General features: G+C 41.2%; 2 protein-coding genes and 1 long non-coding RNA gene across 10 annotated transcripts; 2 read left to right on the forward strand and 1 right to left on the reverse strand.

The window, feature by feature from the left end:
- The first annotated feature begins 62412 nt into the window (after positions 1-62412).
- Positions 62413-93917, forward strand: NEMP2 (nuclear envelope integral membrane protein 2). Of its 2 annotated transcripts, XM_081581214.1 has the most exons (10): positions 62413-62643; positions 76814-76929; positions 82548-82779; positions 82916-82988; positions 84332-84425; positions 85246-85360; positions 86938-87166; positions 90912-91088; positions 91796-91983; positions 93876-93917. In XM_081581214.1, the coding sequence occupies exons 1-9, from the start codon at positions 62541-62543 to the stop codon at positions 91935-91937; spliced, it is 1281 nt and encodes a 426-aa protein (XP_081437340.1). In that variant the 5' UTR covers positions 62413-62540; the 3' UTR covers positions 91938-91983; positions 93876-93917. The 2 variants fall into 2 exon arrangements, with proteins under 2 accessions (XP_081437340.1, XP_081437339.1); XM_081581213.1 differs by lacking the exon at positions 93876-93917 and having other exon boundaries at positions 91796-93049.
- Positions 93918-100567: 6650 nt separating this feature from the next.
- Positions 100568-105598, forward strand: LOC145542418 (uncharacterized). The gene is made up of 4 exons (XR_014079849.1): positions 100568-100978; positions 101249-101372; positions 102738-102871; positions 103938-105598. It is a non-coding gene; the product is annotated as an uncharacterized LOC145542418 (long non-coding RNA).
- On the reverse strand, positions 102341-195367 carry MFSD6 (major facilitator superfamily domain containing 6). Of its 7 annotated transcripts, none has more exons than XR_014079847.1 (7): positions 135767-136089; positions 133174-133271; positions 108949-109110; positions 108007-108105; positions 106344-106624; positions 104034-104441; positions 102341-102845 (listed from the first exon to the last, which is right to left on the reverse strand). XR_014079847.1 is itself a non-coding variant. In XM_081581210.1 (7 exons), exons 2-7 carry the CDS (start codon positions 163347-163349, stop codon positions 104253-104255), a joined length of 2400 nt encoding a protein of 799 aa, XP_081437336.1. In that variant the 5' UTR covers positions 163350-163386; positions 195033-195367; the 3' UTR covers positions 102341-104252. The 7 variants fall into 7 exon arrangements, 3 of the variants coding, with proteins under 3 accessions (XP_081437336.1, XP_081437338.1, XP_081437337.1); XR_014079848.1 differs by having other exon boundaries at positions 102341-102849; positions 103893-104441; XR_014079846.1 differs by having other exon boundaries at positions 135607-136089.
- Between the last annotated feature and the right edge of the window lie 9596 nt (positions 195368-204963).

The raw sequence follows: 204963 nt of genomic DNA on the forward strand, positions 1-204963 counted from the left end.
TTTCAGAGTGTAACGCATTCTTCCGTTTTACAATAGAGAAAGAAATTCAAATGAGATTCATTAATTCCAAATTCTAATCAGTCCACTAATTTACAAATAAAAAGGATAAAAGTGAGGATCTTTCCTGTTTCAATAAGAGGAAGGAACAAAGAGGATAGGGGAGAATTGAACATGGAAAGGGGAAGGATAGCTGGGAGAGTTGCTTATGGAGTGAATCTTTTTTTAATGTGAAGAAGGAGTATGTAGGAAACATACTTCAGATTTCGCCTGCAGTTGGTTTCCAACATTTGACAGACGTTAGCTGCATGTAAGACTTGTCCATGGCTGCTAACAGTGGCGGCTGTACATCTAGAAATTTGTAAAGCTGTTGTTACAGTGTTGTTGACTTGTGTTCTTAAAAAAAACAGGAGCTTTGGCGCCTGAGGATCCACAGAACTCTCTGCCTTCCTAAGAGCCCAGGTTCCCCAGATATCAGTGTTGAGTGAAGCTCAACATGCACCTAGGCAGTAAACTCTTCAGAGACCACCCTGGGAGTGAGAGAAATAAAAAGGAGTTTTTGTCCTCAGGGAGCTTCCAGTGTGGAGAGGAGTTGGGGTAGCACCATGATGGTGAACGCAGATGAGGGTGAGGGGAGGCAGATGAATAATGACCACATAAACAGATAACATTTATTAATTCCCCAATGTAACTGGGACCTTGACCCATTTGCAACCATTATGTAATCACTGAAACAAGTCCAGCTAAATTATTCAAAGAATCTCTAAATGCCAATTCCATTTAATTTTAAATAACAAGCATCCCTGAGAGGAATGATTTTTCAGAACGATGACTAAGGGAAAATATTTTTCCAGCAGAGTTTCTGCACAGGAAAAAATTCATTGCTTCCATCCCCACATCCCACACCCTGCATTCCACACCCCTTGGTGTAAAAATATTTGTATTTAAATAATTTTAAATGTCATGCATTTATAATTAAAAGCAATTCTGTGCTCAGAGGAACAGAAATTACTGACTTCAAATCAATGAGAAAAACTAAATTTTCCTCAAAGGAAAATTTCATGAGATTCAAAGGTTGTGTAGATCTAGCTAAATGTAATATAAGTCTGTTAATTGCATATGGTCTCTGGTGTGACCACTGATGTAACTACCCACCTCCAGTGGCAGGAGCATATAGGACAATCCTGCAAGAACCCTTCATTTTTCCCAAAGGGTCTCTTCTTTCTCCCTTCTCTTTCATACCTTTAAGTACCCAAGGACTGGATTTGCACAAAATGTTTTCTTTTGCTTCAAAACCACACTCCCCATGCCCTTGGTGGGTGAGATACTTCTAGTTGAACAGCTCCTGATGCCTGCTCAACATCCCTTCTTAAACACAGCAGCCTGTCTCCCCCTTCCCTTAGCCACAGTGATTGGTTCCCCAGGGCATGAACTGGAAGGTAAGCCAGCCAAAGTCTTCACCAAGGAAGATGCTGCTAAGTTGCTGCTAAGTCGCTTCAGTCGTGTCCGACTCTGTGCGACCCCATAGACGGCAGCCCACCAGGCTCCGCCGTCCCTAGGATTCTCCAGGCAAGAATACTGGAGTGGGTTGCCATTTCCTTCTCCAGTGCATGAAAGGGAAAAGTGAAAGTGAAGTCGCTCAGTCATGTCCGACTCTTAGCGACCCATGGACTGTAGCCTACCAGGCTCCTCTGTCCATGGGATTTTCCAGGCAAGAGTACTGGAGTGGGGTGCCATTGCCGTCTCTGCAAGGAAGATGGGAGGGGTAGATTTTCCTGATAACCTTGGGACACTCCCTGGATTCCACTTGTTAAGCTTGTGGTGCTTAAATTTCTGTCAACTTCTCTAGGCTTTGCCTGGTTGTTTAGTCAAACACCAGTCTAGATATCTATATGAAGGTATTTTTAAAATGTAATCAATGCAGTCAATCCTAAAGGAAATCAACCCTGAATATTCATTGGAAGGATTGATGCAGAAGCTGAAACTCTAGCACTTTGGCCACCTGATGCAAAGAGCCAACTCACTGGCTAAGACCCTGATGCTGGGAAAGGTTGACAGCAAAAGGAGAAGAGGCAGCAGAGGATGAAATGGTTAGATAGCATCACTGACTCAATAGACATGAATTTGAGCAAACTCCAGGAGATAGTGAAGGACAGAGGAGCCTGGTGTGCTACAGTCCATGGGGCCTCAAAGAGTTGCACAAGACTTAGCAACTGAAATATTTGCAACTGAAATATTTGACTGAAGTCATATTTTCACCCTCCAAATATTTCAGTTGCTAATATTTCAGTTGCACACAAAATATTTAAATCAACAGACTTTGGTTAAATCAGATTACCTTCCATAATATGAGTGGGCCTCATCCAATCAGTCGAAAGTCTTAAGAACAAAGATAGATTTCCCAAGAAGGAATTCTTCTCAAGACTCCAACACAGAGACACTGCTTGAGTTTCCAGACTACTGCCCTGCAGAATTTGGATTCAAGACTCTTACCTCATTTTCCAGCCTGCCAGCCTGCCCTACAAATTACCCCACAATCACATGAGCAGAATCCTTAAGGAAATCTCTTCTGTCTGTCTTTCTGCTTCCTTTCCCCCACCCTCCCCTGCCTCTTCTCTTTCTGTTACCCTCTCTCCTATTGATTCTGTTCCTCTGGAGAACCCTGACTATTACACTAAGTCATATTTTCACCCTCCAAAAGCACAGGGTTTTGTTTTTTTAAGCCAGCTTGAGTTGTGTTTCCATCACCTATAAGTAAGAATCTTGAACATTCTTGGGTATAATTGGACAGAGTGTCTTATAGGTTGATAGATGAAAGATTCTTCTAGAATTCTGCCTTATTAGTTACTATACAATAAGCTACTTAAGGACAGAGATTGTGTCTGATGCTTTATTCAACTGTCCTTGCTAAGAATTCTTGATACACTATCATGTTAATAAACGTTGGTTGAGCTGACTTATGGGCTTTCCTGGTAGTTCAGACTGTAAAGAACCTGCCTACAGTGCTTAGTTATAGAAGGAGGTGACCTGGAGTGCTCAGCTCATGAAATTGTCCAGGTACGTGGAAATACAGCTCCTCTGACATTTAAAAAGACCAAGAATACCACAGATTTTTATCATTTGGTTATGATAGCCATAGAGGCTTCCTTGGTGGCTCAACAGTAAAGAATCCACCTGCAATGCAGGAGACGTAGAAGATGCGGGTTTGATCCCTGGGTGGGGAAGATCCCCTGCAGAAGGGAATGGCAACCCTCTCCAGTACTGTTGCCTGGAGAATCCTATGGATAGAGGAACCTGGTTGGCTACAGTCCATGGGGTCGCAAAGAGTCAGATATGACTGAGCACACAGGCATATGATAACCGGAACAGGTAGCTTCAGCAATTATTATTTTTATGGAGTTTCCTAGAAATTGTTGCAGTGTGTTTTTATTTATGTCCCAACATGTGTATGTCTATTATCAATACACATGGGTTTCATTCTAGGTGTTTGGATTGGATGGTGCACATTTCTTGGCCGCATCAAAGCAGTACCCATGCAGGGAGATCCCTAGTCAAGAGCAGGACAGCTCCATCATTGCTACATTGTAGTGTTAGTTGGCTTGGCCTGTCTTTTAACCAATTACCACAGACTAGGTGGTTTAAACAAATATGTACTCTCTCATGGTTCTGAAAACTGAAATCACGGTGTCAGCAGGCCCTTAATTCCTCTGAAGGCAATGGGAAGGATTGTTCCAACCCTCTCTTCTAGTTTCTGATAGTTCCTTGACTTATGAAAGCATGACTCCAACCTTCAAGTGGTATTCTTCTTGTCTGTGAATGTTCATATCTAAATTTCCCCTTTTGGGGTGAGCTCATCTTAACTAATTACATCTGCACTTATTAATAGAAAAATAAGGTCATATTCTGAGATATTAAGGGTTAGGAGTTCAGCATGTTTCAACCCATAACAACTGTCTGTACTTCCTCAACTAATTTCTTAGCAGCCTTTGTATGAAAGCACCAGAGCCATGAGTGACAGGAGAATGGGAATGCTGGCACCAGTGCTAGGAACACATTGCTGAGACTGGCCACTCAGTGGCTCTGTGATTGCAGCCACGCATTCCCACCCCAAACAATAATTTCTATCTGGCGGCAGCAGCTTTGTTCCAGGACCAATACTGATCATCCTCTCCTTGTACTCTCCTCTAATGGATCTTCTTTCCTTCTGTAATATCCTCTAATTGGTTTTCAGTCTGTTTCTTCTCCCTCCTTAGAAAACAATAACCAAGAAACAAGAATTAGAAACCACATGAAAAGAAAGAGAGGAAGAGCAAGAGAGGTTTTAAAAAGAACACTGTTAAAGGTGGCAAAGGTACTATTTTCTGTGACATATAGAGCAGAGGTTGGGAAGCTTCAAAAAGTCACGTTCTGAGCTTCCAGGGGCTTCGTACCACTCAGACCAGCTAGAGACGGAGGAGGTGGCACCCGGAGCAGCACTAGGATGGCGCTCGGCAGTGGAGGAGCGTGAAGGCCACTGTGCTGCTGCAAGCTCTCCATTTCAGTGCAGGTGGGGCCAGAGACAGTTCTTCCAGATGACTGGGGAGAGGGGACATGACGAGGGTGGGGGCCAGGGAGCTTCGAGGAAGCTGATGAGTTTGTGGAGGAAACTTGCCTAAGGGACACTGAAAACAGGCCTACGTGCTGTCTTTGTCATGCTTGCTATAGGTCAGAGTCACCTCCTCTTGGAAAGCTTTCAGTGTAGTCCCTGATGCATAAAGAGTTGTGAACACCTGGCCTATATCAGTTGGATAATTTTACATAACTCCTATGCAGCCAAGTAAATTGACACCAGATTAGAGGCCCAGCACCTAACACAGAAGATAGAATCTAAAAGCAAGTAAGAATTAAAGACTCTTAAATGCATTAGCAGCAGCAGCAGCAGCAAATGCATTAGCAATATTCATGTTATCTCTATTTATATTTAACATAGTTCTTGTAAATCAGTAGCAAATTCAGAAAACTATGATGACTCACTTATAGGCCAGAAAGTATATATTTTTTTCCAGAAACTCTCTGAAATTACACGTTTCAAGAATTTTACCTGCGAAGTTCTTGGGCCCGCCATCCGTCCAGCTGAAAATAAAAATTTAGCCCAAGAGCATTTTTTTTTTTTTTTTTGCCTACTTATCTACAAACAGTAAAACAATAGGGAACAGGATTCTCCCCACATATTGTAATCTGATAAAGCTGGATGTTTGGCTTTATAAAAACCCAGCCTACCTTTTGTAGAGTCCCTCTCCTATTTCTTGATTTCTGTCCTACATTTATAGCTGGAAAAAAACAGTAATTTTGTGGTAATCTTCACTAATATCAAAATAATGGAGAAAGTATTCATTACAACACAATTTAAAAAGATATACAGCCAATTTTTTTTTTCGAAATACAAATCTGCTTAAAATTGGCACAAATCCTGGTCCATAATCAGTGTTCAGTAAATGATGGTTTAAATAAATTGTAGAAAGAGGGGGCTTGGAGTGCTGCTACCAACACACACACACATACAACCTCACCATTTATGGTGGTTTTCTATTCTTTAGGAGCAAAATACAAGTCAAGATAAGATGTAAACACTAAGTAAGGGTGTATCCTTAAGCTTCAGGTTAAGATATATTACTTCTTAGTCACTCTGAAGTTATGAGGTTTGGTCATAAGGTTATTCAGTAAGGTCATTGTTGCCTGCAAGTTACAGTTGTGCTGGTGGCAAAATAGTTTACGTCTCCATAGCCACATAGTAAAATGAATCTAGATAACTCTATCTCAGTTACATTCAGAATGAAGAGAATTGCTCTCCTAGCTAGTAGACAAAATGAATTCTTTGAGGATCACAGTTAAAAAAAAGTCATTCTGCTAAAATGTGTTTTCAACTGTTTCAGAGTAGTTTGCAAAGTTTCGGGGACAAAAGCAAAACATCACTTGATGCTCTCCACGGGGAAGGCTACAGTACCACAAGTGATAAAAATGATGACTGAATCCATAGCATTCTTCAAGACAGATATTTGAATCCAATAAGACATTTTCTGGAAAAGCAGTTCTAAGTTACAGTGGTATTTGTAATACTGGCTTGCTTAGAATAAGACCAGTTTCCTAAAAACACTTGTAGGCATCTGTGAATAACATCCATAAACAGAATGGCTTAAAGAGTAAATATCTGCATTTTTCCTCACTCTCTCTTCCATGGGAAAGGTCGCAGTCTTCTCTTCCCCTTCGCTAAATGTCCTCATTTCAGCCTCAAGCAATGATTTTCACCAAAGGAGATTTTGTTCCCCAGGAGATTCTTGGCACTGTTTGGAGACATTGTTGGTTCTTATTAATATATCTGGTGGGGGAAGGGAGGAGGCAAGGAGGGGAGGAAAGGGTACAGGGCTGCTGCCAACCATCCTAAAATGCACAGGACAGGCCTACAGCAAAGAATTATCTAGACCAAAATATCGATAGTTCTGAGACTGAGAAACACTAACCTGAGAGGGATAAATGAGGCAGGTGTGTATGTGTTCACGTGTATGTGTGTATATATGTGCAGCATTGTCACACAAACAAGTAGACTATACCCATGCTTGGACTCTGAAAGCTGGCTGAAAACCATGTAAACTGGTAGCCTTACCAGTCAGCAGTTCCAATAAATAAATTCTACTTTCGAGCGAGATGTGAGGCAAGCTCAGAAAGGATATTTTTTATTCTTTGCTCCACCCCAGTTCCTCAAGTAGGAGCTCTAAAGGAAGTGTTGTGGTAAACAAGCCCAGGAACTGCTTTATTCTAAGGTTCAACCCATGGTAAACCTGTTGACTCTGTTCTAAGGTTTTAGAATTGTGGCTGGACCTTTTAGGCTGGGCTTTTCTACTTCTGTACGGGGCACCTTCATGAGTTTGTTCCTTCTCTCCTAGAAATATTAACTGAGTGTTTTAACAGTGACTGCCATGGGGGCATTCCTTCTGTCATCCCTTTTACTCAGTTGTTGGTTTTTTCTTCTCACCCTCTGGGCCCGTATCCAAGACAGCAGAAGAGTTCAGGTCACGTTTCCTTTCCAGCGAGTTGTTTTGGATAGCAATGGAGTCTTTAGCATTCACAGGATTTGGAGGGCTTCAGCATAATTTTATCTTCACATACCAACAATCCCTTATGGCAAGTTCCTTTTCTCTCTTGAAAACCATATAGCACACTTCTGTTTCCCCATCCAGTCCCCCGTCTCACCGGCCACAGCTCTGAAATGACTGTGTTCTCTACCATGGTCTTCCTGAGCCAAGTCACAGCCTCCTTTTAGGAACAACAGCCACCCATGGTAAACCCACCTGAGGAGGGTTTTGACTCGACTAAAATGTCAACCAGCATCAGAGGCTTTCGAAATTTAACTGATAGATACTAGAAATGTCAGTCATTTCACACCAGAAATTTTAACCAGATAAAGCACCATGTAGCAAAACTACCTACCAACATCCTTTTAACAAACCAAAAGGCAAGAGGGAAAAAAAGCCGCACCCCGTATAATTAATCTGTACAAAATAACACAGTCAATGTATTTTTAACAGTAATAATCAGAGGATGCTAGAGCTGGATGGGACATTCTCTGCTGCTTAGGTGGGCTCCCTGTAACAAGTGCTGGGATTTTTTTACTCTCTTGGTTTATTTTGATGATGATGACACGAATACCCAGGGAGGGAAACTGACTTGGCAAAGTCACATAGGCATCTGGGCAAAGTCAGAACTGGAAACACAATGTGCGTGTTCTTCCGCATATTTAAAAGGCTGAAAACAAAAAAGACTGTGGTATTTATATGCATACGTTTCCAGTTGCTTCCACTGCTGTCCTTTTTCCCCCATTATCTTTTAACCCAAATTTCCCACCTAATTACACAGGCTATTTTGGAAATAAGAACACATATTTTTAATGCAAATAATGCCCTTTTAAAAGAAGTTGTAAACACCCACAACATTTTTATGTTTTGGGACTTGATTGTTATTGTTCAGTTGCCAAGTTGTGTCCGACTCTTAGGACCCCATGAATTGCAACATGCCAGGCTTCCCTGTCCTTCATTATCTCCCTTAGTTTGTTCAAACTCATGTCCATTGAGTTAATGATGCCATCCAACCATCTCATCCTCTGTTGGCCCTTTCTCCTCCTGCTTTCAATGTTTCCTAGCATCAGGGTCTTTTCCGGTGAGTCGGCTCTTTGCATCAGGTGACCAAAGTATTGGAGCTTCACTTTCAGCATGAGATCTTCCAATGAATATTCAGGGTTGATTTCCTTTAGGATTGACTGGTTTGATCTTCTTGCTGTCCAAGGGACTCTCAAGAGTCTTCTCCGACACCACAGTTAAAAAGCATCAATTCTTCAGCACTCAGCCTTCTTTATGGTCCAACTCACACATCCGTACATGACTACTGGAAAAACCATAGCTTTGACTAGACAGACCTTTGTCAGCCTACTGATATCTTTGCTTTTGAATATGCTGTCTAGGTTTGTCATAGCTTTTCTTCCAAGGAGTAAGCATCTTTTACTTTCATAGCTGCAGTCACTGTCCACAGTGATTTTGAAGCCTAAGAAAATGAAATCTGACACCGTTTCCACTTTTTCCCCATCTATTTGCTGTGAAGTGAGAAAACTAAGATCATGGCATCTGGTCCCATCACTTCATGGGAAATAGATGGGGAAACAGTGGAAACAGTGTCAGACTTTATTTTTTTGGGCTCCAAAATCACTGCTGATGGTGATTGCAGCCATGAAATTAAAAGACGCTTACCCCTTGAAAGGAAGGTTATGACCAACCTAGATAGCATATTTAAAAGCAGAGACATTACTTTGCCAACAAAGGTCTGTCTAGTCAAGGCTATGTTTTTTCCAGTGGTCATATATGGATGTGAGAGTTGGACGGTGAAGAAAGCTGAGTGCTGAAGAATTGATGCTTTTGAACTGTGGTGTTGAGAAGACTCTTGAGAGTCCCTTGGACTGCAAGGAGATCCAGTCAATCCATCCTAAAGGAGATCAGTCCTGGATGTTCCTTGGAAGGACTGATGTTGAAGCTGAAACTCCAATACTTTGGCCACCTCATGCAAAGAGTTGACTCATTGGAAAAGACCCTGATGCTGGGAAGGATTGGGGGCAGGAGGAGAAGGGGACGACAGAGGATGAGATGGTTGGATGGCATCACCAACTCGATGGACATGGGTTTGGGTAGACTCCGGGAGTTGGTGATGGACAGGAAGGCCTGGCGTGCTGCGATTCATGGGGTCGCAAAGAATCGGACATGACTGAGCGACTGAACTGAACTGAACTGAACTGATGGGACCAGATGCCATGATCTTCATTTTTAAATGCTGAGTTTTAAACCAGATTTTTCACTCTACTCATTCACCTTCATCAAGGAGCTCTTTAGTTCCTCTTCACTTTCTGCTATTAGCGGGTATCATCTGCATAACTGAGGTTGTTGATATTTCTTCTGGCAATCTTGATTCCAGCTTGTGAGTCATCCAGCCAAACATTTTGTATGATGTACTCAGCATATAAGTCAAATTAAGCAGGGTGACAGTATACAGCCTTGACATAATCCTTTCCCAATTTTGAACCAGTCTGTTGTCTCATGTCCAGTTCTAACTGTTGCTTTTTGTCCTACATACAGGTTTCTCAGGAGGCAGGTAAGGTGGCCTGGTATTACCATCTCTTCAAGAACATTCTACAGTTTGTTGTGATCCACACAGTCTAAGACTTTAGTGTAGTCAGTGAAACAGAAGTAGTTTTTTTTTTTGGAATTTCCTTTCTTTTTCTGTGATCCACTGTATGTTATGGTGGCAATTTGATCTCTGGTTTGTCTGCCTTAAATCCAGCTAGTACATCTGGAAGTTCTCCATTTACGTACTCCTGAAGCCTGGCTTGAAGGATTTTGAGCATAATCTTGAGCTAGCATGTGAAATGAGCAATTGACAGTAATTTTACCATTCTTTGGCATTGCCTTTCTTTGGGATTGGAATGAAAACTGACCCTTTCCAGTCCTGTGGCCACTGCTGAGTATTCCATATTTGCAGCACTTTCACAGCGTCATCTTTTAGGATTTGAAATAGCTCAGCTGGAATTCCATCACCTCTGCTATCTTTGTTTGTAGCAATGCTTTCTAAGGCCCACTTGACTTCACACTTCAGGATGTCTTGCTCTTGGTGAGTGACCACACCATCATGGTTATCTGGGTCATTAAGAGCTTTTTTGTACATTTCTTCTGTATATTCTTGCCACCTCTTCTTAATCTCTTCTGCTTCTTTTAGGTCCTTGCCATTTTTGTCCTTTATTGTGCCCATCTTTGCATGAAATGTTCTTTGGTATCTCCAGTTTTCTTAAAGAGATCTCTAGTCTTTCCCATTCTATTATTTTCTTTCATTTCTTTGCACTGTTCACTTAAGGGGGCTTTCTTATGTGTCCTTGCTATTCTCTGGAACTCTCCATTCAGCTGGGTATATCTTTCCCTTTCTCCTTTGCCTTTCACTTCTCTTCTTTTCTCAGCTATTTGTAAGGCCTCCTCAGACAACCACTTTGCCTTCTTGCATTTCTTTTTCTTGGGGATGGTTTTAGTCACCACCTCCTGTACAATGTTGCAAACCTCTGTCCATAGTTCTTCAGTCACTCTGTCTACCAGATCTAGTCTCTTGAATCTATTTGTCATCTCTACTATATAATCATAAGGGATTTGATTTAGGTCATTAGTCTAGTGGTTTTCCCCACTTTCTTCATTTTGAGCCTGAATTTTGTAATAAGGAGCTAATGATCTGAGCCACAGTCAGCTCCCGGTCTTGTTTTTGCTGACTGTATAGAGCTTCTTCATCTTCAGCTGCAAAGAATATAATCAATCTGGTTTCAGTGTTGACCGTCTGGTGATGTCCCTGTGTAAAGTCGTCTTTTGTGTTGCTGGAAGAGGGTGTTTGCTATGACCAGTGCATTCTCTTGGCAGAACTCTATTAGCCTTTGCCCTGCTTCATTCTGTACGCCAAGGCCCAACTTGCCTGTTACTCCAGGTATCTCTTGACTTCCTGCTTTTGCATTCCAGTTCTCTATGATGAATAGGACATCTTTTTTTTGGTGTTAGTTCTAGAAGGTCTTGTAGGTCTTCATAGAACCATTTAACTTCAGCTTCTTTGGCATGAGTGGTTGGGGCATAGACCTGGAATACTGTGATGTTGAATGGTTTGCTTTGGAAATGAACAGAGGTTATTCTGTCATTTTTTAGACTGCACCCAAATACTTCATTTTGGATTCTTTTGTTGAAAATGAGGCCTGCTCCAATCTATGCCAACTACATATGTTCATGGGAGGATGGGTGGATATGGATTATAAATGTCATTTGTATATTCATATACATTTGTACACCAGATTTCCAAATCTAGTTGCTTCCCCTCACCTCCAGGGAAGACACCACTCCTGACATTTTGATAGCAGTTCCACCATGGGAGTTTGTATTATATATAAGTTGATGATAAAGATAAAAACATTAGGTCTTGATAGTTTTCTTCCAGTGATACAAATCATCTTTAAAAAAAAACAAAAAACTTACTGTTTTGTTTTTGGCTGTGCCAAGGCTTGCCAGATCTCAGATCCCCAACCAGGTATTGAACCTGGGCTCTTGGCAGTGGAAGCGCTGAGTTCTCACTGCCAGGAATTCCCACTGTTATCATCGTTTGCTAGGCAGGGCTTCCCTGGTGACTCAGACAGTAAAGAATCTGCCTGCAATGTGGGAGATCCAGATTCGATCCCTGTGTTGGGAAGATCCCCTGGAGAAAGAACTGGCAACCCACTCCATTATTCTTGCCTGGAGAATCCCATGGACAGAGGAACCTTCAAAGATAAGCAGTCAATGCTTCTATAGAAATGAAGGAAAGTTAGACCTTCATAAGAATAAGCAGCATCTCAGGCTTGACAAGCTTTTCTAAGAATTCTTTTTCCCTTCTCTGTAGAGAACCCCTAACATGGGACATGAGTTTGACTGGTAAAAAATGTGCCCATGCAAATCTTATTCTCTATTTTATATAATCACCATCTGAAATCAGTAAGTAAAGTACACCACAGAGTTGGACCATAAAGAAGGCTGAGCACCAAAGAATTGATGCTTTCAAACTGTGGTGCTGGAGAAGACTCTTGAGAGTCCCTTGGACAGCAAGAAGATCAAACCAGTCAATCCTAAAGGAAATCATCTCTGAATATTCATTGGAAGGTCTCATGCTGAAAGTGAAGCTCCAATAATTTGGTCACCTGATGCAAAGAGCTGACTCATTGGAAAAGACCCTGATGCTAGGAAAGATTGAAAGCAGGAGGAGAAGGGGATGACAGAGGATGAGATGGTTGGATGGCATCACGGCTCAATGGACATGAGTTTAAGCAAACTCTGAGAGATGGTGAAGGACAAGGAATCCTAGTGTGCTGCAGTCCATGGGGTCACAAAGAGTCAGACGTGATTTAACAACTGAACAACATCCTGGTTGGAACAACAACAAAAGTGCTCTACCATTGTATAGCTGCTCTTCTGTTTGAACTGTTGTGAGAGTGTGGCTGAGATTGCTGTCATCTCATGGTATCCTTTCTCCTCTACTTTTGTTAGGAACTCCCTGAGTTCTAGATAGACACATGTCTATTGGGTTGTCAACTACATATCCCAGTTTTCCTTGTTACTGGGAGGGACCTTGACCATTGGGAAATGAAGTAATGTATGCTCAGCCTAGATTATCTCAAGGACACAGCCCTTGGTAAACTCTTCACTCTTCCTTTGGGCTGAAAGTCAGACGTGGCTCAGCAGGGGTGTGCCCCCAGGGCGTGAGAACATCACCCTGGTGCATGGTATAGCACCAGCTGCAAGGACAGACTTCCCTGAATGACCTCATGGGACAGCCTTCTGTCTGGCCTCAATGCTCGCCTTCAGTCTGTATCACATGAGCAAAAGAAACTTTTTTCTTCCTAGAGCTCTTCTGTATTCTAGGGCATTTTGGTTAGAACTGTTTATATCTCATACCTTCAGTAAATGGGGAGCTTTGGGGAAGCCAAAAGAAGTATTTACAGCAGAGAAATCAGGGAATGGCATATGTCTTTGGTCTGATCAGTGCCCTCTTGTTTGAAATAGGAAGAAAGGATAACCAAATGAGAAAAACTATATATAGATACTAATCTACTCCATCTACTCCAAAGCCCTAGGGCTATACCCAAGCCTTGGGAGAGTTCTGACCCCCAGCTAAGATTTAGGGTGAGTAATAAAGGAACATTCCAGTCATGAACTCTGTATAAAATTGTTTGTGATAAACTGATAAAAAAAAAAAAAGAAACTGAAAAAATAAAATAGGCTTGTTTTCTTTATCAGTTATTTTAAAGAAACTTTACATTTTGAATTAATTATTCCAAGTGAAGAAGGATATATATATGATGCATAAATGGAAAATACACCAAGTTCTCTATCAATGGAGCACGTTTCCACACAAGCCCTTATTCCTCTGTTTGTACTGGGTGGCTGCAGCCAACTGTTGTCGTCTGGCTGCAGGGTACCTTAATTTGGAAACTTACTAGCTTTTTTAAAAGCCTATATCAAGATTATGAAGCTTTACATGCACACAAAGTGAATTAAGTAATACTGATATTACATTAGGTAAGAAAATACTCTGCAACATGGAAGAAACACAAGCTCCCTTAGAGGGTTTTTTTGAGAATTAAAAAAGAGAATATATGTTAAGCAATCAGCAAAAAATGTTGTTGTTAGTTTCTCCCTTTCCTATACATACTAAATTATTTGGCTTTCAAATTCCAACATACTCTGAAATCTGCCATGAATCCCTGAAAAAATGATCATTCCCAGTAAGCTGGTAATTTGGCTTTTCTACATTTCTCAGTATAGGATTGGAGTGAAAGGTGGGAGGGAAGGGACACTAACATTTATAGAGCATCTACCATGTGGACACTTTAGGTTGGTTATTTCCTCTGATTCTCATAATTCAATGTGGTGATACCATCATTCTTTTTTTGTAAATTATTGAAGTGTAGTTAATTTACAATACTGTGTAGTTTCAGGTGTACAGCAAAGTGATTCAGTTATATTTTTCACATTATATTCCATTAAAAGTTATTACAAGATAATGATTATAGTTTCCTGTGCTCTTCAGTAAATCTTTGTTGCTTATTTATTTTATTTTATGTATAGTAGTTTGTATCTGTTAATCTCATACTTAAAAAAGTGTTTTTTAATTTTCATTGGCATATAGTTGATTTACAATACTGTATTAGTTTCAGGTGTACAGCAAAGTGAATCAGTTACATATATATATATGTAATATATATGTGTAATTTATGTATACACACACGTACACACACACATATATATCCGCTCTTTTTCAGATTCTTTTCCATATAGATCATTACAGAGTATTGAGTAGAGTTTCCTATGCTATACAATAAGTCCTTATTGGTTATCTATCTTATATATAGTAGTGTGTATATGGCAAGGAGGGCATGGCGACCCACTCCAGTACTCTTGCCTAGAGAATCCCCATGGACAGAGAAGCCTGCCAGGCTACAGTCCAGGGGGTCACAAAGAGTCGGGCACAACTGAGCAACTAAGCACAGCACACACAGTACGTATATGGCAGTTTCACTCTCCTAGTCTACCCCCTGCTTACCTGCTGATGACCGTAAGTTTGTTGTCCATGTATGTAACTGTTTCTATTTTGTAAATAAGTTCATTTGTACTTTTTTTTAGATTCCACATATAAGCAATATCATATCCCATACTCTTTAATTTGTCCCTTTTTTCCTCCTCCCTCCCTCTCTTTTCCTTTGGATAATCCTAAGTTTGTTTTCTATGTTTCTGTTTTGTATATACATTTATTTGTATTATTTTTTAGGTTCAAAATATAAATGATATTTATCTTTCTCTGAGTTGCTTCACTAAGTATAATATTCTCTGTGTTCATCCATGTTGCTGCAAATGACAATATTTCATTCTTTTTATGGGTGAATAATATTCCATTGTGTATGTATATATTTTATATATATATTAATATATATATATGCTACATCTTCTTAATCCAATGATCTGTTGATGGGCACTTGGATTGTTTCTGTGTCTTGGCTATTGTCAGTGGTGCCACTATAAAAACTGGTGTGCATTTATCTTTTTTAATTAGAGTTTTTGTTTTTTCCAGGTATATACCCAGGACTAGGACTGCTGGATCACATTATAGCTCTGTTTTTAGTATTTTAAGGAATTCTATACTGGTCTCCATAGTGGCTGCACCAATTTACATTCCCTCCAACAGTGTAGGAGGACTTCCTTTTCTTCACACCCTCTCCAGCAGTTATTAGTGGTAGGCTCTTCAATGATGGCCATTCTGACCAGTGTGAGGAGCTATCTCAATGTAGCTTTGATTTGCATTTCTGTAATAATTTGTGATGTCAAGCATCTCTTCATGTGTGTGTTGGGCATCTGTATGTCTTCTTTGGAAAAATGTCGGTTTAGGTCTTCTGCCCATTTTTTAATTGGGTTGTTTGTATTTTCAATATTGTACTGTATGCACTGTCTGTATATTTGGAATATTAAGTTCTTGTTGGTAGCATCATTTGCAAATGTTTTTCTCCCACCCTCAAGTTTTTTCATTTTTTTTGATGAATTTCCTTTGTTGTGCAAAAGCTTTTAAATTTGACTAGGTCCCACTTGCTTATTTTTGCTTTTATTTGTTTTGCCTTGGGAGATTGGTCAAAGAAAATATTGCTGCAATTTATGTCAAAGTGTTAAATGCCATTCCTATTTTAACGATAAAGAAACCTGGTTTGACAGAGGTTAATAAATTCCTTACTCAATCATAACTGGTAACTGGTTGTTAATCATTGAGCTAAAATTCAAACCCAGAGCTATGTGGCTCCAAAGCTTACCTTTCTGGCTGCACCTCTGGAGTGTCTGAGCCTCACAGTGCACAGAATGCAGGGTTGTATGCACCAGTCCCAAACGTAGTAGGAGACCCCAAAACCACTTTCTACTCTCAATTTTCTTTTATAATCCCAGGCACAATTAATCATTTTCTCCTCTGTATTCCCATGTAACATCTTAAAAAAATTTTTTTTAATTTTATTTATATTTATTTATTTTTGGTTGTGCTGGGTCTTTGTTGCTGCGCAGACTTTTCTCTGGTTGTGGCAAGTAGGAGCTACTGTATAGTTGCAGTGCATGGGCTTCTTATTGCAGTGGCTTCTCTTGCTGTGGAGCATGGGCTCTAGGGCATGGGGCTTCAGTAGTTCCAGCTCCCAGGTTCTAGAGCACAGTCTCAATGCAGTGGCGAAGGGGCTTAGTTGCTCCTTGGCATGTGAGATTTTCCCGGATCAGGGACTGAACCTTTATCTCCTGCATTGGCAGGTGGATTCTTTACCACTGAGCCACCAGGGAAGCCCCCATTTAACATCTTTATATATCTTATATGTAGAGTAATTATTGGTTTACAGACCTATTCATGGTTGCCTCCCATGGACTGACAGCTTTACATCAAACATTTAGGCAAACATTTTGACATCTGTGTATTCTCCGTGTCTCATTCAATACCTGCAGATAGCAGGTACCTAATGAATGTTTACTGAAGCATCAATAGATTCCCTAACAGCAATAATGTATTATCATCCATTGTCCATGACCATTCTCAGATCTGTCTTTGAGTTATCTTCAACCCAGGCCCCTAAGCCTCATGAGGTTTCCATGAGTTAGCAGCTGTCACACGTGTGTGAAAACACGCAAAGCACTGCGTGTCAGAATTGTTACACATCAAGTAATATTTTTGAAGTTGTGCTTTATGCTAACTGCAGAAACCTTTCTCAGTAAATGAGAAAACAGCTTTCTCCCTCTGCCTTGATTTGATGTGTTAAAAGGTTCTGAAGGGCAGTCCATGTGCACACACAGTGAGAGCTAGTGTTAACCCTCCAGTATCGGGGACCTCCTGAACTACAATCTCACTGCATGAAGTCTGAGTAACAGTAAGAAACATCAGAGGAGCTTTCACAACAAATTCTTTAAACAAATTCACAGCTGTCAGCAATGATACGAGATTTAATTAGGCCACCCTGAGTTGTGCTGCATACAATCTTTACTGTAATTAGGTTCTTTGTTGTATGCATTGTGTGGCCACTGAGGAAAGGTCCTTAAGAGGCACACTCTCCCATGGGTAATCACACCCTGGGCCCAATAAACCTGACGGCAACTGGCAAAGAAAATACACGATTTCTTCCCCTGCATGGTAATACGAAAGGAACAAGTACTGCCTGGATCTTACTCATTTTCATTTTTTGTCAAAATGTCCTTTGTACAATCTTGCTGAGTCCACAAGAGCATGTAACAGAGTTATCACTCTTGGTGTGACAACACAAGGAAGAAAGTTAGAAAGTAGGCCTCATTTCTCTAGAGGTCTGTGCCGTGATTGTTGTTCAGTGCTGGCATAGTGTCAAGAACTCTGAAGAGTCTGATACTGTGCTCTGCGAGCTGACAAGTTAGCCTGCCATGGTGTCAGGTGTTCTGGTAGAAGAAATAAGAAAATAAGAAGAAATCAGAGACAAAGGACAGTTTATTATTCATAGCAATAGTGGGCGAACCAACTGTTTTGGCCTGGGGTTGCCACTAGGAGAAAAGTAAAAGCATCTTACCTGGGAATGGTCAGGGAAGAGTCCTAAAATGTTTAATTAGGACTCTGTGTGTGTGTGCGCACGCTCAGTTGTATCCACCTCTTTGTGATCCCATGGACTGTAGCCCTCCAGGCTGCGCTGTCTGTGCTTTTCCAGGCAGGAATACTGGAGTGGGTTGCCATGCCAGACTCCAAGGGATCTTCCTGACCCAGGGATCAAACCATTCTCTTGCATTTCCTGCACTGGCAGGTGAATTCTGTACCACTGCCCCACATGGGAAGCCCAGATAGGACTATATATTGTCCTAATAACTTCTTACCCCTTTCATCCTAATCATTACCCTAGAAGCAACTGAGAGAAAGTGATCCCCTTCTGGGGAGAGTTGCATTTAGTGATCTAATTACCTTCCTAAGGTGTGTGGACCAGGAGGAGGTGAGGGAGGTAGAGTTGGAAATATTGTTGAGTCGATTATCTAGGAGCCCATTTCAGAGTTCAACAATACCAGATGCCTGTGGATGGCAGGGAGCATGGAAGGTCCATCAGGTACCTTGACTGTTGGCCCATTGTTGAGAGGCTTGTGATAAAAAGCACAGCATTGTCAGGCTGTAGATGGTCCAGAGAGCCAAAAACTTCATCTGGATTAGTTTCAAGGGCCACAGTAGCTCAAACACATCTTTATTAATCAAAATTGGAACCATTACAATCAAAACATTTTTGCCACCGAGAAATAAGTTTGCTTATTCCTGTAACATAAATATCTGTGCTTCAAGATTCATTGAACTCTTGGAAAGCATTTTCTGTATTCTGCTGGTTATGGAAGCCTTTTCCCTGCAAAAAAGTTGTCAAGATACTTGAAGAAGTGGTAGTCGGTTGGCATCAGGAAAATATGGTGGATGAAGCAAAACTTCATAGCCCAATTTACTCAACCTTTGATGTGTTGGTTGTGCAATATGCAATTGGCACTGTCATGGAGAAGAACTGGGCCCTTTCTGTTGACCAACGCTGGCTATAGGCATTGCAGTTAGCAGTTTGCTGAGCATACTTCTCAGATGTAATGGTTTCCTCAGGATTCAGAAAGCTGTAGTGGATCAGACCAGCAGCAGACCACTCAACGGTGACCATGACCTTTTCTTGGTGCAAGTTTGGCTTTGGGAAGTGCTTTGGAGCTTCTTCGTGGTCCAACCACTGAGCTGGTCATTGCCGGTTGTCATATAAAATCCACTTTTTGTCACATGTCACAATCCAATGGAGAACTGTTTCGTTGTTGTTGCATAGAATAAGAGAAGACAACACTTCAAAACGACATTTTTAAAAATTTTCTATCAGCTCATGAGGCACCCACATATCATCGAGCTTTTTCACCTTTCCAATTTGCTTCAAATGCCTGGTGACCATAGAATGGTCGACATTGAGTTCTTGGGCAGTTTCTTGTGTAGTTTCAAGAGGATCAGTTTCGATGATGCTCTCGGTTTTGTCAACTTTCGATGGCCAGCCACTGCCCTCATCATCTGCAAGGCTCTCATCTCCTTGGCAAAAGTTCTTGAACCACCACTGCACTGTACATTTGTTAGCAGTTTCTGGGCCAAATGTGTTGCTGATGTTGAAAGTTGTCTCCACTGCTTTACAACCCATTTTGAACTCAAATAAGAAAATCACTTGAATTTGCTTTTTGTCTAACATCATTTCCATAGTCTAAAATAAACATAAAATAAGCAGCAAGTAAAACGGTGAAGAATCTACCTGCAGTGGGGGACACTTGGGTTCGATCCCTTGATTGGAAAGATCCTCTGGAGGAGGGCATGGCAACTCACTCCAGTATTCTTGCCTGGAGAATCCCCATGGACAGAGAAGCCTGGAGGGCTGCAGTCCATGGGGTTGTAAAGAGTTGGACATGACTGAGCAACTAAGCACAGCCCAATGTCATTAGCAAAAAAATAAAAAGGAGAAATGTGCATTAAAATGATATGTAACATAACCACATTTATTTAAGAATGTATTCCATATCAAATGGCAAAGTTTAACAGTGCAAAACTGTAGTTACTTTAGCACCAAGCTAGTAATAGGGCATAAAGTTTCCCCCAAAGGAACAGGTATCACTTCTTTGTGTAAAATCTAGGTGCTGTGGAGGCCAAGCTGGTTGTGTTCTTGAAGGTGCTGTTTTGATTTGACAAGTGAAACTTATTGGGACTGTCCCCCTCTGTTAGTCATTGAATCTGAGCTGACTCACCCAAAATAGGAATATCACATCAGAGAGTCACAAGGTTTCCATGGGTCAGGCATTCAGTTTTGATAAGAGCACAGTAGAAAGCTAATAGCTACTTTTTAAAAAGAAGATCTTTGGTAGTTGCATCAGGGACCTAATGAATCTAAAACCCCACTGGAGCATCCCTGGGTGGAGACAGCCTCCTTTTGCTAGAGCCTGCAGTCAACAAAACCATTAGTCACAGAATTTTGTAACTCAGAGGGATCATTAGAGATTTGGGCCCCCAGATTAGAGAATGTATCTCAATAACTTTCCATACAGCTTCCAAAGCAGTCTCTTGGTTTGGGCCTCATCCAAAGGATGCTAATTTGCAAGTTAGCCCATGTAAAGAAGCAGATAGAATCCCCAGGTGAGGCAGATACTGTCTCCAATACTCAAACTGTCCCATATGGGCCTCCATTTTGGTGATAGAAGGGCAAAGAGACAGGTTCTGCTGCTGCTGCTGCTAAGTCACTTCAGTCGTGTCCGACTCTGTGCGACCCCATAGACGGCAGCTCACCAGGCTCTGCCGTCCCTAGGATTCTCCAGGCAAGAATACTGGAGTGGGTTGCTATTTCCTTCTCTAGCACATGGAAGGGAAAAGTGAAAGTGAAGTCGCTCTGTCGTGTCCGACTCTTAGCGACCCCATGGACTGTAGCCTACCAGGCTCCTCTGTCCATGGGATTTTCCAGGCAAGAGTACTGGAGTGGGGTGCCATTGCCTTCTCTGGAAGAGAGAGCAAATTTTTTCTTTTCTTTTGTGTTTTTCTGCCAGAGATACTGAGTATTGTGAATCTACCCTCATTGTTTCAAGAAACTTTAATTGGTTATCAGACTCCTGAATTTTTGTCTGAATTTATCAATAAATTGCCACTTTATCAATAAAATTGACATTTTTTTCAATAGGTATATGATATACTGCAGTAAGAATAGTTGAACTGAGGCTTCTGACTTGTCCATTGACAAGGCATCATGTATAACAGGGGTCTCCACTCTCCAAGATCTAATAATGCCTGATGATCTGAGGTGGAGCTGATGTGATAAGAATAGAAATAAATTGCACAATAAGTGTGATGCACTTGAATCATCCTGAAACCATACACCTGGCCTGCCTCCCCCCACCAACTCTCCCCCCGGCCATGCCCCGGTCCGTGGAAAAATTGTCTTCAGTGAAACTTATACCTGGTGTCAAAAAGGTTGGGGACTACTGATTTATCTATTGAAAACTTTGGATGTCAGAGGGTAGAGGCACTCACTAAATGCTGGAAAATGTCCTGACAACCGAAATCAGCTGTTGCCCCACAGCATCAACTCTGCTAGACGCTGTGACTGCACCCGAATCCATTTTACAGATTAATGGCATGTTACAGACTAATGACACCACACCACTGGTACGTGAAGATCAAGATCAGTCTCATTTGCATGGCAAGGCCTTCATGTGTGTTTAGTGCTTCTCCAGGGATACCAGAATCCCCTCAGCATCATTAAAAATGTTTGTGTCCTATTACCATTCTCTACATGCAGCTCTTCTCAATTGTGGAGACTCTTCTCTGGCACTTATGAGAGAGGGAAGTAAAAGCATCAATTCTTATTGTCATAAAGATGTAAAAGCAGCAACATCTGTACATTGAACTGACTCAAAGTGCCCCACCCACAAAGTCAGACTAGCTTCTCCTTCCCCTCTGTGAATGCTGCCCAAACCCCATTAGCTGAATCTGCGTGCATTTTCCTCCCACATGTCCGGGTAGAACAGTGTCTTGTACTCCTGTGTTTAACAGAGACGTAAAAGTTTGATTGACTCTGAGATGCCCAGCTTACTGAGATAGTTGTGTATGGCCTTCGGCCCTCTTTAGGGATGGAGAAATATTGACCCCCTTCTCTAACTGTTTCTCCCCAATGTGGCTGAGGTCTGAAGAGGTAGGATGACATCATTTCCTCATTCATCAACATTAGATACCCACTCCAGAGTACTGGTTCATTGTCAATGCCACATCTACGGTTTCCCATGGAGTTTTTCAGAAAAAAATCTCCCCATGAAGGCCAGTGCTCCCTTATAGAAGCCAGAATCCACTGCAGAAAAAGTCTGAGAACTTTTACTGTCATCTCCAAATGGATCAAAAGTTAGCATTAGAGGTTGCAGGAGGATTTGAATTGTGAGAAAGCCTAGTTGTTGTCATTCTTCCTTAATAAGCATTACACATTCCATGTCCTCAACTCCTAAGCAAATCAGCCAAAGCTCTATATTTGTCTGGTTTTTGCCCATAATGATAGCACTTTTTCTTCCTTTCATGCTCAGTGTGGATGTGGGTCCCTGTAACTTGTTTGAATGCAAGTGGAACCTTCTGCCAACTGAGATGAATTTTAGTCTTGTTGTTATTCAATTCACTAAGTCATGTCCGACTGTGTGACCCCATGAATTGCAGCACTCCAGGCTTCCCTGTCCTTAACTGTCTCCCAGTTTGCTCAAACTCATATCCATTGAGTCGGTGATGCTATCTAAACATCTCAACCTCTTCTGTCCCCTTCTCCTCTTGTCCTCAATCTTTCCCAGCATCAGAGTCTTTTCCATTGAGTTGGCTCTTCACATCAGGTGGCCAAAGTATTGGAGCTTCAGCATCAGCATCAGTCCTTCCAATGAATATTCAGGGTTGATTTCCTTTAGGATTGACTTGTTTGATCTCCTTGCTGAGGAAGGAACTCTAAAGAGTCTTCTCCAGCACCAAAATCCAAAAGCAGCAATTCTTTGGTGCTCAACCTTCTTTATGGTCCAACTCTCACATCTTTACATTTTTACTACTGGAAAAACCATAGCTTTGACTATTCATACCTTTGTCGGCAAAGTAATATCTCTGCTTTTGAATCTGTTGTCTAGGTTTGTCTTAGCTTTTCTTCCAAGGAGCAAGCATATTTTAATTGCATAGCTACAGTCACCATCCGCAGTGATTTTGGAGCCCAAGAAAATAAAATCTGCCACTGTTTCTACTTTTTCCCCATCTCTTTGTCATGAAGTGATGGGACCAGATGCCATGATCTTAGTGTTTTGAATACTGAGTTTTAAGTCAGCTTTTTCACTCTCCTTTTTCACCCTCATCAAGAGGCTCTTTAGTTCCTCTTCTCTTTCTGCCCTTAGAGTGGTATCGTCTGCATATCTGAGGTTGTTGATATTTCTCCCAGCAATCTTGATTCCTGTTTCATCCAGCCCGGCATTTCTCATGATGTACTCTGCATATAAGTTAAATAAGTAGGGTGATAATATACAGCCTTGAATACTCTTTTTCCCAATTTTGAACCAGTCCATTGTTCCATGTCCAGTTCTAACTGTTGCTTCTTGTCCTGCATACAGATTTCTCAGGAGGCAGATAGGTGGTCTTGTATTCCCATCTAATGGCTATTACAGTGGGGTAGGTTAGAGTTTGACCCCTGGGTTGGTGAGGAAGTTCCTTCACCCAGAAAAGAGTTAGCAACAAGCAGGGCACTCGCTGGTCAGGCAACTGTCTCTGAAAGTCCTTCCTGATAATTCAGCCTGCAAGTACCTACCAAATTCCTTCAATTTAGCAGGCAATAAAGTAAAAACAACAACAACAACAACAACCAGACAAGCGAAAAAACATTTATTTCCCAGTTGGCCATACCATTTGCAGTTCAATACTCATTCCCTTGGACTTTCCTCACATCCCGTTAATTGGCCTGGAGGCCCTCATGCTTTGTTTCAGAAAGCCACGTCTTTGTCATCATCCCACCATCATTGCCCAAACTGTCAAGAACCCTAAAGGGTCTGACATTTGCCCTCCTTGTAAACCAAGAAGTTAGCCTGCCATAGTGTCATGATGAAAGCCTGAGATTCCTAGGTCAAAGATGAGGTTTATTACAGCACTAGCAACAACCTGAGCATCAGCATTTTTATATCAGTTCCCAATTCCCATGGGGGGATGAGAGTAGGGTCAGGTGACATCTGCCCATGCAGTAGGTCATGTTACAGAAGGACCCCAAGCTCAGGGAGCCAGGATCTTTTTATAATGCCAAGAAGTATCCCTGCCCTTTGTTCCAGAGAGAGAAACTACCTTCACTTCCAAGGCTGCTTGCTATACAAAATCCTTCTAAAGGAACAAAGGGTAACTCAATGCTTTGCTCACAGGTGTGCAGAAATATGAGAAACTCTTAGAGAACTGTCTCCATTGGCAAAAAGAAATAGGGGGGTGGCATTCAAACACCTGGTGACTAGGAATTACGTCCACAGCTCATGTCATTCTGTGGATTATATACCTGGAGCTATTGGGAGCTTATGATCACACAAATAAATTTTCAACCTTCCACAAGAGGTTGTGGAATAAAATAAAAATACAAGAAGAGGAAGAATCTGAGAGCTTCAGACATCGCAGTGACATCAGACGTCAAGGTGGTTTTTTTATACTAGATTAAACTCAAGAGCTATTGAAAATTGTTGAAGCAGTATGATAGGTATCTGGGGATGCTTTTTACTGATCACTCTATAACTATGTGTTTTAAAGTTTTTTGTAATAATTAAAAATTTCTTTAAACAATGTGAAAATAACAGAATTCTCTATTGAAGAGAAAAATGCTCAAGATAAAAACCTCTAATAGTTGAAGTTGGTATAGAATATTTCTCCACCAGAAAATATCTACTGTGGTAGGAAGAAGAAAAATATGTATTTTATCTATAGATATTATTGAAATTTTAGTTTTAGAAATGCTTGAACTATTTTAAATATGGGGACAAAGACTTGGGATGAAAGAAAATTGAAGAATTGAATTTTATTGAATAGACTTAACTGCTGACGAGATCTGGCATCTAAACCAAACATCACTAAGATTCCAGTGTTCACTGAGCAGAACAAGGAGAAGAAGGAACTTGCAAATGTTTACAGCAGAGGTTGCTTCCATATAACAAATGGAGCAAAAACAAACTGACTGTAAGAGGACTCTAGTCATTCGTTCTTTCACTGAGTATCAACCGAGTATCACCACTGGGCTAGGTGAGTTTATCTAAAAAAAGAGAACAAGTTTAAAGATTATTTTTTAAGAGAAGGGGAATGAACTCGTCATCTTCAGTATTTTTCTTAAAATTATATTATCCTTATATTGTGATAGTTCTTGATTAGGATTTAAACATATTTACAGAAAGGAAGTAGAGAATGAAATCTGAAAGGGGACATGTACAGGTGATACAGGTCTGAAGTGATACAGATAAAATGACACCTCATCAGGCTTGGGAAATGGTTAGAAAAGTAGCTAGTAACTCTCTGCATGGGCCATCAGCAGACAGTAAGTGAGTCTTGAGAAAATTAACCTAACCTATGATTATAAAATGGTCCTCTCTGAATTATTGAAATCATTAGAAATCCTGGAAATAGAATTGTTACTGCCCTGTTCCTCTGACCCCTGTTTTATAGCTGCCACAACCCCATATCCCAGGAAAGACAGAGAAGGGTCAATAGGCTCTAAATTAAGAATGAATGGAAAGACTAAGATCCCTTAGAAAGATGATCACCGAGAAAGGATATTATCAAAATATGTTCAATCTTGACGAAGCCCAGGAGCGCTGTATAGCTCTGTACCATTTGCACCCAGCAGGGCACCAGCTAAGGGCATAGTGAGGGGGAGGGAGCCGGGAGGAGACCCAGCTGGGCCTGAAACCGTGCTCTCTTCACTGAGCTGTGCACCTGCTCCAGAAAGGGAGTGCCCATTCCTCCACCTGAGTGCCCAGAGGGCATGGTTTTTCTTACCTGCTTAAAGCCCTGTCTGTGCTAGCTGTGGCTCTAGAGTGAGAGCATCTCAAATCCTGGAATGTTTCAGGGCATCCATTGAAATTCTATGAAAGTAGTTTAAAGACAAATAAAAGATGGCATTACTTTATACAGTGGGTAGTAAACATATGGAACTCATTATCCTCAAGATGTTGTGTAGTCCACAAATATAAATAGGATAAAGAAAGATTTGGATAAATTCATGCTTGGTAGATTCATATGAGCTGCTAGAGCATTGTTAGAAACACACAGGGAATGTCTCCAAATGCTTTCAGGGAAAACAACGTGTTTGTCTTTGAAATGTCCTGGAGTACCAGTGCCATGAATTGAACAGGCAGCTCTGACTCTGACTCTGACTCTGACTCTGACTCTCCAAGTTCCTCAGCACCCACAGTACTCAGGTTAGATTTTTAAGTAACTGAGGGCTGAGATTCTGTATCATAAGGATTGTCTTTACATTAACAAATTACATAACAATTTTTCTCAGTGGTTGGTATGAAGTTTCACGTGACCTTAAACCTTTCCTTGAGAACTTGGAATTGTCGTGACAAATGTGCATTTTGTACGGGCTGTAAGAGAGTGCTATGTTAGGACCCAACTCAGATGTGTGGCACTATTTGACTCTCACCTAGACCCACAGACTTATTGTGGTTGTTTTTTTCATTTCTTTCAGTATTTGTGCTTACTTTACATAAGATTTTTTAAATCTTCTCTCCTGTTCTTCAGGCTTCTCTTTTCAGCCTTGTGCGTGGGTTTGCAGGGAAAACCCTTTCACTCCTAATATGCAGCTCCCACCTTTTTGACTTCAAGCAAAGCGCCCTACTCCTTTCTGTATCATGTCATCTCAACTGTGCAACAGACCTCCCCTTAACTCACTGCAGCCCTCAGAGACCAGGGTGCACCTTTAACAAGCTTAACTGAAGCGTGGGGAGTAACAAAAGAGAAGGACATCGTAACACTGCTGCTGGATTTGGCTCCGCAGTCCTCAGCCTCTGGGATCTAATGCCTGATGATCTGAGGTGAAAGCTGATATAATTATAATAGAAATAAAGTGCGCAATAAATGTAATGCACTTGAGTCGCCCTGAAACCTTCCCCTCTGGCTCCTGGTCCGTGGCAAAATGGCCCTCCATGAAACCAATCCCTGGTGCCAAAAAGGTTGGGGACCCCTGAGCTACCAGATGAGCTTACCCCAAACCCAGCAAGGCTCAGACCCATTCTGAGTCCTCCACAAAGATATGCCTGTGTGGTTCCCATCCCTGTCCTGCTCAGGCCCAGGCCAACCCCAGAAGCAGGTCAAATGTATCCACAACTCCAAGCACAAGCCCATTGCCGAGCTCCAGACGCGGGAAGGAGGTGTTTCCTTCCCCCGGTTTGGAGCCCACTTCTTCAGTTATCATTGGTCCAGCGACTGATTACTTTTCCTAAGATGACAGACCAACAGAATCATGAACTTGTCTCATATTTCCCTGTAGGATAATGTATCAAAACACACTAGTACAATATAAATACAGTGTAGATTATTTGACCTTATGTAGCCCACAGACAGCGCTTCCCAGGTGGTGCTAGTGGTAAAGAACCTGCCTGCCAATGCAGGGTATAAGAGACTCTGGTTCGATCCCTGGGTAGGGAAGATCCCCTGCAGCAGGGCATGGCAACCCACTGCAGTATTCTTGCCTGGAGAATCCCATGGACCCTGGGGAGCTGGTGGGCTACAGTCCATGGAGTCGCAAAGAGTGAAGCATGACTGAAGCAACTTAGCACACACAGCCCACAGACATGAACAGTCTAGGCTGGGTTGAGTCCTACCAAGGGCATTTCTGTCCTTTGCATGGCTGTCCACCAGTGACATGCAAACTTGCCTACTCCTCCTCCATACAATCTCCAGATTTTGCTTCTGAACAAGGGTGTACACAGATCTCCAAATGAATTAGTGATATTTTATAGGCACAATAAAGCCTAAATTCACTCTTTGACGATAATAAACATTTATCAAGGGAAATACAATGTGCAGAGATGTAATTCTTCAGATTACAAAACAGACATTTGTTGTTGAGTTATAAAACAAAGATGTTTAGCAACTCAGAGTCACCCTGATTGAAAATCACCAGCTCAGAACAAGGCCTTTGCTTAGATTTCACACCTATATGACTCATTCTGTTGATTTTCCCAAAATAAGAGAACAGTCTACCCTGAAGGTGAATTCTAGCTATCATCTCTAGGGAGGAAAAAACTAACTATAGCTTTTAAATCCCTTTTCTCCATCCTCTGTCCATCAAGTTTTCAAAGATCTTTAAGGCTAAGTTTTAGCACAATCTCCCCCTTAGGAAAGTGTCTTTTAATAGATTCTAAAACACACTTATTTTCTCTTATTCATTTTAATTTTTACATATCAACATCTCTGAAATCAGGATGCAATCTATGACAGTCACACTTTAACAATCACACTTTGCCAATCAGTGTTCATGACACAGTTGCCTACATACATGAGAAATTAGTTCATTAAGAAATGAGCCTCCTGAAAATATCGTGACTTGGCTGTTCCCATCAGGGCCTGATTGGACAACTGCAGAGCTTCAGACAGCAAATCGTTTGAGGCTATCTGAGACAGTATAAACCTGTTGTCTGAAAACCTTCCAGCAGCTCCCAGGAGGATTCATAAAGCTCCACATTTAAAACATGCATAATGGGTGTTACTGGTTTGGGAAAAGTTGTTGAGTTAAAAATGGAACACTTTTAAGAAATGCTGCCTCACCCATGCTCTTGGTGGCACGGTGTCTGTAGAAAATCACAGATACCAGTTACTGATTCAAAAGTGATTCAGAACAATAAGCCTCTACATGTGAAGAAGTTTCAGAGAATACTTTTTTACTGAAATATAGTTTATTTGCAATGTTGTTTTAATTTCTGCTGAATAGCAAAGTGATTCATTTATGCATATATATAAATTCTTTTTCATATTCATTTCCATTATGGCTTATCATAGGATATTGAATATAGTTCCTTGTTCTATATGATAGGACCTTCTTGTTTATCCATTTTGTATGTAACAGTTTGCATTTGCTAATCTCAACCTCCCACTCCATCCCCCGCCTCCTTTTTTTTTTTTTTTTAATAAATTTATTTATTTTAGTTGGGGGCTAATTACTTTACAATATTGTAATAGTTTTTGCCATACATTGACATGAATCAGCCATGGGTTTACATGTGTTCCCCTTCCTGGACCCCCCACCCACCTCCCTCCCCATCCCATCCCTCTGGGTCATCCCATTGCCCCGGCCCTGAGCCCTTGTCTCATGCATCGAACATGGAATGGTGTTCTGTTTCACATATGATAATATACATGTTTCAATGCTATTCTCCCAGAACGTCCCACCCTCACCTTCTCCCTCAGAGTCCATAAAATTGTTCTTTGCACCTGTGTCTCTTATTCTGTCTCGCATATAGGGTTATCGTTACCATCTTTCAAATTCCATATATATGCATTAGTATACTGTATTGTAGTTTTTCTTTCTGGCTTACTTCACTCTGTATAATGGGCTCCAGTTTCATCCATCTCAGTAGAACCGATTCAAATGTATTTTTTTAATGGCTGAGTAATAATCCATTGTGTATATGTACCACAGCTTCCTTATCCATTCGTCTGCTGATGGACATCTAGGTTGCTTCCATGTCCTGGCTATTGTAAACAGTGCTGCGATGAACATTGGCATCCCCCGCCTCCTTGACAACCACAAGTCTGTTGTCTATGTCTGTGAGTCTGTTTCTGTATCATAGATATATTCATTTGTGTCATATTTTAGATTTCACATATAAGTGATATCAGATGATATTTGTCTTTCTCTTTCTGACTTACTTCATTTAGCATAATAATCTTTAGGTCCATTCATGTTACTGCAAATGGCACTATTTCATTTCTTATGGCTGAGGAGTATTCCATTGTGTGTAGGATCTCATCATCTTTATTCATTCACCTGTTGATGGACATTAGGTTGTTTCCAAGTCTTGGCTGTTGTGAACAGTGTGGCCATGAACACAGGAGTGCAGGAATCTTTCCGAATTAGAGTTTTGTCCACATACATGCCCAGAACGGGATTGCTGGATCATATGGCAACTCTATTTTTAGTTTTTTGAGGAACCTCCATACCGTTTTCCATAGTGGCTGTACGAACTTACATTCCCACCAACATTGTAGAAGGGTTCCCTTTTCTCCATGCCCTCTCTAGCATTTGTTATTTGTAGACCTTTTAATAAGGACCATTCCGACTGGTGAGAGGTGGTACCTCACTGTAGTTTTGATTTGCCTTTTTTTTAATAGAATACTTTGTGTGCATGCTGAGTTGCTTAGTTGTGTCTGACTCTTTGAGATCCCATGGATTGTAGTCTTCCAGGCTCCTCTGTCCATGGAATTTTCCAGGCAAGAATACTGGAGTGCTATTTCCTACTCCAAGGAATCTTCCTAACCCAGGGATCAGACCTGCATCTTCTCCATTGGCAGGCAGATTCTTACCTCTGAGCCAGCAGGGAAGCCCTATGAAATACTTTAACTGATTTACTTTGATTAATTTACCCTCTTCAGCATGCAAAAGAGTGACAAAAGATTGTTTAAAATCTATGGTCTCAAATAACTCATTCTGTGTTATAAGAAAGCCTAAACTCATAGTTTGACAGTGTCCCCCACCCCGACCCCCTCTTAGAGACATGTGAACGAATGGTTTATGTGACTGATGAGTGTTCTCACCTGTCTGTTCCCCAGTCTTAGTGCTCTTGTTAAGTAGACTGTGCATGTTACTAGTTCTGGCCAGAGGATATGGGTGGAAAGTGGCTTGTGTTACTTTGCAATCCAGGCATAGAAAAACTAGGTCTTGATTTCTGGTCACTTTTCTCTCACCTGGTAAACCCTGAACCTCTTATAGAGATGATGGCGCCATTATCAGCACATGGTTCCTGAGTGACCAAGTCTAACAGAAGCCTCAAGGGACCCATCTTGTAGCATGAAACAAACTTTTGTTGCATAAGCCCCTGATGTGTGGGGTTTGCTTTCACTACACCCTGAGTCTAGCATATCCTTACTGAAATGTAACCTATAATAACCAACGATAGCTTACACTTGGTGAAATACAGTTCAGGCATACTCAGTGGTGTCCAAGTAATCAACCACCAGCACTCATGGGGGTGAAAGGAGTATTTGTCTGTTTTTGTGGTGTGTGTAAATGCCCCATCATGTCCAATTTTGAGTTATCAATGTGACATCAACCAGCTTTCTAAATTCCAGCAAATTTAATAATTGACTCCCATGAACCAGTATAAGTGGACTCCAGCATGCCACTAGACATATGCTACAAACCTCCCCAGTTTACATCTTCTCATAGAATATCTCTTGGTTTCTAACACCCAACTTCACAGAACATATATCACTTTCAGCATATCACTTTGGGGCTGATGTTTTTATGGGGAAAATATATGTTTACATACTCAAACCTCAGTAGAACATTTTTAAAAAGCAAATATTCAGGGAAAACAACTGATAGAATCATGTGCACAGACTTTTAAAAGTGCACATCATCAATAAAGATGAGTTTCTGTGTCACTGGTACTAAGACTGATACTAAGAGCAGCTGGTAACTTCTGTGTCCATTCTTTTATAATCAATAAGCTTGCTTAGTCATTTTACATCATAATATGTCATTTGTTACTTACATGTACACATCTTACTATGGTTTCATTACCTTTTTAGAAATTTGTTGGTGGTTTAGGGCTGATAGGTGACACATTATAATTTTTCTCCTTTGAAATAATGGGAAACAGGAGTCCAGTCAGTTTGTTTCATGTACAACAGCTGATGGTCAGTAATGAATTACTGCCGTGAGGTGGGAGATGTCAATTATGTAAATTCTAAGATCTTTAGGTCTTATGAGCTTCTGTATGAATTTGATGACATCTATTTGCCTACTCGGGGAATTTTTTGCATAACTCTTGGTTTATAGTTGTGTTCCAGATGGACAGTACTGCTGGGGAGCTAAGTTGTGGATGGCTGAAGCAAAGAATTCCTACATTTATAATAGAGTTAAAAATATATGGTACAACATTAGTTACTATCTATTCTGAGGTGAGAAACAGGGTGGAATCTAATTAGTTCTGATTCATTGATGCAAAATAAATCAGCCACCATTCAGAAGATGGTTAACAACCTTTGCTAGTTCATGTGCTCAAATGTCTTTCCTTTGGACTGAAGCTTCCGTCTTTTGACCTTCTCAGTCCTGAGGAGTCAGAAAGAGACTGAGACCCTTCTCAAGACTTTTCCCAGCACTGTCATTTCCCCCACTCTTTCATCCTGGGTAATGTCAATCTGCAGAGATATGAAAAGGCCATTTAAAGCAAGTCCACCTGTTAAAATATACTTTTCTACCTGTAACCGGGTCTGACATTTTCCTGATAGCACCTTATCCTTTTGTGTCCTGCAAATGTGGAGTCTTACAGATTCCCCGGGGAAAGGCTGCACCTTAAATTTTTTTACTGTCTATTTCAATGGAGGAGAGGAAGACAATTAGTTGAGGTCAAAGCCCTGAGAGAAAAGATCAAAGTAGCCTCTTAGGGAAAAGCATGTTCTAAGAAGGGGAAAGACAGGTAAGAAGGGACTAAAACATACTTCATTTCCTTGTCAGTGCAGTTTGGCATTCTCAAGACTTTGCTGACATTTACCCTAAGAGACCATGTTATCACTGCTCTAGCTGAAAAATTTGAAAATGTGTCAGACTCTTTGTGACCCCGGACGGTAGCCCACTAGGCTCCCCTGTCCATGGAATTCTCCAGGCAGGTATACTGGAGTAGGTTGACATCCTTCTCCAGAGGATCTTCCTGTCCCAGGGATGGAACCTGAGTCTCCGGCATTGCAGGTGGATTCTTTACCATCTGACCCGCCAGGGAAGGAGATGCCAGTCCAGCTCCACACAGATTTCATACTCCCTCACATAATAAATTTTGGCCAGTGAACAGAGCCAAGTTATGGTTTTCAAATGGCATCACAAGGCTCCTTTCCTTGTATGCTATGAATTCTGTGATTCCATGCCTGGGGTAGTATTGAATCTTCCTCTCCTAGTGCAGTGTGTGCCCTTGCCTAGGCAAATAGGCGGATCCCTGCAGTACCCGCAGTGCTCTCATCTACACTGTAGATTCTACAGCCTTGCTTCTCTGAGTGACCTGTGCACAAGTATCATCGGTATCTCTTTGCAATATATTGAGGGGCTTCCCTGGTGGCTCAGTGGTTAAGAATCTGCCTGACAATGCAGGCGACACGAATTTGATCCCTGATCCAGAAACAAAGATCCCACAAGCCGCAGGGCAACTAAGCCCATGCACCACAACTACTAAGCCCGAGCCCTAGAACCCAGGTGCCCAACTATTGAAGCCCATGTGCCCTAGAGTCCATGCTGCTCAGCACGAGGAGCCACCGAAATGAGAAGCCTGTGCACAGCAACTAGAGAGTAAACTTGCTTGCTGCAGCTGGAGAAAGCCTGGGTGCAGCAACAAAAAGACCCTGCACAGCCAAAAATACAATGAATTAATTAATAGCTTTTGAAACGCATCATTTCATGCATACTTTAAAAAAAAAAGGAAATATTTTGTATATTGAATAGAATCTCAGGCCCACCCCATACCTACTAAATCAGAATCTGCATTTTGATCCATCCCCAGGTAATTAAAAGGCACACTGACATTTGAGAAGACTTGTCAGCAGTACTCGGAAAGCTAAGGAATCTCTAAGGACTTCTTGACTATCTCTCAAATGAGCACTTCGTAGGTATCTGTACTTGGTGCTTTGCAGACATCTGAAAGTTTTTTCTATCACTGAAGAGAACACCTATGGTCTTCTTTCTTGCTAAGTCGCTTCAGTTGTGTCTGACTCTGCAGGCCTGTGGACCACAGCCCGCGAGGCTCCTCTGTCCATGGGATTCTCCAGGCAGGAATACTGGAGTGGGTTGCCATGCCCTCCTCCAGGGGATCTTCCCCACCCAGAGATCAAATCCTTGTCTCCAGCACCTCCTGCATTGGCAGGAGGATTCTTTACCAGGAGGATTCTTTACCACCTGGTCTTCTCTCAGTGCTACACAAAGTTGGACTGCATGGCTCATAAGAATCGAGGCTATTCACGAATGACTGATAAGAGTTCCAGCCTGTTTGCATTGAATACTTCTCCCTGGTTTATCACAGGGCCTTCTTCTCTATATTCAGTTTGCTTCGGGGTTACTGTGGAGTACTTGGGCCTCAAGTTCTCTCTGCATTTCTATGCTGTACATACAGCCTGGCCAATAATAGTGCTAATCACACAGAGACATTCTTTGTTAGTTGACCATTAATACCATGACCATTGCATATCTAAGGCACTTTAATGTTTGAAATAATTCTGTATTGCTTAAAGCACTGTGTAGTCCTAGAACCATAACATCTCAGGGTTTTTACATAAGTCTTCAGGATATCTTAAATATGCATCTCATTTGCTGCTAGACACCCAACAACTGGTCCTCTTCCCTCTATTTGAACATTTCTAATGACATGACAGACAAATACCACTGAAATTGCACAGTTCAGATTGAGCCTTGAACCCACTGTCCTTTGGTTGAAATCATACACCTGGTCTCAGGACTTAACGAAGCCCAGGTTCTTTATGTCTCATTGAAGAAAGAATTCAGTGAGAGATGAAGTGATAGGTTAAGAAGTGGGTTTATCTACAGAGATAAACATCCCTTAGAGAGAATGCAGTCTGTCTCAAAAGGGAAGAGTAGTGTTGAAATATGGAGTGGTTAGTTTTTGTGAGCTGGGTAATTTCATAGGCTAATGAATGGGAGGATTATTCCAACTATTTTGGAGAAGGGGCAGGGACTTCCAGGAATTGGTCCACTGCCCACTTTTTGGTATTTTATGGTCAGAACTGTCATGGCCCTGATGCGTGTGTCATTTAGCATGCTAGTGTATTACATACAATGATGGTATAATGAGGTGCAAGGTCCACTGGGAAGTCACATCTTCCACCATCTTGGACTTAGTTGGTTCTAACCAATTTATATCATATAATCTTTGACTATGTCATTCTTGTAAAGGTTATGCCCTGTCCTCTTCCCTCCTGTTTCACCTCCTCCTAGTTTTGAATAGTTGTAATTCATAAAAGTTCTTTCTCATACTGGATTAAAATTTATTATCTAGTTGTCTTTATAATTATTTATTCATTGCAGTTGTTAATTCTACATTATATTTCCCTTAGCTGGTTGATGTATTCTTTCTTGTTACTAAGAGAATTGGGAACCAAGACACAGAAATATTACAGCACGGTTCCAAAGGCCATCAAAAAGCACATGAAAGAAACCAAGACAAGAAACTCTCCTTTCTTTCCAATTTATAGTTCTATTCACCAGACTGTCTGCCAAGAAATACTGCTTTGTGACCAACACTATGATAATAACGCAAGCGAAAACATCAGTCCCTGGGAAAGATCATGGATCAGGGTGTGGTAAAAATCCAGAAACTGTGTCCCTCCCTTTTGGGGTCAGAACTCTGGCAGCCACCCTGGGGTAGGATCTGTGGCCAGAATCCAGCGTGGGGAGCTGATTCGTTCCCACAGGGAGATCTGACTCTCCAGCAGCTGGCGGTTTTCCTTTGTGAAATGGGTGTTCCTGGCACTCCATGAAAGTCCTCCCGCCCTCCACACTCTTTCTTCTCTCCACCCCCGCATTCCACACCCTGCAGCACACACCCTCCCACTCCTACATCAGTAAAACCCCTCCCTAACATACCTTCTGCACACACACATGCCCCCACAGCTTCCTCTGCAAACATGCCCACACCCCTGGAGGGTGCACACCGGGCAGCACGAGGTTTTCGGTCTCCTGCCCTCATCCTTGCTTCCACTCAGCCTCCTCACTTCCAGTTCTCACATCATCTCTGTTTTACTCCAGGATTCTCCTTCACCTCATCCCAGCTCACCCCATGTGGCTCCCAGGGCCTAGGGAGGCTGGCACTGTGCTCTTATTCCACATGTGTCAGCTGAAGCTGTCACAGGCAAGAGAGTAGTCAGCCTGCGTGCGCCTGCCTGTTCTTCTTCCATAGCCAGTCTAAGACGGAGGATGGAAAGGAGCTGGCAGTCAGTCCTGTTTCTGGAAACCACAAGACCTCTTGTTTTCCCTCTTGAAATTACTGGAGGGACCAGTGCTGGCTCTACTGTAGTCACCGTCATCCGTCCTTCCCTCTGACTCTGTCACAGGCTTTCCCAACCCTCCTTCAGATGCCCTTACCTTATGGGGCCCGGGTGTGGCATCTGTCACATCCTGTCCATGATGACTAATCACTCAGGGTAGGAGACCCTACAGAGGTTATAAAGGGCAATGAAAGAGGGGAATTAGTTTGATCATGTTTAACCAGATCTTTAGATAATTTAAATATATGCTAGTCTTCTGGAATCTACCTACAGTTATAATACTGAAAAAAATGCTAAATCAATGAAATACAGAATGTGTCAGTTTACAGAACTTCTATGCTTATAGTACCTGATATCTTCACTAGGATTTTAAAGTGGCATTCTTGGGCAAATGATTTTTCACAGTTGCTTAGGTTTCTTATTTTTCCTGGTGAGGCAGATAGTAGTTTAGCTAAATAAATGTTAAGAACAATGGGCATCCTTTATTCTTTCTATACTAAGAACTCTTGAATTTTTAATAACATCCGGTGTTTACATCAACTAAATATTAAGCAATAGCCTACCACATTGCTTTGGACATTAAACTAGCAAGTAAAATAGATATTGTTTTTGTTCACTGAAAACTTACTGTCTAAAAAAAGATATCAATAGGACAAAAAAAAATGTGAATAAATAGCCAGAAACAGCTTTGATCACTTTCTTTTCACATTAAAAGGAAAAAAATTATGAGTCTATGTTTTCCAAAGAATAAAGTCCTAACATAAATTTGGTATTCAAGAACCTACTGATTTGAGTCCCATGCTCTTCAATTCTGTCTTTCTTCCTTTTTCACACCAATATAGTAGTTTACACACTGGACTCATGCTTCCTAAACATCATATGTGCTTTCCCACATACTCCTGGGGTCCTGTCATTTCTACATCCCTCACAGTTCCCAGCCACTGAGTTACATGTCATTTTATAGATGTTGAATAAATATTTGCTGAAGGTAAGCTTCATGAGAAGAGTGCAGTTGTATATGGGGGTGGAGGGGGCAGAAGTAGAACTTGCAGGTCCTTGAATCAAAGAAAGGTACGTCATGTCCTCTGAACTTTCATAGTGCCTGCTGTTTCCTTACATTAAGGCATCGCCCTTTAAGCATTCTTATTCACCAACACTTTTTTCCATTGCCGTAACTGCCCAATAATATTAATACATTTCATGGCTTTAATATGTGCTTATTCAGCTCCACATGTCCAGGCTTCACATATCTTTGGACTGGGTTTTACCAGAGACTTAACAGGTTGCTATCGCCACATGTATCCAAAACACACAGAAAACAACTAAGCACAGTACAAGTAGAGACTAGAACCAGACCGCCACAAACTAGTTAATTCATCCTCAATTCAGTACATCGTACAAACACTGTTTTCAGGGGTATATAAGCATTCACTTTTCCTTAATTTCTTCCCTCCAAGGGAACAGTTCATCTCTCCCATCCTCTTAATGCTTTGGTGCATTTTGTTGCTTCCTGTTTTATTTAGTATCTATGAATTTAATACCGATAATAGAGTTAAATTTATAAACTGGGCACAGTAAGAAATTAAAGATTATTTAATAATAGAACAGTTACAATAGTATATTTTAGTAAAAGTTGTGTGAATGTGGTCTCCCTCTCAAAATAGCCAAGGTTTTTCAGTCTTAACTGAGTACTTATCATGTACTATGGCTATAACTTTTGCAGTTTGAGGTGCTGCCACAAAACTAGCATGAATTTCTTTTTCCTGCTTCACAGTCTCACAGGTAGAAGGTTCATTCCTACCGTAGGTGTTAGGACCCTATGCATATGATTGTTTTCTTTCCTTATTAAGTAAAGAACTCTCACTTTTTCACTTAAAAGAAGTACTCTGGCTTCGGTATACTTGAATTACGGGCATCACTACTTTTGCGCCTTGGGGCCATCAAGTAAACTAAAGGGTTACTCGCACAGGAGCACAGCCGCAACAACAGCCACAGCTGTTGATCTGATAACGCAGATGGCTACTCCGTGACAAACAGGAGGGATGTGCTGAACAAAGGGATGATTCACGTCCCAGGCAGGATGGAGCTGGATGACGAGAGATTGTCACTCTACTCAGAATGGCACACAATTTAAAACATATGAGTTATTTATTTCTGGAGTTTGCCATTTAATATTTTTGTACCTTGGTTGACCATGGGTAACACAAGCATGGGTCATGGGAGACTACTGTACTCTTTTTAACCATTAATGTCAGTGTCTGCCTTTTCCTAACCAACATTTTAAAAAATAAGAATCATAAGAGAGCAATTTTAATTTCATCTCACCTACTTGACCACCTTATATCACGAGTTAGAGGTATTTACAAACTGTGAAATGGCTCATAAAAGAATAATGAAAGAAGAAAAAGTTTTGAAAGTTCTACGAACTAGATAATCAGGTCATGAACAGATGAGAGCTTCTTAAAAAATTGTATATTTTGTGAATCTTTAGGAATATATCACAAGGAAATTCTGAGTTTTTAGTAGAGTAAGTAAAAAGTCCCTTGGACTGCAAGGAGACCAAACCAGTTACTCCTAAAGGAAATCACTCTGAATATTTTCTGGAAGGACTGATGCTAAAGCTAAAGCTCCAATTCTTTGGCCACCTGATGCAAAGAGCCAACTCATTAGAAAAGACCCTGATGCTGGGAAAGATTGAGGGCGGGAAAAGAAGGGGATGACAAAGGATGAGATGCTTGAATGGCATCACCGACTCAATGGACATGAGTTTGAGCAAGCTCCAGCAGATGGTGAAGGACAGGGAAGTCTGGTGTGTTGCAGTCCATGAGGTCTCAAAGAGTCTGACACAACTGAGCAACTGATCAACAACAACAAAGTAAAGAGAATTTTAGTTTCTTACACCAGATACTTTAGAATTTAAGCTTTGGTGTTTTGGGGTTTTTTTTTTTTTCTGTCTTCAGCAATATTTATTAGAGATAGCAGTGCTTCCTATTGGAAAAGTTTCTACATTAAGCAGAAGGATTTGCCTTTCACTCCATGTGATCCACTGTCGACCACAGGAGGTATATCTGAAGCAGCACATCAAACCTCTGAAAGAGTCTGTACAGCTAAGATAAATAGAACTCTGGATACCTCAGTTCAGTTCAGTTCAGTCACTCAGTCATGTCCGACTCTTTGCAACCCCATGAACCGCAGCACGCCAGGCCTACCTGTCCGTCACCAACTCCCTGAGTCCACCCAAACCCATGTCCATCGAGTCGATGATGCCATCCAGCCATCTCATCCTCTGTCATCCCCTTCTCCTCCTGCCCTCAATCTTTCCCAGCATCAGGGTCTTTTCCAATGAGTCAGCTCTTCACATCAGGTGGCCAAAGTATTGGAGTTTCAGCTTCAACATCAGTCCTTCCAATGAACACCCAGGACTGATCTCCTTTAGGATGGACTGGTTGGATCTCCTTGCAGTCCAAGGGACTCTCAACAGCCTTCTCCAACACCACAGTTCAAAAGCATCGATTCTTTGGCACTCAGCTTTCTTTATAGTCCAACTCTCACATCTATACATGACCACTGGAAAAACCATAGCCTTGACTAGATGGACCTTTGTTGGCAAAGTAATGTCTCTGCTTTTTAATATGCTGTCTAGGTTGGTCATAACTTTCCTTCCAAGGAGTAAGCGTCTTTTAATTTCATGGCTGCAGTCACCATCCTCAATGATTTTGGAGCCCAGAAAAATAAAGTCAGCCACTGTTTCCACTGTTTCCCCATCTATCTGCCATGAAGTGATGGGACTGGATGCCATGATCTTAGTTTTCTGAATGTTGAGCTTTAAGCCAACTTTTTCACTCTCTATATACCTAGCAGGACTTTAATGACCAATACAAACAAAAAATCTAAGAACTTAAGCTTCAATTTAAAAATAATTGAACAAAGCTTTGCAGAGTTAGGTGTGAGGCTAGAGTGGTGAGACGGTAGGGCGAACCATTTTTGGGGGATGGAGGGGAATTGAAATTCTGGGAAGCACTGTAAAAAGAGCCAGAGTCCTGAAAGTAAATTCATAATTGTCTGGGGCTGGAGGGTGAGGTAGGGTGGATGGAGAGATTCAAGTGATGGCTAAGAGGTGTGGGATTTCTCCTTGAGGTAATGAAAGTTGTCCAGAATTGATGGGGGTGATATATAACACAACTCTGCGACAATTCTAAAAGCCACTGAATTGTAACTTTAAATGGTTCAACTGAATGGTATGTAAATTGTATCTTAATTGTTAAAAGAGACAGACAGAGTCAGTAAGTGTTTGGTTTGAGAATTTAATCAAACTCATTCTAATATGACTCATTCCACTCCAATTTTGAAACCATTCTTTTCTTTCTTAATTTATTTTTAATTGGAGTATAATTGCTTTACAATGATGTGTTATTTTCTGCTGTACAACAAAGTGAATATACTATATGTATACATAAGCCTCCCTCCCACCCTCCCCCACCCCACCCCACCCCTCATAGTCATCCCAGAGCACCGAGCTGAGCCCCCTGTGCTGTGTGGCAGCTTCCCACCAGCATCTGTGTTACACGTGATAAGGTATCTATGTCAGTGCTACTCGGCTGGTTCGTCCCACCCTCCCCTTCCCTTCCTGTGTCCACATGTACACTCTCTATATCTGCATCTCCGTTCCTACCATGTAAATAGGATACTGGTGAAACCATTTTTTTCCTTTTATAAGTATATAAATCTTAACTTCTGTCAGGTATGGTCAAGCCAGGAAAAATGTAGAAGGTATCTGAGTTCGTTGTTTCTTCTGTGGAACAAACAGGGGCTTGAATAGCAAGCTGCTGTATCTTTGATTCAATTTCTGTGTATCTTTCAATAAGTTTAAGAAAATAGAGTTTTTGTTGCAGGGTTAAATATAAAATTTAGAAAACAAAATTAAAAAAAATTCACATAATGATGTAAGTAATTTAAAAATTGTGCTGCGTGTACCCCAATGTTCATCGCAGCACTGTTTACAATAGCCAGGACATGGAAGCAACCTAGATGTCCATCAGCAGACGAATGGATAAGGAAGCTGTGGTACATATACACAATGGAATATTACTCAGCCATTAAAAAAAATACATTTGAATCGGTTCTACTGAGATGGATGAAACTGGAGCCCATTATACAGAGTGAAGTAAGCCAGAAAGAAAAACAACAATACAGTATACTAATGCATATATATGGAATTTGAAAGATGGTAACGATAACCCTATATGCGAGACAGAATAAGAGACACAGATGCATAGAACAATTTTATGGACTCTGAGGGAGAAGGTGAGGGTGGGACGTTCTGGGAGAATAGCATTGAAACATGTATATTATCATATGTGAAACAGAACACCATTCCATGTTCGATGCATGAGACAAGGGCTCAGGGCCGGGGCAATGGGATGACCCAGAGGGATGGGATGGGGAGGGAGGTGGGTGGGGGGTCCAGGAAGGGGAACACATGTAAACCCATGGCTGATTCATGTCAATGTATGGCAAAAACTATTACAATATTGTAAAGTAATTAGCCCCCAACTAAAATAAATAAATTTATAAAAAAAAAAAAAAATTGTGCCATAGACTTCCAAAGGCAAGGAAAAAAAGATGGAAGGAAACACACCAGATTTGAATCCCAGCTCTGTAGCTTTCTAGCTGGATGATGTTAGGCAAAATACTAACCATTCCAAGCTTTGTTTTTCTCCTTTATAATGGAGGCTTTTATAATATGCAGGGTTATTCTGAAGATTAGAGATAATGTATAAAATTGCTTGGCAAATAGAGGGCATTGAATTATTGAATAGAGGGTAGTAATTATTATTATAAAGTACATATATTGAATCCCTATCATGGGCCCAACATCTCATTCATGTTATTTTATTAATCCTGAGAAAATGTGCAGCGGTCAGAATAGGCTTGGTTATACTGCAATAACAGACAATGTCAAAGTCTCAGTGGCTTAAAAAAAAACTCAAAGATTTATTTCTTACTAAATTCATGAATCCATCACAAGTTGGCTTAAGGCTTTGCTCTGTGCCATCCTTAGTCTAAGACTCACTTGAAAAGCTGGTATGATCTGAAAAAAATAATCCACCTGCAGTGCAGGAGATGTGGGTTTGATCCCTGGGTTAGGAAGATCCCCTGGAGAAGGAAATGACAACCCACTCCAGTATTCTTGCCTGGGAAATCCCATTATCAGAGGAGCTTGGCAGGCTACAGTCCCTGGGGTCGCAAAAGAGTCAGACATGGCTTAGCAACTGAACAACAACAAATGATCTGAAGTATTTCCAATAATATGGCAAAGGCAAATAAGAATGTGGCATATAACACACAGATCCTTGAAAAGTATGCCTGGAGATGACACTTGTTACTTTTGCTTCCATTTCACTGGATAAAGAAAGTCACATGGCTATATCTCTCTTCAATGGAGCAGGAAATTGCATTTTTACCCTGTGCATAGCAGATGATAAAACAATATTTGTCAACAACCTTAAAAAAACAATATTTGTCAAGAATCACAATCTTATGAGGAATTTTTTATCGTCAATTTTAAAATAAGGAATTGAGGCACAAGGAACTTGCCTACAGCTGTTTAACTAGGACGTGGCAGAATAAGAGATTCAAACCCAAGTCTTGTGTTTCCTGATCATTCCAGCGGACCCTGAAAACTGAAAATATTCTACCTACAAGGATATGTGAATATGCCTTCTTCCCCACATTCATAGAAAAATATGCACATTTCCTTTGGGAACAAATTGACACTGCCTTCTTAGAAACCAATTTGGAACAAAAACATTAAGAATCATACACTGTTCACATACCCTTTGACCTAGTATTCCCAGTTCTGGGAATTTTCCTAAGGGAATCATTCCAGGAAGATAAAAACAATATATACTTACGGAAAAATCTTTTGTGACATTGTAAAGAACTGGAAAGAATCTACATTCTCAATAACGAGAACAGTCAAAGCATTATTGATTATACACACATTAATTATGATAAAGCTGTTGCTTTATAACTTTGGAGACCATGTAATAACATGGGGAAAAAACTTTTGATTGATGTAATGTTAAGTAAAAAGCAAAGTAAAATTGCTTTTACTGTATCACAACTATGTGACACATTTTTGTGGCAAAGCTACACACTCTACATTTGTTCTCTCTTTTCTCCTTCTGGTAAAAGAAACTCCACCTCCAGTTTTAGCTGGTCCCAGCCGTGGAAGACATTTCCTAGCCTCCTTTGAATCTAGGTATTGCTCTGTGACTAGGTTCTTACCAATAGAACATAAGCCGAAGATATGTGTACACTCTCCAGTTTTGACCAGAAATGTTCTCCATCCCTTATTTACCCCCTCTCTAGGAAGGAAATGGTGACAACTGAAGCAGTTGCTTTAGGTTCAAAAATGAAAGTAACACATTAATGGAAATAGGAATTTTTTATTTTTTGTAAAACTTCTTTAATATAATTTACAGCATATTAAAAAGCAGAGACGGTAAAGCGTCTGCCTACAATGCAGGAGACCTGGGTTCAATCCCTGGGTCGGGAAGATCTCCTGGAGAAGGAAATGGCAACCTACTCCAGTATTCTTGCCTGAAAAATCCCATGGACAGAGGAGCCTGGTAGGCTACAGTCCATGGGCTTGCTAAGAGTTGGACATGACTGAGGGACTTCACTTTCCTCCTCAAAGAAGGAAGGAGTAGCTTGGCTTCTGATTTTCTGTGCCTGGGGTTGTAAGAGTAGGTGACTGACCCATATATAAGGTTTCAACTTTTGCTTTACATCCCACACCTTACCCTCACTTTCTGCCAAATGTGGTGACTCCAAGTTCTGAGCCTCTTTCAGGTTCTTCAAGGCGAAATGTCTTGCTTATCTTCAGCATCCCCAAGTACACATACTTTAGATTGTGACTTCCTTTCCCATTGGGCCAGTTAAATTTCCTCCATTCTCTTTCCACCAAATACTTATTGAAATCTTGCATCTATTTATAACCCCTCTTCTGATCTCTACTGAGAAGAGATAATATACCTGTGTTCATTTCACCATCTTTAGCTAGAAGTTCACAGCTGAAAGCAACTTGGTGGCAGTCAAATCTCCACTGTAGCTGTGGAATGGCCTAGGAGGTATTTATTTCTTGCTTTTCATACTTTGCTTGCATCTTTCCATGTGAGGAGTTTTTTTATGTAGGAATCTTTGCATAGAATGTATAAATCATATAGAGATTAACTTAAAAGTCCTTATGAGCCATGATGAGCTCTAAGATTAAATATGATACAAGAGAGAAAATGATTAAATATGTAAGACAGTAGACCCAACATTGTGGAAATTTAAAGGAAAAAAGTAGTTATATTCAACATAAAGGGTAAAATAATGGTGGATGAAAAGTAAAATAAAATTGGCCCTAAAGGTTTAGTATCGATAAGAGAAATTACCAGGGACAGGTAGCAATTTTTCAGCTTTATTAGGCACAGTACTTTGGCAACCCGATGCAAAAAACCAACTCATTGAAAAAGACTCTGATGCTGGGACAGACTGAGGGCAAGAAGAGAAGGAGGCAAAAGAGGTTGAGATGGTTGGATGGCATCACTGACTCAATGGACATGAGTTTGAGCAAACTCAGGGAGATAGTGAAGGACAGGGAAGCCGGCGTGCTGCAGTCCATGGGGTTGCAAAGAGTCAGACATGACTTAGCAACTGAACGACAGCTCAGAAACATAAATAAGAAAGAGAAATGGTCCTAGCCTTCCTTCAAGGAGTACACTTCAACTTAATATAGAGATAGCCAAACAACAAACCAAAACCAAAAAATATCAACACAAATTCAATTGTGTGCTTCTTAAAATCCACCCTAATGCTCATATTTCCTATTAAAGAGTGGATTTGTAATATTGCAGAATAGATTCTGTTCACACCATGTGGCATATAATCTGAGCTCCTTTAAATACTGAGAAGGTTCAGGAACGACTCTCTGATGCTGAAATTGTAGGCATGGCAACATCAGGTTGAGGGTGATTTGAGGAAGGCCTTTCTAGTAGCCTTATAAATACACACAGGGAGTACAAGCTGGCCTCCTTGCCTCCTCTGGGGCCTGCCTCCCGAAAAGTATGCCTTGGCAGGTTTTTAATGAGTGGGCTGACCCTTGTTTCTGGTGTTGGCGCTGGAGTTGCTCTGGCATGATCCATAGCCAATTAATCTTGTCAGGCAGCCTGTTGATTCCAGCTTTAGCTCAGGTACTGGCATTACAAACAACCATTCCAACGAGCCACTATCTCATTGGTATACCCATTCACTTCAAGATGTGAGTAAAATATTTCAGTGTGGACAAAAGATAAGGACAGCTATTGTCACTGAAAAAAATTGCAACATGAAAATACACATATATTTTGGTAGGGTTTTTTTTAAATAAAAAAATCCAATTATTGTGTATGAGGGAGTTTTGGAAGAGTAGTTTAAGAATCAAAGAACTGTTTGTCAACTATTTGTGTGTGGATAGAGCTTGCTAATTAAATAAAACATAATGATCATTGGAAAAATTATTCTTCCCCTCCCTTAAGCCATTATTGTGCTTTGGCTGCTGAGCAGTGGAAGCATGAACGTGTCTACCTGTGTAAAGGAGAGTAGATGTGTGGGTGGACTTGTAGGAGAACAAAGGGAAGGGTTGATAGTGGGTGCCAGGTCACTGAGTGTGTGTGTGTGGGCAGAGGTTGGGCCCATGAGTCAGCAAGGAGTAGGAGGCCAGGTATGTGTGGGCCATGAGTGGGCGCAAAGAGAAAACAGTACACAGCCATTTTGCGAATGTGAATATCTTAAGAAAATATCCATAGGATGGTACAAAAAAACATTAGAAAACAATTCATTAGCAATTCTAATTTTGAAAAACAAAGCATTGCTGATAATGCCACCTCACAGATAGTGATTTTGAATTTTTTAAATGATGTTTTTCAGAATTATATGCGTGTTAGCCTGACGACAAACCTAGACAGCATATTAAAAAGCAGAGACGTCACTTTGCCAACTAAGGTCCGTATAGTCAAAGCTATGGGTTTTCTCACATATGGATGTGAGAGTTGGACCAAAAGGCTGAGTGCCGAAGAATTGATGCTTTTGATCTGTGGTGCTGGAGAAGACTCTTGAGAGTCCCTTGGACTGCAAGGAGATCAAACCAGTCAATCCTAAAGGAGATCAAACCAGTCAATCAAAGGAAATATTCATTGGAGGAACTGATGATGAAGCTGAAGCTCTAATACTTTGGGCACCTGATGAGAAGAGCCGCCGACTCATTGGAAAAGACCCTGATGCTGGGAAAGATTGAAGACAGGAGGAGAAGGGGACAACAGAGGATGAGATGGTTGGATAGCATCACCAATTCAATGCACATGAGTTTGAGCAAGCTCCAGGAGATGGTGAAGGACAGGGAGGTCTGGCGTGCTGCTGTCCATGGGGTCGCAAAGAGTCTGACGTGACTGAGCAACTGAACTGAACTGAGTTAGCCTGATGATTAGTGGTGAACCTGCCAGTGTCATTGAAGGAGAATGTTTCAGCTTTCATGTAGTTCCAGCAGTGAACTCACTCAGAGTTGCCTCTATAAATGAGTGGCCCAAGGCAGAACAAAGGAGCAAGTTGAAGACCCATAGGTAATCGTGAGATATGCTTAAATTTTCTACCTAAAATAAGCTTAAAGAAGAAAGGGGGTACTTTTCTCCTCCTATCTGTTAGGCCACGGCATCTATATTGAGTTTCTTTTGTAATTGTACATGGGATTTTTTTTTTTTTAATCTGAATGAAAGTGTGAAACTGAAGAATAGACTCATATAACATTAGGGTGAAGAGGAATCATAGAGATCATCTTGATGAACAACCACATCTCTAGAATGAATTGCAGATTCAGAGAGCTGAAAAGGACTCGGCCAAGGAATAGAGTGGGGAGTCTACACAGTTTGATAAATCAATCAACCAATCGGAAACAAGGACACTGCCCCCCCTCCCACCCCCAGCAGCCTCCTGAAATAAATGTTAAATGGGAAGCTCAGGGGCAGAAGCTGGGGAGTGTTCACAACTCCATGGAGAGGCACGTGGACTGGCGCTGCAGGATGCAGACTAGGAAGAGCCCTGTCTGGTGCTACAGGGCATGTCTGTGGACCACAGAGCCAGGCAGGAGACACCCAGTCCATCTGTAATCACAGGAGCTTCCTGGCTGAGAAGTAGCCTTATCAGACCAGAGCTTAGCTAAAGAGTTCATGTCCCATTTCTACTGTTCTTAGCCTGTGTTTTTCCTTTGAGCTAATTCCGATCTGCTGGGCTTGCTTCTTGTTGAACTTCCCAAAGAGAGAAAGGGCTTGTCAGATTTGTTTCTTTTCAGTCAGCCCAGTGAATCCCAAATAAAAGATTTCTTGTCTTTCTCTTCTCTTTTACTGAAATCCTTTAGTTACCATTTACCAGCTTTTCATGCAATTTTTTTTTATGTGTTGAGGACACCCAGTCAAGGGTAAGATGAAACAGTTGGGCAGCAGTTAAGTATACAGTACTTTTTTATTTTAAGTAAAATAAAAAACTAAGACCTTAAAAAAGTTAAGTTGGTAGCCTCCAAGACTCTCCTGGGGTCGGGGCAGGCACTAAAATGGAAAATCTATCTATCCAAAATACAATTAAGTCACTGAACTCATTATATTATGAGAATAGCTGTGATGTTGTTTGTAATGCTGGTGTTTTGGCATTTATTTTGTAGAACATAAAAATGACTGTATTTGATTCCTTTATAAAAAATAAACATAAAAGGTGCTGTGGAAAAAAAAAGAAAAAAGAAAAAAAAAAAGGTGCTGTGGACTAACCTGAAAAAATAGACTGCTAGTTATTTCTCCAGCAAAAATGGGCTTATTTAGTATCAACAATGAGTTGCAGTTCACAATGTGCAACCATGGTGAGCCTCACACGCAAGTGCCCCACAAAAATGGAGAGGAGAACTCTTTTATACAGGGGAAAAGAAGTATGGGGGCAAGCAGGTATAGTAAACAAAGAGTCCATGGATTTTCACTGGGTGAGTTCTGACTGCCATAGACTGGGCTCTTACCAGGGAAGAAGTCTTTCTTCTTCCTATTGGGCTCATCCGAGGGCGTGAGAGCTCCCCCTTCTGGTCTCTCGACTCTACTTAACTGAGATTTCTGTTCATTCATTTTTTACAAGCTGAATTTTGTCTCCCCTTCTTTGTTGAAGTCCTAAACTCAAGTACCTCAAAATGTGACTGTATTTGGAGATCAGGCCTTTAAAGAGGTAATTAAGTGCATATGACATCTTATGAGTGGGCCCTAATTCAGTCCACGGAGAAGGCAATGGCACTCCAGTACTCTTGCCTGGAAAATCCCATGGATGGAGGAGCCTGGTAGGCTACAGTCCATGGGGTCGCTAAGAGTCGGACACGACTGAGCGATTTCACTTTCACTTTTCCCTTTCGTGCACTGGAGAAGGAAATGGCAACCCACTCCAGTATTCTTGCCTGGAGAACCCCGGGGACGGCGCAGCCTTGTGGGCTGCCGTCTATGGGGTCGCACAGAGTCGGACACGACTGAAGCGACTTAGCAGCAGCAATTCAGTCCAACTGGGTCTCCTTATAAGAGATTAGCAGAGACACGCACAGAAGGAAGATCACATGAAGACACAGGGAGAAGTTAGCCATCTACAAGCAAATGAGAGAGGCCTCAGAAGAAAGCAACCCTGCTGACATCTTAATCTTAAATTGTAGCCTCCAGAACTGCGAGAAAATCAGTTTCTTGTAAATCACCGGTCTCCAGTACTTTGTCCCAGCCTTAGCAAACTAATGCATGTGGTTTTCACGATGTGCTACATTTTGCCCTCAGGTGTTTGCTATGTGAGAGAGGGTTAAAGTTCCAGACAGAGATTACTGTCTCCCACTTACCGGCTCTTCTCAAGTGGGATGATTGGAGAAGGTTCTGTTTGAAATAAATTATCCTAGGAGAGAAGGGGGCAGGCTGCAAGAGAATGAATGGTCCTGAGGGGAGCAGAGAAAATCTGGCCCCAGGAAAAGGGCATGCAGGCTCCCAGGAAACAGTGGTAATGGGTTGATGGTTCCTGGGAACTTCATTGCCTCTTCCTTCCCAATAACCTCTCTAACCCTCCTGGAAGAAGCATTAAAGTGTTTCTTAATGAGTACAGTTCTGTTCCATTTGAAATATTAATGAAGTATATAAATTCTCTGGTTACCTGAAGTGCAGTGCAGTAGGGGTTGTGCAACCAGTTTAGTGGATTGCATTAACTTTTCCTAGATGAACGAGGTTAGGATGGACAATATAAAGGTCAGTAAAGTTTCATCAAATTTTTATTTATATATGTAGATATATAATCACATATATACACATGCATTATATTATGTATAATATATAATATGCATATGAATTGGCATGTAACATGTATTTCTTATTGTAGATGGTGATCAAGGAAATTCAGAAGTGAAGTCGCTCAGTCGTGTTCGACTCTTTGCGACCTCATGGACTGTAGCCTACCATGCTCCTCCGTCCATGGGATTTTCCAGGCAAGAGTACTGGAGTGGGTTGCCATTTCCTTCTCCAGAGGATCTTCCCAACCCAGGGATTAAACCTGGGTCTCCCCCATTGTAGTCAGACGCTTTACCATCTGAGCCACCAGGGAAGTCACACCATTCCTCTTAAGACAAAACTGATCCATTCCCTTTCTTTCTTGAAATGCTTTATTGGATCCTCAGTGTCTACAGAACAAAGTCCAGAGACAGCAAAACCTTCAAACTCCCAAGATGGAGCCCCAGTCTACATGTCTGTATTTCTTATGCTTTCAAACCAAGGAGCACTTTAGTGTATGTAATGTGCCAGGAGGTACTAAGAGCCATCCGAGAACAGTCTATGTCTCCTTATCATAAAAATTTTACTTGCTGATGTGTATGGAAAATATGCTTTTTGTATTCAATAGCACAGATATATTGTGAAGTAGAATTTAAAAGTTGCACAAGGGGACTTCCCTAGTGGTCCAGTGGTTAAGAATCTGCCTTCCAGTTGATGAGGCAATGAGGTTGCAAGGACCCATTACCACTGTTTTCCTGGGAGCCTGCACACCCTTTCCCTGGGGCAAGATTTTCTTTGCTCCCCTCAGGACCATTCATTCTCTTGCAGCCTACTGCCTTCTCTCCTAGGATAATTTATTAAAAGGGGACACAGGTTTGATCCCTGGTCAGAGAACTAAGATTCCCACAGGCCCCAAGGCAACTAAACCCCAGCACGCTGCAACTACTGAGCCCACACACTCTAGATCCTGCACTGGGCAGCAAGAGAAGACCAAGCACCACAGCTAGAGAAGCCTGTGCGCTGCAATGAAGACCCAGCACAAACAAAATTTTTAAAATAATAATAAAAAGTGCATGGATTTTATGGTAAGAGATTAGCATGCGATTAGAGGCTGCCTGGAGGTTGGGACAGGATTCTCCTCTCTGCCGTAGAGTATGCCAAGTAAACACTGGAAGAGCTGTGCTGCAAGCTCCAGAAATGTGGACCCTGTCCTTTCACATCTACCACGAAGTGAAGCAAATCATGTCCAGCAACATGCAGGTATTGTGATGCCGCATGGAGCCACTCCAAGCACTGTGGGTCACACAAAGCGCTCTGCTGGCACTCGCCTTAGCCAGCAGGCAAAAGCAAACCACAGGTGCTAGAGTTCAGAAACTCAGGTTCAAATGCCGCTCTGTCTCCTAAGGCTCTAAGGGGCTAGACAAAGCTCTTAACCAGCCTGTGAGGACCTGTCACCCTGTCGGTCTGCAAGAAGTATTTGACCACAGAGCTTGCCAGGCAGTTTCCACTTCCTCCCACCTGGCTGCACAGGATCTCTCCCAGACTGAGCCCTCAGCGGACGAGTAAACACATAGTCCCAAAGCCACTGTCTTGAAACAAGTCTTTTAAGTCCTCTAAGCTCAACTGCTTCTTCTGAAAGATGGGACTCATAACAGTACCTCCCTAAGAGAGTTATTTTGAGGATGAAATAAGATAACATATGTGAAAACACTGTGCAAACACACCTCCTCTTTTACTACAATGAAAATTATCATTTTTTTGATCATCAGCTTATACTTGCCTTATACCAAAGGTTTATATAAAGTTGGTTTCCATTAATACATGGAGCACCTAATTTTTTTAACCAGTTCAGGAACAAAGAAATGTTCTCTCTTTAATTGCACCAGAAGTAAAACAAAAATTACACTGCTCCAAAGTCCTTAGGATTTTATAACATGGAGAATACATTTTCTAAACCCTACTAAAGTTATAATTATCAAAGCTTAGGAAGTTATTAATAATTTTTGTTCCTAATTCTTGTGAAAATATGGGCTTTACTTAAAGAGAGTAGTTTAAATCTATTTGGTGGGCTCTGGGGAGATGACTGCAGCAGCAGTGTAATTTTTAATCTAAATCTTAACATAAAATCATAGAGAACAACAACTTAGCAAAAATTAAAATCCCATGGACAACATTTATACCGATTCTTGGCTACAAGGCATCCATACAAACTTCAAAATACATGTGAGTGAGGGCAGACCACCAACAGCTGCAAAACCTGAATCCTATCAACACGTGGGCAGGAAAAGCCGAAAGAAGCAGTGAAGTTTGATGGACTTTGGTGGAATTGAGAAGAGAATCCCTAGATAGCAAGGACTGTTTATTGGAAAGTAAGTGGGCAGGTTTTGCCCAATCTAGTAGGTGGTGAGTGCAGGGGGTCTGCTACAAAGACTGAAGGCGCTTAAGCTGCCCTAGAGACTGACCTGCCTTCCAGGATGGAGTGTCACACTGAAGGGAAATGCTGAGAGAGGAATCAGAACTGAGCTGGGCAGAGAACAATAGAGAGGAGGTCAGACAAAAGTGGTGGAAGGGAACAGAATCAGGAAATCTCATAAAGCAAGGTGACCCTTCTTAACACTTCTTGAAAACCACAGAAAAGAGAGTTTGTGAAGTTAGAAAAGTTACTCAAAGCCATGTCTCCTGCTAAAAGTTCTGGAAAGCCATTTTTACATAAAAATGAGGAACAGAAAAGTATGGAGGCCAAATGTCTTGCAAAGTTATGTCTAAGAGAAACAATGAGCAGGATAATATCCCTAATTTTTGAAGAAGAAATGCAAAATAAGGGGACAAAACAAATACTAAAAATTATAATTAAAGAGAAATTTTCTTTAATAAAAAACAATATGAAGCTACATATTTTTAAAAAAACCATACTATGTAGCTGAGAATGTTGACCCAGAATTATCAACACCAAGACATATTTCTAGCAAAATGAATGAACTTTAAAGAAAAACTTTCATTGAGTATCTAATCAAAACCTAAAGTGACTTAAAAGGTAAAAAAATGTAGATTATCATCAGGTTTTTTGATAGCTATACTTTATGCCAGGAAAAAATGGAATAACGTATTTAAGAGACACAAGGAATAAAATGTAGACCAAGGATCTTATATACTGCAAAACCGACTTTCAACTATAAAAGGCACAGAACAACAGTTATCAGTATGCAAGGATTCAGAGAATATTGTTCTCATTAGCCCTTCCTGAAAAATCTAGAGGAGGATGAGTTTTAAACAATCAAAATGATTAGATAGACATCAGTAGAAGAATTGGTGTGGACATTAAAACAGTTATCTGAAGAACTAATGCTAAATGAGAGTTAAAAGAGTATAATATGTAAACGCTTTATTTTCACATAATGTAGATATAGTATAACTATAAAAATAGGATGAGAGTGAGGAGAGCATATGAAAAAAAAATTTAAGCCATTGTTTTATTTAAAAGATTTTTTCTAATGTGGACCATTTTTAAAAGTCTTTATTGAACTTGTTACAATATTGCTTCTATTTTATGTTTTGGTGTTTTGGCTGCAAGGCATGTCAGATTTTAACTCCCCAACCAGGGACCAAACCAGTATCTCCCACATTAGAAGGTAAAGTCTTCACCACTGGGCCACCAGGGAAGTCCTGAGCTGCTCTTTGTAATTATGTTGGTAGTGATGATATGTGTATAGTTATCCTAAGCCTGTTCTAAATACAGTGTGAAATACTGTAAATGAGTATTATGGGATATTACAATTCCATCATCTACTCTACCCTTGGGAACTAGAAATCTTGTTATGGAGGAAGAGAGATATAGATGAAGTAAAAGTATAAAATTGGCTAGGTTAAAATCTCACAGTACTGACTTTTGGCTTCCCAGCTGGTGCTAGTGGTAAAGAACCCGCCTGCCAATGTAGGAGATGCAAGAGATGTAGGTTCGATACCTGGGTCACAAAGATCCACTGGAGTAGGAAAAGGCAACCCATTCCAGTACTCTTGCCTAGAAATTTCCATGGTCAGAGGAGCCTGGCGGGCTACAATCCATGGGACTGCGAAGAGTCAGACACGACTGAGCAACTAAACACAGCACTTTTAATTGGAAATATCAGTATTTTATTTGTAAAATTACACCTATATGTATACTCAACAATACATAGATTCCCTAACTCTGCCACTGAAAAGGCCAAATAGCAATAAGTAACCAACTCAGGAGCAATAAGCATTACCACCCAGATTGTGGTCTAGAAATCATAGAAGAAATCAAGACTTTTGGAAATAGGACTGAGTTCTTATTTGGCGCAGGATGCATATAAGATGAACATAGACATCTGTTATTAAAAATCAAGGAAGTTATCAAATCAAGTCATATGGAAAAGACTCAGAAGCCAACCTGACGAGAATCTTGCTGGCCAAAGATAGGACAATATGAGCAAAAAAAAAAAAAGTAATAATTGCTATTGATTGAAATTTTATCAAATATGTTGAAATCATGAGTTCATGACAATATTTTTAAAAACAAAAGAATTGATGACCTTCAGAGGAGGACAATAAACCGGTGGAGAAAAAAACTTGACACCTATCCTACATTTTCCACGTGAAAGGTATCACTGGGTAACCAAATAGTAGACGAGAGATAATGTCTCCTTATCAAAATATATCAGCTAAGAGTGAAAAAGAAATGATGGAATTTGAATGTTACCATTCTGTAACCCCCAATGGATCTAGATATCAATAGTTAAAAGTATCACAAAATAAGAATAAACCAGACATTGTATGATTCCTCATGAAAGAATACAACACATCTCTAGTCTTACCCAAAGGAATAAAAGCAAATCCAGTGAAGTCTCTGAATCTAGGTACCAGTTTGCAGGAAATACCAAGGATAGAAGAGTGAAACAGTACCACCAGAGAGACTTAAAAGACATATCCAAAAAAACTTTTTAATGGGTAAAAATGTCTATGAATGTGCATTTGGGTGTCATAAGCTATAAGGAAACAAAGGAAATGATTACTATGACTATCAGGATGGTGAATATTTTGAGGGGCAGGAGGTGATTTGAATTTGGAATGAGGCACATGGAGGACTTCTGCTACTGCTAAGTCACTTCAGTCGTGTCCGACTCTGTGCGACCCCATAGATGGCAGCCCACCAGGCTTCGCCATCCCTGGGATTCTCCAGGCAAGAATACTGGAGTGGGTTGCCACTTCCTTCTCCAGTGCATGAAAGGGAAAAGTGAAAGTGAAGTCGCTCAGTCGTGTCCGACTCTTAGCGACCCCATGGACTGTAGCCTACCAGGCTCCTCCATCCATGGGATTTTCCAGGCAAGAGTACTGGAGTGGGGTGCCATTGCCTTCTCCAAAACAGCTCACCTAAACCTACCAATATTGCTTGGGTTTGTTTTACGATTAAGAGGTTACTGTCCTGGTTCTTTATTGATTTTTCCTTGTTTTCCCTCTAACTTACTCGTTACCAGATATAATAATCACTGGATTATTTTTTGTGTAATAGGAGAATTTCAACAAGATCCTCTCACATATATTATTCAAGATTGATAAAGTATCAAAAAGAATCTATAATATTTCCAGTGATTATTCTATCTGGTAACAAGTAAGATAGAGGGAAAACAAGGAAAAGTCAATAAAGAACCAGGCAATATAGTGAAATGAAAGGCAAGGACAGTAACCTCTTAATCGTAAAACAAACCCAAGCAATATTGGTAGGTTTAGGTGAGCTGTTTTTTTCTAAAGTGGGTTTAGGTTTTACATAGAGAAATAAATCTTCACAAAGCCCAAATCATTTGGAAAGTCTGATCTTTTGAGACTCAGAGCCTAAATATTTCCTTCCTTTAACTATTGCTGAGACAAGTTAAGAGCCTTTAAACATTTAGGTGGATTATTTTACACATCATTGTTCGGCATCTATCTTTAAATGAAAAAATAAAGGAGTACCGTCAGAATACAACTGCCAAATCACACGAACGCGCATTTCTAGGGACACACCTGCAGTGTGGTCAGGAGAGGTAAATTCTAACTTGCAAAATGCACACCTGGAAAAAGAGTTAGATTCCTTCCACTTCCCTTCCATTTGTTCCAGCGTCTTAATGGCTTATCCTGCCCATCATTTCAAGTGGCCTAGTTAACTGAACTCTCACATTAGACCATCCAGATTAGTCATTGCTCTAACCCTCCTTTTTTCCCCTGCCTTCTTCATTTTCTACCATTCCTATTATCCTCTCCTCATTTTCCCCATTATAACCCACACTCCTTTGTCTAATTTTTCCTTTTTCATTATTCTAACAGAAAATATTTGTTATTTTGAAAACTGAATACTTTAGAATGAGGATGTTATGTAAGTCCACTAAACAAGACCAATAGAAAGAAAACCATGTGATTTGTATAGAATAGCAGTCCCCAAGCTTTTTGGCTCCAGGGACCAGTTTTGTGAAAGACAACATCTCCATGGATCAGGGAGGGGGATGGCTTGGGGATGATTCAAACACATTACATTTATTGTGCACTTTATTTCTATTATTATTATGTCAGCTTCACCTCATATCATCAGGCATTAGATCCCAGAGGCTGGGGGCCCCGGTATAGAAGCAACTCCCATTTTGAGTTACTGTGTAAATTTCATAGAGAAAACACATTTATTAAAGTTGAGGATAATGTGTAAAACTCACTTATTAAGTCAGCATAAAATTTCAGACTACCATTGTCAGACATTTATGAGGGCTTTTGGAAGCTATAGAAATATCACCGTAATAAATTTTCCCTATCTGTTGCTCTTCCAGTTTTTGTCTTCTATGAAAGTGCCTCCCACCATCAAGGCTGCAAATGTGGGATATTCACTCCACTCAAGGTTAACAAGGGCATCGGCCAGTCGCTTGCTGATGGGACCAGCGAGAGAGTCAGCTGAGAGGGTGAAGGTGAGAGTTTCTCATCAAGGCTTTGCTTCTTTCTTCAAGAGGTGGAAGGGGAAAAATGCTCCTGCTTTTGGTTACAGTTGTGTGAGGACCCAATGTCAGTGGCAGTGGCAGCTTTTTTTCAATTTTGAGGATTTGAAAACAAAGTCTAACAAGCTGAGAGTGGTAGAGAACTGAAAACCACCTGAGACCTTGATAGGATCCTTAAGCTGCTGAATCAACCTGTCATGGGACTTCCATATGACACAATAAATGTCTTCATTGTTTTAAGACACTGTTACTTGGAAATTGTGTTACTTGTAGTTGAAAACATCCCATCCTAACTAATAGATACTCTGATAATAATATAGACTTCTTGAACCAGTCTATAAGGACACAGTGTAAATCAAAGCAAACAAATGTAATTAACTTAGGGTAAAACTTGCTAAAATGTCCTGAATTGTTATTACTTTTTTCATCCAGCTTTACAGACTTTACTTAATTTCAGGCAGATAGACTCTTATCAGCAAAATATGATCAATAACATTAGCAAAGCTTAGAAGTACATTAGTTGAATTATTTATACTTTCCACAAACTCTATTGAAACGTGACCAATCTAGAAATATGGTTTTGTTATAGAAACTACTCATAACAGACAGACTTTCTTGTGTCAATTTTCTTCAAAAAATAAAGTATTATTTTATTATAAATTAAACATAAATTTCTTCCTAGCAGTAGCTTACACTCTCTTTCCACACCCATGGTCACTATAACATCCTGGGAAAATAAAGAAGTCAAAAATCTGTATAACAATTCCACAATACACTTGGGTCCAGCCAGATACAGAATACAAACAGACAATAATATTAGAAATAGACGCTATTGAGGTCTGATTTGGAGAGGGCAGAGAAACAGCAGAAGAACAAAATCTGAGACTATTTATCTCCATGTCCCAGCCCCACATACTCTTTTTACAAAAGATTTAAGTTCTTTCCAAAAATACATGAAATAATATTGATTGAAGAATTTTTCTGAGTAGCCTTTGACCACTGGGGATGTTCTGAAGTACCTAGTGGGAAACTGAAAACAAGAGAAAAATCTCTGTTTGAGTTGAAGTGAAGTCTCTCAGTCGTGTCCAACTCTTTGCGACCCCATGAACTGTAGCCTGTCAGGCTCCTCTATCCATGGGATTTTCCAGGCAAGAATACTGGAGTGGATTGCCATTTCCTTCTCCAGGGGATCTCCCCAGCCTAGGCATTGAACTTGGGTCTCTTGCACTGCAGGCGGACTCCTTACTGGCTGAGCCACGAGAGAAGTCACAAAGGTTGGCCCACTGTGTTGGCTGGGAATCGAACCCAGGTCAACTGTTTGGAAGGCGGCTATGCTCACCACTATACCATCAATGCTCCTTAAATTACACACAGATCTTCTACATTGTCAATAAATGACTAATAAAGGCAGTTAAAGAACTTAACTGAAAGGATGTGTGCATGTGTGTTAAGTCACTTCAGTCGTGTCCGACTCTTTTCAACCTTATGGACTGTAGCCTGCCAGGCTCCTCTGTCCATGGGGATTCTCCAGGCAAGAATACTGGAGTGGGTTGCCATGCTATCCCCCTCCAGGGGATCTTCCGGACCCAGAGAGCAAACCAGGGTCTCTCATGTCTCCTGCACTGACAGGTGGGTTCTTTACCACTAGTGCCACCCAAGGAAGCCCATCTAAAAGGATATCTGCAGTTTAAAGCTTTCCTTGAAAGAAGAAAAGCCTTTCACATTTAATTATCTCACTATAAATTGTTCTCATAGTGACTACTGCAGAGGGGTGGAGGGGGGCGGATCACCTAGATTGTAGAGAATAGCTGATTAAGGAAAAAAGTTTCCTAAGGATGAGTTGGCAGAAAAGTAAACTTTGGCAGAGATTCTTTAGGAACAAGTCAACTGGAGTGTGGGATTGGATGGTATCCACGTAAGAGATAAACTAGGATCCCAGTGCTGGGAAAATGTATCTGTTAACACGTACAATCTTAAGCTTACTCACTGCAATTTAAACCTATTTCTTTTATGCTAATTTCTTTGAAAACATAACAGATAACTGGTGACTATTTTTCTATATCCTAGTTCCTTCAGTTAACTGTTAGAAAACTGAAACTCTTCTACCTTCTTTTTCTCAGATTAACCAAGAACATCGTTTCCCATAGATAACTATTTTCCAGCCATCATCAATTAATCATCAATCACTTGTTCCCCACGACTTGTACAGTATAGTCAGAAGACTATTTGCCTCAGAATTGTAAACGTGGATTCCCACGTCATTGCATGGACCTAATAAATAAAGATCTTTGGAGATGAGACTCTTAGCCACACCAAAATCTGAGAAGCACTACTTCAAAGAATTCCACAGCTCTCAATTTGAACAGAAAGATTTGAATTTGACCAATTATCTTTTATCAAGGTCTTTAGCAATTTAGAGAACATGTGATGTATTTCTTAATAAATTATAGTTATTCTAATCCCTTCCAACATGATTTATTCATATGGAAAAGCTACCTATCTGATGTGAATTAAAGTTACTGAGCTAGGATATGGCAAGTCAATTTCAAAGTATTTTCTAGATGAAATATGCTACAAAAAACATGATCCAACAAGTCAATGTCTCTTTTTATTCTTTTATGAGAAGTCTTGAACAACCTGTTTTTTTTCTCTTGATGTATAAAATTCTAAAAATGGGAATTGTTAAAGAAATGATGACATACAGTCTGTAATCTTTGTGGCATTGCTGGGTATCATTACAGTCTTTCTAAATCTTCCTTTATGGAAGAATCCAAAGTAACAGAACTTTGCCTTTTTCTTCTAAATCATTTAATTAAAACTTCTACCAACCCAGAAACCAAGTGAAAGCTCCTAAATAATTTCTGACATGAACTAAATTTTACTTCTGATTCATAATGACTGATCATAACCCTGTGACAGTTACAGAAAATTAATTAGTTACAAAGAGCAAGAACTCCAGAAATAAAAACGCAGAGGCTGAAATTTGAATTGTAATCTTTATCACACCATGTGAAAATAGTCAAATGGAATTAAAGAACTTGGGTCACTAAGATAATATTAAGGAAGCTCTTTATTATGCATTGGTTTTTGAAAAAATAAGTAGATGTCATATTCTAGCAATATGAATTATACAATGCACACACAGTATTTTGGCTATGATTACAAACTTGCCCAAAATTCTACTTCCAGTCAAGCATGAAACTTGTAAAACTCATAGTCCTAATATTTTTTAATTACTTGGGGTAAATATTAAGAAGAGGCATTTGGGTCTCTATGCCAAATGGACTGACTCAGTCTCAGGAGGGTATGTCCTGGGAATCTGCCTTTACAGTGCTAAACATTTACATATTACCCACACCACTAGCAGTCTGCCAGGAGTTCCAACTTCTTCCTTGTCTATGAGATCCAGACAGGCAGTGCTTCATTTGTCTTAGAGTTTGCCATGGAGTGTTTACTGGAAATCCATAGCTGAAATCTGTAGGCAATACAATTGGGCAACTTCTTCAAATAGACAATGAATTTTGTCCTTTTTCAAGCATCTCTTTTGGGGTAGAAATGTATTGGCTGGTGTTAAAATACAGGTACAATTAATTGTCTTACATCACCTGGGCAAGTATAATGGCAACCCCCAACTACAACTTTCTTACCTCACTGATCCGCTGATAGGCAAACATATTCTTTGTTTTCTAACAGAAAGATAGAAAGCAAACCTGCATAATATCCCAGAAAGCTTTGAACAGAAGATTCTGCACGAGTCCTGTTTATATGGATTTGGTTTTGGTTTGGTTTGTTTAATCAGTATCGTTGTCTTCTAGAAAGAGGCACCACAAATGCTGATATAATTTAAGAACAATAGACTGCACTAATCACAGATTGTTAATCCCATCTGCTTCTCATGAAAAGGAAGCAGTATTCCATAATGATGTTAAAGAACCCATGAGTTTTCCTAAATCTGATCACTCTCCTTATTCTGTCTTCTTGTATTTCTTTCTCCACAGTTCTTTAGTTTCTTTTCGCCCCCTTCATTGCCACTGTCACCGCAAAGCTTATCTATTTTCATATGAGAGGTTTTCATAAGAGAGAAAGGTTTGGGGAGGTTTAGTTGAATTTCATCATAGTCCCCCAGTGATAAAATGGTCACCTTCTAAGATTCTGTTATCTCTAGGAAAATATTTATTGCTATCCTTTAAAGTGGAATGTGGTGTTTTGAGTTAGCTTCCTTAATAAGAAGCTAAAGATATTTATTAGGAATATTCTACACAAATAGCACTTAAAATATTAATTTAATACACACTTGTTTCCTGTTCTTTTATTCCTCTACTTGATACAGATGTAGGAAAACATTTCTGTCATTTGAGAATATACCTGTTTCTTTCAGCCACATTTCATAATGCCATTCAAAATTAGACTAAATCAAAATAAATATGGTTAGAAAAAAATGTTGTGCAAGGGGCAAGTGGGGTCAGGGTCTCTGCTGTTTCTCTGGAGGTAGTCTTCAGGGTCAGACAAGGTAGGAGTTCAAATAATAACAGTTTGTCTGTGAAAATCATCCTCCCCAAGAGCCCCTTACAAGGAGATTTCTGAACCCAAGAGTTCTTTATAAGATTTCTGAATTTGCAAAAAGCAATATTTGGGTGTACACATGGCACCAGGGGTTTGAAGGCAGTTGGTTTAACTTTACTTTGAAGCCAGGGAAAGTCTAGGGAGTTCTACTCAGACCTTTGGGGAAAATGAGGCTAAACTATTTTTAGAGGATGATTTCTGTCACAACTGGGTTCTCTGGAGTACCTTAGCAGAAGCCCAAAATTAGAAAAGACGAAATGAGCTCTTGTTCTACTGAACGTTTGGTGTGAAATACTGAATCACATTAACGGGTTTCCAAGGCCTGAAGAGGATCTGTGCCTTAAAAAAAAAGCACAACAAAACTACAGTTTAATGGTGTTTCAGACTAGGAGTTCTCTACTCATTATTGCTATTAAAACCAGTCGATATTTTTCCAGTTTTATTGAGATATGATTGGCATACATAACATTGTGCTTGTTTTAGGGGTACAACATAGGGATTTGATGTATGTATATATTGTAAATATAATCAATTTATTTAACATCGACTTCCTCCGAGTTGCACACTTTTGTTTAAATGATGAGAACTTCTAAGATCTGCTGTCAGAAGTTTTCAAATATAGGTTACAGTATTGTTAACTTAGTCACCATTACACCCTCAGAACTTATAACTAGAAGTTTGCACCTTTTGACCACCTTCACCCAGTTCCCTCATCTCCCCACCCCCTCCGCGGCAACCACCAATCTGTTCTCTGTATCTTTTAAAACACACACACACACACAAGCTAATTTCAAGGGGTATGTTATACTGGTGAGAGAATGTGTTCAGTTCAGTTCAGTCGCTCAGTCGTGTCCGACTCTTTGCGACCCCATGAATCGCAGCACGCCAGGCCTCCCTGTCCATCACCAACTCCCGGAGTCTACCCAAACCCATGTCCATTGAGTCGGTGATGCCATCCAGCCATCTCATCCTCTGTCGTCCCCTTCTCCTCCTGCCCCCAATCCTTCCCAGCATCAGGGTCTTTTCCAATGAGTTAACTCTTCGCATGAGGTAGCCAAAGTATTGGAGTTTCAGCTTCAACATCAGTCCTTCCAATGAACACCCAGGACTGATCTCCTTTAGGATGGACTGGTTGCATCTCCTTGCAGTCCATGGGACTCTCAAGAGTCTTCGAGAGACTGTTTTACATGCTCTTTATACTGAAATGTGAGCAGTCAGTGTGTTTAAGCAACCTAATTGCCAATTTGTTATTGTTATAAACAAAAAGGGAAATGAAAGATGAATTGATTTTTATTATTTTTTTTATAAGTAAGGGGGTTGCTGAAGATTGACGGCAGAAGGGGACGACAGAGGATGAGATGGTTGGATGGTATCACCAACTGGATGGACCGGAGTTTGAGCAAGCTCCAAGAGTTGGTGATGGACAGGGAAGCCTGACGTGCTGCAGCCCATGGGGTCACTAAGAGTCGGACACGACGGAGCGACTGAACTGAACTGAAAGGCCTCAGCCTTCCTGGGATGTCACGTAAGGGAACTCTGAAAACTGAGCCCTAAAGCTCCGCAGTCGGGGGTCAGGGCAGGTTTCAGCACAATTCAGACAGTCCCTTTGGGCCCCAGAGCCTCCAGGGTAGACGGGGCGGAGCCCGGCTGGGCGGAGGCTGGGCGGCGGCCGCACTCTTCCTCCGCCGTGGGGAGGCGGGACCTCCGCCCTTCCCGCGGGCAGGCCGCCCCGCCCCCCGCTCTCCTCCAGCGCCCCGCGCCATTTCCGCTGCTCTCGCCCAAGGAGCCCCGTCCCCCTCCCCCCAGGGCCGCGCGCAGCTGCCCCTCGAGCGGCATGAGGCTACCCGCCGAGACGTGCTGGCTGCTGCTCTGGCTGCCGCCTCTGGCCGCGCAGCCCGCGGGCGCCGAGCACGAGGAGGAGGCGGCGGCCTTGTCAGGTAAGCGCGGGCACGGGCCGCGGGCGCGCGCATGCTCCCTCGCTCTCCGGCCGCCTGTCGCCCTTCCCCCCGCTTCGTCCCCTCCCACCCCAACCTCCCGGCCCGGCTTCCGGCGGCGACCCCGGGTCTCCCCGCCCCGGCGGCGGCGTGTCCCTGCCTGGTTTAAGGCTCCCTCCGCTAGCGCGACCTCCCTGACCGCCTGCTTGGGCTCCGCTGGACCCTGCTGGGGACTGGATTTTAGGATTAGGAGCAGCTGCAAAGTTCATTCTGGCCCAGTTCCCACGTTGTACAGAAGCAGCCAAAGCCCAGAGAAGTTTTGATTTGTCCAGGGACATCAGGACAGTCTCTGTTACAGATGATCCGTGTCTCCAGACTTTCAACGCAGGACATTTGTATATATCAATTTAGGTCGAAAAATCTTTCTCTAACTGCAACTTTGGACTCAAGATGAGGGATGGTAAAAGCTTAGCTTTAGAATTACACTGAAATTCTGCTGCCCTGACTAGTTCTGTGACCTGGAGTCAGTCAAGCCACTACTGGTCACGTGTAAAACACGGATAATATTTCACAGGATTGTTGTGATGTGTAACGTGTGCACAATGCCTGGTACAGAGGAAACAGGGAATGGTAGCTGCTGCTGGTGGTGGAGTGCTGTCAAGATCCTGACTCTGGGCAGGGCAAGAGTTCTAACTTCAGTTCTGCTACAAATTTGCTATAAGCTTAACATTTCTATTTCATTAATTTTCCCCATTAAATCTTTTTGTCAGGCGAGTGTATGCTCCTCGGTTCTGTCTCGTCACAACAAAGATTTGGAGTGATGGACATTAAAGCCCTTGGCGGGTCACAGCTCTAGGGTCTTGGACAGACCATGTTATATAGCTCTTAGACAAATCAGTGTTACAGCTCTATTTTATTTAGAGGATAGCAGGATATTCCATCCTCGAAGCATAAGGGCATGCTGACCCAAAGACGCGAAGAGTGGGGGCGCGCGCATGTGAGAGAGACAGCAAGAGAGAGCAAGAGAGAACACGCTTTGGCTTGGCTCCTCTTTATGTTTTTTTCTTCCCTCTGAGTCTGCCCTATGCAAATTGGGTTTAGCCAGGAGTGCTGTTCTACCTGAAGTTCTCACTCAGGTCCTCGGACCTTCCTTTGTTCTATTTTCGCGGGCTTTTCCCTTCATTGCCTTTTAGCCACGGCCATTTTGGACTCCTGTTTCCTAACTACCTAACATTCCCCCCTCAAGAAATGGGAGGCCCAATTCTTTGGAAATAGGGGTGTCGAGGTCTTTCTGGCTACTTCCTGCTGAATTGGGATGGCAAGGGGTATTGGGCCTCCCCCTCTTGCTAGTCTCAGGCCTCAGATTCCTCATAGTGGTGTCCATCTAAGGGTGAGTGATATTTTCCACGGTTGGCTGTAGTTTTATATCTTAGTTGAACTGGCACTGCATGTTGTAGCTTGTTGACCTGAGCAGAGACAAAACAGGTTAGACAATTGATAATACATGGAACAATCATAAACAGCATCAATATGGCATAACAAAGACTAGTAGGGGCATTAGCCAATTCCAAATTCATCTCCAGGATGGCTCAAGTCCTTCCTTGCTCAGGGATCAGAAGATCTATCTCCTGTCTGTTTTGGAGTACAATCACTGTCAAGCTGTGTTGGCTCTTTAGAGCTATCCTCGGAAATTTTATCCCCAGAAATCAGATTTTGGGGGTGTTCATTAGAATGGCACTCATTTGTAGTTCTGAATAGGTATCTGAGATCTCCCAGGGGCTCACAGGTGTATTGAGTGTCCTCTTCTGTTTTCTTCCACGGCTTGACTCGTGAGTAGTGAATCCAGGAGTTGTGTCCTGGTACCTTGACTGCTGGTGGTAGAGGCTTAGCCTCTATGGTCTCAAAATTGGAGACTACTGCATATCTGGCTCTTCTTTTTCCGTCTAAGACAAAGCTGCTTCCATCAGTGTACCAGATTTCCTCAGGATTGGTCAGAGGATCTTCTGACAATCCCTCTCAGGGTTTTGTCCAGTGGTCCAAGGTTTCTAGACGAGAGTGAAAGGGGAGAGAGCCCTCAGGGGTAGGCAGGAGGGTGGCTGGGTTAAGAACCTCACAAGGGGACATAGTGAGGCCTGGATTTTCCATCAGCATTACTTGATATCTCAGGATTCTTTGATCAGACATCCATAAATGGCCTCTCCCATTTAGGAGTTGTTTTACTTGGTGGCTGGTAAAAATAGTTTGCCTCCAAAGGACAGTTTTAAAGCATCTTCTACCATGATTGCAATAGCTGCAAGATTTCAGAGGCAGGGGGGCCAGCCTTGGGCGGTTGGATCGAGTCTTTTGGATAAGTAAGCTGCAGGCTGGGGCTCAGACCCCAGCCTTTGGGTTAACACTCCCAAGGCTATTCCCTCTCTTTCATGGACATAAAGTTGGAATGCTTTTTCTGGGTCTGGCAACCTCAAGGCAGGTGCCTGAGTTAAGGCCTGTTTTAATGTAGCCTCTGCCTTCTTTTGAGGAGTTCCCCACATCAGTGGAGTTGAATCATCTCGTCCCTTTAAGCTTTCACATAAGGGCTAGGCAATTAGACCATAGTTGGGTTTCCAGATTCTACAATATCCAGTTAGCCCCAGGAAAGCTCACAAATGTTTTCGAGTTGTGGGGGAGGGCAACTGGAGGATTCCTTGTACCCGATCAGAGGAGTGCCTCCTAGACCCATGTGTAATCTGAACTCCCAGGTAAGTGACTTTTGTCTTGACCATTTGTGCCTTAGCATGCGAGACTTTATATCCCCTTTCTGCCAAAAAGTTTAGAACCTGAATTGCATGTTGTTGGGCATTTTTCTCATCTGGAGAGCAGATTAGTAGGTCATCTACGTATTGTAATATTTTCCCATTAGGTCCCAGGTCCAAATCTAGGAGATCCTGGCTAAGGGCCTGTCCAAACAGGTGGGGGCTATCTCTGAACCCGTGAAGTAAACTGTCCAAGTCATCTGTTGGTGTTTTTCTCCGGGGCTTCCCACTCAAAAGCAAAAAGATATTGGGATTCTTTAGCCAGTAGTATGCGAAAAAAAAAAATGCATCTTTGAGGTCCAAGACTGTAAACCACTTGGCACTGGGTGGGATTTCTCCCAGGATTACATCGGGATTGGGTACTGTGGGATGGAGGGGGGCTACAGCTTCATTTATGATCCGGAGATCTTGAACCATTCTCCAGGTTCCATCCTTTTTCTTTACTGAGAGGATTGGGGTGTTACATGGCGAACTGGTGGGGACCAATAGCCCGCAAGCAAGGAATTTATTTATTAAAGGCTGTAGTCCCTCCTGAGCCTCTGTTTTGAGGGGATATTGTTTTCGGTTAGGAAACTGAGTGGGACGTTGGAGGACAATGATGACCGGTTCAGCTTGGTGGGCTTGTCCAGGAATTCTCTGGTCCCACACGTGGGGATTAATTTTGTCCTCCCATAGTTTTTGGTCCCTCTCTATTGGAGAAGGTGTAATGGGTTCTTCAATAGTAATCAGAAGCTGTAGGGCCCTAGGGGCTGAAAAGCTTCCCATCACAATGGTGGTCCCCAGTTTAGTGAGTATATCTCTTCCCAATAACGGAGTAGGACACTCAGGGACCACCAGAAACTGGTGGGAAAATATTTGTCCATCCCAGCAACAAAGAAGTGCTTGGGTGAATCTTTTAGTAGTTGCTTTTCCTGTAGCACCTAAAATGGTACAGGTTTGGGAGGAGAAGGCTCTGGAGTAGGAGATCAAGACAGAGTAGGTAGCCCCTGTGTCAACCAAGAAATTCTCTGACCTACCTGCCACATCCAGTTTCACCCTTGGCTCCAGTCCCTGATGGTTATCTGTGACAGGCGGACTGGCTGGATCGGGCCACTTCAGTCCTGTTGAACCATCGTGAGGGAAGGCTTGGCGCTTGACCTTGAGGCTCTTGGGTCCCGAGGGCAGAGTGCCGCCCAGTGTCCCAGTTGATGGCATTTGTGGCAAGCCATTCTAGGAGACTTGTCACAATTTGGACACTCTTTGGCCCAATGACCCGCCTGTCTACAGATTAGGCATTTGCCTCGTGCCTTGTCCTTCAAGGACTCGGAGTTTGCTATAGGGCTTCCCTGGAGGGCGGCCAGCATCTGGGCATGCCTTGTCTCTTTCCTTCTCTCCCTCTCCTGGGCCTTGGCCTCCTTCTCCTGTTCTGTTATAAAAGGTATTGGTGGCTGTCTGGATCATCTCATCTAAAGAGGCAGCAGGGTCCTGCTGCTGTAGCTGTTGTAACTTAATTCTGATATCTGATGCACATTGGGACAGGAATTTGTCCTTTAAAATCACCTGTCCCTCATAAGAGTCTAAGTCCAGATTGGTAAACTTTTGGAGGGCCTCTTTTAGCCTTTCCAGAAAGGCAATGGCATTCTCATTGGGCTCCTGAGTTATTGCTGAGACCTGTGCACAGTCCCACAAGTAATAGGCTTCCTTCTGTTTCCATGGGTGGACTTTCTTAGCGGTGAGTCTTTCTGAAGCTTATCCTACCCAGTGCTGTTTCAACCTGAGAGCCAGGCGTTCCCTGGTCAGGGTGCAGATCCCCAGGCAGGCTGAGGCATGACAGCCTCCTAGGAGATCGAATCCCCAGGCAGGTCGAGGCGTGACGGCCTCCCGAGAATTGAGTCCCTGGGCAGGTCGAGGCATGACCACCTCGTAAAACCCCTGGGACTAGCGGATCCCCGAGCAGATTGAGGCGTGACAACCTTTCGAGAACCAGATCCCTAGGCAGGTCAAGGCATGATGACCTCCTGGGACCCCCAGACTGGAGTTGGGCGTCCCCAAGATCTCCAGCGTGACCAGTGCTCGGTAGGATTAAGGGGTTTGGGCCCAAACAGCCTGCAGGGCTATCTCCCAAAGTGGCAAACATTATCCCTGGAAGCCCAGTTGCCTTTAAAGGAATGCCAACTGATGGACTTCTAGCAGGCATTGTGTGCCTGTCGCCCGCCCTAGCAGGCTCACTAAGAGATGCTGGTGTTGCACATGTTGTAGGAAACATGGAAGATGAAGAGCTCAATATCTAGAGGGATTGGATATTGTACAGTATTTCCTTCCCAAGGGCCAGCTATTTTCTGGTTGTCTCTCCAGAAGATTGTAGAGGCAACATTGTGGGCCCCTGATGGGGCTGAGGAAAGGAGCATTAAACAGGAGGGAAGGAGGCAGAGCACAGTCTTTGGAAGAATGACATAGCATAAGGGCATATCATAAACTGATTAAAATCAATTGGGTCCAAGATGACAAGACAAATTCAAGTAAACCTTAATCCCCAATCTGTAAGCCAACCGACACACCCAGAGGTGGCAGTACAGCTCCAAGGCACTGTCAAAAGAGGAAGGAGTGGGTGGTTCCCCAATGGTTGGGATGATCCTCCCACTCATTAGCAAATGAATTCACCCCTCTCGAAAAACCTAACCAGACCACATTCCATGGCTCGAGCTCTTGCCCTGAGCAATGGCCCACACCCTCAAGAGTGGGCTTCTCTCTGAATCTTAACAAATCCTGCCTCTTACTTATCACTTTGTCTCTCACTGAATTTTTGCAATAAGACATCAGAGCCTGAGCTTCATGGGTTTTGGCTGGGCTTGAGTCCTGGGAGAGAGCTGAAGGACAGGAGGAAAAAGCAGCGGGAAAAACGTGCCAAGGGATCCCCTTCATAGCCTGCTGGAAAATCTGCTAAGTACCTGACCTGAGCTCAGTTTTCATTGGCCTGATCCTTGGCACAGAGAAGAGTAAGGGCAGAGGAACCCCCACCGTCTTGAGTAACAGCTACTGGGGCTCAGCAGATAGTGCCTTTGGGACATACTGAGGAGTAACCTCTCCAGAGTCCCTGAATTGCGCCCACTGCCGCCCGCCTGTTCACGGGGGATTCAAGAAAACAAGAAACGAGAGATTGTAAAGGACTTAAGATTTCGTTAGGCATGTCCCTCCAGCCATAGGAGCGAGGGCCTCCTACCTTAACTGGAGGTCTCCTGGAATCAGACTGAGTCGCGTGAGCTTTCTGCTGAGTTCGTCTTTTGGTGTCCCGGTTTCCAGCACGATGGACCTCGTGTCACTTCCCTTGCGCTGGGTTTTTTTCGTGTTCCACTTCAACCACGGAAGCTTTCAGAGCTTTCGCTGAGTTGAGCTCCTGCTGTGCTTGGCCTCCTCCTTGCGGGGGGCCGCGCCTAGGTTGCTTCAGTCAGGTTAAATCCGAGTCATGGCACCATAGATGTCAGGTGAGTGTATGCTCCTCGGCTGTCTCATCACAACAAAGATTTGGAGTGACGGACATTAAAGCCCTCAGCGGGTCACAGCTCTCGGGGCTTGGACAGACCATGTTATATAGCTCTTAGACAAATCAGTGTTACAGCTCTATTTTATTTAGAAGATAGCAGGAGATTCCATCTTCGAAGTGTGAGGGCATGCCAACCCAAAGTCGCTTAGAGAAGAGTGGGGGAGCACGCGAGCGCGCGCGGGGCCGGGGGGGGGGGTTAGGCGGAGGGGTGGTGGAGCACGCTAGAGAAAGAGCGCTTTGGCTCCTCTTTTTATATGTTTTTTTCTTCCCCTGGGCCTGCCCTATGCAAATTGGGCTTAGCCAGGAGTGCATTCTACCTGAGGTTCTCACTCAGGTCCTCGGACCTTCCTTGGACCTTCCTTTGTTCTATTTTCGCAGGCTTTTCCCTTCCTTGTCTTTTAGCCACCGCCATTTTGGACTCCTGTTTCCTGTTCTAACTACCTAACACTTTGACAGATTTCCTGGACTCACTGTCCACTAACTTCTCTTCATTTTTTTGCCCACCTTTGGTTGCAAGGGAGGCACCCAGGTGTGGGCTTATAGTGGTAAAGTAAAATCAGGATTTTCTGGTAAAATCAGAATTGTCTGTGAATGAAGGCAATTACCAGATTTTCAGCTGGAGCTGCCAACTCCTGGTAATCTCACAGTGAGGTACTTGGGGGGCTATTTTAGATCAGTTTTCATTGAATGGAAGTTTGTCAAGTGTTTACTTTGTACTAGGCAGTGTTAAAAGTGCTTTGATTGCGTTATCTTATGTAATACCCATAGTAGCCCTATAGGGTAGGAACTATTTATATACCCATTTTACAGAAGAGGGCTTGGTAGTAAGAGAGGTAACCAGTATATACTGATGAAAAAAATAAAGCATAGATCTGTCTAAGAAAGAGTTTCGGAGCATGGCAGCAGCCAGAACATTGTAAGTAGCCTGGACCAGCATCCAGAACTTTGATTTCTTCTTCGGTCATTACATTCAGCCGCTCACTTGTAGGATTACCTTGGTCCAGGCAGATAATCTTTAAGGGCCATAGTTTTCTCATCAGTAAAACAAAAATCTTCTGTTGCTGAATGTTCTCCAATATTTTCCTTACCTTTTTCTCTTTTTAAGGGAATCTTTTTTTTCATTAATTTTTTTTTTTTTTTTGGCTTTGCTGGATCTTTGTTACTGCTCATGCTCTTCTCTAGTTGTGATATGAGCGGATGCTTCTCTTCATTGGGGTGTGCAGGCTTCTCATTGTAAAGGCTTTTCTTGTTGTGGAGCACAGGCTCTAGGATGCGTAGGCTTTTTCAGTTGTGGCTGTGGACTCTATAGAGTGTAGGCTCAGTAGTGGCACACAGGCTTAGTTACTCCGAGGTATGTGGAATCTTCCTGGACCAGGGATTGAACCCACATCTCCTCATTGACAGGCACTCTCATACACTGTGTATGCTGCCTTTACTTTTATTTGCCTCAAAGAACCCATTGTTTTTCAGGTTTTTACTGTTACCACTTCTAGTGTTGACACTGTCAACTTTATTTTGCTTATCAGATCATCTATAAATGCTTTTGTTCTAAGATGTACAGGATGCCCATTGAGCTGATAAAATTCTAGCCCAGAGCTAAGAAAAATGGCAACTTCTGTATCCTTACCGTAACACTTGCTGTTTCAGATGGACTTTACAGCTCAAACTGAAGTGTCCTGGACACCGCTGATATTGGAACCTCTGAACTAGGCTGACTGGGTCTGAGAACCATTGCTGCTCAGTCAGTCAGTTTTATGAGAAACCTGAAATCAAACAGCTGGTACTTTGTTTTCAAAAACAGGGCCCAGCTATAATGTGAGATGCTTGGATTAGATGATACTTCCTGTTCTAGAAATCTGTCTTCATAACACACACACACACACACACACACACCCTTACACACTCTTCCATGGAATGGAGAACACCCAGACTGAGGCCAGAACAGCTTTCTGGCTCACCATTTGGAGGAAAGTCAGAGGCAGTTGATACAGGAGGGGTAGATGGTTGTCTGCCCGAGAGGAAGGAACCTTCAAACCAAAAGTCACCAGGAGTTTGGAACCAGTGGGCAAGGTCCTTAGATGAAGTTCAGGCCACTGCAATGAATTCCCAGGATTGAACCATAGTGATAGGCCATTTGAAACCACAGCTTCCAAATTCATCCATGGGGAAGAAAATCAATACTTGAAGTTAAAATCAGACTGGAATATGCACTCGCATATGATAGCTTCAGTTTCATTCTCTATGCACCTTCTTGGAGAAATGAAAATCAAGATTCATATTCAAGCCAGGTTAGAAAAACAGCAGGTACGGTTAATAGAGAAGTTCCTTTGTAACTTTGATACTACTTGCTAATTAGTTTGAATTTGAACTTACAAAATAATACCCCAAAAAATCCTCCTGCCCTGCGAACTCTCAGGAGTTCAAGTTTATTGCTTTTTAACTCTTCTCCCTCCCTTTCCTTATCCCAAAAGAAAAGCAGTCATATAGGCCAGATGGGAAAGTGGCAGCCTGATTTAATAAGTGATTTTATTATTCTATTATAATTTCATCTGAAGATATGTTTTCCCATAAGGGCATATGAGGTTAAATTTTCAGAAGGAACATTGCTGAAATATTTTTACATTGGAGATTGTTTAAAATCTGCAAAGACCTGAAGAGTGTTTGTGCTTTTTATTTTTAGCATATTCTGTAAGTAGGTTTAAGTACTACTTGCCCTTTTTTGAAGTTTTGACTGAATATTTTTACCTTAAAAGGTAAGTTTAGTTTATGACTAAACTCTTTAATTATATCCTTACACCTTTAGGAAAACTAATAAATGACAAAAGTAGTACGGAAGAGTAATTTTAAATTTATTGGTTGAAGCAAGTGATGTGAAGCAGTCTCTTTTATATATGATATGTAGTCCTAACATTAGATTAAATATTTTCAAATTGAGTGGTATAAAGGGATCTCAGTGGTAAAGGGAACCCTGACTCAAATCCTTTGGTAATGTAAAGAACTGAGCTTCATCATAGCAGTTTGGCCACTAATGGCCAGAAATACACTGTTCTCTGGAAGTCGGGGTTATTGAAAGGTTCAGGAGAGCCTGCTGAGGACTGCAGGTGGTTAAGGAGGGCTGTGCTTGGTGGTGGCCTTGCTGGGTCGTCATAGTAAGGATGGCACTCAGGGTCAAGTTCGCAGATGCTCCTAGGTGCTTGGGAATTGAGGCAGAGCTGGGCCCACACTTGCCCACCATTCTCCTGACCTGAATCAGGCTTGAAGAAGTGAGTGCCCAAGATTATGGGGGTGGAGGGAACCTGCTGGGAAGGATATGTGTTTCAGCTCCGGGGGAAGCAGCGGCTCTTTCTGGGCAGGTGTTACTGTTTTCTGACCGAGTGAATGATTGTTATGACGTTTGTATGAATCCTTAGAAGTTCCCTTTTGTTTTCTGGATTGCCTTGTAAGGGGATGTTGCTGTTATTGTGATATATTTCCATTTGCCCAATCAACCACCAGGAAGTTTCAGTGTTACCTGAATGAATGGGCAAAGACCGAGGCTACATGAATAAATGACCCCTGCAGACGCGCCCGCAGCCTCATAGCCTTCAGTGTCAGGGCTTGGACAGGTGACAAAGTTCAGCTAATCAGTCAAGCTGGCTACAGTTGTTGTTTCCCACCCTCAGGTGGAGGTAGAGGAAGTAGAAACTGCCTAATGAAATGTCTCTAGAAGAAGATAACTGAAAGGAGGCGAGGATTAGGAGAGACATGACCTTTATAAATGATCTAAAATGAAAGATCTGGTTCCCTCTAGGAAGGCAGTAGGCCAGCTGTGTTAAGAATCTTGGTTGTCAAAGTTACTGTCTTACGCTGGTCCAACTAGTCCATGACTGAAGACTCCTTTGGAGTGAATTCCCTTGGAGCTAGGGTTGTGGTTTCTCGTGGCTTGAGTTTCTAGTTCCTTAGGTAGTTAGGAATTCTTGTGTGGGTTGATTGAGATGCAGTCACCTCAGGAGACAGGTGGTAACAGTGAGAGCAGCCAGAGGACATCACGAAATGCCAGCGCCTTGTCTGTGATGTCTCTTGTTTGATGTGAATTCAACGTCAGTCTCACCTCCAAAGCCAGACGTTGCTCTGGAGAATTCCAGGGGAGACGCTGTTTGCAACATGCTCTTAGTAGTGGATCTGTAGGTGTCAAAAATCAGGACAGCCTGCCTCTATCTGTGCTTTCCTTAATCCGTTGAAGACCAGGTGACGTCAGAGCAAGTTCTCGTCCTCCAGCTGGGAGGTCCCTTACACAGAATTCACTGGCCTACCGTGTCGAGTACAACGAAAACAAGCAGATTCCCACCTCTTGTTTCCCGCTGCCCTCCTCTGCCTGGTGAGGAAAAATAAGATGGTTCCCAGCTCAAGGGATGTTAAGGGTTAGAGCTCTCACCCTTTAGTTCAGGGCATGTGGATGCTGGGTAGGGAAGAGGCGGTGGAGCCTGCAGGTTCTGTGGGTGGGATGGCCATGGTGCAGGCTGGACAGGTGTCCAGCATCAGGTTGCTTCAAGAGGAGCCTGGAGAGCACCCCCGCTTATGGTGCCAGCACTAGCCAGGCTCATAGTGAAGACTGGCCATTGTAGGGAAAGAGCAGATTAGCCGAGATGGCATAGTCAGGCTCTCTTGCCCCACATTTTGTAAATAATGATGATGTAATAGCTGAGATCACTTACAGCACTGCGCATGCACATTACAAGTTACCCAGCTGGCCACAGGTTACTTTTGTTCTATTAGCATATATAAGCTCCACCTGAAAAAGACCTTGTGGCTACGTTGTGGCTACGTTGTGACTGCGTTGTGGCTGCGTTATGGCTGCGTTATGGCTGTGTCCTCTGGGTCAACCACGAGAGAAGAGAATACAGCGTGTCTGCAATTCCTACGGCTCCTCGAGTTCTCTTCCAGCTTCCCTGCTCGTGCCTTGCCTACCATGGCTTCAGCAAACAGTGCACACAGTGAGATACAGCGAGACAGCCTTGCCTTCACTAGGTCAACTCTGCATGCCCAAGTAACCCACTAGTCCTCTGGAATTACAGCACACGTGGAAAAGACGAATGCTTAAATGTTGGGATACAGTAATGAACATGCCGTGTCCCGAACTTCGTGAAGGGAGAGTGTCAACTAAAAAATATGTATGTAATATGAAGAGAAGAAAGCAGAGTAAGAAGGGAGGGTTTGGAGTGTGCCGTTTTAGACAGCAGGGTCAGAGAAAGCCTTGCTGAGAAGGGGACGTTTGAGCACACAAATGTTATCTATTGGAAGGAGAAACTCGGCCAACATCTGGGGAAATCAGTTGCAAGCGGAGGAAACCGCATGCAGGAAAGCTTGAGGCAGGGACAGCTCAGCGTCCTGAGGACAGGAAGACCGATATGGCCAGAGGGAAGGTCAGAGGTACCTGGGTCCCAGGAAAGGAGAGCAGGTTTTGCTTTGTGAAGTCATTTGGGGAGGGGGTGGTTGAGCAGGTAAACGATATGCTCTGACTGATGTTCCTAAAAGGTCCATGTGCTGGTAAGAGGATAGGGGGGTGGGGGTGGGGGTGGATTGAGGCGGTTCTGGGAGCCGACCAGCTAGCAGTCCTTTACATTCATCCAAGTGCATGAAGCCACCGTCTGGACGACAGGAACATTTACTCCTAAAGTCAAGCTATTGCACTGTACCCAGATTGCATCATCTCGCTCTTAGCTGAAGAGTTACAGATATCAAATGATTGAGGAGACAGTCTTAGGACCAAAATGAAAAAAAGCTTCAGTGGAAGGTAACATTTGCTTGTGAAGCTCAGGCTCCACAGCACATTTCCTCTGCCCACTGACAAGCCCACTAGCAATCAGTTCCCATACTTGTGTGAACTGATTCAGCCTGTGAAGTAGTGGAACTCTCTGAGAGGAAGGACCCTGGAAGGACCACAAGAAAAGCCCCTACAGTGGGCACACGTGTGGTTTGAGGAGTAACCCTGAGGAAGGAACAGGCTGGGGTTCACGTTCTTATGATGGTCTGGGCTGCTGGGGTCTGCAGATCACACTCTTCACCTGCCTCTCCCCCGCCTCCAAGTGTGCTCCCTCTGTGGTGACAGGCAGGGATCTCCTCTTTCATTGGAGACTCCCAGCATAAAGATCTCCACTCTAGCTGACTGATTCCATGCTGTTACTCCCTAGTCATTACTGGTTACCCAGTCCTTCCCCAACTTTGGTGTAGCAGGCGGTTCTGGCTTCATTTCAGATTTTCCTGGAGAATCAGCTGATCACGCTCTCCTTAGAGGAGTCAGGGGTTGGCCTGTGGTTTCTCTATGCACCCTGTTGGTGTTCCATATTTGACAGATGTAGTGGTGGTACCCTGTCCTGGGTCCAGGCCTGGCTTTTGACTTTCATCTCCCTTTATTTAAATTCAGTAGCAGCCGCTGCAGAGTAAAATGAACCCCATCACTTTATAATTTGGTTGTGGCATTTACTACACTCATTTACCATCTGTAACACAGCACTTGTCTTCTCTCTGTTTTACTGTGTTACGCTGTATGATATATTACCTAGAACACACACATATGTATGTACTGTATCTGTTTTGAGCCAGACTTCTCCTGTGCTCCAGACCTGCCATCTTTACCTAGTCCCATCAACCAAGACTCAGTACATCTAGAACTGAACTCATGCCCTTTTCACTGGACAAACTTGCTTCTTCTCTGGTATTCCTTATGTGGATAAAGGACCTCACCGTCTCCCCACTCACCAGAACCATCCAGTTACCTCTGAATCTCTTAAGTCTGTTGATTCCAATTCCTAGGTGTTCTTTGATCTGCTCTTTCTCCCTCCTACTTAGTTCATTTCTTACTCAGGTTGCTTCGGGAGCCTCCACAGTTCTGCTTGCCGTGTTCTTCCCCTCTGACGTTTCACATGGCCTCCAGAATGCTCTTTCTGAGACACGACTGTGTTCTCTGTTCCCACAGATCCGTTCTCTGCCCTTCTCTCCTCTGCCCAGTGCCAGGAAGCTGGCTCTGGGGGCTTCTTTGCCCTCTGGCTTCCTACTGGCTTTGGCCGATGAGAGACTGATGGCGGGGGGCAGGAGAGAGCTCCACTGGAGTCCTGCAGTGTCTATGTTCCCTTGGATTGCTGTCCTGTCAGCTCTAGTACCTCCAGTAACAGCGGGTCCCCCTTTGCTATCTCAGGCCTAGGAATGTTGAAGGCTTTCTGCTGTTGGTGCCTGGGAGCTTCATGTTACCTTGTTGTTGATGCCTTAACCCTGTCCACATCTTCACTGAACTCTTCTCAGTTAAACCCTGTGGCATGTCAGCAGTTTCCTGCTGAAACTTTGTTTACCTAAAATCCCTCAGTGCTCTGCTTTCAGCCAGAAGTCCATGTTACTCACTGTAACGATAACTGCTGCTTAGCTCTCTAGCTGCTGGTGTTAAAATGTCCTCATGTATTCCCTACATTCCATCCTCGTGAATGGCTAGACCACTTCCATCATTTACCTCATTTCCGTGGATCTCTACACACTTGTCACCCCCACCCTCTGACTTCTAGGTCACTGCCTCCAATGTGATAAGTGGTCCACTCACATTTCCTCCTCTCTGGGAAGCCTCTCAATCCTTGCCCTCTCCTTCAAGACTGAAGACATGCCTGTTCTCTTTGCTCTTACGGTCCTTCCATCTGTCATATGACTATTGATATTGGACGGTAATATTTTTGTCTCCTGCTAGGCTGGAAAGACTGAAGGACTATAATTACTGCATAGAAGAATTTAATGCTCATAAACAATAAAAGCAGCCACCATTAACCCTGTGAATGAAAAAGAAGATTTTGGGCAATTATATATTTAGGGAATATATTCTCTTTTCCATTCCATTTCTCAGTTTCTAGGTGTAAAACTTTGAAGGAGATGGATTTAATTAAAACTTCTCTGTCAGACTGTTACTGCTACAATCAAAATTCCCAAGTGAAATGGAAGTATATATGGTCAACTGTGCAGGTAAGAGCCTACTTTCAAATTATGTCTTAGGAACAGAGAGTTTAAAGGTACTATTTCAGGAGTAGAAGTAGACATAGAGCTTTTGTATGACACAGAGCTATTACCAGTAGGAAAGCTGCCTGGGGAATCACACAGTAGTTCAAGCAGAGGGATGTGGTAGAAACATAAACACTCCATACTCTTCATCAGCCCTTCTCCATCCACTCCAAGTAAATATACTATATGAGTGCAGTGTGCTTGCTGTTTAGACATGGCTCAGGACAACATCCTCTCACAAAGTTTCCAAAATAATTGCTATCTCAAACCTTTCTGTATATATTGTAGAAGTTACCTGAAGTTACCTCTGATCTCATGTATGGTCAAGATAGTCATCATAGAATGTGAAGTCAAGTGGGCCTTAGGAAGCATCACTACGAACAAAGCTAGTGGATGTGATGGAATTCTGGTTGAGCTATTTCAAATCCTAAAAGGTGATGCTGTGAAAGTGCTGCACTCAATACATCAGCAAATTTGGAAAACTCAGCAGTGGTCACAGGACTGGAAAAGGTCAGTTTTCATTCTAATCCCAAAGAAAGACAATGCCAAAGAATGCTCAAACTACCACACAATTGCACTTATCTCACACGCTAGTAAAGTAATGCTCAAAGTTCTCCAAACCAGGCTTCAATAGTACATGAACCATGAACTTCCAGATGTTCAAGTTGGTTTTAGAAAAGACAGAGGAACCAGAGATCAAATAGCCAACATCCGTTGGATCATAAAAAAAGCAGTAGAGTTCCAGAAAAACATCTGCTTTATTGACTATGCCAAAGCCTTTGACTGTGTGGATCACAACAAAATGTGGAAAATTCAAGAGATGGGAATACCAGACCACCTAACCTGCCTCTTGAGAAATCTGTTTGCAGATCAGGAAGCAATAGTTAGAACTGGACATGGAACAACAGACTGGTTCCAAATAGGAAAAGGAATATGTCAAGGCTGTATATTGTCACCCTGGTTATTTAACTTCTATGCAGAGTACATCATGAGAAACGCTGGGCTGGAAGAAGCACAAGCTGGAATCAAGATTGCCGGGAGAAATATCAATAACCTTAGATATGCAGATGACACCACCCTTATGGCAGAAAGCAAAGAAGAACTAAAGAGCCTCTTGATGAAAGTGAAAGAGGAGAGTGAAAAAGTTGGCTTAAAACTCAACATTCAGAAAACTAAGATCATGGCATCTGATCCCATCACTTCATGGGAAATAGATGGGGAAACAGTGGCTGACTTTATTTTTGGGGGCTCCAGAATTGCTGCAGATCGTGACTGCAGCCATGAAATTAAAAGATGCTTTCTCCTTGGAAGAAAAGTTATGACCAATCTAGACAGCATATTAAAAAGCAGAGACATTACTTTGTCAACAAAGGTCTGTTTAATCAAAGCTATGGTTTTTCCAATAGTCATGTATGGATGTGCGAGTTGGACCATAAAGCTGAGCACCGAAGAATTGATGCTTTTGAACTGTGGTGTTGGAGAAGACTCTTGAGAGTCCCTTGGACTGCAAGGAGATCCAACCAGTCCATCCTAAAGGAAATCAGTCCTGGGTGTTCATTAGAAGGACTGATGCTGAAGCTGAAACTCCAATACCTTGGCCACCTGATGTGAAGAATTGACTCATTTGAAAAGACCCTGATGCTGGGAAAGATTGAAGGCGGGAGGAGAAGGGGACAACAGAGGATGAGATGGTTGGATGGCATCACCGACTCAATGGACATGAATTTGAGTAAACTCTAGGAGTTGGTGATGGTCAGGGAGGCCTGGTGTGCTGCAGTCCATGGGCCGCAAAGAGTCGGATGCAACTGAACTGAACTGAAGTGCCAGGAATTATTCTAAGCTCTCAGGATCCATAAGTGAACAAAATGGATCTCTGCTCCTGTGATGTTAACACTCTGAGGAATGAGGAGGTAGCTGGGGCGGTAGGGCAGGGTTAGCCATATGTGTAAGAGAGGAGAAATTATAAAACTGGTTAAGTGCTATGAAAAAAGAAAATGTAGATTAAGATAAGTAGAACGACAGAAGCAGGGGCAAGTTGCAGTATTGAAAAGAGCGGTTGGGGGAGCTCTCATCGGAAAGGTGAAATTGCAGTATGACTTCAGTGATATGAGTCACCCAGCAGGAAATCTGAGGAAAGAGTGTTCTCAGCTGGGGAAGAGCTGGGACAGCGTCTTCATCAGTGGGCACATGCTGCTGCTTTGTGCTGTTCTGATAATGTTCACCACTTTGGTCACTTACCTCAGGTGGTGTTTATCAATGTGCAGGTTTACTACCACAAAATGACTATTTTCACCTCTGTGAGGAATGAATATTTTGAGGGGTAATTTGAGAATAGGTATACTGTTGCTCATCAAACTTTTACCCTCTAGTTTTACTATCCATTGATGATGCTTGCCTAAATCAGTTATCATCACAGTGTTTATCAAATGGTGATTTTCTAATTCCATTATTCCTTCCACAGCCATTGGCATTTTTCTGTAAGGAAGAGTTTACCTCTCCAATTTATTTAGATCCATATAGTCTCGTGGATTGCCAGTTCACTCACTGGACTACAGTTCATTACTTCTGTTGTTTATTTTCATATTCATATTGGATTTGGCCAGTAAGAGCCCCTTCAAACTAGCGCCTATGACTTTTACCTTGTGTTTATCATTATTTGAGCACTTCTTTACCTTCTGGCAAATAAGGTGTTCCCAGGCTTACCCTGTGATTTCTTAGACCCAGCTCTGGAGTCATACATTTTCTGAGGAGCCTTAAGTGTTAGGTGTGTTCATTACTACTGGATATCATTATTACACATAACTGCTCCTTCCTTCCTTTCTATCTATCTATCTGTCAAAAACCATGCATTCTTATCTCTCCAATACCACTGGATTCATTGTAGTCTTTGTCCTTTCCATCTCTGTAACTCTCTTCTCTGATTGTGAGAAACCTGGTTCCTATTATCCTCAATATATTGATTTATTTTCCTATTCCTAGAGTAATTTCAGAGTTGCTAAGCCATACTGTTGTGAAAAGCAAACCTAGTAACAAGAACTCAGCATTTGTTTACAACGTTTTATCCTCATAGTTTGCACCATCTAAATACTAATGGGGTTACAAATCTAAATACTGTGCTCAAAAGTTACTTGGGTTCATGCATTCCCACTTATCTCCATTAGATCTGGTTATATTATTCATTTGGAACACAATTTGTTCTTATTTGCTACCATTTCAGAGTTTTCCTCATCCTAGTTGATTTTATTGTCATTATTTTTTTCAGTGTGTACAATATTAAAGTCAAAAAGGGTACAATATTAAAGGTCCAAAAGTCAAAACTACACAAAGATGTTCTCAGAGAAGTGTCCCTCCATCTCATCCCTCTAACCCTTTCCCACTCGATACATGTAGAGAATCAGTTTTGTTATCTTTCCTGTGTTTCTTTTTGCAAAAGAAGCAGTGAGGCATATTTATAGATCATGCTTAAGGCCATGAGGCTAAGCAGTGAGTTTAGATAGAGAAAAGGAAAGAACCAATGACTGAGACTGGGTCAGTTTGCTATTAAGGGATCAGGGTGGAGGGGGGTGGTGCAGCAGCGGAGAGAGAGAAGGAAGAGCAGGTTGAGGAGGTACCGTGGAAGCCCCAGGACAGGGAGGAGGGAGGAGAGAGGAGGACCCAGCCGTGCTGGACTTTGTTGATGGATCAGATAGGATGACAGAGAATGCATTGACCATTCTTTTTAGCAACATGGAGGTTGCTGGTGACCTTGTCACGGGCAGCCTGTTGGGAACGAAAGCCTGACTGAAGTGACTAAAGACAGAAAGAGAGGAGAGGAACTGGAGAATGCAGAAGAATTTTATTGCAGCGGGAAGCGAGGAAAAGCGGTGATGGCTGGAGTGTGAAAGGAAGTCAGTAGAAGGTTTTCATGTGTGTTTTTTTTTTTTAATGAGAAAAATACTGGCATGTCTGTAAGCTGATGGAAATGGTCTAGTAAAGTGGGAAGAAGTTCTGGTGGGATGTCCTCAAGCGGCCGAGTGGGTCGGATCGAGGGCACAGGTTGGGAGCTTATCTTTGGAACGGAGCATGTCAGTCTCCTTGTGGTGGGAATTTCCTCCAAAATCCACAAGCCGGAAGCAGAGCATGTGCCTGCAGGTGCTGACAGGTGGGTAGATATGGGGATAGGAGCCCGTCCGGGTTCTCTTCGATCTCTTCCATTCTCTGTGAAGTTGGAAGGATCATCAGCCAAGAGTGAGGAGGGGAGGAGTTGTTGGGGTATTGAGGATGGAGAAGCTGTGAGGTTGTGGTTGAAGAGAAGGGAAGAATGACTGGACAGGAAAGTGTGGTGTGATGGCAGCCCTCTGGTCCCACTTCAGGTTTCCAGACAGGTTCGAAGAGAGAGCACTGCTGGTTTTTCCAGCACAATGGTGCAAATGCAAAAGTGGGGAAAGTGGAGGGTTGAATTTTGCGAATGTGACAGAGCACGAGGGGTACAGACAAGGATGCACGTGAGGGAATGTTTCAGAATGATTGATCATGGAACTCAGCTGGAAAAGAAGGGACTGAGGCCATCCAGGGTGGGGAGGAGGGGAAAGATGCTTGATCAGTGCTCCATGCTTGCTGGCGTCTGGGAGTCAGCAGGGCACGCTGGAAAGATAAGAGGTGGTGGTTGTCTAGTGGGGGGCATTTCATGCAGCCTGTATTTGGGGCTGCAGTTTGAGACTGACAGGATCTAGCATGTGGCCACGAGAGTGATGACCTGAGCTGTGTGGAGAACAGGAGCTATAAGAGGGGAGAAGTTCGGGGAACCAAGAGGACAGGATATTGGAAGGACAGGATGTGTATATTGTGTATATTTAATCCCAGAGACATATAACAGGAAGTAGTATTTGGAGAGCAACGGTGAGCCAGGAGCTGAAGTCCCAAGAGGTTTGGGGTGTAGGTAGACAGATTATGGGTGATATCACCTGATGCCTGAGATTCAGGGCTGGTGCTCTCACTCCCCTTTTCAGGCTCGCCCTCTCCTTGGACAGAGAAGAAAGAGAGGGATAAAGGCAGCAGCAGAGTGTCGTTTAATGGTCCCTGGGCTGTTGGCCTCTGCTCAGCATTATAGATGGCGCTTTGCTGTGAGAGTTGAGTAGGACCTGGGGTAGGGTCCCTCTTCAAAGGACATGGTGACAGAAGCCTGAATCACATATGCTCAGCTGGTCCGGAAGATAGAAATGTTTTTCTCTCAATCACTGTGGAAACGGTGGAGAGATAAATCTTCTTCTCATGAGGTTTATAACCAAGTAGTTTGCTGCCCATTATTTTCTCTCATCTGTTTTCATGTGGCCTTTGGTCACAGTAAGCTGCTGGAAGAGGGCGTTAAATCAACCACAGCTCGGGAAGAAGCATCCACTGTCAGAAGTGTCTGTGCTCCCGTATGTGTTGACTAAACTCAGAAATCCAGGTCCATCCCTGGGATCAGAACGTGACCAAGTACATCTGAGTGTTCTTTACTCAGCCAGTTCTGGGCTCTCTTTATTCCTTTGCTCATGATTTTAAGAAGCTGATAAGAAGTTTTAACTTCTCTGTTTGTGAATTTGTTTATTCTCGTTTCATAGGTGAAAATTACCAGTTCAGGCCTGTTCAGTGTTGTATATATCACAGAAAGGTATAATTGCCAGTATCCAGAAACCATTCTATCCATCATCAAATGTATGATTCATAACTTTTGGACACCAGAGGAGTCTAATAATGTAACCATAATCATCCATCCATATGGAGAGACTGTCTGTTTCTCTGTGAAGCCAGCCAGGAAGATATTTATCTATACAATAAGTGTGAAACAAAACAGTAAGTCTGTTTTTATTATACTTGATTTTCTGGGTTCAGCTTTTCTGGAGTGACATTTCAGTAAGTTGACTTTCTTTCACTAACTGCATTGACACAAAATCTTTGTTGTGTGTCTGTGGTTTTTTTTTTGCTCCAGTTGTGGATTTCAAACTCTTCTTTGTGTTTGTGGTGGGCGTCTTCCTCTTCTTTTATGCAAAGACCTTGAGTCAGTAAGTATTCATTTTTACTTTCTTAATTTTGTGAGTCAAAAAGAGTATAACAGGAGGATTCCCTGGTGATCCAGTGGTTAGAACTCTGGGCTTTCACTGCCAAGGGCCTGGGTTTAATCCCTGGTCAAGGAACTGAGATGGCATAAGCCACGGGGCATAGCCGGGAAGGAAAAAAAAAAAAAGAGTAGGACACTTTTGACCTTGTGCTAAATATTTCCGTACTAGTTGTAGTTCTTGCTTTAGGTTTTGCCAACAACAGGTCTCAAGGTAGTTTTGAAAAGGTCTTTAAAACCAATGAGAGTTATTTGTATAACATGGTATGTTGTGGTTACATGGTGCTTTCACATGCATTATTTTGTATCATGTATCAGTATACATTATTTTAACTAATTTGTTTCTCTTATCAACTATGTGAGCTCTGGATTATTATTCTCATTTTATGGATGAGAAAACCAACATCCATCATCACAAGACTAGTCTTGACAGGGCTGAGATTCATACTCAGGTTTTCTGATGCCGTGCCTTTCTCTCTTATATTTATACCATCTCCTAGATTTGTGACTCTGATACAGAAGGTTGAATTTAACATATTATCCTGATGCTTTGTTTCTTATAACTTCTTTTTTGAAAAATTTCTTTTCAATAATATTTTACTTCTTGACTTGCTATTCTGAACATTGTTTATTTTTCAGCTTTTCGTTAGAGCTTAAGAGTGTGTATTTAATGTCCTCCATGGTCTTAATAAAGTATATTTTGCTTGCATAACCTGAAGAGTAAAGCTTGGACTCAGAGGAGCTGGGCTGCAAGCCTGAATCCTCCCAACTGGCAGATACTGACTTGAGGAAGGTCTTTAACTTCTTAGCGCCTGGGTTTCCTCACACGTAAAATTGAGACATGGATAGCTATTGCACATGGAGTAGGAAATGGCACCCCACTCCAGTATTCTTGCCTGGAAAATCCTGGCAGGCTACAGTCTATGGGATCACAAAAGATTTGGACATGACTGAGCAATTGAGCACACATGTGGCTCCTATACAGGGCTTTTGTGAATGCATGTAAAGCTCTCAGACAAATGCCTGCCACATGATCGGTGCTCCAGTCATTACTATCGGGCCAGATTCTGAACACAGAAGATAACTCAGACCTGTTCTGAGTCAGTGGCAAGCTATTTACCATAAATTTCAAGTCGAGATTTCACTTTTTTTAAGAGTATAGGATATAATTAAAGCTGCCGTCTTAGTTTTTCCTCCTAGTATTCTTTATGGCTTCTGTCAAATTCAACATTTCTAATACTGAAAGTGTGACTTGGCATTTAAATGGCTTTTTTCTGCTTGTCTTGACAGAAGCCCTGTTTTCTTTTACTCTTCGGGGACTGTGCTAGGTGTTCTAATGACATTAGTCTTTGTCCTGTTGCTGGTGAAGAAGTTCATTCCTAAGGTAGGTGTATCAGGTACAGATGAGTTAAAAAATGGAAATCATGATCTCATAAACATGAAAAATTGATTAAAATTAATTCATGTTTATTATGACAGTTCCTAATTTCTACATTGTATAAACTGGCTTAAATTGTGTCTTTTCATAGAGATTCTATTTTCATTTGTTGCGATGTGTAGGTTTCAGTATTACATTTTGGCCATACTTTTTTTGAGACCCTTTTATTTTCTAGATAGTGCATCTTTCTTATGAGTGATGGGGACTCATCCTGTGCTGAATGAAAATTTCTCTTGGCATAGTTGAGGAATGTCATGATGCTGAACCATCAGGGCCTTGAATAACAGCATTGCAACACCTGGGGATTTCTTCTTCATCATTAATTCCCCCAAAACACCTTCAATAAAAGAATGGCCTGCACTTAGTTGAGGATACATATGTATTAGTTCATGATGCTAATGTTGGGTTTACTCTGATGAAAGCTTACAACACCAGCATTATTTTGAGATAAATTTATTCTTTAGAACAATGTTTTCTCCAACTGTAATGTACATGCAAGTCACCTGGGCTCCTGTTGAAGTGCAGTCTCTGACTCAGGAGTCTGCTGTGGGCCTGAGAATCTTAGTTGCCACCAGATTCCTAGTGACATTGAAGCTGCTGGTACGTGGACCATACCTTTAATGAGACTTGAGAAGATGGTCTTGTCTTGACTTGAGTGTAGTTTGATATACAGATTTCAAATACAAAGGGTTTTATTTGTTTACTTCTACTTTTATGAGAGTGAATGAACCAAAAAACCATGTGATTTATTTTCTTCCACACACAGTATAGCACCTTTTGGGCTCTAATGCTTGGTTGTTGGTTTGCTTCAGTTTATGTTGTGGGGCAACTGATGGAAGAGCTGAAGAGACTGTGGTATGAAAGCAGAATATGTGTATTAGGTAGGTAAAGATTTAAAAAATACAGTCTGTTATTGGTAAAGCTGAAAAGTATAGCCAGGGGCCTTCTCTTGACATACTCTCCAGCATTCAGATTTTCATTTTGAACTAAGGAGAACTGTTAAAAATAATATTTTATTCCCATAGTTGGTGGTTTCAGTTCATTAGATATCATTGACATTCTTTGACATTAGATATCTTTGACATTCTTGCTAGTTTTCTACTCTGATGATCAAAAGAGCAAAACAGTATTTGCCCTTTTTGACTGCATTGCTTTTAAATTGCAGTTAAGCTCTAACCACCTCTAAATTGTACTGAAAAAATTACTCTAAAATGTGGCTCTTTATTTCTTTTTCTTAATCTATTTATTACAAAAGGTAAGAAATTGTAAATATAAATGACCAATGAAAACTTGACTTCTAGAAACAGAGAGACTTGTTCTTGTCATTTAAAAGAACAAAAATATCTCAACTTTTTAGAGTGTTTTAATTGGGAAATAACAGAGAATGGGAGAATCACTTTCTCCTAACCCCTTAGTGCCGAATTTCTCATATAAGTACACCCACCCAAAGCAAAAGCAATCAATTTTTGTTTCACTTGAAGCTTTTATGTTTTTAGTCCATTTTTATTCTTATACTAAAGTATTTTCAAATTAAATTATTGCTGTTATGGTGTGTTTCTTTAAATACTTGACCTAACATTTCTATAAGGCAAGAACATTTTTCTCTACAGTTCAATTTCTAAATCTTAAAAAATTAATAGTTACATAAGATTATCTGTTACCTAGGCCATGTTCAAATTTCCTGAACATCCTTGATGTTTGGTTTTATAAGGTAGGATATAGTCCAGAATCACATTTTGCATATATTGTGTCCCATAAGTCTCGTTTAATCCATAATAGGTTTCTGGTTTGGGGTTTTTTCCCCCCCATCTCAGTGATATGCTGAAGAGACCAAGTTAGTTGTCCTTCAGAATGTTCCACTTTCTGGATTTCTCTGATTATTCCTTTGTGGTATAATTTAACTTGTTTCTCTCCTATATCTTACATAAGCTGGAAATTAGGTCTTGAGACCTGCTTAGACACAAATGAAATGCTTGGTGAATACTAAGAGGTGATATGCACTTGACATTGGGTCAGCACTTGCCTCTCTGTTAGTAGCACAGAAACCGAGCACCAGATTGCAAGGGTGATGGCCCGATGCCGTCACTGCAAAAGCACACTTTGATTTCATGATTAGAAAAGTAAAAATAGACTTTGTGGCAGACTATGACATACACTAAGGCTTATTCCTGACCAAAGCAGCTGTGATAACATCTGTCCTCTACGACTCTGGGCCAGAAAACAGGTACACTTATATATTATAATAATGTATTATTATACATCCTTAAGTACTGCAGAGTCCACCTAGTATCTCACATGGGAGGAATAACTAGCCCTAAATGCATTTCTCAGCTTCATTGGGGAAAGAAAAATGCAGGTGTTCTGATATGTTCTTAGCTCTAAGTCGTGACCCTGCCAGGTTTTTCCCATAACTTTGCAATTTTGGCGTTACATATTTTACATCTTTCTGCTCTTGCAGGCTACGTCTTGACAGTGGGGGGTGTCAGCTTTGCTGTTTGCTACAAGCACGGGCCCCTGGTGGAGGAGAGGAGCGTGGCGCTCCTGGCGTGGCTGCTGCGGCTCCTGTCCCTGCTCCTGGTGTACATGGGGGTGTCCGCGCCCCAGTTCGCCTGCACAGCCGCACTGCTCCTCTTCCTGTCATCCGGGAGTCGGTGCTATCTGCTGAGCATGCTCGCCTATGTCAGGAGGTGTGTAGCTTCTTTTGTTTCCTCCATCATAAGTTTGATGTTTTGAGCTCTGGTTTTATTTATTCTTTGGGAGAATTTTTTGGACATGTCTTATTTGATATCACAATTCACTCCACTTCATCTGGAGATTTCAGATTTCCCTCTGAGAAGGGGGTGGTTAGAGAATGTAATGGCAGCCCACTCCAGGACTCTAGCCTGGAAAATCCCATGGACAGAGGAGCCTGGTAGGCTGCAGTCCATGGAGTCGCTAAGACTGAGTAACTTGACTTTCACTTTTACTTTCATGCACTGGAGAAGGAAATGGCAACCCACTCCAGTATTCTTGCCTGGAGAATCCCAGGGACCGCGGAGCCTGGTGGGCTGCCGTCTATGGGGTCGCACAGAGTCGGACACGACTGAAGCGACTTAGCAGCAGCAGCAGCAGGCCTGATCCAAACTCCATTGCTAGCCGTCGTTAATCTTCCAGAGCCACCAATTACCAGGTAATGACAGCTCACCCAGAATTCAGTAAAATCAGTGACAAAATTACTTGGGCATGGTGTCACCTAACATTTCTACTTTCATTCTGCATTTCCTTTCTTTTGGACCCAAGGACTGCTTTGGGGGTATTTGTTGTACTTACGAGATACGAGGGAACAGAATTGAATAACAAATTGTTGAAAGTTATAATTTATATAATCAGGACTTTCGTTTGTCTTGGGTTTTAACATAAGGCTTAAATGTCCTTAAGCCATGGAGTCTGAGCACCTGTTTCTGTGCCAGGTGCACAGGTGAAGGAGATGGCCCCTACCCTGGAGGTGTACTTGTTGAGACATAAGCATATTGTTGCTAGAGCAAGTGTTCAGATAGGCCTGCCCAGGAAGTATGCATGCTTAGTCAGTTGTGTCCAACTCTTTGCGATCCTATGGACTGTATCCTGCCAGGGTTCTCTGTCCATGGGGATTCTCCAGGCAAGAATACTGGAGTTGGTTGCCATTTCTTCCTCCAGGGGATCTTCCCGACCCAGGAATTGAACCCAGGTCTCCTGTGATACAGGCAGATTCTTTACCACTGAGCCATTGGGGAAACCCACTCAGAAAGTGTAGCATGTAGAAAAAGTTCAGGAAAGTTCCTGGAAAAGAGACTAATGGGCTGAATCCTAATGAATCAAAATAGCCAGATAAATAAATGTAGGAAAGGCCTTCCTGATAGGGAGAAAGCCCAGTTTGCTACCATCCCAGAGCAGGCGAGTGAGGTGGGTGTCCTCGAGGATGTGGAGGCCTCGCAGGCAGTGCTGGAGAATCTAATCTGATCCTGTACGTGGTGGAGGCACTGCTCTTTCTGCATTTCAGGCAATGCACTCTGACTGCTGCCCAGACAGGAGTTAGAAATCAAATGCTTGGGGCCCCATAAAGTGTACTGAGTGAAGGATTCTGAGCAGAGGGAAGGCAGTGGTGAGGACTGTGCAAAGTTCTGCAACATTGCCCCAGTGAAATAGGGTCAGTTACCACTCAGCTTGAGCTGATGATTGCCATGTGGGAATATAGGCCTTGCCAGATCACCTCGTTTTCTAGAAAAGCTGGGAATGTGGATAGAATGTCAAGTCCTACGATTTTTAAATGTTGGCAACTAACTAATATGAAAATAAAAACACAGTCAACAAGCCAGAATCCAAGCAGAAACCACAATCACTCACTGGGTGGTGGGATGGGGCCCGTCTCTTCGGGTGCAGAGGGTGGAGGTTAAGGGCAGGTTTGGGGGCAGGAGACCAGTTATCAGATGTCACAGTGGTCCAGGCAAGAGGTGAGGAGGGCCTAGAGCAGGGCAGTGAGATCAAGGCTAGAAGAGGGAGTTAGTGAATATTTACGAGGTAAACTCGTCTGTGAGGAGGGAAACTCTGTGACAACTGATAGTTCATGGATCTGCTGACTCCACGGGTGGTGACATCACAGGGTTAAAGAGGCACCAGCGACAGGGCAGGGCCTCTCTGCAGAGGATGTTGGCAAGGCTGATGCCAACTGCTTCTCTCTGCCCTGTCTCAGAAGCAGACAGTGACTGGGGCTCTCAGAGGTCCCTCTGCCAGGAGGGGACTGGCCACTGCACATCCTTCAGGCCGCTAGTCCCTTGTCTGGCTTGTGGCCTGAGGAACCCAAGAGAATTCCTTCCACTTTCCTTGTCAACATCCACTACCCTGCCAAGAGCCACGTGTGTTCTGTTACCTGCACAGTGATCCTTTTATGCATTTGCTGTGCATTCTCTTTAACTCAGACCTAATGATCAAAATGTACTGTAACTTCCTCAACTTTTCATATTGCTGGTGAGTAATTATGTGAAGGATTAGGAAATAAAATAGGAACTTACAGGTTAAATAATAAGCCAAAGAAATAATACTTTGATTGTATAGTACTTTCTAGTTTACAAAGAGCTGTTTGAATACATTTTGATAATATATGGTAGTTATTATTTTATCTTTGTCAAACACTTACTGTAGGCTGTTCACTGTGCTAAGCATTTGACACAATGTTTTTCATCTGTCCATTGACCTCGTGAGGTAGACGATGTTGCTTTCATTTTTCTTCCATGTGAGCAAAGTGAGGCTCAGAACTGTGAAGGAGTTGCCCCAGTTTGCACAGTGGGTAAACCTCACTGCTGAAACTGTGTCCCCATCTTCTGCTCAGAGCCCAGGCATTTTCCTCCATGGAGACCAGGCTAGGTGTTCAGAAAAGGAGGAGGAGATAATGTCAGTTGTTCCCTAATCCAGCCTATCAACCACCAGACGATCTGTAAAAGTTTAAAGATTTTCAGGCCCCAAACCTCAAGAAAATAAACATAGGTTAAAACACCTCCTGGTGATTTTGTTGCTCATTTGTATTTGGGAATCTCTGGTTAAATTTTAAACCACCTAAAACATTTTTTTAAAACTCACTGATAAATATACGTGTTAAAACCTCTTCATCATTACCGTTCTTTATGAGATTCTTCTCTTTAGGACTTTTTTGGTTGGAAAAAAGTTCCAATCATGAGCCCCTCCATATGTAGCAAAAGAATAATGATTTTGATATTATGAATTACTGTGTGTACACGACCCTTGTACAGTGTGTTTACTTCCTCTGAGATTGGTCAGCATCTCTACCACTAGATGGAGGCCATACCCTGCAGATCTTCCCAGCTTCTCTGTTTAGACTAAGTGGCAAGTGATTCTGCTGGGTCTCCATAAAAGGACATCTCAAAGGTTTGCTGCTGTTGGTGCCCAAGAAAATCAGCAGGGCAGGCAAAAAGAAGCCAGGTTTTTAATTGCCTGATTTGAAATCACCGAGAAAGAAAAATACAATTATGTCTCTATCAGAAATTGATCCTCAAGACTTCTTTGATCAGTTGGCTAAGGCTTTACACTTCCAATGCAGGAGGCCCAGGTTCAGTCCCTGGTTGGGGAACTAGATCCCATATGCCACAACTAAGTCTGCATGCCACAGCTAAAGATCCCATGGGCTGCAATGAAGCCACAGCCAAATAAATTAAAAAAAAGGATCCTCAGTGCCTTAGGACATTACTTCAGCTGGTCCAGGAAGAGGGGGAATGTACAGTTAGGCCCAAATTACACATTCTATAAACCTCAATTGGGATAACAATAGAAATAAGTGTAGTATGATATAGAGACAGTTAAGAATTATTACTTTCTAAGAAATGTATTTTTATAAATCTTAAGAGTTGAATTGAGCAACCAGATATGGCCAGGAATCTGGCAACCAAATGCTGCCTGTTTTAGGAAAATGAAGAAATGGTTTACATCAGAGAAGCTGGTGGTGAAGTTTCTTACTGAAGACGAATACAGGGAACAAGCTGATGCCGCCACAACCTGCGCCCTGGAGGAGCTCCGCCAGGGCTGCCGCAGCCCTGGCTTCCCATCCTGGCTGGCTGTCTCCAGGCTTCAGGAGCCAAAAAAGTAAGCCTTGCCCCACTGCCCACACCACAGCTGGGTTGGAGTTACTCTGGAAATAACATGACAGTTTGGATCAGGTCCTTAAGGCTAGAAACAGACAGCTTTCTGGGTAGCATGACATGGAAGCTATCAGAGCTGCTTCTGCTTCAGTGCTCTGTGTTGCAGCATAGAACTGCCAGGGTTGGAGTAAATGTTGATCTGATGTATTATATAGGGAAGGCCATGAAGACCACTCATAGGAGAAGGGAGAGAGAATGGGATGCGTCATCTGCTTCTCATGCTTCAGGGGTGGACACTCATTTATAAAGTTCACCAAGAAAGAAATCTCTGCCCCAGCCTCTTTTCTTTACTGTTTTTCCTTCTTCATTGCTTTATCCAAACAGCAGTGCCCTCAAATTAAAAAGCAAAGGGGAAAAGACACTAAAATAATGAATAAATAATACATTTAATAAGACAGAAAAGGAATTAGAAAACAGGAGTGGGTATATTTAGCAGCACCTGGTGCTTCCAAGTCTGCCTACTTCTTGATCCTTTCCTGAATGTCTGGAGGAGCACATAAGCCATTCCTGTTTTTACACCCACTGTGCAAATGCCATCCTCTACTGATGCAAAGACAAATTTAATTAAAGGGGATAAGTAGCCAGGGAGCATGTTATCTTCCAAATAAAGCTTTCTGTGATAACATTAACTTTATTTAAAACAAATACTAGGTTTGCAGACTTTGTTCTTGGAGGAAGCCACTTGTCGCCTGAAGAAGTTAGGCTCCATGAAGAACAATATGGCCTTGGGGGTGCCTTCTTGGAAGAGCAGCTCTTTAACCTGAGGACTCCTGACAGTCTACCTGCACAGTGACTTCATCTTGGACAAGGAAGTGGGATGGGCAGGGATCCTGTTAAAGGTGGGCAGAACTGTTCCAAGGAACAGTGGCCAAAGCATTTGCTACAGAGAAAAATCAAACCACACTGGAAAGGAAAGCTAAACTATATTGAAGATAACTGATCCTTCTTGGTCAGTTCTGTGTATTGTACTGTCGGTGGCTGCCAAGATTGTGTGACGGTCATTATCACTTTCCTTAAATGAAGACTCTCGTTAGGAACAGGGGAATCGTGTTGATCTTCAAAGGTCCAATTTATATGAATAAGTTCCTTGTCAACTCCAGGGCATTAAAGCTTCTCTTAAACCCCAGAACCTGCAACAAAATAGTGCATTGCTCTTCCTGCGTGTTATCAATGTAAGGGCTGGAAGAGACCTGGGATATGTTGGACCAGTGTTTTCCAAAGTGTAGTCCACAGGATGCTAAAGTGTTAGCAAGTAAGGGATCCTGAGGTCAACCAAGATGGATACACGATTAGACAAACATACTGCAGGACTTCTCAAAGCCTTTAGTAATGCTAATGCATGTTGTGTGAACCTCCTGAAGAGAAATGGTGTGTAGTGGTCTCTGACTTAATTTGAAAACAGAACCCTTCTTTATGAGATTAATATTCCTCAGACAGAATGTTTAGAAGATGCTGATGGTAGAGGAATGGAGACTTGGAAAAGTTAAATAACTTGTCCAAGACCACAGAGATTTTTAGAGGCAGCCGTGGGACTAAAACTCCTGCCCTACTGTTTCCTATGATTCAGGTAGAAGAAGAGACCTTTAGAAGCAAGTTGAGGGGCCAACTCTCCACAGCCTTGGGTCTTACAATATTGGTGACTTATTTTTTTACTTTTTAATAGTACCCAACTAACTGATAACTGCAATAAAGAGAAACATTTCCTAAGGTTATATTTTAAAGTTTTGACAAGACTTTTATAGACATATATAAAGATTAGAAGTTAGAATTACTTTCTAAATTTTTGTGTGTGTGCTGAAATTGTTAAACTACTTTTTGTATTTCTTTGTGTGTTGAAATTTAACCTCAAGTTTACTGGCCTATTTTTTAAAATTGTGTAATTATATATAACAATTTCTTACAAAACAGATTTGTGTTCTTCCTTACAGAGAACAAATCTTTCTTTTTCTTGATTCACGATGTTAATTCTAGAGTGAAGTGAGGGACTGATTGTGAGCTTTGACCCTGAGGAAAAGAGGCCAAAACATAGGTCTGAGGAAAGATCTGAACATGGCAGAACAACCCAAGGGTTAAGATGTTGTTGAATTGATTCTCTTTAAGAATCAAATATGGACTCTCTTGCTCTGGGGGGGCCATGAAGAGTAGCAGCATAAGGCATCTCCCATCTCTCATCTGCATTGAGTAAAGTGGTTCTTTCCTTCACAGGTGGTTGACATTGGTTCTGTGCCTCATAGGCGTGTAGTTGTGGAGCACAAGGGAACCTTTATTGTGTTCCTACTTCCACAAGCTACCTCATAAAAGCTCACTGTTGTTAGAAATTGGACAATTTGACACCAATATGTGGGTGAGATGTAGTGTAGGTGGCCATGTTTAAATAATCATATCATTCTATATTATTTTTTAAAGGTTTTAAAACATATATCACAAAAATTGCTTTGTGAACTAGTTGTTTAGTTTGCCAGTAATACTTAGGGCTGAATTGCAAGAGAGTGTCCATCTGACATTTAGGACAGTATTTGAATTTATGACTTTTTTTTTTTAATCTAGAAATTTTAGATTTTAAGAGGTTTGGAATAGTTGATATCTAAACATGTGAAAGAGTTAAGACCCCCCAGAGTGGCATCAAGAAAAGACAAAGGATCTTATATTTTTCTGTATGTAATTATTCTCCAGAGTTTAGAGAAGTACAGTGTTTAAATCATTTTTTTTTTTTTTTTGGTCCAACTGAAAGAAAGATCCTATGCAAAAATAACATAACGGATGTGGAATTTTGAAGACACTTGGAGTGAGACAGGTATTTTTAGCTGACCCTACGAGCCAGATGCTTTCTGTATTTTTGTTATTTCCTCTTTTACATAAATATTTTTAATAACTTTTATTGAGATATAATTTACATACCATATAGTTCATCTATTTAGAGTGTACAATTCCTGATTCTTAATATATTCAGAGTTGTACAACCATTGCCATAATCAATTTTAGAACATTTCCATCACTCTGAAAAAAACCACTGTGTCCGTTAGCAATCATTCACTGTTTTGCTCCAGTCTTCTTTCCTTTACCCATAACACCTAGTAGTCTACTTTCTGCCTCTCTATGTATGCATATTCTGAACATTTCATATCAGTGTATGCATGGATGCTCTGTAGCTTCAGCCAAGAGCTGCATACAATTTGTAGCCTTTGGTCTCTGGCATTTTTCATTTAGTATAGTATTTTTTTTTTAACTTATTTATTTTTAATTGAAAGATAATTGCTTTACAGAATTTTGTTGTTTTTTGTCAAACCTCAAGATAAATCAGCCATAGGTACACTTATATCCCCTCCCTTTTGAATCTCCCACCCTATCCCACCAATCTAGGTTGATATAGAGCCCCTGTTTGAGTTTCTTGAGCCATACAGCACATTCCTGTTGGCTATCTATTTTACATATGGTAATGTAAGTTTCCATGTTACTCTTTCCATACATCTCACCCTCTCGTCCCCTCTACCCATGTCCGTAAGTCTATTTTCTATGTCTGTTTCTCCATTGCTGCCCATTCTTCAGTACCATTTTTCTAGATTCCATATATATGCATCAGAATACAATATTTATCTTTCTCTTCCTGACTTACCTCACTCTGTATAATAGGTTCTAGGTTCACCCACCTCATTAGAACTGACTCAAATGCATTCCTTTTTATGGCTGAGTAATGTTCCATTGTATATATGTACCACAACTTCTTTATCCATTCATCTGTCGATGGACATCTAGGTTGCTTCTGTGTTCTAGCTATTGTAAATAGTGCTGCAGTAAACAATGGGATACATGTGTCTTTTTCAGTTTTTATTTCCTCAGGGTATATGCCTAGGATTGGGATTGCTAGGTCATATGGATGGTTTTATTCCTAGTTTTTTAAGGAATCTCCATACCATCTTCCTTAGTGGCTTTATCAATTTACATTCCCACCAACAGTGCAAGAGCGTTCCCTTTTCTCCACACCTTCTCCAGTATTTATTGTTTGTAGACTTTTTGATGATGGCCATTCTGACTGGTGTGAGGTGATATCATTGTAGTTTTGATTTGCATTTCTCTAATAAGGAGCGATGTTGAGCATCTTTTCATGTGTTTGCTAGCCATCTGTATGTCTTCTTTGAAGAAATGTCTGTTTAAGTCTTTTTCCCATGTTTTGATTGGGTTATTTTGTTCTTCTGGTATTCAGTTGTATGAGCTACTTGTATATTTTGGAAATTAATCCTTTGTCAGTTGTTTCATTTGCTATTATTTTCTCCCATTCTGAGGGTTGTCTTTTCACCTTGCTTATAGTTTCCTTTGCTGTACAAAAGCTTTTAAGCTTAATCAGGTCCCACTTGTTTACTTTTGTTTTTATTTCCATTCTTCTAGGAAGTGGGTCATAGAGGATCTTGCTTTTATTTATGACATCGAGCATTCTGCCTATGTTTTCCTCGAAGAGTTTTATAGTTTCTGGTCTTACATTTAGGTCTTTAATCCATTTTGAGTTTATCTTTGTGTATGTTCTTAGGAAGTGTTCTGATTTCATTCTTTTATATGTAGCTGTCCAGTTTTCCCAGCACCATTTATTGAAGAGGCTGTCTTTGTCTCATTGTATATTCTTGCCTCCTTTGTCAAAAAATAAGGTACCCATAGGTGCATGGGTTTATTTCAGGGCTTTCTATCTTGGTCATTGGACTGTATTTTTGTTTTTGTGCCAGTACCATACTGTCTTGATTACTGTAGCTTTGTAATATAATCTAAAGTCAGGAAGGTTGATTCCTCCAGCTCCATGCTTCTTTCTCAAGACTTCTTTGGCTAATCAGGGTCTTTTGTGTTTCCATATGAATTGTGAAATTTTTTGTTCTAGTTCTGTGAAAAATGTCATTGGTAATTTGATAGGGATCACATTGAATCTGTAGATTGCATTTGGTAGTATAGTCATTTTCGCAATATTGATTCTTCCTAGTCAGGAACATGGAATATCTTTCCATCTGTTTATGTCATCTATGATTTCTTTCATCAGTGCCTTATAATTTTCTGTGTACAGTTCTTTTGTCTCCTTAGGTAACTTTATTCCTAGATATTTAATTCTTTTTGTTGCAGTGGTAAATGGGATTGATTCCTTAATTTCTCTTTCTGATTTTTCATTGTTAGTATATAGAAATGCAAGTGATTTCTGTGTATTGATTTTGTATCCTGCAACTTTGCTAAATTCACTGATTAGCTCTAGTAATTTTCTGATACTATCTTTAGGGTTTTCTATGTACAGTAGCATGTCATCTGCAAACAGTGAGAGCTTTACTTCTTCTTTTCTGATCTGGATTCCTTTTATTTCTTTTTCTTCTCTGATTGCTGTAGCTAGGACTTCCAGAACTATGTTGAATAATAGTGGTGAAAGTGGACACCCTTATCTTGTTCCTGATCTTAGGGAGAATGCTTTCAGTTTTTCACCATTGAGAATAATGTTTTCTGTAGGCTTATCATATGTGGTCTTTACTGTGTTGAGGTAGGTCCCTTCTATGACCATTTTTTGAAGAGTTTTAATCATAAATGGGTGCTGAATTTTGTCCAATGCTTTTTCTGCATCAATTGAGATTATCATGGTTTTTATCTTTCAATTTGTTAATATGATGTATCACATTGATTGATTTGTGTATATTGAAGAACCCTTGCATCCCTGGAATAATCCCAACTTGATCATGGTGTATTAGCTTTTTGATGTGTTGCTGAATTCTGTTTGCTAAACTTTTGTTGAAGATTTTTGCATCTATGTTCATCAATGATATTGGCCTCAAGTTTTCTTTTTGTGTGTTGTCTTTGTCTGGTTTTGGTATCAAGCTGATGGTGGCCTCGTAGAATGAGTTTGGAAGTGTTCCTTCCTCTGAAATTTTTTGAAAGAGTTTTAGAAGGATATGCATTAGCTCTTCTCTAAATGTTTCATAGTATTCTCCTGTGAAGCCATCTGGTCCTGGGCTTTTGTTTTGGGGAGATTTTTGATCATAGCTTCGATTTCAGTGTTTGTAATTGGGTTGTTCGTAATTTCTATTTCTTCCTGGTTCAGTCTTGGAAGATCAAACTTTTCTAAGAATCTGTCCATTTCTTCCAGGTTATCCATTTTATTGCCGTATAGTTGTTCATAATAGACTCTTATGATCCTTTATATTTCTGCATTGTCTGTTGTAACCTCTCCTTTTTCATTTCTAATTTTGTTGATTTGATTATTTTTTTCTTGATGAGTCTGGCTAAAAGTTTGTCGATTTTGTTTATCTTCTCTAAGAACCAGCTTTTAGTTTTATTAATCTTTATTGTTGTTTCTTTCATTTCTTTTTCACTTATTTCTGCCCTGATCTTCATGATTTATTTCCTTTGCTAATTTTGGGGTTTTTTGTTCTTGTTTTTCCAGTTGATTTAGGTGTAAAGTTAGGTTGTCTATTCAATGTTTTTCTTAATTGTGCTTTCTATATATTTTGGATATTATTCCCTTGTTGCATCAATGGCAAATATTTTCTCCCATTTCAAGGTATGTTTTCATTTTGTTGATGGTTTCCAATGCTCTGCATTGCTTTCTTTTTGGGAGCATGATCCAAGAAAATATTACTGATTTATGACAGAGTATTCACCTGTGTTCTTGTCTAATTTTATGGTTTCATGTCTCACATTTAGGTGTTATAACTGTTTTGAGTTTATTTTTGTATATCATTTGAGAAAATGTTCTAATCTCATTGTTTTACGCGTTGATGTCCTGCTTTCCCAGCACTACTTGTTGAGAATACTGTCTTTTGTCCAGTGTGTATTCTTGGCTCCTTTCTCACAGATTGGTTGTAGGTGTGTGGGTTTATTTCTGGATTCTCTGTTCTGTTAATCTAAGTGTTTTTGTGCCAGTACCATGCTTTTTTGATTACTATAGCTTTATAGGATAGTCTGAAGTCTGGGAGGGTTACACCTCCAGTGTTGTTCTTTATTCTCAGGATTGTTTTGGCAATATGGGATCTTTTGTGGTTCCATATAAATTTTTGGACTATGTGTTGTGGTTCTGTGGAAAATGTCCCTGGGTGTTTTGTTAGGAATTGCATTAAATCTGTAGATTGCTTTGAGTAATATAGCCATTTAAATAATAATGAGTCTTCCAATCTAAAAGCATGGGATATCTTTCCATTTCTTCAGAATCATCTTCATTTTCCTTCCTCAATATTTTATAGTTTTCAGCTTATAGGCCTTTCACCTTCTTGATTAAGTTTATGCCTACATATTTTACTTCATGTGATTTTAAATGGGATTGTTTTTTTCACTTTCTGATATTTCATTATTAGTGTATAGAAACATTTTACATTTTATTATATTAATCTTGCATCCTGCAACCTTTCCAAGTTTGTTTATTAGTTCTAATGTTTTGGGGTGGACACTCTAGGGTTCTCTGTATACAGTATTGTGTTATCTGTGAATTGTGACAGTTTCATCTCTTCCCTTCTAATTGGATACCTTTTATTTTTCTTGTGTGATTACTGTCTCTGGGACTTCCAGTACTATCTTGGACATCCTTATCTTGTTCCTGGATTTAGCAGGAAGCTTTCAGCTTTTCACCACTGAGTATTATGCTGGCTGTAGGTTTTGGAGTAAATGGCCTTTATTGTGTTTAGATATATTCCCTCTCAAACGACTTTGATGAGAGTTTTATTGTTCCCTCAGCCAATAAAAGATCCTTTACTGAATCTCGAGTGTGAAAGTCCACTGCTTAGTGCATCCTCTCCCTTTGAGATTCAATTCTTAATAACACCTTGATTTGCATGAACATGGGTGTATCTGCTTATACTTGCTGTTGTATCTGTTCTGTTGTTCTGATGAGAGTTTTTATCATGAATGTTGAGTTTTGTTGAATGCTTTTTTCTGCATCTATTGAGGTGATCATGTGGTTTTTCTTTCCTTTTGTTAATGTGTCATATCACATTGATTTGTGTATGTTGAACCATCTTTCTGACACAGGAATAAATCCAATTTGATCATGGTATATGATCCTTTTTATGTATTATTGCATTCCGTTTGCTATTATAATATTGTGTTGAGGATTTTTGCATCTATATTCATCAAAGATTATCTTCTGGTTTTCTTTTTTTGGAATGTCTTTGTCTGGTTTTGGTATCAGGGTAATGGTGGCCTTACAGAATGAATTTGGGAGTGTTCCTTTGTCTTTGATTCTTTTGAATTCTTTTTTGAGAAGGATAGGTATGAATTCCTCTTTATATGTTTGGTAGAATTCCCCAATGAAGCCATCTGGTCCTGGACTTTTTCTGCAGGGAGTTTTTATTATTTCAGATTCTATCTTTTCTAGTGATCAATCTGTTCAGACTGCTTGTTTCTTCTTGACTCAGTTTTGGCAGGCTGTATGTTTCTAGAAATTTGTTTCTTCTAGGTTGTCCAGTTTGTTGGCATATAACATTACTTGTCTTTTATCCCCCCATCCTCTTCAACTTATGTTTTGATTAATTATATCCCTTAACTAATATCTAAGCACTTAATGCTTGCAGTGCATGTTGGAACTGATGCCTTATCAGACAGCTTACTGGGTATAGGTAAGCATGTAACGTAGTACTATAGTTTGGGAGCATACAATGGATTTAAATATTTAAATGTCACAAAATACTCAGAGAGCTAGGACTTGATTGGAGAAATGAGACAGCATTTGTGTCTATCTGCCACACAAAAATGATGGCAATATGTATGGAGTGTGTACTATGTGTAAGGTATGTCATTTAAACATCAAAAGTAAGGCAGATGCTGTGATCACCTTAATCTTACAGAGGAGGTCCCTGATGCCACAAGAGGTTACTGATAGGTGTACGTTCTCACTGGCAGCAGTGAGGTGCATATCCAGACAGTGCGGCTCCGTGGCTGGCACTCTAAGGCCCTTGGGTTGCCGTCAGAAGATGGGGTCCTCCCTGGAGCCACAGTAGGGTAAGTGGTCCTGCATTCACCACCTGAAGGAGATGGAGCTGAGTGCGAGTAAGTGACTCACCTGGACTGGCTCCTATCTCCCGCCTCTGGACATCACCAGGTTTCTGGCTACTGTCTTATTTTAAACCACAGTTTGTCCTTGCATAAGGTAAGTCACTTTGTGATTTGACAGCCCACTTCCCCATCCCCCTTTATTGTCTATCCAGACACCAGCCTCTCTCCCATCTGCCTGGTGATTTGGGATTCTTGAGCCAGGTGTTCACAGGAGTGCTCTGGGGCTTCAGAAGTAGCTTTCTCTGTTTCTTGCACCCAGGAACAGATGAATTTCTGAAAAGAAAATCATCTTTTGCTTCCCTACATTCAGCTCTGTCACAGCATGCGAGTCGATCTGGAGTTAGGCAGTGATTCTAGGTTAGTTACTAACAGGAAGCCACACCCATTGTTACGGGGTGCTTGTTGTGTGCTAATGACCTTGTTGTTCGGAGAAGGCAATGGCAACCCACTCCAGTACTCTTGCCTGGAAAATCCCATGGACAGAGGAGCCTAGTAGGCTGCAGTCCATGGGGTCGCAAAGAGTCGGACAGGACTGAGCAACTTCACTTTCACTTTTCACTTTCACGCATTGGAGAAGGAAATGGCAACCCACTCCAGTGTTCTTGCCTGGAGAATCCCAGGGACGGTGGAGCCTGGTGGGCTGCCGTCTATGGGGTTGCACAGAGTCGGACACGACTGAAGTGACTTAGCAGCAGCAGCAGCAGCAGACCTTGTCGTTTTGTCTTACAGCCACCCGACGTGGTGTAGCTTAATCCCTCTTCACAAAATAATGTTTATTTTAGGGTCCAGCCTTTCACAGTGAAGATGAGAAAACTAAGACCCAGAGATCTCCCAAAGGTGATTGCTTCCTGTTTCTGCATGTCCAGCATAATAGCCAGGAGCCACATGTGGCTGTTTAAATAGCAAGAGAAATTGAATTCCTCGGATGTACTAGCCAGATGGCAACCACTTAAGAACCACCTGTGGCTAATGGCTGCCACACTGGAGGGTGCTGTTCTCCAAGGCTGTTGCGTCAGGACATTGAGCAGTGGACGTGTCTGCTGGCCTTTCCCGACTCCATGGCATCGGTCTTAAGAATCCCTGCTGACCTCCAAGTTTTTTCTGCAGGTTGCCAAACCTTCCAAGTTACCTCCAGGGTGGCACTCACGACTAACAGCCGGAGTTTGAAGGTGCTGGACCTCCACATATCTGGAATATCTAGGGCTCCTAAATGGAGCTACAACCATGCCATGTGAGTACCCGGCACATGAAGGGGGTTCAGAATGACCAGGGCTTTTTTTCAGGCTCGTTTCACCACAACAGTAGCAGGGAAGGCCTCCCTGCCTCCTGGCATCAGGGAAAGTCCTGGGTGGACATTAGGCGGGTTTGTTTTGAATCCTGGCTTTGTGACCTGGGCCCCATGACATAAGCTGAGTTAGCTGCAGAATCCTCATACTTAAAGTGGGGACAGTGATACGTATCACATCGGGTGGTTGTAAGGACAAAACGACAAGGTCACCAGCACACAACAAGCACCCGGTAACGATGGGTGTGGCTTCCTCTTAGTAACTATCCTCCTAGAATCACTGTATAACTCCAGATCGACTACAAGGAATACTGCTTAAATAATGGTCCCAGCGCCATTGGCAGCCTCCACCCTGGCAGTTTTGGAGGAACTGCACATCAGAGGGAAGCACTTCGCCAGCATTCTGCTTCCTGTGGCCCATGACAAGATGAATAAGCCAGTAAGGCTGTGATGTTCTTCCTGTGAATTCCTTAGACTTTTCATGAGGTTTTTTTTGGTAGGTGGAGGTATGTGTGTTAGTGTCATCTGTTATTCTACTGAAGGCTTTGGGTAATAGTTCACTAATTCGTAACTAACCTCTTCAGATCCACATGAGCTCAGCACTTTGTGTAATTTACTTTTTCTACAATTACGGGAAAAATATGAAACAGGTCATTAAGGCAGTGATTGCCAGCCTGGGCTTTGTGACTTCCCTAGGTATTTCCAGGGGATCTCAAAAGGGATTATAAAATTCTCAAATCAAAATATAATTTGCACTCTAATATATTTTTTAATGTCACTTTAAGGACAGAAGTCACAAAGTCTACAAACCCATGAAGGTGTCTGTTCTGAAAGGATGGAAATTACTGCATTGTTGAATCAGCTCTTACAGTAAATGTCTCATAATAAAGGCCTGTAGAATTTGATCTCATTCATTACAGAGCGAGGGACTTTTTATTTGTTTAGTCACATCATTATCATTTAGGAAATATTTAAAAATGGTATTTATTTTTATTTGAACATGTCAACTGTGCATTTCCAAAACAGCAGGCTTTTCAGAGGAATAAATCAGAACTGTAAACACAAGATACAGTAGAAGTTTTTTGACTTCCTACAGTCAGTTTCACAAATCCACATACTGTATATTCATAGGTGAGGTTCAGCCTGTCACCCATCTCTCTATTTCTATAATTACATAAGCATAATAAATACATCTGATTTTTAAAGGTCACTTAAAATGAGTCATGATAATTTACAGTACAGTACCTTTCAGTCAAGTGCAAAAATAACTATTTGCTTAATTCTGTTCCTTCCCATTGTTTTATTTTTAAGCTGTGTTCTGTGGTGAAGCTAGATATCCAAGTGTAGAGTCTCTTCTCCCAGATGCAGTTGTGGGCAGAAGTATGGTGTCGTGGAGAAGCCCTTACTTTACTGTTGGTCCTGCCTAATCAGGGTCAGAGAGTAACGTGAGTTTTTCATTTTTAACTCTGTTCGTTTCTTTCCTCTGTGCTCATCCACAGTATCGTACACACTGTATAACTGACCTTCCTTCAGCTAAAGCAGTGTTCCCTTGTCCACAGCCCTCCCCCCAAGACTTCCTATCACCTCAGCTTTCATTTTTAGCAGCAAGCTTTATGCATGAGTCACCTGGCCACTGTCCTGACTGTAGTTGTAGTATTTACAGTAGTGTGCTCATACCTGAATTGTCCAGTGTCTGACTGTGTCTTTATGGGAAAGAATACACTGATATTTGTTTCTTAAGTCATTGGAAAGTGTACTTAACTTCTTATTTCTGTCTTCTCTGTTCCTTGCTTCCTGTTCACCCCCTTTTCCCCTCACCAAAAACAAAACAAAAACTGAGCCATTATGTAATTTTAAAAACTTGTATCCCGCCCCCAGGCACTTAAATCTTATACTGTTATTTGTAAGTAGTACTGCTTAATTAAAAGAAACCCTTAGGAATTCATTGATTTTGTGTTTGTTTTATTCCATCAGCTAATTAGAGCCCAAATCACTGGAAAGCTGTAAATAGTGATAGAGGCTATTTACAGTATCAATATATTTAGTAAACCTTTGTCTATCAAGCCACAGCATACTGAGTTGGTTGGTTTATTTCAAATATTCCTTCCTATGGTCTTAAAGCCCATTTAAAACAGAAGGCATTTTAAAGCTCAGCTTAGCTTGCAGTGGTCAGTAACAGCTTTTGCTGCTCCAAGAATTGACTATTTTCATTATATACCATACACATATAAAAATATATTTCCTAGAGATATCCCGAGTTTCTGATGAAACTTTTTCCTTTTTTTTTTCTTTCTTACTAAACAAAAGCATAGCTGCTACCAACTTTTATCTGGTTACTTTAAAAATGAGTCTTATAATTTTTAAATGGTTCTTTTTAAAAGAAACAAAATTATAGATGTATTGTTTCTTCCCAGTTTGCATTAAGAACCAAATAATTAGAATAAATAATCAGAAGAGGGAACTTACATCAGCATTCACCTTGAAACACTTTCTTTCCCTCCACCCATTTAGTGTAACTGCTGGTTTCAACTCTTACTGCCCTGGCAGAGAAGTCCTGTGGTCCTTAACCTACAGACCCAAGATCTGAAAGCCCTCTCGGAACTCCACTTTCCTCCTATGACTCCAGTGGGGCTGTGGGAGTTGACCTGTCTCTGCCGATATGTACTGTAGCTCCTACGTGTGTTTCCATGTTGATGAGTTCAGGTGTTAGAAGCGTATGTGGTGCTGTGCTCCTCAAGTGAGGCGTGTCCTAGGTTCGGGGCGCCTCTCCCTCTGTCCTGGCAGAGGAGCCCAGTTCCATGCAGGGTGTGAGGTGAGCGGGACCCCTCAGTGTCCCCCAGCAGCAGGCTGAGCCTGCCGGGCCTCACTGTTCTCTGGGCGTGGGTCCACACTGGGGTGAGCAGGGTTGCTCTGCGTCTGAGATGCGGCTGCTGGAGAGGATGGCTGGCTTCTAGGTGGGTCAGGGGGAGCCTCACATGGTCCAGCTGGAGAATTTTTCCAATTCTCACTGGTCCCCTGGAAGGTAAAGATAGGACGTGGCCCATGGTCAGTGCTAGCAAACTTTTTATATGCTTTCAAGTAAGATAGAGGAAACATGGGGAGATCATTCTGAAGCATCCACTTCAGGAAACAAGTAACAGGAATAAGGGTAGAATGGCTTACCTTTCATCTCCTTTCCTATGTGCAACTGCCAAAGCCGCATGAAAAACATAAACACTATAAGCAGATGTATCTTGTGGATAAAGGATACATTACTACCAAAATGCCTGTTACTGCTAGGAAAACAGTCTACATCAGCAAATGTTTACTGGGCTCCCACTGGCCATTGTGGCAAGTCGCTGGGTGAGCAGCATGGAATGGAAACTCTTGCCGTTTGCTGAGGCCAGAGCATTCAAGGCTGGAAGGCACCTTGTCTAACAGGGAGTGAGGAAGGCATTCTTGGCCTTGGAGATGGGATCAGGAAAAGAAGGTCCTGAAATGAAGAATCCTGATGTATATTTAACTAAACGAATAAGACAGAACATCCATGTAAAAAAAAGTAAAACAAGCACCTATGTAACCAACTGGTTTGAGGGAGTACCTATCACTCCAGAACATCACCTACACCATGTCTGTAAAATACCACATTCCTGATTTCTGAAAATCAGAAAATATGTTTTTGTTTTTCTTTAATGGATTGCCCTCTGAACTAATGCCCATCACTTCAAATAGGTGAGCACCAAAAAAAAAAGTTTTATTTCTGTAATTGATTCTAAAATGTGAAAGAAAAAATCGATGATGACTTCTTTATAAGAGTAAGTTATACCAGCTAGTTTTAATTAATCTTAACATACCAGAAAAAAATGTTTAATGATGCTTAAGCCTCATAGGCTTCTGTGAAAATGAGGATAAGTGTCCAAAGTATGAAAACACTGCCATTTGGGCAGAAGACCTCATCTTTCCTCCTGCTTCACCTCCTTCATACGCTCTTCCCACCCTCTTCTCCCTCTTGACCTGTGAGCAGAGGATTTGCATGAGTTTATTATCTTGATAGACCATACATGATCATACATAGATCATACATGGACTAGACGTTACCAGCAAAGAATCAGATTTGGTTTAAGCTATAGAAATATGTTAGTTTACAAAATTGTGATAAATTTAATGTATTTCAAATTAAAGAAATTATCAAATTACTCTTTAAGTCTTTCTCCTTTATTTTTTTTCCTCCTGTGTCCTCTGAAACTGCTCTAGATATAAAACTGACATGATTCATCCCGTGAAAGAGAATGATTTGCTTAAAAAAACACAGGGACGTTACTTGTTACTTTGGCTAAACTGTTCATAGAAGTCACAGTTAATCATTCTCCAAAAGTATTAATATAGCTTCAGTGACAGTTACCTACAGTGTTATCTGTGCGGTTCAACTCTGCTCAGAAGAGGCCACAGCTCTAAGGATAAGAAAAACCACACTTTTTATCTTTCAGGTGAGTCCACCAGCAAATCCACACTCCACTCAGCTGGGTATCCTATAAGACCCCTACAGTGGCTCAGAGTACCAACTAATTCATCAGATAGTTACTGAGCTACTACTATATAGAAAGTCCCCACTAGAATTTTTAAATTAGAGATTAATATATATAATCCACCAAGGCAAGAACCATATATCCACATAGTAGCTAGTGTCCATCAACACAGACATTTTAAAGAAATATAGAAAATTAGAATGAATTTCTTTCAAGAGGTACTGTCTTCTCTGTGAGGCCTTTCTGAACTGTGTAAGGCAGAATTTTCCCTCTCTGAGACCTTGTATACACCTCTATAACACACTTGTCACAAAAGTACTTATTTTCCCCATCAGACCTCCCAGAAGTTTCACTGAATGAATAACTGAAAAAACCAGGTCTGCTTAAGGTGGGGCAGCAAGAGGACCTTTACCTGTAGAGGCTGTATCTCAGAAGCACGGTTGTCTCTTGTGAGCTGCATCATCTCTTTAATTTGGTAGAGGGCGTAGACAAAGGTCACCCAGGGAGAGGAACTGACCCCCCAGGCTGGCTTGTTCACATCCTCCTGTTCTTCCTGGTGCTTGGTTTTCTTGGGTGGAAGTCTGGGCTCAACGCGTGGCATAACATCTTCTGTTTGTTGTTGGACCAAGTCGATGGTTGCTATGGGAACAGGGCTAGAGGGAACAGGAATCCTTTCTGCCAACATCGTCTTGTCTGGAGAGAAAATCACGTTTAAATCATTTGTCAGTGTTCTACATATTTAAACAGATGCATGTATGTATATATAAATAGTAAAAAATAAACAGACAACCTTGATAAGCCCATTCTAGTGTGCTTGGGAATGTCAGCAAGTTGCTGTGTAGGAAGGGTGGCTTCTCTACCTGGTAGAGATTACGGAGCAAATGAATGTGATGTCTGCCTTCCAGGTCTCCTTACAGAGCCTAATAGACATTAACCCTTATGAAATGTATTGTTAATGTATCAGTATATCATATTTGTGGGGCATAGGTTATAGCTTCAGTCCACTTACAGTACTGAAATTTTAAAGATAACCATCAAAACAGGAAAATCACATGACAGATGCTTTTATTAGACTTTTACTGAAGGCATGGACCAAGCTGTATAAGAGACATGATCTGGTTAGGATTATGGAAGAACAAGAGTGAGAAAAGTCAGTATTGGTCTTTCTTTCTGAGTAACTTGTTGGAATTAAAATCTGTCTCTGGGGTTTCTGTACAAGTTAGTTTTTCTCTTAATAGAAGCACTTTGAGTACTTGAGGCAAATGCTCCTCAAAGGACAAGACACCATAGAAGATGAGCCTGTTCCAGGACTCAAGAGCTGAGAAATATTTGTTTTAATGGTTAGCCTTCTTCATTCAAAAAAAAAATTAAAAATTTGATTGCCCAAATAAGTTGAAAACTTGTTTTCATCCACATATTATATTGGATATAACCTTCTTGCTGTATAATAATTTTAATGAAGTCCATACCTAATCTGCCTGCAATGCAGGAGACCTGGGTTCAATCCCTGGGTTGGGAAGATTCCCTGGAAAAGGGCATGGCAACCCACTCCAGTACTCTTGGCTGGAGAACCCCATGGACAGAGGAGCTTGGTCGGCTACAGTCCATGGGGTTGCAAAGAGCTGGACATGACTGAGCAGCTACTACTTTTCACTCTCATGCCTAATTAAGGGAAAACTTCAAATTAACATTTAGGCTTTTTTTTTTTTTCAGATGAAGGTAAGGCACAGAGATTAATACCACTTCCTATCCCTAATAGTAAAATTACAGTATAGTCCTTTATGCATTTAAAATTTAAATCTCTTTAGAATACCAGAAAAATTTAAAACCAATACTTTCCCCAGTACCTTGTACCGTAAGACAAAACAAAAGGAAGAAAACCCTAAGCTCTTTAAACAGCCAGTATTCTTTTCAACACAGCAAGTGGCATCTCTCCAGCCATGGTGCACACAAGCTCAGAGCCATGCAGGTCTGTGGTACACTGTTGTTACCACCTCTGGGTTCCTCAGGGGCATGTGCAGAACTCCCCTTGGCTTCAGCCTTTAGAACCATTAAGGATCAATGAACATGTCTACCTTCTTCCTCATCTGGTACTGCCAGCCACTGGATCAGGGCAAAGAGCAGGAGGATCACCAGGCAGGCCATGCCAATTCCTCGGAAGGTTGCAGCAGCCCCTGTGAAAGCAAACAACACTCTATAGACAGTAATTCCTGGAAAGGTGGGTAGCCCTTACCCAGACCTGTTGATGTTCTAAAGTTGACAAAGGCAGCAGAGCAGAGAATGGCAAGTGGCCATTAGCTTCATACCGAAGGAACAACACAGGTCTGGGTAGTTGTCAAGAGACCCAAGAGCTGGTATTGGATATCTGTCATTGATCAGATTTTCAAACTGCATTTATAAAATAAAGGACTGTCTCTGAAGGCCTTTTTAAAATGCAGTGGGCTGTCTTCATAAAGGCCATCTACCTATTAAACAGTCCTATTAATCTGTAGTTAAAACAGCCAAGCTCAATAGGTGCTATAAATTCAAACATCTCTGAGCCCACCTTCTACAGATGACTGAGTAGTCAAGATCCTGGAGCAGAATAATCCCACCTCCATCTCAGCCCCTGTATTTCCAGTAAGGGGAAACTGATGGAGCAAACAGACTGTTACCACAGATGCAGGGACATTACCAAAGCCAGATGGAAAAACAGTGATGAATTATCTTTTCTCCAGCATTATCATCAACAGGTTTAGGGCACTTCAAACCAAAAGCACGTGGGCTTATTCCTTTGTTTGGCTCCTCTGAGGTATCTGTGTAGCACTGCGGTTAACTGTTTGTCTGCTCTAATCATCTTAACTACTGAAGCACACTGCTTTGCAATTCTGACTACTGTGAAAGCTAGAAAAAAATATGAAAACGAGAGTCTAGCTTCTGGCAATCTTCAGTAATAATCTGAGTGTTTATGGAGGTGTTGCTGAAAAATTGTAAGGTTTCATCCAAGAAGAAAGGGAAAGAAAGCAAGCCATTCTTACCAAAAAAGTTGACTAACACGCCTCCGATCATGGCACCGCAGCCTCTCCCCAAACCCAGATGAAGTCCTTGCAGGATGCCCTGAGCAGACGTCCTCAGCTCAGGGGGAACCGCGGCACTGAGATAAGAAATGCAGGCCGCCCAGATGGCCGCGTGGGTCACTCCTGGGGAGAGAGGGGAGCAGGCGGGACGGCTGGTCAGCACTCCTCACGCTACTCTTTTTTGGAACGTGAGTTACTAACGAGGTACATATATATGTACACATACGTACATACACATCTAATAAAGATGTATACTTTTTTGTGGTAAAATACACGTAACAAAATTTGTCATTTAACCATTTTTAAGTGTATGGTTCGGTGGCTTTAAGTACAATTCCAGTTTTGTGCACCCATCACTACCATCCATCTCCAGGATTTATTTTCAGCCCGAACTGAAATTCTGCACCTGTTAAACAATACCATCTCCAGGCCTTGAGAACCACCATTTACTTTCTGTCTCTGTGAGTATGACTGCTAGGGTACCTCATACAAGTGGGCTCATACAGGGTTTGTTCTTTGGTGTCTAGCTTCTTTCACTTAGCATAAAGTCTTTAAAGTTCATCCATGTTACATATGCCAGAATTTCCTTCCTTTTTATGGCTCATGGATGTGTAGCCTTGTAACACTCTGTTTATCCATTCATCTCCTGATGGATATTTGGGTTGTTTCCACCTTTTGGCTGTTGTGAATGCTGCTGCTGTGAACACTGATGTGCAGGTGTCTGAGTGCCTGTGTCAGTTCTTTGGGGTATATACCTAAAAGTGGAATTACTAGGTTACATGGTAATAATATATTTAACACTTGGAGGGTCTGTTTTCCACAGTAGCTGCACCACTTTACATTCCCACTAGAAATGCTCAAGAATTCCAGTTTTTCCTTATCTTACCAGATGTTATTTTCTGTGTTTTTATAATAGCAATATTAATGAGTATTAGGGCTTCCCAGGTGGCACTAGTGGTAAAGAACCCGTCTACTAATGCAGGAGACATGAAGAGATGCAGGTTCGATCCCTGGGTTGGGAAGAACCCCTGGAGGAGGGCATGGCAACCCACTCCAGTATTCTTGCCTGGGGAATCCCAATGGACAGAGAAGCCTAGCAAGCTATAGTCCACATGGTTGCATACTGTCAGGCACAACTGAAGCGACTTAGCACAACGGGTATGAAGTGGTATCTCACTGTGGTTTTGATTTGCATTCCCTAATAGCTACTGATACTGAATGCTTTTCATTTATTAGCCATCTATAAATCTTTTTGGAGAAAATCTATGGAAGTCTTTGGTCATTTTCAAATTGGGTTGTTTGGGTTTCTTTGCTGTTGTAGTCATTTTTTAATATATTTTGGATATTAAAACCTTTTATTGGGTACCTATTTTGACTTTAAGAACAGATACATAGATCAATGGAACAGAATAGACCCCAGAAATAAACCCATGCACATTTAGTCAATTAGTCTACAACAAAGGAGGTAAGAATATACACTGGAGAAAAGGCAGTGTCTTTAACATGTGGTGTTGGGAAACATGGACAGCTACATGTAAATCAATGAAATTAGAGCACTCCCACATACCATATACAAAATAAACTCAAAATGGTTTGAAGACCTAAATGTAAGACATGGCACCATAAAATTCCTAGAGGAGAACACAGGCAAAACATTCTCTGGCATAAATTGTAGCAATATTTTCTTAGATCAGTCTCCCAAAGCAATAAAGAAATAAAAGCAATAATAAACAAATGGGATTTGATCAAACTTAAAAAGATTTTGCACAGAAATGAAACCATCAACAAAATAAAAAGACAACCTAAGGAATGGAAGAAAATACTTGCAAGTAATGCGGCCAACAAGGAGTTAATATCCAAAATTTCCAAACAGCTCATAAAACTCAATATTGTAAAAACAACACAATCAAAGAATGGGCAGAAGTCCTAAACAGACATTTTTCTAAAGAAGACATACAGATGGCCAACATGCACGTGAAAAGATGCTCATCGTTGCGCATTATTAGAGAAACGCAAGCCAAAACCACAGTAAGCTATCACCTCACACTATTCACAATGATCATCATTAAAAAAGTCTGAAAATGCTGGAGAGGGTGTGGAGAAAAGAGAACCCTCCTACTCTTTGGTGGGAATGTAAACTTGTGCAACCACTATGGTAAAAGAGGTTTGGAGGTTCCTTAAAATACTAAAAGAGGGCTAGCATATGATCCAGTAATCCAACTCCTGGATATTTATCTGGAAAAGACAAAAATTCTAATTTGAAAAGATATGTGTACCCTAATGTTCACAGCAGCACTATTTACAATATCAAGACACAGCAGCAACCAAAGTGCCTATCACTGCATGACTGGCTCAAAAGATGTGGCACACCTACACACAATAGAATATAACTCAGCCAAAAAAATGAAATAGTCCCATTTACAGCAAGAGGTATGGACCTAGAAATATAATGAAGTCAGATAAAGACAAATACTATATGATATCACTTATATGTGGGATGTAAAAAATAATACAAATGAATCTATATACAAACCAGAAACAGGCTCACAGACATAGAAAACAAATATATAGTTATCAAAGGGGAGAGGGAAGGAAGTGGGGGTACAAATTAGGAATATGGAATTAACAGATAAAACTATACAAAAAGCAACAAGGATTTACGGTATAACAGGAAATTCAGTATCTTGTAATCTAAAAAAAATCACTTTGCTATACATCTGAAAATAATGCAGTATTGTAGATCAAGTATTTTTTAAAAGATTATTTCCAATTTTTCCATTATATTAGCACTATGATTAACATTTTCAGACACGTAGCTTTTATGTATCTTATTTACATTGGCTGTAATTCTATAAGTGGGGTTAATGACTTGAAGGATATAATCATTTTTTCTTTTTTGCCTTTTAATATATGGTTCCAGTTTGCTTTCCAAAAGACTGCAGGGACTATTTACAATGCCTCATTACCAGCTTCATTATATCTTCATCATTGGCTGGCAGGGAGAGGAGGATAAAGATAACAGGTTGGAAGAAATTGATCATTAATGTACAGTAACTACACATTGTATGAATTTAAATCTTTATTAGAACACAGCTTTACATGTAACAGAAAGATATTGTCACAACAGGTTTTATAAATAGCTGCCAAGGATTAAGATCATCTGGTACTGCTTACATTAAGTTATGGACTTGCTTCCTGAAAAATAATCTCAGTTGGAGATAATATCATCAGAAAGTTTTAACCCATGTTTTGGAAAATTGAACTGAAAAATTAATATTCATTTAAGATTTAATCTGACAATCTGCTTCTGGCCAAACTGGAATAACAGGTACTGGATTTACTTCCTTCTTGAAACAACCAAAAACTGGACAAAATATATGAAACAATGGTTCCCAAGACACTGGACATTAGCAAAAAGGACAGTGATCTCTGAGAGACGGGAAACAATGAGGGGCCCCAGCTCACTGGGTCAGAGTCTGAAAGCTGCAAGGCGCAGAGGGGAACCAGCAAACTGAGGAGATGGAGCAGACAGTCTGGGAAGACTGGGGCAGCTGGAACTCCAGGTCAGAGAGCCAGAGAGGAGAGAGCTTCACAGAAACTCCAGAGATCTGGAGATGGTTTCCCTCAAGTATTCAGCAGAGTATTGATTAACAAGTGCATGTATTAGAAACTATCCAAAGCCAGGGAAAGAACTGCCCAAAAACAATACAAAAAACACTCCTCAGAACCCATCCAGGGCTGGGAATAGCACCTGTTTCTACCAGCCAAACTGGAAAAGCTCATGATTCCTGGGATTGCTAGAGTATTCAAAGGGGTCTTGTTTTAGGACAACCAACAAGGACCTACTGTATAGCACAGGGAACTCTGCTTACTGTTACATGGCAGCGTGGATGGGAGGGGAGTTTGGGGAGAATGGATACATGTATATATATGGCTGAGTACCTTTGCTCTCCACCTGAAACTATCACAACGCTGTCAATCAGCTACACTCTAATACAAAATAAGTTTTTAAAAAAACACTGAGTATAAAAACAAACAAACAAAGGGTCTTGTGTTAATATTATGAAAGAGTTAGCCCTAGTTTAAATAACATTCTGGTCCCATCTAAGTAATGTTTAAAAGCAAGACTCAAGAGGATCATATTATTTCTAAGTTTAATTTAGTTATGTTTCAGAACAAAGCTCAAGAATATTTGTAGGAAAGCAAAAATATCCAGCACCTAAGGTAAAATTCACAGTGTTGAGCATGTAATCAAATACATTGCTATTCAGTTGCTAAGTTGTGTAGGACTCTGTGATACCCCATGGACTGCAGCACACCAAGCTCCTCTGTCCTCCACTGTCTCCCAGAGTTTGCTCAAATTCATGTCCATTGAATCGATAATGCTGTCTAACCATTTCATCCTTTGCTGCCCCCATCTCCTTTTGCCTTCAATCCTTCACAGCATCAGAGTGTTTTTCAATGAGTCAGCTCTTCGCATCAAGTGGCCAAAGTATTGCAGATTCTGTTTCAGCATCAGTCCTTCCAATGAATATTCAGGGTTGATTTCCTTTAGGATTGACTGGTTTTATCTCCTTGCAGTCCAAGGGATTCTCAAGAGTCTTCTCCAGCACAATTTGAAAGGATCGATTCTTTGGTGCTTAGCCTTCTTTATGGTCCAACTCACATCTGTACATGACTACTGGAAAAATCAAAGCTGCAACTATATGGACCTTTGTCGGCAAAGTGATGTCTCTGCTTTTTAATACACTGTCTAGGTTTGTCATAGCTTTCCCTCCAAGGAGCAACGTCTTTTAATTTCATGGCTGCAGTCACCATCTGCAGTGATTTTGGAGCCCAAGAAAACAAAATCTGTTACTGCTTCCACTTTTTCCCCTTCTATTTGCCATGAAGTGATGGGACCAGATACCATGATCTTAGTTTTTTGAATGTTGAGTTTTAGGCCAACTTTTTCACTCTCCTCTTTCACCTTCATCAAGAAGCTCTTTAGTTCCTCTTTACTTTCTGCCATTATAGTGGTATCATCTGCATATCTGAGGCTTTTGATATTTCTCCCAGCAATTGATTCCAGCTTGTGATTCATCCAGCCCAGAATTTCACATGTTGTACAATTCATATAAGTTAAATAAGCAGGGTGACAATATATAGCCTTGTCATACTGCTTTCACAATTTTGAACCAGTGAGTTGTTCCATGTCTGATTCTATTAGGTTGGTGCAAAAGTAACTGCAGTTTTGCACTGTAGAACTTTACCGTTTGATATCAGAATACATTTTTAAATATACATGGTTATGTTATATATCATTTTAATGGGTGTTTCTCGCTTCATTTTTTTGCTAATGTTATTTGCTGTTTTATTTATCTTAGGGAAATGATGTTAGACAAAAAGCAAATTTGATCAGTTTTCTTATTCAAGTTCAAAATAAGTCATAAAACAGCAGAGACACTCACAACAGCAACACATTTGGCTCAGAAACTACTAACAAACATACAGTGCAGTGGTGGTTCAAGAAGTTTTACAAAGGAGACAAAAGCCTTGAAGATGAGGAGTGCAGTGGCCTGCCATCGGCAGCTGACAACAACCAAGAACCATCATTGAAGTTGTGAAAGAACTCAATGTTGACCATTCTATGGTCATTTAGTATTGAAGCAAATTGGAAAGGGGAAAAAGCTCCATAAGTGGTTGCCTCATGAGCTGACCAAAAATTTTTAAAAATCATTCTGAAGTGTCTTCTCATATTCTACAAAACAGCAAACCGTTTCTCGATCAGATTGTGACAAAAAGTGGATTTTCTATGACAGCTGCTGATGGCCATCCCAGTGGTTGACCGAGAAGCTCCAAAGCACTACCCAAAGCCCCAAACTTGCACCAAAAAGGTCATGGTCACTGTTTGGTGGTCTGCTGCCAGTCTGATCTACTACAGCTTTCTGAATCCCGGTGAAACCATTACATCTGAGAAGTATGCTCAGCAAACTGATGAGATGCACTGAAAACTGCTACACCTGCAGCCAGCATTGGTCAACAGAAGGGGCCCAGTTCTTCCCCATGACAACGCCTGACAGCATGTCGCATGCTGTCAATGTCATTGACAGCATGTCAGCGGCTCAAACGTTGAACAAATTGGGCTCTGAAATTTTGCCTCAGTAGCCATGTTCACCTGACCTCCTGTCAACCAATTACCATTTCTTCAAGCATCTGGACAACTTTTTGCAAGTAAAAGCCTTCCACAACCAGCAGGAGGCAGAAAATGCTTTCCAAGAGTTCATTGAATCCTGAAGCAAGGATTTTTATGCTACAGGAATAAACAAATTTATTTCTCATTGGCAAAAATGTGTTAACTGTAATCGTTATTATTTTGATTAATAAAGATGTTTTGAGCCTAGTTAAAATGATTTCAAGTTCACAGAAACTGCAATTACATCGCAGCAATCTAATAAATGTTACTTCTTGACCACCTACAAGTTTCTCAGGAGACATGTAAGGTGGTCTGGTATTCCCATCTCTTTAAGAATTTTCCACAGTTTGTTGTGATCCACACAGTCAAAGGCTTTAGTGTAGTCAATGAAGCAGATTTTTTCTGGAATTCACTTGCTTTTTTTATTATCCAACGGATGTTGGCAATTTGATCTCTGGTTCCTCTGCCTTTTCTAAACCCAGCTTGTACATCTGGAATTTCTTGGCTCACATACTGCTGAAGCCTAGCTTGAAAGATTTTAAGCCTAACCTTGCTAGCAGGTGAAATGAGAGCAACTGTATGGTAGTTGAAACATTCTTTGGCATTGTCCTTCTTTGGGATTGGAATGAAAACGGACCATTTCCAGTCCTATGGCCACTACTGAGTTTTTTCCACATTTGCTGGCATATTGAGTGCAGCACTTTAATGGCATCATCTTTTTAAGATTTTAAATAGCTCAGCTGGAATTCTGTCACCTCCACTAGCATTGTTCATAGTAATACTTCCTAAGGCCCACTTTACTTCACACTCCAGGATGTCTGGCTCTAGGTGAGTGACCACATCATCATGGTTATCTGGGACATTAAGACCTTTTTTATATAGTTCTGTGTATCTTGTCACCTCTTCTTTATCTCTTATGCTTCTATTAGGTCCTTACCATTTCTGTCCTTTATCATGCCCATTCTTGCATGAAATGTTCCCTTGATATCTCCTGAAGAGATCGCTAGTCTTTCCCATTCTACTGTTTTCTTCTATTTCTTTGCATTGTTTAGTTAAGAAGGCCTTCTTATCTCTCCTTGCTATTCTCTGGAACTCTGTATTCAGTTGGATATATTACTCTTTCTCCTTTGCCTTTGACTTCTCTTCTTTCCTCAGCTTTTCGTAAAGCCTCCTCAGACAACCACTTTGCTTTTTTGCATTTCTTTTTCTTTGGGATGGTTTTGGTCACTGCTTCCTGTACAATGTTATGAACCTCCAGCCATAGTTCTTCAGGCACTCTGTATATCAGATCTAATTCCTTGAATCTACTTGTCACTTCCACTGTATAATCATAAGGGATTTGATTTAGGTCATACCTGAATGGTCTAGTGGTTTTCCCTACTTTCCTCAATTTCAGTCTGAAGTTTGCAATAAGGTGGTCATGATCTGAGCCACAGTCAGGTTCAGGTTTTGTTTTTGCTGACTGTAGTACAGTTTCTCCATCTTCAGCTGCAGAGAATATAATCTATTTGATTTTGGTACTGACCATCTGGTGATGTCCATGTGTAGAGGCATCTCTTTGGTTGTTGGGAAATGGTGTTTTCTAAGACCACCATGTTCTTTGGACAAAACTCTGTTAGCCTTTGCCCTGATTCATTTTGTACTCCAAGACCAAACTTGCTTGTGATTCTGGGTAACTCTTGACTTTCTACTTTTGCATTCCAGTCCCCTATGATGAAAAGTACATCTTTTTTTGGGTGTCAGTTCGAGAAGTGTTGTAGGTCTTCATCAGTTCTGTAGCTCAGTCATGTCCAACTCTTTGAGACCCCATGGGCTACAGCACGCCAGGCTTCCCCGTCTATCACCAACTCCTGAAGCTTGCTCAAACTCACATCCATCGAGTCGGTGATGCAATCCAACCATCTCATCCTCTGTCGTCCCCTTCTCCTCCCACCTTCAACCTTTCCCACCACCAGGATCTTTTGGAATGAATCAGTTCTTCGCATCAGGTGGCCAAAGCACTGGAGTTTCAGCATCAGCATCAGTCCTTCCAATGAATATTCAGGAGTGATTTCCTTTAGGATGGACTGGTTGGATCTCCTTGCAGTCCAAGGGACTCTCAAGAGTCTTCTCCAACACCACAGTTCAAGTATCATTTCTTCAGTGCTCAGCTTTCTTTATAGTCCAACTCTCACATCCATACATGACTACTGGAAAAAACATAGATTTGACTATAAGGACCTTTGTTGGCAAAGTAATGTCTCTGCTTTTTAATTATGCTGTCTAGGTTGGTCATAGCTTTTCTTCCAAGTAGCAAGCATCTTTTAATTTCATGGCTGTAGTCACCTTCTGCAGTGATTTTGGAGCCCAAGAAAATAAAGTCTGTCACTATTTCCATCGTTTCCCATTTATTTGCCATGAAGTGATGGGACTGGATGCCATGATGTTAGTTTTTGTAGGTCTTCATCAGTTCAGTTGCTCAATCATGTCTGATTCATTGCGACCCCATGGACTGACTGCAGCACTCCAGGCTTCCCTGTTCTTCACCATTTCCCAGAGTTTGCTCAAACTCACGTCCATCAAGTCACTGATGCCATCCAACCATCTCATCCTCTGTCGTCCCCTTCTTTTTTGAGTGTTGAGTTTTAAGCCAACTTTTTCACTCTCCTCTTTCACTTTCATCAAGAGGCTCTTTAGCTCTTCTTCACTTTCTGCCATAAGGGTGGTGTCATCTGCGTATCTGAGGTTATTAATATTTCTCCCAACAATCTTGATTCCAGCTTGTGCTTCATCCAGCCTGGCATTTTGCATGATGTACTTTGCATATAAACTAAATAAACAGGGTAATAATATACAGCCTTGATGTACTCCTTTCCCAATTTGGAACCAGTTCCACATCCAGGTCTAATTATTGCTTCTTGACCTGCATACAAGTTTCTCAAGAGGCAGGTAAGGTAGTCTGGTATTCCCATCTCTGGAAGAATTTTCCACAGTTTGTTGTGATCCACACAGTCAAAGGCTTTGGCATAGTCAATAAAACAGAAATAGATGTTTTTATGGAACTCTCTTTTTTCGATGATCCAGTTTCAATGTTGGCAATTTGATCTCTGGTTCCTTTGCCTTTTCTAAATCCAGCTTGAACATCTGGAAGTTCATGGTTCATGTACTGTTGAAGCCTGGCTTGGAGAATTTTGAGCATTACTTTGCTAGCGTGTGAGATGAATACAGTTGTATGGTAGTTTGAATGTTCTTTGGCATTGCCTTTCTTTGGGATTGGAACGAAAACTGACCTTTTCCAGTCCTGTGGCCACTGCAGAGTTTTCCAAATTTGCTGGCACATTGAGTGCAGCACTTTCACAGCATCATCTTTTAGAATTTGAAATAGCTCAATTGGAATTCCATCACCTCCACTAGCTTTGTTCATAGTGATGCTTCCTAAGGCTCACTTGACTTCACATTCCAGGATGTCTAGCTCTAGGTGAATGATCACACCATCGTGATTATCTGGGTCACAAAGATCCTTTTTGTATAGTTCTTCTGTGTATTCTTGCCACCTTTTCTTAGTATCTTCTGCTTCTGTTAGGTCTCTACCATTTCTGTCCTTTACTGTGCCTATCTTTGCATGAAATGTTCCCTTGGTATCTCTAATTTTCTGGAAAAGATCTCTGGTCTTTCCCATTCTTTTGTTTTCCTCTATTTCTTTGCATTGATCACTGAGGAAGGCTTTCTTATCTCTCCTTGCTATTCTTTGGAACTCTGCATTCAAATGGGTATATCTTTCCTTTTTACTTCTCTTCACAGTTATTTGTAAGGCCTCCTCAGACAACCATTTTGCCTTTCTGCATTTCTTTTTCTTGGGGATGGTCTTGATCACTGCCTCCTGTACAATGTCATGAACCTCTATCCATAGTTCTTCAGGCACTCTATGAGATCTAATCCCTTGAGTCTATTTGTCACTTCTACTTCATAATTGTAAGCTCTAGACAGTCAGCAAAAACAAGACCTGGAGCTGACTGTGGCTCAGATCATGAACTCCTTATTGCAAAATTAAGAGTTCAATTGAAGAAAGTAGGGAAAACCTCTAGACCATTCAGGTATGACCTAAACGAAATCCCTTATGATTATACAGTAGGTCTCTATAGAACCGGTCAACTTTAGCTTCTTCAGCATCAGCGGTTGACCATAATAGAATAAACATTATTTTCACTGGGTACATTAGATTATATGCCTTGAGAAATACCACAATAATTTTTCTTATGTATGTTTCAGTAATCATTTAAAGTAGGTTGTTTTTTAACTAGAAAGATGAACTAGATGATTAGAAGCACTATGCATACTTAATTAATTTCCACAGAATTCAAATGAAATATTTGCTTTATCTGGCTTAACAACTACAGTACCTTAGATAATGCCAGCCTTCTCAGAATTGAACAATGCCTGGATAGAATCTTAATTGTAAATGTTGACAGTAGTATGTAATTTAAATATTATTATATATATCTATTTAAACAATAATTATTAAAGATGCTAACTCCATTTCTTTTCAGATATGACTATTTTTTCATTAGCACTAAGGGAAAAACCTCAAAAATATTCCAATAAATAAAATGAAATTTATTCAAAATCAAATCTAATTAATAACCAGCATAGGTTTTAGAAGTCATTTCTTAAAGATGAATCATCAAAGACCTGAAACCACATGAGATGGTTTTAAATTAATTTTAATGGTGATGCCAACTCTATTGTTATGTCTGTGTTTCAGCAATCAATTACAGGATTTACAAGGAGACATAGATGGGTCTATGTATTTATATGATGCTCAGTTGTGTCCAACTCTTTGCGACCCCATGGACTGTAGCCTGCCTAGCTCCTCTGTCCATGGGGATTCTCCTGGCAAAAATACTGGAGTGGGTTGCCATGCTCTCCTCCAGGAGATCTTCCCAACCCAGGGATCAAACCCAGGTCACCGGCATTGCAGGCGGATTCTTTACCAGCTGAGCCATCAGGGAAGCCCTTTATGTGACCAAGCGGTAACAAATGTATTTTTGCTATAATTCTATATCAAATGTAATTCTAGCAGTTATTCTCTTAAATGTGAAGGCTTGGACACACACAAAATCTTTCAATAATAAAGTTTCTTTTCTTTTCTTTTTTTTCCTAGTCCTAAGGGCTTTCTAAAACTTGGAGTCTTTTAAGATAATTAAAGCATTTTCCAGCAGGATGGATTAAAATTAGGATACTTTTAAACTAAATTTGTTGGCTGGTATTAAGTGGCAGTTATAAAAAATTCTCTATAGTTAGAATTCTAGAGTTTCCTTATTGCTTTTGGGGACTGATTAGATAATTGGAAACTACATTCTTTAAAGCAACTCAGGGCTTTAACTGAAGGAAAAAATAGTAAAGCATTTAGAGAAAAAATTTTCTCTGGTACTAAAAGCAGAGGAATGAAAGCAATTCTGTCTATATGGTCTCACATTTTCCAAGGTAGATGTAGAATTAAAATTGGTTTATCTGAAATACCTTATTTCAAAATATCATGTAAATGGAAGAATCCATATTACTTCCAAGAACTAGCAAATCTAAATCCACAAGAGAGCACTCGGTTAATAACAACACCTTGTATACAAAAGACTATTGTGGAGTTGTGGTTCTTGTTCTTAAACTAATGCAAACTTCTAGTAATTATATTAATAATCTGAAACACTTGCCAATATTTTTACTACACTTGTGTTCTAGTCCTCTAATTTTGAATCATAAAGCAATCCAGAAATCTAAAAAAAAATCCCACCATTTTCCATATTTGTAAAATTGTATTTTAGGTATAAAACAAACTTTCCTTTAAAATTTAAAGGGTAAGAGATATCATAAGCAGGCAAAATAAAATGTTTCTTATGTGCCTGCCTTTTTATTAGATAACTATGAAAAGGAATAGATGATTATTCTCTATATAATGAAATAAGCTAATGTATTCAGTGGCATGGGTAAATATGTTTATACTAGAGTTATCCATTTTTAAACCTTGTAGTATGAGATAACTAAGTTGGTGGATCAAACAGCACAAATAAAAAGATGTTACCTCTCTGATTGATAATGGTAACAAAGGCACATGAACTGATTCTCCTTGCAATATGTATTACTCTTCCTTGACTACTTGTCATCAAACCACTGGTAATATCGAGTGGCAATTCAACACCAACTCACATAACAGGTGCTTAATAAATGTGTTTGGCAATTCAACACCATAGGTTAACTGACAACTAGTGATTCTCCAAGATCACACAGGTCATGGAAACTTAGCTTCTTAGCCTTTTTTACCTTCACTGGGGTCCCTCAGGATCACCTTCAAGGCTAACAGAAACTTAGAGATACTTTGACACCACCTACTGCCAGGACCTTAGCTGTTTATGAATACACTACATTTCAATAACCTTGAACCACTAGAAAGAACTAATGTTTAGCTTTTCTCATTAATAATGATAATTTTTAAGTCTGTGGTGGCTTAGTGGCGAAGAACCTGCCTGCCAATGCAAGAGACGTGGGTTCTATCCCTGGGTCGGGAAGATCCCCTGGAGAAGGAAACGGCAACCCACTCCAGTATTCTTGCCTGGGAAATCCCATAGACAGAGGAGCCTGGAGGGCTACATCCATGGGATCACAAAAAGAGTCAGACATAATTTAGCAACTAAACAACAACAACAATAATTTCCATTAATGATGTTATCACAGCAGCTTACTCTACCAGGAACTGTGCTAAGCATTTTATATAGCATTATCTCATCTGTTGTTCTTAGTAATAGGTACCATTTTTTTCTTCATTTTCCAAAAGGGAAACCAAGGCACAGAGATTAAAGTGCCTTCTCCAAAGTGATACAGACATCAGGATAGTGGGACAGAATTTGAAGCACTTCAGTGCTTAAGAAATATACTGTACATTCTCATAACTATTAAAAGTATTCTATAATAGTGTGTGTTATTTGCTCAGTCGTGTCCGACTCTTCGTGACCCCTATGGACTGGAACCAGCCAGACTCCTCTGACCATGGGGTTTTCCAGGCAAGAATATTGGAGTGGGTTGCCATTTCCTTCTCTTTATTATTCTATAATAAAGGTAATCATCTAATTTGAGAGGTTTTATTGATAATATCCAGAGAAGGCAATGGCACCCCACTCCAGTACTCTTGCCTGGAAAAATCTCATGGACGGAGGAGCCTGGTAGGCTGCAGTCCATGGGGTCGCGAAGAGTCAGACACGACTGAGCGACTTCACTTTCACTTTTCACTTTCATGCATTGGAGAAGGAAATGGCAACCCACTCCAGTGTTCCTGCCTGGAGAATCCCAGGGACGGCGGAGCCTGGTGGGCTGCCGTCTATGGGGTCGCACAGAGTCGGACACGACTGACGCGACTTAGCAGCAGCAGCAGTATTGATAATATCAAACATGCCCAACAACCTATCAATTTTTTAAAATGTATATTCTTACTACCTTCTTCCCCTCCCTTCTAAAAGTGCTCACAGCACACATAATATCAAGTGTTTTATATGCCCCAAAGAGCTCTATACCTTATAATATTCAACATTCCCACCTGATTCTGCCACATGAAGTTCGAGATTGTTCAGTCTTGGCCCACAAACACGCTCTATTTACGTGGCAGGTATGAACAAGAAAAAAATCCTTTCTTCCCAAGCAGACAGCTGTTCTTTATACATTGCTGCTTGGCTTGGGGAAATCACATCATAATGGCAGGGAGGGGTGAGAACTGACAAAGTACTGAGGAACTAGGATTGCTTTGTTTTTCTTGCTCTGTCACTGACATGCACTTACTCAACAAAAGATACATATCCCTTTAGCACTGGCACACTAAATCAACCGTGACAAACCTTTTCTATGCATGGACCAAAGCATACATTTCAATTAGTTCACTGGACCATTCAAATGTTGAGATTAAATAAAGTTTCTGAGAGATCAACGTGGCAAAATCAGTAAGAGACTCTTCTTCAAAAAACAACACAAGAAGAAAAAAAAACCTCCATTGGGCAGGCAATAAAAAAAGGAGTCAGTACTGGCTAAGGTAAAGCTACTGTTGTAAGAGACAGGGAGTCTTAGTGGTTTCACCCATTCCACGTTTTCTTTCCTTGCTCATGTAAAGTCCAGGGGGCAAGGGACCGGAAGAGCAGCAGCCCTGCTTCCCCGTCCCTCCGGGACCCAGAGGCAGGCTCACTGCTGTCCTCCACACACGGCTACCTGGGCAGCGGCACCTAGTAGAGGAGGGAGGAGAGGATGACACAGGGACACCTTTACGGGCTGGGTTTAGAAGTGACACATCATTCCCGCTTACATTCCACCAGACGGAATCAGTCATCTGCTCACACCTAACTGCCAGGGAGACAGGCAAGTGGAGTCCGGCATGTGTCTATGAAGAAAAGGGTACACCAGGTAAACAGCAAGCCAGTCTCTCTGCCAAAGTCAGGGCCACCAACAGCAATGGACCTTCCAAAAAGAGTAGAGGACCCCACAGAGAACAATGGTCCTAGTAAAAGCTTCAAGAACCTTCTGCATCTCGCATGAAGGTGACTTTATGAATGACAGGTGATAGTCAATGCTCCCAAGCCCACCAACACACTTAAGAAATCACTGCAAGAATCTGCTTCATTTATTCCTGCACCAGCACTTACCAAGCACCCAGACTAGGTGCCAGAGCCTCTGCTCTGCACTGAGACTGTGACAATACACAGAACACGTCTTTAACCACTACAGAGCTTACAGTCTCGTGGGTGGAAGGCGGTAGGATATACCTGAAGGAGGAGCTGACTGAGCTCCCTGAGGAGAATGAACAGGCTAGGACCTGGCTCGGGGCTTGCCACATAATGGCAACTGAGCAAAAGAGAACTTAAATGAAACTCAGCAGGCAGTGGCCTGCAAGCTGGGATGTGAGGAAAAAGCATTTGTGGAAAAAAGGTACCCTGGGTAAGGATGGAGAAAACTAACTCCCATGTATGAGTGAAAGTGGAAAGAAATGAAGCTTCTATAAACTTCACTTTGCAAAAAAAAAAAGACTTATAAGTTGCTTTTTTAAAAAAAAAAAGGTCTATAGTTAATACACCAATGTTTTTGGGGTCTTTGTGAATTTTACATGCTGGCATAATACCCTTGAGTGCATGCTAAGTCGCTTCAGTCATGTCTGATTCTTTGCGACCCCATGGACTATAGCCCACCAGCTTTCTCTGTCCATGGAATTCTCCAGGCAAGAATACTGGAGTGGGATGGCATGCCCTTCTCCAGAGTATCTTCGTGACCCAGGGATCACACTCGAGTCTCTTACATTTCCTGCATTGGCAAGCGGGTTCTTTATCACTAGCACCACCTGAGAAGTTATTATACCCTCAGTTCAGATCAGTTCAGTCGCTCAGTTGTGTCTGACTCTTTGCGACCCCAGAACTGGCAGCATGCCAGGCCTCTCTGTCCATAACCAACCCCTGGAGTTTACCCAAACTCATGTCCATCGAGTCGGTGATGCCATCCAACCATCTCATCCTCTGTCGTCCCCTTCTCCTCCCACCTTCAATCTTTCCCAGCATCAGGGTCTTTTCAAATGAGTCAGCTCTTCGCATCAGGTGGCCAAAGTATTGGAGTTTCAGTTTCAACATCAGTCCTTCCAATGAACACCCAAGACTGATCTTCTTTAGGATGGACTGGTTGGATCTCCTTGCAGTCCAAGGGACTCTCAAGAGTCTTCTCCAACACCACAGTTCAAAAGCATCAATTCTTTGGCGCTCAGCTTTCTTCACAGTCCAACTCTCACATCCATACATGACTACTGGAAAAACCATAGCCTTGACTAGATGGAACTTTGTTGGCAAAGTAATGTCTCTGCTTTTTAATATGCTATCTAGGTTGGTCATAACTTTTCTTCCAAGGAGTAAGCATCTTTTAATTTCATGGCTGCAATCACCATCAGCAGTGATCTTGGAGCCGCCCAAAAATAAAGTCTGACACTGTTTCCACTGTTTCCCCATCTATTTCCCATGAAGTGATGGGACCAGATGCCATGATCTTAGTTTTTCGAACGTTGAGCTTTAAGCCAACTTTTTCACTCTCCTCTTTCACTTTCATCAAGAGGCTTTTTAGTTCCTCTTCACTTTCTGCCATAAGCGTGCTGTCATCTGCATATGTGAGGTTATTGATATTTCTCCCGGCAATCTTGATTCCAGCTTGTGTTTCTTCCAGCCCAGCGTTTCTCGTGATGTACTCTGCATAGAAGTTAAATAAGCAGGGTGACAATATACAGCCTTGACGTACTTCTTTCCCTATTTGGAACCAGTCTGTTGTTCCATGTCCACTTCTAATTATTGCTTCCTGACCTGCATACAGGTTTCTCAAGAGGCATGTCAGGTGGTTTGGTATTTCCATCTTTTGAAGAATTTTCCACAGTTTATTGTGATCCACACAGTCAAAGGCTATGGCATAGTCAAGAAAGCAGAAATAGATGTTTTTCTGGAACTCTCTTGCTTTTTCAATGATCCAGCAGATTTGGCAATTTGATCTCTGGTTCCTCTGCCTTTTCTAAAACAAGCTTGAACATCTGGAAGTTCATGGTTCACATATTGCTGAAGCCTGGCTTGGAGAATTTTGACCATTACTTTACTAGCGTGTGAGATGAGTGCAATTGTGCGGTAGCTTGAGCATTCTTTGGCATTGCCTTTCTTTGGGATTGGAATGAAAACTGACCTTTTCCAGTCCTGTGGCCACTGCTGAGTTTTCCAAATTTGCTGGCATATTGAATGCAGCACTTTCACAGCATCATCTTTTAGGATTTGAAATAGATCAACTGGAATTCCATCACCTCCACCAGCTTTGTTCCTAGTGATGCTTCCTAAGGCCCACTTGACTTCACATTCCACGATGTCTGGCTCTAGGTGAGTAATCACACCATCATGATTATTTGGGTTGTGAAGACCGTTTTTGTACAGTTCGTCTGTGTATTCTTGCCACCTCTTCTTAATATCGTCTGCTTCTGTTGTTAGGTCCATACCATTTCTGTCCTTTATTGAGCCCATCTTTGCATGAAATTTTCCCTTGGTATCTCTAATTTTCTTGAAGAGATCTCTAGTCTTTCCCATTCTATTGTTTTCCTCTATTTCTCTGCATTGATCGCTGAGGAAGGCTTTCTTATCTCTCCTTGCTATTCTTTCGAACTCTGCATTCAAATGGGTATATCTTTCCTTTTCTCCTTTGCTTTTCGCTTCTCGTCTTTTCACCCTTGGCATATCTTAAAACGAGTTTGAGAAGACTGCCACCAGAAACTGACTGTGTTTAAGGTCAAGACTGAACAACAGTGTGTACTATCTGCTCAGTGTCTCCTCACAGCAAGCCACACAGGAGAACTTCTTTTATAGCAGAGCTGGTAAAAATTTCACTTCCACAAAGATAACTTTAAAAAACTGTTCACTGACTAGTCACTTATGGCAAGGTTTTAATGCATAGTTGCAATTTAACTTTTTAGAGTCAGTTCAGTTCAGTTCAGTCGCTCAGTCGTGTCCGACTCTTTGCGACCCCATGAATTCCAGCACGCCAGGCCTCTCTGTCCATCACCAACTCCTGGAGTCTACCCAAACCCATGTCCATCGAGTCGGTGATGCCATCCAGCCATCTCATCCTCTGTCGTCCCCTTCTCCTCCCGCCCCCAATCCTACCCAGGATTAGGGTCTTTTCCAATGAGTCAACCCTTTGCATAAGGTGCCCAAAGTATTGGAGTTTCAGCTTCAACATCAGACCTTCCAATGAACACCCAGGATTGATCTCTTTTAGGATGGATTGATTGGATCTCCTTGCAGTCCAAGGGACTCTCAAGAGTCTTCTCCAACACCACACTTCAAAAGCATCAATTCTGCGGCACTCAGCTTTCTTCACCGTCCAACTCGCACATCCATACATGACCACTGGAAAAACCATAGCCTTGACTAGATGGACTTTTGTTGGCAAGGTAATGTCTCTGCTTTTATATATGCTATCTAGGTTGGCCATAACCTTCCTTCCAAGGAGTAAGTGTCTTTTAATTTCATGGCTGCAATCACCATCAGCAGTGATTTTGGAGCCCCAAAAAATAAAGTCTGACACTGTTTCCACTGTTTCCCCATCTATTTGCCATGAAGTGATGGGACCAGATGCCATGATCTTAGTTTTCTGAACATTGAGCTTTAAGCCAACTTTTTCACTCTCCTCTTTCACTTTCATCAAGAGGCTCTTCAGTTGTTCTTCACTTTCTGCCATAAGGGTGGTGTCATCTGCATATCTGAGGTTATTGATATTTCTCCCGGCAATCTTGATTCCAGCTTGTGTTTCTTCCAGCCCAGCGTTTCTCATGATGTACTCTGCATAGAAGTTAAATAAGCAGGGTGACAATATACAGCCTTGACGTACTCCTTTTCCTATTTGGAACCAGTCTGTTGTCCCATGTCCAGTTCTAACTGTTGCTTCCTGACCTGCATACAGGTTTCTCAAGAGACAGGTCAGATGGTCTGGTATTCCCATCTCTTTCAGGATTTTCTACAGTTTATTGTGATCCACACAGTCAAAGGCTTTGGCATAGTCAATAAAGCAGAAATAGATGTTTTTCTGGAACTCTCTTGCTTTTTCGATGATCCAGCGGATATTGGCAATTTGATCTCTAGTTCCTCTGCCTTTTCTAAAACCAGCTTGAACATCTGGTTTTTAGATGTTCGAGCTGGTTTTAGAGTAGGCTCTTCTAAATTATATTTCCCCTGGTCCTAATTTTTATGATAATTCTTTATTTTACTTTATTGCATATTATTTAACATTTATTGAAAGTTAACTATGTGCCAGGTAATATGCTAAATGCTTTGCATAAATTAATTTATTTAACACTCATTTCAGCCTAATCTGTAGCACAAAAGTCTAAGAGGCTTAGAGTGAGTGATTAAGCAGTTTGTGTAAAGGATATAGACCTACAGGTAGGGGAGCTGGCAAGAAGATCTAATTCAAGGCTAAGCACTGTATGGTTTCCAGATTATTGCATATTTTGGTTAGCTGTCTCAAATAATATACAGGATGATGTGGGAGCATAAATAAGTAAATAATTAAGATGCACTGATGTTTTTACAAATGTGCAATGGATGGCAGGATGGCATCCTAGGGGAATAGCTAGCATATTAAAAATTCAACTTTTAAATTTAGTTTTCAGCTTTTCTTCCCATATTTTTAAGTCTCTAAGATAGAACTTCATGTATTATTCAAAAGCTTTAATAATTAGAAAATATCAACTATAGTTCATTTCTCAGGGGACTGTGAAACCAGAAAAACGAGCATTTATAGTATGTCTTCCTACGATCATGTCTCTTTGGAGAATTCAAAAAGCATCCGATATGGTCTTTGCACTTAAGGTTAAAACCAAGTCAGGAAGTAATATTTGTTCAATAAAATAACTGGGTAACAAGTGAGTGCTAAACTGTAACATAGTCCGTAAGTTTGAGAACAATTCAGAAAAGGAAGAGCTAAATGTCAGATGCAATTTGCCAGCAAATTTTTGGGGCAGGAGATATTTAAAATAAATTCCAAAGGGACAAAATAATGTCTATTTTGAAGATGTTATATATTAATAAAAACTTTTAGTAACTGTAAAGCATGGGAGCGATAAAGAATAAAACTGCTCTGTTACAATTGATAAGATTCTTCTGATTAAAAATTCACAGTAACATCAATGACCTCCATATGTCAGTCTACCCACTGAAATACCAAGAGCATTCTGTATATATTATATATTCATGTGACAAGTTACTTGTGTTTCAAGGACAGAAAATTTCCAATATGGATGATAGCAGCCTAGAATCACAGCTAGAATTTCCACTGTCAGATAAGGACCACATAGCTAATGCTTTCATAATTCTTCTGCACTCTACCAGAACATGAGAGGAGAGGAAACGTGATTTTCACTTGGCTGAGCAGGCATACTAAACAAGAAAGTAAAGCTTCATAAATGTCAGTTCAAGCCTTCCTACGGATGACATTAAAGAAATATCTTGCATCAAAATCTTAACCCACATCTTACGATCAAGCGTCCTGCAGACGAGGAACTGACACAGACCTTATTTTCACCCTTCAGTGCTTGAGCCATTAATGTGAGTACCACAAAAGAACCTCTTTAGTTACAGCAGCCCTGGTCTGGCCTTACTCTCCTTAAATAGGTTTTAATAGCAAGAATAATTTGGATCACATTCATCTCTAAGTCTTGCAAGGGTGTATAACTAACACCCACATAAAAATGAGCATAACAAATCTGACCTAGATTTTTATCAAAAGTGTATACTCCTGCTCACAATCAAGAATATATTTAAATGCTTCTCATATAGAAGTAAAGGAGAAAAACCTATGGGTTTTGAAAATGAGATCTTATAAATAAGTATAAACTATCCCACCCCCTCCACTGCAACTAGCAATGCTTTGAGGCACTTAGACTCACCATCTCGTTTTAAAATAAATTACAGGCTCCTTACTACCGAATACTAGTCAGTAAAGAATTGGCCTGCAATGCAGGAGACCTGGGTTCCATCCCTGGGTCAGGAAGAGTCCCCTTGAGAAGGAAATGGCAACCCACTCCAGTATTATTGCCTGGAGAATCCCATGGACAGAGGAGCCTGGCAGGCTACAGTCCATGGGGTCAGAGAGTCTAATACGACTTAGCTCCTAAACCACCACAGGCTCCTTATGAGTAGGAAATGTACCTTCTGCTTCTTTACATGGTAGCACCAGTTGCCTACTGGACAACATGTTTGCTGCAAGAGACACTGGCTACTAAATGTAAGAAAGATCATGGAAAAGAAACGTGCTCATAATCCCCAACAGCGTCCAACAGTCTTACCTCGATCCCCAAATATTTACCCACATGGCCTCCTTCCTAGGGGCCTACAGGAGAAGAAATAGGCTTTATCCCCATCCCATCTGGCAATTATTACCAGCATGGCCTGAGGAGCCAAATGCTAAGATGATGATAAAGAGCTGCAAGGAATGCGGGATAACAAGGCATCCTCCTCCATCAGTTACAGGCAGCCCCAGAAAAGAGGAGAGGAGCAGCCAGAGATATGGGTTCAAGCACACCCCTTGTCTCTGCCCCTTGGGTTGCTCAGATGGTATTGGTTCTCACGGTGTTTGGAGAATGAGGCAAGGGGTGAGAGGGAGGGTGAGGAGCCAGACCTCACCTCTTCTTTTAAAGAAGACCCTCTCGTGTGGCGTGGGAGGGGAATGAAAGAGTGGAAGTGCTGTCGTGACCATTAGGGATGAAAGCCAACCTCCCACCCACACCACCTCCCCTCCTATGGCTGGGTCTTTGGAAATTGTCAGGTAGCAGTTCCTGTCATGGGGTTAGCGGGCATCTATCATGACAGCAGGCTTGGCCTGTAATTAAATCGTTCCCTGCTTTGTCATCATTTCTTGTCTGACTGCATCGCCAGTAGAGCTGCCTAAAGCAGCAGGACTTGACAGTCATTTGGACAAGCCTTGCAAATATGGAAGAATCCAGACTGGAAAACAACCCTGTTCAGTCAGAAGTGTGTTCCTAAAATGCAGGATTTATTCCACATAGATAATCCACTGTTTTCCATGGCAGGCACTGGTCAAACAAAGGCAAGGCTTCTTTGGTGTACAGCCAAAACACTCAGGCCTCACTTCTGCCAGGGGATGGACCCATCCCCTCCAAGCTTAGACACAGAGAGCCCTGTGGAGCCAGTCCCAGGGCCCTGTTAGACGAGGAGGCCCTTTGTATTTACAGATTCCCCCTTTTTACTTACTTCAGATCAGTAACTAGGTCTCTGCTGGCACAAGGTGAAATAAAATCAAACACAGAGGTATACATTGCAGCCTGCCACAGGAAGCAAGGGTAACTGCCCGGAGAGGCACATAAGTACACTTTATAAAACCATGTCCTGGGTCAGCAGCTGAGGACGACAAATCCACCGAGCCCTCGTCAGGGTCTCCCACTCGGGTTCCCGGGGATACTAGTCTGCTCTCCACAGGCTGCTTTGGCATGGGGCTCTGCTCTAAGCCAATATGTCCACTTCTCTTTAGGTCCCCAGCTGGAGTCCTAGTCCCCCTTCAACATCCTGCTCATCTATGGTCTCCTTGGGGAATCTTTTAATAATATCTCCATCCTCCCACTCTCTGCTTCACAAAGCCGATCATTCCCTCTCTGCAGCATCTTCTCTGGTACCTGGCACATTGCTCCTGATTCCATCTAACACACAGGGGAGCAGGTATGTGTTTACACATCTGCCTTCCAGAACAGTCAGAGAGACCTTGAGGGCTAAGTTAATATACTGTTTTTTAATTACATTCCCAGCACCCAGCATCCTGCTTGACTTGTGGTGGCTGTTAAACATTTCTTTGATAAATTAACAGGAAGAAAAGTGTCTCGATTCACAACAGCATTTGCTTTCTTCCCTCATAAAATTCTTCTGTTATAAATATCTTCTTTAATCTTTTTTTTTAAAAAAACTTCTCTCATTAGCCCTATTTTCTTATGTCACTAATGCAAACCATCTTTTTTCATCTAATTCATATTAAATTAAAAGGAGAGAAAAAAGTATATGCATGTATTATTATGACAGGTATACCATTTTTGTTTGTTTGTTTTGTTTCTTAGTTAAGGGTCTGCACCTGATATCGTACCAATAAATAAAGTAGTTAAATCAGGTGAGCATCCTCCTCTTAGGATAGAGTAGGAATTAGAGGTGGAATTCCTAAGAACTGTGTTGCATATATCTTGTTATCACTGAACATTTCTTTCCTGCATTTCATATTTTGTGCTTTTTCTTATATGACAGAACACTGAGATGTATGCTCCACCTTAAGACTCTTCAAGAGTTCTCATGATTACAAACAATTTCTTACCATAAGACCAAATTTCCATTTTCTATATATATTTATAAATAAAATCTGTTTTCATCATTTATACCACTGCATCAGGCCTGAGAAAAACATCTTTAAAGTGTGTACATACTTGAATTTTATAATTATCATATGACTATAAATTATGTCTCCTTTCAATTAGGATAATTTTTTTTCTTGAAATGATGGCATTTGATGAATGACCTTACATTTTGTACATTTCATTTAGATATATAATTGTGATTCTTTCATCTTCTATAGTATGATAGAGAATTATGTTGATGGTACTGTATTTGCATCTTCAGGGTTAGGGAAAATGATAACAGCAATCAATAAAGCTAATGAAATTGTATATAGTCACAGATTATTTGGTACAATTAATGATTTAGGAGCCTGGGTGGTCCCAGAAGACCTCAGTTTCAATGATGTTGTCCTGAACCTTTATTTTAATCATAATACCAATCACCAAATGGAACAGCCAAGCTGCTAACAGAGCTTCTCAGGATACAGTCTGGATTATATAGAGCTAATGAATAGAAATCTATGTTTTCACTGTTCTTAAACCACATGGCAAGAAATTTTTTTCAAAGTTACATGTTGCAGGGAAACAGTCCAGTGAAGCAAAGAGAAGAACTCAGGTCAGGATATTTGAGCAAAGATTTTAAAGGTTCACAGGAAAACAACAGTCTGACTGTAAAGCTTTAGTTACAAATCACTAGCTATGATCAAAGTAACTGAAGAAATAAAATAATTATGGCAAATATTTTTATCAACTAGTTGATCAACAAAAACACCAAAATCTTTCAAATATAAATCCTCTTATATTTAAAACCACCTTTGGATGTGCACACCTAACAATTGTATGTAAGAGTTTATTGCAGAGTTCCTCTTTCTTTGTTGAATCACAAGGGTGTGGGAAATAATCCAGCTTTGTTTGGCTTGACAAACACAGAACACTGGAGGAACTGAAGAGCCAAACCTGCTGATGTCACCTCTTCCTTCACAACCATTTCAAACTCATAGACAACAGTGTGTCTGTCCTTCCTCTGTAGAGTCAGATGCTAAAGGCCACTGAACTTTCATTGTACTCATAACTCAGTCAGGTAGAAAAATAATCCTAACTCCAACTATTAACTTACCTTGAAGAACTTCCATGGGCAGAACAGTCCAGGCGTTTTCCAGGTAGGAAATATAAATATAGCGAGCTGTATTGCAGGCCAGACCAATGTACAGAACCCTAAAAAAAAAAAAGAAAATGGAGGCACTAGCAGAAATACAAAACATGCAAACATCAACTCCTTTTCCCCCTGCCCAAAATATCCCTGATCCAGCAGATGGCTTTCCAAACTCAGGGGTGGAGAAACGAAAGGACAATTAAATGTAACCATGAACTCTTAGGAATAAGAAGATTGCTTCTAACATATCTGCTCTCAGCCTTTTCAAAATGCTTGTTAATATAAAAGCGAACATCGCCCTTCCTGAAACTTAATTAGTCACAGAGATGATGCTTTTTTAAGATAGTCTGGGCACAGTGCCATCTGTAATGACATTGCTGGCTTCCTTCCAGGTGGCTGTAGGGTAAATATGCCTAGGATTGTAGCTAACTCACTATGATGGGGAAGGACAGGATAAAAATGAGAACATATGAGTATGTAGCCTCACTTGCAGTACATAAGACACCAAGTAGTTTCACAAGGAGACTCTCAAGGTCATTGAAAACTATCCTCCAATGATGAGTAATAAACTATTTGGAAATCAAATACTTTTTTCCTATGAGTTCAATTGATACAAGTTCATTATTTTTAACAAATCCATGATATCACATGCATATGAAATTGATAAACGTATATCAGCCTCTAGCTTTCACCCTCACAATCACCACCACCAAAATTATGAGTGAAAACAAAATAAACAAAAGCCTCAAGTGGTAAATCCAAGCACAAGTTTACGATCTCTCTCTTCTGAGCCGGATGGGCTGGTTTAGAAGCAAATGGTGGCTTCTTCTCTCTACAAAACACAGCCTGGGGGGTTTCCTTTTCTTGGTTATTTTCCATTTCTTGGGTAATTTTCCCAAGCTTAATACTTTTCTTGTTTTCTAAACCCAAGTGAATGAAAACTGGAAGGTAAAAGAAAGAAACCAATCTGACAATCAGCAGTTATTTTCCTAATTTTGCTCAACTGTGTTTTTATACTAAAATCATTCCTATAAACAATGTTCTCTTTTTCCAACCCTGGATTAAGGAAAGGAAATGCTTGGGGCCATCCAGCTGGTATTAACTGCAAATATGTACAGAAGATGGGGAGACAACAAAACGGTTGAGGTGGTGGGGATGGGATAGGAAATGGATATCAGGCATGATTTAGTAGATCTTCTGGAGAAGGCAATGGCACCCCACTCCAGTACTCTTGCCTGGAAAATCCCGTGTATGGAGGAGCCTGGTAGGCTACAGTCCATGGGGTCACTAAGAGTCGGACACGACTGAGCGACTTCACTTCCGCTTTTCCCTTTCATGCACTGGAGAAGGAAATGGCAACCCACTCCAGTGTTCTTGCCTGGAGAATCCCGGGACGGCGGAGCCTGGTGGGCTGCCGTCTATGGGGTTGCACAGTCGGACATGACTGAAGCGACTTAGCAGCAGCAGCAGCAGCAGCAGGAGATCTTCAATAATGGTCTGGGTTATCATAATCTTTGGATTCTGTGTTCTTTTTATTTGTATGTTTTGAGGGAAAAAGTATGTCTCAAACTTGTTTAATAAAAGTCAGCTGAACAAACTTGCCATAAATCCATCAACCAGGGCCCTTCTGCTAGGAAACAACAAAAAATCCACAGGAGATTAAAATGTAAAATACACTATACAAACAAACAAGTTACACATATGTTTCCTTCCAGGTTCTAAGGCAGCCCTGATGATGACATCAGCTTCACCTCACTCACGCTCAGCAAACATGTTCTAAAAGGGCCATATAGTAAACATGCTTTCAGATCTTCTGCAACTACTCAACTCTGCCGTTGTGGCATGAAAGCAACCACAGACAAAACGTAAATGAATGAGCATGGATGGCTGTGTTCCAGTACAAATTGAATTAGGAACACTGAAATTTAAATTTCATGTCATTTTCATGTATTGCATAATAGAGATTTTTTTTTTTCAACCCTCTGAAAGGGTAGAAACAATTCTTAGTTCCTGGACCCTACAAAATAGTCAGCAGGCCAGATCTGGCCCCTGGGCCACAGCGTGCCAACCTCTGACCTAGCTCATTAGTTCTTATTAACTTTGTACATCAGAGCTACTTGGGCAGCTTTAACAACTACAGACGTCAAGGCCCACGCCACTCTCAATCAGGCTGAACCCAGGCTCCGTGCTTTTGAAAGCTCCCCAGGTTATTCAGATACTGAGCCAAAGATGAAGAACCACCGATCTAGCCCTTTCCAGGCAGCTCCCAGGAATTCTTGTCCACAATCCCATCATGAAATATTGGGCAATACATCTTCCTCGTGTTCTTATTGCCTGTGCGTGGTAAGTTGCTTCAGTCATGTCTGACTCTTTGTGACCCCATGGACTGTAACCCACCAGGCTCCTCTGTCCATGGAGTTCTCCAGGCAAGGATCCGGGAGTGGGTTGCCATTTCCTTTTCCAGGGGATCTTTCTGACGCAGGGATCGAACCCGTGTCTCTTATGTCATATTGTCTATCCTGAAGCTTTCTTTTGAGCCCACTTTTGAACCAGTTACCATGACAACCACTATTCGATGCAGGCCACGGTCCATAGGTCTTGGCTCCAAGTAACTCAGAATCGACTGGCCCAGTTTAAGAGGCGGGCTGTGCTATGCCTTCAAACCTCTGCCCATGTGGAATTCAGTCACTGGAGTTGGTAACCTTTGGGAGCCTTAGGTCTCAGATTGCCACCAGTAAGCCCAGTGGATACAAGTTGATACATCCTTCTTTTCCACAGTTCTAATCTCACAACTGATAGTCCTTCAGGACCAAACGTATGCCTTAAAGGAAAACCACAAAGTAAGTATCCAGGGCAAGTTGCTTCATGTCTCAGAGCCTCAGGTCCCTCACACATCAGGTAGATAGTGACATCAGTTCTGCAGGCCCATTGTGATCATCACAACACAGTGAGTTGCCCATAACAAGCACTCGGTAAAATGTATTATTATTGCTAGTCTTATTAAAGAAAAGTATCCAAGTATCTGTTTTTCTGATAAAATTTGATCCCAGAATTCTAAAAGAGAGTGTGGACACTAGCTTTCCTTCCTCACCAACCATTCTGGGGAAGCCAGTGGCTTAAAAAAATCATCAAAGGTAAAAGGATAAGCAAAAAGGAAGACAGCATTTTGGTCTATGAAAAGAGAAAGTAGAAGATACATGATTATTGAATAATCACTGAAAAGTACTGCAGCAAGCTAAGAATCTCTTTAATATCTGAATGGGATATTTAAACTGTGACATTATTCGCTGACTTGTGTGCTGATTGTGTCCCCTCTAAAATGCAAATGTTGAAATTCTAAGTCCTAAACCCTAGGATCTCGGAGTGTGGCTGGATATGGAGGAAGGACCTTTAAAGAGGTAATTAAGGTAAGATGATGTAACATCAGTTCAGTCGCTCAGTCATGTCTGACTCTTTCGACCCCATGGACTGCATCACGCCAGGCTTTCCTGTCCATCACCAACTCCCAGAGCTTGCTCAAACTCATGTCCATTGAGTCAGTGATGCCATCTAACCAGCTCATCCTCTGTCATCCCCATCTCCTCCTGCCCTCAATCTTTCCTACCATCAGAGTCTTTTCAAATGAGTCAGTTCTTCGCAGCAGGTGGCCAAAGTATTGGAGCTTCAGCTTCAGCATCAGGCCTTCCAATGAACACCCAGGACTGATCTCCTTTAGGATGGACTGGTTGGATCTCCTTGCAGTCCAAGGGACTCTCAAGAGTCTTCTCCAACACCACAGTTCAAATGCATCAATTCTGCGGCGCTCAGCTTTCTTTATAGTCCAACGTCACATCCATACATGACTACTGGAAAAACCATAGCCTTGACTAGATGGATCTTTGTTGACAAAGTAATGTCTCTGCTTTTTAATATGCTATCTAGGTCGGTCATAACTTTTCTTCCAAGTAGCAAGAGTCTTTTAATTTCTTGGCTGCAGTCACCATCTGCAGTGATTTTAGAGCCCAAAACATAAAGTCTCGCACTGTTTCCATTGTTTCCCCATCTATTTGCCATGAAGTGATATAACATGGGTGGGCCCTAATCCCACATGACTGGTGTCCTGATAAGATTAGGACATTGACAGACACAGAGGGAAGACCAGGTGAAGACAGTGGAAGACAACCCAAGAAAAGAAGTCCTCAGAAGACATACATCCTGCCAACACCTTGACCTTGGATAGCTTCCAGAACTGTGAGGAAATAAAATTTCTGTTTTGTGGGATGAAAGCTCTAGCAAATGAATACATGCACACTCATGGAATTAAGAACTTGCTAATAAAAAGGAATTTATAATATGTTTTACTAAATCATCTTCTGGACAATCAAATTCATTATACTGCATATAGAGCACACATTTGAGGTCCAAAAATTTTCCTGAGCATTAAGACATCTGGAAATACAGAAGAAGAGTCTGAAAAATGCCTCTCAGTGAGATATAGAGACCTACCAAACACCTATAGTGAAACAGCTCAGAAACAATACCACTGCTTTCCTGTTTCACAGCAGGAAGTCAGTAAGTATAAAAGTAGACAAGAAATAAAGACAATTTTAGAACTGGTGGCATAGATAATTTATCTATAAAGAACATAGTTGGTAAGGTGCAGATGATTCAGCAGAAAATACTACACCATGGAAAACTCAAATCACATGTCAAACTCCTTGATTTGATATTTGAGCAAAGTATAATGGTGGGAGAAAAGTACTCTTGAGATTCTAATTTCTTACAAAACCACAACCCACAGTATTAACAAGATAAGTTGATTGGTGATTATCTTATAATAAAACTGGTACTTTTTTACCCCCAGACAGTATTCAAGATACAGATATAATTAATTGTGTGTCATCCTGCAATTCCTAACACAGTTGTGAGTTAATTATGATGCCCTACTTTTGTAATTTAAACCATCTATAACATGGCTGAATGCCCCCTGAGAGCATTTCTAAACCCCAGAGAATGTGAACTTTGCTCAATAAACATTAACTGAGGTACCACTCTGTGCTATATACTATGCTAGACTAAGGGGGAATTTAGAAAAATGAAGTGAAAATGGGATTTCCCTAGTGGTCCATGACTAACACTCCACGCTCGCAACTCAGGGAGCCCAAGTTCAATCCCTGGTCAGGGAACTAGGTCCCCCGTTGCTGCAATGAAAAGATCCTACATGCTGCAACAAAGGTTGATGGTCCTTCATGCCATTGCTAAGTCCCAGCGTAGATGAATAAATGAATAAAAATAAACATTTAAAAATGTTTCTTAAAAAATGGAGAAATCCTCCATGCCTTCAAGTAACTTAGTCTAGTGGGGAGACAGACACAGAAGCAAGTTCAGTTAAATACAATACTCTGGGAGGTCTGCACAAAGTGCTAAGACTGTGACGAAGGAGAGGTTCCAAGACACCTGCTGCTGCTGCTGCTAAGTCGCTTCAGTCGTGTCCGACTCTCTCGACCCCATAGACGGCAGCCCACCAGGCTCCCTCGTCCCTGGGATTCTCCAGGCAAGAACACTGGAGTGGTTTGCCATTTCCTTCTCCAATGCATCAAAGTGAAAAGTGAAAGTGAAGTCGCTCAGTTGTGTCCCACTCTTAGCGACCCCGTGGATTGCAGCCCACCAGGCTCCTCCGTCCATGGAATTTTCCAGGCAAGAGTCCTGGAGTGGGGTGCCATTGCCTTCTCCACAAGACACCTGGGTTAGAAGCAAATGGACAAAGAGGGAGGAATAAGCATCACAGGTAGAGGGAATAGTGGAAGGTTAACCATGCAACCTCAAGCATGTGTAGGTAGAGAGGGTGTTTGAAAGATATAAGAAGGATCAAAGTCTCAGGATTTATGAAGAGATGAGTGAACCTCTCCAGTCCAGATCCACTCTGGAAATTATCCTCTGTTCCAGAGACAATACAGGTTACGAGCAGCAGAGGAAGACTGAAGCAGGATTATGCTACAATGCTCTCAAAAGAATGAGACAGAAGAGCAATACCACAGGGAGAGGACCCATTCTCAGCTGAATGAGTAACTGGCAGCAAGCATGTTGCCAAGCCTCTCATGGAGAAACACAAAAGTTTCTCAAAAAAGAAAAACCATGGGATGGGACTTCTCTGTTGGCCAGTGGTTGAGAGTCTACCTGCCGACGCAGAGGACACAGGTTCGATCCCTGGTCCAGGAAGATCCCACATGCCATGGAGCAACTAAGCCCATGTGCCACAGTTACTGAGCCTACACACTCTGGAGCCTGTGCTCTGCAACAAGAGAAGCTGCTACAATGAGAAGCCTGCGCACTGCAACTAGAGCGAGCCCAGGTGCAGCAATAAAGACCCAGCACAACCAAAAAAAAAAATTTTTTTTTTAATTTTAAAGAACACTGGATGAAAACAAAATACCCTGGATAAAGATGTTTTTTATCAACCAGACATGAAATATTTGCAGATGGAGACTGAACATGCACTCAGCCTGTGATTCAAGTCCTTGCACAAAGACACAGTGTTCCAAGGCACACAAGTGTCGCTCCAGGCCTGCGCGGAGACCAAGACAGACTAAGGACAAACTAAGATTCAGAAAGTAACATTCTGACAGGCTACAGACCACTGGGACAATGTCCTTAGCTACACCTGGCTGGAGTTTCATTAGAATACCAATTTCTAAAGGGGAAGAAGTGGTCTTAAGTACCAGACCCTTGGAGTACTGTCTGCGGTTTGCCTCACACATGAATCAGCCTAGGTTTTCTGAATGGTGAACTGTATATGGGCTCACTCTTAGGCTGGCTTCCATTATTCCCAGGCCGTTCTTTTATGGTCTATATAAACTTGTCAGAAAAACAAACAAATTCCTTCAGATACCATTACAGATGTCTTTGTAGAGCAGGCAGGCACCAGCTGCTAACTCAAGTCAGCATTCAGTATAAACAGTGACTGAAGAAGGAAGCTTATTTCCAGTATAATTACCAGTTCATACTGACAACCTTATAGTAAGATGATGTTCCCGACTGTCAGCTTTAAAAGGTAGGAAAATATACATACAGACTTTTCAGAAGACAACTAAAATAGAAGATTTAAGCCCTGAAGAGTTAAATTTTCGTTAGAGAGTTGCTGTTTTCTCATCTCCGTCCCCCTCCTCCCTGCAGCCTCCATGATGTTCCATCACCGGGGGTGTCCTCGCAGGGGCTCTCTGCTCCTGTCTAGCGGGAAAGGCTTTCACCGTCACTGCCTGCAGTCTCTTGCGCTGCCGCTCCTTTCTTGTCCTCTCCACCCTGTGTCCCATACCCAGGGCTGGCTGGCTTGAATGCATCCTAGCTGGCATTCCTGGGAATTCCCACCCGAGCTACCATCATGGGACACCACTCATGCTACAGTGGTAGCAAAAACAACCAGACAGAGAGTGAAGATGTGGCCAAGAGTCAGGGACCTGAACAGCACGTGGCAGGAACTGCTACACCTCATGCCCGGTGCTTACCTAGAAGTGGCGAGCCAGTGACACACCTCTTCCTTCTCCCAAGACACGACTTTGGGCACCAGTATCTCTGACTGTGAGAGTCCTGTCCTTGAAAGGGCTCATCTCTTCTAAGAAACCTTATCAAATGTCCCCAGGTATAACTGATCCTATCTCACCCTGTTCTTCTGTTAGACTCTTTGTTTCCATCGGAGGGCTCGTCACAGTCCACAAGTGCTACACACAGAAGACTGTGAGTTCCTGGGAGGCAAGGACTGTGTCTTTGTCATCTTGTTCTCAAAAGGAGCCCCTCTGCTCAAGCGCTCTGTGAATTATAGTAATTTAATAAAATCTATGTAAATGTATAAAACATGAGGAAAAAAAGCAGCACTATTCTCATGAAAACAGTATTTCTCAATGGGCCACTTTCATTTTGGATGGCATAATTTTTGATCATATGGGACACACCCATTCACTGGGGGATGTTTAGGATCCTGGCTCTTGGGCACTAAATGTCAATCTCTGGAAAAACTAAAATGCTCTCCCCTCCACCCCTGACACACATACACTTCTAAATCTCCTTTTGGGAACTATTAGAAAGATCTATTTAAAACAAAGGCCTCCTGGTCACTGTGTCATAATGTTGAGTGTGTGTCTCCATATTCAAGTTGTATTAGTACATAAACAAACCTAGAAGAGAGAGACAGTAAAGCACGGCCGATGGTGATTAGAGATCTGTGATAATACATCATTCACTGTCTAAGGAGTTCATTTCTGTGGATTTCGAATTTGTAGAGTGGGTTATGTACTTTTTGATAATCATATAAAAATTAAGATTTAAAAGATGGGAAGAACTATAAAATTAGGCATGGGAAAGCAACCATTAAAAGCCTAGGTTAAAATAATAGAAAGGCTAGTAAAATTCCATATTCAGACTTCCTTTAAAGTATTTTTACATCTGTGTTTCACCCTAAAGAAACCAAAACCAATGGAAAGCATAAACCCCAATAACAGAACCATTTTCAAGGAAGAGGTTTGGCCCTACATCCAAAGATTAGCAAATGTTTTTATATTTTTGTGTTTTAAAATGCTTAAGTTGTGAATATATCACATTTCATCAATAATCCACCAGCCACTAACTACTTGATGCTGTCACCTAAAGCAAGCTAAAAAAGTCACTCAATTCAGTCGCTCAGTCGTGTCCAACTCTTTGTGACCCCATGGACTGCAGCACGCCAAGCCCCTCTGTCCATCACCAACTCCTGGAGTTTGCTCAGACATGTCACTGATGGGCTCCAGTGGACAGGGTAGGGGGCTGAGGGGCTGTCCGAAGGGTGGGAGAGACTTTACTGGTTCTCTTTCAGTGCTCTTGTGCCTATGTGTGCTCATTCAATCAAGTCCGACTCTTTGCAATCACATGGACTGTAGCCTGCCAGGCTTCTCTGTCCATGGGATTTTCCAAGCAAGAATACTGGAGTGGGTTGCTATTTCCTTCCCCAGGGGATCTTCCTGACCCAGGGATCAAACCTGCATCTCTTGTGTCTCCAGCATTGGCAGGCAGATTCTTAACCACTAGCACCACCTGGGAAGCCCCTTGTGTATATCTACTTTCTCAAAGAATAGAGATCAATTACTGTGTTTCATGTAGCTATAAACACAGTAAATGATGTATGATGTCTGACCCATGGTTCTCCTACCAGAAGGAATCATTATCTAGATTCCTATTTTGGTTTAAAAACAATACAACATCCTGGAAGAATGGATACATGTATATGTAGAGCTGAGTCCCTTCACTGTTCACCTGATACTATCACAAGATTGTTAATTGGCTATACTTCAATAGAAAATAAAACGTTTAAATTAAAAAAACAACACAACATCCTAACTTAATATTCAATATTATTTCCATATTTGAATCTATTATGAGATTGGGTATAAGTCAAATAGTCATACAAATAGTTAAGAAAGGCACATGAAATACTCAGTATTGCCATGATTGGTTCCTTCTGGACAAAGAAAATTGGCATTCTGTAGAGATAAACTTAAGAAAAGTATTCATTTGCTTCAAGAGCCACCTGGATCATCTGAAAGTATTATATGTAATACAATAGGAAACTCTGAATCAAAACTGCTGACAAAAAAGTTTCTACTATAAAGCTTCTTTTTTCAGTAGCCTTTATGACACAGTGCTCTGCCTAGCTCTCTGTCTTCTAGCCACATGAATTCCCAAGGGACCCACCGGGCCACTGTCCCCACCCATCCCTACCTGTGCCCTGATGTCCTACTCCTCCTTCAGAGCTCACCCAGCTCCTTATATGTGATCATAGTATCATGTGCTTCTCCTCGTAACCCTTTTCTGAGTTGTAACTGTACACTGACAACTTGACTGTATGCTCCATGCAGGGTGATGTCTATTTAATATTATGTTGACTTAGATTTATCCACTGTGCTTGACACATAGTACACACTCAATAAATACTCATGGACTAGTGGGAAAATATCAATATTTTAAATAGAACATCACACAACAAATATTTATTGAACATAATCTGTGCTAAGTGCCAGGTATATGGCAGTGAACAAAGTATAAATGTAAACTATGCACAAACTATCTTTGTAATTATATGTATCTGTAGGCACCTATTGGGCTTCTCTGCTGGGCTCAGATGGTAAAGAATCCGCCTGCAATGCAGGAGACCTGGGTTCGATCCCTGGATTGGGAAGATCCCCTGGAGAAGGGAATGGCTACCCACTCCAGTATTCTGGCCTGGAGAATTCCAAGGACAGAGGAGCCTGGCAGGCCATAGTCTTTGGGGTTGCAAAAGAGTGTGTCTGACTCTTTTGCAACACACAGGCACCCATTATATTGGTAATTATATATACGTATGTATAATGTAATAAGATACTTGATAATGGTATAGGAATAAGTGATGGGTATGTGGGTTTTCCAGGTGGCGCTAGTGGTAGAGAATCCACCTACCAATGCAGGAGATCCAAGAGACATGGGTTCCATCCCTGGGTCCAGAAGATCTCCTGGAAAAGGAAGGCAATCTACTCCAGTTCCAGTACTCTTGCCTGAAAAATCCCATGGACAGAGGAGCCTGGTGGGCTACAGTCTATGGGGTCGCAAAGAATCGGACATGATTGAGTGACTGAGCATATGTGTACTTAGTCAAAGGCTGAAGGTCTTTCTTTTTCTTTTCATGTGAAAGAATAAACTGTCTTATAAAAGAGGCCAACAACTAGGATGATTAAAACAATGGATGTCCACATTTGGCAGTATTTTTGATTAATGTTAACAGGCCACACTTGAAGATAAATATCCAGTCATTTATGAACAAACAGTAGTTCAATGAATAGTTGACTGCAGTTTGTATTTTGGGGGGGGCATCCTGAAGTACTGTTCAATGGATCCTCAGCATATGTGCACAGCAGATAACAAGGCTCTTGGGTACCCACAGGCCTATCTCACCAGGGTGAGAATTAGCATATAAGCCACAAAGCTCAAAGAGTCAGTCAGTGGTGCTGCCATACTACCCACAGCACAGCCAAAGGGTTCACCAACAGGGATTCTAGAAGACACCAAACTTCTATTGCCAAATATAGCTGGCCACTAGCCCATCTTTGCAGAACACAGCATAAGACTCATACCATATGTCAGAAGAGTAAATTAGGGGAAGAAAGAATATCCATTTAGCTGTGTATGTTTTCTACAGCTACTTATATTTCCTTCTATTTTTTCTGCTAGAAAAAGAAAAGGTAAAAGTGAAGTCTTAGTCTCTGCTGGTCTTAAGTCATTCTTTATTTGCTGCCTTCAAATCTTTCTTCTCCAAATGACCAACCAGCTAAGCTAAGAGAATAACAGTGGTAACCATCAGCCAGGTCATGGTGCTAGTCCCTGGCCATTTGCACATTTCTTCACTGCTCTTTTAGTTTTTATCAATCTACTTTTTGTCAGCTTGTGTATATCTCTAGATAGAAAAATAAGAACGTTTAAAATAAAATAGAAAAAACAAAAACAAAATAGGCCCCTGATTAATGGAGCCCAACCAGCTGAAAGATACAATAGGCTGTTTTGTTGTTATACTTTCCATTTGGGTAAAAATCACATGACCAAATACACGTATATATACATCCACACACCAAGATTTTGTTTAACATTTTCCCATAAGATGGCCTGAGGTATACATAAAATACAAACTCTGCAATTTCCAGACAAGAACCACTGACATCATAGCAATTAATTTGAAAAAGGCCTCAGGAGTTTTAGTTGACCCCACACTGTAAACAAGTCCATCAAAATTCAGGCTGAAGGAATATCATGACCAAACCAAAAGGACATAATAATCCTACTGTTCTTGACTTTGGCCAGACCACAGCAGGAAGTGGTTACAATTAGGAGATCACTGACCAAAAGAAAAAAAAAAGGGAGTCTGAATGAGGGGGAAGATAAAAAGAGGAGAGCCTAGGATAAGATGTTCTTCGGAAAATCCCTGAGGGAACTGGAGAAGCAAAGCTGTAGGAGGGACATTCAAATACGTGAAGGGCTTTTCTGCTGAACAGGGAGTGGGCCGTGTGAGCCTGAAGTCATACCTGTGAGCAGTCAGCACAGCAGGCGTGTTGTTTCAGCTGCTAAACAGGAACAAGGGAAGGCAGCATGTCCTTCCAGCTGGATTTGATCCTGGGAGGATGTGGACCTGACTGGGACCTCTGGTATAAGCCTAGAATACACCCAACAGGAGACAGAGCTAGTCGGAGACACCAGGCTCTGATCACACCTTTTGAGACCCAGTTAAAGCCACACCTAAGGCCATCTGCTGGACTGTTCAGTTAGACAATACACTCCTTGTTTTGCTTAAGATACCCTGGGTAAGGATTTCTGCCACTTCAAGTGAAAGAGTCCTAAGTGACCCAAGATCTTAGCTGCCTTGTGAGGTAGCAAGTTCCACATCACTAGAAGGGTCCAAACAAAGGTTAAGTAACCATCTACCAAGGATTAGGGGCAGAGAATCCAACTGGGCTGAAGTTAGGCCCCTGTGATTTTACTGGGGCTACCATAACAAATGGGCTTCCCAGGTGGTACAGTGGTAAAGAATTCACCTGCTGATGCAGGAGATGAAGGACACGTGGGCTTGATCCTTGGCTCCGGAAGATCCCCTGGAGGAGAAAATGGCAACCCACTCCAGTATTCTTGCCTGGAAAATCCCAAGGACAGAGGAGCCTGGTGGGCTACAATCCATGGGGTCACAAAGAGTCAGATACAACTTAGCGACTAAGCAAAGGACACCATAACAAATACCACAGACTGGGCAGCTTAAACAACAGAATTTATTTTCTTCTAATTCTGGAGGCTCTAAGTCTAAGATCAAGGTGCTGGCAGGATTCGGGTCTTCTGAGGCCTCTCTCTTTGGCTTGTAATGACTTACCCTCTCCTTATGTCCTCACATGGTTCCCTCTGCACATGTCTGTGCCCCAATCTCCTCCTCTCAAAAGGATATCAGTCATATTCGGTTAGGGACCACCCTAATCAGTCAGTTCACTTGCTCAGTCATGTCTGACTCTTTGCAACCCCACGAACCCCAGCACGCCAGGCCTCCCTGTCCATCACCAACTCCCGGAGTTTACCCAAACTCATGTCCACTGAGTCCGGTGATGCCATCCAACCATCTCATCCTCTGTCATCCCCTTCTCCTCTTGCCCTCAATCTTTCCCAGCATCAAGGTCTTTTCAAATGGTTCAGCTCTTCACATCAGGTGGCCAAAATATTGGAGTTTCAGCTTCATCATCAGTCCTTCCAATGAACACCCAGGAGTGATCTCCTTTAGGATGGACTGGTTGGATGTCCTTGCAGTCCAAGGGACTCTCAAAGAGTTTTCTCCAACACCACAGCTTAAAAGCTTCAATTGTTCAGCGCTCAGCATTCTTTATAGTCCAACTCTCACATCTATACATGACTACTGTAAAAACCATAACCTTGACTAGACGGACCTTTGTTGGCAAAGTAATGTCTCTGCTTTTTAATATGCTATCTAGGTTGGTCATAGCCTTCCTCTCAAGGAGTAAGCGTCTTTTATTTTCATGGCTGCAATCACGATCTGCAGTGATTTTGGAGCCCCCAAAAATAAAAGTCTGACACTGTTTCTACTGTTTCCCCATCTATTTGCCATGAAGTGATGGGACCGGATGCCATGATCTTAGTTTTCTGAATGTTGAGCTTTAAGCCAGCTTTTTCACTCTCCTCTTTCACTTTCATCAAGAGGCTCTTTAGTTCTTCTTCACTTCCTGCCATAAGGGTGGTGTCATCTGCATATCTGAGGTTATTGATATTTCTCCTGGCAATCTTGATTCCAGCTTGTGCTTCTTCCAGCCCAGCGTTTCTCATGATGTACTCTGCATAGAAGTTAAATAAGCAGGATGACAATATACAGCCTTGACATATTCCTTTCCCTATTTGGAACCCGTCTGTTGTTCCATGTCCAGTTCTAACTGTTGCTTCCTGGCCTGCATACAGGTTTCTCAGGAGGCAGGTCAGGTGGTCTGGTATTCCCATCTCTAAGAATTTTCCACAGTTTGTTGTGATCCACACAGTCAAAGGCTTTGGCATAGTCAATAAAGCAGAAATAAATGTTTTTCTGGAACTCTCTTGCTTTTTCGATGATCCAGTGGATATTGGCAATTTGATCTCTGATTCCTCCGCCTTTTCTAAAACCAGCTTGAACATCTGGAAGTTCACAGTTCACGTATTGCTGAAGCCTGGCTTGGAGAATTTTGACCATTACTTTACTAGCGTATGAGATGAGTGCAATTGTGTGGTAGTTTGAGCATTCTTTGGCATTGCCTTTCTTTGGGATTGGAATGAAAATAGACCTTTTCCAGTCCTGTGGCAACAGCTGAGTTTTCCAAATTTGCTGGCATATTGAGTACAGCACTTTCACAGCATCATCTTTCAGGATTTGAAATAGCTCAACCGGAATGCCATCTGTGGAATATAGCTATGGAATTCCATCACCTCCACTAGCTTTGTTCGTAGTCATGCTTTCTAAGGCCCACTTGACTTCACATTCGGGATGACTGGCTCTAGGTGAGTGATCACACCATCGTGGTTATCTGGGTCATGAAGATCTTTTTTGTACAGTTCTTCTGTGTATTCTTGCCACCTCTTCTTAATATCTTCTGCTTCTGTCAGGTCCATACCATTTCTGTCCTTTATTGAGCCCATCTTTGCATGAAATATTCCCTTGGTATCTCTAATTTTCTTGAAGAGATCTCTAGTCTTTCCCTAATAGCCTCACTTTAATTTACCTCTCTAAAGACCACATCTCCTAATGCAGTCACATTCTGGAGTACTGGGGATTAGGACTTTAACAGGTGAATTTTCAAGGGACACAATTCAGCTCACAAAAATGACCTCTAAGCCTACTTACAATGCCAACATGAAACCAAGTTGAGTAAACAGTGCTAGTTTGTTTTACTCAAAAGCCATCTAGGATTCCCCTGGTGGTCCTGTGGCTAAGAATCTGCCTGCCAATGCAGGGGACGTGGGTTTGATCCCTGCTCCAGAAGACCCCACATGTCCTGGGGCAACTAAGCCCATGCACCATAACTACAGAAGCCCGAGAACCCTAGAGCCTGTGCCCCACAACGAGAAGTCACCGCAATGAGAAGCCCACACATTGCAACTAGAGAGCAGCCCCCACTCCTTGCAACTAGAGAAAGCCTGCACATAACAACAAAGACCCAGCGCAGCTAAAGAGAAATAATATATACACTTGGCAAGTGTGACTGTAGAAAAAAAAAGCCATCTGCTCTGTGGACCAGAAATAGAGCCTGTGAAACCAGTGGCAGCTTCTCTGGGCCTCTAAAGTCAAAGTGAGTCTGCATCCTTAGAGGAGGATTGTTAGCATTTTGTACAACCCAATCTGACTGTATTTACTCATTTATGTTATCTAGCGCATTGCTATTTACTCTTTCAGAAACTGATGTAAAACGAAAGGCTTTGACAAACAGTGATAATTAACACATTTTCACAAGGGGCAGTGCAACAGGGCACCTGTTGCACCTGGGCTGAAATGGTGGCATCCAGGGCACAGGCAACAGGAAGGGGACTTTTCTCAGGAATGGTCATAACTGCCTGAGTCATACTACAGGCATTTTGAAAAGATCAAATAAGCATGTTAAGAACAACGCAAAACATTGCGCAAATGTGTAAACTACCATTAGATACAATGCACATATTTTAGCAAGAGCAGCCAAGTCTTTTACAAATTCCATCTGAGCCAGCACATGGAGAAATGTTTAAGGTTTAGGATTCTAACATCCATTCAAGTCAGCTGGTGCTGGTGAAAGAAAATTCTCTATACAGATCCCAGTGACTGCTATCATAAATCACCTCCTCTATCACTGACTAGATGGTCTGTTGTCATGGCATGGCCTGGATGAGCTGGCATGAATGGCTTTGTGTATGTACACTTCTGACTTATCAGCAAAAACCATGAAAGCCTAAGTCCCTGGTGGGGTGGCGAGGGAGGGGTGAGATCTGACGTGTGGTTTTTCACATAGAGAAACCAAGCAAAGTAAAAAATTAGATTAGCGTCAACAAAGACACAACATCAAATCTAACCCCCTTGTTTCACAGAGACAAGAAAACAGAGGTCCAGAGAGGCAGAATAGGACCACCATTGGTAGGCCAGTGGAAGGTCACAGGCCCTTTGCTCTACGGCTCTTTAGGCCAGTAACAAAGGGCTCTGTTCCTACTGCGAGGCCCCTGCATGAAGTCAAACCTATACACGGGCTTGAAGAAACACTTCTGAATTGGATTCGGGAAGTTGGGTGTATGTTTAGGTTGACTTTAGAAGATGGTTAAAATTTTAAACTTTGATGAATCAGTAGGAACGAGGGAAGAGGAAAGTAGAAAAACAAAAGCCACTCAACAGCTGCCCAATATCCTGGATCACAAGAGAAAAATTCACCCAGAAACAAAATTTTGGGTTCCTAGATGGAATGGATCAAAAGACCCTTTCTACTGATGCAGAACTAGAGACCTCCAGTATCAGTGCTATGGCAGGACACAGGGTGAACCAGAATTTCTGCCTCCACCCATGGGCTGGAAAAGGGCTGCCTCAAGCAAGCAGACTTCGAAATCAAATAATCAGAAGTTGACTGTACGGTTTGGGTTGGTAAGGAGCAGAAGGGATTGCCCTGGAGGCTCAGCAGGAAAGAATCCACCTGCAACGCGGGAGACACAGGTTCCATCCCTGGGTTGGGCAGATCCCCTGGAGGCAGAAATGGCGAGCCACTCCAGTATTCTTGCCTGGAGAATCCCAAGGACAGAGGAGCTTGGCGGGCTATGGCCCATGGGATCACAGAGTCAAACACGACTGAGCAACTAAGCATGCACACACATACAAATTATAAAGCCTACAACAATATCATTTAGATTTATTTCTATTGGTGATCTAGATTTTGGAAATGGAAACAATGATTTTCTGATTTAGCCTAATTAGGAAACTGAGCATAAAACTGTTTCCCTACAAAAACTACAAAGAATCTTCTTTGTGAAATAAAGTATATTACAGCCATTTGTAGCATTCCTGAGGTAAGGTAATAAAAATCAATCCTACACTCGAACATTTGTGTTAAAAAATAATAATAATTGATTTGTTTGCTGGTCTAGTCTTGGTTTGTTTTCTTTTCTACTTTAATCACACCTAACAGATTAACACTAGGCACAGAAAATAACGCTTAAGCCATTAGGCCGTTTGGGGCATCATATTCCTTCTGGTATCGTGTTTCTCCAGGCCTACAGAAATGAGGGGCCACAGTCCCAAGAGTGAATGGAGACTCATTCTAGAATGAAGTCCTTGAGTTATGAGCTAATAACACCAAAAGAGCATTAAAGATATAGCCACAAATTCATGTTCTGACTTTAGAATATAATTTTCTTCCCCTTCTTAGAAGCACTGTACTTGTCACTTCTCGAAAGTCCTGTTCCATGGCACAGCTTCCAGAAGTAACACTGATAGCAACATGTTTCTTGTTTGAGGTAGGTGATTGCCCAAAATAGATTTACTAGCTGAAGGGAAGGGAAGAGAGTGGAGGAGGAGGATGGTTACAGAAACCACGGGATGAAGTTAGCTGTTCTAGCTACGTGCCAAGGTTTCCCACAAACATCTCTAGCTTCATTCTCTCTCCCAAGATCTAGACTCATAAGTACAACTTCTCAATGGGCATCTTACCATCTAACAGGACCTCCACAAGTCCCATGCTTCAGAACTGATGCTCCTTCCCTGGGGTTCCTTGCTTGGTAAGTGGCACCACCACCCCTTTGGTATCCAATTCACAAGGCAACTCTTCTTTCTCACTCCACCTACACTAGGCCTTGCCCCCCCAAAACTCTTGATTTTACTTGCTTTACTCTTTTCCAACTCCTACTGTCTCAGGAACCTAAGTTAACACCTTCTGTAACACTTAGTATTTGCCTTTTGTGTTATGGTCATCCACCCCCTATCAGAAAGTGAATTCCATGAGAGAGGAACCTTATCTGTCTTGTTCAGCACTGTATTCCTAGAATAGAACCTGGTCATTTAACAAAGACTTCTTTAAAGAAATACTGAAAGAACATAATATTTAATTGTGAATTAACTCTGTTAATGCTGTTTGATACCCACTCATGTATGACAGCTAGACATCAAACATACATTTCTGTATGATACCTAGTCATCATTAAAAACAGTTTTGCCACTTATATTCAGTGTGAACTGGTTTAATCACGTTACTCTCTTCCTAACACTTCTTGAGGGAAGTTAATCTGGAGGAATGACAATTTCGCTGGGGGTAAAAAAAGATAATTTGGGAGAATGGGGTATTTTAGAGGAATGGAGATCTTACCAGGAAGACAAAAGAGAGTGGTTGGAACAGGTGAAAAAGTTGTACCAGACACTGGTCACTCAGAGCAGTCCAAGATGTGAGGCTGGGTTGCAAAAAGGGACAAAATACTCGCCAATCTAAGACCGTGCCTATGAACCTACAAGGTAGCTGAGAACACAGGCTTTGGAGTCTGAGTGGTTGGTTTAAATTCTACCTCTGCTAGTTACTGGCTGTATGACTATGGGCAACTTACCTTAGCACCTTGAACTTCCCCTCTCTAAGATGGACATAGCAATGCCTAATTCACAAGGCTATTACAAGGATAAAATGGGGGCTTGAAGGTAAAGCACTTTGCACAGTGCCTTGGAGAGCTCTTGGATGTAGTAAGTGCTGAAATGACAGTGTTAACAACTATTATTATTTTCTCAATATTATATTATAATAATAATTTTTGTTAAGTTTGGAGGTTTCTTAATTTAAAATTTTTATTTTTTGCCTGTCCTCTAGAGTCTATTGCTATTCTGCAATTTTGAAGTTGCTAAAAAACGAAAAAAAACAATTTCGTCTGGGATTGGTGGAAGGCACAACATCAACAAAGGTCATGCATGAGTCACCAGCCTGTGACTCAAGCAAGAAAGGACAAGTCATTATTTATCTGAAACTCAGGGAACAAAGTAAAATGGGACTTCTCTAAAGTAGGGCAGAACAAACAATAATAAATGCTCCACCCAGGGAAGGGTTGCAGGAAGCGGACCCCTTCCAGGACCTGAGAGCGGGTTCTTGTCTAACATTCAGAAATGAATTGTCTGGAAACGAATGGTCCAAGGAGACACAAGCTGACAAACCATAAGACCCGAGACGGCGAGCCACGCAGCAAAGTCCTCCTGGGTTCCTTTCACTTGTTGCTCTCCACCCTTCCCAATAAAGTCTCACACTCTGTCAGCCGTGTGTCTCCTTGGACAATTCATTTCCAAGTGTTAGACAACAGCCCCCTCCGGGGCCCTGGAAGGGGTCCCCCTTCCTGCAATACAAGTGTTTTAAAGAAACATCAAGGCAGACATCCATTCATGTCACCTCTTGCTCAAACTCACCAATGACTTCCCATTTCTCTTAGAAAAACACACTCTCTCTCAGTGGGACCTGGAGCCCTTGCACGAACCCTGCCCACCTTGCTGACTTTTATCACTCCTCACTCCTCATTCAGGTGATGCACACTTGTGGTTCCCTCATCCTCCCTGGGTGGCTTCTGTGCAAACGCCACTCTGTTCAGATGTCTCTTCCTTAGAGAAAGCCTCTCTGTCAGCTCAAGCGGAAACAGTCGCCTCTTCTCAGTTGCTCTGGGAACCTGCGTCCTGCATGAATTTTGCCACGTCATCATTCATCATGATCAGAAATGAGATAATCGGTGTACTGTTCACTGTCTACCCCAATAGAAGGTTCGTCTTATGAGGATTGGCCTTTGTCTATCTCATCATACATTCCAAATATCTCCAAGACCTACAAAAGTGCCTGTCACCTAGGGCATGTTTAAGAAATACGTGTTGAAGGCGTGAATTAATAACAACAGGAATAACACCACCTGTTGTTTACAGTTGAGCACTCACTATATGCTATGCATTATCTTATTAATCTTAACAATGGTATGAAGTTAGATACAATTATTACCACCATGTTACAAATGAGGAACCTGAGGCTTAACAAAACTAAATTGCTGGCTTATCCAAGGTCAGATACAGTTGAGCACGTACTATATGCTACGCATTATCTTATTAATCTTAACAATGGTACAAAGTTAGATACTATAGTAAGTGTGGGATTTGAACCCAGGTCAAATGCACACACGCACACATGCGCACTCTTTACAGGTGCACTGGCAAAAAGAAGAATACAAGGAGAGCTACTAGACTACCCAACACTCCTACCAGGGTTTGGGAAGATGACTAGGGTCAAACCTGGGCCAATTTACTTTCTGCTCCTGTTTATTCTCCTAAGTGGAGTGAAATGCCTGACCAACATCCACACTTATAACCAAGGACCATGCCAATCATCCATCGCTGAGGTGTCCTCACTGCACTCAGCAGTCAACCACACCTCACAGTACCATGGTCTAAAACTACGATCCCCAGACAAACGTAACTTGACACTGATTTTTTCTGAAAACGTCTGAGCTTCCTTCTACATGTTATCTTTTTAAAGGAAAGAAAAAGTTAACAAGTTACTGTTTGTCAGCCTCCAGACTACTATTCAAAGATGTTGTTGACAGCAGACAAAAGGCAAAGAAAAGATGATTAATACTTGAGAAATAAGAATGGGGTGTGATTCTTCCAGTTGGAAAGGTTTTGGAGGGGTATGCTATGAAGGAAGCTTGAAGAAAAATTCTTATTTACTATTCAAAGTATCCTATTGAAATTATATAATTAAAATCTACCAAGCATCCCAAGAATAAGTAGAAATAAGTTAGCCACACTGCTTAGGCTTTTGACTTGCACAAAAAAGGCAGTAATTGACACTGTATGACTCAAGATAATTAAACAACTGGTGCAAACACTCATACTTGGACTCACTGTCAGCAATAAAATGCATGATCTCTGGGATATCACTTGACTTGACTTTTTAGTACCTTGATCTCTTAATATATAAAGAAATATTATAGTTACTGCCAAAATCAGGGTTATTTGATATATTTTGATATTAATTCTTAATGAGGTACTATAAATTTCCACCTGATTTCATTTTAAAGAAAAGAACTAAGACCTGAAGCCATGATAACTTTGTAAAAGTAGACTTTTAATCATTTAAATGTATGCAAAAAGAACTAAGACCTGAAGCCATGATAACTTTGTAAAAGTAGACTTTTAATCATTTAAATGTATGCTACTTAGGGAAAACTATATGGGAAACCCAGGTGCTCAATGGTAAAGAATCCTCCTGCCAATACAGGAGATGCAGGAGATAAGGGTTCAATCCCTGGGTCAGGAAGATCCCTTGGAATAGGAAATGGCAACCCACTTCAGTACTCTTGCCTGGAAAATTTCATGGACAGAGGAGCCTGGTGGGCTACAGTCCATGGGGTCGGAAAGCGTTGGACCCAATTGAGACACATACATATTAGTGGCACAAAATCTCAATGTTTATTTTACCTGACATATGAGGATACAATATGTCTCCTTAGAACATATATAGCTTTAAACACACACACGCTCTCTCTCTCTCACACACACATCTGGTTCTTTTATGGGAAGATAATTATATTGATCCACTATAAACAGACCTAAGCTTCAAGCTATTTTCCAATCTAAAATACCAAAAAAGGGAGAGAATATATATATCTAGCACCAAGAATGGAAACTTTGAATATTTTGCTGTACTTCCTTAAAGAAACAAAATGTTACAGATAAACTGAGGGCTTCCCCTGTTCTCTTTCTTCCCCAACCAGTCCCCTTCTTTTTATGTCCTGTCCAGAAAGCTAGGGCTATATGAACTCAGGATGCATTTTCCCTCCATAAATTTAAGTGGTTTTTTTCCCTATACAATTAGTTATATCCATAAAAGTATGTAAAACTTTTGAAATGCATTGTTAAAATTTGCATAAGTGTACCCAACTGTGTATTATTTTGCTTTCTCCCTCATTCAACATCATGATTTGAGAGCTTTCTATGTTGACATATTGATACAGTCCATTCCTTTTTCTGCATAATATTCCATCTGACAACTATCCTACACTGAATCCATCTATTCCTCAATTGCTGAATATTTAGACCAGTTCTCTTTCTCACTGTTAGAAAGCTGCAGTAAGCAAGTAGCATCTTTGTCCATGTCTTTCTGCATGTGTGTACAAGTTTCTCTGATGGCTCATACGGTAAAGAATCCACCTGCAACATGGGAGACCTGGGTTTGATTCCTAGGTTGAGAAGATCCCCGGAGGACGGCATCGCAACCCACTCCAGTATTCTTGCTTGGAGAATTCCCATGGACAGAGGAGCCTGGCAGACTATAGTCCATGGGGTCAAAAGTCAGATACGACTGAGTGACTAAGTACAGCACACAGCAAAAGTTTCTCCAGGCAGGTACGTATCTTAAAATGCAATTATCAAGCCATAGGAAATGTCCAACTTGTACATTACCATGGAGTGCTGAATTGGTCTCCACAGTGGTTATCAAGCAACATAATCTACCAGAAGATTGGCTAAATAATAATAGAAAAAATCAAGAGAACTAATATATGCAAGTCACTGTTCTAAGCAATTAATGTGTTTTATCTCATTTAGTTTTCATGAAAAAAAATAAGAGGTTAATACTAATGATATTCATACTTACAGATGACAAAACAGAGATACAAAAAGTTATATAACTTCTCCAAGGCCACACGGTTCCCAGAGGCATGGTTTAGGCCAAGCTCTAAACCAGGCAACATGCCTCTCAGTCCATGCTTGTAACCACTATGGACACTGACTTTCATGAATAAGGACAGGAAGAGATCTTCCCCTGGATACTGCAGCTATTTCCTTTCTCTATTTTCTTACTCTTGATCCCTGTTCCTTTTATTCCTTGTCCCTTTAGTTTTACCTCTCCCTTACTCACATCTCGCTTGATCCACTTGTAAACATGTCTGGAAGACCGTGGCTCAGGTGATGGCATTGGAGGGGTGCTCAGAAAGTCATTTGCTCCTGAAGCAAGATGTGGAAACAGGTTACAGTATCATACAATTCCCCATAAATATGAGTATACAAGGATACCTACTTTAAGCCATAAAACAGAGACCAACACTTCAATAAGATCAGAAACTCAGAATAGAAGGAGACAAGCATAATTGATTTTCCCCAGCCCATTTCTCTTCTTCCACAACAAGATTTCCTTGCTCACTTTGTTCATGTTCCTGGTTTTAATTATCCCAAATCTGTATTCCCAACCCTAACCTCTTTTTGGGCTTTTATAACAGTCATCTGTCTGCTAGACATTCCCACATAGATGTTTCAATTTTAAGGTAAACAAACCCATTGCTGGATTCTGATGAACTTCCACTCTCTCCTATGTTCTGTATCTTCTTCTCAAATTTCCTCCTGGATTTGGCAGAACTACTGTATATCCAAACTGCAACACGAAGGTCTCTACATCACTTCTCACATCAAACCACTCCACTGATTCTACCTCCCACACACACTCCTTCCCTCAACTTCTGTTGCTACTGCTGCACTTCAGGCCTGTATCATCTCTCACTTGGACTATTTTAAGAACCTTCTCAGTGGGCTCCTGCTTCAAAGTTCCCCACTGCATTGCAAATAAATGAACACTGGTGGCTCTCCTCTGCTCTGAACCTCGCCACAATGCCCTACCGCACCCAGGATAAAGTTCCTTTCCTAATTCCAGCTCCCATCTGGCCTTCAATCTCCCCGTCTTTTCCAACCCCCTTCCTTTTAGTGTTCATCCTTGCTTTCTATTAAACTGGGTTGTCCAGGCCTAAATAAACTGTTCAATTAAACTTAACAAGTATGCAGAGTTTTGATTTTTAAACGATAGAGTAATAGTTACTCTTTTAGATCATGTATAATTTCAAACGAGATGGTTGAATGGCATCACCAACTCAATGGACCGAACTTGGAGCAAGCTCCAGAAGATGGTGAAGGACAGGGAAGCCTGGCGTACTGCAATCCATGGGGCCGCAAAGAGTCGGACACGACTGAGCGACTGAACAGCAATGACAACGTGAGAAATAGGCCTTATCATCTTTTTCTATTGTGGTAAAGTCATTTTGTAAATAAGAAATAACATTCCATAAAGAAAAGAGAAGGAAAAAATGTTAAGGTCCATCCTTTGCTGTTGTTGTTTTTTTTTAATCAAGAATTGAGTTAGTCTATTTCCATTCTTTTCCTTCATTGTGGCGATTGCCAGTATAAGTTCTAAGCAGTTAAGGACTGTGGATGTCAGGATATAGTCAGGGAAACAGGGAAACGGGCACCAATCTTAATTCAGGATGGTTAGATAGACGGTGGAAGAGCTGAGAAGCCAGAGAACCTGGAGAAAGCCGCAGCCAGCCTCTGCAAGGTCTAGGTCTGAAGGATGGAGGGTGAGCGCCGTGTTACCAGAGCTCCAGGTCACCCACAGCGGGCAGAGCCACAGGTGAGAGGTAACTCAACAGGGCATGGAGGACTTTTGGGTTGAGAGGAGGCAGGGCTGAGTCTGGGAGCAGGGCTGAGCACTGCAAAGGAGGGAACTCTAGTACATAGAGTGAGGACTGCAGAGGGTTATCCTCAGTCTCTAGCTGAGTACTGGTCAACACCTGCATCTGGGCAAACCACTGAAGCGGGGCAAGAACCATGTGAGAGGATTAAAGGGAACAATCTCTAGAGTTCACACAAGATGAAAGAGGGAAGGTTTTTCCCTTTCTTCACACCCTCTCATCCTCCACCCGGGCCTCTCACCAGCCTGGCGGTTACCACCCTGGCTGGAATACCTAGGTACGCACTCCCAGACAGTCTAAGGTGATTGGTCCAAGTGTAGCTGGAGCATTAGGAGTTTTAAAAGCTCTCCCAGTGTGAGTCTAACGGTTGAGCACCCCTGCAGCAGTTGAACCAGCAGACCAGGGACCAGGAGAAGCAGCTTGTGGAAGCCTGCACTGGGCCATGCGAGGTGTGGAGAGGCCCCAAGAGTCAAGGGGTCCAGGATCAACAACAAGGCCCGAAGAGGCAGGCAGAAACGGAGAGGATAAGAAGCAATAAAATCATAAATACAATCCCAAATCTCCAGCTCAAGGTCAGCTCCCCTGATCACACCAGCTGCAGTTTCCTGTCCCTTCTAACGCGGACTGCCATCCCTCCAGGGACAGACTGCTAACACTGTCCCACATGTCCTCAGCTGCTGGCTGGCATCTTGCTCTCTGCTCTTGCTCTTTCTGCAGCGCTCACCAGGAATGTCTGTGTTCATCCTCTTGCTAGTAGCATCATGTATTTCCTTCTCTCCTCCCTAAATGACCAGCCAACTCATTTGGATACTTAGCAACTATTTAGTAGTAATTATTGGATAACAATGGTTAATATATTATCGCTTCCAGATAGTATTTGCATGACAAAACTAAGTATAAGAATTTCAGGTCAAAGTCAGAATTGCTTGAGTAGATTTTTGTGTGTCGCTTAAAATGTAAATCAATTTGAATCACATAACATAGGTGATGGCCTAATATTAAATAGTAATGATTTTTGTTGTTCTTCTTAGTCACTCAGTCATGTCTGACTTTTTGTGACCCTATGGACTTCAGCATGCCAGGCTTTCCTTCCTTCACTATCTCCTGGAGTTTGCTCAAACAAATGATTAATTGAAATGTATCTTGATCACAATTCTATTCATGGTTGCTGAAACATTCAACAGGGTGAATGAATATAGCCTTAAAATACATTTATATTCCTAGATAAAGAAATCCAGTCATTGTCATCACATAAATTAGCCTAGAAATGTACTTGCTGTAATACCAAAGTCTTGTGGTTTTGAATCAAAAGAAATTTTGATTTAGTGGAAATAGGAAGCATTATCCTATTTGCCTGAGACAGCTACTTTCCAGAGGGGACAAAATCCAACATCAAAATCAGAAATCATCTACTCTGTGTGTGTTTAGGCTGATAGATACGTTAATCAATGAAAAATGGGGCCCAAACTGCAGAACTGTTACAATAGTAAGTGGTTCAAAACTGGACATCCGGTTTTAAAAATTGTTTTTCATGTCAATGTATGGCAAAAACTATTACAATATTGTAAAGTAATTAGCCCCCAACTAAAATAAATAAATTTATAAAAAAAAATAAAAAGAAAAAAATAAAAATAAAAAATAAAAATTGTTTTTCGGTATGATAGTTTCTTTACTATGAACCTATATAAACTTATGAAAATCTACTTTTTAAAAATTCTTTTTGTTGTTTTTTTCTTAATTTCTTTATTTTTAATTGAAGAAAAATCACAATATTGTATTGGTTTCTGCCATACATCAACTTTTCACTACAATTAGGATAGTTACAATTTTTGTGGTTATGCTGACTCCTATAAACAAACCCCCATAAGACAGTCACAGAATACTGAAAAACATGCGTGCTTATCTATATGGGCCAGACAGATCTCTCCTTATGATCCTACAAGGAAAACATAAAGTCTACGAATTCACAGAAAGAAGATTTCTGTTTATCAACTAATAGATGATATTCTTCCAATTAAAAAGTAAAACTGTCATCACTACATTTTTAAGCCCTCAAATCTCAACCACCACTAACCTGGCTCCAAAAATTCTCACCAAAAGAAACATATCCATTCTACCTAAATACATGGGCATAATCTCACCACAGCTATCAGAATCTTTTAAAAGTAGTTAATTCATTTCAATGAACAGGATAAAAATCCAAAAGCAGTAAATGACTACAAACAGATGGAATCCCAGTAGGCTTCTGGGAACAACAATGTGACCACAAGAGCTTTCTTCTTCCATTACATCATTAAAGGAAAAAAAAGATGCTTTTGTATGTAAAACTAGAAAATTAAGGTTAAGTGAGTCATTAGTTTTTACATAATGAGATATTAGCGTTCATGTAATGAGTTTTTATGTAATGAGTTCTCTCTTAAAAAAAGAAAACACAAGTGTAAGTTTATGTAATTACCAAACCTAATAGTAAACCGGCTAGGATTCTGTTGTAAAGCTATATACTTTAGACAAAAGGCAAAAGTAGAAGAGAAATTACTTTTCTTAGCATGTGAGAAGACCTTAACAATTTCTTTGAAAATAAAACCTACACGCATACTCTGTACTGAGTCGACATTCAGTTAACATTATTGAGTGATTAAATCATGATGTCCAGGAAAGCCACTCATGAGTAAGACCTGACAAGGTATCTTTCTGGGAATAAATGGCTGTGGTTTTTAAACACACTATTAGGTGAGGGGAGATCCTGCTCATACAACCCAACCAAGCTGAAGAAATTCATCACTGTGAGTCTAATTCATCACAGTCAATCCACACAGCTCGGAGAACATAAACATGACCTGGACAAGGTTAAGGACAACCCCAGACCATAATATCACCAGGCTCTTTGCCGACCAGTGCCACTGAGTGTGACTCAGGGACCCTGTCTCTGGTAGCTGTCCATACAGTGCCTGACTTTGTCTGTGACAACAAAGGGGTCAAAGATTTGAGATGGAGAAGGAACAGGACACAGCCTCCCAAAGCAAAATCAAACAAGGAAAAACAGTCACAATTGTATCGGGAGAAGAAAGGTTCTAGATTGAAACTTGACATTAGAAAATATTTCCTTCAGTTAGTCAAAGGGATATTAAAGGAAAAAAGATCAATGTTTCTCAGATCTTGCCAGTATCTATTTCTCCTTTGTAATTTCTCATAGAAACAGTAGATTTAAAGATTACCACATACACACAAACACACACGGTTGCTTTTAATTACAGCAACTTCAAATTTTAGGGACAGACATGCCATGCTTTTCTATGAGGTTTAAGTGTATCTGGCTCCACATTTTAGAGCCAACAGCAAAGTAGAAAGACATAAAGAGCAAGGTACTATTCAAACAACTCCAGACAAACATTAATGGTAAGAAACATTACATAAAAAACACTAGGTATTTACAGATTTTTTGCTTAAAAGGATTACATGGGAAATTTTAGGTAGAAGATTTTTAAGTATCCCATGTTTTCATGGCAGATAAAAATGCAGAGACCCATGTAATAGAAAAAAATTATATAAGATGCTCTTCCACGTAATATCATGGGTTAATTATTTTGGTGGGTCACATTATTAAATATTATGGACATTATTAAATATAATGGACATCTTCAATACACCATATATTCAAGGTCTTTCTGCATCAGCAAGTGGCTGAGAATAACTGAAGGCTGAAAAAACCATAATCCTCTTTATCTACTTAAACCCTTCTTCATAAATGCCTTAGACAGCTGGACCCTTCAAGGTCCATGGAGTAACAGAGTTGACTAAATTGGTGTTTTTATACCTGGAAACGTTTAATGTAAGAGTCTCTTAGCATACAGAAGGGAAACATCATATTTTGAGATAATTCAACTAGGTTCATCGTTTCCTTCCTTTTGATTCTATTTTAAAGAGAAAGAGCAACAGAAATCCCCATTCCCACCTAAACCTTACCCCCAGCACAAATTATAATATCCTTAAATGTGCTCAAAGGAGCTATAAACTATGAAAAGATGAAGTTCAACTGCTGAGGGGCAGCAATAGTAGGCATGCTCTTACCTGATGTGGCCAATCAATTCAATAAGCTTGTGACTAAAAAAATAAGCTGTCAGCTCAGACACATGGCTCAGGACTGAACAGACCCCAAAGAGAGTTGTTGTTCCATTCAGGTCCTCCAAATGCCAGTAGAGAAAGGTGAACACGAAGCCGTATCCAAAACCCATAAACCAAGCCACGAACAACACGGAGCCATACTGCACACTGCAGAGCAGCCTGATCAAGTCCCAGAAGCTGAAGGCCCGCGAGCGGCTGGTGGTGGTTGGTGTCTCCTCAGAGGACTCCGTGGAGCTGTTCCTCTCCACCTGAGGGATCTCTACCTCTTTCCCTTTACTTTCACTGTTTTTGAAGTGGCTGTAGCGGAACCGGAACTGAGTAGCAACAATCAAGGCCATGGTCATCAGAACCCCAAAGACGAAGAAGACGATCTGGTAGTTCCGGTACTCGGGGGGCTTACACCCCTTCCCTTCGATGAGCACATCTATGTGGGTGTAGTCGATGCCGATGCCCACAGCCAGCATGGCCAGGCCCCAGCCCAGGGAGCCCCACATGCGCTGCAGTCCATAGCGGTCTCTGTGCTTTCCCAGATACTGGAGTGTTACTGTGTCCACAATTGTGACGGAGGAGGCACTGAAAAACTCTCCTATTATAACAACTACCAAGATCACCAAGAATATAGCTTCCACTTCTTGTTGATCATAAACAAGAGTGACTTGGTCAGAAGGTAAAGACTTGGTGGTAGTGAGCATGGAAGTGGTTGTCTCCCTGGTTGCATTTCCTGGTGGGGCAGAGGAGGTTGCAGTGCTTGGGTTCAATGTCACAATGTGGTCAGTAATTTCATCAGTCTGAGGCTGCAGGGTGGGTGCACTGGTCTTGTTTGGAGCTGTCAAGAAGATGACAGTTTCTGTGACATTGGGCCCTGCTTCTGACATCACTGGCCCATCATAAGTAAGCAGGTGCCTTTTCTCACGAATTCTTGGGGAGGTGGTGATGAAAGAGACAATGGAGGAATTTGTCGGCAGGATAGTGAATGAGTGACTTGAATTGGTGGGATGAGCTGTTGGGGGGATCTTTGGTACACATCGCAAGGTAGCCGGTTTGACAAATCCGATGCCCAGGTTGAATAAAACCCAACACAAAAGAGAAAAGAGGAGGACGATTTTGCCTTTTTTAAAGCGATCTGCAACTACACCCCAAAAGGGGGCACTGCAGAATTCAATGAAGTATCGAATACCTACCAGCAGTCCACTCTGGCTGGGTGACATTCCCAGCTGCTTATAATACACAGGCAAAAGGGGGTAGAGAGAGCCATATGCAGAGTAAAAGAAAAAATAAAAGACCTTGGAAATGAGAAGATCATTGTTTATTTTAACGCAGTGCTTCTCTAGCCAGTCTATTTCCTCCTCAGGAATAGCAGCCGTCTCAGACGGGGACGGCGTTTCATTTGAAGGTGGTTCTGGTTCCCTGGAAATACCATTAAAAGGATCAGCAAGCACGTATTTTCTCTTCTGTTCCTCTTCATCATCGGTTAAGATGGCAACTTTATCATCTGTCGCCATGGCTATCACCACCATCAGAAAGTTGACGACCTTCAAAATTTTGGCTGTTGATCTGTAAAGTAAAATTTAAAAGAAGGCTTAGTATGAAAATGATAACATTTAAACATAAGAGTTTCATCTTGTAGGAAACGGAGGAGTTTCAAACTACAACTAAAAATAATAATTGTGAGAGAGAACTATCACCATTCACTTGCAGCCATACAATAATGATAAGGAAAAATAACTTTACAAAAATCAAGTACTCTCTCTGTGGCCACTTACTGACTATAATTACATCTTCTAATGGTTCATTCTTCAGGTTCATTCTCAATCTTTTCACTGATTCCTAGGGAAAATGTACAAATAATAGGGATTACGTCTAAACCAAATAGAGGGTAAACAGTATTTACAGTTTCTCGGTTTTACTTTTCAAACAAATCCACGGCACTATGAAGTCTAGAAAGCTTAGAAAATAAAGGTAGCTAAAACCATTTCAGTTTCTAGGGAAAAAACAGAAATAAGCCTTTAACCACAACTACAAATGTGATGAGAAAAAGGGACCCAATCGCACATTTGCATCTGCAGTTGGCCACTACAGCCATAACAATGATATCCTGATAAGGAAGTAGTCTTTACGCTGCTTATATTACATACATTTTCCAGATGTGTTTTTATAGACTGTAGTTTAAGAAAATGTCAGAAAAATAGCAGATAGCATTTACTGAGTACATACTCTGCACCAGACAACACTGAAAGATCTTTAAGTGTGTTAATTCATATTCATCACAATATTTCTATTGTCTCCTCCATTTTACAGATGAGATAAAATGAGGCGTAGTGAGTTTAAATAACTCACATGTGCACAGCAAGGATTTGAACCCCAATATTATGATCATCGAAAAAGCAAGAGAGTTCCAGAAAACATCTATTTCTGCTTTATTGACTATGCCAAAGCCTTTGACTGTGTGGATCACAATAAACTGTGGAAAATTCTGAAAGAGATGGGAATACCAGACCATCTGACCTGTCTCTTGAGAAACCTGTATGCAGGTCAGGAAGCAACAGTTAGAACTGGACATGGAACAACAGACTGGTTCCAAATAGGAAAAGGAGTAAGTCAAGGCTGTATATTGTCACCCTGCTTATTTAACTTATATGCAGAGTACATCATGAGAAACGCTGGGCTGGAAGAAACACAAGCTGGAATCAAGATTGCCGGGAGAAATATCAATAACCTCAGATATGCAGATGACACCACCCTTATGGCAGAAAGGGAAGAAGAACTAAAGAGCCTCTTGATGAAAGTGAAAGAGGAGAGTGAAAAAGTTGGCTTAAAGCTCAACGTTCAGAAAACTAAGATCATGGCATCTGGTCCCATCACTTCATGGGAAACAGTGGAAACAGTGTCAGACTTTATTTTTTTGGGCTCCAAAGTCACTGCTGATGGTGATTACAGCCATGAAATTAAAAGATGCTTACTCCTTGGAAGGAAGGTTATGGCCAACCTTGATAGCATGTTTAAAAGCAGAGACATTACTTTGCCAACAAAGATCCGTCTAGTCAAGGCTATGGTTTTTCCAGTGGTCATGTATGGATGTGAGAGTTGGACGGTGAAGAAAGCTGAGCGCCGCAGAATTGATGCTTTTGAAGTGTGGTGTTGGAGAAGACTCTTGAGAGTCCCTTGGACTGCAAGGAGATCCAATCAATCCATCCTAAAGGAGATCAATCCTGGGTGTTCATTGGAAGGACTGATGTTGAAGCTGAAACTCCAATACTTTGGCCACCTCATGCGAAGAGTTGACTCATTGGAAAAGACCCTAATCCTGGGTAGGATTGGGGGCAGGAGGAGAAGGGGATGACAGAGGATGAGATGGTTGGATGGCATCACTGACTTGATGGACACAGGTTTGGGTAGACTCCGGGAGTTGGTCATGGACAAGGAGGCCTGGCATGCTACAGTTCACGGGGTTGCAAAGAGCCGGACACGACTGAGCGACTGAACTGAACTGAACTGATTATGATTTTAGGCTTCCCACATGGCTCAGTGATAAAGAATCCACCTGCCAATGCAGGAGACACAGGTTCAATCCCTCGATCAGGAAGATGCCCTGGAGAAGGAAATGGCAACCCACTTCAGTATTCTTGCCAGGGAAATCCCATGGACAGAGGAGCCTGGGAGGCTACAGTCCATGGGGTTGCAAAAGCGTCGGACATGACTTAGCAACTAAAACAACGACATTATGGCTTTAGGACATATACTCTAATATACCACACTAGACTGCCAAATACCACATTTTGGATAATAAAGTGCTATTAAATCTTTTTATGATACAGGGTGTTTCATATGAAACATAAGCAATATAACAAAGGCATAAACTTATCAGAATGATGCCACATTCCCCAGAATTTCCTTTTCTTCTATTATACAAATGATTAAGGAGTCAAAAGGTATTGCTTGCATCAAGATTTGTCAAAGTACTATGAGTATATTTGGATGTAGGAGGTGTACATATTAAATGCCTATTAATTCCTTTCATCTTCTTTACTAGAGAGAAATAATTCCACCCTTTGGAATACATTTTGCTCTCACTTTTCCCAAAATGAAAAGTAAATTTCTGAAGATCTTCCAAAATCGTGCTTGTAAACATTTAAAAATCTCACCTAGCTCCAGGAAGACAGTAGAAACATAACTTAATGAGGCCTGTGTAATAAGTCAAATAAGTCAAATTATCTTTTACCCCCAAAAGCCAGGTGTCAACATAGTTATAAGCTTTGAAAATGTTCATATATTTATCTTTTTTAAGGTTAAGTTTTTTTTTTTAATTTGAGGTAAAATTCATGCAACAGAAAATGAGCCATTTTAAAGTGAATAATTTGTGGAATTTAGCACATTCACAATGTTGTACAACCATCACCTCTCTCTAGTCGCCAAATCACAGTTTTCTTAATCACACAGGAAAACTTTTTTTCATCTCCCACAAAACTTGAAGGAAAAGCAAAATCCAATCTTCTATTGCCAAGCTAAAAGACTTTCCTCAATGTTCTCTACTTATTTTTCTTTCATCATTAGTGCCTCCACCTACTCAAGCCAGCACTTCCAATTCTATTTCATCACCCGAAAAACACAGTAATTCTCCTTTGGACTTATTTTTCTAACTTAATTTCAGTTTGAGCTCAAACTTCAAAGAAATATTTGTCGTTTTTAAGATGTATAAAAATTATATGACACTTCTGGTAAAAATGGAAGATTGAGCACATCTGTTTTACTGCATCCCTAAACCTGACTAAAATGACAACACCAACAAACACTCACGCTTTTAAAGTCATAATCCAAGCTGTGAAAATTAAAAGGTACATAATAGCAATAAAATAAAATTCTGGAAGCTAAAACATAGACAACTGGTAAATAATGGTGAATCTGAGAAAACTGAAACCTTGGCTGACAGTGGGGAAAGCCAAGAACAATAAATTACAATTTATTCCTCAGAGTCCCTTAAAGGCTCATGGGTTGGCCATATTAGGTTTATCTGCAAGTAAGAGAGTATGTGTTTAAGGAGGGGTTAGTGCTAATAACAGAGTTAACAGAAAGTCTGGACCCCAGTGCAGAATGCTCAGTCCCCTTCTTCTCTCCACCTAGCTGGCCAATCCACTAGAGGATATCCCTCTGGAGAGGATAAAACAGAGTTCTTGAGTCACAGAGGACCAGTAACATCTGAGAGTACAGGTGCCATACTGAAAGAGGGGGGCATTGAATGAACATACACATCCTAGATTCAAGCCCTGGCCTGGACCCCAACCCCTATCCCACTTTCCATACTAGGTTCTCAGAAGCTGGAAGGTTCTTCCCTGGAGAACTTGACCAACCCAGGAGAAATGACCTCTCAATCATGATATTGAAACCTCCCCAACTAAACAATCCAACCAAATCACTCCACACAGGAGTTCAGGGTCTTAACAAGCCCTGTCACTAAATGTGAGCAGTCACCAAGAATTACAAGACATTTGAGGAAAGGCTCTTACAGGCAAGATGGAGTCAAAACAGACAGGAAAAAAATCGATATGGAGAAAACAGAAGTTCTATGAGGAGGAAAATAGTTCTTAAATATAATATTAATATTTTCATAAATAAGATACATACATACTACAAACATGCTTGAAACAAATGAAAAAAATAGAAAGTTGAAGTACAGAAATAATAGAAAGTCTCAGCAATGTAAGAAATATATATGAAGAAAAACAAAATGGAAATATTAGAACTGGAAAATACAATAACCAAAATACAAAAACTCTATGGATGGACTCAACAGCAGAATGGAGGAGAGGGAAGAATCAGTGAACTGCAAGTATAATAGAAACTATACAATCTGAACAACAGAAAGAAAATAGATTGAAAAAAAATTAACAGAGTTTCAAGGACCTGTGGGACTATACCAAAGATTAAACATTAATGACATCAGAGTCCTCGAAGGAGAAGAGAAAAAGAGCAGCGCTGAAGTACTCAAAGAAACAAAGGCTGAAAACATCTCAAAACTGGCAAGAGACATAAACCTACAGATTTAAGAAGCTGAATGAACTCTGAACAAGTGGAACCCACACCAAGACACAACATAGTCAAATTGTAAAAACCAAACACAAAAAAAATCTTGAGGGTAGAGACAGAAATCACAACTTACCAACAGGGGAAAAACTATTCAAATGATAGTATGTTTGTTTTTTTAAAACCAGAAACTAGGGACACGAGAAGGAATACAATATTTTTTAAATGCTGAAAGAGAAAAATTGTCAAGCAAGAATCCAGTATCCAGAAAAAAAGACAGTCCAAAACCCAGGAAACTATGGACCAATATCCCTTATGAATACAGACACAAAAATCCTTAACAAAATACTAGAAAGAAAATTTAGCAAGAAGTACTGTGCACTATGACCATGTGGGATTTATTCCAAGGATGCAAGGCTGCTGCAGGACTTGAAATTCAATCAATATAATCTACAATATAAACAAGCAAAGGAAAAAAAAAGTATCATGGTCTTAATAATTGATGCAGAAAAAGCATTTGACAAAATTAAACACTCATTCCTGAAAAGTCTCAGAAAATTGGAATAAAAGGGATCTTCTTCAATTCAATAAAGATTTCCTACGAAGCCCCACAGGTAACATTACATTTAATGGTGAAAGACTGAATGCTTTTTCTCTAAGATAGGGAAGAAGGAAAGATGTTCTCATCACTCTTAGGCAGCTTAGTGGTGGAAGTTCTAGCCAGTGCAATAAAGAGAAAAACAGGGAAAAAATGTATATAGATCAAAAGGGAAGAAACCATCTCTGTCTACAGTTGGCATGATTGTCCATGTAGGAAATCCCAAGAAATCTAAAAAGCTTCTAGAAAGAAGAAATATTTCAGTATAAATTAACAAAACATGTACAGGACTATATGCTGAAAAACTACAAAATGCTAGTAAAAGAAATAAATCTAAATAAATGGAGAGCTATATCATGTTCATGGGCTGCAACACTCAACACAGTAAAGACTTCAATTATTCTCAAATTTATATACAGGTTTAACACAGTCTCTATCAAAATCTCAGTAAGGCTTTCTCAGAATTTGGGCGAGATTACTCTAAAATTTATCTGAACAGGAAAAGGAATTAGAACAGCTAAAGCAATGTTGAAAAAGATTTATTACTTAGCCACATACTAATCAGGACTGTGTGATACTGGCAGAAGAACAGACACAGATCAGTGGGACAGAGCAGAGAGTCCAAGAATAAATCTACACAAATATGTGCAAGTGATATCTGACAAAGATACAAAAACAATTTGGTGGGAGAAAGACGATCTTTTCAACACACAGTGCTGGTGCAGTTAGACATCAGTAGGCAAAAAATAAACGGCTCATACGTTGTATGAACACTCACTCAAAACACATCATGGATTTAAATGTGAAACTATAAAACTTTTAAGGAAAAAAAACCCCTAGATTCTAGTGCTAGGCAAACAGTTCTTAGACTTAATACCAACAGCATGATTCATAAAAGGAAAAATTGGTAAATGAGACCTTATCAAAATTAAAAACTTTTGGCTGAAACCAACACAACATTGTAAAGTAGTTATTCTCCAATTAAAATTAAATAAATTTTTTAAAAATTAAAAACTTTTGCTCTGAGAAAGACTCTATTAAAAGAATGAAAAGAGAACTTTTGCTGGTGGGCTAGTGGTAAAGAATCCGCCTTCCAGTGCAGGAGAAGTGAGTTCAATCCCTGGTCCAGGAAGATTCCATATGCTAAGGGGCAATTGAGCCCATACACCACAAAGAAGACTCATCAAAACCAAAAAAAAAGAAAAGACAAGCTGTAGACTGGGAGAAAATATTTGCAAGCCACATATTCAATAAAGGGCTAGTATCTAGAATATGTAAAGAATTCTCAAAACTCAACAGGAAATATACCAAACAATCCAGTTAAAAAACAGACAAGACATGAAGAGACATTTCACCAAAGAGAATATATAGGATATACAGATGCAAATAAACTTATGAAAAAATGTTCATTGTCACTAACCGTTAGGAAAATGTAAGTTAAAAACATGATATACCACTACATATCTATAAGAATGGATAAAATAAAAATAGTAACAACACCAAATTCTGACATCAATAAAGAGAAATTAGATCATTCATACGTTGCTGTCAGAGATGTTAAATGGTACAGTCACTCTGCAAAGCAGTTTGGCAGTTTCTTATAAATTTAAACAGTGACTACCATGTGACCCAGCAATTGCACTTTGGGGCATTTATCCCAGAAAAGTGAAAACTTATTTTCACACAAAAACCTGTTCACAAATGTTTATAGCAGCTTTATTTGTAATAGCCAAAACCTGGAAACAACTCAGGTGTCCATCGTGGATGAATGGTTAAACAAACCATGGTACCTCAATACCACTGAAAATTGTTCAGCAATAAAAGGGAATAAATGATTGACACAGTAACCTGAATAAATCTCCAGAGAATTATAAAGAGTGAAAAAAGCCAATCTCAAAAGATTATGTACTCCATGATTCCATTCACAGATCATCCTAGGAGTGACAAAGTCACTGATGTGGAGAACACAAGAGGCTGCTGAGGGTTCAGCAGGGAGTGGTGGTGGGAGGAAAGTGGAGGTGGCTGCAGAAGTGCGACCGGAGGGATCTGGTGCCTGAAAGGGTTCTGCATCTTGACTGCATCAGTGTCAGCTATTACACTAATGGTTTTGCAAGATGTTACCACCGGGGAAAAGTGGGTACTGGATAAATGGGCTATCTCTGTATTATTTCCTATAATTGTATGTGAATCCACAGTTATCTCAGAATAAAAGAGGTTAATTTTAAAAACTCAAGATAGCAGTTACCTTGGGGTGAGGTAGTAGCTAGAAGAAGTTCTGGGGTTCTGACAACTGTTTTCTTTTTTAATCTGGATCTTCTATTAGATGGAAGTTTTCACTTTGTAAGAAGTCAGCAAACTATATTATTTTTCAACAGAAAATTAACTTGGGGGGTGGGGTGGGAAGGAGGCTCAAGAGGGAGGGGATATATGTACATATAGACACACATACACACACATATACTCATGGCTAATTCACACTGGTGTATGACAGAAACAACACAACACTGTAAAGCAATTATCCTCCAATTAAAAATAAAATTAAAAAAATAAAGTGAAACACGAAAAAAAAAATGAACTTAAAGACTTAAAATATAAAAAGAAAAGATATGAAAGTAGAAGAGAAAAGACAATTATAGGATCACTCAAAAAGACAGGTATCTAAAAAACTGGACTCCGAGACAAAACAGAGAAAAGGAAGAGATGGAGATTTTTTAATTCAAGAAAATTTCTCAGAACTGAAAGATACAAGTTGTCTGAAATGACCATGGAGTACTTGACACACTGGATAAAGCAGACCCAAGCCAAAGCACATGAGCAAACTTTCAGAACTCGAGAACGAACGGATGGCCCTACAAACTTTCGGAGAATAAAATATGTCACATACTAAGGACCAGGAACCAGAATGGCTTCAGGAATCTCAGCGATAACCCTCCCTGGAAGCTATTCCCAACCAAATTATCACTCAAGTTGATAGGGGGAAACAGAAATTTGCAATTTCTCAAAAAACAAATGCACGTCTCATATATCCTTTCTTAGGTTGAGCACCGCCAAAACAAGGGAATAAAACAAGAGAGAGTAAGACATGAATAAGAGAAAATAAGAGAACTAACACAGGAGAGAAGCAAAGGAAAGATGGTGTGATGGTGACTAGAGGTCCTAGGATGACACAAAGGGCCGCCAGTGTCACTGGGGCAGGTCTGCAGGCTCCAGCAGATGCTTTGCCAGCAAAGTGACACTGACAGAATATCAGTACATCTGAATGCACTAAGGTTAGACCATTGATGAGAGTTTAGGGATTAATTACTGGTAAGTGTAGAGAAAGGTAAATAAAACCCTATAAGAAAACAAAAAGTTGCACAGGAAAGACAAATAATCATACTTCACTATTCATACATATCTCAGCTACATGGTCACAGTAATGTGAGCAGTGACTACTAAACTAATCAAAATTGCCACGTAATTATATGAAGAAAAAAGGGAAATGAGAAGGCTGAATGGGCATGGAGAGCCAAGGCAGGATGGACAGTTAGCTCTGTATTTTCCACTGTGGGAAAACAATAGATAATGCCTTCATTTAAAAACCACGAACTCAGAATACAAGCTTTTAATTTCAAAACACACTGGTGAATATCAAAATAATCACCTTAAAAGCAGAGAATGTATTATTTGCCTCTGAGAGAGGAAATGAGGCAAGATGGTGTAAAAAGTCTAATTAAAAAAAAAAGCCCTGCAAACTTGCTCAGTTTTTTTTAAAAAGCTTTGTATATACATACCTCAATTTAAAAATAAAAATCAAAGCTAAAAAATAATTATGCAGTCGTAAGAGCTTCGTCTTGTTGAAAGATAATAATCAAAAGCAGTTACTAGTATCCTTCTATCACAGACTAAAAAGAGTTTTCAGATTTGTACAGATCAAATTCTAACTGCATGAATTCTAGCCAGGTGGCCTTTATTTAATTATTCTCCATAAATCAACTGCTGATTCTATAACAAGTAGGTCAGAGAAGGACACAAAGTTGCCTTTAAAAAGCATAATTTCTAAATTGTTCTAGGGACGATGAAGAACTAATGCCCAAATGCTAATTCAAAGTTGCAAAATATCTTACATTAGGAGGTTGATTTAAACCTTGATGAGTGACTTTCCCCTAAACTATTCTTTCCTCTCCATCAGATTCAAATGATTTTTGATTATCATAAGGTTATGAAAGGATTCTCTTCTTACATGAGTCCAGGTGTTAAGCAGTTCTCATAGTATCAACCAATGCAAAGTAGTGAAGAAAATGTTCCTGCAATATGACACTCAGTACCTGTTATATGAATGTCACATTCAGTAACTTTTTTACATGAATTTCAAATCTAAAAATACAAACAAAAACTTTTCATTTCAACTCAGGATATTAGTGTTTAGACTCTGAAATTTTCAGTCATCCTTAGATATTGAAGAAAAGGAACTGAGATGATCCACATTGTGAATACAGAAACAAAATAAAGTATTTAACTATAGCTATCTGTAGACTGGTTCCAAACTGATTCCAAATCGGGAAAGGAGTATGTCAAGGCTGTATATTGTTACCCTGCTTATTTAACTTATATGCAAAGTACATCATGAGAAACGCTGGGCTGGAGGAAGCACAAGCTGGAATCAAGATTGCCGGGAGAAATATCAATAACCTCAGATAATATCAATATATCATGATAATATGATAATATGATATCAATAATAATATCAGTAACCTCATATGCAGATGACACCACCCTTATGGCAGAAAGAGAAGAAGAACTAAAGACCCTCTTGATGAAAGTGAAAGAAGAGAGTGAAAAAGTTGGTTTAAAGCTCAATATTCAGAAAACTAAGATTATGGCATCTGATCCCATCACTTCATGGCAAATTGATAGGGGAACAATGGAAACAGCGACAGACATAATTTTAGGGGGCTCCAAAATCACTGCAGATGGTGGCTGCAGAAATTGAAGGACGCTTGCTCCTTAGAAGAAGAGCTATGACCGACCTAGACAGCATATTAAAAAGCAGAGACATTACTTTGCCAACAAAGGTCCATCTAGTCAAAGCTATGGTTTTTCCAGTAGTTATGTATGGATGTGAGAGTTGGACTATAAAGAAAGCTGAGCGCCAAAGAACTGATGCTTTTGAACTGTGGTGTTGGAGAAGACTCTTGAGAATCCCTTGGACTGCAAGGAGATCCAACCAGTCCATCCTAAAGGAAATCAGTGTGAATATTCATTGGAAGGACTGATGCTGAAGCTGAAACTCCAATACTTTGGCCACCTGATGCAAAGAACTGACTAATTGGAAAAGACCCTGATGCTGGGAAAGATTGAAGGCGGGAGGAAAAGGGGATGACAGAGGATGAGATGGTTGGATGGCATCACTGACTCAATGGACATGAGTTTGAGTAAGCTCCAGCAGTTGGTGTTGGACAGGAAGGTCTGGCATGCTGCAGTCCATGGGGTCGCAAAGAGTTGGACACGACTGAGTGACTGAACTGAACTGATAGCCATCTGTGTAATTAAAAGGTCAGGAACAAAAAAAAGAAACAAATTAACTCTCCCAAAACCTCTGTGTTTTAATAAAATTAAAACGTATCCTAAGGCAAGACATGCTTTGGCTGACTTAGATTACATTTAATTTGCCGTAAGGATTGACAGAATAACTATAGGGAACATTAAGAATATTTATATGTTGGATGACAACATCATATTAAAAAGATCATACATCATGACCAAGTGGGCTTTATCCCAGGAATGCAAGGTTTTTTTAACATCCGCAAATCAATCAATGTAATACACCACATTAACAAATTGAAAGAAAAAAACCATATGGTTATCTCAATAGATGCAGAAAAAGCCTTTGACAAAATTCAGCATCCATTTATGATTAAAACCCTCCAGAAAGCAGGAATAGAAGGAACATATCTCAACATAATAAAAGCTATATATGACAAACCCACAGCAAACATTATCCTCAATGGTGAAAAATTGAAAGCATTTCCCCTAAAGTCAGGAACAAGGCAAGGATGCCCACTTTCACCACTACTATTCAACATAGTTTTGGAAGTTTTGGCCACAGCAATCAGAGCTGAAAAAGAAATAAAAGGAATACAGATAGGAAAAGAAGAAGTAAAACTCTCACTGTTTGCAGACGACATGATTCTCTACATAGAAAACCCTAAAGACTCTACTAGTAAATTACTAGAGTTGATCAATGAATATAGTAAAGTTGCAGGATATAAAATTAACACACAGAAATCCCTTGCATTCCTATACTCCAATAATGAGAAAACAGAAAGAGAAATTAAGGAAACAATACCATTCACCATTGCATCAAAAAGAATAAAATACTTAGGAATATATCTACCTAAAGAAACAAAAGACTTATATATAGAAAACTATAAAACACTGATGAAAGAAATCAAAGAGGACACAAACAGATGGAGAAATATACCGTGTTCATGGATTGGAAGAATTAATATAGTGAAAATGAGTATACTATCCAAAGCAATCTATAGATTCAATGCAATCCCTATCAAGCTACCAATGGTATTTTTCACAGAACTAGAACAAATCATCTCACAATTTGTATGGAAATATAAGAAACCTCGAATAGCCAAAGCAATCTTGAGGAAGAAGAATGGAACTGGAGGAATCAACCTGCCTGACTTCAGGCTCTACTACAAAGCCACAGTCATCAAGACAGTATGGTACTGGAACAAAGATAGAAATATAGATCAATGGAACAAAATAGAAAGCCCAGAGATAAACCCACGCACCTATGGACACCTTATCTTCGACAAAGGAGGCAAGAATATTCAATGGAGAAAAGACAATCTCTTTAACAAGTGGTGCTGGGAAAACTGGTCAACCACTTGTAAAAGAATGAAACTAGAACATTTCCTAACACCGTACACAAAAATAAACTCAAAATGGATTAAAGATCTAAATGTAAGACCAGAAACAATAAAACTCCTAGAGGAAAACATAGGCAAAACACTCTCCGACATAAATCACAGCAGGATCCTCCATGACCCACCTCCTAGAATATTGGAAATAAAAGCAAAAATAAACAAATGGGACCTAATTAAAATTAAAAGCTTTTGCACAACAAAGGAAACTATAAACAAGGTGAAAAGACAGCCTTCAGAATGGGAGAAAATAATAGCAAATGAAGCAACAGACAAACAATTAATATCAAAAATATACAAGCAACTTCTGCAGCTGAATTCCCGAAAAATAAACAACCCGATCAAAAAATGGGCCAAAGAACTAAACAGACATTTCTCCAAAGAAGACATACAGATGGCTAACAAACACATGAAAAGATGCTCAACATCACTCATTATTAGAGAAATGCAAATCAAAACCACAATGAGGTATCATTTCACACCAGTCAGAATGGCTGCTATCCAAAAGTCTACAAGCAATAAATGCTGGAGAGGGTGTGGAGAAAAGGGAACCCTCTTACACTGTTGGTGGGAATGCAAACTAGTACAGCCACTATGGAGAACAGTGTGGAGATTCCTTAAAAAACTGGGAATAGAACTGCCATATGACCCAGCAATCCCACTGCTGGGCATATACACCGAGGAAACCAGAATTGAAAGAGACGCGTGTACCCCAATGTTCATCGCAGCACTGTTTACAATAGCCAGGACATGGAAGCAACCTAGATGTCCATCAGCAGACGAATGGATAAGGAAGCTGTGGTACATATACACAATGGAATATTACTCAGCCATTAAAAAAAATACATTTGAATCGGTTCTACTGAGATGGATGAAACTGGAGCCCATTATACAGAGTGAAGTAAGCCAGAAAGAAAAACAACAATACAGTATACTAATGCATATATATGGAATTTGAAAGATGGTAACAATAACCCTATATGCGAGACAGAATAAGAGACACAGATGCATGGAACAATTTTATGGACTCTGAGGGAGAAGGTGAGGGTGGGACGTTCTGGGAGAATAGCATTGAAACATGTATATTATCATATGTGAAACAGAACACCATTCCATGTTCGATGCATGAGACAAGGGCTCAGGGCCGGGGCAATGGGATGATCCAGAAGGATGGGATGGGGAGGGAGGTGGGTGGGGGGTCCAGGAGGGGGAACACATGTAAACCCATGGCTGATTCATGTCAATGTATGGCAAAAACTATTGCAATGTTGTGAAGTGATTGGCCCCCAACTAAAATAAATAAATTTATTAAAAAAAAATAATAAATAAAATAAAATAAAATAAAATAAATTAATTAAAAAAAAAAAAAAAAAGAATATTTATATGTTGGATGAAGTACTTACTCTGTTTGCAAACCTAGGAGAGATTTTGTTTATTTAACAGTCCATCAACTTGAACCCATTAAGCTAATATTTTGTTTTAAACTTCTGAATCTTAAAGATTTTTTAAAACACACTTTTAAAAAGGGAGAAGACATTTTAAATTATAAGCAGAAATAAACCTATGAACTTCTCTGGAAAATCTTGATTATAGGTTTGCAGTTAATCCTACTTGAATAAAGAGGGCAGGAGGGGCTTTTGTTTTTCAGAAAATCAGAAAAATTTTCTCACCTGGCACTCTCTAATGATAGTAATCAACATCATTATTGTGAAAACCTGGAAAGGCATTCAAGTGTATCTCCACCAAGTCATTAAAAAATAGCAGGTATTTCTGAATTATTGATGAGAGGTGATGAAATCATTCTTGTTAAAATTGATAGCTTTCTTCATTAAATATTTAAATTCAAACTGCTAAAACATATATTGAGTTATCCACAAGTAGATGAGTATGGAAGTGGATTCAACTTTTGAAGAAAAAAATCTTAAACCTGAATATATTACTTGGAACAACAAATGCCAAAGGTCAGATCTACCAACACACTATGATGACGTGTGCTTTACTGTAGCAGTGACATAACCATCGGTGATGGAGAGGAAACAACCCCTGGCTTACCCAGAAGGGAGACATTTCCTTCTGGCAACATTGCTCTCTTAACACGAAGCTGCCCAGAGACCAGAACTGAAGCTGCAGATGGGTAAACCCACTTCCTGAACCCTCGAAGCTAGCTCTACCCTGTTAGCTCTTACGGACCACTCACTAGGCTTCTGAGCAACTTGGATCATACAGCAGAACTCTAACTACGGCTGCAGTTTATTCCCAACACAGACATGGAGAAACCACTCTAAATGAGCCTTAGCTATTACAAAGCCACAGTCATCAAGACAGTATGGTACTGGCACACAGACAGAAATATAGATCAATGGAACAAAATAGAAAGCCCAGAGATAAATCCATGCACCTATGGACACCTTATCTTCGACAAAGGAGGCAAGAATATACAATGGAGAAAAGACAATCTCTTTAACAAGTGGTGCTGGGAAAACTGGTCAACCACTTGTAAAAGAATGAAACTAGAACACTTTCTAACACCACACACAAAAATAAACTCAAAATGGATTAAAGATCTAAATGTAAGAGCAGAAAATATAAAACTCCTAGAGGAAAACATAGGCAAAACACCCTCTGACATAAAGCACAGCAGGATCCTCTATGACCCACCTCCCAGAATATTGGAAATAAAAGAAAAATAAACAAGTGGGACCTAATTAAAATTAAAAGCTTTTGCACAACAAAGGAAACTATAAGCAAGGTGAAAAGACAGTCTTCAGAACGGGAGGAAATAATAGCAAACGAAGCAACAGACAAAGAATTAATCTCAAAAATACACAAGCAACTCCTGCAGCTGAATTCCAGAAAAATAAATGACCCGATCAAAAAATGGGCCAAAGAACTAAACAGACATTTCTCCAAAGAAGACATACAGATGGCTAACAGACACATGAAAAGATGCTCAACATCACTCATTATCAGAGAAATGCAAATCAAAACCACAATGAGGTACCATCTCACATGGTCAGAATGGCTGCTATCAAAAAGCCTATAAGCAATAAATGCTGGAGAGGGTGTGGAGAAAAGGGAACCCTCTTACACTGTTGGTGAGAATGCAAACTAGTACAGCCACTATGGAGAACAGTGTGGAGATTTCTTAAAAAACTGGAAATAGAACTGCCATATGACCCAGCAATCCCACTGCTGGGTATACACACCAAGGAAACCAGAATTGAAACAGACAAGTGTACCCCAATGTTCATCGCAGCACTGTTTACAATAGCTAGGACATGGAAGCAACCTAGATGTCTGTCGGCAGATAAATGGGTAAGGAAGCTGTGGTACATATACACAATGGAATATTACTCAGCCATTAAAAGGAATACATCTGAATCAGTTCTATTGAGATGGATGAAACTGGAGCCCATCATACAGAGTGAAGTAAGCCAGAAAGAAAAACACCAATACAGTATACTAATGCATATATATGGAATTTGAAAGATGGTAACAATAACTCTATATGCGAGACAGAAAAAGAGACACAGATGCATAGAACAGTCTTATGGACTCTGAGGGAGAAGGTGAGGGTGGGACGATCTGAGAGAATAGCATTGAAACATGTATATTATCATATGTGAAACAGATCGGCAGTTCAGGTTCGATGCATGAGACAAATGCTCAGGGCCGGGGCAATGGGATGACCCAGAGAGATGGGATAGGGAGGGAGGTGGGACGGGGGTTCAGGATGGGGCACACATGTAAACCCATGGCTGATTCATGTCAGTGTATGGCAAAAACCACTACAATATTGTAATTAGCCTCCAACTAAAATAAATAAATTAATTTAAAAAAAAATAAAAAATAAAAACAATGCACTAGAAAAAAAAAAAAAATGAGACTTAGCATCCTGGTATTCACACACTACACTGTGAACTGTTCAGTTCAACCCCTAGTGTTTTCCAGAATAGAGTTTTCCTTAAACGCACAGCACTCAATGTCAATTCCAACAGCCCTTTTTTCAACAAGGACTGCTTTAGCATCTGCTACACACTGAGCCAACATCATGAAAAAGAAATAGAAGGTTGGTTTTATAACAGTTCCACATGCTGCAAGGGCACTAAGGTGTGCAAAGGTGAATGACTGTTGTGGAATCTGCCTCTTCCTCTGCAAGCATTTTGACATGACTCCTTTATGGCTGCATGAAATCGTGAAAGAACTGAAGCAGTTCTAGTCCTGTCAACCCTGTCTGATTCTCCAGGGTCCAGCTTGAGCCCTGCAGGTGCTCAGTGCTACCCACAGACTCCCCACAACCCTTCCCAGAACCCAGAACCTGCCGTTTCTTGTCATTCATGGTGGACCTTTCCCAAGCTTGTAGCAAAATGTGTCTGCTAGGTGACAAACTGATTCGTATGGTGGTTAATTCCTAGCCTGCGGCTGCCCACTTTAAACCACATTTTTGTATTTTAATAGGATCTTAGTGGGCTATATTATTCTCACTGTTATTACTAAATAAAACACAACATTTAAACAACACTTGCTGTGGGCTTAAAATGGACTAACTCATTATTCCTCACAACAGTTCTCTGGTGCAATATGATTACTTCCCCCACTTTTCAGAAGAGGAAATTGAGAAACAAAGAAGGTAAATAATTACCCCAAGGGAATAAGTGGCAGAGCTGGGATTCAAATCGAGAAGTCTCTTCTCTTAAAGTTACTGCCTCTTGACCCGCTGGGCAGCTACTAGACAGGGAGCCAAAGACCTGGTCTTGGGTCTCAAAGACTTCATTGTTAACGAGGTGAGCCCAAAACACAAGGAAGGTTTAAATGACAGGTCAGAAGAATAATGGAAGCCACAGAACACTGCATAATCATCAAAAAATGTTCATGACAATAGGGGTGCTTCCAGAGTTCAGAGAAGAGAGCCCAGATTCCAGACGGGAGCTGTCAAGAGGATGAGGGACTTAACCTGACCCTTGAAAGATGTGCAGGGTTATGCTTTAGGCTAAGAGGATGAGAAAACTACTCCAAGGTGGGGGAAAGAAAAGACAGCAAGACATTCTTACAAGGTTAACCCTGGGGCTGACGAGCAAATGAGGTGAGCAGACAGTAATAGCTTACAGGAGGCCTCAAGTAGTAAGCTATAGGACGAACGGATAGAATACAAAATACTACATTAGGGGCTGATAATGAAGATAAAAGGCTTCCCTAGTGGCTCAGTGGTAAAGAATCTGCCTGCCAGTGCAGAAGACGCGGGTTCGCTCCCTGGGTTGGCAAGACCCCTGGAGAAGGAAATCGCAACCCACTCCAGTATTCTTGGGAAATCCTAAGGACAGAGAGGAGCCTGGTAGGCTACACTCCACGGGATTGCAAAGGAATTGGACACAACTTAGTGACTAAACAATAACAATGAAGACAAAGACATTCTTTTTTTTAATCCCACAAATATAAATCTAGCATCAACTATTAGATGGGATGCATGCTTGGTGAGCAATAATTCAAACAGTGAAGAACCTGCTGTCCCTGCTATCGAATCCAGTTGTGAGCCAAAGGTAGGTGCAAGCAAGGGTGACACAGGAGTCTCTGGTGTGAGGCCTTAACAGAGCGGGAGTCTTAAAGGATGAGTAAGAGACACCCACAAAGGAGGAGCAAGGGAGGTGCTGAGCACGATGCCAAGGCGTTCCTGAGTGGGAAGTGAGACGGGCAGAGACTGAGATCCTCACTCTGCCACCATCAAGCTCTGTAGCCTTGGGAAGGCTTCCAACTTCTTGAAGTCTTATTCTTCCTCATCTACAACATGAGGAATATAGGGATATTTTTCCATTAGGGTAGCCGTGAGGATGAAAAAAAATATGATGCCTGTTGAACTCTTAGCATAGTGCCTGATCTGAAAGAACATGTGCATGTATTTATTTTGAGCACAATGGAGAGCCACCAGAGAAAAGGAGGGCAGAATGACCACATCTGTATTTTAAAATGATCGTTAGAGTTTCAGCATGGAAAACAGATCGGCAGCATTCTGCTACTGCAACCTCTACTAAGGATTTCCAAACATTTGATCTTTTATTGTACTGTGACTCAGTGGTAAAGAACCTGCCTGCCAATGCAGAAGACGTGGGTTTGACCCCTAAGTCATGAAGATCCCCTGGAAAATTAAACGGCAACCCACTCCAGTATTCTTGCCTGGGAAATCCCATGGACAGAGGAGCCTGGCGGGCTACAGTTTATGGGGTCACAAAGAGTCAGACACAGCTAAGCGACTAAACAACAACTGCACTTAACACTAATTGCAAATACTAATATCCTGTGATGGAACCATTGCAGATAGAACTTCATGAATCTAATGCAATCTTTTACAATGTCTGGAAATCAAATAAACTGGCAGTATTTTCCTGACTCCTTCCTCAATTTCTGGAGGTTGCTCTCACACCTGAGCTGTTTCATGATTTAGGGGTGATTTTATTGCTCTTTTAATAGATATTTCCTGTGTGCCCCAACTAGATTATAAATACCTTGAGGGAAGAATTCAGGACTTGGTATATTGCCCTTTACTCTTAAGCTCTCAATAAATATTGGTTATCTCTTACAAACACCTGATGGCAAGATACTAAAGGTTTTACTAAGGCTTAATGTGGTAGACGTTTATTTTAGGAAGTGCAGAGAGAAGTCCCAGTTGCTCTCCTGGCTTTGACATAGCAGTACCTCTTTCAGCGTCCCTTTCCTCAGTGTAAAATGGAGACTGAAAACACAAACCCAAGTCAACTAACTCTCAGAGGGATTCTGGGGCTTAAATGAAATAATGTACGGAAAAGCAATTTTTCTAACTCAAAAGCAACATAGGAAAATTCGGTGGTGGTGGCTGTGATCTTATTCCAGGGTATGATATTTCATTACACCTCTGGGTCTTATTTTGCCATTACTCCAAAAGCATTCTTCCCAAGTGTTCTCGTGGTAATCTCTGGCACCACCCTTGAACCCTGGAACCCAGCTAGTATTTTACCCATCATTGCTTGTGAATTTACATCCATAACCATTTCCATGACCAGAGCCTAGCTGGGGAGTGGGGAGGAGGTGCATAGGCTCATTAGAGGACACACTGTTGGATTATGAACTAGAATAATTAAGTAAACCAGGCAAGAAATAACTATTCATTTAAAATACAGCCCCCTTAGGAACATTTTAATTATATTTGTAACATAGTAAATGTGAAAGAAAGGAGATGAAACTATCTCTAACATATTTCCCTTCACCTGCTAAGATGGTGAAAAGAACAAATTATTTTCATCTCAGGAAGAGGAGAGGTAGAATAGACTTTAACCCTAAATGAGGTTTTAGCAATTAAAGCCAAGTGGATTTTCACTTTCCCTTTGTGGAAGACACACTTAAATATCAATTTTAAAAATTGTAATTTAGATTCTCAGACCTTACCAATCATCATGGAAGCAGATTTCTACTCATTCCTTTTAGGCTTTTGCTTAAATATTGTGTCAAGAGGTTACAGTATAAATTTAAAGCAAGGCCCAGAACCTCATTTCCTTCTCTCTCTCAAATAAATGTCCTGTCTTAAAACAAGCCCAGTGTGAGGTACAAGCAATGGTTCATAGTATAGCATGGAAAAAAATGTTAAAAAGATTTTTTTTATATCTTGTGAATTTCTCCAACCAAAAAAATCCAATAGGTGTCCAAAATAGGAAGTGAAATTTACTGGACAAGCTGTTAGTGACACTCTGCATTTATTTCTCAAGAAGAAAAACAATATAAGGATTTAAGGGGGTCACAGAGGTTTATAAAATTAGAACCAGTGCACAGTCATCTCTCCCTAAACCAAGATCAACAGCCAGATGCATCAATGAAACTGTTTAGAATAACCAAGCTCCTGAATAGGCTGGGTTTGCAATATTCATTGAACTTTCATAGCTGAAGCTTAGAAACCTTTTCCCCACTGAAATAATATTACAAATAGTGGTGGTGGTACTCAGATGACTGAACCAAGAGTGCTAAAAGTTACAACGTGCATAACTTTTAAATTAGGGGAAATTCTTTCTCAATACTTTTCAACCTGTAATGTAAGCAACAGGTCTTGAAAGACAACCCCACTCAGAGGTTCTTCCCCACTCTCCTCCACCCAGGAGCCACAGAAGTGGGCATGGAACCACCAGCCACTTGCTTCCTACAGGGCAACAGTTCTAACCTATAACACTGGAGTTCCTGCCAGCGGTCTTTGAAACCACTGAATAAATGCATCATACATACATGTTCCACTCATTTTCAAATGTATATTGATGCTACTACCATCATATTATCTTCTTCTCTAATAAATGTTTATGCAATTCCGATTAGCTTTCTAACATTATGCAGTTTCTCAGACAGGGGCCTCTACAAGGGCAATTAGCTTCAAGTTGGAGCCTGAGAACTATGGTGTCTTCAAACACCTTGTAGGTAACAGAACAGGTACTGCGTTAGAAGAGGAGAGAAAAAGGAAGGCATAAAACCTGGTCAACATGAGCACAAACTCAGTTAAAGTGGGAGCCATAGCAAGTCAACCTTTATCATTTGAAAACTGCCTCGATTATCAAATTATTTACTATTTTAATGATTATAAACACAATCTTTGTTTCTTTGCCAAGAAGTTAACACAGAAAAATCTTAGCTTTTCTTTCTCTTTTCTTATCTTTTCAAAGCTTAAGACAAAGAATTTTTAAAAGGTCGATAATGAAAGTTGAGTTATTTAAAGTTTTAGATTCTCCTCTGTAAAGTACCACTTTATACTCCAGAAGGAATTTATAAAGAATATATATGATTATAAAAGGAATTACAATTCTATTAAAATGCTTTTTGATTTTTAAAAGGTTTTTTATTTTTAAGCCTGTGTGAATGCTTATTTTATATACACAGACACACATTTATTTTTTTTTCCAAATCTGTTCAGAAAAGGACTGACTTGAGCAAATACAATTATTATAGGACTATGAGTCTAAAATCTAGAAACACAGGAAATACTAAATACTAGAAACACAGGAAAATTAGACTGTGGAAAAATAAGAATTATACTGAGAAATAAAAAGACAACTCCAAGTATTAGTTCTATAACACTGGGCTAGAACATCAGTACATGTGTTAGCTGTGTAAAATAATGCTATATTTATAATGGGTGCTTGATAAATGCTTAGTCAATAAAAGACTGGCTTATTCAATAGACTTACTTGTTTATTCCGGCATTATTATTCACTGAGAAAGTTAAGAGGCTTAAAGAGTGGACAATCTATATATAAGACATGGCATTCTAAACAAAAATTTATAGTTGCTTCTTTCTCAGACATGTCTTTTATGAGTTTACAATCTAGATCAAAATATAAATCTCACAGTTTAAAATACATTCTTCCATAGACATGTAGCTATCACCAATGACTTTTCCTTATACCCCCAACTACACTGTAGTTTAAAACAAAATTTTATATACTAAGCACATTCCAGCATATGTAATCTAATCTAATTTGTCTTGCTTTTTATGCTATTAGGACTCTGTTGAATTCAGAGCTACCAAGTGCTATCAGTCTGTTTCAGAAAAGTATTTATTACCTGGCCCATTAAAGAAATAAGACACTTCAATAAACATACCATACTAATACTTTTGAAAATGAAAATATCCACCCAAGACGGATGGGTCATGGTGGAGAGGTCTGACAGATTGTGGTCCACTGGAGAAGGGCATGGCAAACCACTTCAGTATTCTTGCCTTGAGAACCCCATGAACAGTATGAAAAGGCAAAAAGATAGGACACTGAAAGATGAACTCCCCAGGTCAGTAGGTGCCCAATATACTAATGGAGATCAGTGGAGAAATAACTCCAGAAAGAATGATGGGATGGAGCCAAAGCAAAAACGAAACCCAACTGTGGATGTGACTGGTGATAGATGCAAAGTCTGATGCTGTAAAGAGCAATATTGCATAGGAACCTGGAATGTTAGGTCCATGAATCAAGGCAAATTGGAAGTGGTCAAACAGGAGATGGCAAGAGTGAACGTCGACATTCTAGGAATCAGCGAACTAAGATGGACTGGAATGGGTGAATTTAACTCAGATGATCATTATATCTACTACTGTGGGCAAGAATCCCTTAGAAGAAATGGAGTAGCCATCATGGTCAACAAAAGAGTCCGAAATGCAGTACTTGGATGCAATCTCAAAAACGATAGAATGATCTCTGTTCGTTTCCAAGGCAAACCATTCAATATCACGGTAATCCAAGTCTATGTCCCAACTAGTAATGCCGAAGAAGCTGAAGTTGAACGATTCTATGAAGACCTACAAGACCTTTTAGAACTAACACCCAAAAAAGATGTCCTTTTCATTATAGGGGACTGGAATGCAAAAGTAGGAAGTCAAGAAACACCTGGCGTAACAGGCAAGTTTGGCCTTGGAGTACAGAATGAAGCAGGGCAAAGGCTAATAGAGTTTTGCCACGAGAATGCACTGGTAATAGCAAACACCCTATTCCAACAACACAAAAGAAGACTCTACACGTGGACATCACCAGATGGTCAACAACAAAATCAGATTGATTATATTCTTTGCAGCCAAAGATGGAGAAGCTCTATACAGTCAGCAAAAACAAGACCGGGAGCAGACTGTGGCTCGGATCATGAACTGCTTATTGCCAAATTCAGACTTAAATTGAAAAAAGTAGGGAAAACCACTAGACCATTCAGGTATGACCTAGATCAAATCCCTTATGAGTATACAGTGGAAGTGACAAATAGATTTAAGGGTCTAGACCTGATAGACAGAGTGCCTGATGAACTATGGACAGAGGTTCGTGACATTGTACGGGAGACAGGGATCAAGAAAATCCCCATGGAAAAGAAATGCAAAAAAGCAAAATGGCTGTCTGAGGAGGCCTTACAGATAGCTTGGAAGAGAAGAGAAGTGAAAAGCAAAGGAGAAAAGGAAAGATATTCCCATCTGAATGCAGAGTTCCAAAGAATAGCAAGGAGAGATAAGAAAGCCTTCCTCAGCGATCAGTGCAAAGATATAGAGGAAAACAACAGATTGGGAAAGACTAGAGATCTCTTCAAGAAAATTTGAGATACCAAGGGAACATTTCATGCAAAGATGGGCTCGATAAAGGACAGAAATGGGATGGACCTAACAGAAGCAGAAGATATTAAGAAGAGGTGGCAAGAATACACAGAAGAACTGTACAAAAAAGATCTTCACGACCCAGATAATCACGATGGTGTGATCACTCACCTAGAGCCAGACATCCTGGAATGTGAAGTCAAGTGGGCCTTAGAAAGCATCACTACGAACAAAGCTAGTGGAGGTGATGGAATTCCAGTTGAGCTATTTCAAATCCTCAAAGCTGATGCTGTGAAAGTGCTGCACTCGATATGCCAGCAAATTTGGAAAACTCAGCAGTGGCCACAGGACTGGAAGAGGTCAGTCTTCGTTCCAATCCCAAAGAAAGGCAATGCCAAAGAATGCTCAAACTACCGCACAATTGCACTCATCTCACATGCTAGTAAAGTAATGCTCAAAATTCTCCAAGCCAGGCTTCAGCAATACGTGAACCGTGAACTTCCAGATGTTCAAGCTGGTTTTAGAAGAGGCAGAGGAACCAGAGATCAAATTGCCAATATCCACTGGATCATCGAAAAAGCAAGAGAGTACCAGAAAAACATCTATTTCTGCTTTATTGACTATGCCAAAGCCTTTGACTGTGTGGATCACAATAAACTGTGGAAAATTCTGAAAGAGATGGGAATACCAGACCATCTGACCTGTCTCTTGAGAAACCTGTATGCAGGTCAGGAAGCAACAGTTAGAACTGGACATGGAACAACAGACTGGTTCAAAATAGGAAAAGGAGTACGTCAAGGCTGTACATTCTCACCCTGCTTATTTAACTTATATGCAGAGTACATCATGAGAAACGCTGGGCTGGAAGAAACACAAGCTGGAATCAAGATTGCCGGGAGAAATATCAATAACCTCAGATATGTGGATGATACCACCCTTATGGCAGAAAGTGAAGAAGAACTGAAGAGCCTCTTGATGAAAGTGAAAGAGGAGAGTGAAAAACTTGGCTTAAAGCTCAACGTTCAAAAAACTAAGATCATGGCATCTGGTCCCATCACTTCATGGGAAATAGATGGGGAAACAGTGGAAACAGTGTCAGACTTTATTTTTGGGGGCTCCAAAATCACTGCTGATGGTGATTGCAGCCATGAAATTAAAAGACACTTACTCCTTGGAAGGAAGGTTATGGCCAACCTAGATAGCATATTTAAAAGCAGAGATATTACTTTGCCAACAAAAGTCCATCTAGTCAAGGCTATGGTCTTTCCAGTGGTCATGTATGGATGTGAGAGTTGGACGGTGAAGAAAGCTGAGCGCCGAAGAATTGATGCTTTTGAACTCTGGTGTTAGAGAAGACTCTTGAGAGTCCCTTGGACTGCAAGGAGATCCAATCAATCCATCCTAAAAGAGATCAATCCTGGGTGTTCATTGGAATGTCTGATGTTGAAGCTGAAACTCCAATACTTTGGGCACCTCATGCGAAGGGTTGACTCATTGGAAAAGACCCTAATGCTGGGTAGGATTGGGGGCGGGAGGAGAAGGGGACGACAGAGGATGAGATGGTTGGATGGCATCACTGACTCGATGGACATGGGTTTGGGTAGACTCCGGGAGTTGGTGATGGACAGAGAGGCCTGGCGTGCTGCACTTCATGGGGTCGCAAAGAGTCGGACACGACTGAGCGACTGAACTGACAGAACTGAGAAAGATAAATATTAATAGGCACTCTCATTAACTGAGAGTAGAAGAAGAGTCTTTCTAGAAGGCAAGGATTTAAGTGTATGGATGTTTATCATAATAATGAAAACTGATACAAAGTAAGTGATCAGTAATAAAAGCAGTTGAATTATGCATCTGAACATGAGAGAAAAAAAAGAACCTTATACCCACAGGATGGAAAACTGAACTTAACAGAACTTAAAATTAATAGAATATGGAGAAATGTTCATGAAAAAAAGCATTAAGTGGAAAAAAAAGCAAGACACAAATCTGTATGTATTGTAAGAGTTTACATTTGTAAATTTTGTCCTTTATACAAAATACACTTTATAAAAAGATTTGAAAATAATATCAAAATGTTACTAAGGGTAATCTCTGAGAAATAAAATTAGGAGTTACTTTAATTTTTTTTCTTTTAGTTTATTGGCTTTTTTTCCAACAAGTATCACTTTGAAAATACATATTTAAAAGGAATTATTTGAAATACAAAGTATCTGAGTGATAACTGGGACACCTTTGATCCTACAGTCCTGGAAAGGTCACTGGGACTTGCTCAATTGAAGTCTGCCTATCACTGTGCGGATCCTGCAGGAACAACTGAAAGGGCCAGTTACAAGAGCTTTGAGACACTCTTAAAAGATAAAACATCTTCAAAATAGGGAACCTCAGTAATAGGAAATAAAAGGTAAATGGATATCATTTTTGCACTTTTGAAACTCTTTTATTCAAACTCTCTCATAAAGGTGAGTTTGGCTTCTACCCATTCATTAAGCACAATTTCCCAGAAATCATTTTCAAACAGAAGAAGGCACTCCACAGTAGCTACCAAAGCTGGGCTGTGCTGGATTGGATCAGTGCATTTCTGTAAAAGTCATAGAGAGTGAGTGTGTCACTTTGTATCATTCTGTTTTAAGTGTTTAGTGTGGGGGCTTTGGGCTTGGCTCTGCTGAGAGAGGCCTTGGTTACCTTGGGCCAAGTGTATTCTACCTTAACCTTATCCCTAAAAATGCCCAGAGCAGTTATAAGAATTGAGCACGTGGCTCATAAGGACCCACTCCTCCTCCTCTGGGAGTGCTGGGCTCTGCTGGTCCCGTCTCCAATCTTCACCCCATGGTAGCCACGTGGGGAGTGGGGTAGAAGCACCTACCCCACTCTATGGAACCACTCGGGGGTTAACTGCCAGCCTAGGCTTCTTGCTCACTTTCACTGGACACAATTCATCCACAAATCAGACTTGTTGAGACAACACCAGTTCCTCTTTCCAGTTCTCCTTTTATCCCCCACAAAGCCACACCAGAGCTCTCTCGGCCACCGCTGATTCACGGCGTCCCATCTCTTTCTCTCCCCCAAGTTCCACTCTTGATCTCAGATCAAAACATTTCCTCATTCAGAGTTGAGAAAAGAGTCATTCAGACTTGGACTTCCCTGTTTTCTGGACATTCTCTGAATCTGTCTCCCCTACTCAAACACAGGCCAGAACAAATGTCAGAAAAGGTGTCTCAGCCCTCCCTTCCTCAATCTTCTTTTATATCTCTGGAATATTGTTTTTCTACGAGCCTAGAATTCTTCCCATCTTTGCCCCCATTCTTTCCTATTCCTAATATTCAGTAGGGCCACCAGGTTCCATGGTAATACAGGCCAGTCATTCACATTTCCAAACCTTAACATCTCGTTAACGTAATTGACAAAGGGATAAAGGCAGATGAAAGCTACTTTCACTTTTTCTTTTTTTCTGGCCAAGCCTCAAGGCATGTGGCATCCTCGTTCCCTGACCAGGAACAGAACCTGCACACCCTACAGCAGAAGCACAGAGTCGTAACCACTGGACCTCCAGTGAAGTCGTGGAAGCTACTTTTAATACACAACATTTGGGATATTTTTTGTTGGTGCTCAGGTAGGGGTGTGTATGTGTGTCTGTTTGCATATGCTATTTAAAGCCACAGAGTAGCAACCAGAGTTGCAATAGCTATAGTATAATATAGACACATATTAATATACAGGTTCATAGCTTAGGTGTTCCACATTTTTTATTTATTTTGGTTTGGTTTGGTTTAGTTTTCTACTTGGGCTCAGCACCCATAAACCATTACCTTAGCAAATGACTCTCATAGTTTGCACAAGTCACCCAGCCAACTAACTTAAACGATGCCATTTTCAGTTCAGTCGCACAGTCGTGTCCGACTCTTTGCGACCCCATGAATCGCAGCACGCCAGGCCTCCCTGTCCATCACCAACTCCCAGAGTCCACCCAAACCGACGTCCATTGAGTCCGTGATGCCATCCAACCATCTCATCCTCTGTCGTCCCCTTCTCCTGCTGCCCTCAATCTTTCCCAGCATCAGGGTCTTTTCCAATGAGTCAGCTCTTCGCATCAGGTGGCCAAAGTATTGGAGTTTCAGCTTCAACATCAGCCATTTTACAGAGTAGCAAATAAGTATCTTGTAAATACAAAGAAGGAAAAACAGCTACAAAGCAAATGTTACTGAAACGCAACAATAGGGCTAAGTACTGGAAAACATGTCATTCAGGATTTAGGACAATAAATCAAGCTGACACTGGCCTTCTCACCCTCCAAAATGCCAGTAAAGTATAATAAGGGCCACAGACAGCTAATGTTGGGTAATTAACTGTGGAAGAATCATATCCAAGTGGAATGTTCTTGATGGCGACATCAGGGTGTCTTCTTTGCCCCATGCAGAATTCACAGCAGATGTATATGTCTGAATTTCCCAAGAATCCAAAATGCTGTGTCCTGGGAAATAGCACATTCCTTTTGCTCTGAGGAAAAGGTTTCACCCAAACTGGCTTTGCACTACTGTCGGAGTTTGCACTTGATTTCTGGGTTTAAAGCGGACCTACTGAGCAACAAAGTTTCCTAAAGCAAAAGACTGAGACTTCCCTCAGCCCAAAACAGAATTAGAACCCTACACAAAATGTTGGATGTCACCTAAAATTGTCAGAATATCTCTTCTGCAAAGTGATTTTACCGTTATCCTTTTCTCAGGATTGCCTATGACATTTACAATAAACCAATCTTATTCGCTTTTCCTTCATGTACAAAACACAAGGAAGAATGTGTTTTCTTGATTCTGAAAAATGTGAATGTATTTGATTCTGGATTTCTAAGTCTGAGCAGGGAAATGTGTTAATTTTTAAGAATTCCAAGCGGTGCTTTTTATTAGTATTATATAAAACTAAGCCAAATTATGGGATTGTATATATACACATCAGACAAGATTATGTACATATACACATATGTATGTTTCTAAACTATATGTGCATGGATATATATATATATATATATATATAAGCATCAGACTAGATTAACTTGATAATAGCTTCCTGCTCCTGAAATTATGTTACTAAAAATAATTACACCTGAAGTCATTTCATAGAAATGACACAGCAGGTAAATTTATATCTCCTACTCCTAACTTCTGGGCTTCCCAGGTGGCTCAGTGATAAAGAATTTGCTTGCCAAGGCAGGAGACACAAATTTGATCCCTGGGTTGGGAAGATCCCCTGGAGAAGGAAATGGCAACCCACTCCAGTATGCTTGCCGGGAAAATCCCATGGACAGAGGAGCCTGGCGGGCTACAGTCCAAGGGGTTGCAAAGAGTCAGACACGACTGAGCACACAACGCACGCGCTCCTACCTTCTACAGAAAGGCCAGACATGCTTCCAAAGACAGCCACCACTAGCAAGAGCAGGAGGAAATTCTTACCAGCCTCTCCAGCAGATAAACTGGGGTGGGGGTGTGGGCTTCCCTGGTGGCTCAGTGGTAAAGAATCTACCTGCCAACGCAGGAGACATGGGTCTGATCCCTGATCCAGGAAGATCCCACACGCCACAGAGCAACTAAGCCCATGCGCCACAACTACTGAGCCTGTGCTCTAGAGCCTGGGAACTGCTACTGCAGCCTGTGTACCCTAGAGCCCCTGCTCCCCATTAAGAGAAGCTGCTGCAGTGAGACACCTGTGCACTGCAGCTAGAGAGTAGCCCTCACTCGCTGCAACTAGAGAAAACTGCAGGCAGCAAAGACCCAGCACAGCCAAAAAATATATAAAATAATTTTTAAAAATTGGGGTGTGTGTACCAAAGCATTCTTATTATGGAGGAAAATCGGGCGTACTATAGACTATGCTATAGGTATTATTAGAAAAGATAAAACTTAGTCATCCAAGACTCATCACTCTTTGCTCCCTTATCTGCAAATTCCAGAATACCACCTTCCTCTTTGATACCCTGAGTCCCATGTTTCACTTCTCTAATATTACAGAGTTTAGGCACATTCACTTTTTTTCTTATTTTGTTATTAAGTGAATCAATTCTACTCTTTTTGTTTCTCTATTTAGTTTATATAATAAAAGAACAAGTGCCTGTTGCAAAAAGAAAGAAAAAATGTTTTGTAAGCCCAAAATAACTTTATAAAGTAAAAAGGAAAAGTACCCTCCTCTCTTTATCATCTGAACTCACTTCTTTCAGGAAGCCACCCGAAGAGACAACAAGATATATGTGTGCTTGTATGCAGGTCTGTATATAAATATCTTCTGCAATTTCTTTTTTTCACTTACCATATCATGACTTTTTTCCTAAGATAATATGCCAAAGCAGCTAACAGACACATTTACATGTATTGCACTTCCTTTCCCTACAATGAGATTGCTAAATCAAGATTTATTGAATAGCAAAAGAAGTAAAACAAAAAACCTCTCGGTCTAATACTAATATATCTGGTTATGATCATTTTTACACTTGCCTTCAACATACAAATGGTGACAACAAATGTGTGAATGTACATGCATAAATATATATGCACTATAAGTATGTAGATTATCTTACATAGATAAATGTTAACATAGTAATGTATGTATATTGAAATGAAATTAATTTTCAAAGGCAAGAAGTAAAGGAAGGCACCTGCGTAGGTGGTGAGGCTTCATGAGTCTTGAATAGGGAGGGACACCGTGTGGAAATTCCCTGGGCTTTGAAGGCAGAGACACAGGGTCAAATCTAACCCCACCTCCTACTGATTTTGAGGTTTGTGTAAGTCCCTTAACCATTTCAGCTTCCTTTTCATCATCCGTAAAATGGGAAAAGACTTATCTTACAGAGTTTTAGAATTTAAGTGTTTAAGATGGTGCCTTAAACATTCTAAGTGCTCAAAAAGTGCCTTATTACCGTTAATAATCCAGAAACTATATATGCTAGACCTGGTGATCTTATACCTCAGATCACCAAATACCTGCAAACCTCGCTATTTTGCTTATCTTTGTGTTTTGGTTTGGCTTCATGTTTTTATATTAACTTTATTCATACAGACACAGAAAGTGTCTTAGAAATAAATTACTGCAAACATGCCTAGTAGCTGTAATGCACTACTGAAATATGATCCTTTCTCCTCCTAGTCCCCAAGGGTATCTTGCTCTGGGCTCAGTGGCAATTTCCAAGCCTCCTCCTTAAAGCAATCCTAAGTTTTTTTACAACCTGTGACAAACACAAGTCATCTGAGCACCACAAAACCACTGAAAATACCTCTCATGTCTGCTGATGACCAGCAGCTTAAAGTGTCAAAAGATGACCTTTCCAATGAAGCTGCCTCCTGTCCTCTCCTTTCACTTACCAAGGCCATCAATGATGCACACATACACCTGTAGCAGACTAGTGGTCACGTCTTAGGGAAAGAAGTGCCCTGCGGACACCAGGGGCTTCCTTTTATCACCTCCTTGGTCAGCTGGACATCCACCACACCTTTTGCATTCATTTATTTTGAAGAGGTTAGATTTCCACAAAATCCTAAACTTCTAGAACAATTAGGGGGAAGCTTGTCCACTATACTGTTCAACCATCTCCTTTGACAGGTGAGAAAACGGGGGCTCAAGATGTGACCCGTCTGACGGCATACAAATATCTAGACACCAGTTGGGATTAAAACCTCAACTCTCTAAGGTTCTTTCCTATTACTGACAGGTATGGTTTTATCTGTTCCAGTAGCTCTGTAAATTGTTTACTGAATATTTTCGGATGAAAGGAAACATTCTTGGTTGCGAATGTGTGTGGGAGAGGAGAAATGCACCGTGTCCTGGCTTTAACGGTAATTAATCCACCTGCCTGTTCACTTGGGGGTGGATAAATGAAGGGGAAAGTTGCATTTGGGATTTTTCACCATCCTACTTAAATTTGTAGGGGCCTGTGTAGAAGATAAACAGGACTCCAAAGGACTAGAAACCCCTAGTGTTACCTCAAAATGGCTCTAGGGACACGTTAGGCCAAGTTGAAGTAAAGAAGCACAGAGGTGGTGTATTTCTTCTAGGATGGTAGCAGGCAAGGGAAAGAGGTTTGTTGTTTTTTTTTTTTTTTTTCCTATTTGTTCACCTGGGGGAAGCAGACGCTGTCAATTTCCTCCTCTAGCCACACAAGTGGCTATGTATCTGTTCGCTGGCTGGCTGCTGGTTTTCGCCTCCCTTTCTCCCGACGATGTTTATGGCAAGGGCGTGAGTGGGGCTCGGCCAAGAAGGGCCTGGACACTGGGGCCCAACCTCACCCCGCACCCCGGCTGCTGCCGGCGCCGGGCGAGGGCTCCCTTGGGCAGCGCCTTTGTTTTCCTGACTCCAGTTACGTTTGCGGAAGTGCTGCCCGCGCCGGGGTGCCGGCTGTAGCCGGCCCCAGCACCCCAAAAGATGACAAGCGACTGGGGAATCCAAGGGGAGGGAGACAGCAGCGGGTGATCGGGGCTGGGAGCGGTGACACCCTTCGCCCCGACGCCCGGGCTCGGGGCCCGTCCTCGCCAGCCCCCCTCCGCACAGCAGGTGCGCGCGCCGGAGGAGGGGGGCTCCCCGCCCTCGACTCGGTCCCCGGGCGCTCCGGGCCCCGACTCACCTGCGGCGGGCGGCGGCGGCGCTCAGCTGCGCGGGGCGTGGGGAGCCATCTCCCCCCGGCGCGGGGCGGCGGCTCTGGGCGCCGGGGCGGCGGCTGTCGGGGCGGCGCGCACCATCTCGGGCGGGTAGCCGGTTCCTCCGGGGCTGCGGCGGGGGAATGCGAGCCGGTGGGGAGAGCAGGAGCGGCGAGCCGAGCGCACCGGCCAGCCCGACCTCCTCGCTCTCTCCCCTCCTGCCTCTTCCTCCCGCCCGGCCTCCGCCGCTCGCTACCGGCTGGACCCGTTTCAGGGCCAAGCGCGGAGGACCCGCCGCCAGGTGCAGCGCTCCGCCTCCTGCGGCGGCGGCGGATGCGTCGGCGGCAGCTCCTCCCGGCCTCCCGCCCGCCGGGGCGTCCCCGGGGGACCCGCGGCCTCAGCCCTGCCCGGGAATCGCACCGCGATGGGGGGAAGCAGACGCGAGAGTCGATCCCCGGGTCCCCCGACCCCGGCGGAGACCCATCCCCCACAAGGCGAACGATGCGGGCCTAGCTCCGGGGGGAGGGGGCGGAGAGTGGATGACGGCTGGTTGGGAATTGTAAAGATCAACAACGATCATAGCCATCGTTTATTGAGCGTCTATTAAGTGCCAAGCAGAACGCCGACAGTATTAATGCGTTCGTTCAGCGTCTCTAGACCGACCGTGGCCTGGCCAACAGTCTCAGGTGACCCGGGAGAGAGGAGCTGGGCAGGAGACAAATAACCGGGGTGGCAGGACTCACCGGGGAAGGGCTGAGACTGAAGCAGGCTTTCAAACTGAGAAGGTGTTACCCGAGTATCTCGCTGAAGAGATAACGATGTGTGTTGCATCAGAAATGTAGAGTTGTATTTCTGGCCAGACACGCAGAGAGGGTGGGGAGAGTGGAGTTGGCTGTAAAAGGTATTCCTTCAGCAGGCATTTTTGGGGCACCTGTAATGGGCCTTTGGGGTACCAGATCTTGCTCTCAGGGAGCTTATGTCTTGTTCTGGCAATAACGACAATAATAATGACAGCTAACATGGATGAATGTTTCTCATATAGGAAGCTCTGTTTAAGTACTATTTAAGTTTTACCGTAATCCTAAGAGTATAGGTACTATTATTCCCATCTTACAACTGAGGACACCAAGGCTGAAACTGAATGTGACCTACCTAAAATGACTTAAATAGTAAATGAGTGAGAAGGCTTTTTTCATGTCTAGGGTTTAAGCTCTTAACCACGAAATCATACTGATGAGAATTTTATAGGCCATGAAGCTTTAGGATTAGAGGCTCCTCTTTACGGAGAATAAAACAAAGTTACACAGTCACCGTGGCCCCTTCTGGAATCTAGGACTGGGTACCTGAAGCTTATGCTCCATTAGCCTCATGATAAATCCACTTGCAATACAGATAAAAGCAAAACAGTGAAAGGCACTGAGTGTTAAAGTTTCATGAAGGAGATCGAGGTGGTGATTGGTCTCTGAAAATGACAGGTTTCGGTCTGGCGTGTCCTAGAGATAGCTTCCCACGCAGAATTTAGAACTGAACAACTACAACCAGTTGGTAGCTGTCATTATAGAATTATCACGCTTCTTATCTGTCCCAATATTAAAGAAGCAACCTTTTGAAAAAGAAAGAAAAAGAAAAGGAAGAAAGTGAACAAACTCCAGGTGTAATATGATTCAGGTTCTCTCCTGTGTATGAAAGAAAGGCAGGAAGAACCTGGGTGGGGGGTGGGGGGTTGTTCTTAATCTAGAGCTGCGCAGAGGTGGTTCCATGTTGACAAGCGAAATCATTCTAGAAGTTAAAGCCAGTTTCAGATAGGAAGGGTGCCCTCAAGGGTCAGCAGAGCACAAAATGTTGTTTTAATTGGCTTTTTTAGGGCAGGATTTTTTTTCCTGGTGTATGTGTGTGTGCTCAGTCATATCTGATTCTTTGCAACCCCAGAGACTGTAGTCCACCAGGTTCCTCTGTCTATGGAATTCTCCAGGCAAGAATACTAGAGTGGGTTGCCATTTCTTACGCCAGGTTTTTCCTGGTAGCCCCTTCCCCTTTCTGTAGAACTAAGGAGAAGATGCAAATATGCAGAAACAAAAAGTGACCTGCCTCTCCTCCCACATCTCCTTACCCCCGGTGAGGTGACTGATGGGTGTGGGCTGGGAAATTAGCTTTCAACTACACTACAAGGCAAGCCGTCCCAGAGGTCATTGCCCAGAAAGGCTCAAAGACAAAATTAGAGTGTTGAAATCACGTGGCTAATTGAATCAATTTAAAACACAGAAGAGATCAGAAGATAGATTAACACACAGACTAGGGTATAAGCAGATGGTATATTTTATGAAATATGCAGAGAACCTGTGCCTTTATCTCCTGTGTCAGTTTTCCTGTGCTGATGGTGGGATTTTAAGGATCAGAGTTGAGGTCGATCCTGGCAGTCAGAGGGTACCTGGGGCCAGAGTGAGCACAAATTTTCTCTACTGAGAGATAAGAAGTGAGGATGGTTGGCCACAGTTTCAGCTCACCAATTAGCCTGATGAGCAGCTGTGGGATTTTATCGGCATTTCTCAGGCAGAGAACAAATGGAGGCTGTGTAGCTGTCACCAGTGGGTGGTCATCTGAAGCCTGCTTGAATATTGAGTGCTAATAAGCCTCATGAATATTTACTGTACCAAGAATATTTGGTGCCTACTTGGACTTTCCGACATTTCCTCTCTACATTCAGCTGATATATGCACTACTTAGTCTTACAAACTACCTGTTTTTATTTAATTTCATTTATTCTCCTTATCATGTTTGTTTCTCTTATTTGGCAGAATTGACTTCTTAAATAACAAAGCAAACATATTACAATAGGTAATAGTTAGAACAAATAGCTAACACTTACATAGAACTTACCTGTGCCAGGTACTGTTCAAAGCCCTTTTTATGTATTTATTGATTTAAGCCTCACAAGAGTCACATACACATAGGTACTGTTATCACCCCATTTTACAAAAGAGGAAATTGGTGCATATAAATGTGGAGTGACTTTACCAAATTCACACCACTTGTCAGTGATAGAATCTGCATCTAGGTAGAATCGCACCTAGGTAGTCTGGCTCCAGGGCCCAAGCTCTTAATCAGTCTCTCTTCCTAGCATATGCAAACTCTTACAAATATGAATATTCACATATGGCAGGTTGAGGATTTTATTTTAAGCCAAATGATGTCATCCAGTTTTCTCTCTCAGCAACATGGGACACTGTTGACCATACCTCACCTTGAAACTCTCCCTTCCTCTGACTTCTGTGACCTACAGCCTTGGGTTTTGCAATTCCTCTCAGGCTACTCCCCTATTTAGGTTCCACTTCAGTTTTGTTCTTGGCCTTTCTTTCCTCATTTTTTTTCTGTGATTGCTCTCACCCCCTCCCTTGGCTTTAATCCCGGAATATTTAAGGATGCCCCCCAACCCCTATCTCCAGGGCAGCTCCTCTCCGGGGTGCCAGACCCATGTGACCAATTCCAGCAGGTTGTTTGTTTCACAAGCACCCATCTACCACCCCTTCCCCACTGGCTTTTACTTCTGGGTTCCCAAACCATCACGGGCTTCTCTGGTGACTTAGATGGTAAAGAATCTGCCTGCAGTGCAGGAGACCTTGGTTTGATCCCTGGGTTAGGAAGATCCCTTGGAGAAGGGAATGGCTACCCACTCCAGTATTCTTGCTTGGAGAATTCCATGGACAGAGGAACCTGGCAGGTTACAGTCTCTGAGGTGGCAAAGAGTCAGACACATCTGTGCGATTGACACTTTCACTTTCAAACCATCACCCCCACCCAGTTGTGTAAAGCTCTATACTTTCTTCTCCCTTCACCCTAACCCCCACACCCAGCATATTAATTTCCTATGCTGCTCTAATAAGCTACCATGAATGCAGTGAAGTAAAACAACACAAATTTACTATCTTATATGTCTGTAAGTTGGAAATCCAAAGTGGGTTTTTCCAGGCTAGAGTCAATGTGTCTGCAGGGCTGCATTCCACCTGTAGGCTTTGGGGGAGAACCCACATTTTGGACTTCTCCAGCTTTTAGGGGCTTCTTGGCTCATAGCCCCCTTTCTCCCATCTTCACAGTATATACATCACTCTGACCTCTGCTTCAGCAGTCATACTGCTTCTTCTGACTCTGACCCTCCTGTCTCCCTCTTAATAAGATCCCTTGTGATTACACTGGGTTCACCTTCCTGGTCTGGGGTCATCTCTTCCTCTCATGAACCCTGACTTAATCATGTCTCCAAAGTCCTTCTGGCAATGGAAGGTAACAGAGTCACAGGTTCCTGAGATTAGGACGTGGACATCTCTAGGAGGACATGATTTTGCCTATCACACCCAGGAAACACCAAGCCCTGTGGAGTCCACCTTTCAAAATATTCCTGGAATTTGACCTCTTCTCTGTATTCCTGTGCTATGCTCATCCACGAGGTCCTCTCTCCTCTGCCTTATGACAGTCACTTCTCTGGCCTCTCTGCCTCAGTGTGTTTTCTCACTCCAATCAATTTTCCCTATTTCAACCAAAGTAATCCTTAAGAACACGAGACAGCGTAGTTTCTTTGCAGTCCCTCAGGGTTGCCCAGCACCATGGGGTGCCATTCCCATTGTGTTGCGCCTCCTGGATGGGCTACCAGCAGACCTTAATCGTCTACTTAAAACCCATCCAAGTGGTTAGGACTTCATGTTTTCACTGCCAGGACCCAGGAACCCTGGTCAGGAGAACTAGAAATCCTGAGATCCCATAAGCTGTCTAGCTCAGCAAAAAAAATAAACAAACCATCCATCCAAGGCCTCCTTTACTGTAACAAAGAGATTCAAAAGTCCAGTAGTTAAATAGGATTATAATTTTTTTTTTCTCATGTAGCAATCCACAAGTAGGCAGTCCATGGCTGATAGTATGACCCCACCATCCACACAACACGGATTCCATGCTTGGTCCAGGTTGACCATTTCCAGCACATGGGCCAGGGAGAGGATAAGCTCTGGCACATAAAGGGAAGCCCTCAAACTCTCACACTTGCACACATCATCTCCATACATATCACCTTGGCTGAGACAGTTGCATGTCCATATCTGAGTGCAAAGGAGGGAAACACAGTTTTAGCTACGCAGCCAAAGACCCAGCTAAACTCCATTGCTACAAAAGAAAGGGAGAATGATTCTGGGAATCAAGGAGCAGTCTTCCACAGGAGAGAAAACAGAGCATCACACAAGGGAAAAGTGAAAGAAGGTAACTTAGATGGGAAGATAGGGAGGACCCTTTGAGGAAGTAAGAGTAAACTGGACCTGAGGCATAAGTTGGAGATGACCAGGTGAAAAGCTCTGGGAAGACTTTTCCCCTAAGAAGGAGCTGCCTTGAGGCAGCAAAGAGCTAAGCTTAGGTAACTGGAGCAGAGGGAGTGGTGGCCTAAGAGGACATGTCAAGAGATGAGGTTGGAGAAGTAGGCAAGAACCAGGTCAGCCACAACCTTGAGGTGATGGGCATCACATCAAGCATCTTGAATTTTAATTGACGTTCAGTGAGATCTGTTGAAGAATGCTTAGGAGATCTGACTTGTGCCTTTAAATCACAGCAGCTGCTACATGGAGAATGGTATGGAGAGGGCAGAAGTGGAAGTGAGACTCAGTTGGAAAGGAATTAGTGGTGAGGAGAGAGATTAGCAGTGTCTGGGAGCAGGGTGATGAACAGTGGGGACGAAGAGAAGTGGATGGATTCAACAGAGAGTTTTGGAAAGTGTCTCAGCACGCTTGATGATGTACTGGGTGTGGGAGGCAAGGGAAAGGAGGTGTAAGAATGACTCACAAGTTTCTGGCTCGAGCAACTGGGTGAATGGTGACAACCTTTAGAGAGAGGGAGAAGACCGTGGGAGGAGCAGGTTGGAGGAGAGAGAGGAAGAGTTCACATTTTGGCATAAGTTGGAGGTGCCTGTGAGACTTGCCAGTGGAGCTGTGAAGTAGTCAGTTAAGTCTGTGTTTATGAAACTCAGAAGACAGGGTTGGACCTGGCAGTTATCAAAACTGATGTGCTATTTACAATCACAGGAATGAAGGGGTCACCATGAGAGATGATATACTAACAGAACCCTGGGAAAGGCCAGCATTTACCAGTTGGTGTAAGAAGAGGAAGGGCTTCGTAGGTGGCTCAGTGGTTAAGAATCCACCTGCCAAGCAGGAAATGGAGGTTCGATCCCTGGGTCAGGAAGATCCCCTGGAGAAGGAAATCGCAACCCACTCTTGTATTCTTGCCTGGGAAATCCCATGGGCAGAGGAGCTTGGCAGGCTGCAGTCCATGGGGTCTCAAAGAGTCAGACACAACTTAGTGACTAAACAACAACAACAACATAGGAAGAGGAGCTAAGAAGGATTAGCTATAGAAGTAGGAGGAAACTCAGGACGGTCTTCTAATTGTGGTCATCTTACTATAAATGGTAATAAATCTATTGCAGTGGAGCAGAGTTAAACTCTTGTGGTAGAAGGAAATATAAAATCCAGTCCCTTCCATCAGAGGCTTGTGAATTTACTAGCAAAGGCCTGGCTATAAATAGATTGATTATAATAGAAGGTAGCATATGCTATGAGTGGTACACAGATTATCTTTTAAAAAATATCACTTTCATTATTTCTGGTCTATTGCATAAAGTTTCAATCTTTAACTACCTTCAATCAAATGCCAAGTCTTGACAACTTTATCTCCTTGGTATTTTACTAATATGTTTCATCTTCTCCATCTCTACACACAGTACTCCAAGCCCCTAATGCAACAATCTCCATAATGACTTTACTGTTTCCATCCTTGCACATCAATACAGTACGAACCAAAGCACCTAAAATGGATCTCAGTTATGTGATTTTTAAAATATACTTATTTTGGGGAGTTCCTCGATGGCCTCATGGTTAGGATTCCAGGCTTTCAGTGTCATGGCCTGGGTTCAATCCCTGGTCAGGGAACTGAGATCCTGCAAGCCATATGGCATGGCTGAAACAAACATATATACAATTACAAGCTATTAAAGTGGTAAATTTCATGTAATATTTTTTGCCATAATTTTAAAAAGTGAGTTTATGAAGCAACTAATATGATAATTGATTTCAGAATATATGTTGGCAAAGCTCATGGCAAAATTATCCTGTTTATACATTTTAGATTCTGCTGATATTATAAATTATACTCAAATTCCACCCTGAAAGAAAAAAAAACACAGAAGTCAACCTGAAAGAATATGTAATGGCAAAATATAGAACAATATGAGAAATAAAATACATAATAATATTGAATTTTAAGTGAAAAGAATAAAATAAATATCCATGAGTCAACACTAATATAAATAAATGACTGAATAAATAAGTGAGGAAGAAGGAAAACTTTTTTGTTCAAAAATTCCAATTCATAAATGTAGAAGTAATGAGGAAAATAGAAAATCTCCATTAGAACATCACAGTAATAACAGATCTAGCATGTAGAATAATGTTGAAAAAAAACAAAATTGAAGGATTTATAGTATTTAATTTCTACATTTAACTATAAACCTATGGTAATCAAGACATTGAGGTAGCGGTATAAAGATATAGAGACCAATGGAAAAGAATGGAGGGTCCAGAAGTAAATTCACAGGCATATACAACTCATTTTCAACAAAGCTGCAAAGGCAATTCGATAGAGAAAGAATAATCTTTTCAAGATAGGTGCTGGAACAATTGGCTCTCCGTATTTAAAAAGTGAACCTTGACTCATGTTGATGTATGACAGAAACCAACACAATAGTATAAAGCAATTAAAATGATTAATTAAAGTAAACTAATTCAATTTAAACATTGATAATTAAAAATAAAATAAATAATTTTAAGTGAACCTTGACTTACCTCTTATCATGCATAAAAATTAACTCAAAATTAATCATAGGCCTAAATATAATGGATAAAGCATAAAACTTCAAGAAGAAAATGGGAGAAAACCATAGTTACATTTAATTTGGCAAGTTTTCTTAAACAGAATACAAAAAATACAAACTGTAAAGAAAATAATCAATAAATTAGACTTCATCAAAATTAGGAACTTTGCTTTTCCAAACACAATGCTCTACAAATGGAAATGCAAGGTATAGAATGGGAAAAATTATTTTCAACCGTATATCCAACAAATGACTTGTATCTAGAATATTTAAGAATTCTCACAACTCAATAATAAGACAAATAACTCAACTTAAAATAGACAAAAGTTTTCAAAAGATACTTTACTAAGAAGGTATATCAATGGCAAATAAGCCCATGAAAAGATGGCCAATATCGTTAGTCATTATAGCAATGCTTTCAGTTGGGTGCAATTTTGCTCCTACACACCAGAGACATTTGGCAATATCTGGAGACATGTTTGATTGTCACAACTGAGGTGGAGAGTATTACTGGCATGTAATGAGTCAAGGCCAGGGATGCCCCCTAAAATTCCTACGATGCACAGTGCAACCCCAAACACAAAGAATTATTTGGTCCAAAATGTCAATAGTAATTGGGGTTTCCCAGGTGGCACTAGTGATAAAGAACTTGCCTGCCAATGCATGAGATATAAGAAATCGGGCTTGATCCCGGAGTAGGGAAGATGCCCTGGAGAAGGAAATGGGCCCCCACTCCAGTATTGTTGCCTGGAGAATCCTATGGACAGAGGAGATTGGCAGGCTGTGGTCCATCGAATCACAGAGTCAGACATGACTGAAACAACTTAGCAAGCACACATACGTGTCATTAGTAATAAGGTTGAAAAATCTTGCTTTAGAGAAGCGCAAATTAAAAACACCAGTGTACATGTTGTTGAATAGGTAAATAAGTAAGTAACATTAAAAATGAGCATACTAATTGTTGTAGAGTATGTAGAGAAACTGGAACCTCGTACAAAGCTGCTGGGAATATAAAATCATTATAATACTTTGGAAAATAATTTGGCAGTTTCTTAAAATGTCAATCATAAACTTACCCACAGTTATTCCACTCCTAGGTATTTCCCTAAGAGCAATGAAGGCATATGTTCACATAAAATCTTACACATGAATCTACACAGCAGCTTTATTTGTAATAGCCAAGACTTGGAAACAACCTAAATGTCCATCGTTTTGCGAATGCATAAGCAGATTGTGGTTTTTGCATGCAGTAGGATTACTACTCAGCAAATAAAAGAAACAGACTACAGATGCATGCATTGAAGAATATGTAAACACACATGGATGAATATAAAAAACAATTATCGGGTGAAAGAAGCTAAACAGTCACCTACAAAAAAAAAGTTTAATAATTCCTTTTATAGAACTCTTAAAAATGCTAACTGATCCACAGGAACAGAAAGCAGATAGCTGACTGCCTGGGATGGAGTTGGGCAGAGAAGGGAGGAGAGGGAGGGAATAATTATAAAGGGGTGTGAGGAAATTTTAGAGGATGATTAATATGTTCATTACCTTGACTGTGGTGACTGTTTCAAGATGATTTATAAATGCTTATCAAAGCACACACTTTAAATAGGTGCAGCTGCTTGTATTTCAGTTATAACTCAGCAAAGCTTAGGAGGCCTGGAGGTTGCAGCTCATGTTCTATGTCAGTGAGTAAAATCACCCCTTACCTCCTGGACCACATCTTATTTCATAAGCCAAACGCAACTCTGCAGCACTAGAATGAAAGGCAGTCAGTATCTCAGAGTATTCTTGACTGAAAACTCTGCCTAGTAGGAGTGACCTACACTGATAGGCATCCTATACTTGGGTCCAAAGGACCCAAGATATTATACAGCAAATAAGGAAATTTCCCTCCCTTGCTATATAAAATTATTGTTTATTTTAATAATAAACTGTTATTAATAAGGATAATCCTTATTATACTTAAGGAGCCAGAAAAGTATACCTAATTACACCCATCTTCCACATGCTTGCTG

Source organism: Giraffa tippelskirchi, chromosome 3 (genome assembly GCF_054371585.1).
Source record: "Giraffa tippelskirchi isolate mGirTip1 chromosome 3, T2T-mGirTip1v1.2.pri, whole genome shotgun sequence".
Taxonomy (NCBI): Eukaryota; Metazoa; Chordata; class Mammalia; order Artiodactyla; family Giraffidae; genus Giraffa; species Giraffa tippelskirchi.

Bases quoted from the DNA above. Each gene is read 5' to 3' on its own strand.
- MFSD6 (XM_081581210.1), bottom strand. From the start codon at position 163,349: ATGGTGGTGATAGCCATGGCGACAGATGATAAAGTTGCCATCTTAACC. The intron at 109,111-133,173 runs GTAAGTTAATAG...CTCTCTCCCCAG, and splicing joins GCCCATGGAAGTTCTTCAAG to GAGTGACCCACGCGGCCATC. The intron at 104,442-106,343 runs GTAAAGGTCCTC...TTTACCTTCCAG, and splicing joins CTGAGATACAGCCTCTACAG to GGGACCAGTGAGAATTGGAA.
- NEMP2 (XM_081581214.1), top strand. From the start codon at position 62,541: ATGAGGCTACCCGCCGAGACGTGCTGGCTGCTGCTCTGGCTGCCGCCT. The intron at 84,426-85,245 runs GTAGGTGTATCA...TTCCACACACAG, and splicing joins TGAAGAAGTTCATTCCTAAG to TATAGCACCTTTTGGGCTCT. The intron at 85,361-86,937 runs GTAGGTAAAGAT...CTGCTCTTGCAG, and splicing joins AAGCAGAATATGTGTATTAG to GCTACGTCTTGACAGTGGGG.